We start from the raw sequence: 282,429 nt of genomic DNA, 5'->3' as shown, positions 1-282,429 counted from the left end.
GGTTGTGGGCCCTGTGCTTTGGCAGCATATCTGCCTGCAGCTCTCCAAGCTTCCCTGTGGCCGCCCCCAGCCGGCCCCTCCACGCCCACCCACTGCCTCTGCCCCTCCTAGGCCCTGCAGCTAGCTCCGGCAAACCCCGAGGCAGGGAGAGGGGCCTGCTTCTCCCCACGCCCACTGGCACAGGAAGGGGAGCAGTTTCTGGACTCACCTGGCTTAAAACCCAGCTCTGCCACAGACAAGCTGGGTGACCCTGGACAGATTACTTAATCTCCCCGAGCCTCTGTGTTTGCATCTGTAAAACGGGGGTGAAAGAGCACCTGCTGAACAGGTGCGAGCACGGTCCCCAGCTATCAGCAGCTGTAACATTCACCATGGCTTCCAGTCCTGGGCTTGCCACCCACTGTGTGAGCTGGGGCAGTGGTCTCTCTCTCTCTCTCTCTGGGCCTCAGTTTCTCCATTTGTACCACCAGCATGTTGGCAGTGATGGTCCAAGTCACCAGGCACGGGGCACCCATGGAGCACAAGGGAGGCAGGGACTGCTTCCTCTTTCCAGTCTGTATCAAGAAAGCCACATGGGGCCCTAACCGGTTTGGCTCTGTGGACAGAGCGTCGGCCTGGGGACTGAAAGATCCCAGGTTCGATTCCGGTCAAGGGCATGTACCTTGGTTGCGAGCACATCCCCAGAAGGAGGTGTGCAGGAGGCAGCAGGTCGATGATTCTCTCTCATCGATGTTTCCAACTCTCTATCCCTCTCCCTTCCTCTGTAAAAAATTCAATAAAATATATTTTTTTAAAAAAGAAAAAGAAAATGTCTCCATTAAAAAAAAGAAAAAGCCACATGGACTTCTGAGAGTTGCATCTTGGAATTATCCATAAATCCTAAGCTGGACGAGCCATGGCTGGCCCTAAAGGTTAGTTTCAGGGCTGCTGTGAGGATAGGGGTGTTCCTCACGCTGCCTTTGACAACACTGTTCGCTGGTGGGCGGGCTCGGACTCTGTGCTACTGTGCGGAGAGGACCCCACCCTCTGCGTCTGCCAGGGAGGCCCTGAGCGCTCCTAGGGGCCGTGCAGAGCCCCCTCCGCCTACACAGGCCCTCCTCCAGGCTCAGGGCCACCACCACCCTCCCCCACGCAGGCAGGAGGGGCTTCACGCAGAGCAGATTCCAGCCTGCACCTCTTAGCCTCAGTTTCCCCGTCTTTAGGACGGGAAACGACTGCATCTACTCACCGGGGTTTGTGAGGGCTCAGAGAATTCATGGGCAAACAGGACACGAAGGGTGGGTATTTAATGGATGTCGATCCCACATTCTGTATCCCATCCGCCCTCAGTTTCCCCACGTAGTGCTTCGCCTGTGGAGGGGAGAAGTGTGGGGGGGACCTGCCAGGTAAGCCAGGGGTATGGGGGGGCGTGTCTTGGTGGGCCCGGCAGCTGAGGCCGGTGGCTGGGCCGCAGGCAACACACAATAGCAGCCATTGTCTGGGCGCAGCCGGCTGGGAGGGTGCGGTGGGGCGGGGGAGGGGCGGGCCCGAGGGCCAGCGTGGCCCACCCCCAGATGACCCCTGCCCGCCCCAGCCACTTCGGTGGTCCCCACACCGCCCCGCGTCCCTCAGCTCCCTCTGCTCTAATTAGTTCCTTTCGCGGCTGGAGCTGCTGTGCAGCACCGGCAGGCAGGCAGGCAGCGTGACCACCTCTGCTTCGCCTCCCGCCCAGCATCCCGCCCCCACGGAGCCCCACACCCCATCTTCAGGCCAGGGTGCCAGGGGACTCCATGCCGCACCCACGGGGTGCCTACCGAGTGCCCCAACCTGGTTAAGAAACTTGCCTGCACCCTCAGAGCAAGACGGCTGCCCCCCTGAGCGCCTCCATCCCCCCCCCCCCCCCCCCCCGGCTGTCTGTCGAGAGCATTGAATCGGTGATGGCTGGCTGGCCTCTCTGGCTATCACAGCACCAGTCCCAGGGTTTCAGCCTCCCGAGAGCGTAACTGGCTCTCACCCGCCCCCCTCACCCAGCCCAGGAACAAAGAGCAGAGCTGGAGCCCAGAACTGGCCGCTGGCGGGTGGCTGGGGGGTGGGGGTGAAGGAGGACACTGAGGCTGGCCAGGGAGTGGTCACAGGCGTCTTCCCGTGGAGTGGGGCCCCCACTGCGGGGGAAACGGGGGTGAGGCCGCCTGGAGATGGGGTTGCTGGGACTGTGGGCTTTGGGGCGGCGCCTTCCTCCTGTTCCAGGGCCTCCGGGCTGGGCTCTGGCTCCCATCGGAATGAAACCCAGGGCAAAGCCCAAGGGCAGTAGCGGGGGCCAGGGTTACCCCCTCCCACCTTGGGCCCCACCCTGGGGGACAGGGTCCTTTTTGGGCCCTCCCTGGTCTGGACCGAGGCAGTATCTCCTTCAGGTCTTCAGGACCAGGTGGCCCCGGCCTCGGGCTCCTCCTGGTCCCCCCTGGGCTGGGAGGAGGGCAGTGGGGCTGGTGCCAAAGGATGTTGCTTGGACAAGGACACCAATGAGCGTCAGTGTCACTTTGAATTCTCGCTTCCAAACGATCCTGCCGACATGGTCGGTCCCCCTCTGCCAGGCTGGGTGGGGACTGGGGGTGGGAAGTGGAGGCTTTGGGGAGGCCTGTGGCCCCGGGCCAGCCGAGGACCAGGCCACCAGCCCTTCCTGGCTCCTGAATTCTTAATCAGCATAAATATTTACTTCCTTCCTCTCTTTCCAGGCTCCTAACACAGAGGAGCTTCAGGGAGGTTGGAAGGGGCCTGTGTCTAAAAATAAACAGGTGGAGGGACAGGCAGACACACAGACAAACTGACATGACCAGGGGGTGGGTGAGGCAGAGGGCAGCTCCTCCCCCATCCAGAAGGAGAGTGGAGGGGCCCATGGCTGTTCGTCACTGTCACTCACTCACCTGCCCGCCTGGAACCGGGGCTCCCGAAGGGCAGGGAGGCAGTCTGGTCCCAGTCCCCCTTGCATGGCTGGGAGCTCCTGGCCCACGCGTGGCCTGGGGGGCAAATCCAAACAGACCTGCTGGCTCTTACCTGTTGGAGTTTAACAGGAACAAGTCAAATCACAGACCTGGTCCCATGGCCAAGTGCAGCCAGCTCTGATAATACAATCCCTTCCCTAGGCTTAGAGACTCTAGAATTAGCATGTGCTGGTGGGCCTTTGTATGTGTCCCCAGAAGCTGAGGGTCTAAGTTCTCTGCGTGCTTGGAGGGTCTTAGCAAAAGTGGAGCTTGGCCTAGCCCTGGCCGGTGCTGCTAAGTGCTTACTAAGCCTTAGAGGGTCAGCCCGCTCACTGACGGGTCTTGGGTTCGATTCCCAGTCAAGGGCATCTAACTGGGTTGCAGATCCAATTCCGAATGGGAGTGTGTAGGAGGCAACCAATCGATGTGTCTCTCTCACATTAACGTTTCTCTCCCTTTCCACTTCTCTCCCTTCCTTCCACTCTCCATAAAAATCAACGGGAAGCCCTGGCTGATTCGGCTCAGTGGATAGAGTGTCGGCCTGTGGACTCAAGGGTCCCAGGTTCAATTCCGGTCAGAGCACATGCCTGGGGTTGTGGGCTCGATCCCCAGTGAGGGGTGTGCAGAAGGCAGCCAGTCTGTGATTTTCTCTCATTATTGATGTTTCTATCTCTCTCTGTCCCTTCCTCTCCAAAATCAATAAAAGTGTGTGTGTGTATGTGTGTGTGTGTGTGTGTATATATATATAAATATATATTATATATATAATTATTTTTTTTTTTAATCAATGGGAAAAAAATATCCTTGGGTGAGGATTAACAACAACAAAAAAGTGGAGCTTGTCCTAGGAAACAGGTGAGCCAGGGCTTGGAGCTAGGTGAAGACTGTTTACAGTTGCTGAGGGGCCTGACCTGGAGAAAACGAGTGGGGATGTGGGGGCTGCCCCCCCCCCCCCCTGCTCCGAGGAGAGAGCACCACACAGCTCTTTGTAGGCATCTGTCGGCAACACTGGCCCCCAAGGAGACACACCAAACAAAATAGGCAAAGGCTCTTACCACATGGTGCTTATGGGATTATTCTGTATTAAATTGTGAAAACCTGGATTCAGTGAGTGGCAGGGATATAGTACCCGTGTTTCCCCGAAAATAAGACCTAGCGCATGGAAAGATAAGACATCCCCTGAAAATAAAACATAGCGCAACTTTGGGAGAAAAAATTAATATAAGACACTGTCTTATTTTCGGGGAAACAGGGTATCTCAGTGTTGGCTTGTTTAGCAGATAGATTTTCAGAAAGTAGTCATCTCAATGAACAAATGCAAAGAAACACTGTGACTGTTTCCCCACGTGTGAGAAGATTGCCTCTGTAAGAAGTTTTAATTTGGAATGAAGAGTAGACCTTGCTTTTGGGTCATTTTATGTGAAGAAAATTATATCACTGAGACATTCTAAGAAAATGGTGAAAATTCCAGCATGAGAACTCATAATAAAAGAATGTCGTCACACACACACAAAAAAAGATACATGCATATATTTTACTAGGCACCAGAGCTGGTCCCCTTCCTTCCAACCCTGCCCTGGCTGGCCTGGCTGGGCCACAGCCCCCAGCTGCCCCCTAGTGGCAGCAGAGCCCTCTGGCTCCCTGTGCCTATGGGCACCTCTTCTATCTCCTGTGAGGCAGTGCCACCTGTCTGCACCCCATCCCTTGGGGCCAGGCTTTGCTGAGCCATCTCAGCTTGTTCCCTCGGGGCTGACCACAGATCCCAACGGGCCCGGCACCATGGGCCCTCGGCAGTCAGTAGCTGCGGACCTCTCATGGCCACCTTGGAGAACACCTGTGGCTCCTCAGGCCTGGTGTTTGGTCTTTTGGCTCAAACCAGGCATGTGCTTCAGGCATGACTTGCCACTCAGTCAGAAACGACCTTTGGGACTTGGCTGGTTATTTCTTGGGAGCTCTGACCTTGAGTATGGTAGCTCTACCACTTCCTAGCTCTGTGACCTGAGGCAGGGTCTCTAAAACTCAGTTTTATGGCAAAACGGACTCTTGGAGCTTTGCCTACCAGAAGAGACTTGTGGGAAGTGGACATGGAAGATCTGAGCAGATGGTCGGCTCTCTTTATGATACCTGCTGGCCAGACCACTCCGCTCTCCCTGCCTGGGGAGAGCACCTTCACACACCTCCACACACACTGCCGCCCTGTCCTGTGGGCTTCAATGAGTGCAGCCCGAGGAGGCCTTGGGAGCACAGCGTCACAGCACCGCTCCTGTCCTCCCCTAGGTTCCTGCCTGAGTACCAGCTTGCCATCCAGCCCCAGCCCCCATCACTATGCACTCCTTGGACGAGCCGCTTGACCTGAAGCTGAGCATCACCAAGCTCCGGGCGGCGAGAGAGAAGCGGGAGAGGACACTGGGCGTGGTCCGGCACCGAGCTCTGCGCAGGGAGCTTGGCCTGGCGGATGACAGCCCCGCTCCATGCTCCCCGGGCTCCCCGCCCTCAGGTACTGCACGGGTCAGGGCCATGGTCTCTGGGCCTGATGGAGCTGGGGCAATAGAAAGAATGCCCAAGGTGTGCCCACCAGGGCGTAACTGCAGTCCCTCCCAGCTCCTGGCTTCGAGAGCTCCCCACCCGCTGCCATTCATCCGTCCAGCAGTTATCTTTGGAGGTCACGTTGTCCCAGAGGAAGGAAGTTACCTGCCTAGTTTACCAAGCTGGGACAGCAGAGTCGGGATTCAGGTGGAGGTCTCTGGGAGGAGTTGGAGTAGCTGATAATGGGAAGCAGAGTTTCTATGTGGTAATAAAAGGCCCTGAGACCCAACGCCCGGGCTTTGAGGCAGTGTGGGTGGCCAGCAGGTCAGTAGAGATGGGCACCTCGTCCAGCAAGTTCCTTAGGATGCTTTGGGCCCAGGCCTCCTGCTCTGCCGCTGGTGCTCCTGAAAAGCACATCGCCCCCTTCTGAGCTGGCCTAGCCCAAACCTCTCGTTTTAGAGGGGAGCACTGAGGCAGACGGGTCATGGGAAGCTCCTAGCTTCACATTCCTAGTCAGTTGCTCACCCTGCGTACCAGATCATTCTAGCTGCAAAATGGATACTTCCCACTTTTCATGTCAACTGATGGCCGAGCTTTCATGATGGCCAAGATCACATCTGTCAGTTATATGGGCTGTTGCTCAGACACCTGGGGTCCCAGGTGATCGGGGTGCGGCATGCCTGGGGTTTGCTTCCAGGGCCATGGCTTAGGATTCGGAGGCGGGAGGGCCTAGCCACCAGGACTCCTGACTCCAGCACCCCTGAATTGTGCTTCTCTTTTAGGCTTCCTACTGAACCCCAAGTTCCCTGAGAAGGTGGAGGGACGCTTTTCAGCGGCCCCGCTGGTAGACCTCAGCTTGTCACCATCATCGGGACTGGACTCCCCCAACGGCAGCAGCTCGCTGTCCCCCGAGCGCCAGGGCAACGGTGACCTGCCCACAGTCCCTACCGCCCCGGTAAGGAAGAGGTGTGGGTTTCGAACTACATCCGTCTGTGGTCACAAGGCCTCTTTCCCTCTGTGTGTGTCTCTATCCAAATCTCCTTCCTTTTATGAAGACTGGTCACTGGATTTAGGAACCCCTCTTCCCACCCTGTCTAAACCACACTGCTAACTTGATCATGTCTACAAATGTCTTATTTTCAAATGAGGTCACACACACAGGTACCGGGGGTTAGGACCAGGGCATATTGTGGGGACAGCTCACCTTGCTGTAGGGGCACTGATCGCCTCTGCCCCTCGCCCTCTCCTCCCAGGATTTCCAGCCGCTGCGCTACCTGGACAGTGTCCCCAGCTCCTTCCAGTTCTTCCTGCCTCTGGGCTCGGGGGGAGCCCTGCATCTGCCTGCTTCCTCCTTCCTCACCCCCCCAAAGGACAAGTGCCTCTCACCGGAGCTACCCCTCCACAAGCAGCTGGTCTGTCGTTGGGCCAAGGTGAGTGGGGGCCGGGAAGAGGGGGGCAGGGCCTGGGGCAGGTGGCCTCACACGGGCTCAGAACCCTCCCTGGCCCCGCAGTGTAACCAGCTCTTCGAGCTCCTGCAAGACTTGGTGGACCACGTTAACGATTACCACGTCAAGCCAGAGAAGGATGCGGGGTACTGCTGCCACTGGGAAGGCTGTGCCCGTCACGGCCGAGGCTTCAATGCCAGGTGAGGCAGGGCGAGAGCTGGCAGGAGGGAGGGGGCCCGGGTGTCCATTGAGCTGAGCCGTGCTCTATGCCCTCTCTGGAGCAGGTACAAGATGCTCATCCATATCCGCACACACACCAACGAGAAGCCGCACCGCTGCCCCACCTGTAGCAAGAGCTTCTCCCGCCTGGAGAACCTGAAAATCCACAACCGGTCACACACAGGTGAGGGGGGTGCTGGAGGGTAGCAGCCGGGCAGGCACCTGACCGTCCGTGGGCACCTGAGACAGGGATGCATCCCATTGTTGACTGGGATTTTCAAGCTCCGCTTGCTCGGGGAGGCCTCCATACACCGAGCACAGACAGGTCTTCCCGCCACACTCGGCATTGTTGTTTGTAAGATTATTGGACTCACGCCACCTGCGATTGCACTCAGTATGTCTGTTTTGCTCCTCACCATAACCCAGCACACAGTAGGGCCAGCTCTGGCCAACACAACCACATACCTGATTTTAAATTTCCTAATCGCTGCATTAGATTACAAAGAAATAGGTGAAATGAACTATAATCATATATTTTCTGGAACCCAATTATGTCCGAAGTATTATTTCAAAATCAAAAACATATCTAGGAGACATTGAAAACCTTCATTTCATTTGAAGTCTGCGGAACCTGGTCTGTGCCTTACACTCACAGCGCATCCCCACGTGGCTCCACCCTGGTCAGTGAGGGAGCAGACGTTTATAAATCTGGAGCCATTCTGCCGAGTAAAGGCTGCATAGAGGGCAGCCGGCATTCGTGCAGTGCTCACTGTGGGCCTGCTGCTAGTAGGGGCTTTATGGAAGACTGTAATCAGGTCCGTGGTTCTCCTATTGACGTGGCTGCTGCCACCTGCTGTTTGAAGCACAGCACTAAGGCCACGGGCACAGTGTCAGTGCACAGGGGTCCTGAGGACAACCAGGCTGGCTTTTCAGTGCCTTGCTGCCCCTACCTGGCGTCACATCTCATGCCAAGTGCTGAGGACACCGCCCCTCAAATGAGAGTCTGTACTTTCAAGAACATCTTGGTCTGGGGTCTGCCAAGTAGGTAGCAGGTGTGGGCAGGACCCTGGCTGGGAGACCTCTCACTCCGGCCCCTCTCACAGGTGAGAAACCCTACGTCTGCCCGTACGAGGGCTGCAACAAGCGCTACTCCAACTCAAGCGACCGCTTCAAGCACACGCGCACCCACTACGTGGACAAGCCCTACTACTGCAAGATGCCCGGCTGCCACAAGCGCTACACGGACCCCAGCTCGCTGCGCAAGCATATCAAGGCCCACGGCCACTTCGTGTCCCACGAGCAGCAGGAGCTCCTACAACTGCGCCCGCCCCCCAAACCGCCACTGCCCGCCCCCGACGGCAGCCCCTATGTCAGTGGGGCCCAGATCATCATCCCCAACCCCGCTGCCCTCTTTGGAGGCCCTGGCCTGCCCGGCCTGCCCTTGCCCCTGGGCCCCGGCCCCCTTGACCTCAGTGCTCTGGCCTGTGGCAACGGTGGGGGTGGGGGGAGTGGGGCGGGCATGGGCCATGACCTGCCAGGCCCTGTCCTACCCCTCAATCTGGCCAAGAACCCACTGATGCCCTCACCCTTTGGGGTTGGTGGACTAGGCCTGCCTATGGTCTCCCTCCTGGCTGGCTCCACGGGTGGCAAGGCCGAGGGGGAGAAGGGGCGTGGGGCAGTGCCAGTCAGGGCCCTTGGTCTGGAGGGCCGTAAGACCCCCCTGGAGAGGACTGAGAGTGGCCGCTCCCGGCCCAGCCCGGAAGGACTCCCCCTGCTGCCCGGCACCGTGCTGGACCTGTCCACGGGCGTCAATTCGGCGGCCAGCAGCCCAGAGGCCCTGACCCCTGGCTGGGTGGTCATCCCGCCTGGCTCTGTGCTGCTCAAACCGGCTGTGGTGAATTGAACTCATCCCAGGGACAACTACCCGATGCTCACGACGAACAGAACCTTTTCTGCGAAATAGCAATAATGTCCTTCTGCCCCCGGCAGCCCCAGCCCCAGACAAGCTGGGCGGCAAGGATGGTGCTAGGTCATTGCTGGGGCCCCAGGCTCCCAAGGGACCTTCTCCCACCGGCCAGGGAGACCTGAGCCCCTGGGTGCTGAGGCCTTGCTCACCTCCAGCCCTCAGTCTCCTGGCCCTGTCCACCTTGGTGCCTCCCTCACCCAGTGGCCAACCTGGACAGGTCACCCTCCCTCCCTCCCTCCTTCGTCACTTGCCAGCCACATCCCAGCAGGGGGGCAGGTGGGGTGGCATCTGCCCCCTCTGCCGGCCCGGGGCTTCTGCACCCCTTCGTGTGGTAAGCTGTGACGAGGAGCCCTGGGACTGAGGCCCCTACCCATCCTGCCTAATTTCACCAGGCTCCTGCTCGGGGGGCTCCTTGGACCCCTCTCCCTCTGGCCCACCCTCCAGAGGGAGAGCAAGACAGACGCAGCCCCCTGCAAAGCCACAGGAAGAGCCACCTTATCCTTATGACAAGGTGCCTCCTGCTCAGAGAGGGAGGCCTGCTCTGCCCCTGCCCCTCATCACCTGCCTACTATCCGAAGCAGCTTCTCTGGTTTGGACGGTGCTCTCCGAAATGAGGGAACAGCTGACCACTCAGCTGCCTCTACCACTGGCCTCCCCGCTCTACCTTACAGGGAGCCTTGGAGTGTGGGGAAGGGAGGTGCCAGGACCTCGGGCAGGCCTGGCTCAGGGAGCAGGTGGGGTGGGCCTGGCCTGGGGCAATGTCCCTCTTGCACTTGGGGCTGCAGACACCTGCGGGTTGGTAGGCTGGAAGCTGGCTGGGGATGACCCCAGCTTGGGACAGTCCTCATCTGGGGGTGCCAAGTCACAGCCAGCACACAGTAAGGGAGGGCTACGGGCCAGTGCTGGGCACAGGAGCTTCCCAGAGGCCATGGTCTGAGGCCTTGGGCGTGGGGGATGGTGAAGCAGTCAAGACTGGCTATGGGAGGCCCAGCCCCTCCACCTGGGAGGGGAAGTTGGTGGAAGCCTGGACTTATGACATGCTGTGTCCTTTGGATTCTTCCATCAGCCCCTGTCCTAGACATTTTTTAAATCCCAGGGGCCAGAATAAGCCAGGATGCTGGTGTTCCAGGTGCCCGCTACCTGGCCTCGGGAATGGGCTTTCCCGCCAGGCCCTGGGGATGCAGCAAGTGCTTTCCCCACCCTGAACCCTGAACCCTCACTGTGCCAATGCCCGGTCCTTGGCATCAGTGAGCAATCCTTCCCTTTCCCTGACAGAACAAGGGAGCTGCAGGACAGCAGTGGGGGCCTAGTAGCCCTGTGGTTCCAGAGCCCCCCTACCGTTCCTCAGCAGCTCTGCTGACCCCTACCCTTTTCTGGACTGCCCTTCTGTCCTAGAGGGGTCACCCTGACCCAGCCTGCCCTGACAGGGCCTGGCAGTGCTGGCTCTGCCTCTCTAAGGGGCTGCGAGCAGAACAGGAAGGAGCTGGTCTCCTTCAGGCCCCACCCAGGACCCAGGCATCCCCACCCCATGAAGGGCCCCAGGCCTTTTAAGTCCCCAGTTGGGGGATGAGGGGTTTGGGTTTGCAACTGAAGCCCAGGGAGCAGAGGAACAGGGCACTGGAAGATGACATTAGCTCAGCATGTGACTCAGTGATAGACCAGGCTCAAGAGAGCTGGTATATGTGTTGTTGTTGGTTTGTTGTTGCACATTCCAGGATATCAGTATTTTAACAGGTTCTAAGTGCCTTTCTATCGTAGCTTATGTTTTTCCTCCTCTTGGCTCCACTGCTGTTAGCATAGAATAAATTTTAAAAAAAGAAAAAAAAAAAGATAAGCTAATGACTATAACAATATATTCCTCCATGTGAGAGGAATTTTATAAAGAAACAATAAAAGTGAGTTGCAAAGATGGTTTCTGTTGTGCATGTTCCCGAAACTGGGCCACCCAACAAGAAACCACTTCCACTGTCCTGTGTCCGGCTCTAAGCTCACCCACAACAGCCTGCAGCACCTAGAGGCCACTCTGGGGCTTCCTCCTAACCCTGTGGGTGCCATCACCTCTCACCATTCTGCTGGGAGCTGGGAGGGTGGGAGGAGTCAGGTGCTGCGGAGCAGGAGTGCTAGGAGCTAAAAAGCAAGATTGCGGACAGAGCTCACAGGCTTAGCTGCTTGTCCTGCAGAACCTGCTGGGCTCTGGTGAGGAGCTTAGCCCTTAGGAAGACCCAGCTCCAGGCCTCAGAGCAACGAGGCTTCTCTTCCCCAGCTGTACATTAGCATTCTGCCCAAATCACTGAGATGCCAGAGTCAAGCTCAGCCGTGGAAAGCTGCTCTGTGACAGAGCTTGGGTGCCCAGGGCTCTGTCCCCAGGTGAGAAGGGCAGTGGCAGATCCAAGGATGGTCACACTAGAGGAGGGACCTGGTGCTGGCACCGACAGCAGGAGTGGCTGTGTCCAGTACATAACAGTACTTGGCTAGCTCTCCACAGGCAGGCAGGGCCAGGTGGGTAGGCTGCCTGACTTCTTGCCAAACTTACCCACTCAGCCCCTCGCCCTTCTCCCACCAGCCCGTGACTGGCAGGAAGAGCAGACTGAGAAATGCAGAAAAGACATTTATTAACGAGCTATAAATTAGAGGTGGAAGGGGGTGGGAGGAGCCAAGTGGTCACGTTTGTGGCCTCTTCTCTTTCTCTCTGTCCTCCTGGGCCTGGATTCGGAGCTCCTCCTCAAGGCGCTCCTTCGCTCGGACCACCTGGGGAAGGAGGTACAAACAGCTAGGTAGGGCGGCTGCACACGATGGTCCCATTCCAGCTGTGAGCCCCGGACAGCAGGAGGCAGGTCTGGTGCCTGGGGTGGGAAAGGTGGCCTGGGGACTTCCCCGTACAAGGAGACCGCCCAGGGCATGTGGACTGTCACATGGATCTGAAGCTGCTTCTAGCAACCCACCAGCTAATGGTCCTCTTCCCTTCAAGTCATGGCTGTTGGGAGGGCCATTGTCCAGGCTGTTGCAGGGCTCAGTCTGACAGAACCTGACAGCCGAGGCAGCCAGAAGGCATGACAGTGAGGCTGGGGCACCAGGGAAAGGCCCGCACATCTTTCTCCTGCCGAGCTCTGAACTGCCTGGGACATGGCTTGCCCTCCTCCCAGCAGCAAACACCACTCACCTTTGACTGCAGGTAGAAGGAGCCGCCCACAGATTTATCATTCACCTTGAAGAGGTGTTCGTACTTCTGCAGAGGAGGGGACACGGTGAGAGGTGTGCAGTCTCTGGGTTACAGAGGCGGGGGAAGCTAGGAGATGACAAAGAAGGAAAGCAAAAGGGCTCGATCCCGCTGCCCTGCATGCCTGAAACTCCACACAGGAAGCTACCACAACTACTAAGGGCAGAAAGGCGATCAGGTACCCACGGAGGGAGGGGTTTGGCTGCTACTGCCTCCCTTGGGCCTAAAAACTAACAAGGGACACTGGCTCCCACAAGTCGGGATTCCCAGCTGGCTGTACCCAAAGTCTACCCCAGCCCTTCATGCCAGTCCTCCTTTACTTTTTCCCCACGTGGCTGGCCCGCCCTCACCCCCTCCCGCTTTCTGGTCTGCTTGTCTCAGAGTCAGCCCCGTGGCCTCACCTTCTGGATCTCCTCGGGGTTCAGCTTGGAGACATTGAGAATCTGCTGTGCCTCCTGGAGGCTGAGGCCGGAGAGGTTAGAGGCAGCTGCAGACTGGTGTCCAGCACGTCCCCGGGCATCAGCTGCTGCCCGGCTGGCTGTGTAAACATGTGGGTTAGTGCTCAACCCTCAGCAGCCCAGAGCTCACCTGGTCTTCCATGTAGGTGGCTCACCCCTGCCAAGTGACACACGGAGTCAGAAGCAGCCAGAGGGCATTTCTCCAGGAGTGGTTTCTTTTTTGGGGGGTGGTAGTATTGGAGGGGTATCGAAGTGAGGACCAATTTGCTCCACTAGGGGTCAGGGTCTAGTCACCAAACCTGGAGCCTAATCCCCAGCCTAGACCACAAAAATTACCCTGTCCCTCTTTTCTCTATTGCTCCCTCATCCGGGCACATAGAAAGCTGGGGATCTTTAGGCTAAGGGGAGCAGAGCGAAGTTATGGGGAAGGGGAGGCAGCAATAACTCTGCCCACTGGTTACCTAGGACACCAAAGCAGGCCCTCCGGTGACCACTTCCTTTTCAATGACCCTAGATTCAGAAGCCAGTACACTTTTACTTAAGGGATCTGAGAGCTCTGCAGGCCTATTGGTCCGTGTTGGACTCTGTCTTAAAAGCAGCCGGAGGGTGTAGCTTGTTCCAATAAAACTTTACCTACAAAAACAGATGGCTAGGGAGGCCAGTTTGCCAACTCCTGCCTGTATGCTCAGGTCAACCAGGTCTCTCTCTATGGGAATGCCTCACAGTCATCATTGCCCCCAACCATGGGAAATGCCCCAGGCTACCCAAGCTGCTAGAACCCCAAACCACAGAACTCCTGCATTCACAACTGGCCCAGCATGCGAGGGCTCGTTGCTATGGGGAAATATGACCTGGGCAGGAGCTCTCACCCTAGGGCACATATGTCAAACACAAGGCCCTCGGGCCAAATCCAGCCCGCCAGGCCTTTTAATGTGGCCCGCACCGCGCTGTCATCACTGCACTCCACTGTCAGTTTATGACATTGTCAGTTTATGACTGTTCAGTAAACCATTTGGTCCGCGATTTAGGCTGGATTTTAGATTTTGGCCCCTTCTCTGATTGAGTTCGACACCCCTACCCTAGGGGAAGACAGGGGTGAAGCTTACCTGCAAATTCCTGCCGCAGGGCCCGGGCAAAAGCTCTGCCCACTACCTGCGCCCCCATCACAATGATCTGGGCCAGGTACTTGGCCTGTTGGCAAAGCAGGCATCTGGTTAGCAGGCTGCAGCCCCAAAGATGGCACCCTAGAAATGGCTGCTGAGTGGCCCCCAGAAAGTTGAGGTAATAAAACACAGAACAGCCGGGACCGGTTTGGCTCAATGGATAGAGCGTCGGCTTGGGGACTAAAGGGCCCCAGGTTCGATTCCGGTCAAGGGCATGTACCTTGGTTGCGGGCATATCCCCAGTAGGGGGTGTGCAAGAGGCAGCTGATCAATGACTCTCTCATTGATGTTTCGAACTCTCTATCTCTCTCCCTTCCACTCTGTACAAAAATCAATAAAATATATTAAAAAAAATAATAATAAAATAAAATAAAACACAGAACAGCAGCCACAGGCCTTTTTCTTTCTTTCTTTTTTTTTTTTTTTTGAAATATTTTTATTTATTTTTCACAGAGAGGAGGGGAGAGGGATAGAGAGCCAGAAACATCGATGAGATACATCGACCAGCTGCCTCCTACCTACCCCCCACCAGGGATGTGCCCGCAGCCAATGTACATGCCCTTGACTGGAATCAAACCTGGGACCTTTCAGTCCGCAGACTGACGCTCTATCCACTGAGCCAAACCGGTTTCGGCCACAGGCTTTTTTCTACTGAAAAGCTACTTTGGGTGGCTTCAGGTGTTCATGAGAGAGTAGGTAAGGGGGTAAACCTGACCAAGTCCCCAGCGGCACACCACTTGGCTGCAGGGCACAGAGGCCACTGGCTTCAGGAATAATACTGTGGCCAGGAGCCAGAACTGGGCCAGTCCCAGACCGACCACTCACTCACTTTGGCATCCAGGCCAACGAGGGCACTTTCTGTGCTCCTGGGACCAGCTGGTCCAACCTCCATTCTACTGGTGACATTCTATTATAATTTCCCCAACGCTATGCAAGTGAACTCTGCAACACAGCACAGCAAAAACTGTGCCTTCCAGGAGGGAAAGGCCATGAGGCAGGCATTTAGACGAACACATCAAGGACCAAGTAACGAGGGAAGGTACAGTTTTTGTACCACTGGCTCACTGAGAGGCAACATTTAGACTACAAAGACACACGGGCCCAACCCTGGCCAAGTGCTCAGTTGGTTAGAGTGTTATTCCTATACTCCAAGGTTGTGGGTTCAATCCCTGGTCAGGGCACATACAGACAGGGGTCAACCAATAAATACATAAATAAATGGAACAACAAATCAATTTCTCACCTCTACCCCCCCCTAAACTCAAACAATCAATCAATAAAATTACATTAAAAAAAAAAAAAGATGCAGGGGCCCCTGTCCTTGGAGCTCCCACACCCACCAGGCTTTGCAGGAAACCCTCCAAGGCAGTGCCACATGGCAGTGTTCACCCTGAGACCACATGGGTCCCCAGAAGCAAGTGGGGAGCCTCATTCAGCACGTGGCCAGAGGCATGGATGGGACCCAGGAATGAGATGGGGCTATTAGAAGGCAATAGTGTTTCTCCTGGGATGGGTTTTACAGGGCAGGTAGAATACTGGGGCAAGAGGGACCAGTAGCCAAAACTGGGAGAAAGCACAAGGAACGTCCAGGTAGCAGCAGCCAGGAGCCTAGGGGGCCAGGAAGGTGGCTGAGATGGGCAAATGAGATCTTACTGTGAACAGAGGTTACAGACAGCCTGCACATGTGAAAATGACTGTGTGTGTGAGATGCACAAACTTGGGTGTGTAGAAGACACCTGGAGAATGCTCACTCAGGTCAACACTGTTCATGGGGCACATCCCAGTGGTTTCCCTGTTCTTTGTACTTTTCTGTCTTTAGATTTCCTGTCAGTCAACAAGTATCATCTAAGCAAGAGGGACAGGCACCACGCCAAACACATTGTTTATTGTGCTATTTATTTTATTATTAACAAATATTTTTATTGATTTAAGAGACAAAGGGAGAGGGAGAGAGAAACATCAATGATGAGAATCAGTTGCCTCCTGGCGATCGAGCCCGCAACCCAGCATGTGCCCTTGACTGGAATCAAACCTGGGACCTTTCAGTCCGCAGGCCAGCGCTCTATCCACTGAGCCAAACCAGCTAGGGCTATTGTGCCATTTAACCCTAACAACTCAAGACACCGAGACATAAAAATGAACAACAACACAAAAAGAACAAAACAAAAAAAGACACTAAAGCACAGTGGTATTTAGAGACCAGCCCAAGGACACACAGCTAGTACTCAGGGGAAGGTGGGCAAGGATCCCAAAGCCGGTGCTGTCAGCCACGGCATCCCTAGTTGCCGGTCTCACACAGAGTTCTGGGATCTCAGGAAGGGCGACAATGTCACCTGACAAGGAGCAAGGACCCCGCCTAGAGGCCAGAGGGTCTTGTCAGATTCCAGTGGAATCCAGACTCCAGAACTGGCTTTGTTTGGCCTCCCTTGAACCTGCCCTTCCCTAGTAATTCTGGGCCGTAGACAGGAATTAATAAATGGAAGTGGGTTTGGATTTCACGAGTGGGTGGAAATTTCATAAGCCCTGTATTTCACACCAGAAACCAAAGCACAGTGAAGACTCCTGGGACGAGGGCTCCAGCCAGCTGCCTTGCAGGTGTCATGACTAACAATGGACATGCTATTGACTGCAAAGCCTCACCTGACTCCCCAACCCCACCTAAAGCCACCCTCAGTGGGATGAGAGGCTCTGGGATGAATTGCTGGTCCTGTCTGAGTGACAGAGAGACTGACAGGCCACTAAGTGACTCCAGAGGTTTTCCTTGGCCTGGCACCTTCAACCTTCAGAACTTATCTTCCTTTGCTGCCACAGGCCTAGTACCACACCATTGTATCACCTTGTTCTCTGCTCAGGGTGGCTGTTGCTAAAAAAATGAATGTTAAGAACAATGCTATAGCCGAAACCGGTTTAGCTCAATGGATAGAGCGTCGGCTTAGGGACTGAAGGGACCCGGGTTCAATTCCGGTCAAGGGCATGTACCTTGGTTGTGGGCATATCCCCAGTTGGGGGTGTGCAAGAGGCAACTGATCGATGGCTCTCTCTCATTGATGTTTCTAACTCTCTATCTCTCTCCCTTCCTCTCTGTACAAAATCAATAAGATATATTAAAAAAAAAAAAAGAACAATGCTATAATGGGCAATTCCCCAACCATCCCCTATAGGCACCATCCCCTATAGCAGGGGTCTTCAAACTACGGCCCGCGGGCCACATGCGGCCCGCAGAGGAGTCTGATCCGGCCCGCCAGGTTTTTTGGGCAGTGAGCGCAGCCGAGGTGTTACAGTAGGAATTAGTAGTTCATATAGTCCGGCCCTCCAGCTCTCTGAGGGACCGTGATCTGGCCCCCACTTTAAAAAGTTTGAGGACCCCTGCCCTATAGGCACCATCCCCTATAGCACATGTGTCAAACACAAGGCCCGCGGGCCAAATCCAGCCCGCCAGGCCTTGCAATGTGGCCCGTACCGCGCTGTCATCACTGCACTCCGCTGTCAGTTTATGACATTGTCAGTTTATGACTGTTCAGTAAACCATTCGGCCCGCGATTTAGGCTGGATTTTAGATTTTGGCCTCTTCTCTGATTGAGTTCGACACCCCTACCCTATAGGCTTCAAACCAAAGTGGCATGGTGGCTCCATGGTTCCAGCTGCCAGAGCTCTCTGGCTGCGGGGAAGGCTGGGCTGTTCTGCAGTTTCCCAGTAGCTAAGGAAGCTGCCTGGTCAGCTGAATTAGACTACAAGGTTCCTGTGAGAGCCAACTCCCAGTGGAAGTGTGTGGTATAGTGGTTACGTATGCAAGCTTTGGGATTGCCTGTGTGCAAATCCCAGGTGTGTGCCTGAAGAGTCCTCAACCTCCCTGAGCCTCCGATTCCTCACCGACAATGGGGCTAATTTAATTACCTCAGGGTTAAATGAGTGTAAGTGCCTGATACGGAGCCTGATGACACAGTAGGTGATCAGTAAATATTGGTTTTCATTTATAAATATTGTTTAACAAAACTTAACAATGGCCAGTCACTATGGAGTAACAAAGCTTCTCCCAATAAAGCAGCTCATTTGATAGATTCTCTAATTACTCAGGGGAGAAGGCTGCAAAAAGCCAGGGACCTCAGAAGCAATGTGAAAGCAGTGAGAATGCTGCTTTGGAAAAAAAAAAAAAAAAAAGCTGAAACCGGTTTGGCTCAGTGGATAGAGCCTCGGCCTGCGGACTGAAGGGTTCCAAGTTCGACTCTGGTCAAGGGCATGTACCTTGGTTGTAGGTACATCACCAGTGGGGGGTGTGCAGGAGGCAGCTGATGGATGTTTCTCTCTCATTGATGTTTCTAACTCTCTCCATTTCCCTTCCTCTCTGTAAAAAATCAATAAAATATATTTAAAAAATAAAAAGTATATATTTGTATCAATTTCAGAGAGGAAGGGAGAGGGAGAGAGAGAAACATCAATGATGAGAGAGAATAATTGACTGGCTACCTCATGCACATCCCCAACTGGGGATTGAGCCTGCAACCCAGGAATGTGCCCTGACTGGGAATCAAACCTTGATCTTCTAGTTCATAGGTCGACACTTAACCACTGAGCCACGCCAGCCAGGCCCCAGTTTTGCTTCTTTTTAAAAATATATTTTTATTGATTTCAGAGAAGGAGAGGGAGGGAGAGATAGAAACATCAATGGTGAGAGAGAATCAAAGGGCCCCAGCTTTGCTTCTGGTTAATTGTGTGGCACTGGGCAAATTACTCAACCTACCTGAATTTTTTTAATGTTTATTTATTGATTTTAGAGATGAAGGGAGGGGTTAGAGAAAGAGATAAACATCAATTTGCTGTTCCACTTATTTACACATTCAGTGGTTGATTCTTCTATGTGTCCTGACCAGGAATTTGAACCCACAACTTCGGCATATTAGGACAATGCTCTAACTCAGTGGTCGGCAAACCGCTGCTCTTTGGCCCCTTGAGTGTGGCTTTCAAAATACCACATGCAGGCACGCACGTACAGTGCAACTGAAACTTTGTGCAGAAGTTAGTTTTTGGCCTGGGCGAGTCTATTTTGAAGTGGCGTTGGAACACTCAAGGGGCCAAAGAGCCGAATATGGCTCACGAGCTGAGCCGCGGTTGCCGACCACTGCTCAACTGAAGGAGCTATCCAACCAGGGCTGAATTTCAATTTTCTTATCTGCAAAATGGGGAGAATAATACCTTTCTCACAGGAGAGCTGTGAGACCCTCAGGAGGCAATGCACATAAGACCAAGAGGACAGACAGAGAGTGGCAGGTCCAGGGCAATTCAACAGCTGCCTTTGCTTCTGGACCAGGTCCTACTTGGTGTTGAATAATCTAGAGATCAGGGGGATAGCCAAGTCTCTCATCCATCTGTTCAAAACCCAGACACCTGCTAAGCACCAACTGTGGGTCAACTAAGCTCAGCGCTGAAGATTGATGGGGAGCAGAGTCCTGCCAGCTACAGCTACCAGAGGTGATACAGAGAGCCACTGGCTGAGGCCTCTCTCGGAAAGCCCATACAGTCCACAGACTGGCATTTGGGCCTGAAGACCCTGGGCCAGAGCAATTGGCTGACCCAGCATCCAACTTCAGGCCAAGCTGACGGTTAAGGAGCAGGGGTCAGAGCCACAGGATTCCGAGCCTGGGACCACTGTGGACAGCACACATGCTTTCTCACCTGGGTAGCATCGTGGCCTAATGCAGGACCAAAGCTCCAGTGGGGCAAAGGAGGGCAGTAGTGTGCAGGTGGGAGCGCACTCCGGAGTGTGGTTTATCCCAAATCAGTGCATCAGGAAGGGAGCTTGGCTTTCAGACAACCCCATGTGCAATGCTTCCTTCTAGGAACAGTTCCAGGCCCTCCGGCTGGGCAGAGACAGCCACCGAGATTCACCCCTTTCTTTCAAGGATGCCCTGAGACAGGAAGGGGGCTCTGTTCATACAGGGCCCCTGCAAACAGCTGTTTCACAACTTAAGTATCACAACTAAGCAGGAGGGAGGCAGACCACAACTGTCCAATTTACCATGGTGTGTGTGGGCCTGGCCGGTGGCTGGTGCAGCAGGTGCCTAATACATATTTGAACGAATGTGACATTTAACCAAGACACCATCAGCTCTGCTTTGGCCAAACTGAAGTCTCATAATCTCTAAGTCCCAGATAGAATTTCCAAATGCTTCCCACAGCCTCTGCTGAAGGAGGACTCTAGCCTCCCCTGACAATACACACAATTCTCCACCAACACCACCTGCAAATTCAGTCCACTCTCCATTTGGGTCCAGGTACAAATGACTCCTCTGGTTTCTTCCCTCACCCTCTCCACCATTCACTCCTAGATCCAGCTCCTCTCCTTCTTTACCTAAAATCTCTGCAGCTCTGAATTCACACACCATATAAGCCATTCTTCTAAAGTGGACAATTCAGTGCTTTCTAGTGTACTTAGAGCTGTGTGACCATCATCACTAGTTCCAAAACATTCCCATCACCCCCCAGAAGAACTCCGTACCCATTAACCGTGACTACCCTCTCTTCCACTCCAATACTGTCAAAATACAACATCCTTCAAGACTTAGTCACATGACCCCCAACCAAGTGAAATCTTCCCAGTCTCCTCCCATTACTACCTTCCCACAGGACCCGTTCTTTTCCTATTAATATATTATCAAGTGGTCATCATTTACAGACGGGCCTACCTTTTCCTATAGGATAGAAACTCCTCCAGAGCCACATTTTACTCAGCCCTTGAGGGTGGCTCAGAGTTACATGTGGGAGTGGGTGTGAAGGACACAGTTCAGTGAGGGCTCATCAAAGGGCTTCAACAAATGGCAATGATGCCAAAACCGGTTTGGCTCAATGGATAGAGCGTCAGCCTGCAGACTGAAGGGTCCCAGGTTCAATTCTGGTGAAAGGCATGTTACCTGGGTTGCAGGCACATCACCAGTAGGGGGTGTGCAAGAGGCAGCTGATCGATGATTCTCTCTCGTAGATGTTTCTAACTCTCTGTCCCTCTCTCTTCCTCTCTGTGAAAAATCAATAAAATATATTTAAGCTGAAGCCAGTTTGGCTCAGTGGTAGAGCATCGGTCTGCGGACTGAAAGGTCCCAGGTTCGATTCCGGTCAAGGGCATGTACGTTGGTTGCGGGCACATCCCCGGTAGAGGGTGTGCAAGAGGCAGCTGGTCGATGTTTCTCTCTCATCGATGTTTCTAGCTCTCTATCTCTCCCTTCCTCTCTGTAAAAAAATCAATAATATATATATATATATATATATATATATATATATATATATATATATTTTTTTTAATGGCAGTGACTATCACAAAGCAGAAATCATGTGATGGGAAACGTCAAGTCTTGACTATTACAAGGCAGGAAGAATGTGATGGGAAACAGCAAGTCTTAGGACGCAGAAGGAGTGGTGCCATTGCCATCTCAGACGCTTGTGGGATGAATGACCCTGGAGGAGTCAGACATGCAGAGCTTCAGGTTCCTTCTCTTGTGAAATGGGGTAGCGAGAGCACTGACTTAAGAATTATATGAACATCTACATAAAGCCTCAGCTCAGGGGCTGGCACCTGTAAGCTCTTAGGTTATCCTTACCACTTTCAGTTAAGTAGTGTTTCCTCAAACCCTGCATCAATCACTTTGAGATTGGGGGCAGAGCTCAGGACCCTGTATTTTTTAAAGTATACATTTTTCTTTTTTAATTTACTGATTTTAGAGAGCGAGGAAGAGGGAGAGATTTGTTGTTCCACCCATTCATGCATTCATTGGTATGGGGACGACGCTGTAAAGACCTGAGATGCCCGGCCAGGGCAGAACCCTGCATTTATTTTTTAAAAATAGATATTTTATTGATTTTCCACAGAGAGGAAGGGAGAGGGATAGAGAGCTAGCAACATCATGAGAGAGAAACATCGACCAGCCGTCTCCTGCACACCCCCCACCGGGGATGTGCCCGCAACCAAGGTACATGCCCTTGACCGGAATCGAACCTGGGACCTTCCAGTCCGCACGCAGGCTGATGCTCAATCCACTGAGCCAAACCGGTTTCGGCAAAATCGAACCCGGGACCTTCCAGTCCGAGCGCTGAGGCTCTATCCACTGAGCCAAACCGGTTTCGGCAGAACCCAGCAATTTTAAGGGGGTCCCAGGTGACCTGACGCACAGTGTGGCCCAGGTGTGTGGACTGGCTCTAGGTGCCAATGGTACCGCAGAAACACTGTGTTCAGAGTCGCAGGGCCTGGTTCAAGCCCCAGCCAGTTCTACCACTTTATTGTGAAAGTCTCAGAGCCGTTTCGCCAGCTTCCAAATGGGGACAATAATAGAACAGCACCAACAACTAGCTCCAGGACAGAGCAGGGGCTCGCGTGCAGGTGCAGGGCTGAGCTCCCCCTCAGGCTGCTCGCACACCACACGGGCTGGAGCACCGCGATCGCGTCCGCCGGCGCCCTGCTTTCCAGCTGTCGGCTCTCCCCGGCTCCGAGGCCGTCAGCGCCCGCATAGGTGCCCCCACGTGCGACGCCCTTGCCCCCGCTTCCCGCCGGGCACGTAAAGGGAACGGGGCGCCTGCTGCCCGGCCGGAACTCGCCGCCCTCGCCCCGAAACGCCTCCCCGCCCCGCAGCCCCGGACTCAGGCCTCACCATGGCAGCCGCTCTGCCTCGGGGACGCGGGCTCCGTCTTCCAGGCCTCGCGGCCCCGGCTCAAGGGCGGCCGGCAGGTCAAAGGTCGAAGAGAGCTACCGAGAGCGCGTGCGCGATGCCACGCTGGGCATGCGCGTAGCCACGATCCAGAGGGGCGGAGTCAGTGGTTGCGCAAGAGACCTGGGCGAAGTTGGGGGCGGGGCCTGCCTCCGCTGGGCTCCCGCGCCGGCCCGGAGGTGATCTGGCGCAGGTGATGGGCGGCCCCACAACCCTCTGGGGCCTGGAGCTTAACCTGGGGCGCTAGGAGTCACCGAATACAGGGATTAGAAGTTGGCCAATTTCTTCCCTTGATTTTGCCAAAATATTGGTACTAAAAGAGAAGTAATACATACACAACACCACTCGAATATAAGGAGTTTGATACCAAGTTCTCACAACTATTTAAGAAAAAACTTCAAAATAGGGCTCATTCCCTCCTTCAATTCTTTGCTCAAATATCACCTTCTCAATGAGGCTGTTTTTAATAACTGACTTACTGAGATATAATTCACACACTATATAATTCGTCTTTTTAAAAATATATTTTTAATTGATTTTAGAGAAGAAGGGAAAGATAGAAACATCAATGATGAGAGACTATCATTGATTGGCTGCTTCCTGCACGCCCCCTACTGGGGGCGGAGCCTGCAACGCGGCCATGGCATGTGCCCTTGACCAGAATGGAACCTGGGACCCTTCAGTCTGTAGGCTGGCACTCCGTCCACTTAGCCAAACTGGCTGGGCTACAATTCATCTTTTTTAAATGTACAATTCAATGCTTTTTATTTTTTCTTAATCCTCACTGGAAGGTATTTTCCCATTGATTTAAAAATAATATTTTTATTGATTTTCCACAGAGAGGAAGGGAGAGGGATAGAGAGCTAGAAACATCAATGAGAGAGAAACATCAACCAGCCGCCTCCCCCCCCCCCCCCCCCCCGGAGATGTGCCTGCAAACAATGTACATGCCCTTGACCGGAATCAAACCTGGGACCCCTCAGTCCGCAGACGGACACTCTATCCACTGAGCCAAACCGGTTTTGGCTTCCCATTGATTTTTAGAGAGAGTGGAAGAGAGAGGGAAAGACAGAGAGAAACATCGATGTGAGAGAAACACTTGGGCTGCCTCCTGCACTTGCACAACCAGGACCTCGGAGTAGCCTGCAACGGAGGCACGTGCCCTTGACTAGAATGGAACCTGGGAACCTTCTCTCTGCAAGCCAAGGCTCATTGATAGACGGTCTATCAGCTGAGCCAAAATGGCTAGGGCCAGTGCTTTAGTACAGTCACAGTTACAAGTTTCAGAACATTTTCATCATCACCCCCGCCCCCCACTCCGCCCTCAAAACCCTCACCATTAGCAGTCACTGCCCATTTCCCCCTACCCTTGATGACCACGAATCTATTTTATATCAGTGGTCTTGTCTGTTTTGGTAGTTTCATGTAAATGGTATATTATATGTGGCCTGTGTGTCTGGTTAAAACCTCCATTCTTTTTTGAAAAAGTATTTTTATTGATTTCAGAGAGAAAAGGGAGTGGGGGAAAGATGGAAACATCAATGATGAGAAAATCAGTGATTGGCTGCCTCCCGAACATTCCCCACTGAGGGATTGAGCCTGAAATCTGGGCACATGACAGGAATGATAATTTTAATGACAAGTTTTAAAGGCCAGGAAGTTCCCTTATATTTTTCAAAACCATTGTAATTTCCCCACAGGAAACCTGGGACCCCGGTACAATTGACAGTGAGGAACAAATTAATTGATTTCTTAGTCTGATATACTTTCATTTGTAATTCTGAGTGTTATCTTCAAGTACTGTTATAAAGTGAACTGCATGCTGAAACCGGTTTGGCTCAATGGATGGAGCATCGGCTTGGGGACTGAAAGGTCCCAGGTTCGATTCTCATCAAGGGCAAGTGCCTTGGTTGCAGGCATATCCCCAGGAGGGGGTGTGCAAGAGGCAGCTGATCGATGACTCTCTCTCATCGATGTTTCTAACTCTCTATCTCTCTCCCTTCCTCTCTGTACAAAATCAATAAAATGTATTTTGGGGGGAAAAATTAAGTGAACTGCATTATAATCAGATCTATAACCATGATATTTTAAGTATTTTTAAAAAAAATATATTTTATTGATTTTGTACAGAGAGGAAGGGAGAGAGATAGTTAGAATCATCGATGAGAGAGAGTCATCGATCAGCTGCCTCTTGCACACCCCCTACTGGGGATATGCCCACAACCAAGGTACATGCCCTTGACCAGAATCGAACCCGGGACCTTCCAGTCCCCAAGGCGACGCTCTATCCATTGAGCCAAACCGGTTTCGGCTTAAGTATTTTTTTTGTCATTTAAAGACAGTCATTGTTTTACTCTGATGCATTTGCAAAAATGTTACATCTTTTAATTTATTTTAATATATGAATTTTGGACAGTAAACTTTCAGATTCCATTAAAACATAAAAACTTATAGGACTCTTAAGGAATAACTGGATTCATAGAAATATTATTAAATAATCAGGATAAACAAAAATTATGGGACTGAATAAACTGAAGCTAATTATTATTCTTATTAAGACTGTTCAAAATATTGCTGATTTTTAAAAACTTGTTTTCTTAGAGCAAATTGGTAAATTGTACCTTGATAAGCGATATTAAAGCACTTATATTTTTCTCCCTATTTATCCTTCCAGAATTTAAAAATCTTAGTGAGTAGTATTTTTAAAAAAATATGTTTTATTGATTTTTTACAGAGAGGAAAGGAGAGGGATAGTTAGAAACATCAATGAGAGAGAAACATCGATCAGCTGCATCCTGCACACCTCCTACTGGGGATGTGCCTGCAACTAAGGTACATGCCCTTGACTAGAATCGAACCTGGGACCCTTCAGTCCCCAAGCCGATGCTCCATCCACTGAGCCAAACCGGTTTCGGCTTAAGGAGTACTATTATTTTCATGGCAATATGTTTATTTGTATGAATCCAATAGAAATCTGATTTTTAAAATAACGACACATAAAGCCAATTCCCAATTACTGTTTTATTAACCAAGACTTTGTTTTTTTTTTTTTTTTTTTTTTTTTTTTTTTTTTTTAATAAGTTTTTATTTTTCATATTATTACAAATGTTCCTTCCCCCCCCCCCCACCATTGCTCTCCTCCACCAGGTTCCCACCCCACCCTCTGCCCTTTCCCCTCTCCCCATTGTCCTCATCCATAGGTGCACAGTTTATGTTCAGTCTCTTCCCACGCCCCCCTCTCCCCTTTTCCCCAAGAATCGTCAGTTCACTCCCCTTCCATACCTCTGATTCTATTATATTCAACAGTTAATATTGTTCATCAGATTTTTTTAATTTCCTTGGTTTTTAGATTCACTTGTTGATAATTACGTATTTGTTGTTCATAATTTTTATCTTTGTTTACTTTCTCTTCTGAAAGAACCCCTTTCAGCAATTCATATAATTCTGGTTTGGTGGTGATGAACTCCTTTAGCTTTTTTTTATTAGTGAAGCTCTTTATCTGGCCTTCGATTCTGAGTGATAGCTTTGCTGGGTAGCTTATTTTTGGCTGTAGGTTCTTGCTATTCATCACCTTGAATATTTCTTGCCATTCCCTTCTGGCCTGCATGGTTTCTGTTGAGAAGTCAGCTGACAATCGTATAGGTGCTCCTTTATAAGTTACTACCTTTTTTGCTCTTGCTTCTTTTAATATTCTCTCTTTATCTTTTGCTCTTGGAATTTTAATAATGATGTGTCTCGGTGTGGTCCTCTTTGGATTCCTTTTGTTTGGAGTTCTGTGCGCTTCCTGGACTTGTAAGTCAAATTCTTTCACCAGGTGGGGGAAGTTTTCTGTCACTATTTCTTTCAGTATGTTTTCGATATCTTGCTCTCTCTCATCTTCTGGAACCCCCATAATTCTGATGTTGGTTCGCTTGAAGTTGTCCCAGAGGTTTCTTACATTATCTTCAATTTTCTGGATTCTCTTGCCTTCTAGCTTCTGTGGAGGAGTGTCTTCTGGCTCTTTATGTTCCAAATCTTTGACTTGATTCTTGCAATCTTCCCTTCTGTTTTTAGGACTCTGTAGAATATTTTTTATTTCAGACAATGTATTCTTTATTTCTTGTTGATCCCTTATCATTTCTTGTTGACTCCTTATTAATTCTAGTTGATCTCTTTTCATATCCTCATAGGCCTTATCCATCTTTTCTAGGAAATTCTTGAAAAACCTTATAAGCGTAGATTTGAACTCTATATCCAGACGCTTTTTGTCCTCCATTTCTTTCGTTTGTGATCTATTTTGTTGTCGCATTTCGCAGTTACAGTTATTAACCAAGACTTTGACTGGAATGGTGGAATTTGAGAAAGACAGGTCTAGACTCTGGATATCAGCAAAAAGGCTTTAAGGAATGAGGATTGACTCTGAAGCCTATAAAAAAAAAAAACCTTGGAAAAATGGCTTGGCACCTTGCTTTTACAGATGGTTCATGGCAGTCTTTCAAGGTAAGGGGCAGATGGCAAGGGGATCTTGGGGATCTCAAGAACTTGAGGAATTTACCCAAACCTATAGGTATTGCAGGAAAAGCCTTCTGGCAACTGTGTGAGTTGGCTTCTTTGTTCTGAGGAAACTTTCTTGTGAGATTCCAGCAAAGCAGATTTAAAAAACCTATATGATCAATTTGCTATTCCTATTTTGTTTATGCAAATAATCAGGCCAAATTGAAACTGGACTTAATATGGTAAATGAGTTAGCCTTAATTTGGCTCTTTGATAAAAATGAGGGTGATTTTAGGAGAAAAGATATGTCTCTATAGAAACTATAATACACAGTTATATTAGACTCTAGTTCAGTTAATTGTAAAATTTTGTTTTTCACTTATGAACTAGACTGGATCCTGAATTTTTCTAGTTTTCTGTAATACAACCCCTAACTTTCATGGAAATGGAAAAAAAAAATTGACAGTGGGGAACTATAACAACAGAAAATTGTAAGCCACCCCACTATTCTTTTGCATTGTTTTTATAAATGCTGACTCTAATATGTAGCTTGTAGATAAACAGCATATTTGTATGCAAATCCTAGGAACTATAATAACTTCAGAAGATACAGACTCTGACCTTCAGTCATCCTAGGTCTATACTTTTTTTTTAAAATATAATTTTCATTTTTAAAAAATTATTTAAAAAAATATATTTTTTATTGATTTCAGAGAGGAAGGGAGAGGGAAAGAAAGGTAGAAACATCAATGATGAGAATCATTGACTGGCTACCTCCTGCACACACCCCCACTGGCGATCCATCCCCCAACCTTGGCATGTGCTCTAGACCAGAATCGAAACCGGGACTCTTCAGTTTGCAGGCCAATGCTCTATCCACTGAGCCAAACCTGCGAGGGCCAGGTCTGGGAGTTCTGTTGGTCTTCAAACATAGAACCAGAAGGACAAAGAACCAGGATGATGAAGACTAGGACAACACACCACACACTAGACCATCACTTGACCAGTTTTGAGGTCCTTATTGGAATGGACTGGACTGCAAGGAGAGAACTTTTCAACTCCCTTGATTTCTTTGTCATGCTTTGCCTCTCCCTCCTTATAATAGCCTCTGCCTGGCCCTGGCCAGTGTGCCTCAGGTGGTTGAGCGTCTTATCTCATGCACCGAGAGATTTCCAGTGCACCTGGGTTGTGGGCTTGATCACCAGTGGGGGGTGTGCAGGAGGCATTCAATCAACATTTCTTTCTCTCTCTCTCTCTCTCTCTCTCTCTCTCTCTCTCTCTCTCTCTCCTATTCCTCCCTCTTTCTCTAAAATCAATGAAAATTCATTTAAAAACAAACAAACAACAAAACAAAAAAACAACAACCCTGCCTATGGTTGAGAAGGGCTTAGTGACAACAGTCCTCCATCTCCTCAGGTGGTTAGCACTTGATTAATACCTCTTTCCCCTTTCACCAGCACCTGTCAAATGAGTGGTTTTTGTGGTGGCAAGCAGCCAAACTTGGGTTTGGTTACATCATCTTTTACCATATTATTTATTTTTGTTTATTATCTCTTTCCTCCCACTAGAATGTGGATTCCTGGTGGATAACTTTTATCTCTTTACTCCATGCTGGTAGTTCAGCACCTGGAAGGCACCAAATGTTTGTTGAATGAATGCAAGACAGGCTGTTTTGTGCTATGTTACTGCCCTTCTTTCCTTTCATCCCACTCTCCAAATCTTTCTTCCCTCAGCACCCAGGCAATCCTTCCCTTTGTCTGGAACATTTTCATGGTTCTCTCTGTGGCTTCTCAGCTTTTGGGTCTTAGCTTTCTTCTTCTTCTTCTTCTTTTTTAAAATATATTTTATTGATTTTTTACAGAGAGGAAGGGAGAGAGATATAGAGCTAGAAACGTCGATGAGAGAGAAACATCGACCAGCTGCCTCCCGCACATCCCCCACCGGGGATGTGCCCGCAACCAACGTACATGCCCCTGACCGGAATCGAACCCGGGACCCTTCAGTCCGCAGACCGACGCTCCATCGCTGAGCCAAACTGGTTTCGGCTTAGCTCTCTTCTTAAATGTTACCTTCTCAGACCCTAAATACTGTTTCGCCTGCATCCCAGTCACTCTCTTCAACATCATTTATCTTCTAAATGGCTATTTGCTTCCTTGCAAACAGAGAGCCATATGTAAGTATGGCTTCCCTACATAGTAAGACTATACTAAGCACATTGAGAAGATCATGTCACCCCCATCTGTTTTACAGTATTTACCATCCAGAGCACTGTTGGATACCTCTGTGTTAGGTGAATGAATGTACTTTCAGGAGCATGCTGGGAATGGCCCCAGGAGCAAAATGGAGCCTGGGACCAGAGAGAACCCTCACCTATACTCCTGTCCCCTTCCCTTCCCAGCCATCCCAGAGACCACAGCAGCACAAGAGGTGGCAAGCTTAGAAAAGTTTAATTGCTGAAAATATCCCAGGCATGTGCAGGCCGGCCCCTGTGGGGCTCACACTCCCTTAACAGGCCATCAGCCTGTGATGCCTGCTTCTCCTGGCTTCAAGCCTGGGAGCAGGGTGACTGCCCCAGACCCCTGAGGCTGGTGCTGCTCCAAACGGTCTGGCAAGGGGCCAGCCCCCAAAGGCCAGTGACCAGAATTGAGTCAGCGGGCAAGATGAGGTGGCATGTAACAACTGAAGGTGCTCTGCGGAAGCAGCCGGGTCAGAGCAGGGAAACGGATTCCAGGGCTTGCTCAGGGACATGCTACGGATCCCCCACACTCATTCTACCCCCAAGACTCTGGCTCCACATGCTAGCAGGCAGCTGAGGAGAAGTTGGCAGTACCAGAGAAAGCAGAGGTGCAAACAATCCACGGTGTTTTAGCAAGGCCTGGTGGGCATGGAAGTGCTCAAGGCCCCAAGAAAGCCAGGGTTTCTGGGGCGAGTTATGCCAGAGCCAAAAGGTGCCTTCCAGTTTGAGGGGAAGATATGAGGTGTGCAGGGGCACTAGGTGGTTCTAGGAGGTGGCAACGGCAGGTGAGGCCAGAGGCGGCTTGGTAGGCAGACTAGTCCTGGGGAGATAAAGGGAAAAGTGGGTGGAGTTGGGAAGGTGTGGAGAAGGGGGTGGCACATGCGCACGGGTGAGCAGCGAGGGATGGGATGCCACTCACTCACTCACCCACTCGTCCTCGTCCACTCCTTCGAAGGCGTCCTGGGGGAGCGGGTCCTCGCGATTCCCTAGCTTTGCCACCATGGCACTCAGCAGCTAGGAGAGTGGACAGAAGAGGTGGGAAGGGAATAGAAGGTGGGAAGGGAATAGGATCTCTGGTCCCAAGAATGTCAGACCGCACTTTGAACCCCATCAAGGTTGTGAAAGAGCCATTTTTTTCTACTTTGCCCAATGTGGGTCAGGTTAGAGCACTAAAGGGCAACTAAGGGGACCCCGTTCCCTCCCCACGGCCAGCCCTCTCCTGTGCCTACCTCTTCCTTCTTTTGCTGGTCTGACTTTTCTTCCAGGTAGATCGCTGAGGATGGGGCCCGCCGGGCGGGGGCTTCACGGGGGGCCTGGCTCACTGGGGCGGGGCAAGGATAAGCGTCAGGCACAAGAGTCCCTTCAGTGGAGGAATCTCTGTCCAACCCTTTGGGACCAGCCACCTAGGGGATTCTGTGGCAGAGACCCCCAGAGGTGCATTAACAACTACTCAACCCTCTGTTCTTAAGGCCTGCCCTGAACAGGCTGTGTGCGTGCATGAGTGTGTTAGTATGTGAGTGTGCATGTATTGGGGGTGGGGACTTGTGATGGCAACACAGACTCAGGACCCTGCCCTCCAGTGGTTTAAGAATGAGCCTGGAGACACAGTCATCCCATCCTTAGGGCACCAGAGGTTTCGCATGCCAGCAGGGACAGAGGATCTGCCTTCTGCACCTTTTTCTACTCTCCACCCACTCCCTGCCTCCTACCCACCCCAGTCCCTCTTCTGACCTGGGGTCATGCCAGGGGGCTGCAGGTTGAGAAGCCGGGGCTGTCTGTTGGCACCTCCCAGCCAGTCTTTGGCACTGAGCACGGGCTCCCAGCTTATGGCTGTGTCTGGGAACACATCATCCTGGAAGAATTCTTTCTGCAGGGAGGGAGGAAGGGGCTGCCCAGAGGCACTGACCAGAGGCCCAGAGGACACTGGCATGCATTGGGAGGGGCTCCAGTTTGGAGTTCCCGTGAGTTTCAGAATCTCAGCAGAGTGCCCCCAAAAGCAGTGAGGGGGGCAGTTTTGGGACAGGGCCACTCAAGCCCCAAAGCCCCAGAAAGGGGCTGGGTGTTGGCATACTGGGCCCCCATCCTCACCCTGACTCTGGGCAACCGGAAGGCAACGGGCTCCAGGGAGGTCTGGCGAAGCCGCAGGCATCGGGCAAACTCTACTTCACGCACATCACACTCTGTCTTGGGCAGGAGTACAAAGCCCTGATGGGGAGGGGAATCATGCTGGGTCTGGGGTCCGGAGCTCACAGCTGGGCACCCAGATCCCCAGGTGCCAGTACTCCTCACTTAGGCGCACCAGGACCAAGGCCCATTTCTGGACAGGTCGGTCAGGGCTGTTACATGTTTAACAACCGGGTCTCTGGAGGAAAGATGCCTGGATTCATTGCCTATTTCCATGGTTTGAAAACTGCCATGGCTGATTTCACTGGCTTGCTGCATACAGATGTGGGGAGGAATGTACAATAGCACGCCATCATGTAGTACTTTCCGTTGGACAGCTCTGACAGATGTGAATAACTTCAATGGCACAAAAGATAATAAAACCAGGTAAATAATTAGGAGATGATAAATTGAGTATTTTTTGCCTCTTTTTTTATTTTGTTTTGTTTTATTTTGTTAATCCTCTCCCAAGGATATTTTTCCATTGATTTTTTAAGGAAGAGAGAGCAAAGGACAGAAACATTGATGTGAGAGAAACACATCGATTGGTTGCCTTCTTCATGAGTCCTGACTAGGGTCTGGGCCAGGGAGGAGCCTGCAATCAAGGTATGTACCCTTGACTGGAATCAAACCTGGAACCCTTTAGTCCACAGGCTGACACTCTATCTACTGAGCCCAACTGGCTAAGGCTTTATTGCATTCATTTAAAAATATATATATTTGATTGACCTCAGAGAAGAAGAGGGAGAGAGTGTCAGAAACATCAATGATGAGAGAATCATCAATTGGCTGCCTTCTGCACACCCCCCACTGGGTATCAAGCACACAACCAATGGGACATATGCCCTGACCAGGAATCTAACCATGACCTCCAGGTTCATAGGTTGATGTTCAACCACTGAGCCACAGGTGAGGAAGAGGGAGGTAGGAAGGGAGGGGGAGAGAGAAGAGAGAGAAGAAAGAAATGAGAGAAGAGAGAGAGAGAGAGAGAGAGAGAGAGAGAGAGAGAGAGAGAGAGAGAGAGAAACATCTACTTATTGCCTTCCATATGTGCCCCGACTGGGGATCAAACCCCAACCTTTCGGTATACAAGACAATGCTCCATCCAACTGATCCACACCTGCCAGGACTTGCTTTCATTCATTCATTTATTTATCCATTCGTTATTTAAATTTTTATTATTTAAAGTATTACGTAAGTCTCATTTTCCCCCACATTGACCTCTCCCCAGCCGCTCCCCCCCCCCAGCACATGCCCTCACCCCACTACTGTCTATGTCCATTGGTTATGCTTATATGCATGCATACAGGTCTTTTGCTTAATCTCTTACCCCTTCCCTCATAGGTTGGACAGTATGTTCCATGGCTTGCCTTCATTTTTAGCATAACTTATTTGCAGGCTCATATAACTTAACCTTATATAATTGAACTTCCAATAATGGTCTAGTTTAACCACCAGCTCCTGGGAGCTGCTGAGTACACCTGACACGCCCCTGCATTTCCCCAGATGGCCATGAGAGGGCGGGGGAGCCCTGAGAGGGAAGGAGGACCGGGTAAACGGCATTTCAGGGCTCACCTTGTGGGGGTCAGTCGAAGTGAAGCTGTTACACTCCAGGAAGAAAGGGGCCTCGGGGAGCAGCTCGTACAAAAACACTCGCGTGTCACCCTGGAGGGAGTGATGGGGGGAGAGTGAGGCTGTCAGCTAAAGCTGTCTTCACCCAATCTCCTGCCCCCTGCCCCGCACCTGCGCACCTCAGCTTACCTTGCCAGTGAGTAGCACCAGGCTGGTGTCTGGGTCGTAGTTGGGCAACAGAGTGGAAGGAGCCGTGTCCAACCCCAGCACTGCCAAGGGGCCACTAGCCAGGGCCTTGGCTGAGTACAGGAGGAGCTGGCGCTCACTTCGGCTAGAGGGGGTTGGGGGGTGGGGGGCGCAGAAACAGGTTCATATTGCTGGAGGGGCATGAGGCAGGGCAAGGACTCCAACAAGGACCCTGATCTTGTCCAGATGGGGGACTCAGGGCCAGAGGAATGGCCCCTGCCTATCCTCCTTTTTTATCCAGCTCTTAGAATTAGTGGCCTGGCCTAATGCAATAGTGTCCTAACTTGTCGCCTGCCTCAACCTCTCCTCCCTAAATACTCCCCCCACCCGGACCCCGCCATCCCCCCCCCCCCCCCCCGTCACTGCCCTCCAGTGCTCCTCAGCAGTCCTAGCCCTGACACCTGGCCCATGGCCACTGTAGCCCAGTAAGTCTGGACTGTTCTCCCCAGGGTCTGTTTCCCGCCCTCTGCTCCAGCCAGGCTGGTCAGCTTCCTGGTTTTTCCACCCACACTTGGTATCCTCTGGTTACTAGTCCCTTTGTGACCCAGCTCCCTCCCTCAGGAGGCTCTCCCTGATCCCTCCTCCAAAGTGACAAATGCCCAATCCTTGGCCCTCCCAATAGGCTGGCTTCTGTTTAGTATGTTTCGACTAGTCCCCTGCTTTCCTCCCTCTGGCTCCCAGCTGACTCGCTGTTCCCTCCCTTCCCGCCTCCCTATCGCCCTCCCATCCATGCGTCTATCCATCCATCCATCCATCCATCTAATAAGTGATGGGTGAAGACAGCTTCTGCATGCCTGACAGGTGTATGTGTGTCTGGGGGAGGGAGACATGAGTGGCTCCTGAAGTCGGGAAATAGGTACGACAGCTCCCGAGTCCTCACCTGTCAAAGCCAGACACCAGCAGACAGTGGCCATCGCACACCCAGACGATGCGGGCTCCACGGGCCCCCTCAGGCCCTGGGCCTTCCTGTTGGGGTACAGCACATGAGATTCGGCCAGACCCCCACTGGGCCCGAGGACTGCCCCATCCCATCTTGCTTACCTGCAGGGGCTCAGGGCTACTCCGGGGCTCATAGACCCGCAAGCATCCATCCTTGCAGACGGAGGCCAGCTGCTGCCCGTTCGGACTCCAGGCCAGGCCAAATATCTGGGGGCAGGTAGGGAGGTGAGAGGTGGCCTCTTGCCCCGTGGCTGGGTGCTTGCCCCCAAAAGCTGCCCTACCTGGTCCCGGTGGCCCTGCAGCCGTAACCGTTCAACTCCAGCCTGAAGGTCCCAGATGCGAACGGTAAGGTCATAGGAAGAGGAGGCCAGTACGTCGGCTGCCAGGGGGTGGAAGCGCAGAGAGTAGATCTTCTCTGTGTGACCTGGGGACAAGGCACGGGGCGACACTGAGCTCCTCGGGAGCCGCTGCTCGCCTCTCCGCCCCCTGCCCTGCCGGGGCCCGCCGGACCTGTCAGCACAGCCTCCGGGGCGGTCAGCACCTGCACGAGGCCCTCCGGGGGCACCCGCCACAGACGAATCCTGGCATCCTCCCCGGCTGCAGAAAGCAAAGGCTCACCACTGCTGGGCCCAACGCACCCAGGCCCCCCCTGCTCCTCTTCACCACCTCGGGGCCGCCCCGCAAGCCCAGCCTCCAGCCTCTTTACCCACGGCAAGGCGGTGGGGGTCGAAGGGGTCCCAGGCCAGATCGGTCACGGCTGTCCCATTCTGAAGGGTGGGCAGTGCTGTGTCAGGCAGGCGGCCCGGCTTCCGAAGCTGTGGGAGGTGCCCCCACCCCGAGGACCGTTAGTAACAGGCAGGGCTGCAAGGCAAGCCGCGTGTCTGGGTCCCCACACCCTATAGCCGATGCCCCACTGCTGGGTGGCCCAAGCTCTCTGCCTTACCCACTTTGTGCTCTGAGTCTTAAGTGCCAACGTGAGGCCCCAGAAAGTGTGTGTGGGAGGAGGTGGGGGCAGCGTGAGGTGGTAGAAAGAGCTCCGGCTTAGGTGGCCTGGGTTCAAATCCCAGCTCCACCATTTACACAGCTAGCTGCCCCGGCAGGTCACTAAACCTCTCTGGGCCTCACCACTCTCATCTGTAAAATGGGGATAAGAGTGGCACCCCACATGGGGCAGCTGGGAGGATTAAAGGGGACGCTGGGTAGATGCCTAGCACATGGCTTGTGCTCAGAGAATGTGGACTGGTGTGAATACCGCAGGGACTTGGGGGCAGCTGTCGTAGGGTGGGGTCCTCACCTCGAGTACAGCCACCTGCCCACCGCTGCTGAGCAGGGGCACGGCCACACGTAGCTGGTTGGCACAGAAGCCGTCGCTCTCGCCGGGTGTGGTGAGGTTGAGCCCCTTGAGGTTGGTGATATGGCTGTCTCGGTGTAGGATGGTGCCCTGAGCATGGCGGAACTTGGAACTGGGGCCTGGTGGGCAGTAGGGACACAGCCTTGTGAGGATACCCTAGCTGACCACCCTGGGCTGCCCTGCAGGCGGACCCCGGGCCAGTCCTGGCTGTCTGCTCCCCTCACTGCAAAACCATGCAAGGCATGTGCCTAGACCCAGACCTCTGCTGTCCCAGCCAACACAACTGGCCCAAAATGGTGCCTGGGAAAGAAACTCAAGGTATCTCAGAGGAAGCGAAGGGCTCCAGGGCGGGTCCAGACCACCCTCTTCCAGGTGAGACTGACTTCATACCACAGGGCATGGGACTCCACCAGGAGGGGAGACAGGCTGGGGTACAGAGGAGGGTGCCTGGGCTGGGGGTGGACGGGTTAGCTGCTCCCTCACCACGCACTTACCCAGAAGGCTCTGCAGGGACCTCTGGCTGGCGCTGGTGCTAATGCCACTGGTGCTGGAGAGCGAGGGCCCCAAGCTGGATGGCGTGGAGGGTGAGATCAGAGAGCTGGGAGGGGAGGAGTAGCCCTCCTGAGGGCAAAGCACCTGGGATCAGTCACAGGCCCCTTGGCGTGTTGGCCAAAGAGAGGGGATGCTGGGATCGTCACTCTGGGCCCCTCCTCCTGGACTGGCACAGTGAGCTGGGCATGAAGCCTGGCTCTGGGATGTGAGGAAGGGGCATAATGGCAGACGAGGGGGGTGCTGGGAATAACATGGGGGTTAAGGGAACTTCAGACTATGGGACAGCAGGTGGCAGCTGCTGGCTCCCAGCATTTGTGGGAAGGTGGGTGCAGGGTGGTTAAGATGTGCCAGTGTTTTAAGAGAAGCCAGAAATCTAGATTTTATGTGACAGTCTCACTTTCTACTAAATGTTTGATATGCTCGACAGCTAGAAAAGGTTAAAAAGACCATGGGGCCTCCCACTGGCACTCACACTGGGGTCCTTGTTGCCCGTCGGCAGCTTCGCAGGCTGGACGGCATCAGGGGAGGGCTCTGTAGGGGGCACCAGGTGGGAAGTGAAGCTGGGGTGAGGCTGGCAGGTCGGGTTGAGACTGACCTTCTGTACCTGTGAGGGAAGGCAGCAGTTGAGGGGTGGGAGGGGATGGGGGACAGGAGCGCTGAGTTAGTGCTCGGCTGGACTGTGGGGGCATGCATGGGGCTGCTGTCAGGAGGGCTTCCAGGGGCCTGTGGAGACCAGGAGCAGCAGCCAGGCCTTGGTCCTACCTGCTGGTTGCTCCCAGCCCACCAGGAGTGTGGTTCAGAGGCAGGCACGCAGCCCGCGGTGTCGGGGAACAGGTCCTCGTAGAACTCCACGGCCTGGTGGCAGACAGGCATGTGGTCAGTGAGGCACGAAGCCCCCAGGCCCTCCCAGCCCCTCACCAGGCCGCCCTCACCTTGCGGGGCACGTGGAAGCTGATGGGCACGATGGCTGTGTCGGTCAGCTGCAGGACTCGGAGCACCTCACAGCCCATGACAGCCAGCGCCCTCCGGGGCACAAGGGCAGCCCCCCGAAGCACATTCTCCAGGAGGCACTGGGTCACTATTGGGGAAAGCAAAGGAGAACAATCAGGGTGGTCAGGGAAGAGGGAGGGAGGGGAGGAGAGAGAAGGGAAGGGAAAGAGAGCCGGGGAAGAAAGAGAAAGGGAGGAGAAAAAAAGACACCAAACAAACAAAAAAAACGAAAGAGAGGGGAGGAGAGGGCAGGGTGAAGGGCAGTGCTTACCTGGGCTCAGTGCCTGCTGTTGGAGGGCCACCTCATAGCAGTACAGCTGACTCTCACCCTGAAACGAGCCTAGTCTAAGGACCCTCATTGACCAAACCCAGGCCCAGTACCAGCTCTGCCATTCCTCTCTAAGGACCTGAGCTACAGAAGCATGGCAGATAGCATGTGCTGGGCAATGAGCTGAGCCCTCAGTGGACTTAACTTCACTAGTTCTTCATCAACACTGGGAGTATACAGTCAGCATTTACAGACTGCCTGCTCTGCGCTAACACTGCCCTATGTACACCCTGTCCTCATGACGTTGACATTCATAGATGGAGACTTGGAGGCCTAGATGCTGGCAGGAGGCTGGTCAGTCTGGCACTAGTGGAGCCTGGCAAACACTACTCTAGCTCCTCCTTTCTGGGGGTGGTAGCATACTATACTCCCCAGTCTCCCAGCTGTCTGCTTAGGTCTAAGGTCAGCACTAGGCGTGGCACGAGCCCCAGGGGCCAGACGTAGGTGGACATGGGTAGGAGTGCTGGTGGTGGAGTGGATCCAGCTTCCCCCTTACCTTTCCTGCCAGGACCAGGAGCCCAGAGTCTGGGTCCAAGAGGGGCATCAGAGACCTGGGGGAGAGAGAACTGGTTGATGGGTGGAGCCAGCCACCCGAGGGCCAGGGGCAGTAAGAGGTCTGTGAGCTTTGTGACCCAGATAAGGGCTCAGGCCAAGCATCACAGTGGCTGGGAGGGATGTGGTCCCTCCAGCTGCATCCAGCTGGTCCCCCAGAATCCTCTGTCTCATCTCCCTATGCTACCAACACATCAAGCATGTCCAACATTCTTAACTTTCTTTTCCAGAGTCCTCCATCTGCTACCTGCTTCACTTAGAACTTGTGCTGGGCCCTGGGCACAGGGAAGCCATGCCCTCTTTCTGTACCTCAGCCCCAATCTCACCCCAGGCAGACCCCACATACATTTTGTCCCTTGTCCCACCTTCATCAGCTTAGTCATCATGCCAGCATTGCCAGGGCAGGTGAGAAGGTGCTGGAACTGGGGGGGGGGTCCCCTCCATCCCCATCCAGTGCAGTTGGGTGGGTGTTCCAGGTCTGCACTAAGGTTTGGGGGCCATCTCCTTAGTCACCCCAGGCTAACATGACATCTTAGAGACTCAAATTTCCCCTCACACCGACCCTGATCCCCTGTGGCCAAACCTGAGCCAGAGCAGGGCTTCCTTTGCTGCCAAGCTCCCCTGCCTCCCCGTTCTTCATCCCCCTGTTCCCGAGGCAGGTCTGGGGAGGGGCGGTGGCCGGGAACATGGAGGGAAGGCTGGAGGCCCCAGCACCCCTGCTGCTCTGTGCCCATCTGATTCCAGCCAAAGGCCTGTGGCTGCCCAGGGATTTCCGATGCCCCTCTCCAGGCCCCGAGGAGGCCTTCACAGCCCCAGCCCTGTGAGTGCTGCCTTCCAGCCCACGGTCTCAGGGGCAGGAGGCCCAGAACTCTGGCAGGTGCCTTCATCCATTTGTTTCCTGGTCTCGGTTTCATGTCCCCATTTTGAACTTGTCTCCACGCAGAACCCTGTCGTCACTGTGGTCCCAGCGGTCAGCAGTCACCCAGCTGTGACGGCTGCTTCTATCCCCACCCAAGCCACAGAGGGCCCAGCCCTCTCGCCCCCTATCTGTCTACCCGTCCCAGCCAGCTTCCCAAAGCTTGCCTGCTGCCCACCCACACCCCACACACATAGCCTGCTGGGAGCTACAAAGTGCGCTGAGCAGCTGGGTGGGGCCCTGGGTGTCTCCACAGCTTCCTGGAAGACCCTGGGCTGGTCACCTGTGAGTAATACAGCCTCTAATTACCCTCAAGCCCAGCAGGGAGAGTTTGGCTCAGAACTGCCCTTCTTCTTTTTAAAAATATATTTTTTAATTGATTTCAGAGAGGAAGGGAGAGGAAGAGAGAGACAGAAACATCAATGATCAGAGAGAATCATTGATTGTCTGCCTTGCTAAGGATCAAGCCTGCAACCCAGGCATGCACCTTTGATTGGAATTGAACCCGGGACCCCCGGCAGTCCGTAGACTGAAAGTCTATCCACTGAGCCAAACCAGCCAGGGCCAGAACTACCCTTCTTTTTTTCTTTTCTTTCTTTTTAAAAAAATACATTTTATTGATTTTTTTTTTTTTTTTTTTTTTTTTACACGGATCAGCTGCCTCCTGCACATGCCCTACTGGGGATGTGCCACAACCAATGTACATGCCCTTGACTGGAATCGAACCTAGGACCCTTGAGTCCACAGGTTGACACTCTATCCACTGAGCCAAACCGGTTAGGGCACAGAACTGCCCTTCTTGACCTGGTCTGACCACTGCCTGCCTTGAGGGAGGGGCAGGCAGGAGAGCCTGGGATGTCCCCTACACTGATGCCAGCTTCAGACACAGGTCCCTACAGCAGCTCGAACAGGGTTTTCACTTAGCTCATTCTCAATCACTCATTCCTCAGGCAAATTGGTTTGTGCCCAGCCCTTGACTCCACCTACAGGTATGACTAGAGGTATGACAAAAGACCCCACCTCTGACCTCCAGAAGCTCCCAACCTGGAGAGGCAGACACAGTCCACAGATAAATATGTGAAGGGAAAGTTCTCTGCACACATACAGCAGAGAGCTGTTTAGGGGAGAGAGTTCCAGGCAGAAAGAGCAGCATGAGCAAAGGGCCTGTGGCAGGTAGGTGCATGGCCTGTTTGAAGAATGAGGACAACGTAGCTGGTGGCCTGGGCAATTACGGCGAAGGGCTGAGGCTTGGGGAGGATAGATGCAAGACAAGATGGGATCTAGTACATCAGAAGGAGTGTTCTGCCTCCATCGGACAAGCAACGAAACGCTGATGGAACATCTTAAGTAAACAGGATAGGAGCCGATGTGCAGAGGTCAGGTAGGAGGAGTGGAAACAAGGGGTGATGAGTTCAGGGCAGCGTCTGAGGACAATTGGGCTGGGCACTCCTGCTGCCTTGGTGAGAACTGGAGGGACTGTAGTTTCTACCACAGCACTGATGGCTCACCTGTGCTCTAAGCCAACCTCCTTAAGAGGTCTGACCTGGCCTCCCTGCACACACACCCCCATCAGTCCCAGCTGGCCAGCTCACTGACTCAGGAGCTCAAGGTGCGGGGGCAGGAAGTCATAGAGGGCAGGGCTGGCTCCTCCAACAGGTCAAGCCAGTCTTCCTCACCTCAGGCAGAGCTCTCTGAGCAGCTCATACGGCAGGAGCACCTGCCTGCCAAGACACCGGCCAGGAAACAGGGTCATGGCACCAGCCTCAAGGGCTGGCCAACAGCTAGCATGGGCCTGACCCCAGGCCTTACCTAGAGAGCCACGCTGGGTCTAGGTCTGGAATGCAGAAGGGAGCCCCTGCCTGGCAGAGGGCCAGAGGTGGTAAGAGCTGGCATAGTCACCTCTCCTGCTGCCGTGGCACAGGGGGAGGACTAACATCTGGGCCTGCCACAGGATCCTGTCTAGAGCTCAGATCTGCCTCCTAACTCTGAGCCTAGTTCCCAGAAGATGCAGGATGATGGTGGTACAGAGTGGGTCACACGGGGGGAAGGATCAATCTCTGGAAATTCTATCAACTCTCCCAATATTCCGGCAATTAACACAGAAAGTACCGGAGTGTGCCTGCTTCATTAGGCCCTCTCTGGTTCTCCCTACCAGCCCACATCTTTTTTTTTTTTTAAATATATTGTATTTTATTGATTTTTTACAGAGAGGTAGAGAGAGGGATAGTCAGAAACATCGATGAGAAAGAATCATCAATCAGCTGCCTCTTGGATGTGCCCACAACCAAGGTACATGCCCTTGACTGGAATCGAAACTGAGACCCTTCAGTCAGCAGGCTGACGCTCTATCCACTGCGCCAAACCAGTTTCGGCCCAGTCCACATCTTAGCAATGCCACTGGTCCAAAGCAGTCCCGGTCCCTTGGATCTGTCTCCGTCAGCTGGGCTGTAGGGACCCTTGGACTAAGCTCAGCCTCTCTCCTTAGAGCCCTCCCTCAAAGACAGTCCAGGTAACCGGGTTCTAAAGGGAGGTGGTATCTGGAAGGCATATGAGGAAAGGATGGACAAACTTGGGAGTGGTCTCCTGGAAGCTGCCCTTGAACCTCTAGGTGGATAAGAGCATGGCCTGTCTGAGTCCAGGGTGCAAGATCATGGCAGGAGATGGACCACTGAGGCAAATAGGGTCTCTCCATCATGGAGAACTGGCTGCAGAGGTAAGAGGCTTCCGGGCCTCTTTGGGAAAAGTCAGGCTGGAGGTCCTCCGAGCACCCACTCCCTCCTACAGTATCTGTGGACACTCCTGAGGGTGCGAAGGGGCCCCAGGACACAAAGGCAGAGGCATAAAGACAGTCTGACCAGAGCCACACCGCAGCCTCATGTGAGACACCTGGGAGTGGTGGGGACAGAGGTCAGAGGGGGTAGCTGTCACTTGGCTCCAGCTGAGAGTTCCTGTTCAGGCAGGCTGGGAAGTCCCACTTTAAATTGAAACCACCGGATTTTTAATGTTTGCAATGGCATCAACGTTTTAAAAAGTCCTATCCAGGTCAAATGAAACACACCCAAGGGCCAACTCTGGCGCAGGAACAGTGGTTCAAAAGTTATGCTACCCAGCCGGGACCGGTTTGGCTCAGTGGATAGAGCGTCGGCCTGCGGACTGAAAGGTCCCGGGTTCGATTCCGGGCAAGGGCATGTACCTTGGTTGCGGGCACATCCCCAGTAGGGGGTGTGCAAAAGGTGGCTGATGGATGATTCTCTCTCATTGATGTTTCTAACTCTCTATCCCTCCCTCTTCCTCTCTGTGAAAAATCAATAAAAATATATTAAAAAAAAAAGTTATGCTACCCATACACAAATTACCAAATAGTCAAGGGGTGCAGGGGGTCCAGACCCCTGCCTATCCTGGAAAGGGGCCCTGTTGGGGAGAAGCCCTGAGGAAGCTACGAGCGGAGAGGGGAACTCTGGGAGGTAAGTATTGCAGCTGGACCCTACTTAGCTAATTAGCAACTGGACACAGAGGCTGTCCCGCCTTCGGGAGGTGATCAAGTCCTACAAAGACCACCTATGCCGCCCCCCTCCTCCATGGGGTGGTCCAGCCTCACAGACAAGCCCTTGGGCCTGAGACTTCACGCTGCCCCAGGCAAAGGCCCAGCCGCAGGCCAGGCTAGAAGAGGCGGGTGTCCAGGAGCTGAGCTGGGTCCCAAAGCTAAGGCAAGTCTCTGACCACAAACATGTTTGGGGAGGAGGGCAGAGCCTTTTCCTGGAATCCTCCAAGGCAGGGGATTTTTCTGGACTACTCCAGCCCCTGGCACACGTCCCTCTTGCCCCATCAAGGGCCACTGTCAGCTGCACCCAGGCTCCACCCACTGACAATGAGGCCCAACCTCCCTCTCCATCCCAGTCCCCCCTCCTCCACAAACACATTCTGGCTTTGGAACTGCCTGTAACTGGGGTTCTTGGGACAGATGGTCACTTCCCCTTCTGTGTCTCAGTCCCTTCATCTAAAACATGGGAAAGGTGATCCCAGGGATGGTCCCAGCCTGAAAGTTGTCACATCTAAAAGAACCCCAGAACTCAGATTTGGTGTTGAGTTTGTTATCTAGGAGGCTCTCAGAAGAGCCTGCCCAGGAGTTGTTGAAATTGGGATTAACTACCAACAATAGTACATTCAGAGATTTCACCTAAAAAAATATAATAAAATCCAGATTTCCAGTTTCTCTTGCAAAACCCAAAGTTCTGGCAGGCTGAAGCAGGTCGTGGAGGCTGAGTCCTTACACTGCCCCCACTCCCCTCCTCCCCTGCCTTTCCAGGTCTTCACAGGCTCTGGGGTCTGCTCCTTGAATTATTATCACCTGTCTGATGTGTTACAAGCACCCAAGTTTGGGACTTTGTCTCACTGAAATTCGCTTGCTTTCTACACGGAAAAACAGGGACCTGTCCAGGGTCATGAGGCAAACACGGCTCACCGGCCTGGAGCTTTGAACTCCTGACTCCGCACCGGGAAAGACACGATCTCTCCCGCCCGCCCCCGAGTTAGGGAGTTGCGGGGTGAGGACCAGGACGCCCAGCCAAATGACCAGTTCAGTGGCTGGGGGAGGCGGGTCTCCCTCGGCCCCTTTCCGCCCTGGCCAATGGGGAGCAGCCCCGCCCCCCGCAAGCGGCAGCCCCGCCCCCCCGCCTTAAAGGCGCGACCCGCCTCCCGCGAGCTGACTTCGCAGCCTGAGCCCGCGGCGGGGGTACGTGGACGCGGTTGCCTCGGGACCCAGGAGCCCTCCGGTCTGGCCGGCGGGGAAGGACTGAGGCCGTGGCCCGCCCCGCCCGGCTCCCGCCTCTGCTGTCCGGTGAGTGTCTGCTGGGCTGGGGGGCTGAGGACAGGAATGGGGGGCGCCACGGAGGCGGGTTATGCACATGCGCCGACCACACGCGCAGATCCCCCGCAGGTCCCCCTCCGCACGCACACGCACTCAGGGCGGGCGCCCTCAGCCCGCACCCTCACCTGGGCCGACCGGCCACGGACAGTCTCACGGCCGGGTGCGCGCGCGGTTGTGTGTGTACAAGGGCTCGCCGACCCGGCAGGGCTGCGAGTAGACAAAATAAACACCCCCTCCCTCGCTTCCTCCTCCCACGGCTGGGCCCTCCGGCATGACCAGTTTTATGAATCAAATCCCTTTGAGGGGATGGCCACGCCATGGTCTTAGGTTACGTTTACCTCCCAAAGTGGAGCGGTCTAGTTCTGTACCTGGGGCCCCCGGTGCCCCTGTGCAGACTGGCCCTCTAGGGTCCTGAGGGCCCTTGTCACTCACGTCAGAGCTGAAGTGGAGGGGGCACAAGTATGCAGCCCAGGGGAGGTGTAAGTGGGTGGCTGGCAGGTACTAGTGCACCATTCCACACTGCCACCCCCACCCCTCCCGCCCCCTCCACTCCAAGACACTGCAAACCCTGAGTGCCTGGGCCCCAGGTACTAGCATCTCTGCCTCTTTCAGAGAAGGGGCTTTGCTTGGGCTTTGAACCCAATGGCCTGGAGCCAGCCTAGTTCTTTGTGTCCCAGGGCTGGCAGCACTGGGGCCTGAGGGCTGCCAAGGTCCCCCTGTGGTCACTTGGCAGATCAGCTGATTGGTGCCAACCATTCCTTAACCATTACCACACCAGGGTGGGTAACCATTACCCGCCCTGGGGAATAGGGATGGAATCTGCAAGGGGGGAGGAAGAGACCCTGATGGTCCAGGTGTCCCCTGCTTGCCTTCTGCACCAAGGGTAGGTGAGGCTCTGGAGAGAGGCACCAGGCCCCAGTGTCCCCCTCCCCAGGCCAAGACCTTCTGGGGGCTAGAGGAACGGGACTGGATATCAAAGGACCCTTCTCACTTTTGGATGTTGAGGGTATAAAGGGGTGGCTGGGCTGGTACCCTCCAAGTAGGGTCCATTCAAGCTGGTCCAGCAGACAGTGAATCCAGTTAGGGCCCAGCTGTTGGCAAGGCAAACGGGTAGGGGGATGGGAGAGCAGTCCCCTGAGTTTGCTGTCTTCTCCCCGGGGAATCAGGCCCCAGAGCTTCTGTAAACAGAGTGTCAGAGGCAGGAAGAGGGCTCTGGTAATGAGCAGCCCAGCTGGATTCCCTCCAGACCATTATTTGGTCTCTCCTGGGCCCAGGGAGGGACAACCAGCATACTTGTGCCAGGCTGGGGGCCTGGGCATGGCCTGACCCCATCTCCCTGGCTTTGTGCTGCTGGAAACTGACACAGTACCCTGGGACCTGTGGGTCCAGAGAGGCAAATGGGACCATTGGGGGCCAGTGTTCCAGGGCATTTGCTGGGATGGCACCACTCTCTAGACTGGAAATGGGAAAGGGAGTTCAGCACGAGAAGACACTTAGATAAGCTCTGCTTCCCCCCAAAAGGCCCTCCTGGCACGCAGCCCCAGGGCCAGGGAGATGCCCTGGGCAGAAGATGAGTCCACAGTTTTTGGCTCCCATTCCTGACACCCCCTACTACAGCCCTGAGGGAGTTGGGACAAGTCCTAGGTAAAGAGAGTTGAGTCCTCATGGGGGCTTGTAAGTGGACCCCATCCCCGGGCTAGGCAGCTCATGGAAACGGGAAAGTGGGGTCCCAGCGAGGCCCAGGAGGCAGCTTCCACCTCCGCAGGCCAGCCAGCCAGTACCCCCCGGTGACCAGAGAGAAGCATCCCTGACCATTGGCAAGCCCTCAATTCATGGCGAGGGCAACAATGCCACCTAAAAGGGTTAGTGACCCTTTCCGGAGCCCCCTCAGCTCTCCTTAGTCTCCTCCCCGGGCTGGAGAGCCCAGCGCTCTGTCTGCACTGCCAAGAAAACCAGCTCCCCTCACTGCTGTGGAATTTGTGAGAGTTCTTGGAGAAAGGGGAGGGAGGGTGTGTGTGTGTGTGTGTGTGTGTGTGTGTGTAAGAACACAGCCCACTGGGCGTATTTGGGGCGTGGGTGTATGTGTGCGCGTGACTGGAGCAGGGCTGTTTGGGGGCGGGCAGGGGTGCTGCGGGAGTCTGCATGCACCACGGCGGGCGGGCGCAGGCTCAGCCTTCTTCCTTTTATCGGTTTCCACATTCCAGAGTCAGCCGGATTGCTTTCCCTTAGCTGGCTGGGCCGCCTGGCCGGCCAGGCCTGCAGGCCTCCCCCGCTTTTCCTCATTCCAGTTTCCCTGGGTATGAGGAGGCTGGGGCAGGCTCCCTTAGACCACCTCGGTTTTAGGGGGAGGGGGCAGGCGAGGAGCCAGTTCTTCTCCAAGGTTGGGGAAGGCCCCCCCCTACCAGTCTCCTCCAGAGAAATGCAATAAGGCTCTGACATTCCTCTGAGGCTGCCTGAGAGATTTAATTAAGGAGGGAGGAGAGGAGAGCTGGCTTGCCTTGAGAAGGGGTTGGGGCTGGGGCTTGGGCAGTCACTGGATAGACAGCGGTGAGAAGTGAGGAGAGGTGGGGGCAGGGGGTAGCTCCCCATATCAATCCCACCTGCCCACTGACCAGCGCACAGATCCCAGGAAGGGCCGGCCACTTCTGCCACAGGGTGACTTAGATCTCTAGGCATGGTGAGCATGAGAAGGGCAAGACCTCCTCCGGGGTCACTTCCTTCTCAGACCCGGTCGGGGCCCCAGACAGCCTGGGCCCAGCTGGCGTGGGGCTGGTGGCCTCCCTTGGTGACTAAGGACTTCCTCTGGCAAAGTCAGGGTTAATTGCAGGGTTAGGACCTTCCTTGATGAGTGCTTGGCCCTGGGTGGGGACAGGGCAGTGAGGGGCCCAGTGTCTGAACCCAGCCCTGGTGGCATCACACCTGCGCGTGCCAGCGGAGGCATCTGGACTGGCCCATTTCTAGTTGGGCCCCAGCCAACACATAGCTCCCGGGACAGCAGGTGTCCTCCCCCAACAGGGTGGCACCTCTCCTGGCTGAGACGGCACGTCCCGCTGCCCTGAGGGCTCACTTTAGTGTGGATTGGCCTTAGTCACTGATCCTCCTGCCCTGGGCTGACAGGTCTGGTAGCTACCAAGTCACCCACAGTGCCACAGAAGGTCCCCACCCGAGGCCTGGCATGCTGCTGCTCTTCCCCCACACCTGCTCAGGGATCTTGCCCTGACCGAGAGGAAGGCTGATGCCCAGATTGTCCCCTTTGCAGCCTCCTGTCCCAGGGTCTGAGCCCCGGCTGGAGGGGAGGCTCACCCAAGGAGCTTTTCCAAAACACAGCTCTGCCAGACCTCACCCCAGACATTCTTATTTAGTGAGCCTGGCGGTGGAGCCCAGGCATCAGGAACTTTCCAAAGCTGCCAGGGTGATTCTGATGTGCAGCTGGGGTTGAGAAGCCCTTGGGGTTCCAGGTGGGAGATGGAAACCCAGAAAGGGAAGGGAACTGGGTGTCAGGGTCTTCTCTGTAGAATGAGCAGAGCCCGTTGGAGTGGTATGTGGGGTAAGGCAGAGACGCCGAGACTGGTGGGGACCTCCAGCTTAATCACAGGGCAGGGTTCTGCCCCCACCTGGAGAGAGGGCCATCTCTGAGGAACCGAGGCTCTGCCCTCTTGGCCCCTTCTCTGAGGACCCAGGAGGGAAACTCCAGCCTCTGTCCTGCTGGGCCAGGGGCTGCTTTGTCCCGGGGATGGGGAGGCGGGTGGGCCAGACCTGGGCCCTGAACCTCCTCAGACACGTCAGCGAAACTGGAGCCAGCTGTCCTGGCCGCCGGCACAGTCCCGCCTGCCTGGAGGGTTGGCAGACTCCTGGGCTGGGCTGCTGCCAGGCCTGGCCGGCAGTGCTTAGCCCGGGCGGGCCAACACTGGGAGCCAGAGGCCCAGGGCCCAGGGTCGGGCCTATAGTACCTGACCCTGCACTTACTCTGTAGCGTGGGGCACAGGAGGGGGGTATGCTGGCCTGTCCTTCCCCAGGAGCAGTGAGATGCTTCTGCCTTAAATCTGATGCAGTCACCGAAATGCCCAGGTTCCACCCATTTTCCGGTCCCTGCCTGACCCAGGGCAGATGGCCTCTGTGTGTCCCAAACTTGGGAGTGGGTGGGGGCACTCTGGGTCCCCCTGAGAGCTGCGATGATGGATGTCCTTACCCAGAGCCCTCACTCTGCTCTCCCCTCACCCTGAAGTCATATGCTGAAGGGGACTGGCCAGAAGACAGCTCACCCTTTACCTCCTCCAAAATTAAAGGTACCTCTCCATCAGATTGCTCTCCTATGCCCATACCCAAGGGGGGAAGTTGGGGGGGGGGGGGAGGGCAGCCTCTACATGGAGGCTTTACCCTCAGCCCAGGGAGGCTTCCGATCTGTGCTGAAAGGAGCATGAAGCCTCTCACACTGTGGCATCCTTCCCAGAGCGGACTCAGGTGTTATGGGTAGCACCCTCAGTAGCGAATGTTGACTGACCACTCAGAATGTGCTCCAAGTACAAACTAAACAATCCTGAAAACCAGGTGCTATTACCAGCCCCCCAACTCAACAGATGGGAACTGAGGTGAAGGCCCATGGCCAGGTTGCAAACACAGGTAATCGGACCCTAAAGTACCATCCCAAAAACTGTTCCTGGGGTTTGGCAAGGCTAGGAGCAACAGAGCCCCGGCCTCTGCCTGCTGTGAGAGTGGCAAACCATGGCAGGGCCAGGCCCAGACGAGGCTATGTGGAATCTAGATAGAGGACAGAAGCCTGGACCCTGTTGCCCTCTCCCTCTAGTCCCCCCCCCCCCCCCCCAGCTCCCGCCCCAAATGCCAGGGTTGCCTTCAGAACTCTCCCCACACCCTTTTCAGAGAGAAAGGTCCCACCTCCCTGCCTCAGGTCAGCGGATCAGATATCAAAGCCCAGGCCCCTGATCCTTCAGAGCTGCTGAAATTGTAACTGGCTGGACAAGGGCAGCCATGACCCAACCCCCTTCAGGAGGCACCCCCACCCCCAATGCACTCACACACCAGCATGGGCCCAGACAAGCGGAATTGCTTCCAGAACTTGTCCATTTGAAAACAAACAGAATACTGGGTGCTCCGAACAACTCTGGAGGGTGAAGCAAGGCGGCTGAGAAACCCAGGCCCACAGGTGGGAAGGGGCTTGGGAAACAATTTAGGGGCAGAACTTGGGCCCAAATTCAAGCCTCTGTCCCCCACTGTCCTACTACCTGATGCCTGCTCCTCCACGGTCAGTCTTGGCCCTCTGTACCCCTTCTTTTGGGGGCGGGGGGGTTGTCTGATGTCTGCTTTGCTCTTGGTGCCAGGCCCTTGTGGCAGAGCCCCTGGAGCCACCAGCCCTCGTCTGCTGCTTTCCAAAGCCCCTGTGCCAGTCCTTGCTGAGTGATGGACGGGGGCAGGCCAAGGCGCTCACTCCTGCTTCCCAGGGAGTGGGAAGCAGGTTAGCTCCTGCCTGTTGCAGTCTCCCCAGCCCAGGATGCCAGTCACTCTTCCTCATGCAGCCTCTGCTCCCAGCTACTCAGCCAGATTGCCACTCAGGTCCAGACGGAGCCATAGCAGTCACTGCCTCCCTCCCCCACGAGGACTTTGCTGATTGAAGGGAGCAAAGCCTAGAGCCCATGCTGGCCCCCCCTTAATGCTGAGTGGAGAGTGCCCCAGCAGTGCCCCAGTTTTGGGAGGTGTCTGCTCTGAAACGTCTGGGGGACAAATGAAGAAGCCTAGGCACTGAGAGAAACACTGTCTACACCTTACAGCTCTGACACCCATGGCCCAGGGTTGCCTGACTAGAGCATGAGTTTTTAACCATGAGCTTATGCAAGTCTTATGGGAAGCCAAAGTCACGGGTGACCAAGCTGGTCACATGTAGGGGGTCCCCTCCCACCCTGAGTCTGGCTGCTCCCTTCCTGACCCTGGCCTGTTCCTCCAGGAGAGCTGATTCAGGGGGAGGTGGCTCACCCCCCACGTCCGTGTGGGGGTGGGGGATGCTCATAGCCCACATCTGGAGGCCAGGCTAAACTCTGAGTCAGAGAGGGTGGAGCAGGTCCTCACAGGGGAGTAGGCTGGGTGGGGTGCACAGAGCCCCCTTGAGATGGCACTGGCAGGGCCAGGGCTGCATGTGACAGGAGTCGAGAGAGCAGGGGAGAGGGCACTGGCTAGGGGTCAGGTAAGGCCTCCCTGGCTAGCTTCTGAAGGGCAGTCATCAGTGTTAACTAGTGAAAGGCAAGGCTGATGGCCCCACTTCCCAGGCAAGAATGGCCCTGCAGATGGGCAGGGTACCCAAACTGGGTGGCAGGCCTTTACCTAGAACGGGCCTTAGACCACAGTGGCCTCCCCCAGTGACTTGTCAAATCCATCTTGGGACCACCTCATATTCCAGCCCACTTCCCTATTTGGGGGAGGGATAATCCAAATAGAGGCAGTGGGGCAGAAGGCACCCTGGTTGGGGAGGGGGCGGCCTGTTACCTGCCTTTGCCTGACAGCTGGCCGGTATGGGGGAAGGGGAGGCTGAGCCCCAGCACAAAAGGCCCTTGTGTAAGCAGAGGTGCCTGGAAGGGAGGGATGCTGGCCTCTCTGGGGCTATACAGGCTCAGATCGTGGGGACTGCTGCTGGGGGTGGCACCTAGATTTTCCTCAGGATCCTGAATGAAGGTGGGCCCCAGCTGTGGCCTCATCCTTTCTTGGGCAGGTCAAGCTACAAGCCAGAGCCTGGAATGATCCACCCCCACTTACCCCGGCAGGACTGGGCCCCTCATCAGGCAGCAGGCACAACCACACCTGGACCTGCTTAAGGACCAGGGCTCTGGCTCAGATTTCTCAGTAGTGCAACGGCAGCAAGTCGCTGCACCGCTAGGAGCCCCCCTTTTCTGTCATCTGGGAGTGATGAAAATAGTTTCCACCTGGAATGGCTGCTGGGGAAACTACAAGAGGTGGCTAAATGCTCAGTGACACTGGCACATGGGAAGGGCTGCAGCTCTGCTTCAGTGCCCAGCCCACAGTGGAACCCAAGAAATGGTAGATGAAGGAATCTGGGTAGTACTGCCTCTGGGGCCACCATGCAACTAATGTCCCCCAACTTGAGCCCTGGGTCAGCCCAGGGAGGCTTGGATCCCCTCACCTCTAGTTCTATCAGAGTGCCCAGAAGGCTTCCCTCCCTACACCCCTCCCCCTGCTAACTGCTCCAGCACCTCTGCTCCCTTCCCCAGAAACTTTCCTACTGGCCACATCCTGGCCATCCCACAGCTCCCGTCCCGGGCAGGTCTGGCTTCACAAGTGGAAAAACACCAATCCCATAGTTTCCATGTGAAGTCTTCCCACTGCGGTCTCTCCTCACTGGGAGGACGTAGAGCGTGGCGGCAGGGGCCGGTGGCCTGGGGCAGCCAGCTTCTCTACTTACGCACTGGGCTGACTGCCCACCAATCTTAAAGCCGCCACTCCGCCTGCTTCCCTGTCCACCTCAGCAGAGATTTTGGGGTGGGGGGTGGGGGGGGCTGGGGGAAGGGCCACAGCCTAATGCTTTTTGATCATGTTCTCTCTAAGCCACAGAGGTGGGAGAGCTGGGTGAAGGTATAGATGTCCTTTGTGGTCATGGAGTGTTTGGGGGCTGGGCCCTATTCTGCATGCATCAACCCACTGAACCATGGTGACAGTGCAGGAAGTAGCAACTGATAGCATAATGAGGTCATGTGACTGTTCAAAATCACATAGCAAGAGAGTGATGCAGGAACTGGGCCCAGGCACTGGAGACCTGACTCATAACTACAGTGTGCTGTAGGATTTGGGGGCAGGGAGTGGTGAAGGGGGCTTGGAATTCCCTTCTCAGTCCTTCCTGGCATGGCCGTCTCCTGGGCCCCTGACTCATGGTCTCCTGTCTTTCCTCTCTGCTCCCAGGGACCAAAAGATGCGCTCCAGTGTGCCCCTGCCCCTGCCCCTGCCCCTGCCGCTGCTGCTGCTGCTGCTAGCCCCAGGGCCTGGGGTGCATGGCTGCCCCTCTGGCTGCCAGTGCAACCAGCCACAGACAGTATTCTGCACTGCCCGCCAGGGGACCACGGTGCCCCGAGATGTGCCCTCCAACACAGCAGGCCTGTATGTCTTTGCCAACGGCATTACTACACTCGAACCAGGTACTTTTGCCAGCCTGCCAGGCTTGCAGCTCCTGGACCTATCACAGAATCAGATCACCAGCCTGCCCAGTGGGGTCTTCCGGCCACTCGCCAACCTTAGCAACCTGGACCTCACTGCCAACAGGCTGCGTGAGATCACCAACGAGACCTTCCGCGGCCTGCGGTGCCTGGAGCGCCTCTACCTGGGCAAGAACCGAATCCACCACATCCAGCCTGGTGCCTTTGATGCACTTGACCGCCTCCTGGAACTCAAGCTGCAAGACAACGAGCTTCGGGCGCTGCCCCCGCTGCGCCTGCCGAGCCTGCTGCTGCTGGACCTCAGTCACAACAGCCTCCTGGCCCTGGAGCCGGGTGCCCTGGACACCGCCAATGTAGAGGCGCTGCGGCTGGCCGGCCTGGGGCTACGGCAACTGGACGAGGGGCTCCTTGGCCGCCTGCGCAATCTACACGACCTGGATGTGTCAGACAACCAGCTGGAGTTCGTGCCACCTGCCATCCGGGGTCTACAGGGACTGACACGCCTGCGGTTGGCTGGCAACACCCGCATTGCCCAGCTGCGGCCCGAGGACCTGGCTGGCCTGGCAGCCCTGCAGGAGCTGGACCTGAGCAACTTGAGCCTGCAGGCCTTACCACATGAGCTTTCGGGCCTCTTCCCCCGCCTGCGGCTCCTGGCAGCTGCCCGAAACCCTTTCAACTGTGTGTGCCCCCTGAGCTGGTTCAGCCCTTGGGTACGGGAGAACCGAGTGGCACTGGCCAGCCCGGAGGAGACGCGCTGCCACTTCCCGCCCAAGAATGCTGGCAAGATGCTCCTGGACCTCGACTATGCCGACTTCGGTTGCCCAGCCACCACCACCACGGCTACAGTGCCCACCACGAGGTCCTTGGCATGGGAACCCACACCCTTGTCTTCCAGCCCAGCCCCCACCTGGCAAAACCCCACGGAGCCTGCTGCCAAAGCCCCGAGCCTGCCACCTGCCACCCCACCCACTGTGGGAGCTGACCCTCAGCCCCAGGACTGCCCAGCATCCATCTGCCTCAATGGGGGTACTTGCCACCGGGGGGCTAGGGGCCACCTAGCCTGCCAGTGCCCCGATGGCTTCACTGGCCTGTACTGTGAGAGCCTGATGAAGCAGGGGCTATGGCCCTCCCCTACCCCAGCCACACTGAGGCCTCCAGGGCCCCTGCCCCTCGGGATCGAGCCAATAAGCCCCACCTCCCTGAGGGTAGGGCTGCAGCGCTACCTGCAGGGCAGTACCGTGCAGCTCAGGGGCCTCCGCCTCACCTACCGAAACCTGTCAGGCCCTGACAAGCGGCCGGTGACACTGCGGCTGCCCGCCTCACTTGCCGAGTACACGGTCACGCAGCTTCGGCCCAATGCCACCTACTCCATCTGTGTCAGGCCCCTGGGGGCTGGGCGGATGCCTGAGGGCGAGGAGGCCTGTGGAGAGGCCCGCACCCCCCCGGCTGTCCGGTCTAACCATGCCCCGGTCACACAGGCCCGAGAGGGCAACCTGCCGCTCCTTATTGCGCCGGCCCTGGCTGCCATACTCCTGGCTGCCCTGGCTGCTGTAGGGGCAGCCTACTTCGTGCGGCGGGGGCGGGCCGCGGCAGCTGCCGCTCAGGGCAAAGGGCAGGTGGGGCCTGGGCCCCTAGAGCTGGAGGGGGTGAAGGCCCCCTTAGAACCAGGCCCCATGGCAAGTGAGGGCGGTGGGGAGGCCCCACCTGGTGGGCCTGAGTGTGAGGTGCCACTCATGGGCTACCCAGGGCCTGGGCTCAAAGGGCCCATTCCCACTAAGCCCTACATCTAAGCTGGGAGTGATGGACTATTGGGCTGGGCTCTCAGCTCTGCTGGGACTGAACAGCGCCCTCCTGCTATAAGATCAAGAAGATCTCAGATCCATAAGATGAGGACACATCAGGGCAGGGGCTGTGTGATTACAGCAAGTCCCTGCCCTTCTCTGGACCTTGGTCTCCTCATCTAAGATGCTAGGACCCAGGTGAAGACCTCTAAGGACCCCCAGAGCCCAAGTGCCTCTGAGGATGGCGCTGGCCCTGTCCTCTGCCATGTGCAGCCTCGGGGGGAGCAGGGCAGGCAGGTTCTGCCGTGTGCTGGTAACACAGGCCTAGGGCTGCCAGGCTCTCAACCCAAGGAGAATCGGGGGGTCAGTGAAGGAAGCCCCCAGAAAGAGAGAAGAGGGAGAGTGGGGGTAAGGATGGGTATGCAGCCCAGCCTTGGCCCCAGGGAGTGAAGTAACAAATGAAACTGGAAAGAAAGACGCTTTAGGAACAAGTTTTGCTTTTGTTTTTTTAAAATATATTTATAAGAGATCCTTTCCCATTTATTCTGGGAAAATAGTTTTCAAACACAGAGACAAGGACTTTGGTTTTTGTAAGACAAACGATGATATGAAGGCCTTTTATAATAAAAATAAAAAATAAAATAAAATGAGTGTATCTTTGGCATGACCCCAGGGCTCCTGGACTGCATAGAGGGAGGGTAAGGGTAGGTGTAAAAGGGACAGCCCTCTGGGGAAGAGGGGCCAGGACCCCTCTCCCCAGTGGACACCAGGCTCTGGCCAGCATTCCTTGGGCTTGGGAAGGCCATGGTGGGTAGGGTGGCATTCCATAAGTTCTATCCCGGGCTGTATCCACCCAGCTTCCACTGAGGTACCCAGTCCACCCTCCCAGTGGGGCAGCTTCCAACCTCAGTGAAGAATAACAGGGCAGCCTTCACCTACCCAGCTGCATTGCTCCTGAAAGAGGCTCATGGCAGATACATGCCAAGAGGATCTCCAAGGGCCCTTTCTCAGGGAAGGATTGGACAGATAGTCCATGCCTGCCTTCCTCTGTGGAGGGGGTGACTTGAACTATGTCCTCATGATGGTGCAGATGGCACACACAGCTCACCCTCCCTACAGTCCTGTTGCCCCTCTGTATGGGCTCTTGCTCCAGCTGCAGAGAAGGAGCCCGAAGTGCAGGAGCCCTCTGGTGGGTGAGGAGGCTACAAGAGACTGTTAGGAGCTGGTGGCCAAGGATCAGGATCAGAGATCTGAGTCTGACCTGTAGAGAACTGGTGGCTCTTCAATGTCCCTTTACTCTCTGCAGTTGGAATGTGCCCGACTTTCCAAAACCCCGGAAGTGGGAGTGTTTTCCAGGAAGACCACAGGCAGGGACAGGACCAGGGATGATGCTGGGAGCTTGGGGACAGTGATGGATGCAGAGCACCTTTTCCTAGTACTTCACATGGTGGGCCCTGGGGCCACAGAGAGGCCCTGCAGATGCTGCAGCAAGGCTCCCCAAAGCCCCATGCCTGTGCCGCTCTGTGGGCCGCAGCCCCTGGCTCCTAGCCTCACCCTGGCAGAAAGGAGGTGGCTTCAGTGAAGCCCGGGGAACAGGCCTGCGGCTTGGGGCGTTGATGTCAGCGCTGAGTTAGGCCTGGCCACGCGAGGCTCTGGATTCAATTAGCGGCTGCCGAGGGCTCTGGCAGGAGAAGGAAGGAGGTGAGCGATGGGTCGCGGGGGCAGGGGATGGTGGCGGCAGGCCTGGGTGGGGCCCCATCTTTCTGAGCCAGCGGCGGCAGCCCAGGTGGATTTCCTGTGGGCCTGGGTCTCATTACTGGAATGGCTACGCTGAGGCCTACCCCCCCACCTCGGCAGCCCAGTCAAAGGGGCTATTGTGGGCCTGTGGGCTGCTGCTGAACACGGTGGCTGCTGAATAAATGTTTTCCCTGAAAAGCCAAACCTGGCCTCATGGGCCAGCAGGGGGTGGGTGGGACCTAAAGAAAGGGGGATGGTGTGAGCCCTCCCAGAAAAAGCACTGGGGGATGAAGGGAGGACCTGGGCTAAGTGGGGGTTGGGAGTGGGGAGGAGGTAGGCCAAGATGCAGCCCCTAGTCAAGGCGATCCCAAAGGCTCCGGGCCAGGCCCAGGGATGGATGTGGACAAACACCAGCCCCCACATTGTTGAGTTCTTGCTGCCATCGGCCCTGTGCCACAGGGACTTATACACAGTCCCATTTCATGCCCATACCTATCGGGAGACAGGCTGGGAGAGGAGACAGCAGCTTGCTTACAGCAGGCGAGGACGGCTCCCAACATCCACTCCGGGGCCAGCAGAGCTTTGTGAGCCATGGGGGAGGCCTTGATTGCCAGAGAGGGTGGGGCCGCTGTGAGCAAAAGCTACTCAGGCGGGGAGGAGGCACCCAGTCTCTAAGAACACACTGGGTGTGGGACCCATGGCCAAAAAAGGGGCCATATACTAAACCTACAAACTCAGGGGGAGGCCTGCTTGGTGGGCCTTACAAACTTAGAAACCGAAAGTAACCACATAGGATGGTCTGAACATAAAAACTCCTAGCTAAAATTGGGTAGTCTTTTTGCATCTAAGTCAGCATACCTTTGAAATGTCAGAGTAATGTCCTTTTCCAGACCTCTCAGGGCATACCATGGTACCTGAGCAGAGACCACAGAGCCTTGCATTGCTATTGTTCCTTTAATACCATCCCTAAGTGAGGTAAATGGTAACAGGTGATTATCCCATACCTACCAATGTAAAAGAAACGCATGTCTATTATATTCTTTATCCAATCTCAGAGATTTTCCCACTTTGCTTTCTCCCACTTCCCTAATCTACTACCAATTCATTTCATATAACCCCTTACTTCTCCTTCGATTGTAATGCATAAAATAAGCTATAGAATTATCATCCTCCAGAGCATTTTCTCAATTTGCTGAGGTTTTGCTTCCCAGCAATTATCGTCAGTTTGGCTCAAATAAATTCAAACATTCTCTACAGGTTTGGAGGTTTCTTAGCCAACAGACCTCGTGCCTCTGGCTGCTGAATGGGCTTGGGTTAGGGGTCTGGCCAGAGGTAGACACTTTGGTGTGTCCCAATCCCAACCTCCAACCTGCATAAGCTTGTTGCTGGGATGATCTCAACAGAGGACCCACTTCTCTGGCTTCAGCTGCCTCTTCAGCAACAGGGAGGGAAAAATCCCTACTTGCCTACAGCACAGGCACCTGACCATTCACCCAGTCCAGAAGCACCAAACCTGGGACCAGAGGTGTTTGTCTCCTGGATGGAGCACAAGCTGCTTCATCACCAGATCCTTCTAACCCCCCATCTCCACCTCCACCAGCCCCTCACCTCCACTTACAAAAGGCCCCTAACCCCACCTTCTCCCTACACTAGCCCAAGCATAGGTCAGACACTCAGGAAGTGCAGGACAGCCATCTATGGACCTGCTGCCTGAATCTGGCTTTGCAGATAGGATGCTGGTGTCCTGCTCTTCCCACCATGTCACATCTCCTTTTAGTGTCGTGTACTCCACAAGTGACAGGGATGACAAAGAGGAAGGCATAGGGAGCTGAGACAGAGGTCCCTGGGAGGGTGGGCCCTGGGTTCTCCCTTGAAGAGGCTGGGGAAGACTGTGTGCCTGATCCCTGGACCCCTCTTGCTCTTATAAGAACATATACCATGCTGAAACCGGTTTGGCTCAGTGGATAGAGCGTTGGCCTGCAGACTGAAAGGTCCGGGTTCGATTCCGGTCAAGGACACGTACCTTGGTTGCGGGCACATCCCCAGTGGGTGTGTGTGTAAGAGGCAGCTGGTCGATGATTCTCTCTCATCAACGTTTCTAACTCTCTATCTCTTAATTCCTCTCTGTAAAATCAATAAAAATAAAAAATAAAAATAAAAAAGAACATATACCATTCTGCCTAAATTGAGATGGAACATATGTAAACAGTGAAGAAATTGAGGGCATCCAGTGGAGGCCCATGGCCATGTATTTCATCTCCAGTCCAGTTCACTGAGCAGCTCCCACACCCCAGGAGGGCAGTATAGGATTCTAGCTTCCAGGAAACCTGGGGGGCAGGGGACCTGCCACCTCTCAGGCCAACCTGGAGGTTGGCATGCATCCCTGTTGTCCACCAGTTTTGAAGAGGATTGGAGAGTCCCAATTCCTCTGCCAAGGGTGTGGGCCCGGTGTGGAGGCAGGGGCCAGGACCTGGGGATGGAGGGGGCAGGAGACTGGCCTGGCTGGCCCATCTGGGAGTAATTTGAGAAATTCCAGGCCTCACTGGCCCTACAAGACTATTCTTAACTTCTGTAATTACAGGGTCAGCCTTGGCCAATGGTACTGTGGGGTTTGGGCATCGGTTAACTCCTCCAGAGGCTATGCTAGGGCTGGGTAGGGTGGGGCTGCTCTTCAGGGGGAGGGTGACCCTCACAGGCCAATGGTAGAGCCTGAAAGGCAGGAAGTGGTGGGTAGGGAGCATTTAATGGCTAGTGCTGGGTCCCTTTTCCAGGTTGACCAGCTCCCTCCTCCTGCTGGGGGCGGGCCTGTAGGGAAGGGGCTGTCTGGCCAGGGGAAGCAAAGAGGACAAGATGCCAGTACAGAATCCGCACCAGAGGAGGGGATGCTGGAAATGAAGCAAAGACCCCAGGGAGCTCCATTTCCTCCAGTGCGTGTGGGCCCTAGTGACTCCCCTGAATCCCCAGGGCCCAGAGCAGGCAAAAGCCTCACACCCAATTCCAAGGAAGGCACTGGAGCTCGCTCAGCCTCACCCTCCTTATTTGCAAAGCTTTTTAGCCTCTCCAGGGCCTGTGACAGAGGATGGGAGTGGAGGGTCAATGTCACCCTGACCTTTATCCCTTCGCCGAAAACTCGCCAGGAATACCCTGGCACTCAGAGCCCAGACACAGCCCTTGCTGCTCCTGGAACTTGGAGACGTCACAGCACTCTTTGTGACTCAGTTTTCCCAGTTGTGAAACAGAAGAGGGAGTGGCTGACGGGATATCCAAGGACCAAGGCCTCTCTATGCTTTGACCTTTGCAGGCCTCTGCCTGGTGGTGGTGCTGGGGGTCCCAGCAAGCCCCTCCGAGAGTCATAGCTGAACAAGGCTAAGGCTTTGGAACACGGGCCAGGTTCCTGCCTCCTCCCATCCCAGTTCAGCTAGTCTCCCACACTCCCAAGCCTCTTTCCCCAGCTGTACCTGGTCCATGTAGACTGAAGAGACGGCTCACTCCTCAGCACTCAGTCAGCCGCAGTGTCCCTGAGCCATCTCTGCACAGAGTGGGCTTAGCCCAGAGCCCCATGGGCACCACCACACATCCTCCTGCACACCTCTTGTGAGGATGGAACGATGAGGTGCATTTGCATACCCCTCACCAAGGACAAGAAGGGATGGGCATGTAGCCAGGGCTGAGGAGGCCCCATAAAGCCCACAAGTTCAAGGCCTGCCTCCCTCTGCTCTTTGTGCTTCCAAACCTGCCAGCTCATCTGTCCCCACATCCATCCCAAGTCTACCTGGCTATTGTAGCTTTAGGTGTCCTAGGCCCTCAGCCCCCCAAAACACCCATAGCAAAATCAAGTGCATTCTCATGTCGACCAGCCACACATCCACCGGGTCATAGTCTCCTCGCCAAATGCCAAAATACACCAACCTGAGTCCCCAGGCCAAAAGTCTGCCACATGACTAAGTGCCACGTGAGATGGGTCAGTTGGGTTAATTCACCCTCTCTGGGCTGCCTCACCATCCCCTGATGGTGAAGCTTCAGGGGGCTCCTCAGACACCCCCTGACTGCTCCGGTGATGAGCCATCTCTGTGACAGGATCTGAGCCAGATAAAGCCCTTATAGCTGGATCGGGCTCTGTACTCTGCAGATGGCCCTGCCATGGCACATAGGAGCCCTTAGCATTGGTGCCCATTCATAGGTTTGGAATCAAGACATAGTCTGGGTCCTTGCCCCACCCCATCCCCATTCCATGCCAACAGGCTGGCTGCTCCTACCCCGGTGAGGTGTCCAGGGTGAGGGAGGTGAGGGCGCTGGAGAAGTGTCGGGTGTCCCACAGCTTCACTTCATGTTCACGCATCTGTGGGGAGGGGACAGAGAGAGAGGCTCAGAGGTCGTCTGTCAGCCCCCAGGGCTCCCCAGGAACCCAGTGCCCAGGGACACAGCTTGGCACAGAGGAACTTGCCCTAGAAAGAGCTTAGAAGGCAGTGGTGGTAGGGGGGAAGCATGCCTGGAAGGGAGATATTTGGGTTTTCAGGTCCTGCCCCTTTAAGAACTCTTAGGTGACAAGGGACAAGGGGCGTTCCCCTGCATGGACTCTGGTCCCTGGGGGAGCTGCCACAGTTCCCAGGGTCAGGCTTAGCTATTACAAATGGAATCTACCAGTTTTCAGCGGCAGTTGGTCCCCTGGGGCTCTGAGACCCGGCTGCACTCAGGGCTATATATGGACAGGCCTGGAGCTAGCCTGCGGCCCCTGCCTCCCAGTGGGCCTCATCCCTGCTCTCTTGGTATGAGACCCTGCTCACCTTCAAGGAGCCCTACCTGGTTGAATCCAGTGGACACAAGGTGCTCCTGGGTGCCTGTCCACGCCAGCCGGCCATCCTTGCTGTTCTCATGGGCCTGTGTGCTCTGCAGGAGGCAGGAGAGAAAACTGAACCACCCAAGGGCCACTAGCCTGACAGCCCAACAGAGCAGAGGAGAGGCGAGGTCGGGGGCCCCTGGGAGCTGGTTAGAGACTGGGGAAGCCTCAGATCACTACAGGATGGACCCCAGCTAAAGGCAGTGCTGCCCCTGAAGAGCAGACCTGCACCCACATCGGGCTCGGTCTCTCTCCTCGTAAGGGAACCTTCAGGCTGTCCTGCTCACTATCAGGCCCCCTTGCTACAGCGACTCAGAAGGGTAGCATGCCATTGCCCCTGCAGGAGTCCTGGAGGTAGCACTCAGCTGCTTGTCCCCATCCCCAGGTTCTGGGGACCTGTGTGCCCTGTGAGGAATTTCGTTTTTCTCACTTATGCATGGGCTCATGTTGCCCAGCCCGCCTACTACCCAGGGCTGTCGAGAGGATCAACTGAGACTATATGTGAGAGAAACAGGCCTGTTGCAAAGCGCTGTGCAAATCAAGGGATTACTAGAATTACTGCTGCCTCCCGTTGCTGCCAGGGGGCTGGGGAGAGGGCCTGGTGCCAAGCTCTGTGGAATGTCCTTGGAGAGGCACAGCAGTGCCCCTCTTCGCCCTCCCATGGTGCTAGAGCTGCCAGCTGGAAGGCTCACTGGGACCCAGGAAGGGGAGGCTTGGGTTCATACCATATGCAACCCTGTCCCCTGGGCCCAGATGGGGGGGAGTCCAAGAGGCCAGAGGAAATGCAAACAGCTCCCTCCCAGTCACCCTGGCCTCTAGAGCCTGAGACAAAAGACCCTGTTACCAAAAATAGCTCACCCCAAACTGTGGCCAGCTTCCTCCAAGCTTCCCACGATCTCCTTGGGAATGAATGAGGGAGGGAGGCAGCCTGTAAGGAGCTGGCCCACAGCCCCCTCCCCAGCCTGCAGAGGCAGACCCCAGCGTGGGAGACCATCGGAAACAGCTCAGCGTCATTCAAGGGGCTTTTCTCACTGCTTATTTCCCACCCAGCCACAGCCGGCACAGAGAAGTCAAGGCTAGAGCCTGAGAACCATTAACTCACACCCCTCTCCACACAAAAGGAGCTGTGGGGTCAGGGTGAAGGTCACCCTTATCCCCAACGCCCTAGAGTAGGTCGGAAGTGTCACACGGGCTCTGGTCCTCTCAACAGCATGCAGATACCCCATGTGTAAGCAGCAAACCGGGTGGCTCACAACGCATCTGAACTCCATTCATTCAATACACATGAGAAGCCTCTCAAAGGACAGGCACTATGCTAGGAGCTGATGGTGGACCAAACAGGTCTCAGATGAAGTCATGTACTTGGGTGAAGCAGTTCTGCTAATTTTTTCCTCAATACAAGCATTTGAGCTGCACACTACAGTAGGAACTGGGTCATGGTGAACAGAAAAGACCTCCAAACTCATAGCCTACACAAGTCAGGAGACAGATGTGAACCAAATAAACTATATCACCATAAGTTATTACAAATGCCACAAAAAAAGGAAAGGTGGAGGTTAAGGTTGCAAAATTTGGAGTCAGACTGCCTGGGTGAAAACCCTGCCCGGCCACTGAGGGCCTCATCCCAGTATGAGATTTTCTGTGCCTCAGTTTTCTTATCTGTAAAATGAGCACCATCGTGGGACTTCTCTGGAGGGTAGTTTGAAGGAGTGTTAATAGTGGTGAAGTGTGCTCAGGGTCTAATGGGTATTATTCTAAAACATAGAGTACAATAAGAGGATAATTGAGTCCAGCCGGTGTGGCCCAGCAGTTGATTATCCACCTATAAACCAAGAGTCATGGTTGGATTCCCGGTCAGATCACCTGCCCAGGTTTCAGGATCAATCCCCAGTGGGGGGGTGTGCAGGAGACAGCCAGTCAATCATTCTCTCTCATTATTGATGTTTCTATCTCTCACTCCCTCTCCATTCCTCTCTGGAAAAAAACACAAAACAATAACAACAACAACAACAAAAAACCTTTTTAAAGAGCATAACTAAAGAGAGAAATAGATTTAAGGTAACATTTGAGTTAAGACATGAAGGATCAGCAGGTGTGAGTCTGCCAGAAGTGCGGGGGGCCTAGGAAAGCAAAGGGCCAGTGCAGAGAGTGGATGGGTGGGAGCAAGGGAGAGGACGTGACACCCAGTCAGCAGGGTCCCCAGGCAGTGACCGAGTGGTTTTTCATTCAGAGGCACAGGTTGGGGTTGGAACATACTTTGGCCTGAACTCCCACCTTCCTATGTACACATGGAGAAACCAGAAGCCCAGATAGCAGAAGCTACCTGCCCCAAGTCACCTGTTGGTTATTTGAGCCCCTTGCCGCTGTGGGCTAAGTCCATGGTTATTGCTCTCTATCTATGCAAGAGGAACCTGAGGTAAAGACAGGCGAGGAGACAGAGCCACAGCTAGAAGGCAGCAGAGCCTGGGTCACAAAAAGCCCAGGGTCCTGGCTGCATCTGGGCCACCTTGGATATCCAACAAATGTCCTTGAACAAACTCCCACTGATGGAAACAGGCCCCTGCAGCTTTCCACTTGCACCTTCTAGTCTCCAAACCAAGAAGTGAAGACAAGGTAAGAGCTTAGGCTGAGCCCAGAGTGCCCACTGTGGGTACACCCAGTTCAGTCTTCCCAGGGGCCATGGGTGGGGAAGGGAAGGCCACTGACCCCCTTCCCCTCTCCTCTACCTCCTGATCATGGGTGTGACTTTCATTTTCAAAAATAGCAAGTTCACCCGGCCAGCTTGGCTCAGTGGGGTTGAGTGTCGACATATGAACCGGGAGGTCATGGTTTGATTCCCAGTCAGGGCACATGTCTGGGTTGCAGGCTCTGTCCTCAGTGTGGGGCATGCAAAGGGCAGCTGATCGATGATTCTCATCATTGATGTTTCTGTCTCTTTCTCCCTCTCCCTTTCCTCTCTGAGGTCAATTAAAAGAAAGAAAACAAAACAAAACAAAAAAAACAAGTTATTCAAGGACCTCAGTGAGACTCAGGGAAGAAGAGCCTTCTTTCCAGATCCTCAGATCCTCAGTCTCCTGGGGCAGCAGGGAGGCTGCAGCTGGGACCCAGGCATCCTGCAAGCCAATCTCCAGCCCCGTAAAAGGAGGCCCAGGGGGAAGCCACTGGTGGTAATCCCAAGCCTGCAGGCCAGGCCTTGGGGGTTTCCCTCTCACAGGGGACAGAAGAGGAAAGTCCTCTTCTTGTGGAAAAGTCCCCCATGCCCTCATGTTTCACTCACACATGGCTCCATAAGAGAAAAGGAGGGGCTGAGACCAGGCAGTAGAGGGGCACCAGGAACATGGCATTCTGCTGCTGCCAAATCCCTCCGCTGCGGCCATAACACTTCCTGTATGGGGCAGGGCAGCTGGAGGAGTTGACCTGGGCTCCCTCCTAGGGTGAGAGGACCTTCCCCAGTGGTAAGACACCCACCCATTCACCCATGCTCCGCTAGAGCTGGGCTCAGTATTGGGCTCTAGGTGCCCTTCTCCCAGGCCTGTCCAACACACAAGGTACAGGTCCACCTGCCCGGAAGGTACAGGTCCACCTGCCCACACCAGAGGTGAGAGGGCTTGTCCTAGCCCCACTCCCTGACAGGATACTAAAGCCTCACTCCTCCCTGGACACCCCCTCATCTGTGGGCCAAACTTCCCATGGCACACCCATGGCTTCAGAGACTCAGACACCCACACTGGGCTCTGGCATAGGGAAGGGACAGCAGAGGGGTCCAGGGGCTCCCAGACCACGCCTGCCTGTTACTCAGCTGTGTGATCTTGGGGGAGAAATGATCAAAGGGCAGGCTTCATAGGCCAGTCATAGGGGTGGAAGGCGGTGGTGGGTGGAAGGAGGTGGCTCATGCCAAAGGCCTGGGACATAATAAGTATAATCTAAAAACAAAATAGGGCATGCGAATAGGAGGGGGATGCCCAAGCATCCCCTGCTCCAAACCAGATACAGGGCCCAAAAAAGACAGCGGAGGAAGGCCTCCCGGGCCTCCCCAGCCAGCTCCCAGGCTGTGGGGACAGCCACTGGAGCAGGGAGGACAGAAGCTGGACGAAGGGCGATTTCCTTCCCTGACCCCCTGCTCCAGCAAACGCTCCCCTCTAGTGGGGAAAGAGGATCTCAGGAGATGGTGCTCCCAGAAGGCCTCTCCCTGGAGCTGGCCCCTCGGCTCACACCAGGCCTGGCCGCCAGCAGCGGTTTTCCTAATAGAAGCCAGGTGTGGGCCAGATGCCCTGGGCGGAAGTAGGGGGGCAGGGCCATGCACAGGCAGCATTCCAGGCCGCTGCCCCCACACCAGCACAGGCACTGTCCCAGCAGCAGGGAGTGGGTGGGAGCCACCCACGCTCTTCCCAGGTTTCCTCCCTGAGAAGCCCCTTTAGGGGGGCTCCCTCCAAAACCAGATCCTCTCCCTCCCCCTTCTAGGAACTTGGAACCCCTTGGACAACAGCCACTGAATCTCTACCTCAGCACCATTACCCTCCCCTCCTTGCTGGAAAAGGATGAGAAGGAGATGAAAAGGAGGAGGAGGAAAAGAAGGAGGAAGACAAAGGAAAGGAAGAAAACATTCAGGCCAGGGAAGCCGTCAATGCCCAGTCAGGTCAAGAATGGGGGTGCCACACACTGCTCCCCAAAACCTTGGATAGCAGAGGGCAACCTGAGAAAGCCGGAGGAACAGGGCTTCAGACTTCTCTTTCAAGCTGAGCCTGGGACCCTTTTTCCAGGCAAAAGCTTGGAGACTAGCTACAGAAAACTACAGTGTAAAGCTCACTGCTCACACCCTCACTGCCCTAAGACTCAGATTCAGCTCTCCCCACCAGCCACAGAGGCACGGCCTGGGGGCGGGAGTGCTAAAACCACTCCTGCCCAGCTTGGTTCCCCTGTCAGGGCCGGGCCTCCTTTTGGTCTTCAGCCAGCCAGAAGAGGGACTGACTGGATGGCCTTGGGCAAAAAGTTGCAAATGGCTAGTGAGAGGGATTGTGTGGGCACACCTGTGTGTGTGTGTGTGGGGGGGGCGGGGGGGGGGGTAGTGCCAGGGCCCATAGCTGGTTGGGTTTAAGCTGGTAGATTATCCTTTCCTCCACTTAGGTGGGGAAACAAGCTCTACAAATGGAGACCAGGACATCTGTGATGAGACTGGGGCTTCGCAGGAGAGTTTCTCCAGAGCTGGCAGCAGGGCCTTGAACTTTACCTTTCCCAGGGAGAAGTCTCCTCAGCTTCTAGAAAAATCCTTTTAAAAGTACAAACCCCCTCATCTTTTTAAAAAATCTTTTACACAATGTAAATCCGCTCATGTGTGCTTAAAATTCTCTAATGGCTTCCTACAGCAAAGGTGAGAGGCCCTTCACCATGGGCCCTGGCTCTCCTCTGTGGCCCTCACTCCTGGAACGAGCTCGTCCCACCTCTGGCTGGCTGTCCCCTTTGCACCACTCAGGCCTCAGCTCCGAGCTATTTCCTCGGGGAAGCACTCAACTATGTCAGCAAGAGAAGCCCTGGGCAAGTACCCCTGTGTGTGTCTGGTTCACCACAGACATTCCAAGCTTGGCAGCAAGCTGCTATAGAATAAAGGAACGACTCTGAGTGGCTCAATGCCTATAGCCTTCCCAGGGGCCAGCCTCCCCACTCAGAACTCATAGGGCCACACACACCTCATGCACGTCTATTGACAAAACCTAACAGGCTCATTACTGTGTCCCTCAGATCTGGCAGGCCCCTGGCACAGCCCACAGACCCTGGACAAAGACTTAGGGTCTGTCTGCTATGTGAGACTAGAGGGGTGCAGATGGCAGCACTGGGACTTTGGTTCCTCTGGGGCTAGCCTCTGCTGGCCGTGCCAGGAAGGGTGGGTGGGGATGAGGGACTTAAAGAAGGAGAGGAAGCTGGAATCTCAAATTATTTTCCTGAAGCCATAGGACACCTCCAGCGAAGGCCTGTGGGCAGCCTGACTGCGCCCACCCTGAGATCAAAGCCAGACCCTCCCAGGACCCAGAATATGCTTCTCGGAAAGAGCTGGAGCCCACCTCTGAGGTGACCCACACCCACCCAATGGGCCTTGGCCAGGGGTACGGGGTGTAGTAGAATCTGTCAACCAGGAGGCTGAACCTGCCCCTGCCTGTTCATGTTGGAGCCACTGGGGCCTCAACCGAGCCCCGCTGCTCACACAACTCACCTGGGAGGCCTCAGGCTTTGCTCTGGGGTCAAAGATCCTCAGCTGCTTGTCCTGGAAAAGCAAAGAGGAGACAACATGAGTGCAATTAGGGTGGGCTGGGTCCCTGGGGGCCAGCCTGTCTCCTGGATCCCAGGCTCTGATGGTCCCACTCCTCAGGATACAGGGCTGGCATTCAGCACTAGGAGACCCCTCCCCAGGCTGGTTCCCCCTTCTCACCACAGGAGGCAGGCTCCTTTTCCTGCCTTAGTCATTCACAATAGAGAACTCACTGACAAGAGTTCACATTTCCTGCTGAAACAGTTTTGGCTCAGTGGTAGAGCATCGGTCTGCGGACTGAAGGGTCCGAGGTTTGATTCCGGTCAAAGGCATGTACATTGGTTGTGGGCACATCTCCGGTAGTGGGTGTGCAAGAGGCAGCTGGTCGATGCTTCTCTCTCATCGACGTTTCTATCTCTCTATCTCTCACCCTTCTTCTCTGTAAAAAATCAATAAAATATATATTTAAAAAAAAAAAAGTTCACATTTCCTAAGTTACATGCAGGATCTCCCCATCTTTCCAACCACCTCATGAGGCAGTGTTATCACCATGTCCCCTTCACAGACCCGAACAAAACTCTAGGCTAGGGATGTCGAACTCAATCAGAGAAGGGGCCAAAATCTAAAATCCAGCCTAAATTGCGGGCCGAATGGTTTACTGAACAGTCATAAACTGACAATGTCATAAACTGACAGCGGAGTGCAGTGATGACAGCGCGGTGCGGGCCACATTGCAAGGCCTGGCGGGCTGGATTTGGCCCGCGGGCCTTGTGTTTGACATATGTGCTCTAGGCTATCAGCTACTACACGTGTCAAGTGCTGGCCCAGAGGGGCTCACGGGACAATGTCATTTCTACACTTTAAAAATTTGATGTCTAGCCGGGACCGGTTTGGCTCAATGGATAGAGCGTCGGCTTGGGGACTGAAAGGTCCCGGGTTCGATTCCGGTCAAGGGCATGTACCTTGGTTGCGGGCATATCCCCAGTAGGGGGTGTGCAAGAGGCAGCTGATCGATGACTCTCTCTCATCGATGTTTCTAACTCTCTATCTCTCTCCCTTCCTCTCTGTACAAAACCAATAAAATATATTTAAAAAAAAAAAAAAAATTTGATGTCTAACCAAGATGATGAGCTTACACATCTTTTTAAAAAATATATATTTTATTGAGTTTTTACAGAGAAGAAGAAAGAGGGATAGAAAGCTAGAAACATCGATCAGCTGCCTCCTGCACACCCTCTACTGGGAATGTGCCCACAACCAAGGTACATGCCCTTGACCGGAATCGAACCTGGGACCCTTCAGTCCGCAGGCCGACGCTCTATCCACTGAGCCAAACCGGTTTCGGCGAGCTTACACATCTTTTTTTTTTTTTTTTTTTTTTAAAGGGAGGCACTTTTTTTTTTTTAATATTTATTTTTTATTGATTTGAGAGAGAGAGGAAGGAAAATACTGATGTGAGAGAAACATTAATCAGCTGCCTCCCATATGGGCGGCCCTTGTCCAGGATCGAACCTGCAACCTAGGTATGTGCTCTGACAGGAAATCCAACCTACAACCTTTTTAGTGAACAGGACAATGCTCCAACCAACTGAGCTATCTGGCTGGGCCAGTCATGATAAATTCTTAAGTGTTAAAAGGAAGATGCAGAATAACATGGCATGGTGCAATCCTACTGTGGTAAAAGGAAACAAAGTTCCCTATTTGTCTAACCATGTATTTATAGGTTTTGCAAGTTTGCTGAGCAAGGAGAAAGATGTCAACTAGCACAAGCTATGTGTTAAAGATGGGTACCAGGGCTAGGGGTTGCGGGGGTTGATTAGCTTTTCCTTTTTAAATTTTGGAATGGTTCCACTTTGTTTCAATCAATATGGATTTATACTTTCATATTTTGAACAATGAACCTGAAATGAACAACTGGAATTTTAAATTAAAAGCATAATACCATTTACAATAGCATGTAAAATATTGAAATACTTAGCTATCAATCTAACAAAATATGTACAGGATCTATATCAGGAATACCATAGAACTCTCATGAAAATAATCAAATCCTATCTAATAAAAGAGTAATATGCAGATTGACCATCACTCCAACAAACAATAGCTGACCCCATATGGTCAAAGATGGCTGCCCTTACGTGGACATAAGATGGCCACCACAAGATGGCCAGCAGGGGAGGGGAGTTGGGAGGCACCAGGCCTGCAAGGGAGGGTAGTTAAGAGGGACCAGGCCTATAAGGGAGGGCAGTTGGGGTCAATCAACCCTGCAGGGGAGGCCAGTTAGGGGTGACCAGGCCAGCACAGGAGGGAAGTTGGGGGCAAACAGGCTGGCAGGGGAGCAGTTAGACATCAATCATGCTGGCATGGGAGTGGTTAGGGGGTGATGAGGCTGGCGGGCAGAAGCAGTCAGGGACAATCAGGAAGGCAGGCAGGCGAGCAGTTGGGAGCCAGCAGTCCTGGATTGTGAGAGGATGTCTGACTGCCCATTTAGTCGAACATCCCTCGAGGGGGATCCCAGATTGGAGAGGGTACAGGCTTGGCTGAGGGACATTCCCTCACCCCGTGCACAAATTTTGTGCACCGGACCTCTACTAACTAAATAAATGGAGAGAGAGATAGTCCATGTTCATAGACAGGAAGACTCAATATTGTCAAGATGTTAGTTATTCCCAACTTAAACTATAGATTTAATGCATTCCCAATGAAAATTCCAAGTTATATTGTGGATATTAACAAGCTGATTCTAAAGTTTATATGGACTTGCAAAAGATGCACAGTAGTCAACTCAACATTAAAGGAGAAGAACAAAGTTAGAGAATTGACGCTACCTGAATTTGCTCTAAAGCAATAGCAATCAAGACAATGTGGTACTGGCCTAAGAATAGACTAAACAGATTAAATGAGTAGAAAAGAAAGCCCAGAAATAGATCCCATATAGTCAACTGATCTTTGACAAAGGAGCAAAGACAATAGTCTTTTCAACAAATGTTACTAGAACAATTGGACATCCACATGCAAAAAAATAAATCTAGACTTAGACTTTACACCTTTCATAAAAATTAAACCAACCTAGCCAGTTTGGCACAGTGGATAGAGTGTTGGCCTGTGACTAAGGGTCCCAGGTTTGATTCTGGCCAAGAGCACATGCCTGGGTTGCGGGCTGGCCCCTCCCCAGTAGGGAGCGTGCAGGAAGCAGCCAATCAATGATTCTCTCTCATCATTGATGTTTCTATCTCTCTCCCTTACTCTCTGAAATCAATAAATATATATTTTTAAATATTAACTCAAAATGGATCACAGACCTAATTATAAAAAGCAAACCTATAATACATCTAGAAAATAATTTAGGAGAAAATCTAGGTGATGTAGCATTTGGCAATGACTATTTAGTTACAATACCAAAAGTATGATCTATGAAAGAAATATTAATAAATTGGGCTTGATTAAAATTAAAAACTTCTGCTCTGCAAAAGATACTGTTAAGAAAATGAAAAGACAAGCCACAGACAGGGAGAAAATATTTGCAAAGCACACATCTGAGAAACAATTTATATCCAAAATATACAAAAACACTTAAAATTCAAAAATAAGAAAACAAGCAACCCAGTTTAAAAAGATACACAGATGAAAAATGAACATAAAAAAATGCTTGCCCAAGCTGGTTTAGCTCAATGGATAGGGCATCGACCTGTGGACTTAAAGATCCTGGGCTCAATTCTGATCAAGGACACATGCTCAGGTTGAGAACTTGATCCCCAGTTGGGGGTATGCAGAAGGCACCCAATCAATTAGTCTCATCATTGATGTTTCTCTCTGAAATCAATAAAAGTATATCTTTTAAATGCTTAACATCACATCTCATTAGAGAACTGTAAATTTAAACAACCATGTGTTACAATTACACACCTACTAGAATAGCTAACTTTTTTTTAAATGAAGATACTAAATGCTGAGGAGGATGTGGAGCAACAGGAACTCTCATTTACTGCTGATGGGAATGCAAAATCATGCAGACACTTTGGAAGACAGTTTGGCAGTTTCTTACAAAGCAAAAAATACTCTTACCATATGATCCAGCAATTGTCTCTTAAAGTATTTATCCAGATGTGTTAAAACTTAAGTCCACATAAATGTTTATAGCAATTTAATCATAACTGCAAAAAGTGGAAAGCAAAAAAAAAAAAAAAAAAAAAAAGTGGAAAGCAACCAAGATAACCCCAGTAGGTGAAAAAACACATAATGGAATATTATCTATCTATCTATCTATCTATAAAAAGCCAGCGACCAGAATGCCGAAATGACCCAAACGACTGGTGACTATGACGCCCACTGAAGCCAGCAAACCGGCCCAATCAGGAGGTGAAGCCAGCTGACCAACCTCCTGCAGCCTCTCCCCCCAGCCCATGGGCCCCCACAACCCTCATTGGCCCACAGGCCTTCCCCCCGAGCCAGCACTGCCCCTGATCGCCCCCCTTATCCCAATAGGGGATGGGGTTGGCCGGTCAACCTCCTGTAGCTGCTCCCTCCAGCCTGCCCCACCCGAGATGGGCCCACACTACCCCATTGGCCCATGGCCCCTCCTCCCAGCCAGCTCTGCCCCTGATCGGCCCCCCTCCGACTCCGATCAGGGACAGGGCTGGCCGGCCAACCATCCATGGGCCCTCTCCAAAGTCACTGGCCCCCGATCGGCCCTCCCCACATCATTTGGGGAAGGGGCCGGCCAGCCCACCACCCACAGCCCCTTACCATGGCCAGCCCCACCCCCTGATCAGCCCCCACCACCTCGACTGACCTTCAGCCCCTCCCCCCAGCCAGCTCTGCTTCCGACTGGCGCCCAATCAGGGATGGGGCCACTATCCACAGACCCCCCCATGGCCAGCCCTGCCCCCAATAGGTCCCTCACCCCAATTGGGGGCAGGGCCCACTGGACAATCACCTGCAACCCTTCCCTCCAGCTGGCCCAGCCCCAATCAGGCTCCAATCAGGGAGAGCTGGCTGGCCAACCTCCCACTGTCTCCTCCTCCCAAAAGGCCCGGTCCCAATCTGCTGATTGGGGCTGGGCCAGCTGTACCCCACCTGTGCAGGAATTCATGCACTGGGCCTCTAGTCCAGTGATAACAAGAAGTAGCTAATAGCCCAAACCATAAAACTCCTAGAAGAAAACAGGGGAAAAGCTTCATGATGTTGGACTTGGTAATGGTTTCTTAGTTATAATACTGAAGCATAGGGAACAAAAGTAAAAATAGACGAGTGGTACTACATCAAACTCAACTTTTGTTATAATCAAAGAACACAATTAACAGAGTAAAAGAGCCTATAGAATGGAAGAAAACATTTGCAAATCATGTATCTGATAAGGGGTTAATATCCAGAATATATAAAGAGCTCATACAACTTAACAAAAAAATAAACAAAATAACCCAATTAAAAAATAAGTAAAGGATTTAAATAGACCTTTCTCCAAAGTTATACAAATGGCCAAAAAACATATGAAAAGATATTCAACATTACTAATCTTCAGAGAAATGCTTATCAACACCACAATGAGATAATATCTCATACCCTATAGTAGGGGTGTCGAACTCAATCAGAGAAGGGGCCAAAATCTAAATCCAGCCTAAATCGCGGGCCGAATGGTTTACTGAACAGTCATAAACTGACAATGTCATAAACTGACAGCGGAGTGCAGTGATGACAGCGCGGTGCGGGCCACATTGCAAGGCCTGGCGGGCTGGATTTGGCCCGCGGGCCTTGTGTTTGACACATGTGCCCTATAGGATGACAACTATCAAAATTCAGAAAATAAGAAGTGTTGGTGGACTGGGAACGGTTTGGCTCAATGGATAGAGTGTCGGCTTGGGGACTGAAGGGCTCCGGGTTCAATTCCGGTCAAGGGCATGTACCTTGGTTGCGGGCATATCCCCAAGAGGCAACTGATCAATGACTCTCTCATTGATGCTTCTAACTCTCTATCTCTCTCCCTTCCTCTCTGTACAAAAATCAATAAAATATATTTAAAAAAAAAAAAAAAAAGAAGTATTGGTGGGAATGTGGATAAATCAGAACTCTTGGGTACTGTTGGTGGGAAAGTAAAATAGTAAAGCCACTAGGTAAATAGTGTGGTTCCTCAAAAATTAAAAATAGAATTATCATATGATCCAGCAATTCCACTGTGGAGTATACCAAGTGTACCAATTAATAATGCAGATTTTGTAATCAAAGAAAACATCATAATTTTAAGAGAAACATCACAAGTGCTTTATTCAAAGTAATGTCCATTGCTAACTACACATTTCCTCATTTTGGGGGGGGATTTGTGGATACCGGCCCAATAGAAATTTTCTTGTTTTAAGGCAAACCATTCAGAGACCCCAATTTTCCTCTTCTTCGTATGTTTTGTAGTGCTGCTCAGAAAGTATGTGTGCTATTGATCGAAACAAGTGGTCATCTGAAGGAGCAGGGTCTAGTGAATATGGCAGGTGGGTCTTCCCAGGCAAGATCTTTAAACGTGTGTTTACCTGGTTTTGAAGTGTGTGATGGTGCGTCAGCATGAAGCAAAATTACTTTGCCGTATCTTCTGGAACATTCTGGAACCACGATCAAAGCATGGTTCAAATTGATTATTTATTGTTGGTAGCAATCAGTATTAACAGTTTTACCTGGTTTTAGAAGCTCATACTACACCACACCTTCCTGATCCCACCAAACGCAGAACATTGTCTTCTTTCCAAAATGATTTGGCCTTGCAGTCGATGTTGATGGTTGACCTGGATCAACACATGATTTTGTGCATTTGGATTCTCAAAATAAATCCACTTTTCATCACTAGTCACAATTCGATGCAAAAAAGACTTTCTTTTGTGCCATTGAAGCAACATTTTACTGATAACTTTTTGGCTTTTTATTTGTCTTTTGTTCAGTTGATGTGGCACCCATTTTCCTTCCTTTAAAATCTTTCTCATTGCTTGTAAACCATTGGACATTGTTTGCTGAGCAAACAATCTTTAATCTTTCTGCAAGTTGTTTTTGGGTTTGACACACACCTTCATCAAATAATGCTGGTAATTGTTGGTCTTCAAACTTTTTTGGTTGTCTGGACATTCTTTGTCTTTCACGTTGAATTCATCATTTTTAAAGCATTTAAACCAGCATTCACAAGGATCTTGAGATGGAGCATGTTCACCATATGCTTCCCAATGTATTCAGCAGCACTTTTTTTTTTCAAAATAATCTATATTCAAAACCAGCGACCAGAAAGGCGAATGACCAGGGCCTATGACATGCACTACGGCAGCTAACCAGCCTGATCCAAGCCCTGAATGGCCCCTCTGCCCGGGCTGACCCAGCCCTCAATCAGCCACCAACACCTCGATTGGGGATGGGGCAAGCCACCAAGCATGCATTTTTAGGTTTTTAGATCCTCTCCCCTGCCCAAGGCCTGGCCCTGATTGGCCCCTATCAGTGCAAGCCAGCCCGACCCCACCCATGCACGAATTTGTGCACTGGGCCTCTAGTGAACTAAAACTTCCTGCAAATGCTCTTTTTTTTTTGCACGAAATTCAACATTTTTATGTGTAAAAATATCTATGATGTTAACACCTTCAGCAAATTTGATCTTTGAAGTTTTGAAGCTTGCTGTCAATACAACAAAATAGCATACATATCAAATCGCATATATATCAACATATGTGTAACTCCATTTTTAAAAAAAATCTTCGGGGGGGGGGCAATGGTATATGTACAAAGATAATAATTTAATTTTAAAAATTTAAAATAAATAAAAAAATTAAAAATAAAAATAAAAAGAATTTAAAAATCTTCATTATTAACAGGTATACCTAGTATACCAAAAAGAATTGGAAACAAGGTCACAAAGAGATATTTGCATACCCACATTTAAATCAGCATTCTTCACAGTAGCTATACTAAACACAGAAGCAACCCAAGTGTCCATTGAGGATGGAAGAAGAAACAAAATGTGGTATATACGTACAATGGAATATTATTCAGCCTTAAAAGGGAAGGAAATCTTATCACATGCTACATGGATAAATCTTTTTTTTTAAAATAAATTTTTATTGTTCATATTATTACAAATGTTCCTTCCCCCCCCCTCCGTTGCTCTCCTCCACCAGGTTCCCACCCCACCCTCTGCCCTTTCCCCACCCCCCATTGTCCTCATCCATAGGTGCACAGTTTATGTTCAGTCTCTTCCCACATCCCCCTCTCCCCTTTTCCCCAAGAATCATCAGTTCACTCCCCTTCCATACCTCTGATTCTATTATATTCAGCAGTTAATATTGTTCATCAGATTTTTTAAATTTCCTTGGTTTTTAGATTCACTTGTTGATAGTTACATTATTTGTTGTTCATAATTTTTATCTTTATTTACTTTCTCTTCCGAAAGAACCCCCTTCAGCAATTCATATAATTCTGGTTTGGTGGTGATGAACTCCTTTAGCTTTTTTTTATTAGTGAAGCTCTTTATCTGGCCTTCGATTCTGAGTGATAGCTTTGCTGGGTAGATTATCTTTGGCTGTAGGTTCTTACTATTCATCACCTTGAATATTTCTTGCCATTCCTGTCTGGCCTGCATGGTTTCTGTTGAGAAGTCAGCTGACAATCGTATAGGTGCTCCTTTATAGGTAACTACCTTCTTTGCTCTTGTTGCTTTTAATATTCTCTCTTTGTCTTTTGCTCTTGGAATTTTAATTATGATTTGTCTTGGTGTGGTCCTCTTTGGATTCCTTTTATTTGGAGTTCTGTGTGCTTCCTAGACTTGTAAGTCTAATTCTTTCACCAGGTGGGGGAAGTTTTCTGTCACTATTTCTTTCAGTATGTTTTCGATATCTTGCTCTCTCATCTTCTGGGACCCCCATAATTCTGATGTTGGTTCGTTTGAAGTTGTCCCAGAGGTTTCTTACATTATCTTCAATTTTCTGGATTCTCTTGCCTTCTAGCTTCTGCGGAGGAGTGTCTTCTGGCTCTTTATGTCCCAAATCTTTGACTTGATTCTTGCGATCTTCCATTCTGTTTTTAGGACTCTGTATAATATTTTTTATTTCAGACAATGTATTCTTTATTTCTTGTTGATCCCTTATCATCTCTTGTTGCTTCCTTATTAATTCTAGTTGATCCCTTTTCAAATCCTCATAGGTCTTATAGACCTTTTCTAGGAAATTCTTGAAAAACCTTATAAGCGTAGATTTGAACTCTATATCCAGTCGCTTTTTGTCCTCCATTTCTTTCATTTGTGATCTATTTTGTTGTCTTGGCATTTTCGCAGCTTCCCTGATGGGGCGGGGTTTCAGTGTGGAGCCTACAGCCTTGGCTTCCGTCAGCCCCGCCCTATGAGACTTCCCGAGTCTCAGTAATCCCCAGGGTCCTTTAGTACTCGTTGCAAGCACCTCTGAGAGAAAGGTGCCCTCGATTTTCGCCTGCTACCAAACAGTCTAGGCTCTCCCCCAATAAGCCCAGAACTGGGGTTCAGTTCAGTTGGAAGTGGAGTTGGAGGTGGCGTTCAGAGCAGTCTGGAGCTTTTGTCTCCTTCCCGCCAGGGCAATCCCTCAGCACAGCCAACCGTCCCTTTTCTGCGCGCAATGTGCGCGCCTCCGGGACCTCCTTTCGCCGCTCCCCCGGGGTTCAGCCTTACAGCCCAGCTCCCTATGGATGAGCCTGGGTCCGGAACTGGGGTTCAGAGCAGTCGTAACTGGGGCCCAGCACAGTCGGAGCTTTTATCTCCTTCCTGCTAGGGAACACCAGCCAGGCACTCAGCCGCCTCTCCTCTCCGGCTCCGTTCTCTCCGCGCAAGCCGCGGGTCTCTGTACCTTAGGCTTTTACAGCTCCTCCGCTCTTCCTTCTGGTTTTCTCCTTACTTCTCATTGTAGAATTTCCAGTCAGTTGACTTTCCTGTATTTTATATTTTAGTTGTATTTTATTGAAATTGTTGTGTGCGGCTGCGGCTAGGTGTTAACCTGTGTAGCCATCTTGGATTCTCCTACATGGATGAATCTTGAGGACATTACACATAATGAAATAAGCCAGTCACAAAAAGACAAATACTGTATGGTTCCACTTATATGCAGTATCTAAAGTGGTCAAATTCATAGATATAAAGACATTAGAATGGTGGTTGCCGGGGGCTGAGGAAGGGGGCAAAGGAAAGTTGTTCTACAAATAAAAAAGTTCTGAAGACCTGTTTCACAACAATGTAAAAATACCTAACATTACTGAACTGTATACTTAAAAATGGTTAAGATGTTAAGTTTTATATGTGTTTTTACCATAATTTTAAAAAATAGCTATCAGTCCACAAAAAGACACAGAAACCAAAAATATATATTTCTAAGTGAGAGACGCCAATGTGGAAAGGCTACCCATTGTATGACTCCAACTATATGGCATTTGGGAAAAGAAAAATCTTATAAAGACAGCAAAAATGTCAGTGGTTGCCTGTGGTTTGGAGACGACGAGGGAGGGATGAATAGGTGAAGTGCAGGGTATTTTTAGGGTGGTAAAATTATTCTGTATGATGTTCTACTGCTGAGTACATGACATTATGCATTTGTCAAAACCCATTCTCATCATTGATGTTTCTAACTCTCCCTCTCTCTTCCTCTCTGAAATCAATATATATATATATATATATATATATATATATATATATATATATATATATTTTTTTTTTTTTTTTTTTTTTTTTTTTTTTTTAAAGGAAAGAAGCCTAACTGGTTTGGCTCAGTGGATAGAGCATCGATCTATGGACTGAAAGATCCCAGGTTCAATTCCGATCAAGGGCATATATCTTGGTTGTGTGCACATCCCCGGTAGAAGGTGTGCAGCAAGCAACTGATGGATGTTTGTCTCTCATCAATGTTTCTAACTTTCTATCAATCTCCCTTCCTCTCTGTAAAAAATAAATGAAATATATTTTTAAAGAAAAGAAAAGAAAGAAACATCAGTGATGACAGAGAATCATTTATCTGCTGCCTCCTGCACGCCCCCTCCTGGGGATCGAGCCCAAAACCTGGGCATGTGCCTTTGATCAGAATTGAACTTGGGACTCTTCAGTCTGCAGGCCAATGCTCTATCCACTGAGCCAAACCAGCTAGGGCTCATCATTGGTGTTTCTATCTCTCTCCCTCACCCTCCCTTTCTGAAATCAATAAAAATATATTTAAAATAAAAAGCATGAGGAAATATGTGGAGACATGAGCTTTCTGGCATGTGATGTGGAGGGGAAGATACTGCCATGTGAAGAAAGGGGTGGCAGGAATAAAGGGGCAGCTGGACAAGGGAGGGGCCGGCTCAGAGATGGCCTGGAAAGCCACACCTCCCGTGGCGGACCGTCCCAGGCTTTCCTGATACACCTTAGCGGGTTCCCAGGGTTCCTGGCAAAGCTTTCCCTGCTAGTTTAGTGAGCACTTGCTATGTGTCAGGCGGACATCAGACACAGTTCAGGATTAGCTCTAAAGCACCACTCCACTCCAAAGCCTCAGGTTCAGGATATCATTTAGAGACCAGACAGCCAAGGACATTAAGGGACAGAGACAGGCAGAAAGAACAGTGAGAGAGAGAAGTGAGAGGACAGAGAGAGACAAGAGAGACAGAAAGGAAACAGAGAGACGCAGAGGGGACAGAGACAGGGAGACACAGGGCAATAGAAAGAGGACAACTATAGACAAAGGAAAGAAACAAGGGACAGAGACAGGGAAGCAAGAGATGGACAGAGAATAAGGAGACAGAGAAATCCCAGGCAAGAGAGACCCCCTCCTGGTAGCAGGAGCAACTCACACCTGAGTGGCAGAGCCACCGTGGAGAGCCAACGGCCTGGATTCAAACACCAACTCCAACACTCTGTGACCTGGGCAAACCCAGAGCCTTGGTAGGATGAGGATAATGGCAGTGCCTCTCATGAGTCAGTAACGATCTTGGTATGTGAGCAGTCTCTAAAGGTAGTTGGGCCACCTAACCAGGGCTCAGGTTGGACGCTGGGGGCTGGTCTCGTGCTGATGGGGGTCTACTGGGACCGACAGAGGGGGTGGCATAGGCTGTGGAGGACGGCATGTCCGGCTGGGCTCACAGTAGCAGAGTGGGGAGCTATCCATGAGGCAGGCGCGCCCCCTAGTGGCTCCCTGGAGAAGCTGGAAGGAGGACAGGAAAGGAGATTGGGCCCAGGCCTTGCAGGGGAATCACAGGCCCTGAGAGGAAGAGCTGCTCCAAGGTAGGATGGGAGTCAGGTCAGGCACAGGGAGGTTTCCTCACCAGCAGGGAGATGGTGCTGAGAGGGGGGAGGCTTTGATGGGAAGCATCTTCCAGCTTCCTCCTTCCCTCCCTCCTTCCCTCTCCCTTCTTCTCTTTCATTCTCTGTGCTTATTTCTCTCACACGTGACAAGGAAACACAGGGCAGAGAGGGTTTCTCATTGGAGGCGGAGTTCACAGCCTAAATGCAGGACTCTGACGGGTCGGTTCCCCTGCCTGAGATGCCTGTCTTTTCCTCAGTGAGAACTCAGACCTAAGGACCAGCCTTGTCCTCACTGTCCCTTTGGAAGTCATGCTCACCAGCCGTTAGCCTGAGCATTGGCCGCCACATGACCACCTTGTCCTCGAGCAGCAGCTTCTTAGGGGCCAGCAGCCCAGTATTATTTACCTCCTGACACCCAAGGCTCAGGCCAATGTCTGGAACCTGTTGATTGCTTAAAGAACCAAATGAGAGGAAAAGTTAATAAAGACTAGGAAATAGGTAAGTAAAATAAGCCAGTCAGAGAAAGACAAGCACCATATGATATACTTACATGTGGAATCTAATGAATAAAATAAACTAACAAACAAAACAGAAACAGACTCAGAAATACAGAGAACTGACAGATGTCAGAGGGGAGGGGTTTGGGTGAAAAGGGTGAAGGGATTAAGCAATCAAAAAACCAAAAAGAAACAACCTCATAGACATAGACAACAGCATGGTAATTACCAGAGGGAAAAGGGACTGGGGGGAGGTTGACGAAGATAAAGTGGGGATAAAGGGTGATGGAAGGAGATGTGACTTGGGGTGGTGAATACACAATACATGGATAATATATTACAGAATTGTACACCTGAAACCTAAGTAATTTTATTAACCAACTAGAGGCCCAGTGCATGGATTTGTGCACTGGTAGGGTCCCTATGCCTAGCCTGTGGGAAGTGGGCCAGAACCAGCTCTCCAACATCCCCTAAGGGGTCCCGGATTGGGAGAGGGCAGTTCTCCTGGCTCCCTCCTCTCGGACTCCAGGTGTGTCACCTGAGAACCGCAGCTGCCAAGTCACTGCAGCTCAGCAGCTCCTGCGTTGAGCATCTGCCTCCTGGTGGTCAATGCAAATCATACCTACTGGTCAGATGGTCAGTTAGGCCTTTATATATAGACTAGAGGCCCGGAGCACGAAATTTGTGCATGGGGGCAGAGGGAGGGATTTGTCCCTCAGCCCAGCCTGCACCCTCTCCAATCTGGGACCCCTCAAGTGATGTCTGACTGCCCGTTTAGGCCCAGGATCGGGCCTAAACGGGCAGTCGGACATCCTCTCACAATCCAGGACTGCTGGCTCCCAACTGCTCGCTTTCCTGCCTTCCTGATTGCCCCTGACTGCTTCTGCCTGCCAGCCTAATCACCCCCTAACCACTTCCATGCCAGCCTGATTGATGTCTAACTGCTCACCTGACAGCCTGTTTGCCCCCAACTTCTCTCCTCTGCCGGCCTGGTTACCCATAACTGCCCTCCCCTGCAGGGTTGATTGCCCCCAACTGCCCTCCCTTATAAGCTGGTCCCTCTCAACTACCCTCCCTTGCAGGCCTGGTCCCCAACTGCCCTCCCCTGCTGGCCATCTTGTGTCCACATAGGGGCAGGATCTTTGGCCACATGGGGGCAGCCATATTGTGTGTTGGAGTGATAGTCAATCTGCATATTACTCTTTTATTAGATAGGATAGAGGCCTGGTGCATGAGTGGGGGCCAGCTGGTTTGCCCTGAAGGGTGTCCTGGATCAGCGTGGGGGTTCCCTTGGAGCATGGGGCAGCCTGATCGAGGGGTCTGTGGTGGTTTGCAGGCCGGCCACGCCCCCCAGCAACCCAAGCAGAGGCCCTTGTATCTGGGATATATTAACTTTCTACAATTGAAATTTTGTAGCCTGGAGTGGAACCAAGCCTCCTGCTTGCTCAGTGGTGGTGGCAGCCGTTTCTGTTTGGATTTGTTTACCTTCTATAATTGAAACTTTGTAGCCTTGAGTGGAGGCTTAGGCCGGCAAGGTCAGGTGGAAAGCTTGGCTTCCTCCGTTGTCGGAGAAACACCTCCCTCCTGCTCTCTGTGGCAATAGCCATCTTGGTTGGGTTTATTTGCATACTTGCTCAGATTGGCTGGTGGGCGTGGATTGTGGAGCAGAGTGATGGTTAATTTGCATATTACTCATTTATTAGGTAGGGTACCACACAAATAAATTCCATTTTTAAAAATGTTTAAAAGACTAGTAAATTGGGCCTCTAAGAAGCTGGGAAAAAAATAGAGATGGAAATAGATTCCACTAAGTATGCAGACACATTTTCTCCTTCAGAGGCGTCTTTACCCACATACCCCCTTCCAACTAGCTCCTGTCTCTCATTCCCTATCCCTGCCACATTTCCCATAAGAGCCCTTGCAGGCTTTTCCTTGCCTCCACCCCCCATTCTTCACATATGGCTTCAGGCCACAAAATACTCCAAAAGGTCCTGAAGGTCATCCATGTCCCCAAATGCAACGAGTGTCCTTCACCTCTTTACAGACTCTACCACATAAACACAAATAGTGCCCACCTCTCTCTCTCTCTTTTTTTAAAAATATATTTTATTGAATTTTTACAGAGAGGAAGGGAAAGGAAAGAGATAAGAGAGCTAGAAACATCTATGAGAGAGAGACATCGACCAGCTGCCTCCTGCACACCCCCTACTGGGGATGTGCCTGCAACCGATGTACATGCCCTTGACCAGAATCGAACCTGGGACCTTTCAGTCTGCAGACCGACGCTCTATCCAGAGCCAAACTGGTTTCGGCATGCCCACCTTTCTATCTTCAACTCAGCTTGCTGCCCAGAGCCCTAGTCCATGGACTAAAATGATATCTCTATTTGAATGTCCCAGATAACTCAAACCCAACAGGCCTGCAGCCAATACCCAGAAGCCAGCCTCATAACCCCCAACATGCCTACAGCTAATACCAGAAGCCAGACTCATAACCCCCCACTCCTCACATCCAGCCCCCCACCAACCCATGGCTCTCATCCCCAAGTCTGCCCCTCTGTTCCAGCCCTGGCTGAGGACACTCCTTTCCTCCCCCAGAAGCTGTAGCACTTTTACTTTTGCATAGGGGCCCCTGCAATGCTCTGTCCACAAGGCAGCTGGGGAGCTTTCAAAATGCAAATCTGCTCACTTCACACGATAGGCTACCCCTCTTCTGGTTTTAATCACTCAGTGTTTTCTGGTTGTTTCTACAATAACAAGCACAACCCTTGTGCACTCAACTCTGCTCTCTGCACACAGCCCTGCCCTGACCCCTGCACCCAACCCTGCAGTTCCCAGAATCTCTCTATGTCCCATGTCATTAACCCTTCCTTCAGAGCCTGTACCCAAGTCCACTGTCTATGGCCAAACCTTCCCGGCTCCTCTGACCAACTTAGAGCACTTCATGTCTCTCTCTCAGATCCCAATTCACAGATCAGTTATTGTTTAACTAGAGGCTCGATGCATAAAATTCATGCAAGGGGCCCAGCCCCCCACTGCCAACATGGCTGCCTCAGCCCCCACAGCCACAGAGGCCACCTCGGCCCTCGCAGCCCCTGCTTCGTCTAGAAGGTCATCCGGAAAGAATCTGGTCTAATTAGCAAGTTACACTTTTATTATTACAGATCTTTCTGATTTCCATTGGCTGCCCCCACCTCCACAGGACTGGGCAAGCACGGGGCCTGGTGTCAGCGAGGACTATGAGGTCTGCATACTGGGTATGAAGGTTGACACAGCATCCTGAGTCTGAATTCTCCTAAAACAGGGGTCCTCAAACTTTTTAAAGTGGGGGCCAGATCACGATCCCTCAGAGAGCTGGAGGGCGGACTATATGAACTACTAATCCCTACTGTAACACCTCGGCTGCGCTCACTGCCCAAAAAACCTGGCTGGCAGGATCAGACTCCTCTGCAGGCCACATGTGGCCCGCGGGCCGTAGTTTGAAGACCCCTGTCCTAAAAGACTGGACAAAGCAGATAGGCAGGCAGGTGAGGCTGCTTGAAGTTGGTGATAGGAGCCAAATGGCACAAACCAGAGCCCAGCAGGGCCAGAGTGGGGCTTTACTTGGGCCCTCATCTAATAGGGACCTCAGGCCCTGGTACCAAGGTGGGATAGGTATTTGCAGATGCAGATGTGAGCCGGAGGTGAGAGGCCTGCTGAGGTGGGGGAGGGGCTCATATGCCTTCTGCCCCATAAATACCAGCCAGCCTGACAAATACAGCCTAGAACGTGTGCTCCATGACACCATGGCCCTGAGAGGAGCAGGGCATGCCTCACGCCCCCCACAGGCACTTACTTGAGCCTCACCACCCACCTGCCTACCTTGCATGTTGTGCTCAGCAGGGCTCCATCTCGGCTCCAGACAGCACCCTGCACCAGGTCCCCGTGGGCTGCCAGCTCTGCAAAGAAGCAGCCAAGGTTAGGGTCCCACATCCTGCCCTGGGCAATAGAACACAGGGAAGCAGGTGGGCCTAGTTGCAGTTAACTCTCTGGGGCAAAGGCAACAGCTGCCAGAGTCCCTTCCGGAACAAGGGCAATAACTCCTTTCAGATACTCTGTACTATATCCAAGGGCTCCTTCCTCAGCCCTACCATTGTCAGGCCATGCTCCTACCCTGAAACCTTCCAAGGTTCCCTGCTCCCCACCCCCATGGAACTGCTGTGTTGTGCTGAGGAATAATTAAACTCTCGGCACAGTGCTGGGCACATGATAAGGGCTTGAGATGATAGTTACAGGTGGGGTGACTCCCTAATGACATCTGCCTAGTGACCTTCACCTCTGCTTCAAGGGTCAGGCTGGTCTCTTCAACTGTGCCAGGAACCCTTTGGGGGTAAGCTCTGCACCTTGTACTTTCCATTCCTTGTGGCACAAGAGGCCTCCATGGTGGGCACTGACTGATGCTGTCAGGAGGGGAACCCTGAGACTCCTAGTTATGCTACCAATGGCCCTTGGCCTCAGCCCCACTGTGAGCTTGGTGTACCCTGGACGCTGCACAGCCCTGGGGCGGCAGTTTGTCCTTCAACTCTCTGAATGTGTTTGTATGTGTTTAATTTATTGATTTTTAGAGAGGAAGGGAGGAAGAGAAATATCAATTTGTTGTTCCACTTATTTATACATTCATTGACTGATGCTTGTATGTGCCCTGAACGGGATTAAACTCGAAACTTTGGTGTATGTGGATGACATTCTAACTAACTGATCTACCTGGCCAGAGCTGAGCCTTGTGCCTTTCCCCTAAAAAGGGACTCTGCAAAACGGACTCAGTGACACTACCACTTGGGCTCAGCTGAGGTTCATACTGCAAGGTCATAACCAGTCGAAAACTGAGGTGTCTGGCTCAAAGTTGTTATCATCTAAGCATGCTCTGGATGTCTGTGTTAACCTCCCCGCACCCCGGCCCAAACACACACACATTTCACATGTTGAAACCTAACCCCCACTGTGATGGAATTTGGAGGTGGGAGCCTTTGGGAGGTGATTAGCTCATGAGGGGGGTAAGCATCCATGAATAGGATTAGTACTTTTATAAAAGAGAGCTCCCTCCCCTCTTCCACCATGTGAAGACACAGGAAATAAGATGGCTGACTATGAATCAGGAAGCAGGTTCTCGTCAGACACTAAATCGGCTGGCATCTTGATCTTGGACTCCCAGCCTCTAGAACTGTGAGAAATAAATTTCTATTGTTTATAAACCACCCAGTCCATGGGATTTTGTTATAGCAGCCTATACAGACTAGGTCAATCTATATTAGGAAGATGAGAGGAAGAAAAACATGGCGAGGCAGGGATGGGCTGGGACTGTAAGAGAGAAAATCATCTCATGGGTAGAAGTCAATAGTTTGTTTTCAAAACTGAAATAACGTAACTCAAGAAATAACAGTATAGCCGAATACTGGTAGAGTGGTAGAGCGTCGGTCTGCGAACTGAAAGGTCCCAGGTTCGATTCCGGTCAAGGACATGTACATCAGTTGCGGGCACATCCCCGGTAGGGGATGTGCAAGAGGCAGCTGGTCGATGTTTCTCTCTCATCGACGTTTCTAGCTCTCTATCTCTCTCCCTTCCTCTCTGTAAGAAATCAATAAAATATATTAAAAAAAAAAAAAAAAGAAAGAATAGTATAAAAAAGTTATTCAGACGTGTGGAGGAAAAAGTAGAAAAAACAGCTGTAATTAAAACATGTGCTATGAGAAATAGAGATGGTGGGGTGTTCTTAAGACTTGGTTTTATACTACGTACAAGTGATTTTTTTTTATATACTTACTTTACAACTCATGATATCACACACATAAACAGAAACAGAACGTTTTCCAGAGGGGGCTCCCAGACAGTGACGTGGCCAGTGGGGCCCATACCTGTTCGGGGCTGCTGCTTAGCCACATCCCAGACCTTCACGGCTGTGCCGGCCGCGCTCACCAGGACGCCATCCACAGTGGGGTGGAACTGCAGCACCTCTACCCGGGTGTCCTCAGGGCCCAGCACCAGCCCAGGTCCCGAGGGCAGCGCCTGGCCAGAGGCTGGCAGTCTCCATAGTTTCATCTGGGGGAAAGAGTAAGCCTGTGAGTCCGGGAGAGGGAAGGTCCTCACTGCTCCCAACTCCAGGCGTCATGCTTGGGCATGAGGCTGTGTGTCTGTGTTGGGAAAAGGAGGGAGATCTGGCTCAGGGTCACAGTGTGGTTGAAGGCTGGGGGGAAATGGGAGCAGGGAAATCAGGGTTCTGATCCATCTCTACTGAGCCTCCCACACTCCCCCAGCCCTGATGTCCTTAGGCAGTCAAGCAGCAAGCCAGCACATCACAGGCAAGGCTCCGGCAAGGGCACAGGAGTATGTGGGAGTTGGTGTGGGTTAAGGAACTAAGAAAGTCTGGGCTGGCCTAGCCCTGCAAATCTGTGGAGGAGCTGAGGGATAGTGGGAGGGGTTGGACTAGGAAGGAGCAGGGCCCCAGAGGCTCAGGGGGCTCAGAAGGCCCCAAATAGAAGTGGGTGAGGCATTGAGCAGCTCTTCCAATGGTTCCACTCACCGTCCTATCTGCTGAGCTGGTAGCCAGGAGAAAGTCATCAAAGGGAGAGAAGTCCAAGTCCGTGACCAGGTCTGCAGGAAAGAAATGGCTGACTCAGGCCCAACTAGAACCCACCAGAACATCCTGCTTCCAGCCCAAGGCCTGGGATCAAAGCCCAGGGCTTCAGAGGTGACATCTCTGCACATGCACACATGGAAGCAGGCTCAAAGTCCCAGAAGGAGAGCACCTCTGCAAACTATGGGCAACTGCCAATAGGCCTGCCTGCAACACATATCCCCGCGAGCCCTGTAGACCCAGGGTGGCCAAAGCCCTGGCAGGGAGAGGTCAGCAGGGCAATGGGAAAAGCGCTCCTCCCTGATGCGGCTCCGTTGGTTGAGTGTCGTTCCGTGTACCAAAAGATCATTGGTTTGATTCCCGGTCAGGGCTCATATTCAGGTTTCACATTCAACCCCCAATCAGGGTGCCTAAAGGAGGCAACAGGTGGATGTTTCTCTCTCACATTGATGTTTCTCTTTTTCTTCTCCTCTCCCTTTCTCTCTAAAATCAATAAAAACATATTTAAAAAATGGAAGAAAAGGTATTTCTGTAAAAAACAACAACAAAAAAACTCCTTGGATTACTAGAAACCTGAAGTTACCTAAAGCCCAGAGCCTAGCACAAGGTTTGGCAAGAATTACGTGAATGAACACAGTTCTGGCCCCACTGCAATCACAAGGAATTCACAAACCACTCAGTCCGACTGTCCCTCAGCACCTCCTCAAGGAGACATACATCTGTGCAGATGCAACAAGGAGCAAGTTCTGCCCACAGGGGTGATGCACAGATCAGAGATAAGAAAGCCTTCAGTGAGATGCATGGTGAGTCTTGGAGAAGGCAGTAGGGGGAGGGGGAGGAAGGTGGTTGTTGTCACATGCCTGACCTAGGCATTCTCTACCCTGTTACTCCCCACAAAGCTAGGGCCGACCGGTCCCAACGTGGGAGTGCACCTGATCTGTGCACCAGCAGCCAGCTTCTCTCTTAGGAGTTAAACCTGGAATAGGAAGGCCTAGCAACAGGATGCTTTAGGGACTAGATGGGGGGTCACCAGCTCAGAGGGAGCTGGCAGCTTCCATGCCAGGACCCTCCAACACCTGAACATCTAGCCGATCCTTTGGCTCTGGAAGCTTCCCAGGAATTTCCCCATAAATTAATTTTTGTCTTAAGCAAGTTCTTCTGTTCTTTGAAACCAAAGAACCTGAACTGTCCAGCTCTGGCAGGCGGGGGTTGGGGTGCACAGAGTGAACCAGAGCCCAGAAGGGAAATGAGGGTGGGGAGAGGGGGCAGCGGAGATGAGGCCAGAGCTTGGTGTTGAGGGGAATGTAAGCAGGACAGCCAGGCCTGTATCACCACAGCAAAAAGCAGAGTGGCCACCCTACTGCATGCTCTCCACAGGCCAAGCATTACATTTTCCTTCTGGCCAGAGATAAGGAAGAAAAAGGGGAGTATGAGGACAGGTACACCTTGGGACAGCCTCAGCCTGGACTCCTGGCCACAAACCCCTGCTGCCCCACCCTGTGGGCTCCGAACTGCACAGGGCAGGGCACAAGGCCGGAGCAGCAGCCAATGCAGGTAGTCTGGCACAGTGAGGGAATAAGAGGTAGTAGTGTGGCCGATCTGAGAAGCCTGAGTTCTTCATGTGCATTTATCTCACCAAATCCTCGGTGACCCACCAGGATGGCACTGTGGCATCATCACCCAAGTGGAGGACAAGGACACAGGGACAGAGTGGTTAAGTAACTTGTCTAGAGCTACATAGCTATGAAAGGCCAAAGCTGAGAGTCAGGCCAGGCTGTCCAGCTTCAGAACCTACAGACTCAGCACATTATCACACTGTCTTTCCCAAACTGGGGCACATCCCTGGCCCACCCCACACCCCAGACATGCAGAAAGGCCCTCTAGATGACTCCCTGCCCTCTGCTCCCCTGGGAAGCTGGGCTAAAGGGTCACTTGGCCCTGAGACACAACATAGAAGGCGCCCCAAAGTCTGGGCATCCTGAAGACAGGGCGGTAGCCAGAGCCCAGCCCACCACAGTCTCACCACCACTGGCACTGGAGCCTTAAAGGCAGGTTCTGAGAGAGCTGGAGCTCACTATTCTCACTGCAGCTTCCCAGCAAGGTTGCTCTGCAAAGAGAGGCTCGAATAATTGGAGCTACAATGAGGCTACAACCTGCCAACAGAAACCTGGTCCAGCTTCTATTTGGGATCCCCAAGTCACGGCACTCACCATCTCACAAACTCCACCGATTTGCAGCAACTCTCCCGTGAATAAAAAATATCTAGAAGCAGCCTGCCCCTGCCCCACGGCTGCCCCTCAGACATGGCTGGAAACTTTTGTGGGAACTTGAGGGTCTGCTGAATCAAGTGATGAAGGCTTAGATCTGGATGTGTTGAGTTAGTATAGGGCTGGGGTGTTGATCTGTAAGTGCCTTGGGTGGGGCCTGGATGAGGCTGGTTGACCTATTTGGAAATGGCTTTTGTGTGAAATGTATCATTGGGCATGTGGAGGTATTATTGATATGAGAAAATGCTAAGTAACTGATTTACTATCTGAAAAGGGATTTACTGTCGGGGAAAGGGAGGGAGGAAGAGACTGAACATAAATTGCACCTATGGATGAGGACAATGGGGGATGGGGAGGGGGTGGAGGGTGGAGTGGGAACCTGGTGGAGGGGGGAAGAAATGAGAAACCTTTGTAATAATATGAACAATAAAGATTGATTTAAAAAAATATATATCTAGAAGCAAGCAATAGGGTGCCTAAGAGCACAAGGTCAGATAGACCTGGCTCTGCCAGCAGCAATATCAACATTGGCAAGGTCCTAACCTGAGCCTCAGTTTTCCTAGCTGAAAAGTGGGTTATTTTTAAATATACTTGAAAAAGATATGAGAGCAGATGAGAAAGCAGACTTCTTCTATATGCTGCAACACAGGTGGATTGCAAAGCATTATGCTAAGTGAAAGAGGACAGACTCAAAAGACCATGCACGGTATTTTCCATTTATGTGAAATGCTCAGAAAAGGCCAGTCTATAGAGCAGAGGCTGGCAAACATTTTCTGGAAAGGGTGAGGTAGTAAATGTTTCAGGCTTTTAGGGCCATATGGTCTCTGCTCAACGCTGCAGTTGTTGAGAGAAAGTGACTACAGAGTGGCCATCGATGAAGAGGCCTGGCAGTGTTCCAAAACAACAGTTTACAAAGACAGGCAGCAGGCCAGATTTGGCCACACCAGTAGCTTGCAGACCCCAGCTGCAGAGGCAGAAAGTACAACAGTTGCCTGAGGCTGCAATGCCTGAGATGGAAACGGATTAAGCACAAAGGGGCAGGAGGAATCTTCTGGGGAAATGTCTAAAACTGGATGGTGGTGTACACAAGCCTGTAACATTAATAAAAGTTATCAAACTCTTCATTTAAAACAGGTAACATTAATGATGTGTAAATGATATCTTGATAAAGTTGTAAAAAGCTTTAAAGAAGGATTCGATGAAAAAATGGGGGGAAAGGACATAGAGAGGGTTCCATCAGTCTTCATTACTGTTATTTTAATAACTGCCATCATCATCATCATGATGCCTCCATTGAGCTGCACATCCACAACAGGAACCAAAGGTTACCCCCTTCTCTCACCTAAGGCCATCCAACAGCCAGCCAGGAATGCAGGCCAAGACTGGCCCACAGCTGCCAAAGCTGAACAGGGAGAAAGGAGACAGCTGGGGGCCATCCTAGGAGAGCAAACTCTTTCCTGAAAGTGGGCAGATTGCCAGGCAGATTGTTTGGAGCCCCCAGAAGTCTTTGTGACAATTTCTCTCTTGCCCTGCAGCCCAGCCCACACTTTCCTTGGAGAGCACTGAGGAGTCTGGCTAGGGAGGAGGCCTGGTGGTGAGGGTGATCTCCTAAGCTCCAGGAAAGGACAGGGGACTAAGAACCACATGGAGCTGAGTCCTCTGCAGTAACAGGAAGCCAGCATCAGGGAGTCTGGTGCAGGTTGGTGCACACCCCCTTCCTCCCAGCTTGACCACATGGAGTACCCAGCCTTCCTCCTCTCTGCCAGGCCCCAATTCTCTACCAGGATGTAGCCTTCTAATCTGGACCCCACCTGTCAGAAAGAACAGTGAAAACAACAGGAGGGTCCTGAAAAGTCACAGGCCTGTGAGACCAGGTGAGTATGAATCCCTGGCCCCAGAGAAGAAGGAGCAAGTTCCAGACTTCCTGGATCCAGCCCCCACTCACCAGAATGGCAGCCCAGGTGGGTCACGTGTCTCTTGTTCTCTCCCTGGCCGTCCAGAGGCACAATGCCCAGCACACCTGCCAAATAAACACAGTTGCTCTGACTTCCAGACAGATGGGGACCATCTACCTCCCAGCCTAGGACTCCCAGGATACACAAGATCTAAAAGCTCAGCCTTGGACCTTCCTAGAGCCTCCACCAATTGTAAGATCCCATCCCTCTAGACATAGGAATTGGCCCAGGATTAGGTCCTTGCCCCACACAAGAACCTTCCATAAAACTGGAGATATAGAAGACACTGGGAAAGAGACTCTTTCTGGCACTGGGGATCATAAGAGTAAGGTGCCAGCAGCTGCCAGTTTTCCCAGCTTTACCTAAGATAGAAGCCTTTACCCAAGGGCGTCAGAGCTGAGGGCAAGAAAGAAACCAGGACTCATAACATGCATGAGCCCTGGATACAGCTCTGCCTGAAGCCCCTGGACTTCTTAGATATACAAGTCAAAATGATATCATTTTTTAAAAATATATATTTTATTGATTTTTTTACAGAGAGGAAGGGAGAGGGATACATCGATCAGCTGCCTCCTGCACACCCCCACTGGGGATGTGCCCACAACCAAGGTACATGCCCTTGACTGGAATTGAACCTGGGACCTTTCAGTCCGCAAGCTGTCGCTCTATTCACTGAGCCAAACCGGTTAGGGCAAGGATATCATTCTTGCTTAAGAATTCAGTTTGTGCCCTAGCTAGTTTGGCTCAGTGGATAGAGCGCTGGCCTGTCAACTGAAGGGTCCCAGGTTCAATTCCAGCCAAGGGCACATGCCTGGGTTGCAGGCTCCATCCCCAGTGGGGGATGTGCTGAAGGCAGCCAATCAATGATTCTCTCTCATCATTGATGTTTCTCATTCTCTCCCTCTCCCTTCCTCTCTGAAATCAATCAATAAATATATTTTAAAAATTAATAATTCAGTTTGAAATTATCACTGGCAACCAAAAGAGTCCCAACTAATGCAAGGAGTTTTATAAATCTTGCTATTCCTATTGATCCTAACCATCCTAGGCTCCCAGACAAGGAGTGGGGAGCATATGGAGACAACTCAGAAACAAAGGCAACAGCCCCGTCCCCACCCTCCGGACCATGCTCTTGAAGACCACAGCCAACACTGTTTATACAAAGTATACACATACATTCTCGCCAAAACCCATCTAATTACTGCATGTTGACCAGTTTGCAGGGATCTAAGGCCCTGCATAGTGCTAACTTCTGAACTCTGTGAGACCCCTCCAAACCTCCAGCCTGCAATGAGTCTGCCCTTCTGCCCATCCTATTTGCGTGACAACGTCTGAATCTCCACACCCATGTCCACCTCCCTACCTGTACGGTCGGAGTTGAAGGCGATCAAGCTGCAGCTGGATTTGATATGGTTCCCACAAGATGGGGTAGTTCCTGCTCGAAGGTCAGTGATCCAGGCCTGGAAATAAAGAATAAGAACCCTGAAGGCCAGGGCTCCACAACTGCCTAAAACAAGGGCTGAGGCGTGATTCAGGGAACCTCAGAGCTGCACCATTAGCGATGCACTCCTTTGGGTCAAACTCTGTCCCCATTCACATAGTCCCTTAGATAATGCAAAATGTTCTTGAAATGATAATCTAAGTCATAAAGGAGCCAGATTTGCTTATTAAATCAGCTCTCTGATAAGGGAGAGGAGGCTGTCAAAAGGAAACTCGGGCTGAATGAAGTCAAGGGGCTAACTGGGCAGTGTTCACTCATGTTTGAGTGCTGTTTCTGTTAAGAGGAATAGAGAGAAACAGAGGACAGAGAAGTGAGCACCTAGACAGAAAACAGTCTCAACTTCAACTGTATTGCTGAAGACTTCCACCGGGGTCCGGAGTCTTCTCCAAACGCCAGGAGAAAACACCCACGCCCAGGGAAGGGTAAAAGCAAGGCCTTTCCAGGAAACCCCACAGGCAGGGAATGACACCCGCCAAGAGGCAATAATGCTAACACCCCCACGCCTGAAGGAGCACAGGAGCACTTTTTCTGAAACTCAGATCGGCGAGGTCCACTTGTTTTCTCTGTTGGTATCAAAGCATCATTCAACACTCCTTCTTGCCACCCAACAATCTAGCGCCCACATTTCCCCAATTACCCACCCACAGTGTCCCGGAAACCACCTCCACCACACGCTTCATTTTCAACGTTCACCAGCCCCTGATAAAATATCATTTTGCGTTCTTTTTCCCTCCTGATTCATGTTTACAGTACAAATACAGTGACAGGAAATACTTTTGAAAACAGGAACAGATCACCTGTTCTCCCATTTCCCTACTATAAACTGTTTTTAAATTTCCTCCATAATCTGTTTCCATGCCTGTCTGTTTACCTTGCTGGAAGGAGGACCACCTGGCAACAAGCCCCAGGGACCCTCAAGCAGTACTTACTGCACTCAGAGGGATGTGCTCAATGCAAATCTGAGCATCTCTCCCCAACCCCCACCCCATCTCCCCACTGCACTCAGAAGAAAAGCCAACTTCTTCCTGTGGCCTTCGGATTCTGCAAGATCGTTCTGGACTCATTGAGCAACTTGCTTCCCCGTTACCGCCTTCCATCCACCATGGCGCACTTCCGTTCCTCCACCAGGCACACTTCCACCCCACTCTCCCTCTGACTGGCTGCTTCCCACCCTTCTAGCCTCAGCTTCCTCCAGCAGCCCCCCTGATCACCCTTGGTGAGATTAACCCCCACCTCACTGTCCACCTCCGTCTCTGCAACCTGCCCTGATGGTGCAGGGCATTTATTAAAACTTGCAATACCCTTGTATGTAAGCCTGATCTGCTTGCTGGCTGTCTCCCTCGTGAGGCTGTACGCAACACAGGAAGGAAAGTGCTGTCCTATTCACTGTTCCAGCAGCTGCGCACAGTGCATGGCAGACGATGCAGGGGAAATACTGTCAGAAGGTGAAAAACAGGCTTCTGCCCCCACCCAGCTGCCCTGATGTGCGTTGGCCCCTAAAAGGGTCTCTAGATAGGGTCAGTTCCTAGGCCCACCTATTGAACCACACTGCCAGGCCTTCCAAATAACATGAGCAGCAGCAAACCAGGGGTGGCATCATCTCTGAAGCACACTCCTCGTGAGGCCCGCTGCCCTGCAGGGGCCTGAGAAGGCGCCCGGGACCTCTGGGCTCCACCCCCTCGAGCTTCTCGAGGCCCGATCCAGCCCCTGGCAGCATCACCCCGAGAGGAGGAAGCGCCGGCGGAAACCCGAAGGAGAGGTGCGGCTCCCCGCGTCCATCGGACACAGTCAGACTCGTCCGGGCCAGGGCTGCAAGGGGCATCTCCCACACCCCAGCCCCAGGCAGGAGAGACTGGGACGTCAGGGAGGAGGAGCTGGCGGCAGAAGCAGCCGAGCCGCGGCTCCCCGGGAGGCCGACCGGAAGCCGAGGAGGCAGGCAGCCTTGCGGACTTCAGGCCTCGGACAGGCCGGGTGGACTATGCCACCTCGGGGGCCCCGGGGCCAGGCAGGCGGGCCGACCGGCCGCGGGTCTCACCGAGCGGCCGGAGGGCGTCTCGGGAGCCGCGGACACCGCCTGCCGGGTGGCGACGGGGCGGCCCGGACGCCGGTCCCGGGCCTGCAGGGGGCGCCTCGGGACAGACGGGGATCCCGGAGAGGGATCCGAAGGGGAAGGGGATTTGAGGCGGGGAAGGGGAAGGGGGTGCGGGGTCTGCGGGCCGGGCTCACCTCACGGCGGGGCGGCCGGGCCTCCGTATGCCGGAACTTGGACACCTTGAAGCGGCTCATGGCGACAGGGACGGTGACAAGCCCAGGTTCGAAGAGCCGGGCGTCGGCTCTCAGGTGCACGGCGAGCAGCCGCGAATCCCGCGGCCTCCAGCTCCGCCCCGCGGCCCGCGCCGCCCTCGGCCACGCCCCTTCACGTCTCGGCCAATCGGAGTCCGCCCCGGCCCTCTGGGCCCCGCCCCTGCTCCCCTCCCTCCGCGCCGGGACCGGATGGCAGAGGGGCAGACGGCGCGAGTGGGGAGGTCACGTACGCGCGCTGTCTGCCCCCCGGCCAAGCGCTGCGTGCGTGGGGACTAAGGGCTGCAGCCGCAGTTTTGTGTGCGGGGGTTTGCTTTTTCCAAGGGGCGGGGCGCCGCTTCATCCCGGGGGAGCAGAGAGGGTTGGAATGAACGAGCTGCCTTTCAGGGACGGGAACTCAGTCCTGGAGAGAGGAGCCACTGGTCCAAGTCGCACAGATAGTGAGTGGCAGCAGGGGAGCCGGAGCCCACGTCTGACTCTAATCCTTGCCCGTGGGGTCTACCCTAAAGCCTCTGCACCCCACCCACCCCGCTTAGGCCAGGTGGTCTCTGCGGGAGGGATGGGGCCTTCAGCATCCCCTTATTAGGGCATGCCTTGGCTTGAGGCCTTGGGCGCTGTGAGGCGGGGCTCCTCTGAGTAAATCATAGTATCATTTACAGATAAACTGAAAGGGCAGAAGATAAAGGCTGTGGCTAATCCTTGAAATACTAAATGTGCCCTACAGGCGCTGCTTTCTTATTCCTGGACAACTCTGGAGGAAAAAGATCTGTGTTCATTTCATCTGAGGCCATCCATTGCACAAGCTTTTCTCTTCCTTTAAAACACTGACTCCGACCTAGCTGGTTTGGCTCAGTGCATAGAGTTTAGGCCTGCGGACTGAAGGGTCCCAGGTTCGATTCCGGGTCAGGGGCCCATGCCCAGGTTGCGGACTCGGGCCCCAGTGTGGGATGTGCAGGAGGCAGCCAATCCGTGATTCTCATTATTGATGTTTATCTCTCTCTCCCTCTCCCTCTGTCTTAAATCAATAAAAATATTAAAATAAATAAATAAAATTTGATTCCATTAATATACTTTCTGAATAAGGACAGACATCTGCTTAGGTGTGTCTGAAAAACAGACTTTGATCTGAGGAATGGGAATAATTGGTTGGAAATGCCAACTGCTGTGAAAATTTCCTTTGCAACAGCCTGCTGCAGAGAGAGCTTCCCTTGGGGTAGGCTGAAGACAGGGTGATAATGAAACCTTGGCTTGGCAATGGGCACAGATGGATACCAAAATGCAAGTTCTCTTTTCAGTTCAGTGAGGACAAAGAGGAAACTTACCAGTATCCTACTAAGTGAGTCAAAGTAACTTTGTTCTCCATACACTAAAAATAGGAGGTCAGCCCAGCTGGCGTGTATGGACCTATGAACCAGGAAGTCACGGTTCTGGTCAGGGTACATGCCCAGATTGTGTGCTCCACCCCCAGTGCATGCAGGAGGCAGCAGATTAATGATTCTCATCATTGATGTTTCTGTTTCTTCCTTTCCCTTCCTCTCTGAAATCAATAAGACTATATATATTTTTTTAAAAAAAATAGGTCAGTATCGTTGACTAAAGCCTAGGATTTGGAATTCTAGGCAGCCTGGCAGCTTTCTCATGGCACATACTTTTCAGACTTAAATTCCAGCAGCTTTGGAACAGGCACCAGCAGTGCAGTCTTGAGTTGGTTGTGACATACAGCTATTGCTTCTCTTTAAAATATATATATATTTTTGTATTGATATCAGAGAGGAAGGGAGAGGGATAGAGAGGTAGAAACATCAATGATAAGAGAGAACCATTGACCGGCTGCCTCCTGCAAGCCCTCCACTGAGGATCAAGCCACTTCTCTCTTTTTTTTTAAATTGTGGTAAAAACATGTAAAAAAGTTTACCTTTTATTTTTATTTATTTATTTTTAATATATTTTATTGATTTTTTTTTTACAGAGAGAAGAGAGAGGGATAGAGAGTTAGAAACATCGATGAGAGAGAATCATTGATCAGCTGCCTCTTACACACCCCCTACTGGAGATGTGCCCGCAACCAAGGTACATGCTCTTAACTGGAATCGAACCCGGGACCTTTCAGTTTGCAGGCTGACGCTTTATCCACGAGCCAAACCGGTTTCGGCTATTTTTATTTATTTTGAATATATTTTTATTGATTTCACATAGAGGAAGGGAGAGGGAGAGATAGAAACATCAGTGATAAAAGAGAATAATTGATCAGCTGTCTCTTGCATGCCCCACACTGGGCATGTGCCCTAACTGGGAATGGAACCATGATCTCCTGACTCATAGGTCCAATGCCCAACCACTGAGACACACTGGCTGGGCCTAAATTTTTATTTATTGATTTGAGAGAGAAACACTGATTTGTTGTTCCACTTATTTATGCAATCATTGGTTGATTGTACATGCCCTGAGGGCATCAAACTAGAAACCTTGGTATATCAGGATGATACTGTAACCACCTGACCTACTTGGCCAGGGCTAAATTTTCCATTTTAAAGTGTACAGTTCAGTAGTCTTAAGGACATTTACAGGATTGTACAACAGCTATTCTTAAGAAAGTACATTTTATGTGCCTTTTTTCACAAAATTTTAAAATATAAATCAACTATACAACTATTGCGAAGTTTATGTAAACCTCCCATTATTTCCTTTATGTCACTTCATTGTTACCTCTAAATTCACCTTTGTTTTTTGCCTAAACGGGCACAGTCAGCGAGTGAGAAAGTCTTTCATCCACAGAGGTAACATAGGCTAAATCTGGTCCACATATATGTTTTAGTTAGTTCACTTAGTGTTTTAAAATTGGGACACTTCCTAAAAGTTTGGATTTCAGCCTCTCTTGAAAAACAAAACCCCTGATCTTCACTCTCAGGAGAGGGAGAGGCCATGACCTGGCTGTGCTAGATCATGTGACTGTGTTTCCACAAACTGGGGGCTGGTAGAAGCCGAGTTGGAGAGTGTCCTCTTTCCCATCCCCACAGTGACCAACCTGAGCTCCACAGCAGGGGAGAAGGAAGAGCCAAAATGACATAAAGACCCAGAGAGTGACCATCTTACATGTTCCCAGATCCATTCTGGCTGGAGAAAGTGATTCTTTCTAGTAGAGAGTTCAGAGCTCTAAGGCTGCTGCAAACTTGAGCACAATAAATTGCTTCATGTATTGCAACATTGAACTGACATCCTCTAAAATTCTTTCCAGTCCCATGAGCCTATGAATTACCAGCTTTGTTCCTTTATGCTCCTAGTAATTCCACTTCACTGTCTTTAAGAACTCTGGAAGACACCTCTCAACTCTAAAAGGCAATCTATCAAATGTGGGTCAAATGCCAGCAATTTGAGGTTGTCTGGTTAGCTTGGTAAATGGCAGGATGATTTCAATATCACAGGGCCTGATTCCAAGAATGATTAATAACAAGAATTTAGGAGGCCACTGTACTGAAGTCCTCATTTTAAAAAACTCAAATTTCATGAAACTGAAGAAACATTAGCAGAAAGAAAAATGACCAGCAAGGAAAAAGAGGGCAAACACCCACAGAAAAGCATCAAAGAGCCTTAAGATATATTCTTATTTTAAACTATGACACCATCCCTAACCAGGTCGCTCAGTTGTTGGAGCATTGTCCTGTACACCAAAAGGTTTTGGGTTTGATTCTGGATCAGGGCACTTACCTAGGTTGTGGAAAAATTTGCAGAAGGCAACCAATGGATGTTTCTCACATTGATGTCTCTCTCTCTCTCTCTCTCTCTCTCTCTCTCTCGCTCTCGCTCTCGCTCTCGCTCTCGCTCTCGCTCTCTCTCGCTCTCTCTCAAAATCAATAACAAAACATATCTCTTGCCGAGACCAGTTTGGCTCAATGGATAGAGCGTCGGCTTGGGGACTGAGGGGACCCGGGTTTGATTCCGGTCAAGGGCATGTACCTTGGCTGTGGGCATATCCCCAGTAGGGGGTGTGCAAGAGGCAGCTGATCGATGACTCTCTCTCATCGATGTTTCTAGCTCTCTATCTCTCTCCCTTCCTCTCTGTACAAAATCAATAAAATATATATTTTTTAAAAAAACAAACAAAACAAAACATATCTCTGGGTGAGGATAAAAAAACAACAAAACTATGACACTAAAGAAAACATTTTCTGTAGGAAATGTTTTCTCAAGTCAGTGGTTTCTTTCCATAGATCAGAGTTTTTGCAAGAGAGGAATAGACGAAGTAGCTTCAGTGCCTTAGATTTCATTCCTTAAATTTAGTTATCTGCCCCTGAAATGGTTTATTAAGATGCACATTGATGGCTCAGAGGTTGAGCGTCAATCTATGAACCAGGAGGTCATGGTTTGATTCTAGCCAGGGCACATACCCCATTGGTTGTGTGCTTCATCCCCCCAGTGTGGGGTGTGCAGGAGGCAGCCAATCAATGATTCTCTCTCATCATTGACATTTCTATATCTCTCTCTCCCTCTCCCTTCCTCTCTGAAATCAATTTTTAAAAAATGTTTTCAAGATGCACATTGAAAATATTTTTATAGGTAAGCCCTGCCTTGTTCATTTTAAGAGCTGGAGCAGAAAGGCATGTGCAGTTACCTCAGCATAGGAAATAAACAATTATGCAACAAAATACATTTCAAAAATTGGGAAAAACACTCATAATTCTCCCTTGCCAGCATGACTTTGTTGTTTCTCAAATGGAAGTGTTCCCATGTGTTCTTGGGAGTCTGAAGTTTTACTACTACACCTAATGATTTGTTTTTATTTTTATTTTTAATTCTCATCCAAGGATGTTGTTGTTTTTTAAATTGATTTTAGAGAGAGGAAGAGAGAGAGAAACATCAATGTGAAAAACACGGATTGGTTGCCTCCCATATGCACCCACACCGGGGATCGAACCCACAACTTTTTAGTGTAAGGGACTATGCTCCAACCAACTGAGCCACCCAACCAGAGCTCGGTATTTTTGTTTTGTTTTGTTCTGTTTTTCAATCCTCACCCAAAGATATTTTTCCATTGATTTTATGAGAGAATGGAAGAGAGAGGGAAAGACAGAAGCACATTGGTTGGCTGCCTCTGCATGAGCCCTGACCAGGGCCTGGGTTGGGGAGAAGCCTGCAACCGAAGTATATGCCCTTGACCGGAATTGAACCAGGGACCCTTTCATCCACAGACCAACACTATCCACTGAGCAAAACCAGCTTAAGCCCATGCAGAGCTGTTTTGATTTTTTTTTTTTTCAGTAACTTGCAAAATACAGTATTTTAACAGAGACACCAATTGATAATTCACAATTAAGGGGCAGTTTCATAGAAAAGACCATCCTTGCCCTAGCTGGTTTGGCTCAGTGGATAGAGCATCAGTCTGTGAAGGGTCTTGGCTTCGATTCAGGTCAAGGGCACATGCCGGGTTGTGGGCTCAAGCCCCAGTAAGGAGCAATCAGGAGGTAGCCAATCAATGATTCTCTCTCATCATTGATCTCTCTCTCTCTCTCTCTCTCTCTCTCTCTCTCTCTCTCTCTCAAATCAATAACATATATTAAAAGAAAAGATAATTCTTTTCTAAGTTGTTGCTTTTCACATTGGAGTCTACTGATTGCCAGAGGACTCAGAACTTTATTCTCAGTGTCTGTGATCTTTCTTTTTTCCGTAGAGAAAGTTCCTTTCATTTTCAGGTTTGCAAAACATGAGTTTAAGCCTAGTTTGGGCAGAAGAATATTTAGCTTCCAGCTGGAGCCACCTGTTATTTAAAGGGCCTTTTAGGAGATCATTAGCACAGAAAGCCCAGGCAACCGAGAGGACACAGTTCACCTCCTTCTTCTCAGGGAACTGCAGACACTGCAGATGTCATGTCCCCGAGCATCTGGATTATGCATTTCACACCCCGTTGGAATCATCTCCTACTCTCCTGGGGAGGAAAGGAAGTGCTACAACTAGAGAAATTGTGAGCTAGCTTTTATTGCTTCTGAAGAGACTGACTGAGGACCTTGGATTAGCTATGAACTTTACCAGCCCCATTGTACCTTGGACGGTCAGTATCTGCAGGATATTACAGAGTAGAGCATACTTAAAACTTCCTGCTAGCTATCACAGATCTCACTTCCTCAGGGGAGCAGCAAGGGTTCAGTGGAACATTAAAATGAAAAGGGCAGAGGGGGAGATGCTTGAGAAACCGGTGTGCCTTTTTGCAAATAACATTTGTTTCTCTTTAAAGCTAAGGTTTTTGGCTTTGGACTGGAGAAGGGGGTTGAGGGGAGGGGGAAGGCACACAACATATTCTGCCTGGGATTGTGGGTCCACGTGGCCTGTTTGCTCATTTCTGTTTTTGCTAACAAGCTTAGGATGGGTCCGTTAGTAGGCACAGTCACCCACTCCATTACCTTGGGGTTCTCTCCTTCCTAAAAGCAAAGAATAATCAGCCTTCCTGCTATCCCCTAAAACAAGAACACACCCATCCTTTCAATGTGAAGGATTTTTACTGTTAATAACTATGGGGAATATAAACTGAAATTAATATAAAATAATATTGAATGTCAACTGTAATTGTAAAACATTTTTAAAAATATATTTTATTGAGCCAAAACCGGTTTGGCTCAGTGGTAGAGCGTCGGTCTGCGGACTGAAATGTCCCAGGTTCGATTCTTGTCAAGGGCATGTACATCAGTTGCGGGCACATCCCCGGTAGGGGATGTGCAAGAGGCAGCTGGTCGATGTTTCTCTCTCATCGACGTTTCTAGCTCTTTATCTCTCTCCCTTCCTCTCTGTAAAAAATCAATAAAATATATTAAAAATTAAAAAATATATATATATATTTTATTGATTTTACACAGAGAGGAATTGAGAGGGATAGAGAGCTAGAAATGTCGATGAGAGAGATACATCGACCAGCTGCCTCCTGCACACCCCCACTAAGGATGTGCCCCCAACCAAGGTACGTGCTCTTGACCAGAATTGAACTAGGGACCCTTCAGTCCGGAGGCCGATGCTCTATCGACTGAGCCAAAGCGGTTTCAGCTGTAAAACATTTTTAAATATTAAAAATCACCATGGGGAGTTAGATGGGGGAGGGGGAACTAAAATACCCCAAAATGAGGAAGTTACAAGACTGATAAAGTTTTCATATTAGTGATCTCTGCTCTAGTTCCTAACTCACCCTGAGGCGGTAAATGCAAGTTCCTTTGCCTCTTGTTCTCAGGCTTTTAAAAAAATATATTTTTTAATTGATTTTTTACAGAGAGGAAGAGAGAGATAGAAACATTGATGAGAGAGAAACATTAATCAGCTGCTTCCTGCACACCACCCACTGGGGATGTGCCCGCAAGCAAGGTACATGCCCTTGGCTGGAATCAAACCTGGGACCCTTCAGTCCGCAGGCTGATGCTCTATCCATTGAGCCAAAAATGGTCAGGGCTTGTTCTCAGTTTTTATTTCTGAGAGTTTTCCTTCTCAACCAACACCCTCACTGTAGGTTTTGGGCTCCCTGTGGGAAATAACTGTGCCTGAGCTCTGCTTGGCATATATAATGGTAAAGAACATTTTAATACTTTTTAAAACTGATTTCAGAGAGAGGACGGGAGAGAGATAGACATATGAGAGAGAATCATCGGTTGGCTGCCTCCTGCAAGCCCCCCTACTGGGGATTGAGCCAAAAACCCTGGGCATGTGCCCTGATCAGGAATCCAACAGTGACCTCCTAGTTCAAGAGTCCATGATCAACTTCTGAATCATACTGGCCAGGCAGGACTAATATCTATTAAACATTTATTATGTGCCAAGTACTATTATATAAGAAGCTTTTACATGGTCATCTCACTGTTCAGATGATCCTTAGTGGTCCTTACTGTTATGTCCCCTTTTTAGAGAAAGGTAACTGAGGCACAGAGGTAAAATAAGTTGCCCACGGATAGATGGCTGGTAATCCGGCAGAGTTGGGATTCAGGCAGTGTGACTCCAGAGCCCATACCCTTAACCACTATGCTGGAAACATTTAAAAAAATATATATTTAGCTGAAACCAGTTTGGCTCAGTGGATAGAGCATTGGCCTGTGGACTGAAAGGTCCCGGGTTTGATTCCGGTCAAGGGCATGTACCTTGGTTTCGGGCACATCCCCAGTAGGGGGTGTGCAAGAGGCAGCTGATCGATGATTCTCTCTCATCGATGTTTCTAACTCTCTATCCCTCTCCCTTCCTCTCTGTAAAAAAATCAATATACAGAGAGGAAGAGAGGGGGATAAAGAGTTAGAAACATAGATGAGAGAGAAGCTATGATCAGCTGCCTCCTGCACACCCCCTACTAGGGATGTGCCGGCAACCAAGGTACATGCCCTTAAATGGAATCGATCTTGGGACCCTTAAGTCCACAGGCCGACGCTCTATTCACTGAGCCACCGATTAGGGCTTTGCTGGAAACATTTTAATATTGGTTGAATATATTAAAAGAGCTCTTTTACCCATTTTCATCCCCATGACACCCTTTCCTTTTTTCTCTAAAACGTCCCTTGCTTACCTCAGTGCTCTATGTTCCCTAGACCAAATTCTCAACTATTCCTTGATTTTAAAAAAATATTTTATATATATATTATTAATTTTTACAGAGAGTAAGGGAGAGAGAGTTAGAAGCATCGATGAGAGAGAAACACCAATCAGCTGCCTCCTGCACACCCCCTACTGGGGATGTGCCCGCAACCAATGTATATGCCCTTGACCGGAATCAAACCTGGGACCTTTCAGTCCACAGGCTGACGCTCTATCCACTGAGCCAAACCAGTTTCGGCTATTCCTTGAATTTTTTAAAAATTAGGTTATAAGATCTTTTTTCTTTTTAAATATATTTTATTGATTTTTTACAGAGAAAAAGGAAGAGGGATAGAGAGTTAGAAACATCGATGCTCTATCCACTGAGCCAAACCGGTTAGGGCTATTCCTTGCAACTTACAATAGCTTTGTAACTGTCCTTCACTGGGCCAATGTGTGGTTGGTTTTTTGTTTGTTTGTTTGTTTGTTTTTGTTTTTTAATTGATATGGTCTCACATAATTGTCCTTATTCCCCCATTCCCATCCCAAACCCCTCCCTAGATATGACCCCCCCCAAAAAAACCCCGTTGTCCATGGCCACTGGCTAGGCCCATATGTATGCACACAAGTCCTTTGGTTGTGTTGTTTTTTTATTTATTATTTTTTGATGGATTGATTGATTTTAGAGAGACGGGAGAAAAACATCAATATGTTGTTCCACTTATTTATAAATCCATTGCTTGCTTATTATTTTTAAAGAAAAAACCCCATATTTTAATGATTTTTTACAGAAAGGGAAGGAGAGGGCCTAGAGAGTTAGAAACATCAGTCACCTAACTCCTGCACACTCCCACTGGGGATGTGCCTACAACCAAGGTACATGCCCTTGACCAGAATCGAACCTGGGACTCTTCAGTCCACAGGCAACGCTCTATCCACTGAGCCAAACCAGTCAGGGCCATTGCTTGATTCTTATAAGAGCCCTGACTGGGGACTGAATTCATACCTTGATTGATTCTTGTATATGCCCTGACTGGGTATTGAACTTGAAACCTTGGCACATCTGGAGGATACTCCAACCAACTGAGCTACCTGGCCAGGGTCTGGGCAGTGGTTTTTAAACTTTGAATCTTAGAGCCAGTGGAGAATTTTATTGATGAAAGCTATGGATTAACATACACATACACAAAAATTTAGTGTACAATGGGGAGAGACAAAGAGCACAGATCATCTTAAAACCATTCATGAATCTTGAGGTTCCCTTTCTATTATTTGTGGTGGGAGTGTGCAGATTTACTAGGCAAGATTTACCTTCCTGGCTTTATCCTCATCACACTCTAAGTTTAGGGTTTAAGCAAACAGTGTACCACTTTCCATCTTTAGACATCTGCTTTTGAACCTCTTGCTTCTTGGAGTAATCTTCCCCTACATGCCTACCTGACTCCCTTTATTATTTTTTTTATTTTATTTTTTTACCGGAATGATACTTCTCAGATGCTTTCCCTGGCACCTCAACCCCCCAACCTCCGAGAAACCCTTTCACCTGTGTGCAATCTATTCAAAACCTACTACCATAGCAATGAGTTACTGAGGAGCCTGCCTTTCTCCACTCACCGTTGTGCTCCATCAGATCAGGGACGTTATGTCATTCATTGTATTCTCAATACGTAGTAGAGCCTCACAACTTTTATTTGTTTGGGGGAACTGGGGTCTTACTCTGCGACCTGCAAGTTCACTACTGATTTGGAGACTAACATGCTCAGGAGAGACCTGAGCGACCAAAGGCAGCCGCGTGGGAAATCAGCCAGAGAAAGTGAGCCTGAGGACAGGCTTTGGGAGTAGAAACATCGAGCCCCTGTGCAGACACCGGGTGAGTAACGCTCAAGCCAAAAGTCAGGGTCAGGAGAAAGGAAGCCGCGCACTGTATGCTGGGATCTGCAAGACAGACGCCGAAAGGCATGCTGGGATTTGTAGTCCTGTTCCTTGTTAGGCGCCTCAGTTACATTCAGCCATGTCCTTAAACAGATAAGGTGCAGTCTTGATTATCCAGCACATAATTACGAGGTTCTCCAGGGCAACTATGTCTGGCAGTAGTCTTCAGAGCAAATCTCATTTCAGCTTTGGCTACCAAGAAGAAAACGCATTAGATACGGCTCTACGTGCGCACGCTACAATTCCTGCGTGCGCGTTGCAGTAGGTCGCGCCTCCTCTCCCTCCCGGCTGCGCCAACGCAGCGCATGCGCGAGTTGTCCACGTGAGGCCCTCCTAGAGCCGGGTGGCGCAGGCGTAGTGTCCCCGGGCCAAGATGGCGGCGCGGTGCTCCACACGCTGGTTGCTGGTGGCTGTGGGAACCCCGCGGCCGCCGGCTGCAGCGGGGACAGGGGCCCGGCCGCCCAGGGCGGGCGTAGTGGGGGCGTCGCTGGGCCGCAAGCTGAGCGTTGCTGCTTTCGCTCCTTCCCTGGGAACTCGCGGCCAAGGGGCGCTGCTGACATTGAGACCCGGTGTCAGCCTCACAGGTGAGGGCAGGCTCCGGCGCCCGAGCAGGGGCTCCAAGGCCCGGAAGGGAGTGACTCTCACCTCGCTCCAGTTACGGGGGTAGCGGGGTGAAGGGTGATGAACTGATGCGTATGTGGAATTGCTTGGGGGGCGGGCAAGCAGGAGGCCCCAGTGACTGACTACTCGGTGAACGAGATTTGCTGCCGGGAGCTCCCGGCGGCGAGGGTGAAACGTCCCGTAGGCCGTGAACCTTCACCTCAGTGTCAACATTTTGGAGGCCTCTTTCCTGCCTGCCGCTGCGCCCTGTCCCCGTTCCTTTCTCTCCCTGCACCTTCTAGCCTGTGGCGGAAGGGAGGAGGTCCCTGCCCTTCGGTGAGCATCTCCTCTAGTGCTAGCAGGCACTTCGTACCTCATCTTACTTCGCAGGAACAGCACCCTGCAAGGTGGGAATTACTGTCATCCCTGTCTTAAAGAATGGGAAATTGAAATTCTAGCAGAGGAGCTGACTTGCCCAAGGTCATAAAGTTAGATTAAGAAAAGTTGTCCCAAGCCCAGAACTGTACTTTCATAGTTTCTACGCTTCCCACCACATGGTATAAGTTAAGATTAACATTGAACAGTCTCTTTGAGAAGTCCTTAAGTTGGTAACTGTATTTAAAAAAAAAAAAATTCAAACGTTTATTGAGCACTTACTATGCACCAAGCATGAACATTTCCATGTGATAGACACTTGTTATTTACATTTTGTAGATTCAAAACAAAACAAAACAAAATTTAGGCTTGGATGTTAAACAACTTGCAGAATGTCATAAAGCTAAAAAGTGGTAAAACCTTGATTCAAAGCCTGCTGCTTACTTAATAGCCTGGGGTAATAGTGAATTAATATTTATTAAGGCTTTAGCTGCTTAGCCATGATAGTTTTTCATGTGTGTTGGATGACTTGCGTTTTTGTGAGAGAAGGAAGGAGGAATCATTGAACCTGAATGTGCCTGCATTGTGCTAGTTGTTTCTGTGCCCTGGAATTGTGTAAATGACATTTAAGCTATCTGTAACCTTACAACGGTGGTTGAAGGGCCCTGACAAGATAATCTCCTGTTGGGTTCCAGTTTTGTTAATGCTGTCATTCAACTATTAGTAATTGTGATTACTTCATACAGTGAGCACACTTAGCTCACCTGTGTGTGTGTTTGTGTGTGTGTGTGTGTGTGTGTGTGTGTATGAATTTAATCCCTTTGAGCCTCTTTCCTTACCTGAAAATTTATTCATTTGCAGGTATGTACTGAGAATCTGTCTTATACCATAGCCTCTGTTCTAAGTATTGGGGATACAAGGTTGGCTGTGATTTTGGTCAAGTTACCCATTTTATAATTTTGTTCTTGCCATCTGTATTGTCTCATAGATGGAGCAGTAGTCTGCCCAAGATTCCTCAGGATTTTTGGAGTGATGTCATTCTGTATTTCTCAGGATGAGTAAAAGTGGCCATTTTTATATTTTGCTAACATTTTCTAATGTCTAGCTAAATTTGTTCATATTACAACCCTAGCCGGTTTGGCTCTGTGGATAGAGCATCAGTCTGCAGACCGAAGGGTTCTGGGTTCGATTCTGGTCAAGGGCACGTACTTTGGTCGCAGGCTCCTCTTGGGCCCGGGCCCTGGTCAGGGTGCATGCAGGAGACAACCAATCAGTGTGTTTCTCTCTGTCTTTCTCTCTCTTCTTCCACTCTCTAAAAAAATCAATGGGAAAATATCCTCGGGTAAGTATTAACAACAACAACAACAACAAATTGTTCTTATTACATTTGTACAAGTTGGGGAGCATTTTAAAAAATATATATTTTTATTGATTTCAGAGAGAAGAAGGAAGAGGGAGAAAAATCAGTCATGAGAGAGAATCATCCATCAGCTGCCTCCTGCACACCCCCTACTGGGGATCCAGCCTGCAATACTGGGCTTATGCCCTGACCGGGAGGTCACAGGTTGATGCTCAACCACTGAGCCACACTGGCTCAACTGGAGAGCATTTTTGATAATTGTGTGTGAGTATGTGTGTGCATGCGTGTGTGTGTGAGTGTGTGAGAGACAGAGAAGTATTAAGTGCTGAGCCTTACATGTAGCCATTACTAAGGAACTGCAGTCAGCCATCCTTTTACCGGTATCCCAAGAGAGCCCACAGGCCAAAATAGGTATGTTTTGTATCAGGTGAGAGGTGGCCTCCTTCAAAGTGCATTCTGATACCACATTAAAGCAATCAACTTAGCTCTCAAATACTGGTCTGCGATTTCACCTCAAATCAAGTAGTACAATGAGATGACATAGAGACACTTGATTTTTCTCCCAGGCACAGAAAGAAGGCAGTTATTTAGCAGCTAGCCAGTATGTGCCCTGGTCAGAAATCTCACACCTCTTGGTGTACAGGACAGTGCTCCAACTAACCGAGTCTAGGCTATCGCTTATCTTGCCTCCTTTCTCCATATGCTCAGCATCCTGGTTGTCTTTTATGCTCAGGTTAATTTTAAGCAGTGTCCCAGTCCTCCTTGTTTGTTTTGTTTTTGAGAGCTCTTCCTCATGCAAACCTGATCGCTTCTCTAAACACTTGCAGTGGCTTCCTATTGCCCTCAGTATAAAATCTAGACTCTCAGCATAGCTTAGAGGCCCTTCTGTTTATTTCTAGGCCCCATTGATCATCATCATTTCTACTCACCCCACCTCTATATATCATCCCGCCATCACCACAAACACCATACAGAGGCTGGAGCCTCACATGCATACACGTTTCCAGTCTAGTACCTGCAGTTCCTGAGTGTTCAGGAGTGAACCACTCCCTCTAAACCAAAGGAGATCATATGATTTAGTCACCAAACAGGGCACTTTTGAAAGTCAAAGGGGATGCTGTTGCAGATAATACCAGGACGACCAGGGTAAATCTGGATGGATATAAACCCCTCCTTAGTCTACAGTTTAACAGCAGGAGCCTTAAAAGACCTTCCTTGAACCTCTTAGATTGGGTTGCCAGTGGGTGATTTTTACCCTCCAAGGGATGTTTAGTCATGTCATTTTTAGCTGCCAACCGTAGAGTGGGAGAAGGGGTAGGTGATGCTACTGGTAACTAGTTGGCCAGTGGTGCTACTAAACATCCTATAAATATAAACTAGGTATGTTAGTGTGCTAAGGTCACCATAACAAAGTACTATAAACTGGGTGGTTTAAGCAACAGAAACTTAACTTTCCTTTTTTTCCTAGTTCTGGAAGCTAGAAGCCCAAGGTCAGTGTTTTGTCAGGATTGTTTCAAAGATCCTATCACCAAATACAGTCTCCTGAGGTGCTGGATGTTAGAACGTCAACATAGGGATTTGCAGGTGGGGCTCAAAATGGTTTTGACCAGCAAAAGGACAGCTCCTGCTTCCGTCCCCTGCTGAAACTGACCCGTCCTCCACTGTGGGAGGCTAGAAACCTTGGTTAGGTGACTATTTCGTGTATTTCTCACTCTGCCTGTCCTTATTCTAATCTATCTTCACACTGCCTTCCAGACTCCCCTGTGGGACTGCTGAACTTGGAGGCCTTGATTTTGACTCTTTTACTCATCTTATATCCTCAGTGCCTAGTACAGTGTTAAGATTTAAAAAAAAACAAACAAACATATATATATATATTAATATATATATATATTATTTTTTAAATATATATATTTTATTGATTTTTTTACAGAGAGGAAGGGAGAGAGAGAGCTAGAAACGTCGATGAGAGAGAAACATCGATCAGCTGCCTTCTGCACACCCCCTACCGGGGATGTGCCCGCAACCAAGGTACATGATCCTGCCTGGAATAGAACCTGAGACCTTTCAGTACGCAGACCGATGCTCTACCACTGAGCCAAACCGGCCTCGGCCAGTGTTAAGATCTTGAGTAAATGTAAGCTCCAGGAGGGCAGTGCCTTTGAATGGCTTGCTGTCATATCCCCAGCATGAAGCCTAGTGCTTGGTAGGGGCTCAGTGAGCATTTGCTGAATGAATAAATTGTGAATACAGAAGCTTATCCTCTCCAGACTAACGTTTGACTTAAAAACATGTAGCTGCCTCATGATCCTCATTTTTGACCCTCTTATTCCTTCTGCCTTAACACCCCCCTCCTTTCTTCCAGTTGTCACAGGATGGTTGGGGGAGAGGAGGCTTCACTCTGTGACAGCAATGTTAGCGTTCTGCTTCATGCACAAAGGGCAGTCGAGTAGATGTGTGTGTTGGCCTTTCCACCTAGCTGCTGATGCAAGAGCCTGAAAAGAGGCAGGGCACATGGCCACCTGCCTTTGCTTTGATTCCTTTCAGGTTGTCTGCCTGTGGTAAACAGAGGTTCTGGCACAGGGCTTCTTAGTCTTGTGTGCCTATACATGTATTATTTTTAGGGGAGGAAGTCAATGCTTTTATTAGATTCTCTGAGAGATGTGTGATTCTAAAGGCTACTGAGAACCGTTTAATTAACACAGTGGTTCCCAAACGTGAGCATTCTCAGGATCATCACCTGGAGGGCTTGTAGAACACGGCCTGCTGGGAGCCACCTTCAGAATTTCTGATTTAGGATAGCGGCGGGGAGGGGGCCTGAAAATGTGCATTTGCAATAGGCTGATGCTGCTGTTTCTGGGACCACACTCTGGCACCACCCTCTCCTGTGAGCATATCCAAGGTTGCTTGGTAGAGGGAAAGAACCGGAGGAGTTATTAAGCATTACGTGAGATGAAGTCTATGAAAATACCTGGCATGTGGGGGTTCTCAAGCAGTGTAATGGGGGTTAACTCCCTTTTTAATCATCTCCCTGTGCAGCTTCCATCTAGGATACAGTTTGTTTTATGGTTTAATGAGCTGCATTGGTAGTTTAATCCAGCAGGATCAGCCCCACCCAGTGTTATATTCTTTGTATACAGTGGCCTTAGCCATTTAAAAAATATATTTTTGATTTCAGAGAGGAAGGGAGAAAAAGAGAGAGAAAGAAACATCAATTATGAGAGAGAATCATTGATCGGCTGCCTTCTGTACGCCCCACAGTGGGGATTGAGCCCGCAACCCTGGCATGTGCCCTGATCAGGAATCTAACCATGACCTTCTGGTTCATAGATCGATGCTCAACCACTGAGCTACATCAGCTGTGCTGGCCTTAGCCATTAAAAAAAAAAAAAAAAAAAAAAAATATATATATATATATATATATATATATATATATATAAATTTATTTCAGAGAGGAAGGGGGGAGAGGGAGAGAGAGGGAGAGAGAGAAGCATCAGTGATGAGAGAGAATCATTGATTGGCTGCCTCCTGTACGCCCCACACTGGGGATCAAGCCCACAACCCTGGGCATGTGCCCTGACTGAAATTGAACTGTGACCTCCTGGTTCATAGATTAACGCTCAACCATTGAGCCACACCAGCCAGACACCTTAGCCATTTTTGAAGTGCAGTGGAGAACAGGCTCTAAGTTGTGATCTATTTGTTACTTCACAGGTATAACCTGGGTAGTTTACTCACAATTTCCTTTTGTTGAGCATATTCCCAAGTGATTTTCTTTTCTTTTTTCTTTTTTAGGAGTAAAAAGTTACCCTTTTGTTTGTACTGCCTCTTTCCACACGAGTACCCCTCTGGCCAAAGAGGATTATTACCAGATATTAGGAGTGCCCCGAAATGCCAGCCAGAAAGAGATCAAGAAAGCCTATTACCAGGTCTGTATGAAAGCCAGATTTTAGAGACGAGATTGTAGAAGGAATGTTATTGATTAGTTTGATACTGATTAGTGCCATGTGTATACGCCCATATGAATAGAACACAGGTTGCTGATAGTATAGAATGATATGATAAAGATGGGCTTTGTTGAACTGTGTCTTTTAGTGCATGATACTGTACCCATTAATGCTTCAGAAAAGAGATAAAAAATGTTTTTTCACAGCTGTGTGGTTTTTAAAAAATATATATTTTTATTGATTTCAGAGAAGAAGGGAGGGGAGAGAGAGAGAAACATCAATGATGACAGTCAATCATCGATCAGCTGCCTCTTGCATGTCCCACTCTGGGAATCAAAACCACAACTTGGGCATCGAACTGTTACCTCCTGGTTCATAGGTTGACACAGCCACGGAGCCATGCTGGCCTGGCCACAGCTGGGTTGTTTTTTCTTTTTTTCTTTTTTTAAATAGCTCGTTTTGTACTTAAATTTATTCTGTAGTAGGCATGCTAGTTTAAGTTTTAGGTAGTCATTTTTTGCATTCAGATAAAAGTTTATGGACTTAGAATTATTTCTTCTCTTAATTCAGAAAGTGTGAAATTTCCATCATCAGATCCCAGAATGTGTTTGTAAAGTGGCATGTGTGGTATTTAGACCAGTGGTTCCCAGGTTTTTGCTCTGATAAAAATTTTAAATAAAAATAAAAATGGGGACACCCGTGTAGGAATACCAACTTTTGTATTTTGTCTAATACTGATGTTAAAAATAACAACTACAGTCTATTAATATCGTTGGTAAGAGAAAGAGCATCTAAACACCATAAAAGTAGGAAAGCCACAATATCAGAATAAAGAAGAGATCTTTAAATTAAATAAAATACAAACTGAATACAAAAATAAATTGCCTTTATGAAAAATTTACTACAAGATTGTTTAAATTGAAAAAACAATTTTTTGTGGGTGAGCAAAAACTTTCCAAGGCCAATATATGTGAACCAAGTACTGATCAAGACAGACCTAACAGGTTATGGCTTGGATTGCTACTTCCTCCTCTTAATTTTTTTAAAGTGTCTAGTACACTGGTTTTTAATATATTTAGAATTGTATAATCATCATCACAATTTTAGAACATTTTCAACAACTTAAAAAGAAACCCCATACCATTAGCACTTAGACCCCATTCTTTCTCCTCTCCTTGCAGTTGCTAAACTTTCTACTCTATATATCAATATTTGCCTGGTCCAGACATTTCATAGAAATGAAATCCTACAACATATAGCCTTTAATGGCTGTCTTCTTTCACTTTAGCATATTTTCAAGGTTCATCCATGTTGTTACTTCATTCCTTTTTTTTTTATATATATATATATAAATATATATATATATATATATATATATATATATATATATATATATATTTTATTGATTTTGTACAGAGAGGAAGAGAGAGAGATAGAGAGTTAGAAACATTGATGAGAGAGAGTCATTGATCTGCTGCCTCTTGCACACCCCCTACTGGGGATATGCCTGCAACCAAGGTATATGCCTTTGACCGGAATCGAACCCAGGACCCTTCAGTCCCCAAGCCAACGCTCTATCCATTGAGCCAAACCGGTTTTGGCTTCATTCCTTTTTAAAAAAAAAAAAAAAAAATTTTTTTTTATTAATTTCAGAGATGGAGAGAGAGAAACATCAATGATGAGAGAAAATCATTGATTGGCTGTCTCTTGCATACCCTACACTAGGGATCAAGCCTGCAACTCGGGCATGTGCTCTCACTGGGAATAGAACCGTGATCTCTTGGTTCGTAGATCAGTGCACAGTTACTGAACCACGCTGGTTGGACTACTTCATTCCTTTTAATGGTCAAATAATATTTCATTACCTGGATATGCTACATTTATTTGTCCATTCATCAGTTGATGGATATTTGGATTGTTCCCATTTTTTTGCTGTTAGGAGTAGTGGTACTGTGAATATCCATGTATAATTTTTGTTTTCATTACTCTTGGATATATATTCTTATACATATATTAGTGGCCCAGTGCACGAAATTTATGCATGGGTGTGTGTGTGTGTGTGTGTGTGTGTGTGTGTCTGTGTCTGTCTCATATCCCTCAGCCTGGTCTACACCCTTTTCAGTCTGGAACCCCTTATGAGATGTCCAACTGCCGATTTAGTTGGACATCCCAATTACAATCTGGGACCGCTGGCTCCTAACCACTCACCTGCCGGCCTGCTTACTCCCAACCCTCCCCCGCTCCCCCTGGCCTGCTTGCCCCCAACTGTCCCCCATGCCAGCCTGCTCACCCTCAACTGCCCCTCACCACCAGCCTGCTCGCCCCCAACTGCCCTCCCCTGCTGGCCTGATTGTACCTAACAGCCTCTGCCTTGGGCCACCGTGGCTTTGTCCCAAAGAAAGAAAGAACACCGGAAGTTCTCCCAGTCTAATTTGCATATTGCCCTTTTATTAGTATAGACCCGTGGTTGGCAAACTGCGGCTCTCGAGCTGCATGCAGCTCTTTGGGCCCTTGAGTGTGGCTCTTCCACAAAATACCACGGCCTGGGCGAGTCTATTTTGAAGAAGTGGCGTTAGAAGAAGTTTAAGTTTAAAAAAATTGGCTCTCAAAAGAAATTTCAATTGTAGTGATATTTGGCTCTGTTGACTAATGAGTTTGCTGACCACTGGTATAGACAAATGAATAGAATTCCTGGGTCAAATGATAACTTGGTATTTAACCTTTTAAGGAACTATTAGACTATTTTCCAAAGTAGCTGCACCATTTTACATTCCCACCAGCAGTGTATAAGGCTTCCAATTTCTCTACATCTTGGCCAACACTATCTTTTTTATGCTAGCCACCCTTGTGGGTGTGAAGTGGTGTCTCAGTGTGGTTTTTGATTTGCTTTTTCGTGATGGCTAATGACATTAAGCATCTTTTCATGTGATTACCAGCCATTTGTTGTAAATATTATTCATACCCTTTGCTCATTTTTCTGAGTTATCTTTTTTAAAAAAAAATATATTTTATTGATTTTGTACAGAGAGGAAGGGAGAGAGATAGAGAGCTAGAAACATCGATGAGAGAGAGTCATCGATCAGCTGCCTCTTGCACACCCCCTACTGGGGATATGCCCTTAGCCAAGGTACATGCCCTTGACTGGAATTGAACCCGGGTCCCTTCAGTCCCCAAGCCGACGCTCTATCCATTGAGCCAAACCAGTCTCGGCCTGAGTTATCTTTTTATTACTGGGATGTAATGGAATGAACAAAGCCACAAGGAAGGCAGAGATCCTAGTGTGGGAAGAGTGAATAGCACGTCTCTTTTGAGCTGGAGGGTAAGGTATATGATGCAAGGATAGGAGAAGCTTAACAAAATGGAGGCTGTGACCAAATTAATGGGGCATTTGAGACCCTTAACAAGTGCTACAGCCTTCATTTAGAAGAGAGTAGGAAACCATTTAAGGTTTTATTGTGGAAATAAAAAGATCAGATAAAGCTGTGCAACTTAAAACTGTAAGTTTTTTTTTTTACTTTTTTTTTTTAAATTCTATGTGAATCATTTTTTAAAATATATTTTTTAAATTGATTTTGTACAGAGAGGAAGGGAGAGAGATAGAGAGTTAGAAACATCAATGAGAGAGAGTCATTGATCAGCTGGCTCTTGCACATCCCCTACTGGGGATATGCCCGCAACCAAGGTCCATGCCCTTGACCGGAATCGAACCCAGGTCCCTTCAGTCCCCAAGCCGATGCTCTATCCATTGAGCCAAACTGGTCTCGGCAAAACTGGAAGTTTTTAAAGATGTTTTTATAGAGCAATTACTGGACTCATCTTTTTTTAAAAAATATATTTTTATTGATTTCAGAGAGGAAGGGAGAGGAAGAGACAGATAGAAACATCAATGATGAGAGAGAAGCACCATTTGGCTGTTACCTGCATGAACCCCACTGGGAACTGAGCTGCAACCTGGGCATGTGCCCTTGACCGGAATCGAATCCAGGACCCTTCAATTCACAGGCCAACACTCACTGTCTATTGAACCAAACTGGCTAGGACTCAGATAATTTTTAAAAACATATTTTTAATGATTTCAGAGAGCAAGGGAGAAGGGGGGGGGGGGAGAGAGAGAGAGAGAGAGAGAGAGAGAGAGAGAGAGAGAGAGAAAGAGAAAGAGAAAGAGAAAGAAAGAAACATTAACGATGAGAGAGAATAGTTGATCTGCTGCCTCCTGTACATCCCCCACTGAGGACTGAGCCCCCAACCTGGGTATGTGCCTTGACCAGGAATCAAACTAGTGACCTCTTGGCTCATAGGTCGACACTCAATCACTGAGCCATACCTGGCCAGGCTGGACTCAGATCTTGATAAATCCTAATGGTAAGAGGCTTGGTGAGATAGGACACAGATCCAAGGTCACACAGTAATATATAGCATACGTGAGACTAACGTACAGATCTTTCTGATTATAAAAGGCCTCTTTGCTCCTTGTGTGAATCTCATGCTTTAGCATATCTTGTCTTGGAGTTTGGGACCTGCCAGTAGATAGATATATCCTGCCTTGGAGTTGGAACCAGCCTTGCCTTGTAGCCTGGCCATTCTTGGGACCCCTTCCTCCAACCCCAAACCCCTTAGTGCTTAGCTCACAGCCTCTGACATGCATCCATATGCTGGTGTGGGGACCAGCATCTCCAGAAGCAGATTAAGCAGCCAGCTGCTGGCAATGACGGAGCCAGACAGCCTCCTCAGACACTGTCTGCTTTAGGATTCTGTTTCTGTGCACCTCCTTGCCATCACATAAGGGACCTGTGGTAATCCAAACTTGGAAGGCCAGGAGTCTAGCAAACAGTGGTGAACACCTACAAAGCACACACTACTCAGCACAGCCAGAAGGTAACCTTCGCTTTAGAGCTGCTCAGCACACCTATATGCTCTGGACAGCCAAGTGAGATTTAGTGTGTGTGTTTTTTTTAAATTTAATTTAATTAAAAAATTTTTATTTTTTTAAATATATTTTATTGATTTTGTACAGAGAGGAAGGGAGAGAGATAGTTAGAAACATCGATGAGAGAGAGTCATCGATCAGCTGCCTCTTGCACACCCCCTACTGGGGATATGCCTGCAACCAAGGTACATGCCCTTGACCGGAATCGAACCCGGGACCTTTCAGTCCCCAAGCCGACCCTCTATCCATTGAGCCAAACCGGTTTCGGCTAATTTAATTAAAAAAATTTTAAACCATGACATTTATTGCATGACTAATCATTGAAATTCTTAAGATGAACTGGATGCAGCAACTTCTGCCCTCCTGGTTTAGGTGTCGTTCCTTCACGGAATCCATGCCTGAATCTAAGGTTCACAATTTTTAGGTGCCTCATGTGACCAGTTCTGGTAGTGTTTCGTCATTTAGCCTCGGCATCCAGTATACTTCCTCTTGCATTGGCGGGATAGCCACACTTGCCGCAGGTGGACTTCTACAGGTGGAGGCGTCGAGCACTGTGGTGACACAGTGTGTGCGTCTTGTTGCGGTGCTTGCGGAATGATGAGGTCCCCTTCGTCATCTTGCTTCTGCTGCTAAGACCAAAGAGCAAGACTTGGTTTTGTTTTTAATATTTAAATATATGTTTTGAATATATTCCTCTTATTCAGAATTCAAAAAGTACAAGGTAGTAAACATTGAAGTCTTCTTTTCTATTCATCCATATTCCTCCTGTAGCAGTGTTACCAGTTTAATTGTGTGTTCTTCCAAAAATCTATTCATCCAGTCGTTTTCCTCTCTTTTTGACATAGATGAAAGTGTACCAGATACACTATTCTGCATCTTTCACAAAAATGTTCAAGTTCTAAATAATTAGTTATTTTTGGTAGAGATTTGTTGTAGTTAAAAAATGTATACATACCTCAGATTTGAAGACATAGTTTATTTTGTTGTCTTAAATCTTGTTGCTATTTGTAAAGTTTTGGAGAGACAACTACTATGGAGACGAAGTTGTGACAGGTATTTGGGATTCAGTTTTAGTAATCATTTTGTATTCACAGTAATTTACCATTTCCTCCCATAGCTTGCCAAGAAATATCACCCAGACACAAATAAGGATGATCCCAAAGCCAAGGAGAAGTTTTCCCAGCTGGCAGAAGCCTATGAGGTAACTTGAACCATTGGTGTGCGCATCACTGTGATTTAGCTGCATGTATGCTTCAGAGTGTGCTGCACTGAGCAACCTGATGTGTCCTGAGTTCCAGTATGAAGGCTTTGTCCCTGCACCAGCTCATCTTGTTAAAGAAAAAAGATTCCCAGGACTCACACTAGATCTAACTTGGAATCTCAACCAAAAACAAGGTCCATTCTATATTAACAAAGCTTGGACTTGTAGCTGGGTCTGGGAACACCTTGCTGGATTAATTGTGCACCTATTTGATCGTCCCTCTCCTACTTAGGGCATTGCTTTCTGGAGGGAATGGTGGGTCCTGTAAAAGTAGAAGACCAACACTGCCCTAGAGGAATTTAAAATGTAATCCAGGACAAGAACATACATGAAACTACTGAACAATTCCGGAGTTATTTAATTGTGGACTTCTTGCCCTGGCCATTGTTGCTAAGTGGTTAGAGTGTTGGCCTGAGCTCTGAAGGGTCTCGGGTTCAATTTCCAGTCAAAGGCACATACATGGGTTGTAGGTTCAATCCCTAGGCCTAGTCGGGGCACATGGGGGAGGTAACCACTCGATGTGTCTCTTTCACATTGAAGTTTCTCTCCCCCCCCTTCTACTTTCTCTGAAGAGCAATGAAAAAAATAACCCATAGGTGAGGATTAAATAAGTAAATAAGAGTGGGCCTTCTTCCCAGATTCTGACCATGCCAAAAGAGTTCAGAATATATAGGATATCAGAATATATAGGATATATCTGCTCTTTGTGTATGTACATTGGCCCCCCAACCTTTTGAGAGTAAATCACAGACTTTGTATCTCTTCATTCCCAAGTATTTCAATATTTTCTAAGAATAAGAACTTTCTCATAACTATAGTATTGTCAAACTCAGAACGTTTATTGTTGATAGTGTCATTGTCTGTACTTGGTGTCTGTCCCTGGGTCTCTGAAGACCTGGGAACACCTAACTGCTGTGCCTTTTCTGGAAGGTGCTGAGTGACGAAGTGAAGAGGAAGCAATATGACGCCTACGGCTCCTCTGGCTTTGATCCGGGGGCTGGTGGCTCTGGGCAGAGCTACTGGAAGGGAGGCCCCACTGTCGACCCAGAGGAGCTCTTCAGGAAGATCTTTGGGGAATTTTCATCATCTTCCTTTGGAGATTTCCAGAGTGTATTCAGTCAGCCTCAGGAGGTAAGCTCATTTTGAAGAACCATTCAAATTTTAGCTGCTAAGTGTAAACAGATTTCATCAATTTCTGTTTCTCAAAGAAAAGGCAAAGCAGCTTAAATGTTATGGTCTGGCGGCAGCCATTTTGACAGGAAGTAATTTCAAAATTTGAAAAATCATATAGGTAATGTACTATGTTGTACATCTCTTTTGACTTGAGTATTACTGTTGCTTAACCAGGCAGCACCTAAGGCTCTTAGAGTCCATTATTAGGGTATATTTTATCCAGGAGAGCTCAATCTAACAGGAAGACATTCCCAGTCCTACTTCCATATTTATGTCCTAATAAGACATTCTCAGAGTTGAAGAGAAAGGGGGAATATTTATGACTTAAGTTATGATTGTGAATTATTTGAACTCTTTGTAAGAACTGTATACAAGTATTATTTGTGAACAATTTGTTAAAAAGTGCATTTTTACTTAAAACAAACATTACCTCTTAAAAGTCCTAAGGAGTAGGGCATAAACAGTTAAGTCCCATCTATTCTTACTTTGCAAAGTACAGATAAGTAGAGCAGTGGCCAAGTTAGGTGACTAGAGAGGAAAGAGATGAATAGGGAGAGGACAGAGGATTTTTAGGGCAGTGAAAATACTCTCTTTGATCTGTAATGATGTACTGTATATACTTGTCATTATGCATTTGTCTAGATCCATATACTAGTAATGTACAACACCAAGAGTGAATCCTAAGGTAAACTGTGGGCTTTGGGTATTTATGTGTCAGTGTAGGTTTATCCTCGATTAAACAATGTACCACCTGGTGAGTGATGATGATGGGAGAAATTGTATATGAGTGGGGACAAGGTGTATGTGGGAAATTTCTGTACCTTTCTTTCAATTTTTGTTCTTTAAAAAAATAAAATCTTTAAAAGTAAAGTAACTGCAAACTGCTGGCTAGTACCCTCCCCTATTTTAAGACAGATGACAGGCCATCCCTTGATTTCTCTAGTTTATCATGGATTTGACCTTCAATCAAGCTGCCAAGGGTGTCAACAAGGAGATCACTGTGAACATCACGGATACCTGTGAGCGGTGCAATGGCAAGGGGAATGAGCCTGGCACCAAGGTGCAGCATTGCCACTACTGCGGTGGCTCCGGCATGGTAAGAGCAAGTTAGAGCTGCCCCCTCCCGCCACCCCCCACCTCCCAGCTACTCGGGACTCCTACCTCATGCCCATCCATAGTCCCCACCATTCCTTTTCTCTCTGTTTCTGTGAATATTTTTTTAAAAATATATCTTATTGATATTTTACAGAGAGGAAGGGAGAGAGACAGAGAGCTAGAAACGTCGATGAGAGAGAAACTTCGACCAGCTGCCTCCTGCACACCCGCCACCAGGGATGTGCCCGCAACCAATGTACATGCCCCTGACCGGAATTGAACCTGGGACCCTTCAGTCCACAGACCGACGCTCTACCACTGAGCCAAACCGGTTTCGGCACTGTGAATATTTTTTTGAGCAGTACCTAGGGCTTTGAGAATTCATAACTACATGGTACTGTTTTATCTAGAACCTTTTGTATTTTTCCAAGCATGCTCTGTCTTAGTCAGTAATACAGACAGAGCAAAAAAAAAAACAACTTATCTTCTTTCTCTAAAAATATGCTTTGGGATATTTTGGTAATAAAAAAAAACACCACCATATTTTTATTGGTTTCAGAGAAGAAGGGAGAGGGAGAGATAGAAACATGCCTCCTGTCCCCCTAACCCCCAGAAGATCGAGCCTGCAACCCGGATATGTGTCCTGATTGGGAATTGAACCATAACCTCCTGGTTCATAGATCAACGCTTAACCACTGGGCCATGCCAGCCAAACTGATATTTTGATAATTTGAATCTAAGTTGAGGTTGTTGGCTTTTTGTAATTTGTTGAGGTAATTCAAGTTTATAGAATAGTATAATCAAATCTGCAACCCAGTTAAATGCTCTTGACCGGGAATCAAAGCCGTGACCTTCTGGTACACGAGCTGACACTCTAAACACTTAAATATACCATCCAGGGCATAACTTTTTTCTTATTTATTTATTTATTTATTTTAAACTTTTATTTCAGAGAGGAAGGAGAGAGGGAGAGAGAGAGATAGAAACATCAATGATGAGAGAAAAATCATTGATTGGCTACCTTCTGCACGCCCCACACTGGGGATCAAGCCCACAACCTGGGCATGTGCCCTTGACCAGAATCTAACCTGGGACCCTTCAGTCCATAGGCCGACTGAGCCAAACCAGCTAGGGCATAACGTTTTTCTTTATATGACTTGTGTCCTTTGATTTGCACAACAGTGTATTTAATACACATGTTTTTGGTAATAAAAAAAAAATTTCAGGGGCTGGGGGAGGCTGGGGGAAGGTCAAAGGTGGGGGGAAAAGATATATGTACTACTATCAATATATGTAATACTTTAAACAATAAATAAATAAATAAATAAATAAATAAAATGCCAAAAAAATTTAAAAATTTGAAAGCTGTTAGGTTAATTAAAATGCAAGTGAGGCCCTAACTGGTTTGTTTCAGTTGGATACAGCGTCAGCCTGCGGACTCAAGGGTCCCAGGTAAGGTTCCAGTCAAGGACATGTACCTTGGTTGCAGGCATATCTCCAGTAGGAGGTGTGCAGGAGGCAGCTGATCGATGTTTCTCTCTCATCAATGTTTCTACCTCTCTATCCCTTTCCCTTCCTCTCTCTAAAAACTCAATAAAATGTATTTTAAAAAGATGCAAGTGAGGAGCTGATAGTGGCCACATATGCTAAGGCTTCACCAACTCTGGGAGGAGCTGGGGCGGCTCCTGAAGGATTGGGGGATTCTCTAGGGCACTTGTGTCAAACACAAGGCCCGCGGGCCAAATCCAGCCCGCCAGGCCTTGCAATGTGGCCCGCACCGCGCTGTCATCACTGCACTCCGCTGTCAGTTTATGACATTGTCAGTTTATGACTGTTCAGTAAACCATTCGGCCCGCGATTTAGGCTGGATTTTAGATTTTGGACCCTTCTCTGATTGAGTTCGACACCCCTACTCTAGGGGAAATAGGGAAAAGACATTCCGGGAGGAGGAGCCTGAGGAGCACCAGTGCCTCTAAGAGGAGTTGCTGCCTCATTGCTGCCAGGTACCCATGCTAGGGGGTGGGGACAGTAGGACAGGAGCCTGGAGTGGGAGGGGTTGGTAAAGTCAGCCCAGTTCTCCCTGTATGGCCATTAGGGAGTAGACAAAATAGCAGGGTCAGTGACCAGACTGGGGATTGCATTTAGTTGTCATTCTATTCTTTATTTTTCTGTTTTCCCAGCTTTCACTTTTGTAATTAGAGGAGAAATATTCTTTTAAAAATGTATTTGCTCAAGATAAGTAAATCTATCTATCTATCTATCTATATATATATAAAGCCTAAGTGACTGTCGCCATGATGCCCACTGCCAACCTCCCGCAGCCCCTCCCCCTGGCCGGCCCCCATCGGCCCCTGGTGCTACACCGTTTGTAGAGACCTGCTTCTGGGTTGGGGTTTCATACATAGCAGAACAGCTCCCTCCCTGCAAACTGAAAGTCAGCCCTCCACACAAGGGTTTGGCTCGCTCTGTCCTCTCCTCTCCCTTCCCCGGGGGCTGCCTGCCATGATGACAGGGTGGCAGCAGATGCAGCCCCTATCCCAGGAGGGCCGGCTCCCTCCTAGGGCCGGCTCCCTTCTCCCATGGTCGTTTCTGACCTGTCCCCACCCTCGCACAAATTCCTGCATGGCGCCTCTGGTAAACAAAGAAAATAAAACACATTTGCTCAGTTCCTAGGTATTTTGGGAACTTAGTGATTTTTTTTTTTTTTTTTTTTTTTTTTTTTTTTTTATGCTGTTGTATCGCAGGGCCAAGGTCTTTCCTTTGATGATGCTAGTAGATGTGTTTGGTGGCATTGTACATCGTTTTCTTACACAAACCGACCGCACACATCGTGTATGAGCTGAGGTTTTCAGTTTGGGTTTCTTTTGAGTACCCAGTCTTTTTAGGTTTCTAGGGTTTTCATTCCAGGCCTTTGACCGCTGTCTTTTTTTTTTTTTTTTTTAATAGTTTCCCACTAATTTTTTTTTTTTAATAAGTTTTTATTTTTCATATTATTACAAATGTTCCTTCCCCCCCCCCCCCACCATTGCTCTCCTCCACCAGGTTCCCACCCCACCCTCTGCCCTTTCCCCTCTCCCCATTGTCCTCATCCATAGGTGCACAGTTTATGTTCAGTCTCTTCCCACGCCCCCCTCTCCCCTTTTCCCCAAGAATCGTCAGTTCACTCCCCTTCCATACCTCTGATTCTATTATACTCAACAGTTAATATTGTTCATCAGATTTTTTTAATTTCCTTGGTTTTTAGATTCACTTGTTGATAATTACGTATTTGTTGTTCATAATTTTTATCTTTGTTTACTTTCTCTTCTGAAAGAACCCCCTTCAGCAATTCATATAATTCTGGTTTGGTGGTGATGAACTCCTTTAGCTTTTTTTTATTAGTGAAGCTCTTTATCTGGCCTTCGATTCTGAGTGATAGCTTTGCTGGGTAGCTTATTTTTGGCTGTAGGTTCTTGCTATTCATCACCTTGAATATTTCTTGCCATTCCCTTCTGGCCTGCATGGTTTCTGTTGAGAAGTCAGCTGACAATCGTATAGGTGCTCCTTTATAAGTTACTACCTTCTTTGCTCTTGCTTCTTTTAGTATTCTCTCTTTATCTTTTGCTCTTGGAATTTTAATAATGATGTGTCTCGGTGTGGTCCTCTTTGGATTCCTTTTGTTTGGAGTTCTGTGCGCTTCCTGGACTTGTAAGTCAAATTCTTTCACCAGGTGGGGGAAGTTTTCTGTCACTATTTCTTTCAGTATGTTTTCGATATCTTGCTCTCTCTCATCTTCTGGAACCCCCATAATTCTGATGTTGGTTCGCTTGAAGTTGTCCCAGAGGTTTCTTACATTATCTTCAATTTTCTGGATTCTCTTGCTTTCTAGCTTCTGTGGAGGAGTGTCTTCTGGCTCTTTATGTTCCAAATCTTTGACTTGATTCTTGCGATCTTCCCTTCTGTTTTTAGGACTCTGTAGAATATTTTTTATTTCAGACAATGTATTCTTTATTTCTTGTTGATCCCTTATCATTTCTTGTTGACTCCTTATTAATTCTAGTTGATCTCTTTTCATATCCTCATAGGCCTTATCCATCTTTTCTAGGAAATTCTTGAAAAACCTTATAAGCGTAGATTTGAACTCTATATCCAGACGCTTTTTGTCCTCCATTTCTTTCGTTTGTGATCTATTTTGTTGTCGCATTTCGCAGTTACAGATGGGACGGGGTTTCAGGGTGGAGCCTGCAGCTTTGGCTTCCGTCAGCCCCCGGAACTTAGTGATTTTGAATTCAGAAAGAAGTCAATAGGTTCTAGAAGGTTAGAGGTCAGATTAACAGTTTGAGCCTGTGCACCTGCTCCTGGTGTTCTCAGGCAGTATGTTTTAGTGCGTAGGCACACAGAACATGAGTTGTTGTGGGTTTCTTTTTAGAGAGAGAATAAAACACATTGATTTGTTCCACTTATTTATTTATACATTCATTGTATGTGCCCTGATAGGATCGAACCTGCAACCTTAACATTTGGGCACCAACCAGCTGAGCTGCCTGGCCAGAGTAGAACAAGAGTCTTGCGTGAAATATTTATATTGCACATCTTGTGGTCCAAAAGCCTTGGCTGTCAGAGTTCACCTGTGTACTTAAGGGTTTCACTTTTCTGCTCCTTTTTATCAGGAAACCATAAATACAGGCCCTTTTGTGATGCGCTCCACGTGTCGGAGATGTGGTGGCCGAGGCACCATCATCACAACTCCGTGTGTTATATGCAGAGGAGCAGGAGAGGCCAAGCAGAAGAAGAAAGTGGTTATCCCTGTGCCTGCAGGTGAGTTCTGGGCCCCTCCACACACAGGACTGAGAGCTGAAACGTCGTCTCCTTGTGATTTTCTCCAGTAAAAGCTAGTGTTAAGGCCCTAGAGCCCTGGGCTGGAAGAAGAATTAGGATCTCCTTGTATCTTTCTCTGCTCTAGTTAGCCTTAAAATATATACTTAAATGTCACTTGGGGGAGAAGGGACCTGACATGTTGACTCTTCCCCGTGCATGTGAAGGAGCTCCTTCATCTCCGTCTTTACTCCACAAGGCCAGCAGTGTCCCCATTGCTAGCCCAGTCTGCACCACCATCCCTCCGGAGGCAGGGGCAGCTGGAGACTGCTCTCCCCAGTTGGCTCTTATTCCCAGGGTGCTCTTTTCACAGGACAGTCTGATCATGCCGCTCACCCTGTGGAAGATCCTGCGGTGACTCGGGAGCAAAGAAAAGGCTGCTTCTCTTGGCCTGTGCTGGCCTCTCCAGCCTCCCTCTTATGAGCCTTCCCCTTGTTCCCTGCCCTACAGTCTTCCCAACTTCCCTCCAGCTCCTTGAACAAGACATAATGCCTCCTAGAACAGCCTTTCATATTGCTGTTCCTTGTGTCTGAAACTTGCTGTCCATCATCTTTTCAGCAGTTAACTCTGTTCTTTTGGGCTTCCCCCAGGGAAGCCACCTGGAACCCTTCCTATTCCTTACATTAGTCTGGAGCTGTGACGCTTTCCTTCTGAGAACATGGCTCTATTTGAAATAACTCATTTTAGAGTTGTTATTTGATTAATACTCATCTCTGCTACTGGACTAGACACTCCTTGAGGTACTACATGGCCCTGGTAAGAGGCAGGTGTTCAAGCTTCAGTTAATAAATGGAAGGTGCCTGTGTTTGGTTATGAGTTATTATATAGTGCAATGTTGAAAAGTTGTACTTGTTGCCATATTTAATAACTGGTGTTCTCATTAACGAGAAACAGGAATGAGGAAGGCTTCCAGTGGCTTGAATCTTGAGTGGAAAATGCCATGGGAGATCTCCAAATAATCATTCTTCTTTTGAACTTTTGTTCTCACTCGCAGGAGTTGAGGATGGCCAGACTGTGAGGATGCCTGTAGGAAAAAGAGAAATTTTCATCACGTTCAGGGTAGGTGCTCCGCTTGCACAGCCTCTGTTGGGCCTTACTGTTGTGGAGAAATGCGGCCAAGGCTTCTCATGGAGAGGTGGAGCTTCATGCGATACGTTCTGCCAACCGAGTTTCCAAGGAGAACAGTGGCCACTTGGGTGGGGTTATTAAATATGTTATCATCAATCTTTTGTGCTAGGTGTGGAGAGAATAGAGTTACTTTAAGATATTTATTAGTTGGAAACAAACATAAAAATACAGAAAACATCTTGTGTTTTTTACTTATGTATCAAATTGTTGGAAGGGACGGTAAGTCTCAAAGTATATACAGCTTTGCCCTTGTATATACCCACTCTGTATATACAAGGGAAAACCTGGTTTTCTGAGAAAAGGGAAACCTTACAGGAGAAAATGGCTTCTACTGGCAATTCCACTAGCTACATACCTGAGAAAAGCCCACACAGGTGCAGCAGGCAGAAGCACAAGATGTGTGTGATGCCTCATTCATTGTAGCCAGACGCTGACAACAACCCTCTGTCCTTGGAGAATAGAATGGTGGGTGAACTGCTCTGCGGTTGCAGACAGCTGAAGAGCAGTCAGAAGGAAGAAACTGGACCACATGTGTAACAAGGCTTCTCAGTTACAAAGAGGAGGGAAAGAGAGGTTGAAAGAGGGTGTAAGGAAGTTAATTATATAACCTTTTAAAGCACTTGATGATGTAATATAATAACGACACACAAGTATGTAGTAAAAGTTAAAAGATGCTTGTAGGAATGATAAATACTAAATTCAGCAATGTAGTTAACTCTGGAGAGGTGAGGAGGAAGCATGGAGACTTCACCTGCATTTATAACATCTTATTTGTAGTAGTATATATTTACTTTGTACTTTATACTACAATATATACATGTGAAATATTTCATGATTTAAAACTAATTAAAACTAATATTCTAGACTGAGAAAGACAAAGACAGCAAGCTGGAAGCCAGAGATAAGAAAAGTTTGGTAGTCTGACCGGTGTTGCTCAGTTCATGACTTCTGAACCAGAAGGTCATGGTTCAATTCGTGGTCAGGGTACATGCCCGGGTTATGGACTCGATCCCCAGTAGGGGGTGTACAGGAGGTAGCTAGCTAATTAGTGATTCTCTCATCATTGATGTTTCTTTCCCTCCCTCTCTCTTCCTCTCTGAAGTCAATAAAAATATTTTAAATTTAAAATACACACAAAAAAACCCCCAGTACTTACAAAATCAAAATAATTCTAGTGTTGACAGTCTGTCTTAAAGGTAATTTGTGCCAAATGACCATTTGGAAAACTATTTTTGCCTTTGTAGGTTCATTAGTCTGTGTTCCTCTTTACCTTCTAGTAAAGTAAGATTTTTTAAATGTTCTGTAAGCCAGTTTTACTTTATTTCTGTTCATACTTGAATGGCTTGATCTGAGCCTGAGGAAATCTAGGCACTCTTGCATTATAGTATAGAAATGGACCTGAGGTGTAACCTGGCATAGTGCTTCACTTTGTGAGTGTGCTCTCCTCCTCATGCCGCACTCCAAGCGTAGAGGCATGTCACTGGCCCTGAGCTCAGGCTGCTGACACAGGCTGATGTCTGGTTTCCGTGTATAATGCCCGTCTCTTGTGTTTGATCCTAGGTGGAGAAAAGCCCCGTGTTCCGGAGGGACGGCGCAGACATCCACTCTGACCTCTTTATTTCCATAGCTCAGGCTCTTCTTGGGGGCACAGCCCGAGCCCAGGGCCTGTACGAGACAATCAATGTGACGGTAAGAGGCAAAATTGTCTTCACCACCCTCCTGCTTCATTGCTTCCTTTCTTTTTCTTTTCCCTTGAAATGGAAAATGGCTGACAAGTGGCTAGAACCTATAAACAACCAACATGTCAGGGATTCAGGGGAAATGACATTTGGGGAAGACAGGAGGAGTGGCTGGCTATTCCTTGAGTTTGAGTCACAAACTCTGGGTTTTGATGGTGTCATCACCAGGGACAGCGATTCTTAAGTCCCATTTCCTCCTTTGCTAAGCCAGGGAGCAGCTTCAGTGGTACCCTCCTGTGTTGGCTTTGCCTCTTGAGGTCGGGCTCTCTGTGCGCCCACCCTCGACTCACCTCCCCAAACACCTGTCCCTATATCCTTGTTACTAGCTCTGTTCAGGTTGGACCCCAGCTTAGCCAGTTTTCATGTTGTTGTTGGTGGGCTCTGTCTAGAAACCCAAGTGGGCAACTGGAACGAGGAAAACCACAGGCTTCTTTTCTTTATAGATCCCCCCTGGTGTCCAGACAGACCAGAAGATTCGGATGAGTGGGAAAGGCATCCCTCGGATTAACAGTTATGGCTACGGAGATCACTACATTCACATCAAGATACGAGTTCCAAAGTAAGCGCCCACTTAGCCACAGCAAGGCCTGTGGGATCCCTGCTCACTTTCACCATCGAGCAAGGCCATCTGAGTGCCAGGTCCTGTGCTGAGTGAGACAGTGTGATGGTTTAGCACCACCACGGTGCTGGGGCTTGGACAGGCTACTTCTTTCAGTCAGTGTGTCCTGCCCAGGTTTTCCATCTGCAAAGTGGACATAATGAAAAAGGTCGATTTCCTTGAGTTGGAGAATTAAATAAATAATACATAGGGAATGCTTAGCTATTGCTGCTGTTGCTTTTATTATTGCTCTCAGGGTGGTCACATTCTGGTGGGAGAAACAGATGTATAACCAGGTCATGGCACAGGGTACCCACATCCTCTGGAAGAAAGATCCAAGCAGAATGCTTGGGCATCCAGAACAGGCAAGCCGACTCTCTTTGGGAGAACTAGGTTGCCAGCACTCCTTTTAATTCCCCCCCACATGTTTATAAAAGCTCCTCGGCCCACCCCAGGAAACTATTTAGCACAGCCATAGTGGCAGTTGTTTGAAACACTTAAGAGTATTTTAGGAGATTTTTTTCCAGAAGCTCTGAGGATGTGGTTCTTCAGGTCAGGCTGTATGCTCTGTCTGGGTTGGGGGTCCCAGGTTTCCTAACACTGGCCTAGGCCTCGTCCTTCAAAGAGCTGCCCAGAGGAAACACTTGACACTGACTGTACTTGCTCCACAGGAGACTGACAAGCCGGCAACACAACCTGATCCTGAGCTATGCTGAGGATGAGACTGATGTGGAGGGGACAGTGAATGGCATCACCAACACCAGCACCGGTAAGGTGGACGGGCATCCTCAGTCCCTTTGAAGCATGTTGTTTCCATTTGGGGATCTTCATGGAGCCTCCAGAGCGCACAGAAGAAAGAGGGGACCTGAGGGCTCAGGACAGCCAAGGGTAACTGTGCTCCAGAGCACAGCTACTCCTTCCTCTGTGTTAGTCCTGGATGGCTTCCTGCCAGGTCGCAGCCATGTGTCTCAGCTGCTCTTCGGAGTTCTATCCTTGGTTCTGCCACTTGCCTTGTGACCTTGGGCACCTTACCACACTAGAGCTCCTTTTAACAGCTTAAGAAGAGGGATGGAAGGCTTTATGCATTCCTGACCCAGAATGCTTCACCAAGATTGCAGAGTATCTGATAAACAACATCTTCCACATCAATAAAAACCATCGTCACCTGGCTCCAAATCTGCCTATTCCCAGCAGGGCTAACTTTGAATTCCTCTGGCAACGAACAGGTGCCTTATTTATCCTGAGCTCAAATGTCACGCTTGGTCTACAGGGTATAGTTAAATATTAGTGATATTTGACACCAAAATACGTTCAGGCAGACGCTCTGGTGACGGGAAACCATGGCCACAGCCCTTTTCCCATGGGAGGGGGTTGCTGTATTGTGGAGATGCTGGTTCTCTGTTGGTTGGACGATTGCTCGGTCAGGACAGGATGTACTGAGAATGTAATTGGCTTCAGCTGTAAACATGTCTCCTTGTTGCATCATTTTGTTTCTGCCTGGCCGCTTGTGTTTTCAGAACTTGAATAGTATTAGACCAGTATATGGTCATTCAGAGCAGGTGATGGGGGCAAAGGGAGGATTTCCTAGTGAAGTAGAGGGCTTCGTCTTGGATTCACTTCCCACTCCACCCAGCAGGGAGGGGTGCCCCAGCAGGAGCAGCCTTTGCATGGACTTTGCCGAACTCCTGCTGAATCCAGGAGACCATGTCCTCTGTGAAAAAGTAGCGACCACACACCCTGTGGCCTAGCCAAGCATGGATGAGATACTGTTTTCAATGGTATGGTACATATGTATACTCTCCCCTATTTTCTCGTTATACCCTTGAACAAAAAAGAAGTGGAAATAGTGGGAATAGTTATTCCATGTAACTTTAATGTACACTTCCAGCCTCTCCTTTTTGAATCCCAAATGTTACCACATCACACAGCAAGTGAGATTTATTCTGCTGACAGTTCTTGCCTGTCCTCTTCCTCTCTGCACCCACCCAGAACTTGGGGTCTCTTGAGCTGAGCCCTGCACAAGCACATGGGCTTTGTGCACTGTTATTAGAATGCTGGGTATTAGTAGTCACCAGTTGTTGCCTTTTTAAAAATATATTTTTATTGATTTCAGAGAAGAGGTAGAGGGAAAGAGAGAGAAACATCAATGATGAGAATCATTGATCGAATGCCTCCTGCATGCCCCCTAGAGGGGATCGAGCTCACAACCCTGGCATGTGCCCTGACTGGAAATTGAATGGAGATCTCCTGGTTTATAGTTTGATGCTCAACTACTATATCACACTGGTTGGGTCTGTTGTTGCTTTTTAAAACCCCTTTCTGATCATTTAAATTGAGAGTTGATCATATAGTCAGCTTTTGAGTGTTCTTAGAACCCTCCCTATTTTTATGCTTCCTTGTCCTAATAGCTAACTCCCTCTTGTCTTATTCATCCAGAATTTATTGGGAGCTTCTTGTGTGTTTGATGCAGTACTTCACCAGTTCTTCCTTTAAGATTTATATTGCCCTGGCTGGTTGATTTTTTTATTAAAAAACCCATAACCCATAACCCATAACCTTGGCCTATCAGGACAATGCTTTTATCAAATGAGCTATCTGGCCAAGGCATAAATGGTATTTAAGAACCTTAGAATTGGCCCTCACCGGTTTGGCTCAGTAGATAGAACATTGGCCTGCTGTCTGAGGGGTCCCGGGTTCGGTTCTGGTCAAGGGCATGTACCTTGGTTGTGGGCACATACCCAGTAGGGGGTATACAGGAGGCAGTTGATCGATGTTTCTCTCTCATCGATGTTTCGAACTCTATCCTTCTCCCCTCCTCTCTGTAAAACAATCATTAAAAAAAAAAAACCACATAAAATGTTGAGTACAGGTCTGTAATCTAACTCATAACAAAACTTTGCCCTCCCTACCTAATGGTTGGCAGATCTTTAAAATGATGCATTTGTATAGCAGAGTTAGTCCCATTAGTCTCAGCTTGGGCCCTAAAGAAACAGGGAGCAATCTCCCTTTTTCTGGAGCATTTAGGGTTAGATGTCCCAGATGGGGAGATCGTGCCCAGTAACATACAGGGTCCTCCACTGCTGTCGTTACAGATAAGAAGTACATATGTCCTGGGGTTCTGAAAGGCAGTGAATCCTTCCCTGAGTATCCCACAGACATGTGCATGTGAGGGTATGAAAGCTGGTCGGTTGGTCTTGGATTGATCCTCACTTTCTTAGTCGGTAGCATGGTAGTTAAGACCTAGGCTTGGAGTTCGACAGCTTGGGTTTGAACTCCCATTTACTTTGTGATCTTAGGCAAACATCTAATCTCTCTGTGACCCATTTATTTTATTTTTTATTTTTTATTTTGTATGTGTGTGTGTGTGTGTTTTCCTTCTGAAACTTACCGATAAGGTTATCCCTAAGGATTAAATGAGCTAATGTTGAAACTTTGTGGCCTGGCCAGGAAGGCATCTGGTGCTGGGCTATATTCTTGTTACAGTTGTTAAGATGGAGATATCTGGTGATTGTCTGGCTGTTTTTTATTTCCTTCCTTTGGGCCAGTGACTCAGGTAGCAGTTGGGATACAATAAAGTGCCTGTTTGCTTCGTCATCTGAAAGGCAAGACAGCCTTCCAACCTGGGAGCTGCCCCCTCTCCTCTGGTGGCTTCCTGATTGTTGAGCTCTTGGGTGACCAGGCGGGGGTAGGTGGGGATGGGACGCCTGGTGGTGTGCGCCCTTGACCCCAGTTTTTTCTGCTGTTTGTGCCCAGGTGGCAGCACCATGGATAGCTCCGCAGGAGGCAAGGCTAGGCCTGAGGCTGGGGACAAGGAGGGATTCCTTTCCAAACTTAAGAAAATGTTTACCTCCTGATACCTAGCCGAGGTAGGAAAACCCTTGAGGTTTCTCCCCTTTGTTTTCCTCTGTTAACTAATCCCTGTTTTCCCATACTTTAACCAATTTCAGCCCCCCTTTGCCCCCAGAGTTGGAAGAGGTACCAGGCTCAGGCACGGTGTATCTAACGCCCCTTGGAGCCAAGCTTCTTGGCCCACGGAGACACCTGCATTAGGTAACATGGCAGAGGCAGTGGCAGTGCAGGGCTGAAGCAGACCGTAGGGAGAGGCTGCACTGGGGGCTGCCTCTCAGCCCTCCCTCCACCAGCTCCTAGGGGGCTGCATCCCACACTGGTGGGAATCATGTTGCCCACAGCTGCAGAGGGTGAGCCATAGCAGAGCCAGGCTTAGAACTCAGATCTCCCCAACTCCCTGCCTGTTTCACGGCGCCTGTTCTGCCTGGGGATGTAGGGCACCAAGTCACCTCCAGGGCTGCCAGGAGTTGTGCTTGATACCTGGGTTCTGGGGACCAACTTTATACTTGTGAGGGTTCCTGATGGCTGCGGCTCCTGGCATAGCTCCTTCCCAGGGATGATAGAAGCTCACCCGCAGGAGTGTGCTGTTCTTGCAATGCCAGTAAACTGTAACCGTTTGTGTCTTGGCTCAGGAAAACGGTCCACTGGAAACTAGGCTGGGAGCCGCAGCTCCTCTTCATGGCCTGGGCACCTTGGGGCAGGAGGATTCCAGAACTGCAGCACCGAGCCCTGCCAGCAGAGGCCCTCTGGACCGCCTTGGCAACAGCAAAATCATGTGACAGCACGCCTCTCCACAGAATGGTCGCGGTGGACAGCCCTGGGCAGTAAGGCATGGCATGCCTAAGGGCTGGTAGAAGTTCTTGTTCCATGCGTGTAACTCAGCCTCTTCTGGCTCAGACAGAGTAAGACATCTGGATACTTCTTGCAGAGCCAAAACTCTAATTTGGAATCAAATGTGGTGGAAATCTTAGTAAAGAATTAAAGGCTATGCTTACAGCTTAAAAATGAAGCCTGGAGCTGCACCAAGTTGTGAAGTGATTAATTTCTCTCTCATCAAACCTCCGGGAGGTTCTGGAATGAGGTTGTCTTTTCCAGGAACCAGGGCCCTGCAAGCCCCCTCAGTGTCGTCTATCCCTCAGTAGACATATCCCTTGCTCTTCTTGGAATTTGTTTTAATTCCCAAGGGTACCAAGCAGCTGGAAGGTGAGGGCCTTGGATCCTGGGTTCTCACACACACAGGGTCCCTGGAGGCACTGTTCCTGACGTGGGCTATGGTCTTTATCAGGACGGATAGTCCTCCCTCCCACCCCACCGGGGTGGCCTCTTGCCCATGACTGTTGAGTCCTGTTGTTTGAAGCCAGGTGTGAGTGGAGCCTGCCCTTCTGCTGGACCACAGCCATCCTTGGCCACAGCCTAGCTAATGGCCTCCTTAGAGCCTTACCCCCACTGCCCGCTACAGCTTGGTCTCACCACTACACTGTTGACACCTGTTTGCAGAAGTGTGTTTAAATTATTTAATGCTAAGAATCATTGTCTTTTCCTATATAAATGTTTGTTCAGCAAAGGAAAGCTCTCCACCATCCAGCCAGAGCAAAACCGTTTTCTCAGCCTCAGCTTCTAGGATGTGCAGATCCCGTTTCCAGACCCTCCCGTGTGGTAAGACAGGCTAATGGAGAACACTTCTGAATAGTTTTCCTTTGTAATTTACTAAAATAAAGCATCTTTTAGTGTCTGATCTACGAATGTAAAATGATTCTTTATCCATGTAAAAGATTATCTACTGCAAAAAGATATTTAAAACCTACATTGTGGTTACTTTTTTTTTTGGAAAGAGTTCAAGCAGCTTTCTGTGGGGGTTAGCAGGGGCTTATATGGTGTTCTCTGCAGAACAGGCTGCGCCACGCTCCTGCTGGCCTTCCTCACCCGCAGTCATGCCTGCCTGTGAGCACGCTCACAGCGATGGGTGGGTGTGCTTTGACAAGTACTAATCCTCTCAAGCCCAGGTCCCAGAGCAGGGAGCTTGCCATGGAACAACTGATTTGAATGAATGTTCTAGGATTTGGTGGGTAGCTTCTTTTGTGCCATGAGAGATGTCCAGTATAGCCTCCTATATATGTCTCCATTGCTAGATTTAGTTCTCCCCCATTATGTTTAGAGGAATATTAACTCTGTGTGTGTGTGTGTGTGTGTGTGTGTGAGAGAGAGAGAGAGAGAGAGAGAGAGAGAGAGAGAGAGAGAGAGAGAGTGAACTTTTGCTCATTGTAGTTTGACTAGTCTGGGCTCCAGCAGAGAATGTCTCACAAAAGCCCCAGTGCTGGCACAGCTGGAGTGGGTCCCGAGCACATCTCTCTAACCAGCCCCTGGGCTCTGGAGCACTCGCTGGGCTGGGTGAAAGGATGGGAAAGACCTAATGGGCAAGGAAGGAGCTTAGCGGTGACTCCTGTCAGTGTTAGATACTTGTCACTCATTCAAGCAGATTTTATTGAGTGTCTGCTGTGGACTCTCAGCATGGGTCCCTTCATGATCCTAGACCCAGGTACAGCAGCAGGAAGCTTGCGGAGCTTCTCCTGATAGCTTAGTTTATCTCCTATAGAAGCAGTGGAGTCCCACTCATGTCCTGTCTTTTGAAAGCAGAAGTCTAAGAAAGACTGAAAGAGAAAAGTGGGTTTTCTTGATAGCAATACCATTATTGCTTAGTGAGGGTTCTTCCTGCAGATGTAGGAAAGTGCCAGTGCAAATCTAGCATCAAGTCCCACTCAAGGCTTGGATTGGGCTTCTTCCCACAGTTGGCTCCTGAGGCATTTGTCACCAGACAACTTTGCAGCCTGAGTTGGGGCTGGAGCATGAGATGAGGCATTTAAAAAATTATCTCCAAGCCTTTGGAGATTGGGAGGAAGGATAAAGGTAGATGGGTGTTGAGCATTTGCTGAAATGTTAGGATGGATGAGGGAAGGCACAGGCACATGTGGATGAGGCCAACTTGGCCACTGAACCTTGTCTTCACCCCCACTTGAAGGCCTCTGTTCTGATTCGTTTTCCCACCTGAGCCATCCTCCTCCTCAGCCTTTGGGCTCTGGTGGACTTGAGTGCAATGTTACTTCATGTCATGAAACCCCCCCTCAGTGTATAAGAACCTCTTCGATCCCACAAGCCTACGTCCCAGGACTGTCCCTGCCCTTCACTTTGTTCTGTAATATTGGAGCCCGTCACTGAATACTTTGTTACATCAGCTGTCATGGCTTTTGTGGGAGGCATGTAGCACTCTTGTTAATAAACACTGTGAAATCTGAACTTTATAACCTTTAACCAGTTCTGCTTTATTTTTATTTTAAAAAAAATATATTTTATTGATATTTTTACAGAGAGGAAGGGAGAGAGATAGAGAGCTAGAAACGTCGATGAGAGAGAAACTTCGACCAGCTGCCGCTTGCACACCCCCTACCGGGGATGTACCCGCAACCAATGTACATGCCCCTGACCAGAATCAAACCTGGGACCCTTCAGTCCGCAGACCGAGGCTCTATCACTGAGCCAAACCGGTTTTGGCCAGTTCTGCTTTATTTGACATGATCCTTATGAAGGGTCAAACACATGGCCCAGTAAAGGACTTTACAAAAACAAAAGCAAGCCCTGGCTAGTCTGGATCACTGGTTAGGGCCAAAGGGTCACAGGTTCGATTCCTGGTCAAGGGCACGTACCTGGGTTGCAGTTTTGATCCCTGGGAGGCAACCAATCAATGTGTCTTTCATATTTATGTATTTTGCTCCCCACACCCTTCCCTTTCTTTCAAACCAGTGGAAAAATACTCTTCAGTGAGGATTAACACACAAAAAAGAAACAAAGTAGCCGAAACCAGTTTGGCTCAGTGGTAGAGCGTCGGTCTGCGGACTGAAAGGTCCCGGGTTCGATTCCGGTCAAGGGCATGTACATTGGTTGCAGGCACATCCCTGGTAGGGGGTGTGCAAGAGGCAGCTGATCAATGTTTCTCTCATCGACGTTTCTAGCTCTCTCTCTCCCTTCCTCTCCATAAAAAATCAATAAAATATATATTAAAAAAAAAGAAACAAAGTGGCCCTGACCTTCAGTGCCCAGGAGATAGTAGGGAGTGGAGACTGGCTGTCATGTTCACTACCCTGTTTCCCCGGAAATAAGACAGTGTCTTATATTAATTTTTTCTCCCAAAGTTGCGCTAGGTCTTATTTTCAGGGATGTCTTATCTTTCCATGCACTAGGTCTTATTTTCGGAGGATGTCTTATTTTCAGGAAAACACGGTAGTAAATGGAACAGCCATTCTTCCGCTCCACCCAAGGCAGGGTAAGGGGTTAATGCAGGAATTCAGACCCAGTGCTGCTAATCTTGTGCTTTCCAAGAGAAGCTGGGCATGTATATATATTTTAATAGACTTTTATTTAAAAATTGATTTTATAGAGAGGAAAGGAGAGAGAAAAAAAACATCAATGTGAGAGAAACATCCATCGGCTATCTTCTGCACATGCCCCGACCAAGGACTGAACCCAAAATCTGGGTATGTGCCCTGACCAGGAATCAAATTTGACATATCTATCTATCTATCTATCTATCTATATATATATATAAAATTGATTTTTTTACAGAGAGGAAAGGAGAGTGAGAGAGAGTTAGGAACATCAATGAGAGAGAAACATCAATCAGCTGCCTCCTGCACACCCCCTACTGGGGATGTGCCTGCAACCAAGGTACATGCCCTTGACCAGAATCGAACCTGGGACTCTTAAGTCCGCAGGCTGACGTTGTATCCACTGAGCCAAACCGGTTAGGGCAAATCTGACACTTTTTGTTATTCCCCACTGGTGGATATTTCTCCCATTGATTTTAGAGAGAGTGGAAGGGATGGGGAGAGGGAGAGAGGAGAAAGAAAAACAGATGTGAAAGAGCTACATCAATTGGTTAACCTACCACATACATCCCAATTGGTGCAGGGAACTTGCAACCCTGGTACATGCCCTTGACTGGAATCAAACTTGGGATCCTTCAGTTTGAGGGCCGACCCCTAACCACTGAACAACACCGACAAGGGCGGCATCCAGATTGTTTATGTAGAGTTACCTCATTTTTGAGGTGACAGTTTTATTGAGAGATTTGCATACTATTCAACTCGCCATTAAAGCGTACAATTTTCTAGGTTTTAGTTCCAACGCTGTACAACCATCACCACACTCAATTCTAGAAAAATTTCATTACCTCAAAGAGAAATTCCAAATCCATTAGCAGTTACTCTCCATTTTCTCCCAAGTCCTTCAGCCTCTGGCCACCACAATTCTGTTCTGTGCGGGTTATCTAAATGGAGTCATACAATATGTGACCTGTGGTTCTGTTCTCATTTCATTTAATATAATGATTCAAAGTTTGCCCATGCTGTAGCATAAATCAATACTTTATTTCCTTTTATGGCTGAGTAATATTCCATATTATGAATAGATCACATTTTCCCCCCATTCACTGACAGACATTCGGGTTATTTCCTCTTTTGCAATTATCAAGAATACTGCTATGAATGTCTCATTTTGAAATGTTGGCAGCTACTTATGTGAGATGTTTGGCATAGTCAAACCCACAGAGATAGAAAGTAGAAGGGAGGTTGCCAGCGACTAGAACAGGGGTGGGGAACCCCTATTCTGGTGACCCCCAACCATAAAATTATTTTCGCTGCTACTTCATAACTGTAATTTTGCTACTGTTAATGAACTGTCATGTAAATATCTGTGTTTTCTGACGGTCTTAGGCTCTACAGCAGCGGTTCTCAACCTGTGGGGGTCACCACAACACGAGGAACTGTATTAAAGGGTCGCACCATTAAAAAGGTTGAGAACCAGTGAGCTAGGGCATGTGCTTTCTTACTGTAGTGATTTGAAGTCAGGCAGGTCCATCGTGAGCCACAGCCCAGACAGGTTAAGTTTTCCCTCAGGGGATCTGTGGGACTTGGGCACAAAGGGCTGGATGCAAATAATCTCTCATGTTCTCTTGCTGGTCCAGGTGGGTTGGAATCCCAAGCTGTCATGGTCTTTTCCCTCCTACCCTGCCTCAGAAGCTCACTGACCTCCCCTCAGGCCTCAGAGGCTGTCCCATCCCCGTTAGTGTAGGCCCCTCTAGCCCAGCTGGTGTGGCTCAGTGGTTGAGTGTCAACCCATGCATCAAGAGGTCGCTGGTTTGATACCCAGTCAGGGTACATGCCCAGGTTATAGGCTGGAGCATGTGGGAGACAGCCAATCAATGTTTCTCTCTCACTGAGACTTCTCTCTCCCTAAAAATATTTTTTTAAACAACCACTTCCAACTGTCATCCTTCTTGTTCTTTGCAGCTCTGTCAGTCTGTAATTATTTATTGCATATTTGTATCTGGCTCTCCTCAAGGCATTTGGAGAGCTAACATTTTTGGTTAGCCCTGTATTTAGAACAAGGTAAGTTGTCAAAGAAATGCTTTTTAAATTAAACAGATGGCATGAATTTGGTAGAACTACCACCCTTTTCCATGAGTCTGGTCACCAAGGGAAGTAAAAAGGCCGTGATGGAGATTACATAAATCCACAGAAAAGCCTGTGTTCTCTAAGTCTTTGTTCCTTTTCTCTCAAGTGAACAGGAAATGGACGGTTGCACCACCTGCCTCCAAATGCGTGGTGGACTCTACAAAGCAGGGCTGTTACTTCTTGGTTTCATTCTTAAGCTTTGCTGCAAGTAGTGTCACCTGTGTGTGTGTCTGTGTGTGTGTTTTGTTAATCCTCAACAGAGGATATTTTTTCCATTGCTTTTCAGAAAGAGTGGAAAGGAGGGAGGGAGGAGGATAGAGAGAGAGAAACATTGATGTGAGAAAGATGTCGATTGGTTACCTCCTACACATGCCTTGACCAGGGGGTGGGAAGTGAACCAGCAACCCAGGTCGACGGTGCCCTTGACCAGGAATCAAACTGGAGACCCTTTGGTCCATGGCCCTGTATTCTAACCACTTAGCAACACCAGCCAGGGCAAGCAGCATCACCTTTTCTCAGTGATGTCCAATTATGGTGACCTGGGGCTACAGATCTGCCACATCCCATGTGCCTTTTAAAAAATATATATAGCTAATTTGAGCTCTTTTTAAAAAATATATTTTTATTGATTTCAGAGCGGAAGGAAGACGGAGAGATAGAAACATAAACGATGAGAGAGAATCACCGATTAGCTGCCTCCAGCATGCCCTTCACTGGGGATTAAGCCCGCAACCTGGGCATGTGCCCTTGACCAGAATCGAACCTGGGACCCCCTCAGTCCGCTGGCTGACGCTCTATCCACCAAGCTAGGGGTGTCGAACTCAATCAGAGAAGGGGCCAAAATCTAAAATCCAGCCTAAATCGCGGGCCGAATGGTTTACTGAACAGTCATAAACTGACAATGTCATAAACTGACAGTGGAGTGCAGTGATGACAGCGCGGTGCGGGCCACATTGCAAGGCCTGGCGGGCTGGATTTGGCCCGCGGGCCTTGTGTTTGACACATGTGCACCAAGCCAAACTGGCTTTCCAGCCTGCTTTGATTGACGATCACACACATTTTGAGGCTGCACCCAGGGCAGGCCCAACCCTCAATTCAAAGAAGGAATAAGCTGTCATCATTGACCTTACTAGCTTTCTGGACATGAAGAGGGTGGGTGCAGGGATGACGACAAGTGTTGCTCCTGCCAAAACCAGTTTGGCTCAGTGGATAGAGCGTCAGCCTGTGGACTGAAAGGTCCCGGATTCGATTCCGGTCAAGGGCATGTACCTTGGTTGCGGGCAGATCCCCAGTAGAGGGTGTGCAGGGGGCAGCTGATTTGTGTTTCTCACTCATCGATATCCCTCTCCCTTTCTCTCTGTAAAAAAAAATCAATAAAATATATATTTTTTAAAAAGTGTTGCTCCTGGCTGGCAGGGGAAGTCCTCTGTGTCATGGGCTCTGTCCACACTTCAAATGTGGAACAGGGTGGTCAGAGCCACTCCCTGGCTGTGGTCACAGTGCTGTTTCACAACTGTTAGACTAAACGAAAAACTGCACTTGAGTCCTGTGTGTCCTTACCGAGCACCTCTTCCGCCCTCACAGCCCGTCACTGCAGGAGGAGAGGACTGGCCCCCACCCCTCCACGTGTCCTGGTAGAATCAATGCCCAGCAGCGGCCACCCCAGCTGGAGCCCCAGAAACAAAGCCCCTTTCTTTTGGAAGCCATCTGAGAGAACAATGGTTTTTATTAAAAAAAAATATCGTTTTTGTAACATAAGACGGGATCATTGTGTGTTGTGCCTCCCCTCCCCCCGATGGCATTGAGAGGTGGGCAGGGTCACAGCCTGGAAAAGTCTTCTTTGTGCTGCTCCAGCCACTGACCCAGTGTCCTGGCCTTGGGGTTGAGCCTCAGGGTCAGTTCGATGTTGCGGTCGGGTTTCAAGGCATAGAAGCGGAACATGTTGGCCAGGTCCCGGGCGCCAGGGAAGCCAAGCTTCTCATAGTCCTCAGGGGTCGTCTGGGAGTAGAGGGGGGGAGGGTGTCTGTGAGGATCCATCAACCTCTCAGCATCCCGCTGAGGGGATAGGGGCTGGGGGACACCTCAGTCCCTACGTAGGTCCTTGCTAAGTCACCCTGAACCATTCTACAAGTTTAAAAACCACTGTTCTAGGTCAATTTAAGATCCTGAGATGAAACTTCAGTTCCTCACAAATCGGAACTCTGTTTACATCACTTTCTTGCTCAGAGTCCAAAGCTGCTCCCCTTTCCAGACGGAGTTGGATCTGAACCCCTCAGATCCTCCACAACCTGCCTCAAGCTTTTCTTTGTTTACACAGTGACACATGGCCACTTAGGGCCTCTTTCCTAGTGCCCATCACTGCACATTTAAAAAAAATATTTTATTGATTTTTTTACAGAGAGGAAGAGAGAGGGATCGAGTTACTGTAGAAACATCGATGAGAGAGAATCGTCGATCTGCTGCCTCCTGCACACCCCTTACCGGGGATGTGCCTGCAACCAAGGTACATGCCCTTGACCGGAATCGAACCTGGGACTCTCCAGTCCGAAGGCCGACGCTCTATCCACTGAGCCAAAGCAGTTAGGGCATCACTGCACATTCAAGCCGCATAACAACTCAAGCAGGGGGCATTACTGACACACCCATTTCATGGATAAGGAAACTGAAGCAGAGAGGGTCAGGGACCATGCCTCAGACTATACACTGACAGGTGTTAAGGGCAGGGACTAGGATCCAGGTCTGGGGGGGTTTATCTGGCCCCAAACTCCCATCATAACTCTGTCTGGGTCTGGGGGCTCTCCAGGTAGCTGCTGTCTTTTAATACCTAAGAGTGTTATTGAGATTTTCTTTAATGAGAAGGTCATACTTTCATAATGGGAATGACAACAAGAAACCTGGGGTCTACACTGGAAGACTGTGGGTCAGTGGGGAAAGGAGGATACTGTGGGCCTCCCACCCAGCCAGGCCATGTATGTGTGTGGGGGGCTATCTCTCTGGCCTCTTCCCTCTTTCCTTCAAGCCACACCCCAAAGGAGCCCAGCAGCCCTGCATTCTCACTCCTGATCATGGCCCCTACGGTCCCCTCTTCTGGAAGCCTTCCTCCCCACTTGGTCAACCACCCATGCCAGAGATTGCACTCAGCTGCCATACTTGGCTCCCAAGAACAGCACAACACGATGTTCACAGTTGTGATGAATTCAGATGTACCTTCAACTCCTGGGGGCTGGAATGACAGCAGGGGCCCAGGGGCTCACCTTGGCATCGTGCACGGTCTTCCCAGTGTGCTTGGAGAGCAGGGCGGCGTACTCCGCCGCTGTGAGCCTGCAGGTACTGAGCCCAAGGTTCTGGCCGACGTATTCTTCTGGCACCTTCAGCAGACTGAGCACCACAGGGCCCAGGTCAGCAACGGACATGCCATCCATGGGTATGTCGCCCATGGGCAAGCCTGGGGGGAAGGGGAAGCGAGACGTGCTGGCACGTGACGTACCCTGGAGGGGACAGTGGGGTAGAGTCTAGTGTTCCCACCAGCCAACCAACCGGACACCTGCCCAGATCAGCACGTGGCATGACTTAGACACTTCCTGGTATCTACGTCAGCAGAAGCAGCAGTGGAACTGGGTTGGAAAATGGGATTCAAGCCTGGCCAGCACAGCTCAGTGGCTGAGCGTTAAGCCAGGAGGTCACAATTCAATCCCTGGTTGGGGCGCATGCCCGGGTGTAGGCTCGGTCCCTGGTACAGTGTGTGCAGGAGGCGGCCAATCGATGATTCTCATCACGGATGTTCCTATCTCTCTTTCTCCCCGCCCCCCCCTTCCATCCCCACTTCATCTGTGAAATCAATAAAAATATATTTAAAAACAAAACGAAAATCCTCGGAGCCTGGGTTACTTCATTCTTAGAGTAGGGAGAACCCTGGACCGGCCGACCTCTCTTAGGAACAAGGGACAGGAAAGGAAAGGGCTTCAAAAGGTTCCCCAAGATCTGCTCCTCTGGGGCCCACTGCTCCCAAAACACTGGCCCGAGTGTACTTGGCCATATCCTGAATTTCTCATGTGGAAAATGGGTTCTCCGAACACCAACGTTACTGACAGAAATGCTTGACGAGCTGAGGCCAGACCTGGCCCAGAGGATGACGAGCTGCCAGACTGTGATTCTGTAGACGGAAGGGGACCGCGGCATTTAGATGTGAGCACTTGGACCCTGCCATTTTCCTCACCTAAAAAACGGGGCCATAGCGACTGCCCATTCAGATCACCCAGGGATCTTGTGGGGATGAAGGTCTAAATCAGAACACAAGGGGTGTCTGACTAGCCTTGCAAACTATAAAGGGTGGTGTCCATGTACCAACACATGGACCAGACTGCAGTTCTTGAGAAAGGGTGAGCGAGTGTTTGTGCACAAAGGGGTGGGGGTGGCCCGTTGAGGGGACTCGCCCCTCCCACTCAGGCCTCCTGAGCATCCTGCTCTAATCCACTGGCTAACGGACAAGGCACAAGCTGTATAAGATTCCCCAAGCCAGCAGGGCAGAGATTTGCAGATACGGGCATAGAGAAGCAAGTGCTTTCCCCTTTGTGAAACCTACAACTGGGTCTTGTCTTCCAAATCCTCTCATTTCTGAAGGAGAAATAACAATAACTGCACTTGTTTCTGTCAGGTTTTTCACCAAAGACCGTATCACCACATCTCTGTAGATTTCCTCACTGCCCCTGTGAAAGTCAGTGTTATGCCCATTTCACAGAGCAGGAAGCAGAGGCCCAGCAAGGTTCCTTGCCTTGCTTACAGTCACAGACCTAACGCGAGAGCCAGGACTCAGGCCCAGAACCACCTGAGGACAGGTCCATAGCTTTCTGCGACAGCCATAGTGCCACCCTGAGCAGATGCTCAAGGAGGAAGGGCACTCACTCAGCAAGTAGCTCTTTCCATCCGGGGCTTTCTGGGGTAGGAAGAAGGAGAGGAGGTTCTCGAAGTAGCAGGGCAGCCGCACACTGGTCATGGGAACACCGATGTCCCGGAAGTACTCCTCCACCTCTCCTTTGCCATCAAAGTGGCCTGCCGCCAGCCTCCCCGCCGTCAGCTTCTTGATGTTCTCCAGGCCGCTGTACACCACGTAGTGAAGGCCCAGGCGCTTGGCCAAATCGGCCAGCAGCTTTCCCTGGAGGGCAGGAAAGGAGGACCCACAACGCTGGCAGGGAGGGTGTGTGTCCCTAGTCACATCCCAGCTCTCCAGCCCATGTAGCCTCAGTGCCGGAGGCTAAGAGCCTGACACCACTTCTTCTTCAGGGAAGGCCCCTCTTCCAGAAGGATGCTCACATGTGCTATCGTATCCTTTAACACGGGATTGTGAGCCTATACCGCCCACAGAGCTTTGCATTACCTCTCCAGATCATCTGGATTGTTGATTTTCTGATGTGCTTGGCTACAGCCCACCTATGTGCAATCTGCTGCTAAGCCCTCTTCCTTGGAGAGCCCAGGATTCCACAAGGGAGGTGCTGCAGCTCAGTGGTTAAGCACATAGGCCACTGGGCTCCGGTCCTGGTTCTGCACTGCACTATGCGATGCTGGACAAGCGATCTAACCGCTCTGGATTCGTCAGTTCAACTGGGACCACAATACTACCTGCTGCATAAGGCTGTGTAGGGGATTGGCTGGTGGCCTCCAAAAAGCTATGTCCACATCCTAACCCCTTAGAATAGGGGTGTCGAACTCAATCAGAGAAGGGGTCAAAATCTAAAATCCAGCCTAAATCGCGGGCCGAATGGTTTACTGAACAGTCATAAACTGACAATGTCATAAACTGACAGCAGAGTGCAGTGATGACAGCGCGGTGCGGGCCACATTGCAAGGCCTGGCGGGCTGGATTTGGCCCGCGGGCCTTGTGTTTGACACATGTGCCTTAGAACCTGTGAATGAAACCTCCTTCGGAAAAGGTCTCTACAAGTATAATTAAGGAACTTGAGATGAGATTATCCTGGATTACTCATTTAACCCATGACAAGTGTCCTTATAAGAGACAGAAGAAGACACAGAGAAGACCATGTGAAGACAGAGGCAGACCGAAGTGATGTGGCCACCAGGAGAAGGGGCAGCCACAGGAGTTGGGGGAGGCAAGGCTCAACATCCCCTTTAGCGTCTCTGGAGGGAGCAGGAGCCTGGCCCTGTCAAAAACCTTGATTTTGAACTTCTGGCCTCCAGAACTGAGAAAGAATAAATTCCCGCTGTTTTAAGCCACCTGGCTTGTGGTCTTGTTACGCCAGCTGTGGGGCACTAATACAGGCTATCAGGATGAGATGAGATCTACTTCAAGCAGAGAAGCTGTCTTTGTCTTCTCTATGGAAAGAGCTTCCACATAAGATGTAACCAAAGAAAGGGTCAAGGCTAAAAACAAGTTTGGAGGCCAGTGATCCAGTCCAATCCCCCTTTGCTTTACAGAAGAAGAAAAAAAGGCCAGAGCTGGGAAGTTACAGGTCCAAAGACATATTAATAGCTGTGGATAAGGCAGGACTGAAAACTGAACTGCATCACTCCCAGCCTAGGGCCTTTCCTCTGGCACCAAGTTTACCTTCCACAAACACCTGAGTGTCCTCTGTGTGTCAGGTTCTCTGCAGTGTTTCGATATTCAATGAGACAAAAAGATGGCCATGTCTCATTGCTCCTCTCACATCCCTGCCACCACCATCCAGGCTCAATAACCACCTAACTAGAGAGAATCCGGGTGGAAAGCAGAATAAAGGGAAACAAAACACGTCAAAGGGATATGGGGGACTTTCTGGGTAGATGAAAATATATTTTTATCAAAAGGCAATTATATGGGTTTATTTACTTTCAAATTTTATCTAACCAAGAGAATTCTAACCAATTGTCATTTTAAATTCCAGACTCATGTATAACCACTGTCTCTTCATTTTCAGACTTTTAATAAAAATGTCATTAAAAAATTTTCTTTTAAACTGCACAATTAAAATGTGTACATTTTATTATAAAAAATTATGGGTCAGTAGAGTTAGATTTTTAGAATGTGTAAAAAGTCATTGGATGACAAAGGAAATGAGTGGCTGCCCGAGGCTGAGGGAAGGGGTCAGGAGTGACTATTCACCAGTACAGGGTTTCTTTCTGGAGTGATGAAAATGTCCTGGAATTAGGTAGTAGTGATGGCTCTACTACTTTGTGAACATGTTAAAAAAACAATGAATTGCACACTTTAAGAGGGTGGCCTGTATGGTACATGAATATAAAAAAATCACTGGAGAAAACAATGGAATACTACGCTGTTGTAAAAACGAAGGAACTCTTATCTTTTGCAACAGCATGGATGGAACTGGAGAACATCATGCTAAACAAAATAAGCCAGTCAGTGGAAGAAAAATACCGCATTATCTAAATAATTTGTGGAATATATTGAACAACATAAAGTGATGAACAAAAACAGAGCCAGAGGAAAAAATATTTTAGAATATACTCTAAGTAATCCTGTTATTTGCAGATTTTTAATATTTCCTATAAATTTTGTGATATCATACTATATTAGTACAGTTTTGGTAATATCATTATACTTAAAATCATTTTTTTCTGGAAATATTAATGTTTATTGCATATATTATATTTAAAATTGTTTTTCTTGAGATATTAAAACATTGCAAAATAAATAAAATAAAAATAAAAAAAAATAAAAATCTCACTGGATGAGAAAGCAGCCTCCTCTTACCCTCATCAAAGTCTAGGCGGGCTGCATGGAAGAGGGAAAGGACTTTGGTGTCAGGGGTCCTCGTCAGAGTGGGCCCCACAGGCAAGTTAAAGTTGCTTCCGATGAACCAACAGGGACCCGGGAGCTCCTTTTAGGATGCACTGCAACAAACCCAGCCTCCCCACGCCTCCTGCCTGCCCTCACCTGCTTGACCTCCTGCTCCTGGCTGCAGTTCTCCCAGTAGTTGGTCACAATGAAGGCGGCGTGAGCCCCACTCAGGGCCAGTTTCATACTGGCCTTGTCATCCTGGTCTCCCTGCACTATTTCTGCACCTTGTAGCCTCAGTTCCTTTGCTGCCTTCTGCCCAGGGTCCCGGGTTACAGCCCGAACCCTGAATGTCCCATCTTCCAAGAGAGTCCGGGCCACTGAGCCCCCCTGGGCACCTGGAAGAGTGAAAAAGACCTGAAGGTACTGGACAATATACCCAAGTCCAATCCTCGGTCAAGGCAGATACAAAAATCAACCAATGAGTGCATAAGGAAGGGGAACAACAAACTGATGTTTTTCTCCCATTTCTTCTCTAAAAATCAATCAATAAAAAATAAGTGTATAATGTAGTGGCTTTTAGTGTATTCAGAGTTGTACAACCATCATCCCAGTCAATTTTAGGACATTTTCATCTCCCCCAAAAGAAAATCATACCCATTAGCAGTCACTCCCCATTCTCTCCTCCATCCAGTTACTGGCAACCACTAATCTGTTTTGTCTCTACAGATTTGCATGGACTCCTTCAACATGTGGCTTTTTGTTTCTGGCTTCTGTCACTCAACATCTTTTCAAGGTTCATCCATGTTTTAGCAGCCATCACACCTATACCTTTTTAAAAATTTTAAAAATTATGAAATATTTAGATACAAAAAGGGATAATGACACTCATGTATCCACCACTTAGCTTAAGAAGTAAAATATTATTTATACCTTTTCAGAAAAAAAAAAAAAAAGATTGGGAAAATTACAAAATTAAAATAATCAAACAGGGAAAAAAAATTATCCATAAATACAGGGTGGAGCAGCCCTAGCTGGTTTTGGTCACTTTATAGAGCATCAACCCATGGACTGAGGGTCTCGTGTTTGATTCCAGTCAAGGGCATGCACCTCAGCTGTAGGGGCATGTGCAGAAAGCAACCAATCTCTCTCACATAGATGTTTCTCTCTCTCAGTCCCCCTTCCATTCTAAAAACCAATGGAGCCGAAACCAGTTTTGCTCACTGGATAGAGCATCGGCCTGTGGACTGAAGGGTCCCAGGTTCGATTCCGGTCAAGGGCATGTACCTTAGTTGTACCGGAATCAAACCTGGGACCTTTCAGTCCACATGTTAATGCTCTATCCACTGAGCCAAACCAGTTAGGGCAGGGGTCTTCAAACTACGGCCCGCGGGCCACATGCGGCCCGCAGAGGAGTCTGATCCGGCCCGCCAGGTTTTTTGGGCAGTGAGCGCAGCCGAGGTGTTACAGTAGGAATTAGTAGTTCATATAGTCCGGCCCTCCAGCTCTCTGAGGGACCGTGATCTGGCCCCCACTTTAAAAAGTTTGAGGACCCCTGATTAGGGTTTGTAAGTTTAAGCCAAACTGATGACATATCACCAGGAAGCAAAATTTCAACAGTCTGAGAAAATGCTCTGGAGAATGAACATTTTGCAGCTTTTAAACAAAACAAAAAAAGGTCACTGATTTTTAGGGAGAGAGAAAGAGAGAAAGAAATTTGTTGTTGCGCTTATTTATGCATTCAATGGTTGATGTATGTACGTGCCCTGACGGGGAATCAAACCCACAATCTTGGCATATTCGGACAATGCTCTAAACAACTGAACTACCTTGCCAGGGCCTAGAGCTTATTTTATAATTAAAATTTAAGGAGTCCTGGCCAGGGGGCTCAGTTGGTTGGAGTGTTGTCTCATACACCCAAAGCGTGAGTTCAATTACCAGTTAGGGCTTCATTCCTGCGCTGGCAACCAATGTTTCTCTGGCCTGTCAAAAATTTTCTCTCTCTCCCTTCTTTTCTCTTTAAAATCAATAAACATTTCCTTGGATAAGGATAAAAAAATAAATAAAAGGGGATGTAATGAAATCCATTGGTGGTATTAAGGGGGTGAGAGAAAGCACAGTGGGGAGGGGAATCACTGGGATGCATAAAAAACAAAACAGAGAGACACATACTTCTTTTACACTGGTGGCTACAGGATAGTTAACATTTACAGGATGTAGAGGTGGTATGTGGGCAAGAAGATAAGAGTTCTGTGGTCTTGTGCTCTGGTGCTAGTTGTGCCTTTAGGGGTCTGGAAAATATAACTCTGACATTTCAAAAGTATGTTACCTTAGTACCCTAGTACACTGCTGGTGGAATGCAGACTGGTGCAGCCATTATGGAAAAGAGTACAGAGGCGTTTCAGGGGATCAATGGGGGGGGGGGGGGGGGGTGGGGGGGGAGAAGAATGTAATACTTTCAACAATAAAGAATTTTTTTTTTAAATGCAAAAAGATAATAAATTCACTTAAGGTAGGTTGGTCAAGGATGCTACAGTCCTAGGACTCAACTACCTGCCATAACCCGCTTTTAGTTAGGAATTTATATAACAGACCATTCTGTATGGTTATTTTTGGCCCACCGTGCAGGCCTCTCCTGAGCTTGTCAGGTTAGTATGTGGCTCCTTTTTCATTCACATAGACATGGGGGTTTCTTTTTTGGGGTGATGAAATCTTCTAAAACTGATCTGGGATGGTGGTCACAGAACTCTGCAAATATACTAGAAACCAGTGAATTGCACACTTAATTGAGTAAACAGTATATGAATCATACCTCAATATGTGAATTGTACTTCAATAAAGCTGTTCTATGTTTTAAAATATATACTTAAGTATACACTAAGTGGCCAAATTATTTTGATCTCTGAACACATAATAATCTGGCCACTCAGTGTATGTGTGTACATACACACACATTATCTATCTATCTATCTATAGATATAGATATGTGTGTATGAGACCTGGTGCATGAATTTGTGCATGGGTGGGGTATGGCCAGCCTGGCCAGGTATCTATCTATCTATCTATCTATCATCCTCCGAAAATAAGACCTAGCACATGGAAAGATAAGTCATCCCCTGAAAATAAGACCTAGCGCAACTTTGGGAGAAAAAATTAATATAAAACACTGTCTTATTTTCGGGGAAACAGGGTATATATGTTATATGTATAAAGTACACACACACACACACACACACACACACATATAGATAGATAGTCCCCCCCCAAAATGTATACACACTTTAATAGCTGATAGCTCAATTAATGTTTCTTTTTAAATTTAACTCACTGGAATTAATAACTATTCAAAATGTATACATTTTTGGGGGAAGAGAGAAAGAACAGGTTGGGGCAAAATAAAGCACTACTGTTTAAAAATAACTTAGATATTTCTAATTTGGTAGGATGCTCAGGAAACTTGGTAACAGAGATGGATGGGGTGGGGGGTACAGAAGTGGGAGGGAGATTTAATGTCGGTATCATGTGCAATTACTCCTCATTTAAAGTTAATGTTTTTAAGATTCAAGGGACACCTGCGCTCAGGTCCTGTCCCCACGGCCCCAGCCGGGGCCAGAGGTCCAACCTATCTCACTCTCCCTCCGACCCCTTGGGGATGGCTCCCTGAGCTGGGGGAGGGGGCCCCTGGCTGGTGAGAGATCCTGCGCTACTGGGGGCCTCCGATTGTTTGGGGTTCCACTTACCAGTGGCTCCAAACACCACCACTACCTTCTTGTCCGCCATGTGAGCGGGAGCGGGACACGCGGTCCTGAGAAGCTGGGGGGCGCGGGGTGGGCAGCGGGGCCGGGGGTCCTCGCCCTGAACCACGCGCGTGCACCCGAGGAGGCGGCAGCCAAGGGAGGCCGGGATCCGCGGCCCCTGGCCTCACCCCCAGGCCTGACACCCCCTCCCCAGCCCGAGTCTCGGACCCTGGCCGCGACCTGCGTTACCCCCTCACCACTGCCTGGGTGGGAAACACCACGGATAATGCGGGGGGGGGGACGGACGGGGGGCGGGGAGGACGACGGGACTTCGATGTTTGCAGCCGAGTCCACACGGAGAGGGGGGGATGTAATCCCACGAAGGTTGCCCACGCCGGCCCGCAGCTTCATTCCTGCGCTGGCAAGGCCGCCCCTTCCCGGCCGCCCGGCACACAGGGACCTCCTAGGCGCCGCGGCTCGAAAGCCTCGCCGTCCGGGTCCTAACTCCGCGCGAGCCGGCGCGCCCCCCACCCGCGGACAGAGATGGTTCATCCCGGTCCGCGCGAGCCAGCGCGCCACCCCCGCCCGCGGACTGAGGTGGTTCATCCCGGGGAATCCGCGGTGTTTCTGGACCCGCCCCCGCCTCAATCTCCTGTCTGGCGTGGATGTCTGGACTTGTAGATAATGGGGTGTCACAAAGATGAGCAAGTCTATTTCCGTGCGTTTTATCCCCTTCAAGGCCCGGAGTTATTTCTTATCTGCCTGACACGTTGAGGTTGCTGCTACTTGCCCAGATTTGAATGATTTTTAACCAGAAAAGGGAGATTTCTTTGTGCTCAACTAAAACTCAACATTGATCCTCATTCTTCTGGAAAGTTATTCGGACTGGATAAGAACATTTGCTTTTTCATTCACTCCAGAATATGTATGGGTGTGGCTGTGAGTGAGTGGTCAAAGCAGGCCAGGGGATCCGTGGGGTGATTCTAGGCAGGTTCAAGTTCTGCTGCTTATTAGGGCTCTGATGACCTGATGTTATCCCAAGAGGTTGATACTCATCTAAATGATATCAAGGGCAGGTACCTTGGTTGCAGGGTCCTCCCCAGCCTGGGCCCTGGTTTGGCAACCAATGTGCTTCTCTCACATAGATGTTTCTCTCTGTCTTTCCCTCTCTCTTCCACTCTCTCTGAAAATCAATGGAAAAAAATATACATAAATAAATGATGTCAAACTAAGAAACTCTGATAACAAAATACATATCCACTCATCCAGGACTGTCAGGTTTGGGATGGCAGGTATTTGTGTTCACTGCTGAATTTCCAGCACCTGAAATCGTTCTTGACACAAAGTAGGCTGATTGGTTGTCTAAACATCCGCAAGGCACTGGACATGCTCATGCTAAAACTGACACTGTTTTCCTGTTTTGATAAGTTCAGGCATTCCCCAAAGAGCTCTGTTCTGTGCACCGGGAAAGTAAAGAGTTCCGCGCTGCACCTGCACAGGTGTATACCAGCTGCTGGAACCTGAAAAGTAAAGAGCCCTACTATGCACCTGTGTGAGGAACTAGCCCTATAAGCCAGACCCACAGCAGCAGTTTGGGAGCCAGGCTGTTATTAGTTGCGTTAAGTGCCTTCCCTCTTTCCTTTCCCTCCACCTTGATTCCAGTAAACTTCTAATTTTTTAAACATGTTTTTATTGGTTTTAGAAAGAAAGAAAAGGAGAGGGAGAGAGAGGGGGAAAAAACCCACATTGATGATAGAGAAATATCAGTGAGCTGCCTCTTGCATGCCCCTGACCAGGAATCGAGTCTGAAACCCACAACCCAGGCATGTGCCCTGACCGGAAATCTAACTGGCAACCTTTTGTGCACAGGAGAACCAAATTAAGTCACACTGGCCAGGGCTAAACCTCTAATTTTGAATCTGTTTAGCTTCCTCTCCTGATTTCTGTTTTGGGGGAGGGGTGAAAGAACCTCTTTGTCAGGGACAAATTCCCTGTCTCCCTTCCTTGCTGCAAGTAAATAAAACGCCTTGCAACAACCACCTCTCATTTTCAAACACAGCATCTTAAACAGTGAACCCCTTGAGTTCAATAACACAAATGTTTTTCTAGAATAGCTACCCAGAAGTGTAATTGTTGGGTCAATGAGAATGCCCATTCTAAATGTTAACAGTTCCTGCCAAATAGTCCCTCCTTCCCCATATGAAGAAAAAAAGAGGCTACCATAGGAAGCCTGACAAGTTCAATAACTGAAAATAACCACACAGGTTGTTTTGATCATTAAAACATTCCTAACTTGCCTGGCCCGTGTGACTCAGTAGCAGAGCATTGCATGAACCAGATCATGGGTGGATTCCTGGTCAGGGCTCATGCCCGGGTTGGGTTGCTGGCTCAATCCCCAGTGTGGGGCATGCAGGAGGCAGCCAATCAATGATTCTTTCTCATCTTTGATGTTTCTATTCCCTTCTCTTCTTACTTCCTCTCTCTGAAATAAATAAAAACACATAAAACCCCCCACATTTCTAATTGAGTGGGTTATGGTGGGAAGTCATGTCCTAAGGCATATAGGGTAAATTAAGATTAATCTCTACTTTGAACAAGCCCTGTCCATTGTGTATGTGCATCTAGAAGAATATATTTAAAATGTGAGAATGTAAAGTTAAACATCCTAGCGCAGGGGGGGAAGACAACCCCAGCATTCCTCATTGTTCTCTTTCAACTACATATTTCTATAAACTATGTTAAATGTTAACTATCCTGCCTCCATCAATATAAAGTAATATCTGTCCATTTTATTTTTCACTCAATCCTAGAGATTTTCCCACTTTACTTTCTCCTGCTGCTTAATCTTCCACCAATGGATTTCATGTAACCTTTCTTAGGTGTTCTCCTTTGGTTCTAATCCATTCCTATATAATAAAACCCTAATATGCAAATTGACCAAATGGCAGAATGTCCAGTTGCCATGACATGCACTGACCTCCTGGTGGTCAGATGCTCAATTCAGGAGTTGCCTCCTGGTGGTCAGTGCGCTCCAACCAGGAAAGTGCTGCTCAGCCAGAAGCTGGGCTCACAGGGACAATGGTGGGAGCCTCTCCCACCTCCAGCAGCACTAAGGACCCATGAGGGATGTCCACTTGCTGGCTTATGCCCGGTTCTCTTAGCCTGCAGGTGGACATCCCCTGAGGGGTCCAGGACTGTGAGAGGGCGCAGGCTGGGCTGAGGGATTCCCCCCATCCCCTGTGCATGAATGTTGTGCACTGGGCCTCTAGTATATAAATAAAGTGCAAAATTGCTCTACCTTGGAGAATTACCCGTCTTTTGAGATTTTGCTTCCAGGACTAACCCCCAATCTTTGGCTTTAATAAACTATGTAAGCTTTTCTTTAGGTTTGGAATTTCCTTTGAGGACAACTAATAACTTTAACAAAACCTGCAAACTTTCTCCCACACCTTTGCCAACACTGAACATTACCAGTCATTTAACCTGCCGCCAACCCCCGGTTAAGGAAGTGCCTGGAAGCCAGTGTGGTTGGAACAGAAAGGACGGATGAAGCCTAGGGCGAGATGAGCCTGAAGAGGTGGTGCCATCGGGCCAGAAAAGCGCGTATCTGGAGGAGGCCTCCTAAACACCTGCTCTCATTAGCGCTCTCTTTAGTTCGCGCACAAACACCCCGACTTCCCGGCAGCCCCGGGTCCCGAGAGCGGAGCCACGTGCCCGCCGCGGGGGCGTGTCCTCCGCAGGGCCCGCCCCCGCTGCGTGCGCACGTCGGCCCGCCCTCGCGCTCCACTCGCTCGACTGTTCCTGACAGACGCGGAGGCAGCCACTGGCGGACGGACGGACCTGCGGCCGGCCGAGGGGAGCCGAGGCTGGTGAGTGGCCCGCACCCGTGCGGACTTCCCGGGTCCTCGGCGGGCTCCGACCGGTGCTGGTTCTCGGGACCTGGGTCCTGCCAGCCGCGGCCCGCCGGGTCCCCAGCGCAGGCCTGAGGGAGATCCGGCGGGGACGGCAATAGCGGGGTGATGGGGAAGGTGGCTGGGCGCGGGGGGGACCCCGCTTCACAGACGACGTTTCCGAGGGCCGGGAAGCCTGAGTGGCCAGTTGGCGCTCGGCCCTCCCTCCTGGCGTCGCGAGTGCGCAGGGTGAGGTGACCCCGGGGCCGCCGCCGGGAGACCTGGCGCTTCCTGTGGAGGTTGCAGCCACTGACCTCCCTGCCCGCACGTCCTTCCACCGGGGCCCGCGAGGCCCCGGCCCTCACCTCCCCCCGCGTCGGAGACGCGTGCCTGGCGGCTCACCTCGGGCCCTGGCTCTGCCCTTCCTCCATGTGACTCACCTCACACCGAAGGGGCCTTTGAGTCACTGTTATGACTTCGTGAGTGACCGCGGCCGCCCCGGTGCAGAGCGCCAGATGGGGAGGGGCCGTGCCCGGGGCAGCCGGTGAATTTGGGCAGCCGGCTTACCTGTCACCGCCTAAGCACCCTGCTCCAGGTGTGTTCATTGCCCCGTAAGAGCTGCCAGGCCCGCCTTGCACATAATCAAGGCCCGTCTTTCTTGCCATTTAAATTGGTCTGATGAACCGGTTTTTGTGGCCTGTGGCTGTCATCCTTATTGTGTGATGGTTATGATTCTGTGAACCAGAAAAATAAACATCCTATGGTTCAGGAAGTCCTCCCATTCTCAGCCACTTCCATAACCCTCTGAGTTGATCGTGTTCCTACTTCTGAGTGGGCTTAGGGATGAGACTGGGGTGAAGGAAATGACCTGCATCCCACAGCCTAGTCGGTGGCACATGGTGGTGGCACCTGGTCGGCTGCCTCCAGATCTCATGCTCTTTTCTCAACAAAGTAATAGAAATTGGAAATGGGTTATTTAAACTGTTTTCCCCACCCCTTAAAATGTCTTCCCAAATAAAAGGAAACAGGAACTTACTGTTTTGAATTTCTGATATGGCATTAACCAGTGTGTTTTGATATAACTCCCGTATTAAAATTTTTAGTGTTTCTTCTGTGAGGAGAGGGATAAGGAATACACATTAGTAAATCTGTGCTTCATTCTTTAGTTTTTGTGTGTGTGTGTGTTTTTTTTTTTCCCCCCAAGGAACATCACAAGACAAAACATCACAAGCTTACCAGGAGCTCACAGTTCAATTGGGCATTTACAAGTTTGCTTAGTGAAATTGGAGAAAGTTCCCAAATACGGTACTCAAGCCAGAACCTTGGGTGAGAGTATGGAAATTGGAGGGGCCTTGCAAACACACAGTCTCATTGAGTAACCTCATCCAACTGGGGGTTTGAAGAGGAAACTCTGTGATTACCCCATTTTCTGACTTGATTTGCTTTTTACCTCTGCTTGGGCCAATAAAGTGAGATGCTACAAGTCCTAGAGTCGGAGTTTGAGCTACTTTAGAAATGCCAATGTCAATGAAAAGATGAGTCACAGAAAATAAAGCATTCACTGCATTTAGTTCACCCCTCATTAGAAAGCCGAACTGGACAGCTGGGCCTTTGGGCTACCTTGGTTCTTTTTGGTTTTCTTTTAAAAGCTGACTCATTTCAGCCGAAGCCGGTTTGGCTCAGTGGTAGAGCGTCGGTCTGCGTACTGAAAGGTCCCAGGTTCGATTCCAGTCAAGGGCATGTACATTGGTTGTGGGCACATCTCCGGTAGGGGGTGTGCAAGAGGCAGCTGGTCGATGTTTCTCCCATCAATGTTTCTAGCTCTCTATCTCTCTCCCTCCTCTCTGTAAAAAATCAATAAAATATATTAAAAATAAATAAAATAAAAGCTGACTCATTTCAGAGTTCAATTGGGCTCTGATCAGGATTGTACCAAAAACTGGAAGATATTTTTGAAAATTGCAGTTATATATTTCAATGTAAAACTTTAAAATTTAGCTTGAAACTCCTTGGACAGAAGAGAGGTGAAAAACTATAACTTCCTGGTATATTATTGGCCATAGTTAATCAAAAAGTTATAAATAGTCATTTAATGCAGCAATTTTCAGCCCATGTGCTGTGCTGTAAGAGGCACCCTGGTTTGCTGCAAGAATTTTTGAAACATGCAGTTCCAGACTAGTCAGGGGCACTGATCTTTTTCTCCTTTAATTGTCAAATTTAAAAATAACAGCAGCCAATGCAACAATAGCCGTCTGGTGTGAATGAATCAGAATTATACTTATTTTTTTTGTTAGATTAGCAAAAATTTTTTTTTTGGTATTTTAGTAATTAGTTTATGTGTGCTATGAGATGAAAAAGGTTAAAAATAGCTGACTTAATGAAATCTTTTTTCTAATAGTGGTCAGTAGGAGAATTAAAAGACCTGGGTAACATCTCCTTTTGTGTTCAACACAGTGAATGTTGTCTGATTTTAAGAAATTATATCTGTTAGGATTATTTGTGCAAAAACATAGGATTAAAGCTTTATCTTGTAATCTGAATAATTTCTTGATATTTTTGTGCTGCTAAAAAGTAGTACCATTATTGGGATAGTTAATGTAACTGCTAATACCAAGATCATATGTATATATAAATAATTCATTCTGATGACCACTCAGGTGCTCTGTAATATTGTTCACTGTATGGTTTATTTTTCATATTGACTTCATTTATTTATCATAAGATATTGTCTCCCATTGTATTAGACATTTTAAAGCCAACTAATGGAAACAGCTGAAACTCTCAGAATTTTTTTTAATTTTTAATAAATTTGACACAGTAGTGAAATATAGCAGCCCATAACTGATGGTCTGATTTAGCCACATTACATATATAAAAGAATATGCTGTTACATTTATTTATATATTTTGCAAGAAATCTTTTCTGAGTGACCAGTGTCTCCCTATTTAAGAACAATAGGATAGCTCATTTGGTTGGTGCATCGGCCTGATATGCCCAGGTTGCAGGTTCAATCCTATGTCGGGGCACATACAAGAATCAACCAATGGATGTTCCAGTAAATAAATGGAACAAGAAATTGATCTCCCTCCCTTCCTATCTTTCTCTAAAAAGCAATTTAAAAAAAGTAACAATAGTTAATGGCGTTCACTATAGATAATTTAACAGAGGATTGCATCTAAATTATAACCATGGCCAACTGAAATGGAGCTGGGAACTCTTTCTGGGTTGTCATATCAACCACATCTATATTCAAGACCTTACAAGGCAATATTCTGAACCCTTAACTAGGCATTTCAAAAAAGCAATTAAATTTATGAAGCTCTTAACAGTGAATAGGCTTTAATGTTACTTTAATGTAAATTTAGCAAACATGCAATTTTCTATGTGATATACATGGTGGGGCAAAAGTAGATTTACAGTTGTGAGAATATGGAACTTTATTCTTGTATTATTATTTATTAATTATTGTATTATTTTCATACAAACAACTATAAATCTACTTTTGCCTCACCCTGTGTTTCTTTCCTTCTTCTTCTTCTTCTTCTTTTTTTTTTTTTAAATATATTTTATTGATTTTGTACAGAGAGGAAGGGAGAGTGATAGAGAGTTAGAAACATCGATGAGAGAGTGTCATCGATCAGCTGCCTCTTGCACACCTCCTACTGGGGATATACCCTCAACCAAGGTACATGCCCTTGACGGGAATCGAACCCGGGACCTTTCAGTCCCCGATGCTCTATCCACTGAGCCAAACTGGTTTCGGCTCTTTCCTTCTTTTTTAAGCTTCACCAAAGGATATTTTCCCACTGATTTCTAGAGAAGTGGAAAGGAAGAGGGGGAGAGAGAAATAAATATCAATGTGAGAGAGGTACATTAATTTGGGGCTGGGGAACCTGCAACCTGCAACCTGCAACCTGCCCCTGACTTGGAATCGAACCCATGACCCTTTGGTCTACTGGCTGATGTTATAACCACTGATCTAGTGGCCACGGGGCTCCCTGTATTTCTTTTAAGCAAATATTTTAGCAGTGACCCAAGGGCTGTGCTGTCTGTTTATGGAGTAGGAATTGCATCAGAGTACATGTATTTTTACTATTGACTGGTATAATGCTGAGGAAGGTTCTTTTTAAGTGTATGCTTGAGTATCTCACCCTGTGTAAAGTGTACAGATACACCGCCCTAGCCGGTTTGGCTCAGTGGATAGAGGGTGCAGACCAAAGGGTCTGGGGTTTGATTCTGGTCAAAGGCATGTGGATCTGGGCTCGTACAGGAGGCACCCAATCGATGTGTTTTTCGAGGCTTGTCTCTGCCTTTCCCTCTCTCTTCTACTCTCCCTGAAAAATCAATGGAAAAATATCCTAGGGTGAGGATTAACAACAACAACAAAAAAATAAAGTGTACAAATACACCGACTTTTTGTTTGTACCTTACTTCAAAATGATTGACTCAATCAGTTAATCCAATCAGCCTGTAATCATTTTTGTTCAAGCGGCTATTCAACACTAGACAGTTTTGTTTTGCATATATGTATATATATATCCAAATACATACTCACTTGTATTAGAAGGTGAAAAGTAAATGGTTTATTTCTTCCAAAAAATAACGCTGTGCTAGTATATTTTTGACAATGAGAAAAACATTTAAACCCTTTGAGCTATAGTTTCTGTATCTGAAAAATGAGGTTAATATTTGAATCTTAAAATCTTTTGTGCCTTGAATGCTTATTGATTTAAGAAGTGTTTTCAAATCTTTCTGTTTTGGTAAGTTTGGGTCTGGGAATCTGTGTTTTTAATTTCCCATGTGATTCTTGTTCGGGGACCTTTGTCTAAAGTACAGGCTGAACAGAAAAGGGAATGATGGACTGGCAAAAGGGTAGAGAAGTAAGTGAATAGGATACATGAGGGAAGGGACAACAGAAGAAGAAAGAAAGGGCTAATTGTTGCATGACAATAATTGCTCTCAGCTTGTATGCAAGCGGCCAAGCAAGTGGATATTCTCTTCCATCTGTTTAGGGGGGGAATTAATTTTTGTCACACATATAGATTTGTTTGCTTCCCAAGAGTATCATGGGCTTAATTATTGTCATAGTTGTCAGTAACTTTAATAGGGCTTTGGGGAAGAATGGCATAACAGAGACAGGTGTCTTATATTTCACCTGTCTGACTTTTTGTAAATACTCCAAGCTTCCTGCCTTTCTCCTGATGAGCTCTCTTTCAGTGTTGGAAAACTCAAATTTCACTGTCTTGTATTCAACCCCATAAGTATTTGAGGCCTGAGGGAAGGTGCAGCATGATTAAGCAATCTGCCCTCATGCTTTCAGCTAACCTAGTTGGCTGGCCTGCCTCATCAGTCACTGTGTTGATCATATTTTTTATATGTCAAACAATGGGACCCATAGTTTCAGCATTCAGGTGTACTGAAGGAATTAATTGCTGGGGTGGGATATTTGAATCAACTGTCCTGGTTAATTTGGAACATAAGGCTGAATCTTGAGCATTGTTGTCTGTATTGCACAATTAGTATTTCTACTATGGGACATATTGTTGTGTTCTCTCTCTCTCTCTCTCAGAACTACTTGAAGCCTGTAAACAATATATTTTTATTGATTTTTTACAGAGAGGAAGAGAGAGGGATAGAGAGTTAGAAACATCTATGAGAGCGAGACATCGATCACCTGCCTCTTGCACACCCCCTACTAGGGATGTGCCCGCAACCAAGGTACATGCCCTTGACCAGAATTGAACCCGGGACCTTTTAGTCCACAGGCCGACGCTCTATCCACTGAGCCAAACCGGTTTCAGCAGAAGCCTGCAAACAATATAAATGTTTGTTGGTAATATGGCATGTCACATGCCCAAGTGTAGCCATCCTCTTCCTTGGACACTGGGCCTGCTGTTCATTCTGGCAAGACCACTACAGGCTGCTGCAGAGGAACTGTTATCACTTAGAAGTGTGGTTGGCAAACTGCGGCTCATGAGCCACATGCGGCTCTTTGGCCCCTTGAGTGTGGCTCTTCCACAAAATACCACAGCCTGGGAGAGTCTATTTTGAAGAAGTGGTATTAGAAGAAGTTTAAGTTTAAAAAATTTGGCTCTCAGCCGAAACTGGTTTGGCTCAGTGGTGGAGTGTCGGTCTGCGGACTGAAGGGTCCCAGGTTCGATTCTGGTCAGGGGCATGTACGTTGGTTGCGGGCACATCCCCAGTGGTGGGTGTGCAGGAGGCAGCTGGTCGATGTTTCTCTCTCATTGACGTTTCTAGCTCTCTATCTCTCTACCTCCCTCTCTGTAAAAAATCAATAAAATATATTTTAAAAAAATTTGGCTCTCAAAAGAAATTTCAGTTATTGTACTGTTGATATTTGGCTTTGTTGACTAATGAATTTGCCAACCACTCACCTATAACTATTTCCAGGACAGTTTGGAGGAGGGCAGGCAGGTGAAGGGAAAGAATCAGTAAGCAAAATTGAGTATGGGTTGGAGAGGGCTCTAAGTAGTGTTTGAAGGCAGATGAGAAAAGCAGATACAGTGAAGGAGTGTTAAACCTTCACTCCCTTCCTGGCAGGTGTGGTTCAGTTGGGTGAGTGTAGTCCCAATTACCAGTTAGAGTACTGGTGAGGGCACGTGCCTGGGTTTAAGGCTTGATCTCCAGTAGGGGGCTTGTATTAGGAAGTCCATTGATGTTTCTCTCACCCCCCTCTCACTCTTTAAAAAAATATGTTTTTATTGATTTCAGAGAGAGGCAGGGAGAGGGGGGAGGGTGGGAGAGAGAGACATTAATGAGAGTCATTGATCAGCTGCCTTCTGCATGCCCCTTATTGAGGATCAAGCCCACAACCTGGGTAGGTCATTTGGTTAGAGCATCATCTCATACACTAAAATGCTGTGGGTTCGATTCCTGGTCAGGGCACATACCTAGGTTGTGGGTTTGATCCCCAATTGGGGTGCCTGTGGAGGCAACATATCGATGTTTCTCTCTCATATTGATGTTTCTCTCTTTAAAAAAAAATCAATAAAAACGTATTTGCTGAGGTGAGGATTAAATAAAAAAGGGGGCCCTAACTGGTTTGGCTCAGTGGGTAGAGCATTGACCTGTGGACTGAAGGGTCCCAGGTTCGTTTCTGGTCAAGGGCATGTACCTTGGTTGCGGGCACATCCCCAGTGGGGAGTGTGCAGGAGGCAGCTGATTGATGTTTCTCTCTCATCAGTGTTTCTAACTCTCTCTCTCCCTTCCTTTCTGTAAAAAATTCAGTAAAATATATGTTTTTAAAAAAGGGTGTGTGTTTGACTAGCTGCTACAAGTTATTTATTTATTTTTTTTCCCTTTTCATTTGGCTTTTCCAGGGCATATGCTCAGATTTCAAAGAAGTTAATTTTCAAGTGCAAATACCTAAAGATAGAGGGACAAAGAAACAGTGATTTCTGTCCATTTGGCAAGCATGTATTGCTTCTATGGTGTGCAGAGTATTGGCACTAAGGAGGCGTGCAAAAACAACAACAAACCCAGCATAGTCCTTGTTCACTAGCAGTTGGCAGTCACACTGGGGACACAAAACAGTAAAATCACTTTGTAAGGTTTATGATTGTCATTCTGATGCTCAGTATTCTGGGAGGTCAGGAAAGTGAAGAGCTGAGAAATAAAAGACAGGAGAACTTGAACTGAACCCACTGGGATTAGGTAAAAGAATAGAAAGATAAAAGAAGGGAGGAGGCCAAAGAAAGGGGATACCTCTTTTTAGCAAGGTCTCAGAGGTTTTATCCATAAAGAGAATGTCTCTCATTTTAGAATAGGGGTTCTTAACCTGAATTCTGGGTCCACAGGAGAATTGTAGGGGCCTGTGGTTGCTTTGGAATGGCATAGACAACATTTGTTTCTAATATGTGATTGTCCTGGAGAGAGAGTCTGAAGCCTTCATATGATTCTCAAAGGAATCTGTAACTAAAAAAAGACTAATGATTCTTCTATTCTGGCAAATACCCTTTCATCGTCAGAAATACACTTCTCTGAATTCGTATTTTTAGCTGAGGAGGTATTTGGGTGGAAAATGAGAGACAGAAACCCTAGGATTACTTTGTAAACAAACAGCCTTTCTGTCTTCAACTAAACATCAACTGTCATGGGACATGCATGAGTGCTCATGCAAAAGACAGCATGTTCCCACATACACATAGTGTTCTAATCTGGTTCCCAGGAACAGGGCAACTAAACACTGACTAGTGTGATGGGGGGTGTACAGGAGGCAGCTAGTCAATGATCCTCTCTCATCATTGATGTTTCTCTCTTTCCCCCTCCCCTTCCTCTGAAATCAACAACAAACATAAATATCTTTATTTTTTTTAAACTTTTTTTTTAAGTGAACCTTGCAAAGCACATCTTTTTTATTATTTTCATTTATTTTATTTTATTGATTTTCCACAGAGAGGAAGGGAGAGGGATAAAGAGATAGAAATGTCGATGAGAGAGAAACATCGACCAGCTGCCTCATGCATACCCCCTACCGGGGATGTGCCCACAACTAACATACATGCCCTTGACCGGAATCAAACCTGGCACCTTTCAGTCCACAGACCGACGCTCTATCCACTGAGCCAAACCGGTTTCAGCAAACATAAATATCTATACCTAATAAAAGCCTCGGTGTTCCTTGTGCACTCGCACGATGCCCTCATGTCATTACAAGATGGCCGCCCTCATGTCACAAGATGGTCGCCCTCACGTCACAAGATGACCGCCACAAGATGGCCAGCAGGGGAGGGCAGTTGGGGGCGACCAGGCTGCAGGGGAGGGCAGTTGGGGGCAATTGGGCCAGCAGGGGAGCAGATAGGCATCAATCAGGCTGGCAGACAGAGCGGTTAGGGGCAATCAGGCAGGCAGGCAGGTGAGCGGTTAGGAGGCAGCAGTCCCAGATTGTGAGAGGGATGTTTGACTGCTGGTTTAGGCCCGATCCCACAGGACATTCCCCAAGGGGTCCCAGATTGGAGAGGGTGCAGGCTGGGCTGAGGAACCCCCCCTTCCCTGGGCACAAATTTTGTGCCCTGGGTCTCTAATATATACATAAAAGGAGCTGCTGGAGTATTGGAAACAAGGTATGAAAGAGTATATGAAACCCTGGCCCAGCAGCTAGAAAACCCTGGGCAGGTCTGGGAACAGGGGCTAATTCCAGGACCAGCTTCCCTCTGCTTCTTTGGACATAGAAGTTTAAGAGACTGTCCTAGAGCTGTAGTCACTTAGCACATGCATAGGAAATGGAAGCAGTTTCAAAGCTAGTGTCCTAATTCTCCTGGAACAGCAGTCACCAACCTTTTGAACCTCACGGACCACCAGTGGTCTGCGGACCACCGGTTTGCTACTGCTGCCCTAGACAAGTGGTCGGCAAACTCATTAGTCAACAGAGCCAAATATCAATGGTAGAATAATTGAAATTTCTCTTGAGAGCCACATTTTTTATTTTATTTTATTTTTTATTTATTTTATTTTATTTTTTATTTTTTAAATATATTTTATTGATTTTGTACAGAGAGGAAGGGAGAGAGAGAGAGTTAGAAACATCGATGAGAGAGAATCATCGATCAGCTGCCTCTTGCACACCCCCTACTGGGGATGTGTCCGCAACCAAGGTACATGCCCTTGACCGGAATCGAACCCGGGACCTTTCAGTCCCCAAGCCGACGCTCTATCCATTGAGCCAAACTGGTTTCAGCGAGAGCCACATTTTTTAAACTTAAATTTCTTCTAATGCCACTTCTTCAAAATAGACTCACCCAGGCCGTGGTATTTTGTGGAAGAGCCACACTCAAGGGGCCAAAGAGCTGCATGTGGCTTGTGAGCCGCAGTTTGCCAACCATAGCCCTAGACCATAGCCATTGAACTAGGCTGAGCTCAGAGTTTCTTGGGGTGCTGGGGGAGCTAAGCTCCTGAGTCCCTGGCTCTCCCCTGCCACTTTAACCATGGATCTCCACTCACTGCTCTTGCTTTATGTGTTGGCCTCTGTGCAGGGTCTGGTTGAGCATACCTCTCAGCTCCGGAGCATGTGATTCTCTGCCTTTCTTGGCCTATAAGCTGTTCAACTGTTCCCCTCCCCCTAAAGTTATTCATTACTGCCTAATCATGTCCTTAGTTGACAGTACTAGTAAATGGTCTGGGCTACATGAATTTCTTCTTGATAATTATATATGGAGACAATGATGTTTGACCATTTCTCTGGACCTCTTGGGAATTATAAGCACCCACTTCATGTATCTTTAATTTATGTAGTTTGTGGGGACTGCCTTAGGACGTTATTCAATTTTACAGTGTCAGACTGCCAGGTGTTTTTCTTTTCTTTTCAGTAAATTGTGATCACTAGCATTTTGCTTTTTCCCCTTGAGATAATGATAACCTAATGCCTTGATGGTTTTCCTCCAAAATGTGCTTAGAGACAGGATGTGGGCTTGTTAGGAGATTGTACAGCTATTGCCTTCTTTGGGTTAACCCTTTCCAGAGTACTTACAAGCAAGAAGAGAACTCTCACTGTGAATTCCTTCTCTAAAGCCAACTAGGGGAATAAAGGTCTTTCAGCAGCAGACATCTGGAAGCATCAGGTGGCCTCTGCATGCATGGGATGGAGGAGTGCTGGCAAGCGTTTGTTTGCTTAACCTTCCCTGGATGACTTAAATAGCAGTTAAACTGAGACAGTGTAGGTCTGTATTTATTGACCTAGGAAGATCTTTAAGCAAAACGTTGAGCTAGAAAAGCAAGTTTCAGACTGGTTGATACAGGATAATACTGTTTGATAACAACACAAAATGAGTCCTCTGCAGGGAGCATGCCTCCGTACAAAAGTTCAACACAAACTTCTCATAAGATCAGCAACTCCATAGGCCAAGGCGTTGGTCAGTCTGAGGTGGCTCCTATCTCTCACTTTGGACCCACAGGCATCTTAACATGTTTCCACTGGTCCACAGAGTGAGGCATTATTCCCAGGCTTTGCCACAATGACTGCCTAGATTCTGGTGGCCCAGGGGGTGGAGGGTGCAGGTTGTGCAGAGGGAACAAGAAACTGGTAGCTGCAAGAGGCTGACCCAGCCTGCGCAGGCTGTGTCTATGGCAGCAGCTATTACTTTCTCAGAGTAAGAAGCTCTTTTTTTTTTTTTTTTTTTAAGAGGCAATTTAAGTACTTGTAACACTCCTCAAAACTACTCTTTAAAAAGCAGAAAAATAAAAGTGTCATAGTGATTATTTACCAAAATGCCCTTAAACTGTTTTTCCAGATACTCTAGCTCTTCAGTGAAGCCTTCAAAAATTGAAGGGAAGAAATCATCGTGTGTGACTCTGCCTGGTCTATCTATAAAACGTCCACAGCCATACGTTTTACTTTCCTGACCAGTATGAACTTCCCAGGACACAGCTTCCCAAGCAACAGTCGTGCACTGGCGAGGGGGCAGTCCCTCAGCCTGGCCTGCGCCCTCTCACAGTCTGGGACTGGAGAGGCTTTTACCACCGCTGCTGCGCTTGCACCGTGAGCCTGGCTTCTAGCTGAGCGGCACTCCCCAGCTCCTGCATCGAGCGTCGGCCCTCTGGTAGTCAGTGTGTGTCATAGTGACCTGTTGTTCCACCATTTGGTCAGTTTCCCTATTAGCCTTTTATTATTTAGAATTTTTACTTTTTGAAATACATTTTTTTATTTATAAAAGAAGGGAGAGGGGGAGAGAGATAGAAACATAAATGATGAGAGAGAGTCGTTGATTGGCTGCCTCCTGAACATCCCACACTGGACATTGAGCCCACAACCCAAGCATGTGTCCTGACCAGGAATTGAACCATGACCTCCTGGTTCATAGGTCTTTGCTCAACCACTGAGCCACACTGGCCAGGCCTGAAGAGATATTAAATACTCAACACATGGATAAGGTGACCAGACTTCCCACTTTTAGCGGGACAGTCCCGATTTTGAACAATTTGTCCTGCGGAGTCTTTAAAAAGTCCCGATTTTTGGAAAGAATCTTTAAAAAAAATCTGGAGTTTTTAAAAACACCGAGAGACGCGGGACAAGTTGTTAAAAATTGGGACATCTGGTCACCTTACACATGGAGGATATGACTTAATATTCTTGGAACCAGATCTTCTGTTTCTCTGTAGTTACTATGGCAATGGGTGCTATAGAGATGTGTAAACCCAATTGTGACCTCCCCTGGTGTAGGGATGCCCCCCAAGCTTCTGGCTTCATTATCCACCAAGGTCTAGCAGGTCTCGTTGCTTCCATTCAGTCATCAAGTGGTGGTGGGTGCCATCCTCCTGTCCCCTTTGGGACCAACCATCTCCAGCCCTGCTAGTCCTCTAAAGCAAGGCTCCTCAGGTAATAATCTCTGCTTGTCGTATAATCTGAGTGAGCTAAGGTGAGTGCTGTAGGGACAAGCAGCAGCAGCTTTTGAATTTTCAAATCGGAGGCTAAGCATTTACTTTTCAGAAATAGAATTGAGCTCACTTCTCATACTAAAAAAGCAAATGACACTCAGTGGTTTAGAAAATCTGTCCACTGCACATGTAAACGCAGTGTAGTGTATGTAGCCTTGCTTTCTATGTTGCTAGTAGTCTGGTGACATCATATTCATCCTCATGAATGTTAGCTGGGGACACGGGAGGCATCATCTTGCATTCAGAAGGACTAGGGTTTGGTCCCAACTTAACTGTTAACTCTCTGAATGACCTCGGCCATATTACTTAATTCTCTTGATCTTAGTTTCTTCATAATCAATGAATCCTTGATCAAAAGTGACAGCCTGGTGTGCCCCAGTCTGTTATACTTTAGTCTGGTTCTCATTCTCTGCATCACCCTTTCCTGGGTGAACTTGAGTGCCTTTTGCCTCTGTTATATCGCTAAGGTTATATCGCTAAGGTTCTATTAAGCCTCTTTATGTCTTGTAAAGAGGAAAACACCTGGGAGCTGATAGCCTAGAAGGTTTTCCAAAATGGAAATTTAGCAGAAACATCTTAATCACCCACTTTCTCCCTCCATCCCCAAATGCTATTTGTACTCATCTTTTGGGAAAGAAGCTGAAACCACAGATGACAATTGTTGCACCTGAGTGAAAGGAAATTTGACTGACTCTACTTAGTTCAGAGGACACATGCTTTTAGATTGTTCCAAAGCTGGAATAATCTTTGTTTGTTTGTACCTCAGGGTGACCCATAGTCTTATCTGCATTTTCTTTGTTATAGTCAGCCTTGTGGGATGTGTAGTGCCAGCCTTTGTTCTTATAAATCCTAGTCTGACCATTTCAGAATTCAGCCAAGGCTTCAGCCCAAACTCCCCAGACACTTCTCATAGGACTAAAGTGTCTTTATCTTCTTAGCCCTAAGGCCTAGTCCTTTCATGTAAGGTGGGTGGCACTCAGGGAACAGGCAGAGTCTTGTATTTATTTCAGGAAGTGCTCTTTACCAGGACTCATGTTTAGCACCAGCAACAGTAAAATTCTGGCCCCTTCTCTGAGCTCTTCCATGTTTCAGGTTATGTCTTGGTATCTACTTTGAATGCTCAGTTATATTTGAGCATGCTAGAGAGTGCACTGCCTCCCCCCCCCCCCCCCCCCCTAAGAAAAGCCTGCCAAAGAAGTCCTGGACTTCCTGAGCAATGTCAGTTTTTGAGGTTACTAAGAGGCCAGTGCCCTTCGACTAGTTAGCATTTGTTTTGCTTTCCGATCATTTGTTGCCCAGATGTGCAAATGTATGTTTAGTAAATCTGATGTAAGAGCTCTGTCCCCAAAGTCCCCACATTTCCAGGACTCCTTGTCAGAACTTGCTCTTTATCAAGAAGTTAATAGTCATCAGTTCAATGAACTGTGGGATTGCATTCACCCAGTGATTAAAATGAAAGTGGTGAAGCTTGTGTATAAGATTTCCTGTGGAGGGGCAGCACCAAAGTTTAGAAACGTCAGGCCATCCTGTATAATAAAAGCATAATGTGCAGATTGACCAAACAGCCATCCGGACAACCATCCAGGACCACGCTATGACACCCACTGGCTCCAGGCCATTGTCCCATGATCACATGCAGAGGGAGGCCCAGGCCACTGGCCAGTGGGGTGATCAATGGTGGGGGGTGGGAGGGGGGTGGGGAGGGCTTACTTTACTTTTCATTTTTTTAACTTCTCACCCGAGGATATTTTTCCATTGATTTTTTTAAAGAGAAAGTGGAAGAAAAAGGGAGACAGAGCATCGATGTGAGAGAAACATATCAATTGGTTGCCTCCTACACATGCCTTGACTAGGGCTGGGCCAGGGAGGAACCTGTAACTAAGGGATGTGCCCTTGACTGGAATCGAATCCAGGACCCTTTGGTCGGCAGGCCAATGCTCTATGCAGAGCCAAATCAAGGATATTTTCACCTTTTGATATTTATTTTCTAAGCATTCTTGGAGAACATCAGTAAGTGCAATCAAAATATAAGTACAAATAATCCTATTTAATATTTACTGAGTGCTATGCTAAAACCTTATTTTCCTTGTTCTCATTTAATTCCTGTCATTAATCCCATTGTATAAATGCTAAATCTAAAGGAAAGAGAAGGTTCAGAAAAGTCATGCTGAGCAAACCACTGTAATATCCCCAAAAGTAACAAAGACGTAACTATATGCCTAGAGAAAACTCAGAAAGGATGTGTACCAACGATGGTTATCTCTTTAGGATAAGACAGGTTGGTTTTTATTTCTCTCTCCCTCTTCCCCCCCCCCCCCCCCCCTTTTCTCGTTAATTCTCACCTGAGGATATTTTCTCCATTCTTAGAGTGAAGGGGGAGGGAAGGGTAGAGAGAAAGATTAATGTGAGAGAGGCACACCCATCGACTGCCTCTTGAACGTGCCCTACCAGGGCTGGAGATTGAATATGCAACCCAGGTATCTGCCCTTGACCGGGAATGGAAAACTGAGACCCTTCCATGCGTGGGCTGATGGTCCAACCACTGAACACTACTAGCCAGGGCTATTTTCTTTATAACCTTTAAAAAGGACCATTTCTTACACTTCTTTCCCCCCCCACCCTCCCAGACACATGTTTCTGGGTGGAGTAGGTAGAAAATGCTCAGTAAATAGAAAAATGGTTTGTTCTTTCCTTGGCTTGATTTGGCCTCAGTGTTAGTAGCTCTGGGCATCTTTGCTGCTGTTCATCTGGCAACCCCAGAGCGGGCTGCCCCTTTGCAGTGGAAGAGCAGAGGCCTCCAGGGTGGAGGATGAGCTTGTGATGGTGTAGGGCAGTGGTCGGCAAACCACAGCTCTTGAGCCACATGGGTTTTGTGGCCCATGCGCAGAAGTCGGTTTTTGGCCTGGGCGAGTCTATTTTGAAGAAGTGGCGTTAGAACACTCAAGGGGCCAAAGAGCCGCATGTGGCTCACGAGCCGCAGTTTGCCAACCACTGGTGTAGGACCATGTTTCCCTGGCTGACAACGGAGGCCCAGACCTGGCAGTAAATACTGACTAGCCTTTAGCCCAGCAGGTTTGGAGAAGACTGGGGACAATCCGCTTGCTTGGTGACTCAGTGTAGCTGATGTAGGTTGTCGGGTACCTTCTGAGCTTCTCTGGTTTAAAGTGGAGCTGCTCCAAACTGCCTGGCTCAGCGGTCTGGTGCCCTGCCCACTGCCCACTGCCCTCTGCATGAGGCCACCACGCCGTTAACAGGAAGGACGGCCTGGCTACTAATGTGCTTCCTGCCAAAGCAGAGCTGTTGCATTTTTCTTCTTTTAAGATTTATCTATGATTATTTATTTTATGTTTTAGGTAACTTAATTTTGATATAATTTTAAACATACAATAATGTTGTCAGAACAGCACAAAGAATTCTCGTGTTCCTTTTAACCAGTTCCCATAGCATTTTGCCTCACTTGCTTCCCTTGCATGTCTCCCTCTCTCCCTGTATGTATATGTACACACACACACACACACACACACACACACACACACGTTTTTCTGAACCATTGGACAATAAGTTGCAGGTGGCCTATCCTTTTCCTTTTTTTTTTTTTTTTTTTTTTTTGAGGGAAGCACGTTTCACTTTATTGGCATTGTCAATCCACCCATAAGACAGGTGTTATTTTCCCCATGAAGTGAGATTCTTTTCAATCTGCATAACCTGTGCCCACACATCTTCACCTTGAAAATGTAGCACTTCAAGCTTTAGGCAGGGTACATTATTCCTTCTTCACTTTCACAATTTTGACACTGCTGCCAGAAGACTTCTCGGCGCCTGCTTTGAATTCAGTTTTCAGTGCATCCCTCAGTGCTTTTGCACAGATCTGGGCGTAGCAGATGTAGCTGAGTCCAGCCTGTCGCCAGTAGGCCACCATGATGCCACGGGGGGGGGGGGGGGGGGGGGGGCGGGGGGAAGAGTCTGACCGAACCCTTTACTTTTGAATACCAGTATGTACTTCCTAAAACAAGGACAGTCTCTTACATAATCACAGTACAAAATAAAATAAAAAAACAAGTCCACATCAACATAGTGCTGTTACCTAATCTACTGTCCATAATAAAATTCTGTCCATATTCACATATAGTCCCAGTGACGGCAGAGCTTTGTTTAGAAGGAAAACACCCCTGAGAAATGTGGGTGACTCTTTGGTGAGGTGGCTCTGAGGAGAGCAGAGCCAGCAGGTTATTTGGGGAAATGACTGCCCTGGGCTCCACATCACCTGCGCTTGTTCTTTGTGTCTCCACAGGGCCGGAGGAGGAAGGGCAGCATTAACTCGCAACCATGTTAATGGTACCGGAGATCTCGAAGCGGGTAGAAGAGCCAGAGAAACAGAGCTCCAAGGCCCCGGAAAGGGAACCTCCCAGCAGGTGAGGATGGGGCCACCGGCTGAGCCAAGGCCTGCATGCCTAGCATACGTGGCTGTGTGCCCTGCAGGCACCAGGTATAGTCAGGAGCCCTGCTGCTGTGACCCTTGAAATGCCTGGCCGAGACAGCAGACAGCACCCTGGGCTGCTCAGCACTCTCCCTGTGTGTCCTGGAGGAGACGGGACAGGCACTTCTAGGGGTGCTGAGTAACAGAATTTGATGGTGATGCTGGTCCTTTTTCTTCTAAAACCCTTAGTATTTTGTCATCTGGAGAGAGAAGAGTATTAGAGGCAAAGCTGGCATCTTTCCAGTATCTCCCACAGACCCTTAGAATGTGGGAACAACTCCCAGGGCTTTTCTTATAGGGAGGACCAGGTCCTCTGAGCCTCAAGTTACTAGGGCCTGTTCTCCATTATTATCCTCTCATCATTAACAAAGCTCTCTCCCTCTCTCTCTCTCTTTTTTTTTTTTTTTTGTAATCCTCACCCGAGGATATTTTTCCATTGATTTTTTTTTTTAGAGAGTGGAAGGAAGAGGGTGGGAGGAAGAGAGAAGAACATAAAGTGAGAAAGAGACACATTGATTGGTTGCCTCCCACATGCACCCTGACTGGGGTTGGGGATCAAACCTGCAACCCAACTACATGGTCTTGACCAGGTCTTGTAAGCCTTGACCAGGAATCGAACCTGAGATCCTTCAGTACGCAGGCTGACACTCTAATCACTGAACACACTAGCCAGGATGCAAAGTTCTTTTTGTGTGTTTTATTTTATTTATTTTATGACATATTAAGTTTTGGTGGGGTAAATTAAGTATGAAATATTTAAGTTGTATTAAGATACATTAATAATTCAAATTAAGTTACTTATAATTATGCCTTCATTTAATAATAAATTATTCTTCAAAGTAATATTGACATTAAAGGTAATGGTTTGGTTTGGGACCTCAGGTGTAGACACTTGCGCCAATCCTATTGCTCTGTTTATACCACTCCCAGCCGTATATAGTTTCTTTTTTATTCCTGATTTCAAAAGCTCTTTGCCCTCCTACTTCTCTTTTCCAATTGGCACATATATCCTTGAAACTGTACATTTCATTGAGAAATGTAGTGTTGATTGTGCATGTTTTAACTCACACCTTAGAATTATGTGGTATTGGCTTTTACTCAATGCTGTGCTTTCAAGACCAATCCTATTGCTCTCAGTGCAGTGTTTCAGGAAGGGAATGCCTTTGGTCGTAAGTAATCCAAAGCTGACCTCACGGTGTGGTTGCTGCCCTGGTCTGGCTGCTCCACATGAATCCAAAACTCCTTTCGGTGTTTCTTCTGAGCTGCTGAGCTGGGAAGCCAAACCACTTCCCAGATTCCCTTGAGCGAGGAATCCATGATTTAGGTTCTGCTCTTGTGCAAGGCATAAATTTAGAACAGCGCTAAATAGCTTGGGACATCTGTTTTGCTGTCACACATCACCAGATGCTCTGGCGCTCTGGTGAGCAGCTTCCTGATTCGTCAGCTTCCTGTAGTGGTGAGTGCTGTTTCCTTGATCGCACGCACAGGTCATGTGCCTCTCAAAGCTGGACGTTGCTCTGGGACCTAGAGCCTGCTTCTCCATCCTTTTCTGTTTAAACGAGCCCGTTATTTTCTTTTTTAAAATAGATTTTATTGATTTTTTTACAGAGAGGAAGGGAGAGGGATAGTTAGAAACATTGATGAGAGAGAAATATCAATCAGCTGCCTCTTGCACACCTCCTACTGGGAATGTGCCCGCAACCAAGGTACATGCCCTTGACCAGAATCGAACCTGGGACCTTTCAGTCCGAAGGCTGACGCTCTATCCACTGAGCCAAACTGGTTAGGGCTTTTGTGTGTTTTAAAAAATGTTTTATTACTACCAGCAGGAGTGGCCTGCATGGGGTGGCAGGTACGCTGGGCTCAAGAAAATGATGATTGGGAAGCTTGAAGGAAAGGGGCTGGGGGCTGGAGACCAGCTCCAAGGGTTCTTCAAACAAACTTCTGGGAATGCTTAAAGGTATCCTGGCAAGCTAACAACAAGCCGCTGACAAGATTAAGAAATTCTTGGAAATCTAGCTGCTCTTCAGAGTTGAGGTCCAATTTCTTTTTTTTTTTTTTAATTTCTTTATTGATAATGGTATCGCATAATTGTCCTCATTCCCCCATTCCTATCCCAAACCCCTCCCCACGTATGCCCCCCACCCCCCTGTTGTCCATGACCACTGGTTAGGCTTATATGCATGTACACAAGTCCTTTGGTCGATCTCTTCCCCTTACCCCCAGCCTCCCTAAAGTCCAATTTCTTCATCAAGCAGTCAAGGACACTGGAGTCCTTCTGGTTCTTTGTGAAGGCAGCCAGTTCCGTATTTATGAAAGTTAGGAACTCCATCTTGGGGAGTGTGAAGCTGTTACTGTCCTTTCCAGCATACCTCTGGAAAACAGCAGAGACTTGATTCACTGCTCGGTCTCTGTAGGGCTGGACATTTTTGCCATGTCGGAGTGGAGCGAGGTGCAGAGGCTGTGAGTGGGGAGCAGTGTGGCGAGCTCTCAAAGTTCTTTTTATATCTTGAAATAATTGCTAATATTAAATTATTGTCAGAATGTGGGTGATACTTGCTACTCTGCTAAAGCCAGCAGAGGCTGGGCCATGAGAAGCCAACTTTTTTTCACTCGAGTAGACAGATTGTATGTACACACAAGCCCTGGCCAGTGCCACCATCTTTAGGGTCATGCATTCTCTGCCTCGTCTGGAACTGGCATGAGGCGGCACAGTTTCATCCTGTGTAATTTTGTTAGGCAGCACGCACAGGTCCTGCCTGGCTCCAACTTTCCCAGCATTTGTCTCCTTCTCAGCGACATGTAATTCTGAAGAGGCTGTGGGTCCAAGATGAGAGGAGGCAGCAAGGTTGCACTAGAAGATTCACAGTCAGCTCTTAACAATTGTGTGTATTCATTCCCCAGGGCTGGCTATTCCCTGGAGAAGTCTGCTAATGCTGGGAACACAGGTGTGTTTCTTTGGGTATTAGGTAGCCACAGAAGCAAAGCATCATTCATTTGGGTAGTTCAGAGACAGGGACACTGCTGAGAGGCTGGCTACAGTCGTCCCTCATGTTACCTAAGTCCTTGGTAGCAGACTTATATGTTTGCCCTGTGCTTTCTGGGAAGACCCTGCATCTATGCTGGAGTTGAGTTTCTGAGCAGCCCCTGCCTACCAGCTTAGCAAGCGACATGCTAGAGCTGGGGAAGGGCCAATTCACACACACATACATGTACATGTATACACACATACACACCTGGTCTCTCGAACAGTGATTTTCAACTGGTGTGCTGCAAGAATTTAAAATTTTTTTAAAACATGTAATATCTATTTTTAAATTTTTAAAATGTGTAATATTTATTTAGCCAGGGGCACTGACCTCTTTTCCCTTAGATTGTCAAATAAAAAAATGACAACAGCCAAAACAATAGCCATCCAGTGACTGCTTTGTCTTGAACCATAAATATATAGGATTATTTATATATATATACATATATATATATATATATATATATATAGAGAGAGAGAGAGAGAGAGAGAGAGAGAGAGAGAGAGGGAGAGAGAGAGAGAGATATTAATTTGTCATGTGACAAATTAAGGATTGGTTAACAGAAATCCTTATATACAAGTACTAGAGGCCAGTGTATGAAATTTATGCACCCAGTTGGGTGAGTGGGGGCTGTCAGGCCTAAGCTCAGTCAGACATCCTTAGTGCTGCGGTAGAGGCGGGAGAGGCTCCTGCCACTGCTGCTGCGCTCAACTGGCTTCTGGCTGAGCAGCTGTCCCCTGGGAGAGCACTGACCACCAGGGGGCAGTTCCTGTATTGAGCATCTGCCCCCTGGTGGTCAGTGTAAGTCATGGTGACCTGTCATTATGCTGTTTGGTTGATTTGCATATTAGCCTTTTATTATATAGGAAGGCTAGGCACCTGATTTTTTAAAGTCACTTTGAAGCAAAAAGAGTAGGTAAGTACTATTATTATTTTTATAAATCAATCAAAATTATACATATTTTTTGGGTCAGATCGACAAATATATTTTTTGTTGTGCTACAGAATTTTAGTAATTGTGTGTGTCATGAAATGCAAAAGTTTGAAAATTGCTGTTCTACAGGATGACTGACCTCTCTGAGCTCCTGAAGGAAGGGACCAAAGAAGCACATGACCGGGCAGAAAACACCCAGTTTGTCAAGGACTTCTTGAAAGGCAACATCAAGAAAGAGCTGTTTAAGGTTTGTGCCTCGTCATGGATGGGTTTGGGTTAGGGGGCCATCGTCCCATGAGAAAGATTTCCCTGGAGTTGCTCCAAGGGGGAAGCAAGGCCTTTGGTACACTCCACTAGTACTTCTCTGATCCCAGTCTATAGTTTTCATGGCTTAAGTGGAATAACATAGTGATGTAAAGAAAGCAAAAGTATCCATGTCCAAAGAATTCACCATGACATTCCTATAGAAACATGAGTTTTTTAAGAGTGTGAAATAATTTGTTGTATAAAAATGGGCCTTTGGGGACAGGAAGGGGGGTTGCTGCTCAAGTCTTTGCTTTCAGCTGCTCAGACACGGTGGACGGTGGGCTCCAGAGCTGCCACCCACGGCCCACAGTCCTTCCCATTTGGTCTCTCCCCATCACCCTCAACAGCTGGCCACTACTGCACTTTACTTCACATACTCAGCCCTCGAGGAGGAAATGGACCGCAACCAGGACCATCCAGCCTTCGCTCCCTTGTACTTCCCCCTGGAGCTGCACCGGAAGGAGGCGCTGATTAAGGACATGGAGTATTTCTTTGGTGAGGACTGGGAGAAGCAGGTGCAGTGCTCTGAGGCCACCCGAAAGTATGTGGAGCGGATCCACTATGTGGGGCAGAATGAGCCGGAGCTGCTGGTGGCCCATGCCTACACTCGCTACATGGGGGACCTCTCGGGGGGCCAGGTGCTTAAGAAGGTAGCCCAGAGGGCTCTGAAACTCCCCAGCACGGGAGAGGGGACCCAGTTTTACCAGTTTGAGAATGTGGACAACGCGCAACAGTTCAAACAGTTCTACCGGGCCAGAATGAATGCCCTGGATCTGAACCTGAAAACCAAAGAGAAGATTGTGGAGGAGGCCAACAGGGCCTTTGAGTACAACATGCAGGTATTGCTTGGGGCCGGGCGGAAAGGGGCCTCTGATGGTATGAGCTGATCAGAACTGTCCAAACCGATGGACACTGGTGCATTAGGACAAATGCTCTGCACCTAGCCTGAGAGAAAATGGAGGGACCAAATAGGTCACAGAGGGCATGAGTCCAGTGCTAGCTCTGCTGTATTTGATAGACAGCCTCTGTGTTTGTTTCTGGAAGCAGCGAGGCCTCACCGTGATGTGAACTTGGGGAGAGGGAATTGTCTCCTTTCCTCTCACCACAGGAGTCTGGTTTTGAGGAATGGAGTTCCTCCTTTTTAGCATGGATTGCTATGAAAAGTCTTGCTTGGTAAGGAGAGAACAAAGGAGAGCGAGGATCATAGCTCAGTTTACAAGTAGCCTTTAGATGGGGCTGAGGCTGACGAGGCTGATTCTGTCCCCAGAATCTAGGCACCAGTCAAGTGGCCCTGGAGGAGAGTGAAGCATCAGCCTAACCACAGGCCTGTCAGCCCTCTTACCTGATATCAGGGGCCTCCTGGGTCTACTCAGGATGGGTCAGCCCTGCTAGGGCCTTATTCTTCCATATTCCTTTTCCTATTGCTTCTTGCTGAAAATACCCAGCAGCTGGAAGTGGGGAAGTACCATGGCTCGAAGAGTGTTTTCACTCTTATCTGTACCTTGGATACTTTCAGCCGTGGGTTGTGGTGCCAAGGGGAGGTCCACTATGACCAGCAGCCATAGGCTGCTGGACAGCACAGGTATGACCATACTTCCCAGAACTTGTGCTAGGGAGAAGTGCCAGGTCAGTGTCCCCGAGTGGAGCTGCTGTTTTACTGGTTTGCACCTCTGAGCAAACCTTATCTGCTGAGCACACCTTACCTGCTCCAGTTCCCTCTGCAGAAGAGGTTTTTCTCTGAAAGCAGAGTTGAGCAATCCAGTGATGGTGTGCTCCTCTGCTCCTGCAGGTATTCAATGAACTGGACCAGGCTGGCTCCTCGCTGGCCAAAGAGACCGTGGAGGACGGGCTCCCCGTGCACAATGGGAAAGGAGATGTGCGTAAATGCCCCTATTACACTGACAACCAAGACAAAGGTAGGTCCTGTATCCCCAGCTCCCTCCCAGGGCAGGTGTGTCAGTGTTCCCACTGATGCCATGTCCCCTGTTGGTGTGCCACACAGGTGCCCTGGAGCGTAGAAGTTGTCCCTTCGGAATAGCTCTGGTGACCACGCCCAGCATCCCGTTCATTCTGGCTGCTAGTGTGGCTTTGGCTGCTGGCCTCTTGGCCTGGTACTACATGTGAAACACCCATCACCACATCGGCGCCCTCCTCCTCAGTGACTGCTGACTGGCTCCCACCTCTACCTGTGACAAAACCACCACCCCAGGTGACTTTTTAAAAATGCTGGGTTTGAGAAAAGCAACCAATAAAAGCCAGACACTAAAGCCTCTGCCTGTTAGTGTCCTCTGCGGGCCAGATGCTGAGCTGAGGCCCCCCTTCTTACAGCCGTCCAGGCTGAGCACTGGGAACAGCCAGTGTAGCTCAGTGACTGGCCTGGGCCTCTGGAATCAGCTCTGCTCCTGGGCACCCACACCTCTCACCCTGAGATTTTCTCCTTTCGTTCTTCCTGCTGTCATCATTTAGGTGGGTATCTTTTCCCTGCTGGGAGCAGAGCAGCCAGCCAGGCCAAGGCTAGGAGCTGTAGCCCTGTGGGAGGGAAGGGACTCCACAAATGCTCCTGCTCTACTTGGGGGCTCACTGGGCGTGTGGTGAGGAGATAGAAGCCAGGCTTGCCTGGGCTTATCTGTTTCTAGCAGAAACCCCCGAGTGGGGTGTGTCCAGCCAAGGCCTGTCTCTCCTGACCTGTCATGCTGCAGCACTCAGTAAAGTGGACTCTCGACAGCTGCCGCCTCCTTCCTGGCACAGCTGTCGTCCTCGCCGGTCCCTGACAGCCCCTCCTGCTGTGCTCCGAGACTGCCACTCACCTCATAAACAAGCATAAAAAACCATGTACTTGTATCGAATAATAATCGATTGTCTAAAATAGAAATGTGAACTTAAATATTTTTATTAATAGGCATCTATTTTATATAATTGAGGATCTGAACATTTTAGTCACAAAAGGGTTAAATGATGGGGGAACTTTTTTTTTTTTAACTACTGTCCAACCTATCTACCCCCACAATTCAGATGAAGGTAGGGACAGAGCTGTCCGGAACTTGGGGGCCCAGACTATCACCCCCGCCCTCAGAAACCTTAGCCCGGTGTCTCTGTCTTGCCTAAGGGGGTGAAGCTATCTGCTTCCAGAGTAGGATGACCCTGAGCTTCAGTTGGAGGGCTCCAGCCTATAGATAGATCCCATGGTGAATGCTGTGATGTGGAGATGGGGAAAACCTGTATCAGAGATAGTAAGATTGTCAACACTTGCCCTGGGCCAGTCAAGCTGGAATGCCAGGGCTCCTCCACACTAACTCTGGCTTGTTTTAAATTTAATTAGGTACTTAAATGTTAGTGTCATCCCTGCAGTCGGTATAACATAAGCACTGAGAGACCCCGAAGACTTGACACCCCCTCTCCCCCCGTGCGCTTAAGACTACCTGTAGCCCCACCCTCTTCCTCTTGCAAAAGAAGGAAGCCAGGCAAGAGAGCAGAGGCCCAGGTCAGAGGAGTGAACGGACCAATTTAATGAGAAACTACAAACAGGCTGGTCACAATTCACAGTGAGAGAAGGCCATGCAGAGGCAGTGTGAGACCAGGAGAGGGGTGGCAGCAGGGTACAGCGGTCCACAGGTGCAAGTTCACTGACAAACCATTCAGAAAAGAGAGACAGCATGGCCTCAGGCCCAGGGCAGGGCTAGTCTACCAGGGTACTTCGCCACTTGTAGTTGCTCCTTCCTGGTCCCCAATCCAGTGCTACAGTTGTTCCTGCTATAGTGCCTGGAGCAAGCACAGTGACAGTGAGTCAACCTGGGTGAAGCGCCCAGTTCATTAGAAAGGATCTACAGAGAGAGAGCACTATAAATTTTGAGTGAGCCTATTGGCCATCTCTGGTCTCAGCTGAAATACATTAGCCTCCAGGCAAAGATCATGCCCACACACAGCAAGGACATGTTTTGGACAGAGGGGCTGGGTTCCTGGGATTCTTCTGGCCCCAGTAAAGACACGTTCACAGAGGCATTGTGGAAGGGGAGCTAGGCAGAGGCCAGAGGCACGTCTTTTGGTGAGCCAGGGCCAGGTCACTTATCCCATGAATTGCAGTTGTGCCGACTCTCTCTTAATTCCATGTGGCTCCTGGACAAGGTGTTGAGTTCCTGAGAGGGGGAGTCATTCCTGCCGACAATCATGCTACCTCTAGGACCCAGAAACCCTGGCCTAGCACTCCGTCCTGTTTGGATTCACATTCCCACTCTTGGGCTCGTAGATTAGAAACTGGCTACAGGCACAGACCCAAAGACCCACTGTAGGCCCAGGTCTGAAAAACTAGCCATTGCTCTGCTGCTTTTGGTCCCAGAAGAATAAGGACCAAACTTACACCTCATGTAAAAATGGAGGAGTGAGACCCCAGCAGAGACCCTTCCCAGTGTATCTTCCTAATCAAACACCAAGCAAACCAGCAACATACATGCTCAGTGCCAGCTCCCTGCCACTTGCTGACCCTTGGCCTTAAATCCAACAATTTTTGCCGGAAGTCAGATGCTCAGGGAAGGGCAAGGCAAAGACGACGAGAGTTCCAGGGGACTGGTGGAACACCTTCCACCCCCAAGCGGGAGTGGGGACACGAGCCACTGAGTGTAGGGAGCAAAGCACAGGAGTCCAGACTGACAGCGGGGAGTCCAGTCCAGGCCCCGTTAGCACAGGCGCTTGTATGTGTAGATGTAGGCTTTGCAACTGGGGCACGTGTGCGTCACATCCTTGAAGTCATTGATGAGGCAGGGGATCAAGCAGCAGCCCAGATCGCACCTGCATCAGAGAAGGGGAGGCCTGAAGAGAATGTGCCGAGGGCACTGGGCCTACTCCAGCTGGGTAATGGGCAAGTGGAGCTCCCCACCCCGCAAGCACTCATACCACTTACCCCATGAAGCAGCAAAAGAAGCCCAGCACGAAGTTCATCAGGCCAATCTCGTAGGAGATCTTGGTGGTGATGGCCTGCTGGCAGTGGGGACACACTGTCTGCACAGGTGCACCCTCGAAGATCTCTCCCTGCAGCACTGTCACCGTAGTGGCAGCCCCTGAAGGGACCAGGACTGTGGCTGTGTGTCCGCCAGGACCAGGATAGGGCCCTGGCGAGTAGGGCCCAGGTGGGTAGGGCCCTGGCGGGTAATAGCCCATCGATGCATGGGGGCCTGGAGGAGGGTAGAAACCTGGAATGGCAGAGAAGACAGAGCAGACGAGTCACTGGCTTGTCACCCCACTGTGTCACATGAGAGGTAAGTACAAAGCTGCCAGCACTCGGGGCACAGTTGAGGAAGCAGTCCTGGACTTTCCTTGTCCCTGTTCCATGGGGACCAAAACAGAGAAGATACTTGACCCAGCCAGATAAGACAGCTGAGAACAAGGCCCATCTACCCCTTGGTCTCAGCTCGACGCGTTTGCTCCCTGCCTCTGACACAGGGGACTGGGCACTGTGCTCAAGGACCTCAACCACAGGAACGAAAGCCTCGCTGCTCATCAGCCCTTCTGTGCAAACAGGGCTCTTCCCCACCAGTGTTAGGTCCTGCTCTGCAGTGCCACCTGGTCCACTTGGGGACACCCGTGCAGGAACTCTGGTCCTCCTCTGGGTTAAGTAGTCCCTCCGAAGAGCTGCCTGGTGAGCAGGAGACCAGGTCTCCACCATGGACTTACGTTCTGGCAGGGAGTAGCCCCTGTAGCACCCATGAGTCCATAGCCACTGCCTGAGGAGCCTTCCCACGAGTCAACCCTCCTGGCAGGCCCTGGGCTCCTCTGGCTCTTCCACGGTGCTTTCACAGGAGGGCGTCGCTCTGTGACATCTTCCCATATCTACCCTCCGTGCCCACAATCATTCCCCCTGCTCCAGCCAGCAGTCAACACCTTCACAGAACACCAGCCTGCCTGTAGCAAAGGCTGGACAGACACCTGCACTCTGCTGGGATCTTCCCAACTTACCTGGAGGCATGTAGGCTCCATCTGCACTCACGTGTGGAGGGATGAAGCCAGGCTGGGGCATTGAGTGACCAGGTGGCTCATAAGGTGGAGGGCCAATGTCTGCAGGAGGCAGTGACATGCCTGCGGGGGGCTGCACCACAGCAGGGGAGGTTTGGCCTGGACAGAAGGAAGGAAAAGAAATGCAGAGGGCCCTAGCCCACTGTCAGTGGGAGGGGCTGCTCCAGACACAACTTCAGCAGCTGGAGTGGGCAAGGGAAAGGGCACTGAACCCTACCTGGGGTTGGCAGGGCTCCACTTTTCTCCTCCAGGAGGGGGGCTGTGGGGCCTCCAGGATAAGGAGGCGGCGGGTCATTAGACATCTTCGAGGCTTCTCCTGAACCTGGAGGGAAAACCCAGACGTGAACTATGCTCCCAGCTCCCTTATTGCCAGTCACGTACTGAGGTGTCAAGGGGCTGCTTTGTGTCTGTTCTCCGAGAGCCACCCTCGTGGCTGAGCCCAAGGACATGGGGCCTCCTATGGTTCCTACTGCAGGTGTCCCCTGCTTTTGGGGCTCAGGCCACCTTTTAATCCCATGCAAATCTCCACTGGGCAGAGCAGCGCTGACAGGTGGGACTGATTTTCTTGAGGAGAGTGGCCACCAGGTTCCCTGTAGATCCTGCAGATGCCCCACATTGCCAGGGGTGACCAGCCCAGAGCCTTCATCCTCCACATTTCAAGAAGGTACTAACCTCAGTGGTCACCTGCACTTACTGTGTGAAAGCCGAGGGTGAGGGAAACCGGGCGAGGAGGATAGAACCCAATCAGTAAGGAGGACAGAAGCTGGTGAGGTGAACCCCCAACCCCCATGGCGAACCTAATCTAGGGCTCCCCAATGCAGCTTGAGCACGGGTCCTCTCCTCCCCTGACATTCAAGGAGTGCTGTGCCAACCTCGTGCCAGGGCACTGTGTCCTTGTGGGAGGGGACCTGGGAGACTTCTTACCTCAAGTCCTAGGTGCTCAGAGCTGGTAGACAGGTGAGGCTCCTTCCAGTGCTGGCAGGACTGTGGGGAGCTGTTTCATGGGGAGAACAAGCAGCTCCCTTAGCACCAGGGCTGGGCCGGACCTGGAAGCCACACTCCCTCCCTCATTCATCTGGTCTCCCCCCCGCCCCCCTGCTGCCCAGCGCAGTGCCTTCCCTCGTACCTACCCACTCCTGAGATCCCCCTTCCCCTCTCTCGGCTGTTCTCTCCCAGGGGCCAGGGCTGGTCCTCTGCCTCTCTCCCCACCAGGCCCCAGCACCAGCTCTCAGAGCCGGCTGTGCCCTTCTTTGTAGGCGGAACAGGGTGGGAAGGAAGATGGTGTCAGTTAAATGGAACACTTTTCCTCATTTCCTTCACAAGGTTCACTGAGCAGCTGTATAGATTCTGAACAAAAGATCCAGTGAAGGCAACTCCCCTAGTGTATGTGGCTGCCTCCTACAGCCACTGGGCTCAGTTCAGAACCATATAGTGATGGAGGCCTCAAACAATCCTGCCAGGGGAGAGGGGTCCGGGAGTCACTAGGCTTAAATATTAATTCTAATGAGTTAGTGTCAGGGCCAGAGGGACTAAATCCAAGCAACAAAAAACAAAGATAAATTTTCTTAAAATTAAAAACTGCTTCAAAGGACACCATTAAAAAAATTGGAAAGAGAACCCACAGAAAGGGAAATTTTTACAAACCATACGTCTGCTTAAGGGACTTGCACTTAGACTATATAAAGAACTCTTATAACTCATTAATAAGACAACCCAATTAAAAAGTGGGCAAAAGATCTGAGTAGACATTTCTCTAAAGATAAACAAATGCCCAATAAGCACACAAAAAGAGGCTGAATACTGTTAGCCAAAAGGGAAATGCAAATAAAAACCAAAATAAGGCACCATTTCATACCAAGTTAAAATGAAAAAGTAAGTATTATGTAGAGAAACTGGAACTCTCACATTGCTTGGGGGGAGGGGGAGTGTTGTAAAAATGGTGCACCTGCTATAGAAAATGGCAACTGATGGTAAGAGTTACCACGTGACTCAGTAATTCCACTCCTAGGTATATACTCAAGATAATTGAAAAACAGTGTCCACACAAAAATTTCCCCATGGATGTTCATAGTAACATTATTCATAATAGCTGGAAAGTATACATAACTCATGTTCACCAACTGAAAAATGGATACACTCATACAGTAGACTATTATTTGGTCATAAAAAGGAATGAAGCATTGACACACACTACAACATGGATGAACCTTGAAAACATGCTCAGTGGCCCCACTAGTGTGGTTGAATGTTGACCTGTGAACCAGGTCATGGTTCGATTCCCAGTCAGGGCACATACATGCCCAAGCTGTGGTTTCAGTCCCCAGTAGGGGGTGTGCAGGAGGCTGCTGATCAATGATTCTCATCATTGATGTTTCTATCTCCTCACTTCCTCTCTGAAGGCAAGAAAAAATATATTTTTAATAGAAGGACCGCGTATTTTATGATCCTTATATAAAACATACAGAACAGGCAAATCCAGGGGCTGGAGGAGGGGATGGATGGCCAGAGAGAATGGCGAGTGTGGAATTTCCTTTTGGGGTGATGAAAGAAATGTTCTAAAACTGACTAATGATGGTTGTATAATTTTGTGAATATACCAAAACCATTGAATTATATACATACTTTAAGTGGACAAACTGTACAGTATATGATTATGTCAGTAAAACATTTAAAAACAAAGAAAATAAAATTGCCCAATTTTATCATCCTAATGTCCCAGTCTCTCTGCATGTTTCTGTTAGTCTGTATGCACAGGCACTTATATTTTTATATACTGGCTATCATGACCAACAGTTTTAAATTATTTTAATGTCATATATTTCCTTCATGACTATCAATTTTACTATTTCCTAAAATGGGCCCTCACTGTTTATTTGACCGTCCCCTGAGGCATTTAGAATGCTACTTATTACTTTCATTAAAGAAAACAACAGGGAACACCTTTGGGCAATGTTCTTTTCATTTCTTGGATTATTTCCTTGAGCTAAACTTGCCAGAAATGGTATCAACATGTTATGCCTTTAGTGAAGGATGATGTTAACTGATAGTGCAAACTTTGGATACTGCTATCAATTTGTAATGTTAAGATGACACCGGCAAAAATTCAGAACCACCATCAGCCTGAAATCTGGCTGAATGGAAGTCCTACAACTAGAGAATTAAAGAAGAAAACAGCCTTAGCTGGTTTGGCTCAGTGGATAGAGTGCCAGCCCATGGACTAAAGGGTCCTGGGTTCGATTCTGGTCAAGGGCACGTACGCTCGATCCCTGGCCCTGGTCAGAATGGGTGTTGGAAGCAGCTAATCGATCCACACTGATGTTTCTTTTCTGTTTTTCCCCCTCCCTTCTACTCTCTCTAAAAATCAATGGGAGCCGAAACTGGTTTGGCTCAGTGGATAGAGCGTCAGCCTACGGACTGAAAGGTCCTTGGTTCGATTCCAGTCAAGGGCATGTACCTTGGTTGTGGGCACATCCCCAATAGGGGGTGTGCAAGAGGCAGCTGATCGATGATTCCCTCTCATCCATGTTTCTCTCTATCCCTCTCTCTTCCTCTTTGTAAAAAATCAATAAAATATATTTTTTAAAAATAAATAAATAAAAATCAATGGAAAAATATCCTCAGGTAAGGATTAGCAAAAAAAAAAAAAAAAAAAAAAAAAAAGAAAGAAAGAAAAAGAAAGCACATTGAGACTGATAGGAGGGGTGGAGCCACAGAACAAGTTGGTCTGACACCCACGAAGCTTTTTTTTTTTTTTTTTTTTCTTTTTTTCATCTTCACCTGAAGATATTTTTTTTCCATTGATATTTAGAGAGAGATGAAGGAAGGAAGGAAAGGAAGGGTGAGGAGGGGAGGGGGAAATAGGGGAAACGAGGGGGAGAGGGAGAGGGAGGAAGAGAGAAAGAGAGAGAGAGAGAGAGAGAGAGAAAGAGAGAGAAAGAGAGACTGAAATTGAAGAGTCAGTGGATAGAGTGTAGGCCTGCAGACTCAAGGGTCCCAGGTTCAATTCCAGTCAAAGGCATGTACCTTGGTTGTGGGTATATCCCCAGTAAGGGGTGTGCAGGAGGCAGCTGATTGATGTTTCTAACTCTCTCTCTCCCTTTCTCTCTGTAAAAAAACAATAAAATATATTTTTAAAAGAGAGAGAGAGAGAGAGAGAGAGAGAGAGAGAGAGAGAGAGAGAGAGAGAGGCATTGATTGGTTGCCTCCTGTACATGCCCTGACTGGGAAGGGGATCGAACCTGCAACCGAGGTACATGTCCTCGACCAGGAATCAAACCCGACCCTTTGGTCCGTGGGCTGATGATCTAACTACTGAACAAAACTGGCCGGGGCCATGTGTGTGGCGTTTTTTAATCTTGGCTACAGAGGTATCCGGTGAGGAGCAAGGGGTCCCAGCCTCACACCAAACCCTTCAGGCCAGGGCTCCAGACCCGGAAAGAGAAGCCCTGTAACTTCGGGCTATAAAAACCACAAAGTTCCTCTTAAATGGCCAGTGCATGGACTTACTCAGACTACTCACTCTCAGCTCCAGCACTGGGACAGTGGCTTGCGGGGGATACAGGTACATGCAGGGAGGAACTGGACTGTCTGGCATTGGGGGGTGGCTTTCTTCCAGACAGAGGTGCTGGCAGGGGTCATTGTCCCCATGCTGAGACCTCCTCTGTTGCAGAGCTAACTGGCAGGCACCACATCTGAGTCTCCATCAACCTGGCCTACACTGTTGACTCTGTCCTGGTGATTCCCTGAGACCCTGCCCACCAAATTTGTAGCCCCACCCAAGTTGTTTGGAGAGGCTTTCCAAACGAGAATGGCCTGTCCTGATTCAGGCTTCAGACTAAAATCTCTTAACCATTTGTACAGCATAAGACGCAAGCAGCAGACCTTTTTAAATTAAATTCAAAATATCGTGGTATGTGGGGATGGTTTCTGTTTTGGGTGGCAGTTAACTGGTTAAACAAACAGCAGCTGATGTCAGCGTAGCTCCTACCTGGGGTTTCTCAATATGAGACATGAGGTCTAGTAACAGCCTATCTTGCTGTTTAAGCCCAACACAAGTAGCAGCATCTATAGATTGCTCGTAGCTCCAGCTGGGTGGCCCCAGCAGAGGCTGACTTTGCACCTCCCGGGAGGCCAGAGCCAGTGCACCTGGCGGACAGCTTCACACCATACCATATTACAACTCTACAGATCACAAGCGACACACTCAAAGGGCAGACTCAGTGAGCACCAAAGCCCAATTAAAACAAGCCCTGCTCCATAGTGTCAGCTCCTGCATAGCAGCTCTCCCACGTAGTCACAGCAGGTCCTTCCTCATAGCCAACTGGCCTGGGGGTCAATTCCTCCCAGTGATGCCAACAACAATCAAGTACAACAAAACTGCACACAGCCCACCAAAGGGCACACCTCGAGTGCACACCTAGAGTGAGCCACTGGGCCCTACAGGCCACTCTACCAATTCTCGGAGATATAGTGGCTCTACCTAATACACAGAAACAAACACAGGGAAGTAGCCCAAATGCTGAGACAAACAAGTCACAAATGAGAAAAACAAAGAAACTCCAGAAAAAGAACTAAATGAAATGGAAGCAAACTACTAGATATAGAGTTCAAAACAATGGTTATAGAGATGCTCAAGAATCTTAATGAGAGTTTCAAAAGCCTTAGTGAGAATTTTAAGGATCTTAGTGAAACAAAGACATGAAAAAGGACCAGACAGAAATTAAGCATACACTAACTGAAATAAAGAATAATTTGTAGGGAATCAATAGTAGAATAGAGGAAGCTGAAAATCAGTGATTTGGAATATGAAGAGCCAAAAAACCCAATCAGAAGTGCAGAAAGAAAAAAAAGAATTCAAAAATACGAAGATAGTATAAGGAGCCTCTGGGACAATTGCAAGCATACCAACATTTGTATCCCAGGGGTGCCAGAAAGACAAGAGAGAGCAAAATATTGAAAATCTATCTGAAGAAATGATAACAGAAATCCTAATATATAAAAACGCAGGGTCTGTAACGACCGGACGAACAGTCCATTCCCTGGCCCTCAGGCTCCATTGATCAGGGGATAGCTAACGGGGGCACTGGGGGCCCTCTGGCAGCAGTGACTGGTGAGCAGGTGGAAGGCAGACCGCTTGGTCCCTACCCCGGCACCCAGGCTTCCATTGGCCAGGTGATGGCTAACGGAACCGGAGTGAGGGGCACAGAGTGAGTGGCATGGCAGGGCTGGCGAGCTGCTAGAAGGAAGGCCTCTTGGTCCCTCCTCCTGGCCCTCAGACTCCAATCTATCGGTGGCGGAGGCGGGGCGGGACTGGGGACTGGCTTCCTTAGACCAGAGGACAGGACAGGCACCAACGGACTGGGGCAGCTGGCACGATCCCACAGCACTGCCGGCCTCCTGGAACTCGGCCTCGGCACTGCGGCCGCTTCCCCTCCCTAGATGCTCCACCAGGAAGAAAGGATACCAGCAGCAGCACCAGGGCGACCAGGGGTGACTGACTGCTCTCCCTGTGCTTCCTCCAGGTCACTCGAGCTGGGCCTACCCACCCCGCTTCAGATGAAATGTGAGCACTGCACACGGAAGGAATATAGTAAAACAACAAAACTGATGGCCAAGAGAACGCCACAGTCAGTGTCCGGAGTCCGGCTCAGGGGAACGGAGAGAAGGGAGAATTCCATAAGCTGGCCTATGACAAGGTATTTCTGAGTGACTGCCTGGCTTGTGCCAGGTGTGTGACCGCAGAGGAAGAAGTTCAAGTTTCTCAACAGAACGGCAAGGACTTCTTCCGTGTTCTGAACCTTATTACTGAGAAATCTGATACCTCACAGCACAAGGTGCTGGCAGTGCCCATGTGTCCTCAGTATCTGCCCTATTTTGCTGCTAAATTCAGCCTCAGTGTCACTGATGCATCGAGAAGGCTCTGCGGCTTTCTCAAAAGCCTTGGGGTGCACTGTCTTTGACGTGAAGATAGCTGCGGACTTCAGCATCCTGGAGAGTCGGAAGGAATTTGTGTGTCGGTACTGCCAGCACCGTGAGGAAGAGCCCCAGCTACCCATGCGGACCTCCGCCTGCCCCGGCTGGGACCGATATGCAGAGCGTGTGCTGGGTCACCCATCACCCTCACCTCTGCACAACCACATCTCCCCAGCAGATTATGGGCTCTCTGGTGAAGGATTACTTCACCACACAGCAGAGCCTGTCCCCAGAAAGACTTGCCACATCATTGTGGCCCCATGTTATGACAAGATGGAAGCCCTTTGAGAAAATGCTCCCACAGCTTTGCATAGTTCCCAGGGTGCTGACTGCGTGTTAACTTCAGGTGAAATTGTCCAGATAATGGAGCAAAGTGACCTCCACCATATATTATAAATAATAACAGAAAACTGGAGACATGGAGGAGAAGGTGGGCTCCATGAGGGTGCCAGCTCTGATGGGTACTTGGCACACATCTTCAGGCACATGGCCAAGGAGCTGTTCAATGAGGACGTGGGGGTGCTCACCTGCCGCACCCTGAGGAACAGAGACTTCCAGGAGGTCACCCTTGAAAGGGACGGAGAGGTTCCGCTACACTTTGAGGCTGCTTACGGCTTTCGGAACATCCAGAAGTGGTCCTGAAGCTGTAGAGGGGCGAGTTCCCTGCCACTTTGTAGAGGCTCTGGCCTGCGCCAGGGATGCCTAAGTGCAGGGGCCAGGCCCAGGCGGAGGACGGGCATGTGGACAGGGCACTGCTGTGGCAGATGAAAGGCATCTACGCTGCCATCCGGTGTGGCCCCGGAGACCAGTGCCCATGTGCAGGAGCTGTACCAGGAGTGGCTGGGGGGAAGGGGCATGAGACTCTCCCCGGCCCAGGCAGCCCTGCACACTGCCTAGCAGGGCCCAGGGCAGCCGGCCAGGACATCAAGTGGTAAAGGTCCAGCAGATGCCCGGCCTTCAGGCTGCCTAAAGAGGGGCGTCAGACACGTGAAGGAAAGGCTTAGCATCTCTGTCATCACTGTAGTTTTCAGAATTGCCTGCTCCCCATCTGTCGGCTCCCTCCCTCTCAGGGGCACTGTCATCGTCACATGGATGCAACTGAAATACTGTATCTCGAGAGGATTGCCCCAATGTACATATATCCTTTTATCCGACGATGAAAAAATCCCAAAGAACAAGAATGGAGACAGACTACTCTCCTTTAGGCTAAAAAAAACAACAACCCAGAAGTGTCCTGCAAAGAGCTGAGACTTGGTTCTAGCCACACGCCTCAGAGAGACTGGATGAGGAAATGGCCCAGTTTGGCTCTGACTTTACCCACTTATGTTATTCTTTTTTTTTTTTTTTTTTTAGAAAGTTGTCATTTTTTTCTTTCTTTAAAAAAAAATATTTTATTGATTTTTTACTGAGAGGAAGAGAGGGATAGAGAGTTAGAAACATCGATGAGAGAGAATCATCAATCAGCTGCCTCTTGCACACCCCCTACTGGGGATGTGCCCGCAACCAAGGTACATGCCCTTGACCGGAATCGAACCTGGGACCTTTCAGTCCGCAGACCGACGCTCTCTCCACTGAGCCAAACCAGTTTCGGCCACTTATGTTATTCTTGAAGATGTCTTTGCCACAGTGAGAATAAACTGCCACCTTTTGGAATAAGGGTTCATACGAAAGTCTGCATTCCCAACTTTTCTTGAAACAGATCTATGTTCTGCAGCTGTGGCCACTGTCCTGAGATCAGGTCCTGTCAACCAGGTCCTGTTGCTCGGAATCGGGGCACTGGAGAGGAAGCCCCTTCCCTCTCCCCCGTGCCATTTTTCATTCAGGGATTGAGCTGAACTCACTTTGGGGGAGGCCTGGCAAAGGTGACAGGTGTCACAGATGGAAGGATGGAGGATGGAGAGGCAGACACCCTGTTCGGTCCTTCCCTGGGTGGGGTCAGGCAGATGAAGGCTGGCCAGCCCACCCCACAATTGGGTGAGATAGCGTCCTCTGTGTCCACCTCTCACCTGTGGGCCCGGCCACTCCCCTCAGCTCCGGACAGCCCTCCGTGTTCCACCACAGTGCACTCTGCCCTCACATGCTGCTCGCCCTAAGTGAGAAGGAAGAGAGCAGCTGGCCCACACAACTACACAGAAAGACACGGCTCACGGCTGGCGAGTGCAGTGGCAGTGGCGCGAGCCTCTCTTGCATCTGTGGCAGCGGTAAGGAGCAGTGAGACGAGTGGTAAGGAGCAGTGAGCAGGCGGGCGGTAAGGAGCGAGGGGTCCCAGACTGAGAGACGGATTTCCAACTGTCGGGTGCATGCTGGGTCGAGGGACCCCCCCCCACAGTGTATGAATTTCATGCACCGTGCCTCTAGTAGACTTATAAAAGTTCAGGAAGCGCAAAGAGTCCCAAACAAGAGGAACCCTAAGAGGCCCAAACAAAGACATCATAATTAAAATGCTAAAGGTAAAGACAAAGAGAGAATCTTAAAAGCAGCAAGAGAAAAGCAGTTAGTTACCTACAAGGGAGTGCCCATACCACTGTCAGCTGATTTCTCAACAGAAACTTTGCAGGCCAGAAGGGAATGGCAAGAAATATTCAAAGTGATGAATAGCAAGGATCTAGAGCCAAGATTATTCTATCCAGCAAAGCTATCACTTAGAATTGAAGGTCAATTAAAGAGCTTCACAGACAAGAAAAAGCTAAAGGAGTTTATTACCACCAAACCAGTATTACATAAAATGTACAAGGGCATTCCTTTTTTTTTTTTTTTTTTTTTTTAAATATATAGTTATTGATTTCAGGGAGGAAGGGAGAGGGAGAGAGAGATAGAAACATCAATGATGATGGAAAATCATTGATTGGCTGCCTCCTGCAAACCCCACATTGGGGATTGAGCAACAACCCTGGGATGTGCCCTTGACTGGAATCAAACCTGGGACCTTTTAGTGGGAGGAGGAAGAGAGGGAGGAAGAGGGATAGTGGGAGGGGGAGAGGAGTCAGAAGAGAGATAAAAATTATGAATAATAAAATGGCAATATCTACATATCAACAACTGAACCTAAAAACCAAAATAAACAAACAGGAATCTAATGAACAAAATAAACTGATAAATAAAATAGAACCAGAGGCATGGAAACATGGAACAGTTGGATGAATCTCAGAGGGAAAGGGGAGGGTGGGAAGAGATTAACCAAATAACTTATATACAGTACCTATGGACACAAACAATAGGGTGGTAGAGGCCTGGGATGGGGTGGGAACTGGGTGGAGGGGGACAGAGGGGGGAGAAAGAGGGAACATCTATAATACTCTCAACAATAAAGATTTTTTTTTAAAAGATGACATTTGATTACTTTTATTTCTTTGACCACCATGAGGCAGAACATCTTCCCAAGTATTTACCTTCTAATGGGAGAAAAGGAGCCTTAAGAGGCTTGACTGGTAACTGTGGAAAACTAATACACCACGTCTGTTGGAATGTGGGCCAGCACAAACTCCCATTCTGTGTCCATCTGGGTGTCACCACTGTCCACCATGCAGCCCCAGTCACCGGAGAACTAGCCAAGCCCTGGGATGCTCTGAGCGGCCAGGAAGAACTGCACTGCACCAGCTGAGTCACCGGAGCACCTTTCCGTTCTAGGCGAGAGGAAGTAGCCTGGGTCCAACAAGCCCTCCATGCCCAGGAAACATGCACACGTGTGCACACACACTAAGTATCACCTCTGAGGATGCATCATGGCCTGCTCTTTCATCAAAATCACTGGATCTAATTCTGTTGTCTCCCAGAGTGCAAGAGTTCTATTTCTGGAATTCTTCCACCATAATGATAGCACATACAGGGTGAAGGCCGCCCTCCTGTCCCCAGCCCTGAGCTGTCCTCTGTGCCTACAGCAGGCGCTGCTACAGGCCACCCACACTTGGAACAGGCCCAGGGACGCTTCCACTCTGGACACTGACACAGGCACCAGAACCCCTTCCCCGCCCCTTTCCGTGGGGAACTGGGCCCTACTGCTCCTCTGTCTTCTCCCCTCCCCTTCGCATCCACACTCACCCTCTGGCTACCTTCCTGAACTGCGGCAGACAGGGGTAGGCCCTTTGATATGAAGGAGAGATTTCTGAAAAAATGGCTCGTGAAGATTTCCAGAATTCAAACCCCAGTTCCCTACCACCTGTCTCCCATTAAAAAGCCAAATGTGCATTTCCACAAACCTCCACTGTCTAAGGTGCAATAAAAACTACAGGAATGAAGTATTTTTTTTAAAAATATATTTTTATTGATTTTGTACAGAGAGGAAGGGAGAGAGATAGAGAGTTAGAAACATCGATGAGAGAGAGTCATCGATCAGCTGCCTCCCGCACACCCCCCACTGGGGATATGCCCGCAACCAAGGTACATGTCCTTGACCGGAATCGAACCCGGGACCCTTCAGTCCCCAAGCCGACGCTCTATCCATTGAGCCAAACCGGTCCCGAAAGGAATGAAGTATTTTTAAAAAATCACTTCTGAAAGCCAAACAATTTTTCAATAACTGCATACTACAAAAATTAATCCGGCCAGTGTGGCTCAGTGATTGAGCATCAGTCCATAAACCAAGCGGTCTCTGGTTGATTCTGTCAGGGCACATGCCTCGGCTGCAGGCTCAGTCCCCAGTGTGGGGGGTGCAGGAGGCAGCTGACCAATCTCTCTCATCAATACTTCTCTCTCTTTATCCTTCTCCCTTCCTCTCTCTAAAAATCAATAAAAACATATTTTTTAAAAATGCACACTACACAAATTTATGCTACAAACACAAACATGGCATTGAGATCTCAGCCCCTGGAATTTTGCTGTTGGGCAGGTGCCCGAGTATGGGCTCTGAGAGGCTCAGATCAGTGGTTTGCAGCTCCCAGCAGAAGAGAGCAAGGCCTGGGTCCTGGGAGCTCAATAAAGTCAACGTGCGGCGCCGGAAACCCTAGACAGGTCTCTCCGCCTCCCATTTATTATAAGTTCCGTAGCTATGAATTGGTGGAAATAGGGAATTATCTGAAAACCTTTACAAGTTTATCATTAAACAGAACAGGAACTCCTCTGGAGGCCCAAAGTACTTTACACAGTATACCCCTTTACAGCCTCTGGATTTTGTGGATGCAAAGGTATTACCCCGTCAAAATAATAATACAATAGCCCTGGCTGGTTTCCTCAGTGATTGGAGAGGGTTTGATTCCCAGTCAGGGACATGTACCTCGGTTACAGGCTCCCATCCCCAGCCCCCCAATGGATGTTCTCTCTCACATCGAGGTTCCTGTCTGTCTACTCTCTCCTGCCTCCCCTCTCTAAAAAAGTCAATGGTAAAAATGTCCTTGGTGAGGATTAAATAAATAATAAAGCGAATTCCCTCAGAACAGAGCTAGAGACTCACATGACTGCTCAGCAGCTGACCAGCCAAAGCCGTGCAGACCCCAAGCGGCACACAGGTGTGAGGGCACAGAGAGGGCCACGGGCTCAGACTCCACCTGCCTCAGGTTTCATGAGCACCTCGCTCTTCCGGACTCACCGTGAGCATCGGGCAGAGGTGTTCTCAGAGAGCCGGAGCTTTAAGTGAGAGAAGTCCTTGTGTAATAGCACTGGCCCACCTGTCCAAGGCCCTCCGACATTCAGCAACGATCACACCGATACAGGCTGAGAGGGTAGTGTATTCCAGGAACACACTTCTCTTTCAAGCTTTGTGGGGTTGCACAAGTCCAAGAGTCATCCCTGAGGAAGGACCTAGAGGGTAATTCTCACACCACAACCAGAATCAGGTCAACATTCCTTGGGCGCAAGCATGAGTTCAGTCCTCAGACCAGCCTGCAGGTGGCTCTTTGGCTTCTTCATTTTAGAGAAAGTCAACCCAACTCAGTTACATGCCCAGGTCACAGAGCCTTGTAAGTCACACGTTTAGATATTTTCAAGGGACTCCTCTGAGCCTTCAATTCCCATTCACCAGTTTTCAGGCAATTCTGGGGATGCTGAAAAACATCTCATTTAGCGCTAAAAAAAAAAGTGAGGTGCTGCTGCCCCAACCCCGATGGCTCCTACTGTAGAAGCCACTGGCCCCTGGGAAGTAGAGCCACTCCAGAAATGTGTGGAGGGCAGAGGCTGGGTTTCTGGGGCTTTGAGGATCTGATTGGCAAAGATCAATAGGAGTTTGTGGCAGGTGCTGGCGCTGCCTTGACTGCATTGAGGTCCTGCCCGGAAGAAACAGTCAGGGCAGGAGGCAGCGGGGGATGACCGAGAAGGCTCAAGACTCTCGAGTACACACTGAGCCTCAGCTTCCCCATGCTGTTCACTGTAATTCCCATCACAGGCCTTGGTTCTGGAGGGGATCTGCAAGATAACTCAGGATGAAGAGGGCCTCAGGGGGAAGTCCCAGGGGAGCTGGGGACAGACTTAGGTGAGCCTCAAGGAGTAAGGGCGTGTTGTGTCCAGGAGAGAGAACGTGAGTGGTCTCTGGGATCCTTATGTATAAGGGAGCGGGGAGAGGGTGGCCTTGCATGTACCCCTTGGTCCACTGGGGGATAGTACGAGGACCACTTGAGACCAAATCAGTTCCCTGCACCCAAAACCAAACACAGCCTAGCACCCACTGTGCTTTTATGTAGGAGGGAATTACTCCAGTCACCCTAAAATGAGATGAAGTCCGCTTCCATGTCTGTCTGTGGACCCACTACCTGCCTACTCCCTATTGCAATCTCATCTCACCTGCCCAAGGGCACAGGCTTCTGGGCGTGAGGGTGGGGCAGGACAGCTCTGCCAGGCACAGGGCCAGGCACTTTCTGCAAAGCCACACTCTCTCCCAGCCCAGCAGCCACTGCAGAGTCTGGGCTTGCTCAGTGCTGAGCTGTTCCAGAGTGGAAAGTTCTGCTTGCACCCCAATATTGGAAGCCCAGCGTCAGCCCCTCCCTCTCTGGAGCCCTCATTCCTCCACCATCAGCATCTGTCACAGAGACTAATCAGGCCTCATATACACAGAGCAGCTCTTGAGTTTCTTCCAGCTGAGCTAGGAGGGGCCTAGTGAGGATTTCCCCAGCTGTGGGGATGAAAGCGATGTTCTGACACTCCTGCTGTGGGTTTTTAGGGTTCGTGGTCATGAAACTAAGTAAAACTGCTTTATTACCCACCGCCTCAACCCCAATCCCCGGCCCTGTCTTTATCCAACACAATACTCTAAGCAGCCACTGAGGAACGTGACAGCTCCAAGGAAAGGATGCAGCCTTTCAATGCGGGGCCAGGATGGCAAGAACCCAAGATACCCCCTCCCATTCACAGAGCAGCAAGGTTTGTCAGTCCCCCAGTTAATGGGCAAACAGGGAGAACATGGAAAGAGTGTGGATTTCTAGAGTCCAACAGCCCTGCCCTTGAATTGTGTGAATCATGGACCCTCCCCGAAGCCCAGTCTTCCTGAAGACCCGGGACTAGCACCTCTTCCTTCAGGCTGGCTACGTGAGAGCAGTGACGATGACACCTGCCCAGTACCTGGCAGACTTGCTGTGCGGGGGTGAAGAATGCTTTAAGGTGAAAGCACGTCCACTGAGGTGATGAATTAGACAGTGACATTAAAAACCTATGACACAGCCCTAACCGGTTTGGCTCAGTGGATAGAGCGTCGGCCTGCAGATTGAAGGGACCCAGGTTCGATTCTGGTCAAGGGCATGTACCTTGGTTGCGGGCACATCCCCAGAAGGGGGTGTGCAGGAGGGAGGCAGCTGATTTAATGTTTCTCTCTCATCGATGTTTCTAACTTTCTATCCCTCTCCCTTCCTCTCTGCAAAAAAATCAAAAAATATATATTAAAAAAAAACTCACTTATGACATTAAAACCACTAAACTGTGCACACTTTGAAAGGATGAACTGTATGGTGTGAATTATATCTAAAAACAAACAAACAAACAAACAAAAACACCAAAAAACCCAAAGCCCACACAGTTCTCTTTGTGCATGCTCAATAGAAATGAAAGAGGTGGCGAATCTTCACCTCTGGAATTAAAGCTTGACAGAAAGGCAAGGCTTTCCTTCGTTATAATTTGTTGTGTTTTTCTTTTGGTTTTTCATAATTAAAAACAAAACTTTGAAAAGAACACAACTGTAGGATAGGCCAGTGAGGGGCAGCTCTGATTCCTAGTGACATAAGGAAAAGGGGCAGGTCTCCACCTCCTGGCGCCCAATTTTAGCTGCTCTCGCCTCTGGGTGTCCCCATTTCCCAGAGAGGATTCAAAATACAAGCCCTCTGGGCCCTGGGAAACACTTTTGGCATTCTGTTCTGCTCCCAACTATTCACCACTCACTGCAGAGAACGCTGTGTTGATCCAGGGCTAAAGCCCGGCCAAATGGCAGCCTGAGGCAGCCCAGGCAGGCTCCGCTGGGAGCTGGAGATGCTCCTCATTGGCTACAGCCACTGCTGCAGACTTGATTCTACAGTGTAAATTGTCCAGCACACTGCCATGGGGTTCCAATCCTGGAGACCCCTCTCCCCAATCTCTTCAGCCCAGACAGGACCTGCAATGGGAACATACCAACCCCCTTCGTGAGGAAGGCCCCGCCTGAGAGGGTGAGGAAGGGCATTCTGAAAACGAGACCCATCCATCCACACATGAGTGGGCCCTCCTGGAGGACTGAGGATGGGCCACCAGAGCTTTTGAAAACTTTTGGTCTCAGGAGCTCCTTTTCATTCAATTATTGATGACTCCAAAAAGAATTTGTTTTGTGGGTTATATTTATTAGTTCTTACCATGTTAGAAATAAATAATTTTTAAAAAAATATTTTTTATTGATTTTTTTACAGAGAGGAAGGGAGAGGATAAGAGAGCTAGAAACATCAGATGAGAGAGAAACATCGACCAGCTGCCTCCTGCACCCCCCCCACCAGGGATGTGCTCCCAACCAATGTACATGCCCTTGACCGGAATCGAACCCGGGACCTTTCAGTCCACAGACTGACGCTCTACCGCTGAGCCAAACCGGTCTTGGCGTAAATGAGTAATTTTTAAAAGTACTTATTAATTCATTAAAAATAATAAACTCATTACATGCCAATATAAATAACTTAAATAACTACTTTCTGAAACAAATTTAACGAGAAGATTGGCCTTATTTTCATTTTTGCAAAACCTTTAAATGTCTGGCTTAAAAGAAGATAGCTGAGCTCTATCTGCTATTCTAGCCAATCTGTTGTGATATGGGATTTTGATTGTAGTACTTGAGAAAAATCCAGCCTCTCACAGACAAGTGATTAGAAAAGGGAGGGGCATTTGAAGAGTCTTTCAGATAACTGTAGATATTCTTCGATACTACACTTAAATTTGACAAGTTTCTTAAAGGTTGCAATATGGAACCTGAAACCTCAACAATGATGATTACACCTCATTGGCCCACCTCCCACTGTAATGGATATTTTATACAGGCACGGTTTTGTAACAGCATGCACAGGCCATTGGAAAATATCGGTTCACAAGTATGAGCCCTGGTCATGTAGACTTAGCAATGCTGACACATTTCATTATGTAATACCCCCCTCAAAAACTCACATTGTTAGCACCCCCCACCAATCTCCTCAGCAGAGCCTAGCAGGAAGCTCTCAAGGTCACAGTGGTAGGTACAAGTTTTCCAAAATTCTAACTAATTTTTATTTGAAAGGTCAAATTGTATCATTGGCAACAAATAGAATAACAAATCTATCATTTGGCAACATCTACAAAACAAAGGTGAGCTGTTTTCCTTGAAGTAGCAGGCTCACTGTGTTCATTTTCAAGAAAATATCTGCTAAATCCTTACGTCTGAATAGCCATAGTATGTGTGCCAGTTGTTCTCTTAAGAAAATATGGGGCACAAGGAAACAGCTAGTCCATCAGCTCACAACTCAAACTGCACCTGTGCTTTCCCTAGAGGCAGGCAGCATACTTCACGGGCGTGCTTTCTGTGTGCCTCACACTTCATCACACAGACTATTAAAAAGTTGTGTACTCGAGGATCAAGATTTAATAAAGCTAAAGATTTTTACTGCTTCCTCTTAAATGAAACTGGCTTGTGTGTGCATGTGCATGTGTGGTGAACACAGTTACAGCAATGACTGGCAGGGTTTGGTGCCACTGCCTTGGGTGGAACTCAGCCTAGCTGGAGTTTCACTCTCTTGCTTTGCACACCAATGTAACGCCAACACAATAAAAAAAAAGGGCAACAGGATAACATCTCAATGCTTATAAAAATAGAAACGTCGCAGGAAGCCTCCAGGAAACTGTTCCTCACCTTTAAAGGCCTGCGCTGTGCTAGAGGAACCCCCACTGAATGTGAGGCAGAGGGACCAAGAGCCCTGAGCCAGAGAGTGGACTGTCCTGGTGAGTCCCTAAGTCTGCTGCTGTGGCACCAAGGCCCCGCCCCAGGGGTGCTTGCTGCAATGTGCAAGGCTTAAAAGGAAGCAGCAGGCTAGTTCAGAGCCAGCTCCACCACTTTCTAGCTGTGTGACATGACTAAGCCTCAGTTTCCTAATTTGTAAATGGGGCACTAATGTTTACTTCTCAGAACTGGAGAAAAGTTTACAATAAACAGTGTATGCAAAATGCCCAGAGCAGCTCAGGGCCTAGCACACAAGAACATTGAGTAAACAGCCCCTGCTATCGTCATCATTCATAGTGGATGACTTCCAAGAGGAAGGAAAACAAAACAGGCACTGGAGCCTCTGCCAGGGCAGCTTCTGCTCCCACAGCGCGGGGATGCTGGTGTGCGCTCCCCACAGGACCCTGGGGGACTTGTAACCAAACCCAGCCTGCTTGGCTAGCCCAGCGAGTTCATCTGCAGCGCGGCCAGGAGGAGGCCACGTGCTCTGTGAGGCTCCTGAGACAAGCCCTGGAAAGGAAGAAACACTACAATCCTCCTACTGGGCCTCACACACCAGCATCGCTCCTGCCAACGGGCTGCCTGGAGCGCACGGCCAGTGATGCCCTGGGAAAGGCACTCTGCCCACCGACACGCTGGTGGCAGGAGCTGCAGGGCTGCCTCTCTCAGGGCTGGACTGGCCTGCTCCTGCCTCTCCCCAGAGGGGCTCACCCTCCCTGCAACCATAACACCAGGATGCCAGCTGGCCTCAGAGGGGCTCCTCTGTTCTCAGGAGGCAGGTTCTAGGCGCCTGGCCAGGAACAGGGCTTTGGGCTCTGCTGGGAATACTGAAAGGGAGCTCCCATCTGCTGAACAAAGGAGGTGCCCACTGCTCTGAGAGGAGCGGAGACTCATGAGGGAAACCAAACACTCTGCTAGGCCCCCTGGGTCTCTAGGGCCACCCAGAGGATGGGGTAAGAGGAGCATACTCTGCCTCTGCCAAACAGGCAGACTTGTTCCTTCCCAGGAGGCCTGGCCCACACATGACTCCATTATCCAACTCCACCTGCCCACCTGGGAGGCTGCATGAGAACTAAGACATGGATTGATCAGCCATGAAAGACCATGCAATGTGAGATGTCCTCACATGGTGTTAAGATGGGAAAGAGCCTTCTTTTTTTTCTTTGCTGTGGAATTCACAATTTATGAGAAGCACCTGGTGATTAAATCCCAAGTCTGTTAGCTCCTCTGATTCAAACAGCCCTGCTGTTCAAACTGTAAGACAAGTTACTCTCAGGGCTACATTCTTGCAACCCCTCCTCCCTGCTGTTTTTTTTTTGTTTGTTTGTTTTTTTACAACTCAGGAATAATTGGTAGAAAGTTCCCTTCCCCCCTTTCTCTTCAAACAAGCCTCTTTTGAACTCTTCATAACTTTTACTCTAAGCACGTCTTACAGGTCTGGAGAAATACTGATAAGGCACCTCCCTAGGACATCTGCCCCTGCCACACTGTCTCCTGAAAACTAAAACTGCAACCACCTTGATGTCTACTCAGTTTCAACCTCCAAACCCTCCTTGCGTCCTTGTTACCTAAAAGAGCAGGCCGCTGTTTATTCCTTGCCTTTGTATTGATTTGCAATGCACTGGGCTCATTCCTCATTGGGGTAAGTAAGATAAATTTCCTCTCTGCATCTCTTCTTTTAGTTGTGAATTCTTTCACAGCCCGAATCACCAGCCAAAATAACACAACAGAAACAAATGGGGCACTTATTTGCCAGGAATGACTGCTGACTCCCTGGGCAATGCCACATACCGTCCTGTTCCTTCAAGTCCCCCAGTCTGGGCTGAAGAACAGTTTGTGTGGTGGCCATTTAACAGAGGCCCTTGGAGGGGGATGGTGCTTCCTCTGGGCATAACCAACAGTTTGTTTGTGGTATCAGTCTGTATCTCTGACTGGGCAGGGTGCAGGTTGGGGAAGAGGCAGGGAGAGTGAGAGGTGGTGTCCCTGTCTTCCAGAAGACTACAATCAAGTTGGGGAGACAGGTGTTATAATCACACCAAAACCCAAAAACCTAATTACAAAGTGTCACCAATGGTGGACAGAAAAGTCTGGGGGACTGTGGAAGTACAGAAAATCAGACCCAATGCAGGAGTCAGGGAACATCTCTCCAAGCAAGCGGGAAAGAGGAAGTGGAGTTAATGGAACCAGCAGGCGAAGGAGGGGCAGGGAAACAGCAGAGTGCTATATATAAACAGGTGGTCCAGGACTGAAAAGCTCCCATTGTAGACTCCCAATTGTTACCGGATTCTAAGGCAGGAGGAATAGGGAAACTGAGACAGGAAAGTTAAAACAAGGCCCAACAGTGTGGGCAATTTGTAACCAGCTTGTAAATAATAAACCTTTACCTTCCTCAGCCAAGGACACCTGAGAGCAAATGGTTAAAAGCCTCCTAACAAGAGATGAAGGAGGGGGAAGGAGGAAAGGGAAAGGGGGGGAAAAAGGCAGTTTTACTCCCTCAGCAGAAAAGCCAGCAGTCCTGAAGCTTGGCGAGATAAAGTTGCCAGGTGTTTCTCATGAATTCTGGAAGGCCACAACAAACTAAAAAGAGATCTTGAGAATTAACCTTTACCAAAATATTCAACAAAGGAATTTTGAAATGTATAGACAGGAGGGTATATAACGCCTCGGACCCTCACCCAACTCCCTTCAGATTAGCTGTGAGCCCATCTGCACTTCAGAAGCTAGACGTACAGGTTGCTTGCTTTGCCTTTTCAATGAAGGTGCATGCTTTAACTGCCTTAATAGACTGGCTTTTCACAGCGCCAAGTTTAAACGAGAAGACAGGATGGAGTCTGGCGTCAGCCCTCTCCCACTGAGTCAGGGGGCTTTCCGGATCACCTCTCTGGTGTCAGTGAGAAGTGCCTCTAACAGAATCACTTGGCTTTCTCATGCTCACACCACCTCCACCCTCAGAGGTCTTAGCCAGCTCAGCAGGCCCTCGGGCTGCAAACTTGTAGCAGTGGCAGAATCGGGAAATCCAGAACACAGCCCATTTTCCATCACCCTCCTGATGGAAGCAGGATGAGAGCGCCAGTCCCTCTCAGACAGCATCACATGTGGCTGTGAACCATTTATTTTTACACTTGAACATGGATATATCTGTTGCCTTGGAATTTTAAATATTTCAAAACAAGACACAGAAAGGACCAGAAGGCAGGAATTATTTTCCCATCTGTTTCCTCCCACCTAGCCCTGCACGTTCCTCCCTGGTCAGTATCACAACTCAGAGCTGATGTATCGGCCTAAGCCCCAAATGTCCACCGGAAGGCTCATGCCCGGATGTCACAGGCTAAGCTAGAAGGGCAGAGTCCTCCCCACTAGAACTAAGTCTCACACGAGCCAACAGGCTCTCTAACTTCCTGGAATCTGTTTTCTCACCTGTGAAATGGCGGCAGCAGCCCCTGACCCACAGAATTGTGCTGAGGCACAAAAAAGGTCGTGTATGAAGAACACGTAGCTCAGAGCCTGTCAGTGTTCAACAGATACAAATCATGGTTTGCATGACTTGTATTTGTGGAGACACATGTAGAGCATGAGAAAGTTAGTGCCCAAGAGAAAAAGAACCAGAGAGATTATATACCTAGGTTGCTGTTAATCAGAAGCAAAATCAAAAGGCATGTAGGTCTCAAAGAATGGTTCTACACTAAAAAGCAGTAAGATTTCTAGGAACTAAGATGATGATGACAATACTAATTATACAATTCGCATCATGCTAAATTTCTGTCAAAGCCTTGGCAAACCACTCTGACTCCAACAGCAATGGGCCTCAGCAGTGCAGGTTAGCATGACTGTTTTTGAGGACAGTTTTGTGACATGTACATTCTTTTTCACTCACTTCCATTTACAGGCATTTGTCCTAGAGATAAATGAACCTGTGAGCAAAGATCCACATGTGTGACTCAGTGGCTGAGCCTGACCCGTGAGGCAAGAGATCAGGGTTTGATTCCCAGTCAAGTCACATGCCTGGGCTGTGATCTCCAGTGATTCTCTCATCATTGATCTCTCTCTCTCAAATCAATAAAAAACAATTTTTTAAAAAATGTTTTAAAGTATCATTGTTTTGATGTTCAACCAAAGAGACAGGTTAACCATCTGGTTTACTCATACAATATAACTGTATTCTCCCTGCAAAAAATAATATAGATCTATTTTTACTGATTGAAAGCTGGTTTTGATATAGCACTGAGTAAGTTACAGGACAGTGAAAAGCCAGGAAAACTCCAGGGCAAGAGGAATAGGGACCCATGCCCAGCTCAAATCAGGACCCGGGTAAAAGACAGAGACTTTGACAGCAGCTGTCCTCTCACTACAATAAGACTTGTTTGAGTTGTCTTGTACCCATGGTGTGGGGAAGTGGGTTTTTGATATCTAAATCCAGCTTACTACCAGGAATGCTCAGGGCCTACTCAAGAAGACAAATAATCCTTTCTACTAATAGTTACACAGTAAAATAAGATTGTTTTAAAGTAATAAATTTGACAGTAAAATAGTAGACAAGTTTTCGGGCTAATTTAAATTGGCTAATTAAAACAAACGAATATTCTAGAAAAATTGCACTGGACAAAAAGCTGTTCCTAAAGTGTTAACTAAAATTTTTATTGGTAGTTCATCTCATGATAAAATTTCACAACAGGAAATGAACTTAAAGCAGTCATATTATAGTACAAAAAATTAAAATTTAAAAGCTGCCAAGACTGGTTTGGCTCAATGGATAGAGCATCGGCTTGGGGACTGAAGGGTCCCGGGTTCGATTCCAGTCAAGGGCATGTACCTTGGTTGTGGGCATATCCCCGGTAGGGGGTGTGCAAGAGGCAGCTGATCGATGACTCTCTCTCATCGATGTTTCTAACTCTCTAGCTCTCTCCCTTCTTCTCTGTACAAAATCAATAAAAATATATTTTAAAAAAATAATAAAAAAATAAAAGCTATCAAAACTACATTATAGAATTTTCAGAAGCCTCCTAACATTTAAATCAGAAAAGGGGGAAAGTAGAAGAATATCACCTAAGGAAAATATCCTGTAAGTAAATTACATCTAGAAAATTTGTATGTTAGAAAATTAATTGTAATGCTAACAGCAAGACGCCCATGGAAAACACACATGGTGTCAAAACAAGCCAGAGGAAAATCATTTGGGCAAAAAATGAAAAAGGATCCCAAGTCAAATTTATAGAAAATATTCCTTTATTAACTTTTGGTCGAGAATATGTTTGTATATTTTCAGAAAACAATCTGAGACCATGTGGATTCCGGCAACAAAGAGGAATTGACAGGACTACTCCAGCCATGAAGACAAGACAGAAGAGAAGCAGTCCAGAGATGGAAGATGCTGACGACGCCTTGCCATAATAATAGTCAGCAGCTGTGTATCACTGCAGGTTGCCCAGGACCAAACCAGAGAGTGTCAGACCTGTATTACTACCATTTGTCCACCATCCAGAACTGAAATATCATTGCTGACATATACACATAAGGAACTGTTTGACATTGAAATTGGGTCTCAAAAGAACTGTTGGCCCAGAAAGAAACTCACTACAGACTGATTCATTTGCCTCTCAGCATAACCATTATGGCTTGTCTCATTTTCCATTCTTATTACTCCAGTAGGACATGATCTCACTCATCTAGGGGAAATGGTGAACAACATAGACTGATGAACAAGAACATTCCCAGAGATAAGGAGCTATGAGTCAGACTGTTGGACCTCAAAGGGAAGGTAGAATAAAAGGGAGAGATCAACCAAAGGACTTGTGTGCATACATATGAGCCTAACCAGAGGCCAAGGACAATAAGGGGTTGGGGGCATGACTGGGGGATTGAATGGGAGGTTGAGGACAAATATGTGATACCTTAATGAATAAAGAAATAAAATAATATAAAAAAGAGGAATAGGGAAACTGAGACAGGAAAGTTAAAACAAGGCCAAACAATGTGGCAATTTGCAGCCAACTTGTAAATAACAAGCCATTATCTTCCCCAAACCAAGGACATCCCTAACTCCTGCATTGAGCGCAAATGGTTAAAAGCCTCCTTAACAAGAGAATGTAAGAAAGGAGGGGGAATGGGGAAATGGAAATAAAAAGAAAAAGAAAAAAGGAAAAAAGCAGTTTTATTCTCTAAGCAGAAAAGCCAGCAGTTTTGAGGGTTGGCAAGATTAAATTGCCAGGTGCTTCTTAAGAATTCTGGGAAGGCCACAACAAAGTAAAAAGGGACCTTGAGAATTAACCTGTTCCAAGATATTCAACAAAGGAATTTTGAAACCTATAGACAGGAGGGTGTATAACTCCTTGGACCCTGAACTCACTCCTGGGATTAGCTGAGAGCCCACCTGCACGTGGTAGGCCAGATGATAGATTTGCTTGCCATGCTTCTTTAATAAATTTGATTGCTTTAATTATGTTAATAAATTGGCTTTATCACAACACAATCAGGGTCTCTCATTTAAATTCATTCATATGGACCTGGCCAGTTTGGCTAAATTGATAGAGTGTCAACCTGCAGGTCCAGGGTTTGATTCCGGTCAAGGCCATATGCCTGGGTTGTAGGCTCGATCCCTAGTGAGGGACATCCAGGAGGCAACCGATCAATGATTCTCTCTCATCATTGATATTTCTACCTCTCTCCCTCTCCCTTCCTCTCTGAAATAAATAAAATTATTAAAAAAATAAATTCATTCATGTGAAAAGACAATCACAGAGGGTATGGACAGCCCTCTTCCTTCAACTCAGGGGGCTGTCTGTTAGAAGTACCGGTAACAGATAGCATATAAAGGTAGTATGTGTATTGTGATTCTACTTTAAAAGTGTGTTTTTACATATACAGTTGACCCTTGAACAATGAGTCTGAACTGTGAGGGTCCACTTAAACAGATTTCCCCCCCAATAAACTGTAAAATTATTTGTTTCTTCCTTATGATTTTCTTAACCGTTTTTCTCTAGATTACTTTATTATAAGAATACAGCATATATTCAGTATACGCCCTAGCCGGTATGGCTCAGTATGGCATTGTCCTGTGTACCAAAGGGTTGCAGATTTGATCCCAGTCAGGGCACCTGCCCAGGTTGTGGGCTCAGTCTCTGGGGGACATGCAGGAGGCAGCTGATCGATACTGCGCTCTCACATTAAAGTTTCTCTTTCTTCCTCTCTGAAAGTCACTAAACTATTCTTTTAAAAGAAAAATAACACACACAAGATATGCTGACTGTTCATGTTCTGTTTCAATAGTAGGCTATTAGTAGTTAAGTTTTGGGGGAGTCAAGAGTTATATGTAGATTTATGACTGTACGTAGGGGGTGGGGGGTTGACACCCCTAACCTCTGCATTGTTCAAGGCTTAATACCAAATGTTAAGAGTGCTTTTCTCTGCAGAGTGGGATTTTAGATGATTTCTTTATATATAAACACACACACTGAAACTTTTTATGTGCAGTTTCCAATTTTTCTAGTATGGTCAGCTCCTTTGACGTTCCTTCCTCAAAATGGCACTATAATTGTGCTAAGTGTATGTGTATTCCTCCTCAGTCCAGAAGAGTGACTTTTCCCACAGGAAAAGAAATGCTCCAAGGAGCACTGGCCATCTGCTCATTTTCCTCCCTTAAGATGGTGTGTGGTCTTCCCATTGCTTCCATGTGAGTTTGGAAGGATGATTTGTTCTCTGTACCAGCTCACTTCCCAGCGTTCCAGTAAAACTGAGGGTCTAGACCTGTTGTTGGACCATAAAGGCCATCCAAGGTAGTTCTAGCCTCAGAGATCCTACCTGGAGAGCCAACAGGTCACCTGGCAGACAAGAGCAGGTAAGAAAAACCCGAGACACACAATAAACCTGAGACTGATGAGATTACTGGGCTTGCCCAAGGCAGCTAGCTGGAGCCAGTGCCAGGCCTTCAACTTGTCATTCAGCCACCTCCTCCAGCCCTCAGGGCTGCCTCTCTGGCAAGATGGGACTCAGGAGCTTGGTTCTGTGTTCTGCTGTTGGCACAGAAGGAAGTACATGCAGACAGGAGAGGATGAGGAATAAAGGGTGGAAAAACAGATACAGCTGCACCCACCAGTGAACAAACAAATCATCTGCACCTGTTGGACAGGCAGAACTTGGTAACTAAAAGACGGACTAATTTTAGAATTGCAATGAGTCTAAAGAGCATTACTTAGGCAATCAAAACAACCCCAAAAAGAAAAAATCCTTACCTTTGCCTTCAGGAAGTAGACACAACACGAACAGTCCTTGGATTGACTCTGTTTTCATCAGTTATCTGAGATTATGACATACCATTCTGACCCAGGAAAAAGTACAAGGCCTTTTAGTGCAGCCAAGCCACGTGGCTACTACACAGTCCCTGCCACCCAGTTGGAAGAGTCTTATTTCAGACACCAAAGCCTGTTGGCCTAGCTGGCCCAGGGGAGGAGCTCAGCCTGCAGCCAGGCCTTGCCCAAGTCCCTAGTCCACAGGGGAGAGCTAACCTCTACCCTCCCAAGAGAATGGCTTTGTCTTTCTGCCTTCACATGCTCAGAGCTCCTATATATATCTGAATATATTCTACAGCCTCCTCATTCCTCTCAGTTCATTGAGGGCCCTTTCTCTGCATCATTTCAATTCCTAATTTTACAGGGCAATCTCAATTCTTTTTTTTTAAATTTTTAATATTTACATTCTTTATTATTATTTTTGTTAATTCTCACCTGAGGATTTTTTCTTTCTTTCTTTTTTTAGAGAGAGTGGAAGGGAGGGGGAGAGAGTGAGAGAAACATCTATGTGAGAGAGACACATTGATTGGTTGCCTCCCACACGCATCCCAGCCAGTGCCAGGGATCAGGGATCGAGCCTGCAACAGAGGTATGTACCCTTGACTGGCATCCAACCCAGGACCCTTCAGTGTGTGGCTGATGCTCTATCCACTGAGCCAAATAAGCTAGGGCTAATCTCAATTCTTTTAAATAAAGTACTGCTGGGTGAAGAATATTAGTTGTACGGTAGTAACTTTAGTGGCAGTGTGGCAAGCTTCAAGAGGTCACCTGGATGGAATCAGTCAAAAGAAAAAAGCCCCAGAACTAGTGGACATGTAGCATATAATTATTCCTGGCATGAGATTTCATAATTGCATATGGTCGGCTGTTACCATAAACATCCTTTTAAAGGGAACACAGTAAGAAGTCATGTGACAGGACCAACGAAAAACAAAGCAAAGATGAGTAGGACAGTCCAGTGGACGTGCTCCAGTAGCCAGGGGTGCTCAGCAGGCCTGCACTGCCAATCACATGGGCTGGTGTCTGTAACAGGACATAAAGTCTACAAAGGTGAGAGGGAAGAGTGGGAACAAATCCAATCAGTATTTTAAATTATGTTTCAAGAAATAATTTATGAAAGCTGAACCAAATTCATATCACTCTAAAGGGACATCTGACCTGAAGAGTCTACCCCTGGCCATTGGAATAGAACTATTTTGGATCTTCTCCTTGGAAAAATGGGAGCTCACATTATATTTGGCCATGTGTATATTGCTCTATGAGTCATACATCAGACCACCTTTCAGGCTGAAAACGTCGTTAGAAATCACCAAGTCCAATTCTCAGCTGCCATTCATTTAGTCTTCAAACACTTACTAAGCCCCTCCAAAGGCAGGACCAGGCACAGTGCTGAAATGACAGTGGGCAAGGCAAGCGCCCTCCAGCTGCTCCGTGGCTACAAGAGGCCCTGACTCATGCCCAATGCCCCTTCAGCCACACCTATCTCTGCCTTGTCTCTTTTTTCACACATTCACTAAAGCGTTTTTCAAAAATCATTAAGCAGGATTTTACACTCCCAACAAAGTTCTTTGCACAGTGTTATTCCATTGTGTGTTTACATGGGTTTCATGCACCCAGAACAAGAGAGAAAAAAAACACTGAAATGATCTGACCAGTCCTGATTTTATCTCAGAGAGGACAGGGCTCAGATGGGGAAAGGAACCAAGGTGTGCACACGCTGTCTCCTCAAGGGAGATTTCAGTGCCTCTGAGCTCAAAGGCCACTCAAGGACTTGATGAGATAGGACCAACCGACTTTAGAACCTAACTACTGAATATTCAGTTGGGAATTAACTCTGTATTCAAAACTGTACTTCCCACACTTGGAGCGAGGAGCACGGACAGGCCATGGTCCCTACACCTTGGGACTCCACCACATCTGCCTTAATGGGCCTTCCACGGGGGAGGGGCTGTAAAACACAGGCATAGGTCAGGTACGGATGCTCGGATGCTCGAGGGGAAGGAGTGCTGTGGCCTGCTGTTTTAAGGAGGGAACATTCAGGCAGATGGGACAGAGGTGAGGAGCAAGCCTGTGTGAAGCTGTGGAAGAGAGGCTAAGTTCAGCCCGGGGGCTGGGCAGAGTGGATGCCAGGAGAATGTGAGGAGCTGATGGAGGGAGGCTTATCGGGTGAGGAATGGAAAATAATTGACCTTGCCTGGAGGGTAGAAAGTTGCTACTAACCCCTCCTGGACCTGAAGGCCAAATCAACAGTCTGGGGTAGTTAAGGCTGAAGGCCAAATCAGCAGGCTGGGTTAGTCAAGGCTAAAAGAACAGGACAAACCAAGAAGGGAGATTAGGCCATCTGGCCGATGCATGCAACCATAGAAACGACCTCCACCCCCCTTTTTGAAATGTATATAAAAAGCTGGATTTGTAACTGCTTGCTGCTGTTTTTTTGCCTGCCTGCTCCATCCAGGCGGCGGCAGCCCAGATTCGAATCTGTAATAAAATTTGTTATTTGACTCCGCAATTGGCTATTTGGAATTGTTTCCCGGGTAGGGGTCTCTGCCTCTTGGGTGGTCTCTGCTCCATTCAACAGTGGGCGCTCGGGGAGATGTGCCAGGTCCTCAGCTACTGAAGGACATCCATCTTTACTCCGAATGAGATAAGGGCCTGAGAAATCGGGTTGTCCCAGGGCTCCCCGCATCCTGCACTGTGCCTAGTGTTCTAACATGAGTCCCTAACAGTCCTGAAACCAATAGGTGGCTGCTGGAGGTGGGGAAGCTTCCTAGACGGTAGCTTCCCTTTGGCCAGTTTGAACGGGGCTACACTTGGGGGAAGTGGGTCACAGCATGGCCTTCGGGCTCCCCAGGCAAACATACATGTAACCTGACCTGTCCGCACTGGACAGATACGTAGCCTGAACCGCAGGCAGCACAGCATATGGAGGAGGGGGCATGGGTTGAGCACTGACTGATGGCCACATGGTCACGTGAGGCCTTCTATCTGCAGAAGCACAGAATTCTATTTCTAAAATAAACCAGTTTTATTCAGCAGAGCCTTCACTACCCAAGGTGTTTGTTTTTCTTTTTCTTTTTTTCCTTTCAATTGACTACCTACTTGAAAAGACTTAAGATTCCTGACATTCCATGGAGGTAACTCACCTGTGGTCCCCACCCTCAGGTTGCCACTTTAAAAGAACTTACAAAGATGCTCAGCAAAACCCCAATGAGAATCTGTGATGGCAGGTGCTCCAGGTGACACGGGGTGGCTTGTGAGTGGGGCACTGAGGAGGCCTCAGGGACTCGGTGGGTCCTACTTAGCCTGTGTTGGAAGGCAGACAGAGGCTCCATGCCTGGGCCAACAGAGTCACTTAGAACGGGGGTGGGGGAGTGGGGGGTGTAAGGGAGTTATGGTCAGGGACCCAGCCTCCTCAGCCAGATTGGCAGCTCCTGGAGGGCAGGGGTAGTATTTGGGGCCAGTCCCTCCACAGCCCCAGGTAGCACAACACCGGGAACACAGCCTGGTGCTCCTGGGCAGGAGCTCTCTTCCCCATCTCTGAGCCCCGTTTCAGTTATCACTACTCCCGTCACCACGATGCGTATCTGTGGCCTTCCAGACTTTTCTCTGCACCTTAATCCTTGACCCGTCAGCAAGTATTATTAATGTCATGGTTCAAAAAGCTCTCAGATCCACTATCTCATCTACTGGTCAGGTGAAAGGAGGGAAGTCTGGACTTGGCCTCTCTCCACCACACTGCACTCCAGCCTCCCTAGATGGCAGCTTGCTCTCCTCCAAACTAAATCCCTCTGCCCCCATCAGTGGACCCCTCCCCAGATCATTCCCTCAGCCTCCCAACACTCTCCCACCCTCCCAGCCAACCTGACCCTTTCCTGTGATTCTCTGCCAGGAAGGAAATCTCATCCCTCACTCTTCCCCATCAGAAAACACTGGGCCTCTCCCACTTGTATCAGCACATGGCACCTTGTTGTTAAATAAGCAAATCTGTGAGGATTGGGGTTAATTTAAATTAACTAGGGTTCCCATGCTATTATGTCTAATCCAAATGCCCACTCCCCATAGTCTCTGGGCCAGAACAGAGCCTCAGCGGAGATGCAGTCCATGCTCTGGATGAAAGTGCTTTTGTGTATGGCCAAGCATTCAGACAAGGAAAAAGAACACACCCTTTCTTGAGTCACAGTCAATTCCATGGAGCAGTTTTCACAATGGGGCTGGGAGAGCACACATTTCCCACGGCCCCTCTGTTTCAGGAGAGCGGGGTCTGGAGCCCGGCTCTCCATTATTCAGCAGCCTCGGGCAGGCCAGTCAGTAGCTTGGCTGCTTCGTGCCAGTGCTGCCTCCCGTGGCCACTGTGCTGACTACCCAGGAGAACGCTCACCAAGGGCGCACTCTGCAAATGAAATGCCATTCCCTGCCGTTCCCCCAACCTGTACATTGTAAGGCTACTGCTCTCAACGCTGATTAAAAGTAGGACAGCCAGGTTTCACTTCTTCCTGAATTAGTAAGGGGTTAGGACGTCCTCAGACCCCACCCAGGGAAAGCGCTCCCTGCTTCTTCCTCCCCTGGCCTCCCATTCTCCTTGGAGGAAAAACGCAGACACTGGAATAGATCTGAATTCAGACCGAATCAACACTTACTGAACACGTTACGTATCTAGCATGTTCACAGGTTTTACTAGACCCTCATGACACCTCCTTGTGGTAAAAATAGATGGTGCTGGGTCACCCATCAGACATGCCTGCAGGAGCTCATAGCGCCCACAGACCAGGAACACCAGAATGGTGCTGAGAAACGTCTTCTGGAAAAACTGATGCCTCCAAAACCACATCATAACTGCTTCCATGGAAAGAATCAGAATGTCACTGACTTCCTTACCCTGCAATGCATGGTTTTGTCCTGGGCCTAACATTAGGGGACACTAGTCTTTTCAGCTCACATAGGGGACACAGGTCTTCATCTGGCCTGGGTGCTGCTTTGCACCTATTATAGATGTAGCAATGAGACTCTGGGAGGGCAAATGCCTGTCACACAGCTTGGCAGTGACAGAAAGGCCTCCAGCGTGGCCTGCCAAATCTGGGCATTTCTGGCCCCAGACCCCACCATTATCACCAGAGCCTGCTGACTCACAGAGTAGTGGGAAGGGGATGGGTCTGCAGGCTCAAGAGTGACCTACCTCTGTATCCCTAGGTGGGTGGCCCTCTCAGGAGGAGGGGTTCTGACCCACGGTTCATCGCAGCACCCCCTCTCTTTACAGCACTAAATTGTAATGCAGGGAGTTGTTGTCCCAGGAATTCTCTGGGAGAGTCCTGATTGTGTAAAGATGAGGAAACAGAATCCCTTTGTGAGGTCCTAGAAACCAGCCATTCTATGAATTTCATTTCCAAATCCTCTCATGGGGGCACAATAAATGGCTGGCCTGGCTCTCCTTTCTCCTCCCACTAAGGACCAACATTTTCTTTTCTTTCCTTTAAAAAAAATATATTTTATTGATTTTTAGAGAGGAAGGGAGAGGGATAGAGTTAGAAATATTGATGAGATGAGAGAGAAACATGGACCAGCTGCCTCCTGCACATCCCCTACTGGGGGTGTGCCCGCAACCAAGGTACATGCCCTTGACTGGAATCGAACCTGGGACCATTCAGCCTGCAGGTGGATGCTCTATCCACTGAGCCAAACCAGTTAGGACAGAACCAACATTTTCTGTAGGAGTTCCCAGTGCTTGCAGCCTTCTCCACAGCAAGACTTCATTCCTCCACGTAAGGACAGAAACATTAATATAAGATGCCATGACTTTAACAGCCGCACTTCTCTGTGTCTTCTAAGAGTAAAAATATGCTTCTGAAAGCGGAGGAGAATTTTCTCAGGACCTGTCTCTTCTCTCCCTCTCAGACAATTAAAGAGGGTTAGGGTTGGTGTCTGTGGCAATGGAACAAAGTACCTGGGCCCAAGGGACTCAAAGCTCATCAACCGGACTGCGCAGCCCTGTTCCCTAGAGCTTTAGAAAACACCGGTTCTAACTGGGCCAGCTTATAGTGTAAAGAGCAGAAACAGAGGATGGAAGCCGATTACATCAATCCATTACTGCTAACATGATCTGCTAGGGCCATCAGGGCACATTCCATTAGCTCCCCTTCAAAACAGGTTTGGTCCCTTAAGTATTATTCTGTCACATAATCCAAGTGTATACTCTTCAGGCGATTTAAAATCGCCATTTTAAAAACTTTGTAAGAATAAAAAAAAAAAAGAACATACACACAAAAAAATAAAAATAAATAAATAAAATCTTTGTAAGAGCCATGTAAAACTCTTACCTGGCCCTAGTGGGTTTGGCCCAGTGAATACAGCAATTGCCTGGGGAATGAAAGGTCCCTGAATTCTGGTCAAGGGCATATGCCAGGGTTACAGGCTTCACCCCCAGTAGGGGGCATGCAGTAGGCAGCCAATCAATGATTCTCTCTCATTATTGATGTTTCTCTCTCTCCCTTCCTTTCTGAAATCAATAAAAAAAATATTTACTATAAATAAATAAATAAAAAAATTTAAAAAGGTTCCCATCCCTGGACTTGGGTAAAGACATTAAAACAAAGAACAAAAACAGAAAAACTCTTTTCCTGGTTTCAGAGGCCCATCCATGGAAAAACCTCCAGCTCCTCAGGGATGGGAGACAAGACAGATTTTCAAATACCCAGGGCTTATGCAAATTCCAAGACTGTACTTAATTATAAGCATGATTATTTGGGAGGAAACTAAGACTGTTTACAACTTGGAAATAAGATGGACTTTGGGATGGTTAGATTTATGATAAAAACATGGTCAAGCCGAAACCGGTTTGGCTCAATGGATAGAGCGTCGGCTTGGGGATTGAAAGGTCCCGGGTTCGATTCCGGTCAAGGGCATGTACCTTGGTTACGGGCATATCCCCAGTAGGGGGTATGCAAGAGGCAGCTGATCGATGACTCTCTCTCATCAATGTTTCTAACTCTCTATCTCTCTCCCTTACTCTCTGTACAAAATCAATAAAATATATTAAAAAGACAAAAAACAAAAACATGGTCAAGTGTTATACATTCTAGATGGTGTCCTATGGGTATTCACTGTAAAATTTCTTCAATTTTTCTATATGTTTGAAATGTTTCATAATTAAATGTGCAGAGAGCAAGGCAAAGCTGGCATACCTCTCCTTACCCAACTCTTAGGTCAGCCCTGAGGGAAGAAACAATGTACCCAAACACACAGAATACACACACAATTGGTATTATTCTCCATTCTCCTCACTCTAGGACAGAGGTTCTCGGCCTCGGGTGTGCCTGAGGACTACCTGGGGAGCTTATCCCATAACTGCTGAGTCTGAACCTCTAGGAGTGGGTCCCAGGAATTGTCCCTTTCAACAAGGGCCCCGGTGATTCTGATGCGGAGGATCTTAGGCCCAGGCTTGGAGAAACGAACAGCTGCTTGCTCTTTACCTGACACCTGTTGAGAGGCCTCCTGGGAACAGAGGAAAACTGAAACACACACACAAGTGCCTAACCCTGAGCTCACATGACCCGTGAGTTCAACTGTACCAAAATCCTAGATGGCATGAAGCTGGGCCCAAAGCCATGCCAGGTCACTGTCTCCCAAAACAGGTCCAGGCGCGTGCAAGCCTAGAGTGGCTGCAGGGATTCAATGATGTTGGTGAGCCAAGGCGCAAGCGAGGGAGATCAAGGTCACCAAGGAGCCCTGCAGGGACCTGCTCGTCCGTCCGTCCGTCGCCCGGACTGTCTTCACGATCCCCTTTCCTTGAGAAAACAGCCATCGCGGAAAACCGGACAGGCGTGGGATGTGAGAGCTTTGATAAACGGGACGCTGAGGAGCGGCCCAGCAGCCCCAGAGAGCCCCTGCGACCGCCCGCCCCGGCCTGGCTAAGCTGTCACCACAGCCCCGCGGGTGGCCACCAACCCTGCGATGGTACGACGTCAAAACCCCCGAGAACCGCTCTGGGTCGCATCCGCGTCCTGGAAGCAGGAGACGGACCCGCTGCGCCGACCCCTGGGGTCCCTTTACCTCGAGAGGCCGCGTGCCCAAGGCCGAGCAACACCGAGACAGGCCGCGTCCAGCGCTCAAAGGACGAGACCCTTAGCCCCGAAGGGATTACGCGCCCACAGCCCCTCGCCCGCCTAAAGGCCTCTGGGAGATGTAGTCCATCCGTGCGCCAGGGGTGCAATCTGCGCCCCTCGGTGACTACAGTGTCCGTCATACATCGCGCGGACGCTGCGGGCGCCGCCGGCGGCGAGGGGGCTCGGCTGCCCGAGGTCATCCCCTCCCCCCAAGGGGCGTGAGCGCCCGACCCTGTTCGCGGAGGGGCCGCGGGGGAAGCCGATTCTAGTCGCTGAGGCGACTCACCGTTTTCTTGGCACCAGCGGCGGCCGCAGCAGCAGGAACGGCCACTCTCACAGCTCGTCAGAAGGCAGGTAGGCTTTGGAGAAAGGCCCAGGCTGGTGGCATCATGAGAGGGGCGGGGCCATGAGGTCAGCGCGTGGGCGGGGCTGGGCGACACCTGCCAAGCCCTGGGAAGGGCTTATTGAAACACAGCACATGCTAGTGTCTAGTGAGAGTGACTGGAATGTAGGGGATGGACCCCATTACCTCTCTTTCCTGTCTCCCGCCTGCATTTCAGTTCGGGCGCTATACATTCTGTAGATATGCATAGAGTGGGGAAGATTTTTGTTGCCTGGTGTGCACTTTCCCAGCTAAGATTCACAAGGTAACACTCTTAACTTGCTGTTCAAGCTCTCCTACTAGAAGCAAGTGTCCTTTTTGTTTATGTGTAGTGTAATGTTTTTTCTCATGCTTATGCATTTTGGTTGGTGGTTTTGCTGTTTCAAATGGTTCCCATCCCGCCCTAGCTGGTTTGGTTCAGTGGGTAGAGCGTCAGCCTGCAGACCAAAGGGCCCCAGGTTTGATCCTGTCAAGGGCACCTTACCTATCAATACATTGCTTGCAGGCTCCTCCCGGGCCAGGCATGTGCAGGATGTAACAAATCTATGTGTTTCTCTCACATTGATATTTCTCTCTGTCTTTCCCTCTCTCTTCCACTCTCTCTAAAAATCAATGGAAAAATCAAGTGAGGGTTTAAAAATATTAATAATAATTAAATGGCTCCTGTCCAGGCCAGGTAGCTGAATTGGGTGGAGCGTCCTCCCTACACTAAAAGATTGAGGGTTCAATCCCAGTCAGGGCCACACACCTAATTGAGGGTTCAATCCCTGGTCTGATATTAAACCAGCATCATTAAATAAGAACACTCTTAAAACATGGTTATGTATTGATCCATATACAATTGTGACCAGAATCTGGCAAGAACTTTACCCTGTATTTCTCCAGGAGCAGTGGTTCAATATCCTCTAATTCAGTGTTTGTGGCAAATTTATGGACCATAACCATTAATGAGACCAACTGTATTTGATTTGATTAACATTTTATTTTATTTTTAAAATATATTTTATTGATTTTTTACAGAGAGGAAGAGAGAGGGACAGAGAGCTAGAAACATCGATGAGAGAGAAACATCAATCAGCTGCCTCCTGCACACCCCCGCAACCCAGATAAATGCCCTTGACCTGAATTGAACCCGAGATCCTTCAGTCCGCAGGCTGAGGCTATATTCACTGAGTCAAACCAGTTTTGTCTTGATTTGATTTGATTAACATTTTAAAGAATCATTCTGATTGCTGTGTTGAGAATGGTTTCTTTAGACCAAAAGAAGCAGTTAGAAAACGGGGAGACCAGCAAATATGTAATTTAATTTTTTTCTATTAGCCGTGTTTTAAAAGTAAAAAGAAACAGGTGAGTTTAATATATTTAATTTAACCCAACATATACATATTTTAACATTTAATCAATATTTAAAGAAAAATCAGCCCTAGCTGGTTTGGCTCAGTGGCTAGAGAGTGGCCTGAGAACTGAAGGGTCCTGGGTTCTATTCCAGTCAAGGGCACATGCCTGAGTTGCAAGCTCAATCCTCAGTAGGGGGTGTATAGGGCCTGCCGAGCAATGATGTCTCTTTCATCATTGATGTTTCTCTCTCTCCCTCCCTCCCTCTCTCTTCCTTTCTGAATTCAATAAAAATCAATTTTAAAAAAATCAGAGATATTTTACATTCTTTTGCCACACTAAGTCTTTGAAGTCCAATGTGTTTTTTATACTTACAGCACATCTCCTTAGCCACATATGGCTACCATATTGGACAGTGAAGGTATCTATAAAATAACTAGAGGCCCTGTGCACAAATCCCTGTAGGATCAGGCCTAAACGGGCAGTTGGACATCCCTCGAGGGGTCTCAGATTAGAGAGGGTACAGGCTGGGCTGAGGGACACTGCCCCCACTTCCAGCTGTGCATGAATTTCATGCACTGGGCTTCTAGTATTGGATAAAATCATAATATGCTAATTAGACCAGACATCCTTCTGGACAATCTTCCAGACGAAGCCAGTGGTTGGAGGGAAGCCTGGGTCCTGGGTGCCAGAGGTAAACCAGTGCCAGCATCCAAGGGAAGGAAGGCCTACTCTTGAATGAATCTTGTGCATTAGGCCTCTAGTAGAATATATATTCCAGCCGAGACCGGTTTGGCTCAGTGGATAGAGCGTCGGCCTGTGGACTGAAGGGTCCCGGGTTCGATTCCGGTCAAGGGCATGTACCTTGGTTGCCAGCACATTCCCAGTAGGGGGTGTGCAGGAGGCAGCTGATCGATGATTCTCTCTCATCGATGTTTCTAACTCTCTATCCCCCTCTCTTCCTCTCTGTAAAAAATAAATAAAATACATTTTAAAAATATATATATATTCCATTGCTGTAAGGAATATATCTTCTATACCTTCCAAACAAGGTCTTGTTCTGGGAACATACAGGCTAGAATAAAACCCAGTCTCTGTTCTCAAAGTGAAAACGGGTCAGCTAGGGAGACTAATATAATAGCTTGTGCTGAAAACTTCAAAACAAAGTGCTTTGAGAAGTTGAGTGGGGTGTACCCAAAGGAGGGCGGCTTCAGAGAGAAGAGAGACACTGAAGTTGGGACTTTATGAATGTGTAAGAATTCTGTGGATAAGGGCACTCCAAGGAGCGAGAACTGCTTTTGCAGAGTCACAGAGTTATGACATGCACAATGTCTCTGGGGAAATGAAAGCTGTTCCTTTGTGTGTGTGTGTGTGTGTGTGTGTGTGTGTGTGTGCACATGTGTGTCTGTGTGTGTGTGTGTGTGTGTGTGGTTTGGATAGCACAATGCCCCGGAAACAGTGCATTATTATTTTTAAAATTTTATCTTTATTGTTGAAAGTATTACAGATGTCCTCCTTTTTTTTTTCATTGACCCCCTGCACTGCATCCCCTGAAAACTGTTCTTTATGGCTGGATGGCAGAGTATGAAATGGGAGTGTAGAGGATGGGGAAAGAGGGTGAGAGTCTTATAGACCAGCCTATGAATTATAGCATTTATCCCGTTTAGTAGTGATGGGGAATGTTGAGGCTTTTAAGCTGTAATATGACCAGATCTGTGTTTTAAGCAGAGCATTCAGGCAGTGTGAAGAGAGTGGAAAAAAGAGGCAAGAAGACCCATTAAGGAAGAGAAAGGACTCTAGGACAGATCCAGGAAAGAGAAGAGACTGAGAAGAGGGCCAGAGAAGAAGGGGAGCAAAGGGTAGTCCACAGTGTCCCATGCAGTAGAGTCAAGTAGAGCAGGACATGCGAACCCTACCATCCCAAAGGCTGGGTGAGAATTTGTTGACCCTCCAGAATTCACCAAATAGCAAAGTGTTTGGGAGCCAGTGAGAGCGTAAAATGTACTGAGATGGAGCTAGGTTCAAGTCTTTTTTTTTTTTTTTTTTATAAATATGTTTTATTGATTTTTTACAGAGAGGAAGGGAGAGGGATAGAGAGCCAGAAACATCGATGAGAGAGAAACATTGATCAGCTGCCTCTTGCACACACTCTACTGGGGATGTGCCCGCAACCAAGGTACATGTCCTTGACCGGAATCGAACCTGGGACCCTTCAGTCCGCAAGCCGATGCTCTATCCACTGAGCCAAACCGGTTTCACCTAGGTTCAAGTCTTGGGCGACATCACTGTATGGCCTTGTTAAAAAATACTTAAATTTTCTAACCACAAAATGGGAATAAAGATAATGCCAGCTTCGTAGGTTTGTTGTGAGGATGGAATGGCTGACTGCAGTTAGTTCATTTTACATGGTGCTTGGCATGGGCTGGCACTCATGGTTGTTTTACGATTAGTGTCTGCTATCCTTTGAGTGCTCTCAGCCTCAGTCTCCTCCCTTACAAAAAGAGCTGCCATCTCCTGCTTGCTGTTAATAGAAATCAAAGAATAAATGAGATGATAGAATTATATTTGCACTTAAAGTCAAATGTTCCCCAAAAGATTAGACGTGACTCATAAATTCTACTCCTAGGAATATGTCCAAGAGAGTGGAAACATGTATACACAGGAAATCCGCAACATTTGCTCATATTCATAGCACGAATGTTCACATTCACTAATGCCAAAGAAGTCAGAACACCCCATCAATTGTGGTTTATCCATACAATGGCGTATTATTCAGCCATAAAAAGGAATGAAGCTCTGACACTTGCTACAACGTATGATGAACCTTGGAAACATGATGCTCAGTGAAAGAAGCCAGGCACATAAAACCACGTGCTGTATGGTTCTATTGATATGAAATGTTCAGAATAGGCAAATCCATAGAGACAGGAAGATTAGTTGCTGCCTAGGCCTGGGGGAAGTAGGGGGATGACTGAGGGTTTTTCTTTTTGGGGTGATGAAAATGTTTTAAAATTGATTGTCATGATGTTTGCACAATTCTGTGAACATACTAAAATGGGTAAATGTGAATTATATTTATTTAAGCAGTTCGAAAAAAACAAAAAATAGGAGAGACTGTACCCAAAACAATTTGGATGAATCCAGACTCATAATGAATAAGGCAAGCAACTCTGTATAGAGGGGGTCTTATCCGTGTTATTTGCTGTAAAGCCTCATGGGGCCCATCTGAAGTGTCATTGGCAGTCTTGCTTTGTAACTGCTTGTATCCTGGAGAATGTTCACTTTCTGTAGTCACCTCCCTTCCACACAGACATGCACACGTGGCTCCTTCAATGTCACCTATCTACCCCCTGGCCTCCAAGACTCACACCTGTACCACAAAGCCTGGATTTTAACATAACTGGGTACTGGAGCACCTTAGACCCAGCACACCTTTAGTGACAGGCTTCTTTACACCTGGTGGCCCCTGCCACAGCGTCCTCCTGAGGCAGGATGGACACCCTCTGCCTACAATGGGGCTGGTCCACCAGGTCCCTGAGAGCTGTTTGCCTCCCAGGTTGTGCAGAAAACTGCCCAAAGGTCTTAGGTGGTTTGGCTCAGTGGATAGAGCATCAGCCTACATACTGAAGTCGATTCCAGTTAAGGGCTCATGCCCTGGTTGCGGGCTCGATCCCCAGTAGGGGGCATGCCAGAGGCAGCTCATCAATGATACTCTCTCATCATTGTGTTTCTATCTCTCTCTCTCTTCCTCTCTGAAATCAATAAAAATATATGAAGGAAGGGAAGGAGGGAGGAAGGGAGAAAAGGAAGAAGGGAAGGAGGGAAGAAAGAAGGGAAGGAGGGAGGGAGGAAGGGAGAGAGAGAGGGAGGGAGGGACGGAAGGAGGGAGGGAAGGAAGGAAGGAGGAACCGCCTATTGGTGGGGAAAGGTGGGCCCCCCCTCCATTCTCTCTACAACAAGTGCTATCTGCTGGCAAAACGATGGGACAGGGGACATGACAAATCCTTTTTGTTTGCCTTCCTGACTTGGAGTCCACATTACAGAGGGCTGGGGGTAGTGTTCATCCGTCTAGTTTAGTTCTCTTAGGCCAGAATTTAAATCAGGCCGGATTCTTACATTGAGACCTACAAGGAAAAGGACACGCATTCTCAGTATTGAGCTTGAAATTTTCACAAACCTCACTTATTAGTGCAACCAGCACCAGGTTAAGAAGACATAGAGTGTGACCATCCTCCCAGCAGCCTCCTCTGTACCCCTTCTAATCCCTGGCCTCCCACAAGGAGTCACTAGACCTGCTCCTACGAACAGATTTGTTTTGCTTGTTTTTGTATCTTCTGGTACAGGTTGGAGCCAGTTGGTACAGGTGTGCAGCTTTTGTAATGCAACGTTCCAGGTTACCAAAGGGGTTCTGTCCACTGGGACAGAGCCTGAGCATCATGAAGGGTAAGTCTCTCCTCCCACAATCCTCTGCCTCCTCCTTAGCCCTTTCCTTCGCCCCTTCCTTCCATCAGGCTGATTCATCATTGGCTTGAAAGCCTCAAACAAAATCATGCGATCATTTCAGGAGTTTCCGTTAATATCCCTGAGCGCTTACTTGCTGCCACGCACCAGGATAAGCACTTTACACACATTCCTCTCTTCATTCCCACTGGGAGCCTGCGCACTTTTACCTAACGCTGAATGGGGGGTGTAGCATGTTTAGAGTTGCAGAGCCAATGGCTGGCAGACCCCAGCTCTTGTGATTTGACTGAGGGTCTCTTTACTGCTCAGGTTGCTCTCCAAAGCTGATGTGAGGCAGCGCATACGAGGTGAGAGGAAGCTGTCATGCTCAGGCTGTTCTTTGCAGAAATCTGTCTTTACACCCAGCACAGGATAGGAAGGAAGCCCGCCAGCCCTGTGGAATCCACGTGTTGGGTCACTGATTTGCTTGAATTGCTGCAGATTCCCAAACCTTTGAAACAAAAAAACACTCTTCACAGAAGCGTACAATGTGATGCATATTCATTCACCCAGTGAGCTCACCAATGTGTCCCTTCCCAGCAGCTCTGCCTCATGCCATCTTCCAAGCAAGAGGTCACCCCAGAGTCACCACGCTCCTGACTTCTAGCAACAAAGATTAGTTTTCTCTCTTTTTTTAGTACTTTTTATAGAAATGGATTCATACAGGATGAGCTCTTCTGTAGATGGCTTCCTTTGCTCCGTTTTATAACTGTGGACATCAGCCATATTGTTACACTTGGTGTCAATATCAGTTCTCATTGCAGTATGACGATGCATTATGTGAATTTAGCACAGTTTGTCTGTTTTGCCATTCATGGACATCTGGGTAATTCCCAGATGGGAACTGCTGGATATTATGATATTGCTGTCACAGGCATTCTGGTGCAGGGTCTGACTATATTTCTGTTGGAGGTCCATCGAGGGGTGGAATGGCTGGGTCGTAGCATTTGCATATGTTTAGCCTTGTAGACCTAGCCACGTTGTTTCCCCAAAGTGCTTCCCCAATTTACACTCCACCAGCGCATTTGAGCGTTCTGCTGGTCACAGACTAACCAACACTCGGTATTGCCAGGCCTTCAAATTTTAGTGTTAAATGATTCTAAACAGAAACATGAATGATTTCAATGTTAACATCTATTTTGTAATATTTCTATCATGGCTCATGAGGCTTGACAACTCCTTTGCACCTATTATCCGTTTAGCAAACATTTACTGAGCCCCTACTATTTACTGGACTCTGTGTTCTGGTGCTAAAGAGACAGAGAAGAAGATAAAAGAGCTCTGCTCTGAAGGAGCTACAGGAACCCCTTTCGGTCTCAGTTCAGATGTCACCTCCACAGACACCTGAGCACCTGCCACCATCGTCTTTTGGCCTGCTTCCCTTTCTTCACAGCACGTAACATCATTTAAAGTACTTTATTTATCTGTTTGTTAATTGTTTAATGTCTTCATGAGGGCAGGATCTTGTCTGTTAGATATTCTCCAGTTCCCAGAACAATTTTTGGTACATAGTCAACATTCATTAACTCTTTGAGTGAACAAATGATTGAATAAGCGATAGGCAGGATGAGAACTGAGATCTTAGACTAAAGTACTGGCCATGCCACTTAATAGCTAGTAGTATGTGAGAGAGAAAAAAAGCAAAAAAAAACAAAAAACACCTGTGTGTGACCTTCATTAAACTGCTTATATTCTGATATTTATTTTCTCATCTATAAAATAATAGTAAGTGTTTGAACTAGCAGAAGAAAAAACTAGTGAGCTTGAAGTTAGATTGATAGAGATTATGCAATCTATAAAACAAAGAGGAAATAAACAGAGCCTCAGAGAAACATGGGACACCTTTGAATACACCAGTTTATGTGTAATGGGAATATCAGGAGATGAGAGAGAGATAGGAACAGAAGAAATATTCAAAGAAATAATGCTTGAAAATTCCCAAATATACTTAAAAAAAAAAACACACCATTAATTAACACAACTAAGAATCTCAACAAATTCCAAGTAGGAAAAATGCAGATTTCCACAGGCAGACAGATCATAATAAAAAGACAAGACAAGAACATCTTGAAAAGAGCAAGAGAAAAATGCCCTCTCACTACAAGGGAACCCAAGTAACATTAACAGCTAATTTATCATCAGAACAGTGGAGGCTAGAGGGCAGTGGAATAATATATTCAAATAGCTAAAAGAAAAGTCAGGGTAATCCCTCTCTTGTAGTATTATTGTTTGAGTTAAAGAAACTGTAAATGCAGTGTCTGACCACAGTGGATCTCTGAACACATTACTAGGGATCATACAGTATTATCTTCAAGTTCTTTTTAAAAAATCCCCACTTGAGGACACTTTCTCTTTTTTAGAGAGAGTGGAAGGGAGGGAGAGCAGGGAGAGAGAAACATCAATGTGAGAGGCACATCAATTGGTTGCCTCCCACATGCGCCCCGATGGGGGCAGGAAATGGAACCTCAATCCAGGAATGTGCCCTTGACCAGGAATCAAACCCACGAACCTTCAGTGCATGGGCCAACACTTTAACCACTGAGAACACTGGCCAGGGCTCTTCAAATTCTTTTGTGTTATTGAATCCACCCTATGTGAGTCTACAGGTGGAGCTCAATGTTTTATTGCAGAAGGTGAAAATCAGCCTTCTTATACTCATCCAGAAGTTTAGCTCAAAAAAAGCACATGTCTCTATTTGTGGTCCTTACCAGGAAAGAGGCTTTCTACAAATGACTCTGTTTTATTCATTCAATCATTTAGTATTTATTGAACACCTACTACATGTTTGCTATGAATGATTGCCAATAGAGAGAAGATATAATCTATCTACAGGAATTCACAGAGTAGTTGGAGTAATGGCACTAATCAAAAGGAAAGACATGCCGAAACCGGTTTGGCTCAATGGATAGAGCGTCAGCTTGGGGACTGAAGGATCCCGGGTTCGATTCCGGTCAAGGGCATGTACCTTGGTTGCAGGCACATCCCCAGAAGGGGGTGTGCAAGAGGCAGCTGATTGATGATTCTCATCGATGTTTCTAACTCTCTATCTCTCTCCCTTCCTCTCTGTACAAAATCAATAAAAAATATATTAAAAAAAAAAAGGAAAGACATGAGAAGTATTAAGATTCCAGAATAGGTAGTAGCATTTACCCTAATCAAGGATATGATGAAGGCTTTCCTTAGAAAGTGATGGCTAAGCTGAGATCTGAATGATGCATGGGAGTTTACTATATACACACACACACACACACACACACACACACACACACACACTAGAAACCCAGTGCACGAAATTCTTGCACGGGGGAGAGGGGAAGTCACCCTCTCCAATCTGGGACCCCTTGAGTAATGTCTGACTGCTGATTTAGGCCCGATCAGTCGGACATCCCTCTTGCAATCTGGGACTGCTGGCTCCTAACCACTCACCTGCCTGCCTGCTTGATCGCCCCTAACCACTAAGCTTGCCTGCCTGATTACCCCTAACCACCTCTGCCTGCCTGCCTGATGCCCCTAACCACTCTGCTCACCTGCCTACCTAATCATCCCTAACTTCTCTCCCCTGCTGACCTGATTGCACTAACTGCTTCCCTGCCAGCCTGATTTGCCCCCTAACTTCTCCCCTGCCAGCCTGCTTGCCCCTAACCTCCTCTGCCACCTTGGCTTTATCCAGAGGACGTCCAGTCTAATTAGCATATTACCTTTTTATTAGTATAGATATTGATTTCAGAGAGAAAGGGAAAGAGAGAGAGAGAGAGAGAGAGAGAGAGAGAGAGAGAGAAGAGAAGAGAAGAGAAGAGAAGAGAAGAGAAGAGAAGAGAAGAGAAGAGAAGAGAAGAGAAGAGAAGAGAAGAGAAGAGAAGAGAAAAGAAAAGAAAAGAGAAGAGAAGAGAAACATCAATGATGAGAATCATTGATTGGCTGCCTCCTGCATGCCCTTACTGGGGATTGAGCCTGCAACCCATGGTTGCTCTCAGAATTATATTCCTTGGTTAAGGAAACATTTTCTGATAAAGCCAACCTAATGGGTGTGGGGTGATATTGCATGGTGGTGTTAAGTTGCATTTTCCTAAAGACTAGTGATGCTGAGTATCTTTTCATGTACTTATTGGCCATTTGTAGACCTTCTTCAGAAAAATGTTTACTTAAGTCCTTTGCCCATTTTTTTTGTTTGCTTGTTCTTTTGTGTGTGTGTTAATTCTCACCCAAGGATAGTTTTCTCATTGATTTTTAGAGAGAGTGGAAAGGAGGGAGAGAGAGTGAAAAAGAAAAACATCGATGTGAGAAACACCAATTGGTTGCTTTTAGCATGTGCCTGACTAGGGCTGAGGATTGAACCTGCATATATTTTATATGCAAATATATATTCTGCAAATATATATTCCTCTATATATTTTAGAGAGGAAGGGATATATATATATATATATATATATATATATATATATATATATATATATCCCTTCCTCTCTAAAATCAATTAAAAATATTTTTTAAAAAGGTAGGATATTCTGACAGATGCTGCTACTTGGATGAACCTTGAAGACTTTATGCTAAGTGGGATAAGCCAGTCACAGAAAGAGAAATACTGTATGATTCCACTTATAATGAAGTACCTAAGTAGTCAAGTCAGAGAGACAGAAGGTAGAATGGTGGTTGCCAGGGGCTGGGGTGAGGATTGGGGAGTTGGTCAGAGGATTGAAAGAGCTCCTATGAATTGAGGTTAGAGGTAGGCTGAGCCATGCAGCATACAGACCACATCAACTGGTTTGTCTTATCCTAAGCAAAGGATGTCAGGGCTGGCAGTGGTCAAGAAGGGGTGTGGGTGGAATTGGGAGATATTTAGGAGGAAAAGTCTGATGAAGGGTGTGATATGAGTGATTGGGGGGAGGAAGATTGCTCTCAGATCCTTGGGAATCTTTCAGAGGCCCTGGAAGAGGTCTTGTTAAGGGAGCTGGGCAGTGCCCTGTCCAGGTCAGTACAAATGTAAACTAATATTTTCTGCCCTCTCCCCCTCACAAGAAGAAATTTGGGCACCTGCAGCCATTCCTCCCCTGAGACATACCCTCCTGGGTGGGTGAGCCTCAAGAGGCACAGCGAGTTCACGTTCTGATTTGCTATAACCTAGACACACATTGTCCTTCAGCACTGAGTTCTGTTGGTGTTTTCCTGACCGTGACATTTAGCAGCCTTACAAATGGGCACTTTGGACCAGTTGGGATTTTTTTGGTTACAGCAACAGGAACTTACTTTGGTTACCTAAGCAGAAAAGGACTTGATTTGAAGGTCATGGTTGCTCTCAGAATTATATTCCTTGGTTAAGGAACCCAGCTCAGGTTGGCACCAGAAAGCTGAGCCTGGGCCTGAGGTGCCAGGACAGCTTGCTTTGGAAGGTTAGTATGCTACCACCCAGTGACCCAGCCACTGGACCCTCGACCCCACTGTGGGCATCCTGAAAACTCCCTTCCCTTTCCACCTGCCCTTCATCCTGTGAGATGAGGGCTCTTAACCCAGTTTTAGAGCTGAGAAAGCTGAGGCTCAGGGAGGTAGATAGCTGAAATCAGATGTCTTCCCTAACATGCTCAGGGGCTAAGTCATTGTACCTTCACCCAGCACCCCGAGACTGATGCTTGCCCTGTGGCCCCACAGCTTCCTGAAAGTTAGTCCAGCCAATGTGCATTTATTTTATTTATATATATATATATATATATATATATATATATATATATATATATTATTAATTTTTTTTACAGAGAGGAAGGAAGAGGGATAGAGAGCTAGAAACATTGATGAGAGAGAAACATCGACCAGCTGCCTCCTGCACACCCCCTACTGGGGATGTGCCAGCAACCAATGTACATGCCCTTGACTGGAATCGAACCTGGGACCTTTCAGTCCGCAGACCGACGCTCTATCCACTGAGCCAAACCGGTTTCAGCAGCCAATGTGCATTTAAAGAGGCTTTTTTGAAAATATGTATGCATAGACCATGGACACAGATAATAGTGTGGTGAAGGCCTGGGGTGGGACATGGGCTGGGTGGAGAGAGGTAAAAGGAGGGAAAATGGAGGAAGTCTGTAATACTGTCAATAATAATAATAATAATAATAATAATAATAATACTTTAAATTAGGGGCCTTGCCCATAATAAGGGTTATCACCTAAAATAATTTTTTATAGTTTTATAATTTTTTATGGTTTGCTCTACTTATAGAGCAGGACAAACTTCTAATTACTGAACATCTGCTCTTATCCTGCAAGGACCTTTCCTCCCCTCAGAAGTCCCAGGTGCCTTAGCTCAGAATGCCAGAGATACCTGATTTTCCCTTTCTCTCTCTGAACCTCTCCTGTGTATATTGGGGTTCCCATATGTATGTATGTAATTAAATTCGATTATTCATTCTCTCTCTCTCTCTCCCTCTCCCCCCACCCTCCTCTCTCTCTCTTTTCAGTATTGGTCCTGAAATTCAGAACCAGTAACAGCAGTTGCTTTGTTCATTTTTCCTACCTAACCACAAATGAAATTGAGATGGAAGGGGAGAACTGATTGACTTTCAGCTTCTGAGTAGCGGGCAAGCTGCCTGCACCTGTTATGAAATCCCCCACCAACACCTTCACCCCCATTATAAATAAGTAGAATGTCTAATGCAAGGCAGCCAGAAACAGCAGACACTCCACAACCTCTTCCTAATCCTTCACCAGCAATCAATCCTTCTTCCTGCCAGTTCTTCCTAGGGTGAGAGGAAAGGTCACCTAGTTATCATTCCTAGCTACTTACCCAGCATGAAAGATGGCTTTTTGAGTCCTCACCAGGTAGCTCAGCTGGTTAGAAAATTGTCTTGATATGCCAGGATCTCGGGTTCAATATCCGGTCAGGGCACATGCAAGAAGCAAACAATGGGGGAGGGGGGAGGGGGGGACAACAAGAAGCAACCAACGATTGTATTAATAAGTGGGACAACAAATTAATGTTTCTCCCTTCCTCTTTCTCTCTTTCTTAAAAAAAAAAAAAAAAAAAAAAGCTTGTCCTGACAGAGCAGACAAATGACACTTTACATAACGGATTTAATCTCTGACCTCAATTTATTTGGAAGGAAAAAAAAATGCTACTTTTGTTTCCAATCCCATTAATAGGTTTTTGGCTCTAACCAGCCATTCAAAGAATATCCCAGTAACAAGTTCATCCCGAAATTGTCTGAATTAGGGTTCCACCATCAGAACTGAGCAGTGCCCGGTCACAGCTGTTGTCTGTTGACCTAAGGGCAGGGTCCTTGCTGGGGCCAGCTCATCTCCAGGAAACCGGGAACATCCCACGTCATGGCCTCGTGGCTTCTCCCACACAGCAGCCAGGTCTTGGGGTTTTTCATTTTTGTAAGAGCTATTTTATTTCCAGGACTAAAATGACATGATTTTTAAAGTTAATGGACCCTTTCAAGTCTAACACATTGGCTTTTTTTCCTTTGCATTTTAAAAAAATATATATTTTATTGATTTTTTACAGAGAGGAAGGGAGAGAGATAGAGAGCTAGAAACGTTGATGAGAGAGAAACATCGACCAGCTGTCTCTTGCACACCTCCTACCGGGGATGTGCCCACAACCAACGTACATGCCCTTGACCGGAATAGAACCTGGGACCTTTCAGTCCGCAGACCGACGCCCTACCACTGAGCCAAACCGGTTTCGGCTTCCTTTGCATTTTTATCGTGTGTTTCAATTTAGCAGCATCAAATCACATGTGCTATACACAACTTTCCAAAATCTTACCATATTGTAATGTGAAATGAATGAGTGCATGTATGTATGTAGATGCTTTGGTGGTATAAGGTACACGACCAGTTTGGTGGGATAGGGTGGGAGCAGACCACACAGGGTGTGAGTCTCCGGGGTATCTTTGGGAGCCTCCTTGGAGGCCGGCTACCCCAACAGCCCTATTTAGTTAGTGCCCATCCCCCATTCTCATTTTGTCCTGTTTCATATGCTTCTAATTCCTATCCCTACCTGAAGTTATTTTATTTCTTTGTTGTAAAATAAGTGTGTGTCTCTTTTCCTCCCCTGACCTGCCCACTATGGTCTCCTCTGTACTTAGGGACATAGCACCTGGCACCTAGTAGGTGCTCAGGAAACGTTGGTTGAAGGAAAGAAGAGTGAGTGTCAGGCTCAGTGCTGGGTGCCAGGAAGCATATCAGTATCTTGTTGGCTTGCAGCCTCTATCTTAAAGGCCTGAGACTAGATTGGGTTCTTTGAGCTGTGTTCCCACCTCTCTGAACTGTTGGAACCTAAGCTGATTTAGTAGCTTCTCTATTTTGGATCCCAGAGGAACACATTCCCTGGGCCCCAGGAGCTTCCAGCACTGACTGTGGTATTTCCTTAAATGCCCGTGCCCTATCCTCAGAGTAAGCTGGACAACTAATAACTGACACTCCACCTTCTACAGGGACTTCTGAAGTGGAGACCTCCCCCTTCACAGCTATGGTTTTAGATGCTGGCTGGCCATCTCTCCAGAATGACAAAGAGCCATTACTTCCCCTACACAGTCTAGCCCCCAGTGACCAAGAATTGCCTCACATGCCATCATTCACATTTCTTTGTAAGGCCCCTGCAGAGCCCCTCGGCCTGGCTTCACACTCATCTCTCCGGCTGTGAGACTGTGCTAAACTACACATTTCTCCTGATCGTATCTTGCCAAAGCAGGAATATCTTGCTTATGATTTCATAATAATACAGCTCCACAGTCCTTTGCAGTTCCAAAATTCAAAAAGCTCTGATCACTGCAAGTTTGTTTTTTGTGTGTGTGTGTGTGTTTTTTTTTTGTTTGTTTGTTTGTTTTTCTTTTGTGTGTGTGTGTGTGAGTTTGCAGGGTCAACTTCTCCAACCAAGACCATCAGGAACCTACTAAGGTTGAACACAGGTTTAGTGACTTGTTGCTACAAGGGAGGATACATACCATGGTTCTGATTGGTCCCTTTCACTCTGCTGGTGACAGGCAAGATGAACAGCAGTTATTAGCCACATATACTCACAGAGCAGGGAGGGCCCCTCGGGGTGTCATCAGGAACAGTGAACCAGCAGGGGCTGTGGGCTGCAGGCTTTGTAGTAAGGCAGTGGTTCCTCCAGGAGGAGGTGATTGGCTCGTGTGAATAGTTTCACAAACTGGCCCCTCAGATTGCAGCTGGGGTGGAGTGCAGCTGGTCAGGCCGGTGGGGGAACTAGCTGGGTGGGGAGCCTTTCCTGCTGGGTGGGGGTGGGGGACACATCCAAAAGGACCAGGGGAACTCAAGGGCCCGGTGAGGCTCAAAGAGGTCAAGGCAACCCTTGAATTTTCAAGTCTTATGACATAGTGGGGAGTCCAGGGACATCTCATAAGAGTGTTACATCAGAAAGACTTAAAGGATGGGATTTTGGCCCATGTTAGGTGACTGGAGGAAGGGTTCTGGATTGGGTACTGTCAGGAAGTAGGGCTGATTCTGTAATTGGATACTGTAATCAGTTTTATCTAGAAGTCAGAAGGAATGACACAGGTGAAGTTTTGGTTGTTCAAGAAGCAGTGGTCACTTGTATTAGCCAGGATAGTGGGCTATCTGGTCACGTTTGTGGTTTGGACAGAAATTCTTATTTTTGTCTGAGTTCAGACCTAATTATGACTGATCTTATCTTGGATTTTTGTGGGAGCAGAGCAGCCCTGTTGGGTCTCGTGTTCTGTGAAACTGTGTCTACTGGAGTGTACCAAGGCCCTTCTAAGCCAACTCCAGAACCTCTGATGCTTAGCCAGTTCCTACTGTCAGGAGCTGCCTGCCCTCACCCCCGCCCTCCCATAGCTAAGGGTGGATGAAGGCAGTCCTCAGAACACTCGTCTACTATATCCAGAGCTTTGTCAATACCAAGTGTTCAGAGAACATTGTCATAGCTGGGCTGCGATTAGATCCTCTGCTGTCTTGCAGGGTGAGTTGTCGAATCCTCTTGTAAGACAGCTGTTGCTCTAAGACTCTGGACAAAACACATTGGCTACCTGTAACATTGGCCATTATCAGAAATAGAACTGGCTATTGGGCGTAGCACCAGACCCTGAAGGTAGAGCTAGTTAACGTATGACGCAGCAATTGCACTCCTAGGCAGAGACACGAAATAACTGAAAACTTGTACTCAAACAAAACTTGTATACAACTTTCCATAGCAGCATTGTTCACAATAGCTAAAAGGTAGAATTGGTCTAGATTCTAGATTCATATCCATTAAGTGGATATGCAATGGATATGCAAACTGGTCTATCCCTACATTAGAATATTATCTATAATAATAACAGGGTAATATACTCATTAGACCGGACATCCTTTAGAGCAACATTCCAGAGAAAGCTGGAAGCCCAGGGGAGGGTGCTAGAGGGAAGCCAGTGCCGGCAGCTGGGGGAAGGAGACCTACTCTTGCACGAGTTTTGTGCATCGGGCCTCTAGTTCAATCATAAGAGGAAATGAAGTGCTGACAATGCTGCAACCTGGGTGCATCTTGAAAACATTGTGCTAAATAAAAGAAACCAGTTATAAAAGGCCACATATTGGGTCATGTGAAATGTCCAGAATAGACAAATCCATAGAAACACAAAGCACATCAGTGATTGCCAGGGGCTGGCAGTTAGGGAAATGAAATGACTGTTAATGAATGCAGCATTTCTTTTTAGGATGATGAAAATGTTTGTAAGTAGATTGTAGTGACCATTTCATGACTCTGTGAATATAATAAAAGTTATTGAATTGTATACTTTTTTTTAGATAATATTTTTTATTGATTTCAGAGAGGAAGGGAGAGTGAGAGAGATAGAAACACCAATGATGAGAGAAAATCATCAATTGGTTGCTTCCTGCACATCCCCTACTGAAGATCAAGCCTGCTCTTGACTGGAATCAAACCTGGGACCCTTCAGTGCACAGGCTGACACTTTATCCACTGAACCAAACTGGCTAAGGCTGAATTATATATTTTAAATGGATGAATTGTATGATATGTGAATGGTCTCTCTATATAAAAGCCTAAGTGACCATTGGACTGTTCAACCGGTCACTATGATGCACACTGACACTAGGGGGTAGATGCTTCAATCAGTAGGTTAGCTTGCTGCTGGGGTCAGGCCGGTGGGGACTGGGAAAGATGGGGCAGACACACCCTAGAGCCCTCCTGTGGTCCCTCTCCAGCCCTGATCATGCACCGGTGGGGTCCTGGATTGTGAGAGGGCGCAGGCCAGGCTGAGGGACCCCACCCTCAAAAACCAGTGCAAAAATCCGTGCATCAGGCCTTTAGTATTTTAATAAAACTGTCACAAGAAGAAGTAATATCTAAGTAGGGCCCAGACAGAACTGGGAATGTATATATTTTATCACAATAGGAATGAGCCTCTTTTTTCCTCTCGAGGTGAGTGAATTCCTTCAGTGGAATTAAGCAGTTCTGAAGAGTGTCTGAAGAGAAGAAACCGAGTGTTGTAGCACTCAGAGTCTCAGCATCAGTTTCTGTTATTCTGAAGAACTGGGTTTTGTAGATAAAGTAGTAAAGACCTCAGCAGAAGCATTTGTTGATGTGAGGTCAAGAACCTGTTAGTAATAAACAACATCCTTGCAAAGGTCCCTACATTAAATTCAGTCTCCTGTGATCACTGGCAACACTAGGATACCCGGTCAAGTGTGGGAAAGAAGTCTCTGGGTCCACATGGCCCTGGCACTTTACATGGAGTATTTCTCTAGCCCCTCCTTTCCTCCCCTAAGGCCCCCTCCACACACACTGCTTCCTGGCAACTGCACATGGGAGGCTTTATTTCCCATTTAGCAGGCAGGGAAGCTGAGATTCAAAGAGGTTAAGTAATCCAGTGTTTCCCAACCTTCTCTCATGATGAGAATCACCTGGTGGAGTTGTTAAAACACAGATTCCTGAATCCCAACTAAGAAGTGCTAAACTAGAATTTTTGAGAACATATAGGTAAAATTGCATACCTAACTTAGTGCTCTGTATATAACATCTGTGTTAGAGCACTAGTTAAGTATACAATTTTACCTATATGTTCCAAAAAATTCTAGTTTAGCACTTCTTAGTTGGGATTCAGAAATCTGTGTTTTAACAACTCCACCAGGTGATTCTCATCATGAGAGAAGGTTGGGAAACACTGAAGTAATCTATACAAGGTCATACAGTTGCTGAGAAAGTCATGTGCATGAACCCAAAGTGGACAGCTGTCTACTGTCTCTTCTGTGAGGAAGCCAACTCAACCCCTGTGGCGGGGCGAGGTGGGGCAGGGGGGGGCAGGCTCATGCTATGTGCTATGTATAAACAGTGTGTACTATATGCCAAGAATTTGGGGGTAAGCCAGGAGTGGGGGCTCCTGGAGTTGAGTCAGGGCTTTCCTTGCAGACTTCCCTGGGAAACCAGGACCAACAGGCTGCCATTTTCCTGCATGAAAATTGACAAAAGCAAGGGCCTGAGTATATTGCAGCCCAGTTAGCCTTCAAGTTCTGCGGCAGCTGGTTCATGGCCATGTCCTTAAGGCTTTTAAAAAATATATTTTATTGATTTTTTTTACAGAGAGGAAGGGAGAGAGATAGAGAGCTAGAAACTTCGATGAGGGAGTAACATCGACCAGCTGCCTCCTGCACACCCCCTACCGGGGATGTGCCCACAACCAAGGCACATGCCCCCGACCAGAATCGAACCCGGGACCCTTCAGTCCGCAGACCGACGCTCCACCACTGAGCCAAACCGGTTTCAGCCATGTCCTTAAGGCTTTTAGAGCATTGGGGTCTTGATGAGTCCCAGTTCAAGGAGGAGCACAGCAGGGTTCAGGAGGTCACTCATGTCTCTGGGATTGGGATTGGGGGGGTGGGGGGAGGCGGGAGGCAGGGACATGCAGAATTCAGACCTGACGAAAGCCACTACTTCACACACTTTTCACCTTCCTGCTCCAGAAACGAACACCTGTGTGGCCTTGGCCACCGTCCCACAACCAGCAGCTCTTCAGGTTCCGTTCCTGAAACCTGGGCTTTTCTAACTCCAGGAACTCTTCTGTTTTGATTCTAGAGACTTCTGAGGAGCGAGCTGCCTATCTGTCACCTTCCCGGCATGCTTCTTGGAAAGGATCATTGGGTCTTACGTAATCAAAGGACTTGAATTAAAAGAGACAGCTGTTTGTTCAAACATTCATCAACTATTAACTGAGTACCTCCCCTGCCCCATTCCAGACCCTCGGAAGCACGCCCACTGCCACGTTCTTTGGTATCCTAGCAACCAAAAATTCTCATCTGAGCTCTGGCCAGGACAGAGGCCATTTTCTCCCTGACTGTCGTGACTTACAGCCTCTCCGGGTCTCTGAGCATTTGTTTGTGCAGCTTGAAGGCTACCCATGGATACCCCAAAGTCCAGCTTGGATTCCTCAAAGTCCAGTATGGATTCCCCAAAGCCCAGCTCGGATTCCTCAAAGCCCAGCTTGGATGAACTCCCTGGCAACATGAGCTTCTCGCTCTCATTCTCTGAGCTGGTCAACATTGCCATCCCGCAGTATGGTGTGGTGAACTTCAAGGCCCTGCAACTGGTGCTCCATGGCATCCTGGAGCACATCAACATGGCTGAGCTCAAGAAGGTCCTCACAGGGGAGGAGGACTTCCTCCAGACCTCATCGAGAATGTCCATGCCCCGGGAAGGAGATGGTCAGCCCATCATCCACCCCCTGAAGAGGCTGAGCAACGTCTTCGATCACGTGATGAGCCGTCTCGAGAAGGTAGAGAGCCAGCTGACCGAACTGCAAGAGATGCCTTCCACCACCGTGCTGCTGGAAGGCAGCCAAGGGACCAACCGGCCTGCCCAGGAACTGTGGCAGATGATAAAGCTCCGGAAGATGGTGGAGGGCAATGAAGAAGCCTTAGATAAGGTAACCCACCTGGTCTCTTCCCCGGCATCACACCCCCCCCCATTCCCTGTGTCCCCTTGTGATAGGCCTTCCTCATTTGGGAGTTAGGGAGAACCAAAGTTCCAAGCTTGCATTCATCGTCAAGTGCTGAGAAAGGCAGCCAGACACAAAGACCACATATTGTGTGATTCCATTAGTATGAAATGTCCAGGATGGGCACAGCCATAGTGCCAGAAAGCAGATTGGTGGTTGCCAGGGCTGTACAGAGGGGAAAATGAGGAGTGACTGCTTATTCGTTATAGGATTTCCATTTGGGGTGATGGATATGTTCTGGCATTGGATGGAGGCAATGACTGCATTGTAAATGCACAAAATGCCACTGAGTTATTCTCTTTCATGTAGTTTATTGTATGTTATATGAATTTCACTTCAATAAAAATAATTGAGGACCTCCCATGAGGGAGGCATCATGGTAGTCATGGTGAATAGGAGTTCTTGATCTAGCAAGGGTGACAGAAAGAAAGCAAGTGAATGAAAATCTACAGGAACTAGCCCTGTGAAAAGTGGGAAGTAGTATTATCGAGCTTTATATGTGAGAAACTGACACTCAGAAATGTTCATTAATTTGCTGATGGTACTGCAAGTGACAGCGGAGAAGGGAAGGTGCTGAGGCCTCTGACCCAGGGCTTGCCTTGGACCATGTGTTCTCCTGCCTCCCCGTTCAGCACATGGTTATCCATCAAAGCCTGTAGTCCTGGAGAAGACTTTGCATCTTGGGGAATAAATAACCTGCCCTCTTTCCTGTCATTTTTCCATTGATAGAAGTGATGGTTGCAAACTGGAGGGCACAGTAGTGCCTGTGGGTCAACTGCCCGGACCCTGAGGACATGGTGGGGATCTGGATGGATATACAGGGGCTGATGGAGAACATCCCTCACATGGAGAAGCCACTCTGAAGCACATGCCATAAAGAGAACTGGAACAGAGCGTTGGAGGAAAGGAGTCAGGTTTGAGGCACTTGAGATGGTTCTAGAAAGGTGACAGACAGATGGGAAGGGACCCTTTCTAGAGGAGCAAGTGGCAGGAGCCAGCACAGGGCACACTGGGGCATAAAGGGGCAGTCATATTAGCTGATCCCGAGGAGGATCATGGACCATGAGCTGGAAGGCAGGCTAGGGTCCTCAGGCGTCCTCAGGTGCCAGTGGGAAGCATTTGTTCTTATTCAGTCTTTCCTTTGAGGGTCAGGATGTGAGCTAAGCCACCATAGAGAAGGCTGGCCTGGCCTCAGGGGATAGGAGTCAGCAAAGGAGGCAGGACTGGTGGTAGGGAGGCCACTCCCCAAGACCACCCCGCCGGAGAGTAAGACAGTAAGTATGTCGGGTATGGCGGGCACAGAAAGGAAGGGCTCGCTGTTTACCAGGTAAGCTAGATACCTATCTTCGTTAGGTCCTTTCATCTTCACAGCACCTCAGAGGCAGGTGCTATTATTATCCCGAATTTATAGATGAGGAAATGGAGGCACAGAAAGGTTAAGGAACCCACTCGGTGTCACCGTGTCAGAAAGTGGGGACTTGCCAGTCTTGGGCAGAGTGGATCAGGGAAAGGCATAGGTGTGTGGGGCACCGAACACGCTGCCACTAACCACTGGAAAGGGTGGGGACATGGTGATGGTTTTCTCCTCCCAGGATTGTTGCAAGAATTAAAAGTAAATGAGATAGCCGAAACCGGTTTGGCTCAGCGGTAGAACGTCAGTCTGCGGACTGAAAGGTCCCAGGTTCAATTCTGGTCAAGGGCATGTACGTTGATTGCGGGCACATCCCCAGTAGGGGGTGTGCAAGAGGCAGCTGGTCGATGTTTCTCTCTCATCGACGTTTCTAGCTCTCTCTCTCCCTTCCTCTCTAAAAAATCAATAAAATATATTTAATTACTAAAAAAAAAAAGTACAGTAAATGAGATAATGCATGGGAAGTAGTGCTTGGCACAGAGCTCCACATATTCTAAGTGCCCAGTAGTGGTCACTATTATTTTGCAGAGATTTGAACTGAACAGAAAATGGAGGTGGGTTGGGGCCTCAACAAAACCAGGCACCCAGAGCCCTGTGAGAACACGCCTGGTGTCTGTCAGAGAGGAGAGAGCCCAGTCTGGCTAAGGTGGGCTGATGCCAGGCAAGAGAGGCAAATTGACAATATGGATGAACTGTAAGTCATCGTGCTAAATGGAAGTGGACAGACACAGAGACCACATATTGAAAGTGGATAGTACTTGCCAGAGGCTGGGGAGTGGGGGCAATGGGAGTGACTGCTGATGGATCTAGGGTTTCTTTGGGAATGATGAAAATGTTCTAAAATCTATATAGAGGTGATGGTTGCAAACCTTGTTAATGTACTAAATGCCATTGAATTGTTTACTTTAATATTGCTATGTGTATTTTACTACACACATACAAAAAAAAAAAACAGAGATAGGCAGAATCAATCTTTAAAAAAGTTCTACCTATATGCTGTCTTTAAGAGACACATTTTAACAATCTTTTTATATATTTTAATTTTTTATATTTATTTCAGAGAAAAAGGGAGAGTGAGAGAGAGAGAGAGAAATATAAATGATGAGAGAGAATCATTGATAGGTCACCTGACGCCCTCTGCTGAGGATGGAGTCTACAACCTGGCCATGTGTCTTGACTAGGAATTGAACCATGACCTCCTAGTTCATAGGTCAATGCTCAACCACTGAATCACACTGGCCGGGCAACAAGAGACACATTTAGATTCAAAGACATAAATAGGTTGAAAGTAAAAGGGTAGGAAAAGATATTCATATAAGCAGTAACCAGAGGAGAGCTGGAGTGACTATGCTATCAGACAAGATAGATTTTAAGACAAAAATTGTTATAAAGACAAAGAAGGCTGCATTGGTGGCCGAGGGCAGGTCATGGAGGGCCTCGGAGACCATAGAGGTAGACACAGGTGTCCAAGGGGCCAGCCCCTGAAGAGTAGCATGCCCCTTACCTACCTTGATGGATGAAGGCTTCTAAAATGTATGAGTCTGCATTCCCGCCAGCAGTGAAGGAGGGTTCCTTTTCTCCGCATCCTCTCCAGCACTGGTCATTAGTTGATTTGTTGATGAGAGCCATTCTGGCAGGTGTAAGATGGTACCTCGTTGTTGTTTTGATTTGCATCTCTCAGACGATTAGTGACTTCGAGCATGTTTTCATATGTCTCTTGGCCTTCTTCTATATGTCCTCTTTCGAAAAGTGTTTATTTAGGTCCTTTGCCCATTTAAAAAATATATATTTTATTGTTGTTGTTGTTTTTTACAGAGAGGAAGGGAGAGGGATAGAGAGTTAGAAACATTGATGAGAGAGAAATATTGATGAGCTGCCTCCTGCACACCCCATACTGGGGATGTGCCTCTAATCAAGGTGCATACCCTTGACCGGAATTGAACCTGGGACCCTTCAGTCCGCAAGCTGACACTCTATCCAATGAACCAAACCAGTCAGGGCCCTTTTCCCATTTTTTGATTGGATTGTTTATGGCCATCCTACTGAGTGTATGTTTTTTATTTGCATTTCCTTGGTGTCTAATGATGTTGAGTACCTATTCATGCGTATGTTAACCATTTGTATACCTTTGGAGAAATGTCTATTCAGCTTATTTGCTCTTTTAAAAATATATTTCTTATTGATTTTAGAGAGGAAAGGAGAGGGAGAGAGAGATAGAAACATCAGTGATGAGAAAGTATCATTGATTGGCTGCCTCCTGCATGCCCCCTACTGGGGATCAAGCCCGCAACCCAGGCATATGCCCTTGATCAAAATCAGTCCATAGGTTGACACTCTGTCCACTGAGTCAAACCAGCGAAGGCTGGTTTATCTCTTATATTTAAATCTATGAACCATTATCAGTTAATTTTTGTATTCCAGTAGTGTATAGTATCCAACTTCATTCTTTTACATGTGGAGAGCCATCTGTTCACTGTTGAAAACTATTCTTTCCCTGTTGCTTTGTTTTGGCATTCATTGAGAAATTAATTGACTGAAATGTGGGAATTTACTTTTGCATTCTCAATTCTCTTCCATTGATCTTTATATCTTTCCTTATGCCAGCAACAAACACACTGTATTGCTTACTATAACTTCGTAGAGAGTTTTGAAATCAGGAAGTGTGAGTCCTCCAACTTTGTTCTTTTTCAAGATTGTTTTATGATTCTGAGTCCCTTGCATTTGCATATGAATTTAGGATGAGATTGTTGATTTCTGCAAAAAAGAACCAACTGGCACCCTGGCTGGTGTGCTCAGTGGTTAGAGTATCACCCCTGCACATGGAAGGGTTGTAGGTTTAATCCCTGGCCCAGTCAGGGCACATGCAGGAAGTGACCAATCGATGTGTCTCTCTCACATTGATCTCTCTCTCTCTCTCTCTCTCTCTCTCCCTCCCTCCCTTCCACTCTCTATGGGAATCAATGGGGAAAATATCTGTGGATGAGGATTAACAATAACAACAAAAGAACCAACTGGCATTTTTATAGGGATGCTATTTATTTATCAATCAGCTTATTTATGTGTAATTCACATACCATACAATTCACTCATTTAAAGAGTATACAATCCAATGATTTTTAAGAATTAAATGTAGCCGAAGCCGGTTTGGCTCGGTGGATAGAGCGTCCGCCTGTGGACTGAGGGGTCCCAGGTTTGATTCTGGTCATGGGCATGTACATTGGTTGTGGGCACATTCCCAGTGGTGGGTGTGCAGGAGGCAGCTGGTCGATGTTTCTCTCTCATCAATGTTTCTGGCTCTCTATCCTTCTCCCTTCCTCTCTGTAAAAAAATCAATAAAATATATATTTTTTAAAAAGAATTGAAGCCGAAACCGGTTTGGCTCAGTGGTAGAGCATCGGTCTGCGGACTGAAAGGTCCCATGTTCGATTCTGGTCAAGGGCATGTACCTTGGTTGTGGGCACATCCCCAGTAGGGGGTGTGCAAGAGGCAGCTGGTCAATGTTTCTCTCTCATCGATGTTTCTAGCTCTCTATCCCTCTCCCTTCTTCTCTGTAAAAAATCAATAAAATATATTTTTTTAAAAAAGAATTGAATGTATACAACCATCACCAGTCAATTTTAAAATATATTTATCACCTCAAAAAGAAACCCTGTACCCTTTAGTAATCTCTTCAATATTCTCTCTACCCCAGCCATAAACAACCACTAATCTACTGTCTGTCTCTATTGATTTGCCTATTCTGGACATTTCATATAAATGGAATTATACAATATGTGGTCTTTTGTATTTGGCTTCTTTCACTTAGCATAATGTTTTCAAGGTGTAGCCTTATAGCATCAGTGCTTCATTCCTTTTTGTGGCTGAATAATAATTTATATTATGAGTATATCACCACTTTTGGGCAATTATGAATGAAGCTGCCATAAACATTCATGTACAAGTTTATAGACTTATGCTTTTATTTCTCTTGGTTAAATCACTAGGAGTGGACTTGCTAGGTCATATATAGTAGCTCTGTTTAATCTTACAAAGAACCACCACACTGATTTCTGTAACAGCTGCATCATTTTACATTTCCACCAGCAGTGTGTGAAGATTCCAGTTTCTCTCCATCTTTACCAACACTTACTGTTATCTGACTTATAATTCTAACCATCTTAGTGGAAATGAAGTGGTATTTCATTTTGATTTTGAGTTGCATTTCCCTGATGGGAAAAAAGGTTGTGAGTGAGTAGTCAGGGTCGCGCACCTATGACATGAGGTTGTAATGTATCAAAAGAAATTTTATTTCAAGTGTCTGGTTGCAGACAGGCTGAGTCCGAAAAAGGAGTCAGCGCCCACTGAAGGGGGAAGCAAGACTTTTATCGGCTTCTGCTGGCTGCAGGCAGTCTCTGCCGACACACAGAGCTTGACTGGCGGGTCTCGTCCTGTGTTCCTCCTGGTGCCAGGTGTCTCCTGGTTATCTAGGCCAGCGGTCGCCAACGGGTGGTCCGTGAGGTCCGAAAGGTTGGCGACCGCTGATGTAGGCTATGCGGAGCTCAACTCAGCAAGCTTTCTGCAAGATATCTACCAAGGACAATAAGTTTCCTCTGCCCGTTTTACTTTCTTTTACCCTTTCAGTGGGAAATGATTGTTCATCATCTTTTCATGTATTTATTGACCATTTGTACATCTTTGGAGAAATGCCTACTCAGATCTTTGCCTGTTTTTAATTGGGTTATATAGAATATTCTTATGTGTTACTACTGGATTCAGTTCGCTAGTATTTTGCTGAGGATTTTTGCATCCCATATTTTAGTTTTCTTTCTTTCTTTTTTTTAAAAAAAATATATTTTTTATTGATTTTTCACAGAGAGGAAGGGAGAGAGAGATAGAGAGCTAGAAACATCGATGAGAGAGAGTCATCGATCAGCTGCCTCTTGCACGCCCCCTACTGGGGATGTGCCCACAACCAATGTACATGCCCTTGACCGGAATCAAACCCGGGACCCTTCAGTCGCGGGCCGATGCTCTATCCACTGAGCCAAACCAGTCTCGGCTCTAGTTTTCTTGTTATGCCTTTGTCTGATTTTGGTATCTGGCCTCACAGAATGAGTTTGGAATTTTTTTATTAAAAAATTGTGGAGAATTATATTAATTCTCCTTTTACTATTTGCTAGGAGTCAGTGGTCAAGTTATCCGAGCCTGGGCCTTGCTTCTGTGCTATTTTATTATTATTTTTTTTTTAAATATATTTTATTGATATTTTACAGAGAGGAAGGGAGAGAGATAGAGAGCCAGAAACACCAATGTGAGAGAAACATCGACCAGCTGCCTCTTGCACACCCCCTACCAGGGATGTGCCAGCAACCAATGTACATGCCCTTGACCAGAATCGAACCTGGGACCTTTCAGTCCGCAGGCCAACGCTCTACCACTGAGCCAAACCGGTTTCGGCATATTTTATTATTATTATTATTATTATTTCAATCTCATCACTTGTTTAGGTCTTTTGAGATTATTTCTCCTTAAGTCAGGTTTGGTAGTTTGTCTTTCTAGGAATTTGTCCATTTTGTCCAACTTATCTTATTTGTTGCCATACAGTTGTTCACAGTATTCCTTTATAATTGTTTTAATTTTTTTAAAAATATATCTTATTGATTTTTTACAGAGAGGAAGAGAAAGAGATAGAGAGCTAGAAACGTCGATGGGAGAGAAACATCGACCAGCTGCCTCTTGCACACCCCCCACCGGGGATGCGCCCGCAGCCAACGTACATGCCCCTGACCAGAATCGAACCCGGGACCTTTCAGTCCGCAGACCGAGGCTCTACCACTGAGCCAAACCGGTTTTGGCGATTGTTTTAATTTTTTAAATCCTCACCAGAGGATGTGTTTTTATTGATTTTTTTTTTTTTTTTTTTTTTTTTTTTTAGAGAGAGAAAGGAAGAGGAGGAAGAGAGGTAGGGAGGGAACTGCAACCTAGTAACCATGACCCTTTGTCAGTGCACTGGGCAATGCTCCAACCAGTGAGCCACACCAGCCAGGGTTATAATTGTTTTTACTTCTGTCAGGTCAGTAGTGTGGTCCCCCTTTCATTTCTGATTCTCATAATTTGAGTCTCTTTTTTTTTTCTTGGTCAATCCAGCGAAAGGTTTGCTAATTTCGTTAACCTTTTCAAAGAACAGGCTTTTAGTTTCATTGATTTACTGTGATTTTTTAAAATATATTTTATTGATTTTTTACAGAGAGGAAGAGAGAGGGATAGAGAGTTAGAAACATCGATGAGAGATGAACATCGATCGGCTGCCTCTTGCACACCCCCTACTGGGGATGTGCCCGCAACCAACGTACATGCCCTTGACCGGAATCGAACCCAGGACCTTTCAGTCCGCAGACCGACGCTCTACCACTGAGCCAAACCGGTTTCGTCTATTTTATTGATTTTTTTATAGAGAGAAAGAGAGAGGGATAGAGAGTTAGAAACATCGATGAGAGAGAATCATCGATCAGCTGCCTCTTGCACACCCCCTACCCGGGATGTACCCGCAACCTCTGTACATGCCCTTGACTGGAATCAAACCTGGGACCTTTCAGGCCACAGGCCGACGCTCTATTCATTGAGCCAAACCGGTTTCAGCTACTCTGTTATTTTTTTATTTTCTAATTTATTAGTTTCTACTCTAATCTTTATTGTTTTACTTTTTACTTGCTTTAGTTTTAGTTTGTTCTGCTTTTTACAGTGTCTCAACATGGAAGGTTAGGCTATTGATATAAGATCTTTCTTTTCTGTTGTATAGTCACATCCAACTAAAATTTCTCTCTAAACATAGCTTTAGCTGCGTCGCACAAATTTTTGTGTTGTGTTTTAATTTTAATTCATTTCAAAGTGTTTTCTAATTTCCTTTGCAATGTCTTCTTTGACCCATTAGTTATTTAGGAGAATGTTGTTTCATTTCCACATATTTATGAATTTCTAATAGCTTCTTCTGCTATTGATTTCTAATTTAATTTCACTGTGGTCAGGGGACATGTTTTGTATTATTTCAGTCCTTTTTAAACTTAATGAGACTAGCGAAGCCAGTTTGGCTCAGTGGTAGAGCATCGGTCTGCAGACTGAGAGGTCCCAGGTTCGATTCCAGTCAAGGGCATGTACCTTGGTTGGGGCACATCCCCGGTGGGGGATGCGCAAGAGGCGGCTGGTCGATGTTTCTCTCTCATCGACATTTCTAGCTCTCTATCTCTCAAAAATAAAAAATAAACTTAATGAGACTAGTTCTATGGCCCACCATATGATCTATCCTATAGAATATTGTATGTGTGCTTGAAAAGGATGTGTATTTTGCCATTGATGAGGGGAGTTTTTTATAGATGTGTTATGTCTGATTGGTTTACAGTGTTGTTCATATCTACTATTTCCTTGCTGATCTATCTAGTTGTTTTATCTATTATTGGAGATACAGTGTTGAAGTCTCCAACTATTCTTTTTAAAAAATATGTATATTTTGAGAGAGAATCCAAGATGGCTGCTCGGGTAGGCACCTAGCCGCAGCAGCACGCAACAATTTCAATAAAATACAACTAAAATATAAAACGGACATTACCCAGAACTACAGGAAAGTCGACTGACTGGAAATTCTATAACGAGAAGCAAGGAGAAAACCAGAAGGAAGCACGGAGGAGCTGTAAAAGCCCAAGGTACGGAGACACGCGGCGCGCGCGCGGAGAGGACGGAGCCGGAGAGGAGGGAGGCCGAGTGCCTGGCGGGCGTTCCCTAGCGGAAAGGAGATAAACACTCCAACTGTGCTGGGCCCCCAACTGCTCTGAACCCCCGTTCTAGGCCAGACCCCGGGGACACAGGCTCACCCATAGGGAGCTGGGCTGTAAGGCGGAACCCGGGGAAGTGGCGAAAGGAGGTCCTGGCGGCGAGCACACTGCGTGCACGCAGAGAAGGGCCGGCCGGCTGTGCCGTAGGACTGCCCTGGCCGGAAGGAGACAGGGGCTCCAGACTGCTCTGAACGCCACCTCCAACTCCACTTTCAACTGAACTGAACCCCAGTTTTGGGCCCATTGCGGGAGAGCCTACACTGTTTGGTAGCAGGCGAAAATCGAGGGCACCTTTCTCTCAGAGGCGCTTGCAACAAGTACTGAAGGACCCTGAGTCTCAGGAGTCGCATAGGGCGGGGCTGACGGAAGCCTAGGCTGTAGGCTCCACCCTAAAACGCCGCCCCATCAGAAAAGCTGCCTGCGAAAATGCCTAAACCAAATAGATCACAAACGAAAGAAATGGAGGACAAAAAGCGACTGGATATAGAGTTCAAAACCACACTTATAAGATTTTTCAAGAGTATCCTAGAAAAGGCTGATAAAATAAATGAGACCTATGAGGATATGAAAAGGGATCAACAAGAAATAAGGAATACATTGTCTGAAATAAAGAATATTATACAGAGTCCTAAAAACAGAATAGAAGATCGCAAGAATCAAGTCAAAGATTTGGAACATAAAGAGCCAGAAGACATTCCTCTGCAGAAGCTAGAAGGCAAGAGAATCCAGAAAATTGAAGATAATGTAAGAAACCTCTGGGACAACTTCAAACGATCCAACATCAGAATCATGGGGGTCCCAGAAGATGAGAGAGAGCAAGATATCGAAAACATACTGAAAGAAATAGTGACAGAAAACTTCCCCCACCTGGGGAAAGAATTGGACTTACAAGTCCAGGAAGCACACAGAACTCCAAATAAGAGGAATCCAAAGAGGACCACACCAAGACAAATCATAATTAAGATTCCAAGAGCAAAGGACAAAGAGAGAATATTAAAAGCAGCAAGAGCTAAGCAGGTGGTTACCTATAAAGGAGCTCCTATACGATTGTCAGCTGATTTCTCAACAGAAACCATGCAGGCCAGACGGGAATGGCAAGAAATATTCAAGGTGATGAATAGCAAGAACCTACAGCCAAAAATACTCTACCCAGCAAAGCTATCACTCAGAATCGAAGGCCAGATAAAGAGCTTCACTAATAAAAAAAAGCTAAAGGAGTTCATCACCACCAAACCAGAATTATATGAATTGCTGAAGGAGGTTCTTTCAGAAGAGAAAGTAAATAAAGATAAGAATTATGAACAACAAATACGTAACTATCAACAAGTGAATCTAAAAACCAAGGAAATTAAAAAAAAAATCTGATGAACAATATTAACTGTTGAATATAATAGAATCAGAGGTATGGAAGGGGAGTGAACTGATGATTCTTGGGGAAAACGGGAGAGGGGAATGTGGGAAGAGACTGAACATAAACTGTGCACCTATGGATGAGGACAGTGGGGAGTGGGGAAAGGGCAGAGGGTGGGGTGGGAAAGGGGGGGAAAGGAACACTTGTAATAATATGAACAATAAAAATTTATTAAAAAAAAAAATGTATATTTTATTGATTTTTTACATAGAGGAAGAGAGAGGGACAAAGAGCTAGAAACATCTATGAGAGAGAAACATCGACCAGCTGCTTCCTGTACACCCCCTACCAGGGATGTGCCCACAACCAATGTACATGCCTTTGACCGGAATTGAACCTGAGACCTTTCAGTCCGCAGACCGACACTCTATCCACTGAGCCAAACCAGTTTTGGCTATTCTTGTTGAATTATCTATTTCTTCCTTCAGTTCTGTCACTTTTTGCTTCATGTATTTTGGGGCTTCATTGTTGGGTGCATATATTTACTTATTACGTATTCCTGATGGATTGACCTTCTTGTCATTATAAATGTTGCTCTCTCGGCCAGGCCCGGAGCGGCCGGGACCGGAGCAACCGGTCCCAGAGCAGCCGGGTCGGGTGCGGCCAGGCCTGTAGCAGCAACAGCCAAGTCCAGAGCAACTAGGTCGGGAGCGGCAGTGACCAGACCCGGAGCAGCTGGTTGTGGAACGAACCAGAGCAACAGAGGCCAGGCCCGGAGCAGCCAGGCCCGAAACAGCTCGCTCCTCGCCTGTACCTGCCCACGGCTGCCTCTCAGACATGGCTGGAAACTTTTGCGGGAACTTGAGGGTCTGCTGAATCAAGTGATGAAGGCTTAGATCTGGATGTGTTGAGTTAGTATAGCGCTGGGGTGTTGATCTGTAAGTGCCTTGGGTGGGGCCTGGATGAGGCTGGTTGACCTATTTGGAAATGTCTTTTGTGTGAAGTGTATCAATGGGCATGTGGAGGTATTATTGATATGAGATAATGCTAAGTAACAGATTTACTATCTGAAAAGGGATTTACTATCGGGGAAAGGGAGGGAGGAAGAGACTGAACATAAACTGTGCACCTATGGATGAGGACAATGGGGGATGGGGAGGGGGCGGAGGGTGGGGTGGGAACCTGGTGGAGGGGGGAAGAAATGAGGAACCTTTGTAATAATATGAACAATAAAGATTGATTTGAAAAAAAAAAAAAAAAAAAAAAAAATATAAATGTTGCTCTCTCATAACAATTTTATCTTAAAGTCTACTTTGTCTGATATTAATATTAGTCACTCCAGTTCTCTTTTGGAAACTATTGGGTCGGCAGCTAAGTAATTGCGGATTTTTTAAAGAAAATCAAAGACAATTTTTTCATGGAACTAAATAACTTTATTCTGTAATGTATTGCCCATTTTGATCAATGACCTTTTGCCATCTTTCAGGCAGCATCATAATCCCACGTTCAAAAAACTTCTGGTTTTTATTAGCAAAAAACTGAATCAGGTACGATTTGACATCATCATCATTATTGAAATTTTTACCATTCAAGGAGTTTTGTAAAGATCAAAACAAAAAGTAATCAGATGGTGCAAGGTCAGGACTATATGGTGGATGTGGCAAAACATCCCAACCAAGCTCCATTAATTTTTGCCGAGTGACCAAAGATGTGTGTGGCCTTGCATTGTCATGATGGAATACAACACCTTTTCGATTTGTCATTTCGGGCAGCTTTTCTTCAACTGCATTGTTTAATTTCGTTAGTTGTTCAATGTAGACATCAGAATTGATCGTTCGGTTGGGTGGTAAGAGTTCAAAGTAGACAATTCCTTTGTAATCCCACCAAACTGATAACAAAACCTTCTTTTGATGAATATCAGCTTTTGATGTTGTTTGAGTTGGTTCACCTGGCCTGCTCCACGATCTTTTCCGCTTGATATTGTTGTAAACAACCCATTTTTCATCGCCAGTTATCAGTCGTTTTAAAAATGGATCATTTTCATTACGTTTCTTTAGCAAATCGCAGCTGCTAATGTGTTGCGTTAACTGTGATTCTTTCAGTTCGTGAGGAACCCATGTATCGAGTTTTTGAACATAGCCAAGTTGTTTTAAGTGATTTTCAATGCATGTATGTGATACATGAAGCTTCTCTGCAATCTCACGTGTTGTACTGTGACAGTCCGAATTGATTATTGCTTTGATTAGGGCGTCATCAACTTCAACTGGAGGACCAGAGCGTCTTTCATCTTTGAGTGAAAAATCACCAGAACGAAATTTGGCAAACCAATTTTGACACTGCCGTTCTTTTAAGGCTTCGTCACCATAAACAGCACATAACTTTTTATGAGCTTGCGATGCGTTTTTCCCTTTGCGGAAATAAAAAAGCAAAATATGACGAAAATGTTCCTTTTGATTTTCCATTTTTCAACGAACGCCAAACAAAAACTACAAAATAGATCAAAAAACTTTTTTTACTGATTAACAGCTGAATAGCCAACTATCAAATACAAAATGTGTTTTACATTTATACTACGTCTGCAAACCTAAAAATTCAACTGAAGCCATCTATGTGTGAAACCCGCAATTACTTAGTTGCCGACCCAATACTTGCATGGTATACCTTTTTATACCCTTTTTTATTTTCAACTTATTTGCATCTTTGAATCTAAATATGTCTCTTCTAGACATCATGAGTTTGGATCATGTTTTTTTATTCATTATATCAATCTCCGCCATTCACAATTTTTTAAATAATATATTTTATTGAATTTTTTACAGAGAGGAAGAGAGAGGAATAGAGTTAGAAACACCGATGAGAGAGAATCATCGATCAGCTGCCTCTTGCACACCCCCTACCGGGGATGTGCCCTCAACCAAGGTACATGCCCTTGACCAGAATCGAACCTGGGACCTTTCAGTCCGCAGGCCAACGCTCTATCCACTGAGCCAAACCGATTTCGTCTGCCATTCACATTTAATATAATTAATAATAAAAAATAAAAACCTATCCTGACATGAGGATTAAAAAAAAGTAGATCCGATCATAATTCCTTTGCTGATCTCCAGTGGCTCCCACCAAAGGGCATGAGGTGCTTCATAGTGAGTGGCTCCTGGTTACTGAACACGTGCAAACACAGGGTTCCCTCCTGCCCACCTAGGCTGTTTGAGAGCTCAGAGCACTGTTGATTCAACTGTCATTTGTTGACTTCTGAGTATATTCCAGCGGAGGACTTGAGATAGCCCAGAGGATTTCTTGGACCATGGCAGTCATCAAAGAACTTCCGCACTTTACTTGCCTTCTCCCCCAGCCACACCCAATTTCATGTTGTTTTCCTCCTCTCTCCCTCTTTAGACTATGAAGACCATGCAGGATTTGCTTACCGACATTAATACACTCAACTCTGTCACTGAAACCCTCAGGAAGGATGTGGACATACTGAAGGACATGTGGAATAAGGTAGACCTTCCCCAGCGTCCTCCAAGCTGGCCATGCTGCTCGGACCATTGGTGGTTGGGTGATAGGATAAATCTAGGCAACCCATTCTTAGTCAAAGGATGCAGCCATCGGGGCAGGAGATGTAGGACCGACATGGTCCAGCCACCTGGCCCTTCCCACTGAATTCTCTGTGGCTTCCACCATGTTATGCTCCTCGCCATGCTATTCTCTGACACCATTTGTAAGTGACAGAGCCTGATGTAAAAATATTTCTCTCTTTTCCGTGTCCAGCACGACTAGAGAGCTGGTCCAGTTCCTGAGTAGAGTAGCTGGGGATTGAGAAATAAAAGAAAGAGACAAGACACAAAATGGAAGGAAAAAGCTGGGAACCTGGTGGGACTGCTATCCTCTTCTGCTGGAGAGACAGAAACCCAGAGCCCATGCGCTGTCTTTATTTTATACTCACAAATACCAGGAAGTTTCACCAAAAGTCAAGACAAAGGGGATTATTTGCATTCTTGAGTAACCTGAGCATTCCTGGTGCTTAATTGGATTTACATATCAAAACACACTCCCTGACACCTGGGCTGAAATGAAGGTCAAGCTGATAACACCTTTGCCTTTTTGGTAAAGCATGGTCCCAGGGCATGGCTTTGCCTGTCGCCCTGGGTTCAGCTGACAATTTAAAGAACTGCCCATCACTGAAACCGGTTTGGCTCAGTGGATAGAGCGTAGGCCTGCGGACTGAAGGGTCCCAGGTTCGATTCTGGTCAAGGGCATGTACCTTGGTTGCGGGCGCGTCCCCAGTGGGTGGTGTGCAGGAGGCAGCTGATGGATGTTTCTCTCTCATCGATGTTTCTAGCTCTCTATTGTTCTCTCTTCCTCTCTGTAGAAAATCATTTAAAAAGAAAAAAAAAAAAAGAAAAAAAGAAATGCCATGTGCCTTCTCAGGCACTCTGTACACTGGCCTAGGTAAAATCAGATAATTGATGGTCTCATTTTCTAAAAAATACAGGAATGCCTTCAGGTACAGCTAGATCTAGGTGTTCATACCACATCAATACTTCTCTCTCAGGGATGATTTTCCTCTGGGTTGGCTTCATATTCATGTAGGTCTTGGCTACTCTAGGCTTATTTATGTTCCATTAACTTAGGAGAAAGAGGGCACCTCTTCCTCTTTTAGAAAGCTCTGTTTACACTGAGACATGGAATAAACCTAGCACAGCCTATATGCTAGCTCCCTCTATAGCCACAGGACATCAACCCAGGAATGTTCTAACTCTCTCTTTTTTTAAAATATATATTTTATTGATTTTTTACAGAGAGGAAGGGAGAGGGTTAGATAGTTAGAAACATCGATGAGAGAGAAACATTGATCAGCTGCCTCCTGCACCACCACCCCCCCCCCCCCCCCCCGCCCACCGGGGGTGTGCCTGCAACCAAGGTACATGCCATGCCCTTGACCAGAATTGAACCTGGGACCCTTCAGTCTGCAGGCCAAAGCTCTATCCACTGAGCCAAACCGGTTAGAGCAAGAATGTTCTAACTCTTTATCATGATGTGAAAGGACATGGAATTTTTGAAGTATGAGCTCATAGTTGGGGATTCGGAACTAACTGGGCTCAGAAGCCAGCTCTCTACATCCGCAGGTTGATATTGTGGCTGAGGTTTTACAACTTGCCTCCAAATAATATGATGAAATTATCACCTTCAATGCACAGGTCAGTGTATGCATTTGATCATCATGGCAACTGTAAGAACTTTAATCTTGGGCGAGGTAGCTCCCATCTGAGCAGAAAGGGCATTGTCATGAAACACTAAAAAGGACCCTTGAACAAATCCATTTGAGAAGCAATGCCTCCTCAACCAACCTCTTAGAGATTCTTTATTTTTAAATTCTTTATTGTTGAAAGTATTACATATGTCTCCCTTTCCCCCCATGGACCTCTTTTTGCTTGCTCTCACCCCTCAGCACATGGTCTCACCCCCCTACTGTCTATGTGCATTGATTATGCTTATATGCATATATACAAGTCCTTTGGTTGATCTCTTACCCCCCTCTCCACTGTCCCCTGCCTTCCCTCTGAGATTTGATGGTCTGTTCAATGCTTCTATGTCTCTGTATTTATTTTTGTTCATCAGTTTATGTTGTTCATTATATTCCACGAATAAGTGAGATCATGTGTTATTTATCTTTCTCCAACTGGCTTATTTCACTTAGTATAATGCTCTCCAGGTTCATCCATGCTGATGCAAATAGTAAGAGTCTTTCTTCTTAAAAAAAAAAAAATTAAATTTGATTTCAGAGAGGGAAGGGAGAGGGAGAAAAAGAAACATCAATGATGAGAATAATCAATTGGCTGCTTCCTTAGCCACCTGCCTCTGGACCTGACCACTTTCCTGTTGGCTGGTGCATTCCAGTGGTGAGCTAAAACTAAACCTCAGCTTAGGAAACAGGGTTATTTTTCACGTGGATGACTCTGTGCCGAAAGCATGGGAACAACGAGGAAGAAAGAAAGAAAGAAAGAAAGAAAGAAAGAAAGAAAGAAAGAAAGAAAGAAAGAAAGAAAGATCTGCTTTCTACATGCCTCCTATCAAGGACCAAGTTTTTACATGTGCCCTGACCGAGAATCAAACTGTGGCCTCCTGGTTCATAGGTAGACGCTCAACCATTGAGCCACACCTGCTAGGTTTGGAGGTCCTTACTGTATTTTGCCCATTAAAAGCTCTGAGAAGTCCTGCAGTACAAAAGCCCATTGAGTGCTTTTTAAGCCCAACAATCCCCAAACTTTTTTTGCCCAGGAAACTCTTTTCTACTCTTTTCTCACTCTATGGGAAATACTTTTTCTTCCTTTTCCAACTCTTAGTCACCTAGTGCTAAGTCCTTGTATTTGAGCAGTGGGAAAAGCAGGGCTGGGACCAGAACTTACACTCCTGATGCATGGGTTTGGATTATTTGACAGATACACCCGGAACGCATGGGCAATTTCCTTGATGATTTAAAAGCGCAGACCCGGAAGATAAATGTGATGCAGCGGGATGTGGTGAGAGTCTCGGTCCCATCCCCCTTTCTGGTCCCCTCACCTCTAGGGGTGCTGTGCATGGGGAAGGGTAAGAAGGGGAACACAATCTGGAAAGGCCCATTCATTTGCAAGTATAGAGGGCGGTGTGGACAAGGGAGCCACATCCAAGGGTATCACACCCTCCAGATTCACATCCCTTATTTCCAACTCCTTCCTTCGCCCACAGACTATTCTCCAGAACAAGATTGGCGCCATCCCCAAACCTGAAGACCTGGTACTCTGGAGTAGCCTCCATGAGGCCTTGTTCACCTCGGTAAGAGAAGGAGGATGGAGGAGGGGGAAGTAGGTGGGAGGAAACAGACAGGGTGATTGCTGATCTGGTCTGGTGCACCCCAGCTCCCTTTCCCACAGGTAACTGTTCAACAGGGAGCTGTTTCAGAACAGCTGGAAGAGTCTGGTATGTGGAAAGTTACAGAGAAGCTCCCAGAGCCTGATCTTGCCCAGACCACCATGATTCTCGAAAGTGGTGGCCCCAGCCAGATCTCAGAGGCCATCCAACGCCCCAAGTCCTTGGTTACCGGTTGGCAAGTACAGGAGGAGGAGTCTGCCCTCCAAGTTCCTCTCACAGGGGCCCAGGAGTTGGGCCAACCTCAGGTGCCTGAGCCTGAGACAGCACTCGGGCCTGGACCTGCGCCAGAGGCTGAGTCCATGCCTGGCATCGTACCCTTACTAGGGCACAGTGTGACACCTGGGTTCGTACTACCTTCTTGGCCTAGGTTCAGACCAAGGACCATGATCAGACCTGGGCCTGCGTTTGGACCTGGGCCTGCATTTGGACCTGGGCCTGCATTTGGACCTGCCCCTGGACCTGCGTATGGACCTGAGTCTCCATATGGACCTGGGCCTGCTGCTGAACCCACACCCCCTGGGCCTGGGCCTGAGTTTGGACCGGGGCCTGCCCCTTATGGACCGGGGCCTGCCCCTTATGGACCTGGGCCTGCCCCTTATGGACCTGGGCCTGCCCCTTATGGACCTGGGCCTGCCCCTTATGGACCTGGGCCTGCCCCTTATGGACCGGGGCCTGCCCCTTATGGACCGGGGCCTGCCCCTTATGGACCGGGGCCTGCCCCTTATGGACCTGGGCCTGCCCCTTATGGACCGGGGCCTGCCCCTTATGGACCGGGGCCTGCCCCTTATGGACCGGGGCCTGCCCCTTATGGACCTGGGCCTGCCCCTTATGGACCTGGGCCTGCCCCTTATGGATCTGGGCCTGCCCCTTATGGACCTGGGCCTGCCCCTTATGGACCTGGGCCTGCCCCTTATGGACCTGGGCCTGCCCCTTCATCCACACCATCAGGATATTGGCAAATGCTGTCAAGAGCCGTGCTTCCTCCCAGAGGCTTGCCTGGACGTTTCCCTTTCTGGGCTTTCCAGCCTGGCGCAGGCCAATTGGACACCCAGGGTTTCAGGGCCCCACCACCAGCCATGGAGCCTGGCTCAGCCTGGCCTTATCCACTGCAGCCACAGGCAGATATGCAGCAACTCCAGTCTATCTCAGAAGATATAGAAGAAGATCATTTACAGGATGAAACCCCTGCTGCTGAGACCTCCAAAGAATTACACCCTAAGAGTGCCCGGTCCGCCCTTCATCGGATGAAAACCACTGCTGCCATCGCAGCTGCTGCCGCCGCCGCCTATGCGGCCGCCGCGAGCTCTGCAGCCCGGGCAGCCGAGAACGCAGCCCTGGTCATCCAGGATGCCCCCGCCACCAAGCTGGCCACTGTGGCAACAAGCGTGGCCGCAGCGGGGCCCTTAGGGGTCTTTGCAGATGTTGTGGGTGCTGGGGTTTCCCGTGGGGCCATACCCTCCATTGATGAGAGCGAGGTGGGCTATGAAACGCTACTCACCTCTTCGTATGCTGGTCCCTTCGTCACTCCTGAAACTGACCTGTCCCAGGCCATGCTGATAGCCAAACAGGCTGTAACCCCGGAAGACAAGAAGGCGGCCGTCAAGTATTCCATGAGCCACATAGCCCAGATACCCATTAGACAGGACTCCCTGAAAGAAGAGCTTGACCAGCTGTCATCCAGCATGCAACATCACATGGCTCATCTAGGTAGGCCCAGACTGGCTCCGGGAAGTGTGGTAAGGGCTTGGGCACTCCTCAGGGCCTTCAAGCAGCACCCCCTCTCCTTTGTTTAACTGCCCCAACACAATCCACATTCAGCCATTCGCCATTCATCACTTTGGCGTAAGCATTAGCCTCTTCCTAGACTAGTCTATTCTTTACAATGAATGTACAGTGAGGTCTTATCTTAGGAGAGAGGGGCAGTTATAGTCTCAAGTTTGTGCTTAAAGAGGAACATTATGTGTCAAAATTACTCTTGAAAACCTCCCTTTCAACAGCCCATAAGACACAGTGTTTTGGTAAGTCCAGATTCCCAGAGCGTCCAACAACACTGAACAGCCCCCAGATGAAGCAGTCAGTTTGGGATTAAGAACAGCTGCATGCCGAAACCGGTTTGGCTCAGTGGATAGAGCGTCAGCCTGCGGACTGAAAGGTCCCGGGTTCGATTCCTGTCAGGGGCATGTACCTGGGTTACGGGCACATCCCCAGTAGTATGAGGTGTGCAAGAGGGCAGCTGATCGATGATTCTCTCTCATCGATGTTTCTAACTCTCTATCCTTCTCCTCTCCTCTCTGTAAAAAAATCAATTAAAAAAAACACACACAAAAAAAACTGCCTGATACACATATGTATTCTTAAACATCACAGTCACTTTCTAGGTGTCAGTGGGACCAAGTACACTGATGCTCCCATTTCATGCCCATGAAGGGCATATGCGCAGTGATGATAGAGGGGCACAGTGGCCTACACTAGCGGTTCTCACCCCTGAGCTCACCTCAGCACCGCCCGGGGTGGGGGGGCTTGGTGAGGCACAGACTGGAGCCCACCCCAAGAATTTCTGGCTAAGGTGACTGGGGGAGGGGGACACAAGAATGAGCGTCTCTAACCCTTCCTGGGGAAATGCTGCTGATGCTGCCGGCCTGGGAACCTCCTCTGAGATCCATTTCCCTACCCTCTGTAAATCATTAACTTGCTGTTTTGCTCTCTGCCAAGTACAATAGTTGGATTGATCTAAGTCCAACCCAAGTGTGGTACCACCCCTGATGGACAGTGCTGTTCACAAATCTTGAAAAGAAAAAGTAGAACATCACATGGTTACAAAGAACCACATCGATATCAGTGAACACTGGGGCATGGCTAAGAGTCTGAATTTAATTTAAAATGTAAAGCCACAGTAGCCCAAATTCTACCTCTGACCAGCTGTTACTTTTAAGGTCACTATTGTTAGGTTATAAACATGTCTTGGCTGCAACTTTCATACATTCATAGTTCTGTCCTGTATATTCGTTTTGACCTCTCATCTGGAACTGGATATAGTGTGTCTATTTTTTTTTATTTTATTACCCACCTCCTCTTTTGTTAAATCTTTCTTTTTATTTCGTGGTGAATAACATACTTCTGAATAAGGTACTTCATAGTTTTGCTCAGGGTCATTTTGGGGAGGGGAGTAAAATTCGGAGAGTTTTCCCTAGGCCTGCTCTAATATGATAATCTAGAGACACTCATGGCTGTAGAGCACTTGAAATGGGGCAAGTTCAAGTTCAGATGTGCTCTAAGTGTGAAGTGCACAATGGAAATTGAAATCTTAGTATAGAAACAAGAATGCAAAACACCTCATTAATAATTTTTATTACATACTTAAATTATACTATTTAGATATATTGGGTTATATAAAATATTTTATTAAAATTAATGCACACATTGCCCAGCCAGCATGGCTCAGTGGTTGAGCATCAATCTGTGAACCAGGAGGTCACTTCGATTCCTGGTTAGGGCACATGCCCTGGTTGTGGGCTTGATCCCCAGTGTGGGGCAAGCAGAAGGCAGCTGATCAATGATTCTCACTCATTATTGATATTTCTCTCCCTCTTTCTCCTTCTCTCTCTCTCTCTCTCTCTCTCTCTCTCTCTCTCTCTCTCCCTTTCCCTCTCCTTTCCTCTCTGAAATTAATCATATCTAATAAAGAGGTAATATACAAATTGACCATCACTCCAACACACAAGATGGCCACCACAAGATGGCCAGCAGGGGAAGGCAGTTAAGGGTGACTGTGCCTGCATGGGAGGGCAGTTGGGGGGGTTCAGACCTGCAAGGAAGGGCAGTTGGAGGGGACCAGGCCTGCAGGAGAGGGCAGTTGGGGGGACCAGGATGGCAGAGGAGGGCAGTTAGGAGGGACCAGGATAGCAGGGGAGGGCAGTTAGAGGCAATCAGGCTGGCAGGGAGCAGTTAGACGTCTATTGGTCTGGCAAGGAAGTGGTTAGGGAGTGATCAGGCTGGTAGACAGAAACGGTTAGGGGCGATCAGGCAGGCAGGCAGGCAGGCAAGAGGTTGGGAGCCAGCAGCCCTGGATTGTGAGAGGGATGTTCGACTGCCCATTTAGGCCCAATCTCACCTCAAGGAATCCCAGATTGGAGAGCATGCAGGCTGTGCTGTGGGATAGGCCCCTCTCCCCCATGCACAAATTTTGTACACTCAGCCTCTAGTAAAAATATAAAAACAAACAAACAAAAAACCCCAAACCAAAACATTATTTAAAAATAAGTAAATAAACAAAAAATAAGCCGAAACTGGTTTGGCTCAGTAGATAGAGCGTCAGCCTGCAGACTGAAGGGTCCCAGGTTTGATTCCGGTCAAGGGCTTGTACCTTGGTTGCAGGCACATTCCCAGTGGGGGGGGGTGTAAGAGGCAGTTGATTGATGTTTCTCTCTCATCAATGTTTCTAGCTCTCTATCCCTCTGTCTTCCTCTCTGTAAAAAAATCAATAAAATATATTAAAAAATAAAAATAAAATTAGTGCACACACAAAACAAAAACAAATAAAAGAGAAAAATATCTATGTCACTTGAATCTTTTTAGATTTTTTTAAATATGACTATTAGAAAATTTTAAATGACCTCAAAGACCCCAAGCTCACAGCATAGTATTGCTCTGTTGGATGGCAGCATTGCCTTAGACATTTCATAACAGAAGCAAGTGGAGGTCTACACAAAGCATCTTTCTCCATCCCTGCCTTAACGGTCATCCCTCCTTTGCTTTCAGCTGATATAGAAAGCTCTTCCAAGCTTGGGTTGACAGTGGACATACTGCAAGAAAAGATTGGAAGCCTCCAGAAATCCAGGTTACAGGTCAGTGTCCTGGGCAGAAAGAGCTTTTATTAAGATGATGGTGCAAGGCAAGCTGATGGCAGACTATGACCTAGAATCAGATGGAGCATTTGTCCTATAGCTGAAAGGAGGCCGGGGGATCGAGGGGTGAGAAGGCAGCCATAGCCCCTGGTACTGCTCCAGCTGGTGCAGGGGTCCCAGGATGTGGGTGAGTGTCCCAGAGTTGTTAAGATGGCAGGTTGCGGGGTGGGAAAGATGGCAGGTTTGGGGAGGGGGCAGATGGCAAGTTGGAGTTGCACTGGTCTCGTATACTCTTCAAGCCCCATCTCGCCCATGGTGGCCTCAGAAGCAGAGGCCTTGAATGTCTGTGTCTCCCCCTTTTAGGAGGAGGAATTCGAGAGAATTTGGGGCCACCAAATATCGGTGATGAAGGAACACTACGTCATTCTGGACAGAGCAGTGGAAAAGATCTATAATCGCCTGGAGGACCTTAAGGTTCGGAGGTCTGGGTGGTCCCAGTGGGCAGCTAAGGGGATAAGTACTCATGGGGATATTTAGACCTTCTCTAAGGTTTCACAGATGTACCAAAGGCAGGGGAACCAGCGATCCATAGGGTGAGAACCGCTGCTGTAGAGCCTAAGACCATCGGAAAACACAGATATTTACATTATGACTCATTAACAGTAGCAAAAATTACAGTTATGAAGTAGCAATGAAAATAATTTTATGGTTGGGGGTCACCACAACATGAGGAACTGTATTAAAGGGTCACGGCATTAGAAAGGTTGAGAACCACTGGCCTACACAGTATCCCTCTCTTTTTTAAAATATATTTTTGTTGATTTCAGAGGGGAAGGGAGAGAAGATGGAAACATCAATGATGAGAATCACTATAATTGGCTGCCTCCTGCACACCCCCTACTGGGGACTGTGCCTGCAACCCTGACATGTGCCCTTGACTGGAATTGAACCTGAGACCTTTCAGTCCGCAGGCTGACGCTCTACCACTGAGCCAAACCAGTTAGGGCAACAGTGTCTCTCTTGTTAACCACTGGGTCACCCACCCCTAGAAGGATGCCTGGTGTAGAGTGAAGGCTCAAAATGTGCTGAAAGAATTGAATGAATCAGATGATTTCTTGCACCAACTGTTATAGTCATAACTTTCCCCCTAAACAACCTCCTTTCTGACCGAACAATGCCAAGAGATTCTTTCTGGAACAGCGGAGTTGCTGAGGTGGAAAGTATGGAAATGACACAAAACCCTTACCTGGGGTTTACTCCACCAGATACATTCTCCATGAGCCTGATGGGTTCTGACTGCTGAGCTGGACCTCAGGACCAGTCCAGTCTGACGTGTCCCAGACATTTGGAGAAGTTATTCCCAGAGTAGAAAGAGAAGAAATTTCAAACAGAACCAACTGAGGTGGTTTCCATGGGAGCTTCTGATTTCCAGTCAGGGGGCTATTGGTGGGATGCGTTAAGATTCAGGGGGCAAAAGGGAGAGGACCCACACAGGGCAACTCAGAAAAAGAAATCATACATGGGAGCCAGCTCCCAGCTTAAGTGCAGGTGGGAGGGAGAGGTTCTGGACTGTGTGTGAACAGAGAGACTAGGATCAGACCTTGTGAGTACCCAGCTCAGTTCCATCAGCTCCTGACAACTCGGGCCCTCTTTTCATCACTGCTTCAAAGAGGCCAGATTGCCGTGTCCCAGGGACATATTGGTTCCCCTCCTCAATGGAGACGAGCCAGTTCATTCAACATGTCTGACGTGTCCCCCCAGCACTGAGCCCTGCCCTGCACGAGGAGAGGAAGGGTCATAGTGTCTGCCTCCATATATTAATAGTTATTGCTCATTGAGAGGAACTCCAGAGGATGAGGCCCAACCAAATAGCACCAGATGGAGCAAGGCAGTCTTTGTCTTGACTACCTTCCTGTCCTTTGTGCCAACAAGAACACATTAATTGCTTATAAAAGTTAACCCTTGCCCTAACTGGTTTGGCTCAGTGGATAGAGCGTTGGCCTGCGGACTGAAAGGTCCCAGGTTCGATTCCGGTCAAGGGCATGTACCTTGGTTACGGGCACATCCCCATGGGGGGTGTGCAGGAGGCAGCTGATCGATGTTTCTCTCTCATCGATGTCTCTAACTCTATATCCTTCTCCCTTCTTCTCTGTAAAAAAAATAAAAAATATATATTTTAAAAAGTTAACCCTTGCCGAAACCGGTTTGGCTCAGCGGTAGAGCGTTGGTCTGTGGACTGAAAGGTCCCAGGTTCGATTCCGGTCAAGGGCATGTACATTGGTTGCGGGCACATCCCCAGTAAGGGGTGTGCAAGAGGCAGCTGGTCGATGTTTCTCTCTCATCAACGTTTCTAGCTCTTTATCCCTCTCCCTTCCTCTCTGCAAGAAAAATCAATAAAATATATTTAAAAAAAAAAAAAGTTAACTCTTGAAGGGCCTGGAAGAACAGGGCTTGGTATAAAACACAAATTTAATTAAATATGTCTTAAATGAACATGTGAAAGGGATCAGCAGCCACTATTAAGCCCTTCCAGTAGAGAAATGAGGGCATGCAGACACATTTGGGATAGGTGTTACTGCTTTATCTGGATGTCTGCGAGGAAATGTTATGACTGTAACAGGTGATAAAAAACCCTTATGCCTTCATTGAGTCATTCAGCCAATCTTACTGAGCCTTTCCTCTGCACCAAGCACCCTTCCAAGGCCTGGCAATGCAGCTGTTAACAAGACAGAAACTATCTAGGCTCTTCTGCATTTAGTAGTAAACAGTGATATTGGTGATTTTTAATCAAAGTATAATTTATGCACAGTAAAATGCACAAGTTTTAAGTATAAGAGGTTTAATTTTTGCCTGTTTACACACCCATATCACTACCACACAATCAAGATGGAAACATATCCTTCACCTTAGAGTTTGTCTCTTGGAGTGTTTTCCACTAAGAATACAGCAAGAAAATAAGTGAGAACAGAATGCTTTTTTTTTTTTTTTTTACTCTGGAAAACATTACTTTCCCTTTGCAAGTGGATGTGATGGAGCTTTGCATTAATTAGAATTAGGTTCAACTGTGAATAACATGAACTCCCAAATAACTTACTAAAACAAGGTAACAGAAAAACAAGAAAGTCTGAAATGATTGGTCTAGAGCTGCTCTAAAATTCCATGGTGTCGCCAAAACCAGTGTGGCTCAGTGGATAGAGCGTCGGCCTGCTGACTGAAAGGTTCCAGGTTCAATTCAGGTCAAGGGCATGTACCTTGGTTGCGGGCATAGGGGTGTGCATGAGGCAACTGATCAATATTTCTAACTCTTCCTCTCTGTTTAAAAAAAAAAAATCAATAAAATATATTTTAAAAAAAAAATTCCATGGTGTGTGACTTCCATTCACAAGGTCACCTCAAGTTCCAAGGTGGCTGCTGGTGCTCTAGACATTAACTCTGCATTCAAGCCAGCAGTGCATAAGACATCTATCCACTTCTATTTGTACCCCAGTAGTCATACCAAATGGTAAGGGAGGCTATGAAATATGGTCATGATTCTGGGAGGTCAGATGCCAGCTAAAAGTTGAAGGTTCTGTTGCTAAGTATGAGAGGAAGACCAGATATGAAAGAAGACACAGAAGAGCCCATTTTCTGCCTTGGAGGAAAAGTGACCTCACCCACTGAGGACATGGCCCATTGGGTGTGAGGCTCTTCCCAACCAGGTCAGGGCTGCTGCCTCATAGGAAAGCTCAGTAAGTGGAGAGAGTTTGTTCTTTGTGGAGTTATGGGAAAGGGGAAAGAAGAGTTTTCCTTTGACAGTGGGGTACAGTATGTGATGTGTCAGTGCTTGGCTGATGAATGGACTGCATTTCTTACTGGGCCCTCATTACAGATCAGAAGAGAGGAACTGGACCTAAATATCTAAAGAGCCAAAAGCTTATGGTTTATGCTTTCCTTCCTTAGGTCTGCCTCCAAGAGGACAAGTTTTCCCAAGTCCCACATTTCTTCCCTTCTAATCTGGGCACCAGGCACCCAGGAGCCCAAGCCTTCCCCTGTGCCCACCTTACCTGCTGTCCACCTGGTCTCATTGTCCCTTCTTAGCACCACAGCAAGGGTAGAGGTGAGAGGTGGCTATTATCCTCAGGGATTCCAAGGATGGCTGACCTGCCCTTTGCTTCTGTTCTTAGATTCTCCAGTCTCAAGTCAAAAACCTAGAATCGCTCAAGGCAGACAAGCTTGCAGTGGAGCAGGAGCTAAGAGAGGTGAGTGAGGAGGTTCCTCTCCCCCTCCCGCTCCCTCGTCCTGAGTCCCAGCTCTCCCACGCAGGGAAATGGAATCATCGAGCCAAGACAAAACCTGGCAGAGAGACTTCAGAGTCTCCCTCCACCTTCATTCACATGGAAATACCGGGGACACTTCTCCAAGTTGCCCCATCAACTATTTTCAGTGCTTCAGGGTTAGTGACAATTTGTTATGTGAACTTAAAAATCACTCACCAACTCTGTCATAGGAAAACCGTGGCTTAGATCTGATGATTGTCTTTGAGCCAGCATAGACCCCAGGATTGAATTAAGTCCAAGGTCCCAAACTTGAAAAAATTGACCAAAATGATCGGATCTCCCCCAGCTTCTCCTTGCTCCCACCCAAGCAGCTCTGCCTCTCCGAGTCCTTTCTCTCCCTAGAAAGCTGACAGGAGCTCCATGGCAGCCAAGGCAAGCCGGGTTGATCTGGAGAAGACGGCAATGGACCTGAACGAGATGATTCAGGGCGTACTATTGAGGATCGTGACCCAAGAGGAGAACTGGAAGAAGACTACGGATCAGCTCAACAAGGACATGGGCAGCGGGGTGAGCTTCCCTGTATCAGTTATCACTTGTTGCATAACAAGTTACTCTGGACTTGAGCAGTTTAAACCAACAAGCATTTAGTTTCTGAAAGCCAGGAATTTGGGAGCCGCTTAACTGAATGACTCAGGGTCTCCCATGAAGTTGCTGTCATCTGAAAGTTTGACTGGGGCCAGAGGAGCCACTTCCAAGATGGCCCCCTCACATGGCTGTGGGCAAGACTCCTCCCTTCCTTACCATATGAACTACTTTTTAGGGATGCTCAAGTGGCCTCACACCATTGCAGTTGACTTCCCCTAGAACGAGTTACCTAAGGGAGCAAGACAGATGTAGCTTCTACATTTATCAACTAGAAATCTGTGAAGAGCTTTCCTTCATCAACTTGAGCCAATTACCCTGAAATATGGTTCTTTCAGGAAAGACAGAAAAATGATGAATTACTTCCTTTAGTGATCAGTGTTCAGGGTAATATATTGATTGAAATGCCCACATCCAAAACATGGTGGCAATTGAAGGTTTCTATTTTTATTTTTTTTAAATATATTTTATTGATTCTTTTACAAAGAGGAGGGGAGATGGATAGAGAGTTAGAAACATCGATATGAGAGAGACATCGATCAGCTGTCTTCTGCACACCCCTACTGGGGATGTGCCTGCAACCAAGGTACATGCCCTTGACCGGAATCAAACCTGGGACCCTTCAGTCTGCAGGCCAACACTCTATCCATCGAGTCAAACCAGTTAGGGCTATTTTTATTTTTTTTTAATTTCTTTTTTGTGAGTGTCACTGTGAATCATGAATTTTTATTATTCAACTAGTGGCCCAGTGCACGGAGCGGGGGTCCCTCAGCCCAGCCTGCACCCTCTCCAATCAGGGACCCCTTGGGGAATGTCCGACTGTCCCCATAGGGATCAGGCCTAAACCAGCAGACGGACACCCCTCTTGCAATCTGGGACCACTGCCACCTAACCGTCACCTTCCTGCCTTCCTGATCGCCCCTAACTGCCTCTGCCTGTATGCCTGATTGTTCCTAACCCCACTGCCTGCCTGCCTGATCACCCCTAACCTCTTTGTCTGCCTGCCTGATTGCCCCCAACTGCCCTCCTCTGCTGGCCAGTTTGGTTCTGATTGGTTGGTTTCTATGCCAGTCAGTGTCAAAAGCTCTGCCTCCTAGGCAGCCATTGGCTCCTCACAGTTGACCCAGATTTGGTTCTGATTGGTCAGTTTCTATGCCAGTTAGCATCTCTGGGGCTATTAGTTGGGCCTGATCAGAAAGGTGGGGCTGATCAGCAGCCTCGGTGGAGGCCTGGAGAGAAATGGAGGTGCGGCTGCTGGCATGGCCCAGAGAGAAAGAGAGAGGCAAGTGCTGATCAACAGCTGCCACACAGGTTACGGATCAGGCCCTGCTTCTCTCTTTAGGCCTCTCTCCAGGCCTGATTCATAGCCCCCTCAGCAGTTAGTGCTGGGCCACCCTGCCTGCAGCTGCAGCAGTCAGTGCTGGATTGCCAGGACAACCCAGTGCTGACTGCAGGACTGACTTCCAGTTGGTCAAGGCTCTGATCGTGATGAATCCAGGGTTTTTATATATATTAGGAATTCACTCAGTCAATTAAGTTACTATTTATTTTATCACTCACATGGTCTCATCTTTAGCATGCAATCTAGCTTCCGAGCCTTTTGACGTAACCTTCTGTCACCATATAACTGTCTTGTTTTCTTAAATGACAAGAGGTAACAGGGTTATTGTCAACATTCCCTTCCTGAGACCTGAGTCAGCTGCATCTGCTATGGAGTCCTGGTTCCTTTTAGTGGGGAATGGTGTTTAGAGACCAAAATCTGGGCACTGGAAGGAACACTGTAAAAATTCAGAAGTCTGACTATGGAAAATTGTCTGGCAGTTTTTTAAAAAATTAGACATAGAATTACTATACCAGTCAGCATTTCCAATCCTAGGTATCTACCCAAAAGAAACAAAAACTTATGTCTATGTAAAGACTTGTACAAGAATGTTCATGGCAGCATTATAATTGCTAAAAAGTGAAAACAACACAAATGTTCATCAGTGGGTGAATGGATAAACAAAATATAGGTTAGCCATAAAATTAAATGTTATTCAGCCCTAAAAAGAAATGCTACAACCTGAATAAACTTTGAAAACATTATACTCAGGGAAAGAAGCCAGACAAAAAGGGCTACAGGTTGTGTGATTCCATTTATGTGAAATGTTCAGAATAGGAAAATCTATAGAGACAGAAAGTAGATTGGTGGTTGCCTACCCCTATGGGTCTGGGGAAAGAAGGGGTGACTGCTAATGGGTATGAGGTTTCTTTGGGAGTGATAAAAATGTTCTGAAATTGTTGTGGTGGTGATTGCACAACTCTGTGAATGTATTTAAAGCCATTGAACGTTTAATAGTACTTTGCACTCAGTAAACGTGTTGAATGTGTGAATATCGTCTGGGGACCATTGGGAGAAATGTTTCTCGGGCCTGCAGGCCTGTAGCTGAGCATAGGGTTGGATTTGCCATTTGGAGGCAGGACCTGCTGGTGCTTCTTTGCCTTGGCTGCTGGGAAGTTCACTTGGCAGCTCCCCTCTAGTATTAGCATGCATTAGGGGTATGAACCTTAACCCAAGCTTTGTCAGGTCCCTTTCCTTAACCACCTCACTTTTTTTCTGTTTAATATTGTTATTCTTTGTGTCACTTTGCAGTTACTGCAAATCCTTTTCTGGAGCGAATCAGCATGTGAATTAATTGACTAAACACTCTTCTCCCCTCCACCTTCACCCCCACCCCCACCCCCTTTGGTTGTTCCAGGTGATCAGCAAGGATTTGGACGATCTAAAGAAAGACATAAATGAGGTCTGGCTAGTAGTCAGGGAGCTGCTAATTGAAGGCCTCCGATTCGACCCTGATAGTGCTGCCGGCTTTAGGAAGTGAGTCCCTCCCGGGTAGAGGTGGAACTTGTGAAGGCTGGGGGACCCTCTCTCTGGGGAAGGAACTGGAGGGGGATCCCAGAGGATTCTGGAAGCAAGAATTTCAGACCTGTGGATGTGGGGAGAGGGGGCGGGACTTCCCAATTGAGTGTGGAAAGAGGTTGGGATGAGGCCTGAGAGCACCCAGGCGCGCAGAGGTGGCAGCTCTGGCCTTGGGTGGCAGAGGGACTCAGGAGCACATCTGCTCCAAAGCCCTTTTGCCACAAATGAGGAGTTGAGAGAGGGAAGGAGACATGCAAGTGGATCCTGGATGGATCTGGGAACTGAGCCAGGTCCCCTACTCCCATCGAGACAGCACACCCAGACAGAGAGGGGTTCCTGTCCTCAGATCACCCCTTATGCCCCCAAAGCCTACTGTGATGGTGAGCTTTCCAGAAGGCCTCTGGTTTTAAAGACCTCCATTATGTTTAGGGCAGGAAGATGCCTACACACACTTTTATTCCCCACTTCCGCTCCAGGAGGCCACAAATGGGGGTCAGCAAAGCCACGCTGAGCTGGGCCAGGCCAGTGGGTGTAGGATGTGAGGAGAAGTCCCAGCCCTGAGGCATACAGACCTGCGGCTTCCCCAAACACTGCCTGGGAAAGGGGCAGCCCCAGGTCTGGCTGGGTGCCACAGCTGATGAATGGGTGTCTTCCAGGAAACTGTTTGAGCGGGTGAAATGCATTTCCTGTGACCGGCCGGTGGAGATGATGACTGGCCCGTGAGTACAGTCGCCCAGGGGGAGGGGAGGGGGGTCTGTGCCCGCCCTCTCTCTTCTGGGCAAACAGAAGGACACACAGACACACTCTATGTGCCTGCAGTGTTCTAGAAACATCCTTTATATGCACGTCCACATACCTGTTTGGTAGACATCCTTTCATTTGCTCCCTGTCCCTGAGCAGACCACCATTATCCCTTCCTTTCTTCATCAGCTCTGTCTGGTGCCCACTCTTCCAGGGACTGGGTCAACTCCCAAAGAAAAATAATGGAAGGAAACTATAGGGAAAAGCAAAACTTTGTGGGACTTTTTTTGCATGTATTTTTATGGTCTATTTATTGAGGTGAAATTCACATAACATAAGGTTAACCATTTTAAAGTGATTCAGTGGCATTTAGTTCATATGCAACCACCACTTTTAATCCCAAAATATTTTTGTCGTCCCAAAAGGAAACCCCAGACCCATTAAGCAGTCACTCCTATTGGCCCCTCCCCGTAGCCCCTGACAACCTTAAATCTACTTCTGTCTGTGGATTTGCCTGTACTGGACACTTCATAAAAATGGAATCATACAACATGTTGTCTCTTGTGTTTGGCTTCTTCCACTGAGCATTATGTTTTTGAGGTTCATCCATGCTGTAGCATGTGTCAGCACTTCCTTCCTTTTTGTGACTGAATAATAAATAGCCCATTGTATGGATAGACCACTTATTTTTTATCCATTTAAACAGTGGTGGACATTTGGGTTGTTTCCACCTTTTAGCTTTTATGAAACCATGTATTTGTTTGAACACCTGTTTCCCATTCTTTTGGATGTAAACCTGGGAGTGGAAGTGCTGGGTTACATGGTAACTCGGAGCCACCAAACAATACCCTAACATGATTTAAGAGCCAGAATCTTGAGGTGCCGATGGGCACTACAAGATCTCCCCATGTTAGTCAGGTCCTGGTGACCCTTGACACTCATCAGCACCCTCATGGCCAGTCCAAGTTCATGGAGGGGGCTGTGGAGCTATGTCCAGAATTTTTCTTTTAAACAATAGATATCCAGTTACAGTATTCTTTTTATTTACTTTTTGTTAATACTTTTAAAAATATATATATATTATTGATTTTTTTACAGAGAGGAAGGGAGAGGGATAGAGAATCAGAAACATTGATGGGAGAGAAACATCAATCAACTGCCTTCTGTACACTCCCCACTGGGGATGTGCCTGCAACCAAGATATATGCCCTTGACCGGAATCCAACCTGGAACCTTTCTTCTTTTTTTCTTTTTTTTTTTTTAATATATTTTATTTTATTTATTTATTTTTTTAAATTTTCAACAGCAGAATTTCTTTTTTTATTATTATTATTTTTTAAATATATTTTATTGATTTTGTGCAGAGAGGAAGGGAGAGAGATAGAGAGTTAGAAACATCGATGAGAGAGAGTCATCGATCAGCTGCCTCTTGCACACCCCCTATTGGGGATATGCCCGCAACCAAGGTACATGCTCTTGACCGGAATCGAACCTGGGACCTTTCAGTCCGCAGGCCAATGCTCTATCCACTGAGCTAAACCAGTTAGGGCATTTTTTTATTGATTCTCATGTGAGGATATTTTTTCATTGATTTTTAGAGACTCTCTACTGGAAGGAAAGAGGAGGAGAGATGGAGAGAGAGAAACATCCATGAAAGAGAGACACATCTATTGGTTGCCTCCCACACATGTCCCAACCTGAGCCATGGGTCAAGACTGCAACCCAGTTACATGCCCTTGACTGGAATTGAACCTGGGATTCTTCGATCTGTGGGCCAACACTATTGACTGAGCCAAACTGGACTATTTTTTAAATAATAATAATAATAATAATTATTATTATTATTATTATTATTTTGTTAATCTCATAGGAGGTTATTTTTTCCACTGATTTTTAGAAAAAGTGGAAGGGAAAGAGGGGGAGGAGAGGAAGGGGGAAAAGGAGAAAAACATTGATGTGAGAGAGATACATCTATTGGTTGCCTCCCACACATACCCCGACGAGGGTTGGGCATTGAACATGCAACCCAGGTACGTGCCCTTGACCCAGAATCACACCTGAGACCCTGTGGTGCTCAGGCCAGTGCCCTAACCACTGGGAAAACTGGCCAGGGTTGTTTTACTTTATTTCTACTTTTATTGAGGTAGAATACACATAACATAAATTAACCATTTTACAGCAGTTTGAACATTGACACTGTTGTGCAGCCACCACCTAGAATATTTCCATCACCCCAGAAGGAAACCCCTTACCCAATCACTGTCACTCCCATTCTCCTCCCCTTTACCCCCAGGCTCTGGCCACCTCCAGTCTGTGTTTGGTTTTTACTTTTATAATTGGAACAATTGTTTTTTATGACGTAGAAAGATTTTCAGGGTTCCCCAGAGCCCTTGTAGGACAGCCTCATTTCAGGCCAAGTTTGAGGGTGGCTTCCGGGAGGAGGTGGGAACCCAGTGCCCTCTGCTGGCCACATATGCCTTCCACTGAGCTCTTGTTCCTCAACAGACATCTCATCACCATTCGCAAAGCCCACATGCTGTCGAAGCTGCAGGTTCGGCCATCTAGTGCCAACAGCTACGAGTATCTGCAGCGGCAACAGATGAGGTGAGCAGACTGGGGGTCTACTCCATGGAAGTCACTCAGGACCCAGACTTCCTGCAAAAACCTAGACTGTAGTCTAGGATTTAAAGACTATCCCAAGGCATTGCCAGCCATCTGCAAGGTGGCCATCATCAGGACAGTGACTAAGGCAACAGACAGGCGTGTGAGATGACCACAGAGGAAAGGAATAGACATATTTATTGGGCATCTATTATGATCTGGGGAAGGGTTTCTCATTTGAATGTCATAATCCCCTATGAAATAGGATCAATATGCCTACTTCCCACTAGAGGATGTGAATGACAGTGAGGCTTGCTATGGCCGGGCAGATACTGCGCTAAGCACTTAGACATCCTAAGCTCATTAAATCCTTATACTTGCCCTTTGAGGTATATTATATTATCATCCCATTTCATAGTTGAAAAATTTGAGGCTCAAGGAACTTAAGCAACCTGCCCAAGGTCACAGATAGTGAGTGGCAGAGCTGGCATCTAAACCTGAGGGTTTCCACCAGACCCAGGTGGCTCCCTGTGTCCCAGCTCCATCACATACACACACACACACACACACACACACACACACACACACACACACGGAAATCCAGCTTCCTGGTGCTCCCCACCTTCCAGATGAGGAATAACAGCTAAACAATAACCAGAGCCACACTTGGGGGGCTGTGCCCCTGCCCTCATTTCCCTTGCCTGATTCCTTCTGGAAAGCAAGAGGCTAAGAGCATGCACTTGGCAGGCCAGATCAGGCTACTAGGAGCGGCTGAGGTCTGGAGGACGTAGGGCTCGATTTTTTTCTCTGTCCCCACTGCTCCTGTCTTATCTACCCACCAGGCCCCAGGCCTGCCTGGCTGCACCACCCAGAATCAGCTGGAAGGAATTCCAGTCTTCTCTTGCTACTGGCCAAGCCCTCAGGGACTGTCCTTAGGCTCTGGGGGGCAGAGGTGTCTAAGTAGCTGCTGACCCTCCTGCCCTGCCCCAGGGAACAGCAGCAGCTCCAGAAGCTCCAGAAGCTCCAGCAGCTCCAGAGCCTTCCAGACCAGGACTGGCATGGCGGCCCTGGGGATGATGCCCACCTCAAGATCAAGTCATATGACTTCACAACACTCTATCCCTATGGGGACCCCGAGATGTTGGACTATGATACCGTGAGTCCGGCCGCAGCCCGGGGGGTGGGTGACCCCTGGGGAGCCGTGCTCTGTCTGTTGGGCCTCTGTGTATACTAGAGGCTCAAAGACACTATCTTACCTGGCGCCCGGGCCCTCCAACAGGCCGAGGTGGACATCCTGGGAGTGGATGGGATCCTGTACAAGGGCCGAATGGAGAGCCAGGAAGGGGCACGGCCACTGACCAGCACGGAGAAGGACCTGACTGGTGAGGGGCATCAGGCCTTCCTGGGCATCCCTGCCTGGTGTCCTGGCTTTGCTGGTCAGCATGAGCAAATGCAGGCAGGGTCCAGGGCTGGTACGATCCCTGACTGGGGCATCCTCACCCAGCCACTTGCAAAAATGGAGTCCTACTGTATGCCAGGCACTGAGCCAGGTGCCAGGGAGACACAAGGGAGCAAAATAGATGGTTGTGCCCTGAAGTCTCCACAGAGTAGGAGAAGCAGACCATGAGCAGATAACCGAAGGTGAGGAAGAACAGCTGGCCTGAAGAGATGGCTCGGACAGTCGTGACAAAGTGTGCAGGTTTGGGGAAGGATGCTGGTGGCCTGCCCAAAGATGGGATGCTGGGCTGGTGATGGGAGAGTTACAACAAGGGACATTAGTCCAGGGAGAGGGACTGGATGCTGCCCTGAGGCATCTGAAGAGGGACTAGGCTTTATTGGATGAAGGGGTCAAGTGGGAGGAGAGCAGTCCAGATGGAAGAAATAGCAGGTGCAAAGACCTTGGGGGAGCCAGGCAGTCAGGCACTCAGAAAGGTGAGTCCACCTGAGGTGCAGAGATTGGGGTGTGGTTGGGTGTGATGAAGAGGATGTGGACAGACTCTGGAGGCCTTTGTTCTGATGTCAAGGATGGGCTAGGATTGGGCCGGGGGAGAGTCTGTCACACTTGTGGAATCAATGCTCTGGCTGCTGCAGTATTGAGGCTCTGGCTGCTGCAGTATTGAGGCTCTGGCTCCAGCTGGCTTCTCCCAGGGTGTCCACCATTCAGCTCTAGCACTGGGCCAGCAAGTCCAAAAGGAGTGCCTTCTCTTACTGGGCTTGTGACCGCATTTCCCCAGTCTCTGCCTCCATCTCTGTACGGCCTTCTCCCTGTTATTCTCCTCTTCTGTTTGAAGGACATGTGTCATTGGATTTAAAGCCCAGCTTACCCCAGGATGCTCTCATCTCAAGATCCTTCACTTAATTATATCCGCAAAGACTTTTTCTCCAAATAAGGTTCATTCACAGATCTTTTGAGGGCCACTCTTCAACCTATTGAAGGCCCTCCCTCTGGTGCAGGAGGGCAGGTTACCATCTTAAACCCTATGGTGTCCCTCCTGGAGCAAGGATGTGGCCTGCAGGGTTAACAGCTCCTTTCCAGGTGCCTGGCAGAGGATGCTGTTGGGAGGGGACTCAGGCTGGGCTTCAGGATCAACAGGCAAGATAACAACAATGGTGGCTAATATTTAATGAGCCTGACTTCTTGCCAGGCCATACAACAACTAGGGATGGCCAAAACCGGTTTGGCTCAGTGGATAGAGCGTCGGCCTGGGGTCTGAAAGGTCCCGGGTTCGATTCTGGTCAAGGGCATGTACCTTGGTTGTGGGCACATCCCCAGTAGGGGGTGTGCAAGAGGCAGCTGATTGATGTTTCTCTCTCATCGATGTTTCTAACTTTCTATCCCTCTCTCTTCCTTTCCTTAAAAAAAAAAAATCAATAAAATATATTTAAAAAAACAACTGGGGATGCATTGCACATATGAGCAGGTAAGGCAGCCTTGGTGGAGGGACCAGGTTTACCTTACACACCTGGCCCTCAACCCCACTCACTTGCCAGACAACAATCTTCTCCCTCCAGATGAAAGGGAATGGCTCATTCATTCTCAAGACCCATAGCAGCAAAGCAGATGGTATCATGATATCTCAACTGCTTTATCCGGCTTGAAGGCAACAAAGTCTAGCATTAAAAAACAATTAGGATCACCTGGAGATGTTCCCAAGTGGTTAGAGCATCGGCTTGCGTGCCTAAGGGTCACAGGTTCAATTCCCAGGCAAGGTCATGTACCTAGGTTGCAGGTTTGATCCCTGGCCTCAGGGCTCCTTCAAATGTTTCTCTTTCTCCCTCTCCCTACCATCCTTCCTCTCTCTAAAATTCAATGGAAAAAATATCCTTGGGCCCTAGCCAGTTTGGCTCAATGGATTGAGTATTGGCCTTTGGACTGAAAGGTCCCAGGTTCTGGTGAAGGGCACATGTCTTTGTTGTTGGGTTTGATCCCCAGTAGAGGTGTGCAGGAGGCAGCCAATCAATGATTCTCTATCATCATCGATGTTTCTATCTCTCCATCTCCCTTCCTCTCTGAAAATAATAATAAATATATTTTAAAAAATATATATCCTTGGGTAAGGATTAACAACAACAAAATCAATTAGAAGCTTATCTGTGGCCAGATATTTTTTTTTTTTTCTTTTTTTTTTTTTTCTGGCTCAGAATCCTTCTTTTTATTTATTTATTTATTTATTTTTTTAAATAAGTTTTTATTTTTCATATTATTACAAATGTTCCTTCCCCCCCCCCATTGCTCTCCTCCACCAGGTTCCCACCCCACCCTCTGCCCTTTCCCCTCTCCCCATTGTCCTCATCCATACGTGCACAGTTTATATGTTCAGTCTCTTCCCACGCCCCCCTCTCCCCTTTTCCCCAAGAATCGTCAGTTCACTCCCCTTCCATACCTCTGATTCTATTATATTCAACAGTTAATATTGTTCATCAGATTTTTTTAATTTCCTTGGTTTTTAGATTCACTTGTTGATAATTACGTATTTGTTGTTCATAATTTTTATCTTTGTTTACTTTCTCTTCTGAAAGAACCCCCTTCAGCAATTCATATAATTCTGGTTTGGTGGTGATGAACTCCTTTAGCTTTTTTTTATTAGTGAAGCTCTTTATCTGGCCTTCAATTCTGAGTAATAGCTTTGCTGGGTAGCTTATTTTTGGCTGTAGGTTCTTGCTATTCATCACCTTGAATATTTCTTGCCATTCCCTTCTGGCCTGCATGGTTTCTGTTGAGAAGTCAGCTGACAATCGTATAGGTGCTCCTTTATAAGTTACTACCTTCTTTGCTCTTGCTTCTTTTAATATTCTCTCTTTATCTTTTGCTCTTGGAATTTTAATAATGATGTGTCTCGGTGTGGTCCTCTTTGGATTCCTTTTGTTTGGAGTTCTGTGCACTTCCTGGACTTGTAAGTCAAATTCTTTCACCAGGTGGGGGAAGTTTTCTGTCACTATTTCTTTCAGTATGTTTTCGATATCTTGCTCTCTCTCATCTTCTGGAACCCCCATAATTCTGATGTTGGTTCGCTTGAAGTTGTCCCAGAGGTTTCTTACATTATCTTCAATTTTCTGGATTCTCTTGCCTTCTAGCTTCTGTGGAGGAGTGTCTTCTGGCTCTTTATGTTCCAAATCTTTGACTTGATTCTTGCGATCTTCCCTTCTGTTTTTAGGACTCTGTAGAATATTTTTTATTTCAGACAATGTATTCTTTATTTCTTGTTGATCCCTTATCATTTCTTGTTGACTCCTTATTAATTCTAGTTGATCTCTTTTCATATCCTCATAGGCCTTATCCATCTTTTCTAGGAAATTCTTGAAAAACCTTATAAGCGTAGATTTGAACTCTATATCCAGACGCTTTTTGTCCTCCATTTCTTTCGTTTGTGATCTATTTTGTTGTCGCATTTCGCAGTTACAGATGGGACGGGGTTCCAGGGTGGAGCCTGCAGCTTTGGCTTTCGTCAGCCCCGCCCTATGCGGGTCCTTCAGTGCTTGCTGCCGGCGCCTCTGAGAGAAAGGTGCCCTCGATTTTCGCCTGCTGCCAAACAGTCTATGCTCTCCCCCAATGAGCCCGGTATTGGGGTTCAGTTCAGTTGGAAGTGGAGTTGGAGGTGGCGTTCACAGCAGTCTGGAGCCCCAGTCTCCTTCCCGTCAGGGCAATCCCGCGGCACAGCCGACCGTTCCTTCTCTGGGGGCAGTGTGTGCGCCTCCGGGACCTTTCTCCGCTACCCCAGGCTTCCGACTTACAGCCCAGCTCCCTATGGCTGAGCCTGAGTCCCCGGGGTCTGGCCCAGAACTGGGGTTCAGAGCAGTCAGGGGCCCAGCACAGTCGGAGTTTTATCTCCTTTCCGCTAGGGAACGCCAGCCAGGCACTCGGCCTCCCTCCTCTCCGGCTCCGTCCTCTCCTCGCGCCCCGCGTGTCTCCGTACCTTAGGCTTTTACAGCTCCTCCGTGCTTCCTTCTGGTTTTCTCCTTGCTTCTTGTTGTAGGATTTCCAGTCAGTCGACTTTCCTGTAGTTCTGGGTAATGTCCATTTTATATTTTAGTTGTATTTTATTAAAATTGTTGTGTGCGGCTGCGGCTAGTTGCCTACCCGAGCAGCCATCTTGGATTCTCCTGTGGCCAGATATTTTGACCAGTGTGCTCTTAGCACTCATTTATTTACTCAAGAGAACATTTTAATCCAAAACAATTATTATTAAATCTCAGCCAGTTGGTGTGAGTCCCGCCCTGGTGCAGCCTGGTCACAGATGGCATTCGTCTGTTCATCCCAACATTTCTACTGTATCCTGCTGAGCATTCAGCCTTTGTCAGCCCCCGGGGGTACTGAGGGTACCCAGCCAGCCTGTGGTCTCCAGATGCCTGTACTGTGGTCAGGATCTCAGGACAGAGGAACACCTGTTCCCCAGTGAGTGGTGCCCCACCCAGCAGGAGGGTGGCAGGCATGCTGAGGCTGGTAGTCAGTAGGCTGGGCTTTGAGAGAATCTCCATGGAAGGCTAAGCATGGGCAAGACTCAGAAGAAGCGATGGCAGGGGCACAGAGGCAGAAGGTAGAACTGAGGAAGTAGGAGACTTGTCTCCAGCCTCCACCTTCCCCACCAGCTCTGGGTGAATTGTCTACACACACCTCTGGCCAGGCCCCTCCCCAGTTCAGAGGGGCTACAGTAACGAATTATCATAAACCGAGTGGCTTAAAACAACGTTTTGTCTTAGTTCTTGAGGTCCGAAATCTGAAACGAGTCTTCTGGGCTAAAATCGAGCTGTCAGCAGGGCTGGTTCCTTTGGAGGCTGCTCACTCTGGGGAAGAATCTGTTTCCTTGCCGTTGCTACCTAGAGGCCTCCTGCCTTCCGTGGCCCCTTCTTCCATCCTCGGAGGGCATCACTCTGACTTTAGCTTCCATTCTCACATCTCCTTCTCTGACTCTGACTCTACTGCTTCCCTCATAAGGACTCTGTAATCTAGGACCATCTCCCTGTCTCAAAATCTCTTAATTGAGTCACATCTGTAAAGTCCCCTTTGCCATATAAGGTGGTGTATTCATAGATTCTGGGAATTAGGACATGGGCATCAGAGTCCCCTGCTCCAGGGTCCCCTGACCCCCTTGCTTTTTCTGTCCCCTCCATCCAACCTCATGGAACTGTTCTCTCGCTCTCTCTCATGAGCCAAGCTATTCTTGCCTTTGGACTCTCCACACTGTGCCCAGCCCGGAACCCTTGGAGAGCCTTTCCTATTTGCCAGGGCTCAGTGTCCCTCCCGTTGGGAGTCTCTGGCTGATGGAGAGGTGGGAAAGCTCAGAGAAGAGCCCAGCAGGAGCGGATGTTGGGGTCAGGTGGTGAGTTCGGGTCTGGACATGAAGAGTTCAAGGTTGCGGGGGACGTCAGGGACAGCGCTGGGTCAGCAGCTGGGCTCCCTGGCCTCGCTGTGTCTATTTGGAACCTGTACCCTGGGTCCATATCCCTTACCTTGAAAGAAAGCAGTGTGACAGTCTTATTGGCCGGCTAGTTGGCAGGTCCCATCTCTGACTCGTGGAGGGGTGCAGGTGCCAGCTGGGAATCAGAGTGGGGGCCAGGGAGCACCCCTCAGCCAGGCATTTGCTCTTTCGCAGAACCCATCAAGCACACCGGTGGTGGTTCTTAACTCAGGTTCCAGGGACATGACCCAAACTATGGGTCCCAGAGGCTCATAGGGAATCAAGGTGGTGCCAGTTGGGTCCTTGAGGTTGTAGGCTCTGCGACAGTTAGGAATACAAGAGGTTGGGAAGGAAGGGCATTCACAGAGGAAGAAGGAAAGGAAGGGAGCAGGAAGAGCCCCTCAGACAGTGCACAGACTTGATGAGGTCCAGGCCAGCCCAGTGGGGAGCTTCTGAGCAGACAGCCCAGCAGATGGCCAGGCCCTGTGCTCCCGTCATCGTCACTGGTTGGAAGTGCTAACAGACCCTGAGGGGATAACAGACTCCCAGCTGCTAACAAACTCTGAGCTGCTAGCAGACCCCAGTGAGCTCACAGACCCCGGGTACTAACCAACCCTGAGGTGCTACCAGGCGGAGGCTGTTCACTCCTGTGCTTCCCGGAGATCCGTGTGGCCCATGTGGCCCCTCCTGCTGCCACCTGGCCCAGGTCATTGCTCAGCCCTCAGTGTCAGGTGTGTTTCAGAAGCTGCTGGGGAAACTCAGTATAATCAAAATAAAGCGACTGCTCCCTTAGAATTTTTACTCCGTTAGGGATGGTGAAATGTAAATAAATAAGTCATAAGTCAGTGAGTAAATTGGATGAACAGGGGGTGGGGGGAAGAATGGCCAAGGAGAGGTCCCTGTTGAGTGGGTGTCCAGAGGACTGTCTGGGAAGGGACATTGAGGCAGGAATTGTCAGGACAGCTGTTCAGGCAGAAGGAACAATTGGTGTCCTGCCCAGGAAGGAGCCCGGTGCCCCTTAACTCTCGCCTGTGCCCTGCTTAGCTGCCTCCTGGCCCTCCCCTCTCCTCCTCATCCCTCCATCTTCATTTTTATGGCCTCTTTTACTGCACATCCCCACGTTCTCTTCTGCAGCAGCTTTTGGTCTGGATTCTGGATGGCTAGTCATGGTGGTTTTTGGGTTCAAAAGTGGAGGATGGAGCCAAACCCAAAAGACCACACATTGTATAACCCCCCTGCTATGAGACATCGGCACAGACAAATCACCGCCACAGAGGGCAGATTAGCCGTTGCTAGGGGCTGGAGAAGAGGGGAGAAGAGGGGATGATTGCCTCATGAGTATGGGGTGTCCCTTTGGGGTAATGAAATGTTCTGGAACTAGATGGAGATGGTGATTGCACAACCTTGTGAATGAACTTAATGCCACCGAATTGTTCCCCTTAAAAGGTTAATTTTATGTTATGTGGGGGGGGGAAATGCACACACGAGATGAAAGACAGGAAGATGGGGGTGGGGGCACTGAGATGGTCTGGCCCTCAGTGGAGGGGGAAGATCTAAAGAACTGCCAGACATCTAACCTGTAAGTAGCCCTGCCAACATTTCACCTGTATCTTACTGTCTCCTCCGGGCCTGGATTACTTTCAAAAAGCCTTTTTCTGTTCCCTTAGATTTAAGAAGCTCAAGAAGGTGGGGAGGGATGGTCCTTCCATACACAAATGGGGGTGAGGGGTCAGGTGTATTTACGGGGTGGGGGTGGCCTGGGAAATGGCAGTCCCACCAGACTGAAAAGGCCTTTGCAAGGAGCTAGAGAATAGGGTGAGGCTCTGGGAGGTGGTGGGGGCAGGTCTCTGGAAGAGCCACCACCCATTTGTGTCTCTTCCCCTCTTTTCCACTAAGCTGTGAAGGGTCCACATCCCCCAACTCGAAACATATATGAGCGCGTTGATGTCATCTGCCCCCGTGAGTACCTGACCCCCCAAGTCCCTGGCCCAACTGGGATTCTGATTGGGCCCCTCAATCCCGACTGGGGCTGTCCTGCCCCACCTTGTATCTCTCTCAATGCTCTGGAGTGGCCCCCACCCAGCACCCAGCTCCCAGCTCCCATCTGGGCTCCTGCTTCACTCTTCAGCTTGGCTTCCTGGCCTGGGCCCCTAGGCCGGCTGCCTTTTCCCGAGTGGCCAGTTGGCTACAAAGATGGGATAAGGGAGCCCGTTCATTCTCCAGTGTTTCTCTGCTGGAGCCCTGTGAGTTGCCCTCCCCCGGTCAAGGCTCCTTGACCAGGCTCAGGAACCGAGCTCCCCTGACTCATATAGCCCTGTACCAGGCATTTGTGGGCATTTTATAGTGGACAAAGCACTCTCTCCCGTCTAACCTGTCCTGATCCCAGCTGGGCAGGTGGGCACTGCCAGTCATTTGAAAGAGGGAGAGCTGAGGCAGAGCGACCCTGAGCTGAGGAATGCCAGAGCCGGGAGTCCGGGTGCCCTGCTCCCCTCCTGATGTGCCTTATCTTGGGTCACCCCTCACCCCGGAGGTTTAGGGTGCTTGTGACTGGGTGAGCCGTGATGAAGCATTTCCAGCTTAGGTTTCTCCGCTCCTTAGTCAGGCCAGCCTCCACCCAGAATGTCCTTAGGACAAATCACAGGTCTCTCTTGCCCCTCCCAGCCCTGCGCTCCAATGCCAGCATCCGCCCAGAGACTTCAGGCTCCCACTCAACGACAGCTCAGACTCCATCTCTGCCACCCTTGACATTGCTGCCTCCGCTGATACCAAACCTGCAGGACCCCCAGCAGGCCTCAGCGTCCACCAGGCATCCAAAGCCTCAGCGCCTCTAGTCCCGGCCAGCCCGCAGCCCACCTAGGAGCCCAACCACCCGTGAGCCCTGTACCCTGTGCCCCCACCATCCCTTCCACCCCCCCTGCCAACCAAGACCAGGCGCTGAGCCTGGCCTGGGGAATGTGCAGGGGCCTGGGACATAGGGGAGGGGGTCTCCATAAGGGATTCATTGTGACCTAGTGGCTGTTATCACTCTGCATATAAAGACAACGCAATCCTTATTAGCCTACGTTACATGAAGGGCACAGCTTTCTAGATTGAATTTTCCACTAAGCCAATCTAGTCCCTTAACCAATTCTTTTTCTGCTAATCCTCATTTAAAGCTATTTTCCATTAATTTTTAGAGAGAGTGGGGTAGGGGTGGGGGTCGGGGGAGGAACATCGATGTGAGAGAGGCACATTGACTAGTTGCCTCTCACATGTGACTCCACCAGGATGGGGATGATACCTGCAGCCCAGGTACATGCCCTTGTCCAGAAATTGAACCCGTAACTTTTTTGGGCTCGGGCCAACACTCTAACACTGAGAAACACTGCTCAGGGCTCCCTGACCGATTTTCAGAAAGCACAGTTAGAGTGGCTTTAAAACACTTTCTACTTTGCTGAAATGACTTCATCAGTATCAGTATCAGCTCCAGTTCCAGCCACTGCCCTTTTTCTTTGGGGCCATAATTTCTAGCAGGACTAATTTTCTCTTAGGAACCAAAGGCTACTGCATGCATTTTTAAAAAATGTGTATTGATTATTTGCACCAGTAATTACTTTATGAAGTGAACGTTTAAAGAAATTGGCTATCTGTATTTACTTCTAATGAATCCCTGAAGGACGTGGAGCGATGCCCCTGGAAGAGTCCAGGATTGCTCTGTCCCACCCAGGGCTGGGTCCTGCACGCCCGCGGGCGAGGCTGGTTCCCATGTGCACGGCCCCTGCGCTTGGTGGAGCAGAGCAAACTGGGAGGCCAGAACATTCTGAGCCGGCAGGTTAGTGGCCCTTGTCCGGTCGCAGAGCTGAGCTCACACCTGCCTGCGGGCCTGCAGAGTCCACGCCTGGCTTGATTTCTTCCCTTGGGTGGCTTATCCTTCCCTCCCTTCTCCCTCTGGGCTTTCACTCCCTCACCTGTCCAGATGTGCTCTGCCCTTTGTGCATTTCTGATACTCCATCACATTTCACAGGCTGAAAGTCTTCCCTCTGGGTAGTATCAGACCATGACCACCCCCCCAACATCCACTAGAGGCCCCTGGGAGTGAGGTGGGGGGTGAGTTGTTGGGGGTGGGAGCCTGCTGGGGGGAGCGGGGGAGGCACTGAGAGGCTCAAGGCTCTGCCAGGGAACTGGCATGGAGCGCTCCTAGACCTGGTGGCCATTGGAGTCCAGGGACACTGTGTGCCTGCCCCTTCCTCCTGTCCCCCAGCTCCTTACTGGTGACCACTCCCAGCCCTGACTTCTCTTTTCTCTCTCCAAGGACTGTCCAAATGGGGCCAAGCTCTTCCTGACCCAGGTCTATGCTGCCTGGGCAGACACTGGCGCTGAAGCCCCAGCCTCCATCCCCACCTACCCCCATATCACAGATGAGTATTTTTGGCAACTCCTCCCCAGAATAAAATCTTCCACCTTTCACTTTTCTGGCTGTGGCTGAGGGTGACTGACCCAGTGTCCTTTGTGGAGGGTGGCTTTGCCTGCCCCACATGAGTGGGTGAACCTGCTGGTCCCTCCTTGGCCACATGCCAGGGTCAGCCTCTTGGAGCCACTGGAACCACCAAGGCTGACCCTCAGCAGAGAATTGAAACCAACCTTCCCTCCTCCGTCATACTTCCCACTGTGGCAAAGTGCCCTGAGCTGCCCAGGCCGGTATAGTGGGCAGATCAGGGGTCTGTGGGCAGGGACACTGGTGTGACTTGCCCAGGGTAACAGTGAGGCCTCAGCTCTCCAGCCCCCACCCACGAGGCCATCCTTCTTGGTTGCTGTACACAGGTAAGAGCGCCTGGGCTTCTCCGAGGCCAGAAAGGGAGATATGGCCTGGGCTCTGGCAAACAGGAAGCTGGGGTTCCTGGAAAAGCGCCCGTGCCAGCCTTGTCCCCTGACACCCTGATGAGGGCACCCACAGGCACCTGGGCGCGCCATTCCCTGCCCCTCCTATCAGTCTCCATTCAGGCCCTCAAAGCTGCCTTCTCAGCCATTTCTCGAACCAGTGCTCTACTTGGTTCCTGTAGCCGAGGGAGTGGAGGCGGCCCAGGAATCACTGTGGAACCGTTGGCATTCTGACAGGCCCCTCAATGCTCTGGAAGGTGGGAAACCGCAGTCCCAACTGCAGCCAGCCAGGAGCAATCCTGAAAGATGGCAGTCCTCCCCCCATGGGGTGGGGGAGGCTGGCCTTTGCCCTGGTCCCAGGTGGAGATGCAGGCAGGATCCTTGCAGAACTCCCCCTCCCTGACCCCAGCCCCACAGGTGGGACCTGGAGGCCTTGAACACTGGAGGGGAGGTGCTGTGCCCACTGCCAGGGCAGCTGCCTCAGGAGGGTGGCCCATCCCACTTCAGGGGCGGAAGGCGCTTGGGGAGTGGACAGAACAAGTGGTGGAATCTGCAGAAAGGGGATTTCGGAGGGCCCTAGGTCCAGATTCCTCCTCTGCAAAGGGGACCACAGCCCCAGCCTGGGACACAGTGGCAGGGCCAGGCTGGACGGGGAGTAGGGTGACCCAACTGTCCTAGTTTGCCTGAGAGTGAGGGGGGCGGGCTCTGGAACTTTCCATTTTAAGGCAGATAAATTGGTCATATGAGGTGGAAGTCATATGGGGTGGCCAGGTGTGTAGGGCTGAATGAATGAGCCTGCAGGAAAGGGAAGAAAATGCCTCTTGCCAAACAGCGGGTCATGCCTTGAGGTGTTGCCAGAATGAAGATGCTGTGTGTCCACCCTGCACCCCCAAACCACCATGCAAGTTAAAGGGTCACTAAACATTTTCTCCTTTTCAATGACCATGAACCCTAAGGTATAAACAATGACGACAGCAAATGTGTGTTCCACACAAGTTGACCTGCATGGGAAAGGCACCCCAGAACCTGAAAACGGGCTGCCAGAGGTGGCGGAGGCAGGGACTCTGAAAGCAGCCCACGCCGGCCCCGTCACCATCATCTTGGCTGGCTTCACCCCTTTGTATGGATTTCGGCCAAGAGCCTCCAAACCCCCACACTATTACCAGAGAAGGGCTTCCCTCCTTCCTCCTCTTGCTCATGGCTTCACCAGGATCCATAGAAAACGTCCCCACCAGTATTAGCAGCTGTTATTCCCCAGATAAGAAATGGCTCCAGAAAGCAGAGCAGAAGTCTGCTGACAGGCTCCCAGCACTCGTACTGTGCCACTGATGAGGCCTCGGCCGCCCCGGAGGACCTAGCACCCCACCCTTTAGGAGAGGTATTCTTTTAAGGCTCATTTGAAATACGTATATTGCCCAATCATAAGTGTGCCTAAGCAACCAGAGACCTTTCCAAATGTAGAAATTGGAAACGGCTTTGCCTCAAAATATCTCCTTTTGGCCCAACCCAGACAGCCTCCCCGACACTGACACTGGGAAGCAACTGGAGTCAAAGCCGGTCTGTCCTCAGATTGGAGTCCTGCTATGAAAAGCCCCTCAGAGATCCTGGGCCCCAGCAGCTCCGCCCACTGGGTTTGGGGGCAGCCTTAGGGACAGCTCAGTTTTCTTCTGAGGCACAATGTTGTTCTCAGCAAACCCTAGAAAGACCCTGGGGACCCTCAGCAGCCCTGGGAGCGTCCGTCGTCCAGAGAATATTGCAGGGGAACAAGCCCTTCTCTCTTTAAAGCTGTGTGAAGGAGGAGTCCTGCCTGCCCACAGAAAGCATTTTAGTCACCACTCACCCACCAGGTGCCCCCCACCCTCCCCACCCCACAGAGCAGGGATTTACATCCAAAGCTCCTCCCGGGAAAGTGAGATCCCTTTCAGAGATTCCACCTGATTCCAAGACAAGCCAGGAGTTGCCACACACATTCTGGTGGCCAGTGGAGTGGCTGGCTGGTCAAGGGCAGGCTGGCTGTGTCCTCACTGTGATGGTCCACTTCAGCCTGCTGTGGCCATGAGGGAACTTCAATGTCACAAATTTCCAAGATAAGACAGAAGTGAGGATTTCATGTAAACAATCCTCATTTGAAAATGCTGGCAGACAAAACAACAACAGAAACACCCCAACACACTACGCAAGCCAAACAGCACACTTATGGGACTGTGAGTTTGCAACCCCCTAAGACAGTGTTTCCCAAAGTGTGGTACGCGTACCCCCAGGGGTACAGGAAGAGTTTGGTGGGGGTACACGTTGTACCAGAGTTTGGTGGGGATATGCACTGCACCGTGTTTAGCTGAGCCTAATTCTACGTTCTCATGAGTACAAGGGGTACTCAGCGTTACAAAATTTATAGAAGGGGTACACAGATGTCAAAAGTTTGGGAAACACTGCCCTAAGACAACCATGCCCCCCAGTTTTAATGGCAGACCAGAGGGTGCAGCCACTTCCTGTCCTCAGGCCAGGTTGTCATTCCCAAATGCTGCCACATCCCTCTTCAGAAATGAGATAGAGCTCAAATCACATTCCTTTAAGCAAATTCATGGATGCAAATGATGTTTTTAAAGTGGAATTTTGGAAACAGTCATTTGAAGCTCAAGTCTGGTGGTCATGTAGGTGACCCAGCCCAGAAGGGGGTGGACTTTGAGGTGACAAGGCCAATTTCCCAGGAGGTGCCTGAGAGTCATCGGAGATTCGGCCGAACCTGGCTAAATATCCGTTCCGTTGGTATTCCAGCACCTTTACTTTTTAGCCTGCTTACACTTGAATACGTAATAGATGGTTATTGATGCCTCGTTTTACTCCTGAGCTTCCAGGCTTGGGGAAGCTAACATTCCTGGTTCTCCGTGTGACATGTTTGAGGGCCTGTGGCATTTGCATAGGCCCACCTCTGGCTCCCCTTGAGTTTGGCCAGCTCACTTCTGCAGCCATAACCTTGCCCGGAGATGTTCAGCCAGGGGTCTCCAGGCCCACCTGGCAGGGCCACTCTCT

The 282,429-nt window shown here is 48.4% G+C and overlaps 10 protein-coding genes, 1 long non-coding RNA gene and 2 pseudogenes across 21 annotated transcripts in view; 6 read left to right on the top strand and 7 right to left on the bottom strand.

Annotated features, from left to right (window-relative positions):
• Nucleotides 1–11,022, top strand: part of GLIS2 (GLIS family zinc finger 2) — a 20,676-nt gene extending 9,654 nt beyond the window's left edge. Inside the window, exons 2-7 of one of the 3 annotated variants that reach the window (XM_084882345.1) lie at nt 5,235–5,454; nt 6,266–6,438; nt 6,737–6,913; nt 6,995–7,128; nt 7,210–7,331; nt 8,251–11,022. In XM_084882345.1, coding sequence (XP_084738471.1) covers nt 5,283–5,454; nt 6,266–6,438; nt 6,737–6,913; nt 6,995–7,128; nt 7,210–7,331; nt 8,251–9,050 — 1,578 coding nt within the window. In that variant the 5' untranslated portion in view covers nt 5,235–5,282 and the 3' untranslated portion in view covers nt 9,051–11,022. Of the gene's footprint in view, nt 1–5,234; nt 5,455–6,265; nt 6,439–6,736; nt 7,129–7,209; nt 7,332–8,250 lie in introns of all 3 variants that reach the window. The other 2 variants (XM_084882346.1, XM_084882344.1) reach the window with 2 other exon arrangements.
• A 686-nt stretch (nt 11,023–11,708) lies between these two features.
• PAM16 (presequence translocase associated motor 16) lies at nt 11,709–22,735 on the bottom strand. The gene is made up of 5 exons (XM_084882547.1): nt 22,582–22,735; nt 13,895–13,979; nt 12,732–12,868; nt 12,274–12,339; nt 11,709–11,861 (listed from the first exon to the last, which is right to left on the bottom strand). The coding sequence occupies exons 1-5, from the start codon at nt 22,582–22,584 to the stop codon at nt 11,775–11,777; spliced, it is 378 nt and encodes a 125-aa protein (XP_084738673.1). The 5' UTR covers nt 22,585–22,735; the 3' UTR covers nt 11,709–11,774.
• Nucleotides 22,736–29,541: 6,806 nt separating this feature from the next.
• LOC311621851 (coronin-7) lies at nt 29,542–94,062 on the bottom strand. The gene is made up of 28 exons (XM_084882278.1): nt 93,887–94,062; nt 91,523–91,619; nt 90,150–90,224; nt 85,884–85,954; nt 85,219–85,402; nt 83,189–83,265; nt 66,552–66,602; nt 60,310–60,396; nt 59,766–59,848; nt 37,985–38,039; nt 37,432–37,489; nt 37,103–37,248; nt 36,933–37,025; nt 36,643–36,774; nt 36,113–36,239; nt 35,562–35,737; nt 34,974–35,082; nt 34,778–34,864; nt 34,549–34,691; nt 34,370–34,474; nt 34,209–34,294; nt 33,272–33,413; nt 33,086–33,175; nt 31,436–31,552; nt 31,079–31,214; nt 30,577–30,668; nt 30,275–30,361; nt 29,542–30,167 (listed from the first exon to the last, which is right to left on the bottom strand). The coding sequence occupies exons 1-28, from the start codon at nt 93,944–93,946 to the stop codon at nt 30,162–30,164; spliced, it is 2,772 nt and encodes a 923-aa protein (XP_084738404.1). The 5' UTR covers nt 93,947–94,062; the 3' UTR covers nt 29,542–30,161.
• On the top strand, nt 43,650–54,419 carry VASN (vasorin). Its single transcript, XM_084882308.1, has 2 exons — nt 43,650–43,793; nt 51,741–54,419. Exon 2 carries the CDS (start codon nt 51,751–51,753, stop codon nt 53,779–53,781), a length of 2,031 nt encoding a protein of 676 aa, XP_084738434.1. The 5' UTR covers nt 43,650–43,793; nt 51,741–51,750; the 3' UTR covers nt 53,782–54,419.
• LOC311621967 lies at nt 54,265–59,758 on the bottom strand. Its single transcript, XR_014794917.1, has 2 exons — nt 56,368–59,758; nt 54,265–55,453 (listed from the first exon to the last, which is right to left on the bottom strand). It is a non-coding gene; the product is annotated as an uncharacterized lncRNA (long non-coding RNA).
• A 10,678-nt stretch (nt 94,063–104,740) lies between the features above and the next one.
• On the top strand, nt 104,741–133,129 carry DNAJA3 (DnaJ heat shock protein family (Hsp40) member A3). 2 transcript variants are annotated; one of them, XM_084882358.1, is made up of 12 exons: nt 104,741–105,003; nt 110,550–110,683; nt 116,746–116,829; nt 117,820–118,020; nt 119,006–119,158; nt 123,807–123,954; nt 125,006–125,070; nt 126,700–126,828; nt 127,322–127,437; nt 128,148–128,245; nt 131,230–131,342; nt 131,958–133,129. In XM_084882358.1, exons 1-11 carry the CDS (start codon nt 104,793–104,795, stop codon nt 131,328–131,330), a joined length of 1,440 nt encoding a protein of 479 aa, XP_084738484.1. In that variant the 5' UTR covers nt 104,741–104,792; the 3' UTR covers nt 131,331–131,342; nt 131,958–133,129. The 2 variants fall into 2 exon arrangements, with proteins under 2 accessions (XP_084738484.1, XP_084738485.1); XM_084882359.1 differs by lacking the exon at nt 131,230–131,342.
• Nucleotides 115,898–116,735, bottom strand: LOC311621950 (large ribosomal subunit protein eL37-like; annotated as a pseudogene). The gene has a single exon. The product of its transcript is annotated as a large ribosomal subunit protein eL37-like (transcript).
• A 6,407-nt stretch (nt 133,130–139,536) lies between the features above and the next one.
• On the bottom strand, nt 139,537–149,598 carry NMRAL1 (NmrA like redox sensor 1). Its single transcript, XM_084881730.1, has 5 exons — nt 149,295–149,598; nt 145,714–145,952; nt 142,731–142,980; nt 141,083–141,273; nt 139,537–139,826 (listed from the first exon to the last, which is right to left on the bottom strand). Exons 1-5 carry the CDS (start codon nt 149,332–149,334, stop codon nt 139,647–139,649), a joined length of 900 nt encoding a protein of 299 aa, XP_084737856.1. The 5' UTR covers nt 149,335–149,598; the 3' UTR covers nt 139,537–139,646.
• Nucleotides 149,599–153,007: 3,409 nt separating this feature from the next.
• Nucleotides 153,008–176,584, top strand: HMOX2 (heme oxygenase 2). Its single transcript, XM_084882459.1, has 6 exons — nt 153,008–153,160; nt 169,863–169,983; nt 174,141–174,258; nt 174,665–175,156; nt 176,107–176,233; nt 176,320–176,584. Exons 2-6 carry the CDS (start codon nt 169,898–169,900, stop codon nt 176,439–176,441), a joined length of 945 nt encoding a protein of 314 aa, XP_084738585.1. The 5' UTR covers nt 153,008–153,160; nt 169,863–169,897; the 3' UTR covers nt 176,442–176,584.
• LOC311621952 (ATP synthase subunit epsilon, mitochondrial-like) lies at nt 169,151–169,525 on the bottom strand. The gene has a single exon (XM_084882550.1). The coding sequence runs from the start codon at nt 169,488–169,490 to the stop codon at nt 169,335–169,337; it is 156 nt and encodes a 51-aa protein (XP_084738676.1). The 5' UTR covers nt 169,491–169,525; the 3' UTR covers nt 169,151–169,334.
• Nucleotides 176,585–177,799: 1,215 nt separating the features above from the next.
• On the bottom strand, nt 177,800–214,410 carry CDIP1 (cell death inducing p53 target 1). Of its 3 annotated transcripts, none has more exons than XM_084882525.1 (6): nt 214,293–214,410; nt 181,245–181,314; nt 180,538–180,642; nt 180,264–180,419; nt 179,212–179,500; nt 177,800–179,099 (listed from the first exon to the last, which is right to left on the bottom strand). In XM_084882525.1, exons 3-6 carry the CDS (start codon nt 180,620–180,622, stop codon nt 178,988–178,990), a joined length of 642 nt encoding a protein of 213 aa, XP_084738651.1. In that variant the 5' UTR covers nt 180,623–180,642; nt 181,245–181,314; nt 214,293–214,410; the 3' UTR covers nt 177,800–178,987. The 3 variants fall into 3 exon arrangements, with proteins under 3 accessions (XP_084738651.1, XP_084738650.1, XP_084738652.1); XM_084882524.1 differs by lacking the exon at nt 214,293–214,410 and adding an exon at nt 213,954–214,075; XM_084882526.1 differs by lacking the exon at nt 214,293–214,410 and adding an exon at nt 205,854–206,016.
• Nucleotides 183,992–191,541, top strand: LOC311621879 (nuclear prelamin A recognition factor-like; annotated as a pseudogene). The gene has a single exon. The product of its transcript is annotated as a nuclear prelamin A recognition factor-like (transcript).
• On the top strand, nt 214,246–281,258 carry LOC311621848 (uncharacterized protein C16orf96). Of its 4 annotated transcripts, XM_084882271.1 has the most exons (19): nt 214,246–214,360; nt 220,067–220,166; nt 233,269–234,115; nt 248,148–248,252; nt 251,195–251,275; nt 251,481–251,567; nt 251,651–253,370; nt 256,422–256,507; nt 256,871–256,981; nt 260,671–260,745; nt 261,166–261,330; nt 264,144–264,262; nt 264,961–265,023; nt 267,551–267,649; nt 268,637–268,802; nt 268,926–269,028; nt 276,439–276,501; nt 277,204–277,413; nt 278,834–281,258. In XM_084882271.1, the coding sequence occupies exons 3-18, from the start codon at nt 233,591–233,593 to the stop codon at nt 277,371–277,373; spliced, it is 3,738 nt and encodes a 1,245-aa protein (XP_084738397.1). In that variant the 5' UTR covers nt 214,246–214,360; nt 220,067–220,166; nt 233,269–233,590; the 3' UTR covers nt 277,374–277,413; nt 278,834–281,258. The 4 variants fall into 4 exon arrangements, with proteins under 4 accessions (XP_084738397.1, XP_084738394.1, XP_084738396.1 ...); XM_084882268.1 differs by lacking the exons at nt 277,204–277,413; nt 278,834–281,258 and having other exon boundaries at nt 276,439–277,105; XM_084882270.1 differs by lacking the exons at nt 251,195–251,275; nt 277,204–277,413; nt 278,834–281,258 and having other exon boundaries at nt 276,439–277,105.
• Nucleotides 281,259–282,429: the final 1,171 nt, after the last annotated feature.

The sequence above is a fragment of the Pipistrellus hanaki genome (genome assembly GCF_964339955.1).
Source record: "Pipistrellus hanaki genome assembly, chromosome: 4".
Classification (NCBI taxonomy): Eukaryota; Metazoa; Chordata; class Mammalia; order Chiroptera; family Vespertilionidae; genus Pipistrellus; species Pipistrellus hanaki.
This window is presented reverse-complemented; position numbering and strand designations above follow the sequence as displayed.

Coding starts and splice junctions, on each gene's coding strand:
- LOC311621851 (XM_084882278.1), bottom strand. CDS start 93,946: ATGAGCCGCTTCAAGGTGTCCAAGTTCCGGCATACGGAGGCCCGGCCG. Junction 66,603..83,188: donor TGCTGAGCACAACATGCAAG/GTAGGCAGGTGG, acceptor TTGCTTTTCCAG/GACAAGCAGCTGAGGATCTT. Junction 30,362..30,576: donor ACCAGCAAAAGAAGGAAGAG/GTAGGCACAGGA, acceptor CCACTCTCCTAG/CTGCTGAGTGCCATGGTGGC.
- DNAJA3 (XM_084882358.1), top strand. CDS start 104,793: ATGGCGGCGCGGTGCTCCACACGCTGGTTGCTGGTGGCTGTGGGAACC. Junction 116,830..117,819: donor AGCTGGCAGAAGCCTATGAG/GTAACTTGAACC, acceptor CTTTTCTGGAAG/GTGCTGAGTGACGAAGTGAA. Junction 127,438..128,147: donor ATCAAGATACGAGTTCCAAA/GTAAGCGCCCAC, acceptor CTTGCTCCACAG/GAGACTGACAAGCCGGCAAC.
- LOC311621952 (XM_084882550.1), bottom strand. CDS start 169,490: ATGGTGGCCTACTGGCGACAGGCTGGACTCAGCTACATCTGCTACGCC.
- VASN (XM_084882308.1), top strand. CDS start 51,751: ATGCGCTCCAGTGTGCCCCTGCCCCTGCCCCTGCCCCTGCCGCTGCTG.
- HMOX2 (XM_084882459.1), top strand. CDS start 169,898: ATGTTAATGGTACCGGAGATCTCGAAGCGGGTAGAAGAGCCAGAGAAA. Junction 175,157..176,106: donor CCTTTGAGTACAACATGCAG/GTATTGCTTGGG, acceptor CTGCTCCTGCAG/GTATTCAATGAACTGGACCA. Junction 176,234..176,319: donor CACTGACAACCAAGACAAAG/GTAGGTCCTGTA, acceptor TGTGCCACACAG/GTGCCCTGGAGCGTAGAAGT.
- LOC311621848 (XM_084882268.1), top strand. CDS start 233,591: ATGGATACCCCAAAGTCCAGCTTGGATTCCTCAAAGTCCAGTATGGAT. Junction 267,650..268,636: donor CTGCAGCGGCAACAGATGAG/GTGAGCAGACTG, acceptor GCCCTGCCCCAG/GGAACAGCAGCAGCTCCAGA. Junction 268,803..268,925: donor AGATGTTGGACTATGATACC/GTGAGTCCGGCC, acceptor GCCCTCCAACAG/GCCGAGGTGGACATCCTGGG.
- NMRAL1 (XM_084881730.1), bottom strand. CDS start 149,334: ATGGCGGACAAGAAGGTAGTGGTGGTGTTTGGAGCCACTG. Junction 145,953..149,294: donor GGTGGTGTTTGGAGCCACTG/GTAAGTGGAACC, acceptor TCACTCTTCCAG/GTGCCCAGGGGGGCTCAGTG. Junction 141,274..142,730: donor TGGAAAGAGCTACTTGCTGA/GTGAGTGCCCTT, acceptor CCTTCCCCCCAG/GCTTGCCCATGGGCGACATA.
- PAM16 (XM_084882547.1), bottom strand. Junction 12,340..12,731: donor ACCCCGAGGAGATCCAGAAG/GTGAGGCCACGG, acceptor CCTCCTCTGCAG/AAGTACGAACACCTCTTCAA. Junction 11,862..12,273: donor CCTTCTACCTGCAGTCAAAG/GTGAGTGGTGTT, acceptor CTCCTTCCCCAG/GTGGTCCGAGCGAAGGAGCG.
- CDIP1 (XM_084882525.1), bottom strand. CDS start 180,622: ATGTCTAATGACCCGCCGCCTCCTTATCCTGGAGGCCCCACAGCCCCC. Junction 180,420..180,537: donor TGGAGCCCTGCCAACCCCAG/GTAGGGTTCAGT, acceptor CCTTCTGTCCAG/GCCAAACCTCCCCTGCTGTG. Junction 179,501..180,263: donor TGGAGCCTACATGCCTCCAG/GTAAGTTGGGAA, acceptor CTGCCATTCCAG/GTTTCTACCCTCCTCCAGGC.